Genomic DNA, 288,358 nt, shown 5'->3' with positions numbered 1-288,358 from the left:
CTCCTATATTGATAGATGTATTTGGAACTCTAAATCAAGCACGGTTTGTGTTAGCTTATTGAAACTTGACACAGTTAAGTAGTTTCAAGTTCTATCTCTATGTTCTGTTTCCGATTGATGTAGCCCTACGCAGTGACAGGCGAGAATCACTTTCATTGAAAGGGGTTGCCAAGCGTCCAAAAATTATGAATCTCCAGAAATCTCAGCAAACATTTTTTCACCCAAACTGGGTGATACTTTCAAGTAATGATCAGTACACTGAGCCCACTTTGATCCCCAAATTTCGTTCTTCAATGTTGCAGCTTTCGTTTCCAGTAACAGTTTGAATTTTTAGGTTTCACTCTGTTTTCTCCTATATTGATAGATGTAGTTGGAACTCTAAATCAAACACTGTTTGTGTTAGCTTCTTGAAACTTGACACAATTAAGTAGTTTCAAGTTCTATCTCTATGTTCTGTTTCCGATTGATGTAGCCCTAAGCAGTGACAGGCGAGAATCACTTTCATTGAAAGGGGTTGCCAAGCGTCCAAAAATTACGAATCTCCAGAAATCTCAGCAAACATTTTTTCACCCAAACTGGATGATACTTTCAGGTAATGATCAGTACACTAAGCCCACTTGGTTCCCCAGATTTCGTTCTTCTATGTTGAAGCGTTCGTTTCCAGTAACAGTTTGAATTTTGGCATTTCACTCTGTTTTCTCCTATATTAATAGATGTATTTGGAACTCTAAATCAAGCACGGTTTGTGCTAGCTTCATGAAACTTGACACAATTAAGTAGTTTCAAGTTCTATCTCTATATGTTGTTTCCTATTGGTGTAGCACTAAGCAGTGACCGACAAGAAACACTTTCATTGAAAGGGGTTGCCAAGCTTCCAAAAATTACGAATCTCCAGAAATCTCAGCAAATATTTTTTCACCCAAACTGGATGATACTTTCAGGTAATGATCAGTACACGAAGCCCACTTGGTTCCCCAAATTTCGTTCTTCTATGTTGAAGCGTTCGTTTCCAGTAACAGTTTGAATTTTGGCGTTTCACTCTGTTTTCTCCTATATTGATAGATGTATTTGGAACTCTAAATCAAGCACGGTTTGTGCTAGCTTCTTGAAACAGGACACAATTAAGTAGTTTCAAGTTCTATCTCTATGTTCTGTTTCCGATTGATGTAGCCCTAAGCAGTGACAGGCGAGAAACACTTTCATTGAAAGTGGTTGCCAAGCGTCCAAAAATTACGAATCTCCAGAAATCTCAACAAATATTTTTTCACCCAAACTGGATGATACTTTCAGGTAATGATCAGTACTCTAAGCCCACTTGGTTCCCCAAATTTCGTTCTTCCATGTTGAAGCGTTCGTTTCCAGTAACAGTTTGAATTTTGGCGTTTCACTCTGTTTTCTCCTGTATTGATAGATGTATTTGGAACTCTAAATCAAGCACGGTTTGTGCTAGCTTCTTGAAACTTGACACAATTAAGTAGTTTCAAGTTCTATCTCTATGTTTTGTTTCCTATTGGTGTAGCCCTAAGCAGTGACAGGCGAGAATCACTTTCATTGAAAGGGGTTGCCAAGCTTCCAAAAATTACGAATCTCCAGAAATCTCAGCAAATATTTTTACACCCAAACTGGGTGATACTTTCAGGTAATGATCAGTACACTGAGCCCACTTTGTTCCCCAAATTTCGTTCTTCAATGTTGCAGTTTTCCTTTCCAGTAACAGTTTGAATTTTTAGGTTTCACTCTGTTTTCTCCTATATTGATAGATGTATTTGGAACTCTAAATCAAACACGGTTTGTGCTACCTTCTTGAAACTTGACACAATTAAGTAGTTTCAAGTTCTATCTCTATGTTCTGTTTCCTATTGATGTAGGCCTAAGCAGTGACAGGAGAGAAACATTTTCATTGAAAGGGGTTGCCAAGCTTCCAAAAATTACGAATCTCCAGAAATCACAGCAAATATTTTTTCACCCAAACATGATGATACTTTCAGGTAATGATCAGTACACTAAGCCCACTTGGTTCCCCAAATTTCGTTGTTCTAGTTGAAGCGTTCGTTTCCAGTAATAGTTTGAATTTTGGCGTTTCACTCTGTTTTCTCCTATATTGATAGATGTATTTGGAACTCTAAATCAAGCACGGTTTGTGCTAGCTTCTTGAAACTTGACACAATTAAGTAATTTCTAGTTCTATCTCTATGTTCTGTTTCTGATTGATGTAGCCCTAAGCAGTGAAAGACGAGAAACCCTTTCATTGAAAGGGGTTGCCAATCGCCAAAAATTACGAATCTCCAGAAATCTCAGCAAATATTTTTTCACCCAAATTGGGTGATACTTTCAAGTAATGATCAGTACACTAAGCCCACTTGGTTCCCCAAATTTTGTTCTTCTATATTGAAGTGTTCGTTTCCAGTAACAGTTTGAATTTTGGCGTTTCACTCTGTTTTCTCCTATATTGATAGATGTATTTGGAACACTAAATCAAGCACGGTTTGTGCTAGCTTCTTGAAACTTGACACAATTAAGTAGTTTCAAGTTCTATCTCTATGTTCTGTTTCCTATTGGTGTAGCCCTAAGCAGTGACAGACGAGAAACACTGTCATTGAAAGGGGTTGCCAAGCATCCAAAAATTACGAATCTCCAGAAATCTCAGCAAATATTTTTTCTCCCAAACTGGATGATACTTTCAGGTAATGATCAGTACACTAAGCCCACTTGGTTCCCCAAATTTCGTTCTTCTATGTTGAAGCGTTCGTTTCCAGTAACAGTTTGAATTTTGGCGTTTCACTCTGTTTTCTCCTATATTGATAGATGTATTTGGAACTCTAAATCAAGCACGGTTTGTGCTAGCTTCTTGAAACTTGACACAATTAAGTAGTTTCAAGTTCTATCTCTATGTTCTGTTTCCTATTGATGTAGCCCTAAGCAGTGACAGGCGAGAAAAACTTTCATTGAAAGGGGTTGCCAAGCTTCCAAAAATTACGAATCTCCAGAAATCTCAGCAAATATTTTTTCACCCAAACTGGATGATACTTTCAGGTAATGATCAGTACACTAAGCCCACTTGGTTCCCCAAATTTCGTTCTTCTATGTTGAAGCGTTCGTTTCCAGTAATAGTTTGAATTTTGGCGTTTCACTCTGTTTTCTCCTATATTGATAGATGTATTTGGAACTCTAAATCAAACACGGTTTGTGTTAGCTTTATGAAACATGACACAATTAAGTAGTTTCAAGTTCTATCTCTATGTTTTGTTTCCTATTGGTGTAGCCCTAAGCAGTGACAGACGAGAAACACTTTCATTGAAAGGGGTTGCCAAGCTTCCAAAAATTACGAATCTCCAGAAATCTCAGCAAATATTTTTACACCCAAACTGGGTGATACTTTCAGGTAATGATCAGTACACTGAGCCCACTTTGTTCCCCAAATTTCGTTCTTCAATGTTGCACCTTTCATTTCCAGTAACAGTTTGAATTTTTAGGTTTCACTCTGTTTTCTCCTATATTGATAGATGTATTTGGAACTCTAAATCAAACACGGTTTGTGCTACCTTCTTGAAACTTGACACAATAAAGTAGTTTCAAGTTCTATCTCTATGTTCTGTTTCCTATTGATGTAGCCCTAAGCAGTGACAGGCGAGAAACACTTTCATTGAAAGGGGTTGCCAAGCTTCCAAAAATTACGAATCTCCAGAAATCTCAGCAAATATTTTTTCACCCAAACTGGATGATACTTTCAGGTAATGATCAGTACACGAAGCCCACTTGGTTCCCCAAATTTCGTTCTTCTATGTTGAAGCGTTCGTTTCCAGTAATAGTTTGAATTTTGGCGTTTCACTCTATTTTCTCCTATATTGATAGATGTATTTGGAACTCTAAATCAAACACGGTTTGTGCTAGCTTCTTGAAACTTGACACAATTAAGTAGTTTCAAGTTCTATCTCTATATTTTGTTTATATTGGTGTAGCCCTAAGAAGTGACAGACGAGAAACACTTTCATTGAAAGGGTTTCCCAAGCTTCCAAAAATTACGAATCTCCAGAATTCTCAGCAAATATTTTTACACCCAAACTGGGTGATACTTTCAGGTAATGATCAGTACACTAAGCCCATTTGGTTCCCCAAATTTCGTTCTTGTATGTTGAAGCGTTCGTTTCCAGTAACAGTTTGAATTTTGGCGTTTCACTCTGTTTTCTCCTATATTGATAGATGTATTTGGAACTCTAAATCAAACACGGTTTGTGCTAGCTTCTTGAAACTTGACACAATTAATTAGTTTCAAGTTCTATCTCTATGTTCTGTTTCCTATTGATGTAGCCCTAAGCAGTGACAGACGAGAAACACTTTCATTGAAAGGGGTTGCCAAGTTTCCAAAAATTACGAATCTCCAGAAATCTCAGCAAATATTTTTTCTCCCAAACTGGATGATACTTTCAGGTAATGATCAGTACACTAAGCCCACTTGGTTCCCCCAATTTCGTTCTTCTATGTTGAAGCGTTCGTTTCCAGTAACAGTTTGAATTTTGGCGTTTCACTCTGTTTTCTCCTATATTGATAGATGTATTTGGAACTCTAAATCAAGCACGGTTTGTGCTAGCTTCTTGAAACTTGACAGAGTTAAGTAGTTTCAAGTTCTATCTCTATGTTCTGTTTCCGATTGATGTAGCCCTAAGCAGTGACAGGCGAGAAACACTTTCATTGAAAAGGGTTGCCAAGCGTCCAAAAATTACGAATCTCCAGAAATCTCAGCAAACATTTTTTCACCAAAACTGGATGTTACTTTCAGGTAATGATCAGTACACTAAGCCCACTTGGTTCCCCAAATTTCGTTCTTCTATGTTGAAGCGTTCGTTTCCAGTAATAGTTTGAATTTTGGCGTTTCACTCTGTTTTCTCCTATATTGATAGATGTATTTGGAACTCTAAATCAAGCATGGTTTGTGCTAGCTTCTTGAAACTTGACACAGTTAAGTAGTTTCAAGTTCTATCTCTATGTTCTGTTTCCGATTGATGTAGCCCTAAGCAGTGACAGGGGAGAAACACTTTAATTGAAAGGGGTTGCCAAGCGTCCAAAAATTACGAATCTCCAGAAATCTCAGCAAATATTTTTTCACCCAAACTGGATGTTACTTTCAGGTAATGATCAGTACACTGAGCCCACGTTGTTCTCCAAATTTCGTTCTTCAATGTTGCAGCTTTCGTTTCCAGTAACAGTTTGAATTTTTAGGTTTCACTCTGTTTTCTCCTATATTGATAGATGTATTTGGAACTCTAAATCAAACACGGTTTGTGTTAGCTTCTTGAAACTTGACACAATTAAGTAGTTTCAAATTCTATTTCTATGTTCTGTTTCCGATTGATGTAGCCCTAACCAGTGACAGGCGAGAAACACTTTCATTGAAAGGGGTTGCCAAGCGTCCAAAAATTACGAATCTCCAGAAATCTCAGCAAATATTTTTACACCCAAACTGGGTGATACTTTCAGGTAATGATCAGTACACTGAGCTGACTTTGTTCCCCAAATTTCGTTCTTCAATGTTGCACCTGTCATTTCCAGTAACAGTTTGAATTTTTAGGTTTCACTCTGTTTTCTCCTATATTGATAGATGTATTTGGAACTCTAAATCAAGCACGGTTTGTGCTAGCTTCTTGAAACTTGACACAATTAATTAGTTTCAAGTTCTATCTCTATGTTCTGTTTCCTATTGATGTAGCCCTAAGCAGTGACAGACGAGAAACACTTTCATTGAAAGGGGTTGCCAAGTTTCCAAAAATTACGAATCTCCAGAAATCTCAGCAAATATTTTTTCTCCCAAACTGGATGATACTTTCAGGTAATGATCAGTACACTAAGCCCACTTGGTTCCCCCAATTTCGTTCTTCTATGTTGAAGCGTTCGTTTCCAGTAACAGTTTGAATTTTGGCGTTTAACTCTGTTTTCTCCTATATTGATAGATGTATTTGGAACTGTAAATCAAGCACGGTTTGTGCTAGCTTCTTGAAACTTGACACAGTTAAGTAGTTTCAAGTTCTATCTCTATGTTCTGTTTCTGATTGATGTAGCCCTAAGCAGTGACAGGCGAGAAACACTTTCACTGAAAGGGGTTGCCAAGCATCCAAAAATTACGAATCTCCAGAAATCTCAGCAAACATTTTTTCACCCAAACTGGATGTTACTTTCAGGTAATGATCAGTACACTAAGCCCACTTGGTTCCCCTAATTTCGTTCTTCTATGTTGAAGCGTTCGTTTCCAGTAACAGTTTTAATTTTGGCGTTTCACTCTGTTTTCTCCTATATTGATAGATGTATTTGGAACTCTAAATCAAGCACGGTTTGTGCTAGCTTCTTGAAACTTGACACAATTAAGTAATTTCTAGTTCTATCTCTATGTTCTGTTTCTGATTGATGTAGCCCTAAGCAGTGACAGACGAGAAACACTTTCATTGAAAGGGGTTGCCAAACTTCCAAAAATTACGAATCTCCAGAAATCTCAGCAAATATTTTTTCACCCAAATTGGGTGATACTTTCAGGTAATGATCAGTACACTAAGCCCACTTGGTTCCCCAAATTTTGTTCTTCTATATTGAAGCGTTCGTTTCCAGTAACAGTTTGAATTTTGGCGTTTCACTCTGTTTTCTCCTATATTGATAGATGTATTTGGAACTCTAAATCAAGCACGGTTTGTGCTAGCTTCTTGAAACTTGACACAATTAAGTAGTTTCAAGTTCTATCTCTATGTTCTGTTTCCTATTGGTGTAGCCCTAAGCAGTGACAGACGAGAAACACTGTCATTGAAAGGGGTTGCCAAGCTTCCAAAAATTACGAATCTCCAGAAATCTCAGCAAATATTTTTTCTCCCAAACTGGATGATACTTTCAGGTAATGATCAGTACACTAAGCCCACTTGGTTTCCCAAATTTCGTTCTTCTATGTTGAAGCGTTCGTTTCCAGTAACAGTTTGAATTTTGGCGTTTCACTCTGTTTTCTCCTATATTGATAGATGTATTTGGAACTCTAAATCAAGCACGGTTTGTGCTAGCTTCTTGAAACTTGACACAATTAAGTAGTTTCAAGTTCTATCTCTATGTTCTGTTTCCGATTCATGTAGCCCTAAGCAGTGACAGGCGAGAAACACTTTCATTGAAAGGGGTTGCCAAGCGTCCAAAAATTACGAATCTCCAGAAATCTCAGCAAACATTTTTTCACCCAAACTGGATGATACTTTCAGGTAATGATCAGTACACTAAGCCCACTTGGTTCCCCAGATTTCGTTCTTCTATGTTGAAGCGTTCGTTTCCAGTAACAGTTTGAATTTTGGCATTTCACTCTGTTTTCTCCTATATTGATAGATGTATTTGTAACTCTAAATCAAACGGGTTTGTGCTAGCTTCTTGAAACTTGACACAATTAAGAAGTTTCAAGTTCTATCTCTATATTTTGTTTACTATTGGTGTAGCCCTAAGAAGTGACAGACGAGAAACACTTTCATTGAAAGGGGTTGCCAAGCTTCCAAAAATTACGAATCTCCAGAATTCTCAGCAAATGTTTTTACACCCAAACTGGGTGATACTTTCAGGTAATGATCAGTACACTGAGGCCACTTTGTCCCCAAATTTCGTTCTTCAATGTTGCAGCTTTCGTTTCCAGTAACAGTTTGAATTTTTAGGTTTCACTCTGTTTTCTCCTATATTGATAGATGTATTTGGAACTCTAAATCAAGCACGGTTTGTGCTATTTCTTGAAACTTGACACAATTAAGTAGTTTCAAGTTCTATCTCTATGTTCTGTTTCCTATTGGTGTAGCCCTAAACAGTGACAGACGAGAAACACTTTCATTGAAAGGGGTTGCCAAGCTTCCAAAAATTACGAATCTCCAGAAATCTCAGCAAATATTTTTTCACCCAAACTGGATGATACTTTCAGGTAATGATCAGTACACTAAGCCCACTTGGTTCCCCAAATTTCGTTCTTCTGTGTTGAAGCGTTCGTTTCCAGTAACAGTTTGAATTTTGGCGTTTCACTCTGTTTTCTCCTATATTGATAGATGTATTTGGAACTCTAAATCAAGCACGGTTTGTGCTAGCTTCTTGAAACTTGACACAATTAAGTAGTTTCAAGTTCTATCTCTATGTTCTGTTTCCGATTGATGTAGCCCTAAGCAGTGACAGGCGAGAAACACTTTCATTGAAAGAGGTTGCAAAGCGTCCAAAAATTACGAATCTCCAGAAATCTCAGCAAACATTTTTTCACACAAACTGGATGATACTTTCAGGTAATGATCAGTACACTAAGCTCACTTGGTTCCCCAAATTTCGTTCTTCTATGTTGAAGCGTTCGTTTCCAGTAACAGTTTGAATTTTGGCGTTTCACTCTGTTTTCTCCTATATTGATAGATGTATTTGGAACTCTAAATCAAGCACGGTTTGTGCTAGCTTCATGAAACTTTACACAATTAAGTAGTTTCAAGTTCTATCTCTATATGTTGTTTCCTATTGGTGTAGCCCTAAGCAGTGACAGACGAGAAACACTTTCATTGAAAGGGGTTGCCAAGCTTCCAAAAATTACGAATCTCCAGAAATCTCAGCAAATATTTTTTCACCCAAACTGGATGATACTTTCAGGTAATGATCAGTACACTAAGCCCACTTGGTTCCCCAAATTTCGTTCTTCTATGTTAAAGCGTTCGTTTCCAGTAACAGTTTGAATTTTGGCGTTTCACTCTGTTTTCTCCTATATTGATAGATGTATTTGGAACTCTAAATCAAGCACGGTTTGTGCTAGCTTCTTGAAACTTGACACAATTAAGTAGTTTCAAGTTCTATCTCTATATTTTGTTTCCTATTGGTGTAGCCCTAAGCAGTAACAGACGAGAAACACTTTCATTGGAAGGGGTTGCCAAGCTTCCAAAAATTACGAATCTCCAGAAATCTCACCAAATATTTTTTCTCCCAAACTGGCTGATACTTTCAGGTAATGATCAGTACACTAAGCCCACTTGGTTCCCCAAATTTCGTTCTTCTATGTTGAAGCGTTCTTTTCCAGTAACAGTTTGAATTTTGGCGTTTCACTCTGTTTTCTCCTATATTGATAGATGTATTTGGAACTCTAAATCAAGCACGGTTTGTGCTAGCTTCTTGAAACTTTTCACAATTAAGAAGTTTCAAGTTCTAACTCTATGTTCTGTTTCCTATTGATGTAGCCCTAAGCAGTGACAGGCGAGAAACACTTTCATTGAAAGGGGTTGCCAAGCTTCCAAAAATTACGAATCTCCAGAAATCTCAGCAAATATTTTTACACCCAAACTGGGTGATACTTTCAGGTAATGATCAGTACACTGAGCCCACTTTGTTCCCCAAATTTCGTTCTTCAATGTTGCAGCTTTCGTTTCCAGTAACAGTTTGTATTTTTAGGTTTCACTCTGTTTTCTCCTATATTGATAGATGTATTTGGAACTCTAAATCAAACACAGTTTGTGCTAGCTTCTTGAAACTTGACACAATTAATATGTTTCAAGTTCTATCTCTATGTTCTGTTTCCTATTGATGTAGCCCTAAGCAGTGATAGGCGAGAAACACTTACATTGAAAGGGGTTGCCAAGCTTCCAAAAATTACGAATCTCCAGAAATCTCAGCAAATATTTTTACACCCAAACTGGGTGATACTTTCAGGTAATGATCAGTTCACTGAGCCCACTTTGTTCCCAAAATTTCGTTCTTCAATGTTGAAGCTTTCGTTTCCAGTAACAGTTTTAATTTTGGCGTTTCACTCTGTTTTCTCCTATATTGATAGATGTATTTGGAACTCTAAATCAAACACTGTTTGTGTTAGCTTCTTGAAACTTGACACAATTAAGTAGTTTCAAGTTCTATCTCTATGTTCTGTTTCCGATTCATGTAGCCCTAAGCAGTGACAGGCGAGAAACACTTTCATTGAAAGGGGTTGCCAAGCGTCCAAAAATTACGAATCTCCAGAAATCTCAGCAAACATTTTTTCACCCAAACTGGATGATACTTTCAGGTAATGATCAGTACACTAAGCCCACTTGGTTCCCCAAATTTCGTTCTTCTATGTTGAAGCGTTCGTTTCCAGTAACAGTTTGAATTTTGGCGTTTCACTCTGTTTTCTCCTATATTAATAGAGGTATTTGGAACTCTAAATCAAGCACGGTTTGTGCTAGCTTCTTGAAACTTGACACAATTAAGTAGTTTCAAGTTCTAACTCTATATGTTGTTTCCTATTGGTATAGCCCTAAGCAGTGACAGACGAGAAACACTTTCATTGAAAGGGGTTGCCAAGCTTCCAAAAATTACGAATCTCCAGAAATCTCAGCAAATATTTTTTCTCCCAAACTGGATGATACTTTCAGGTAATGATCAGTACACTAAGCCCACTTGGTTCGCCAAATTTCGTTCTTCTATGTTGAAGCGTTCGTTTCCAGTAACAGTTTTAATTTTGGCGTTTCACTCTGTTTTATCCTATATTGATAGATGTATTTGGAACTCTAAATCAAGCACGGTTTGTGCTAGCTTCTTGAAACTTGACACAATTAAGTAGTTTCAAGTTCTATCTCTATGTTCTGCTTCCGATTGATGTAGCCCTAAGCAGTGACAGGCGAGAAACACTTTAATTGAAAGTGGTTGCCAAGCGTCCAAAAATTACGAATCTCCAGAAATCTCAGCAAATATTTTTTCTCCCAAACTGGATGATACTTTCAGGTAATGATCAGGACACTAAGCCCACTTGGTTCCCCAAATTTCGTTCTTCTATGTTGAAGCGTTCGTTTCCAGTAACAGTTTGAATTTTGGCGTTTCACTCTGTTTTCTCCTATATTGATAGATGTATTTGGAACTCTAAATCAAGCACGGTTTGGGCTACCTTCTTGAAACTTGACACAATTAAGTAGTTTCAAGTTCTATCTCTATGTTCTGTTTCCTATTGATGTAGCCCTAAGCAGTGACAGGCGAGAAACACTTTCATTGAAAGGGGTTGCCAAGCTTCCAAAAATTACGAATCTCCAGAAATCTCAGCAAATATTTTTTCACCCAAACTGGATGATACTTTCAGGTAATGATCAGTACACTAAGCCCACTTGGTTCCCCAAATTTCGTTCTTCTATGTTGAAGCGTTCGTTTCCAGTAATAGTTTGAATTTTGGCGTTTCACTCTGTTTTCTCCTATATTGATAGATATATTTGGAACTCTAAATCAAACACGGTTTGTGCTAGCTTCTTGAAACTTGACACCATTAAGTAGTTTCAAGTTCTATCTCTATATTTTGTTTATATTGGTGTAGCCCTAAGAAGTGACAGACGAGAAACACTTTCATTGAAAGGGGTTGCCAAGCTTCCAAAAATTACGAATCTCCAGAATTCTCAGCAAATATTTTTACACCCAAACTGGGTGATACTTTCAGGTAATGATCAGTACACTGAGCCCACTTTGTCCCCAAATTTCGTTCTTCAATGTTGCAGCTTTCCTTTCCAGTAACAGTTTGAATTTTTAGGTTTCACTCTGTTTTCTCCTATATTGATAGATGTATTTGGAACTCTAAATCAAACACGGTTTGTGCTAGCTTCTTGAAACTTGATACAATTAATTAGTTTCAAGTTCTATCTCTATGTTCTGTTTCCTATTGATGTAGCCCTAAGCAGTGACAGACGAGAAACACTTTCATTGAAAGGGGTTGCCAAGTTTCCAAAAATTACGAATCTCCAGAAATCTCAGCAAATATTTTTTCTCCCAAACTGGATGATACTTTCAGGTAATGATCAGTACACTAAGCCCACTTGGTTCCCCCAATTTCGTTCTTCTATGTTGAATTGTTCGTTTCCAGTAACAGTTTGAATTTTGGCGTTTAACTCTGTTTTCTCCTATATTGATAGATGTATTTGGAACTGTAAATCAAGCACGGTTTGTGCTAGCTTCTTGAAACTTGACACAATTAAGTAATTTCTAGTTCTATCTCTATGTTCTGTTTCTGATTGATGTAGCCCTAAGCAGTGACAGACGAGAAACACTTTCATTGAAAGGGGTTGCCAAGCTTCCAAAAATTACGAATCTCCAGAAATCTCAGCAAATATTTTTTCACCCAAATTGGGTGATACTTTCAGGTAATGATCAGTACACTAAGCCCACTTGGTTCCCCAAATTTTGTTCTTCTATATTGAAGCGTTCGTTTCCAGTAACAGTTTGAATTTTGGCGTTTCACTCTGTTTTCTCCTATATTGATAGATGTATTTGGAACTCTAAATCAAGCACGGTTTGTGCTAGCTTCTTGAAACTTGACACAATTAAGTAGTTTCAAGTTCTATCTCTATGTTCTGTTTCCTATTGGTGTAGCCCTAAGCAGTGACAGACGAGAAACACTGTCATTGAAAGGGGTTGCCAAGCTTCCAAAAATTACGAATCTCCAGAAATCTCAGCAAATATTTTTTCTCCCAAACTGGATGATACTTTCAGGTAATGATCAGTACACTAAGCCCACTTGGTTTCCCAAATTTCGTTCTTCTATGTTGAAGCGTTCGTTTCCACTAACAGTTTGATTTTTGGCGTTTCACTCTGTTTTCTCCTATATTGATAGATGTATTTGGAACTCTAAATCAAGCACGGTTTGTGCTAGCTTCTTGAAACTTGACACAATTAAGTAGTTTCAAGTTCTATCTCTATGTTCTGTTTCCGATTCATGTAGCCCTAAGCAGTGACAGGCGAGAAACACTTTCATTGAAAGGGGTTGCCAAGCGTCCAAAAATTACGAATCTCCAGAAATCTCAGCAAACATTTTTTCACCCAAACTGGATGATACTTTCAGGTAATGATCAGTACACTAAGCCCACTTGGTTCCCCAGATTTCGTTCTTCTATGTTGAAGCGTTCGTTTCCAGTAACAGTTTGAATTTTGGCATTTCACTCTGTTTTCTCCTATATTGATAGATGTATTTGTAACTCTAAATCAAACGGGTTTGTGCTAGCTTCTTGAAACTTGACACAATTAAGAAGTTTCAAGTTCTATCTCTATATTTTGTTTACTATTGGTGTAGCCCTAAGAAGTGACAGACGAGAAACACTTTCATTGAAAGGGGTTGCCAAGCTTCCAAAAATTACGAATCTCCAGAATTCTCAGCAAATGTTTTTACACCCAAACTGGGTGATACTTTCAGGTAATGATCAGTACACTGAGGCCACTTTGTCCCCAAATTTCGTTCTTCAATGTTGCAGCTTTCGTTTCCAGTAACAGTTTGAATTTTTAGGTTTCACTCTGTTTTCTCCTATATTGATAGATGTATTTGGAACTCTAAATCAAGCACGGTTTGTGCTATTTCTTGAAACTTGACACAATTAAGTAGTTTCAAGTTCTATCTCTATGTTCTGTTTCCTATTGGTGTAGCCCTAAACAGTGACAGACGAGAAACACTTTCATTGAAAGGGGTTGCCAAGCTTCCAAAAATTACGAATCTCCAGAAATCTCAGCAAATATTTTTTCACCCAAACTGGATGATACTTTCAGGTAATGATCAGTACACTAAGCCCACTTGGTTCCCCGAATTTCGTTCTTCTGTGTTGAAGCGTTCGTTTCCAGTAACAGTTTGAATTTTGGCGTTTCACTCTGTTTTCTCCTATATTGATAGATGTATTTGGAACTCTAAATCAAGCACGGTTTGTGCTAGCTTCTTGAAACTTGACACAATTAAGTAGTTTCAAGTTCTATCTCTATGTTCTGTTTCCGATTGATGTAGCCCTAAGCAGTGACAGGCGAGAAACACTTTCATTGAAAGAGGTTGCAAAGCGTCCAAAAATTACGAATCTCCAGAAATCTCAGCAAACATTTTTTCACACAAACTGGATGATACTTTCAGGTAATGATCAGTACACTAAGCTCACTTGGTTCCCCAAATTTCGTTCTTCTATGTTGAAGCGTTCGTTTCCAGTAACAGTTTGAATTTTGGCGTTTCACTCTGTTTTCTCCTATATTGATAGATGTATTTGGAACTCTAAATCAAGCACGGTTTGTGCTAGCTTCATGAAACTTTACACAATTAAGTAGTTTCAAGTTCTATCTCTATATGTTGTTTCCTATTGGTGTAGCCCTAAGCAGTGACAGACGAGAAACACTTTCATTGAAAGGGGTTGCCAAGCTTCCAAAAATTACGAATCTCCAGAAATCTCAGCAAATATTTTTTCACCCAAACTGGATGATACTTTCAGGTAATGATCAGTACACTAAGCCCACTTGGTTCCCCAAATTTCGTTCTTCTATGTTAAAGCGTTCGTTTCCAGTAACAGTTTGAATTTTGGCGTTTCACTCTGTTTTCTCCTATATTGATAGATGTATTTGGAACTCTAAATCAAGCACGGTTTGTGCTAGCTTCTTGAAACTTGACACAATTAAGTAGTTTCAAGTTCTATCTCTATATTTTGTTTCCTATTGGTGTAGCCCTAAGCAGTAACAGACGAGAAACACTTTCATTGGAAGGGGTTGCCAAGCTTCCAAAAATTACGAATCTCCAGAAATCTCACCAAATATTTTTTCTCCCAAACTGGCTGATACTTTCAGGTAATGATCAGTACACTAAGCCCACTTGGTTCCCCAAATTTCGTTCTTCTATGTTGAAGCGTTCGTTTCCAGTAACAGTTTGAATTTTGGCGTTTCACTCTGTTTTCTCCTATATTGATAGATGTATTTGGAACTCTAAATCAAGCACGGTTTGTGCTAGCTTCTTGAAACTTTTCACAATTAAGAAGTTTCAAGTTCTAACTCTATGTTCTGTTTCCTATTGATGTAGCCCTAAGCAGTGACAGGCGAGAAACACTTTCATTGAAAGGGGTTGCCAAGCTTCCAAAAATTACGAATCTCCAGAAATCTCAGCAAATATTTTTACACCCAAACTGGGTGATACTTTCAGGTAATGATCAGTACACTGAGCCCACTTTGTTCCCCAAATTTCGTTCTTCAATGTTGCAGCTTTCGTTTCCAGTAACAGTTTGTATTTTTAGGTTTCACTGTGTTTTCTCCTATATTGATAGATGTATTTGGAACTCTAAATCAAACACAGTTTGTGCTAGCTTCTTGAAACTTGACACAATTAATATGTTTCAAGTTCTATCTCTATGTTCTGTTTCCTATTGATGTAGCCCTAAGCAGTGATAGGCGAGAAACACTTACATTGAAAGGGGTTGCCAAGCTTCCAAAAATTACGAATCTCCAGAAATCTCAGCAAATATTTTTACACCCAAACTGGGTGATACTTTCAGGTAATGATCAGTTCACTGAGCCCACTTTGTTCCCAAAATTTCGTTCTTCAATGTTGAAGCTTTCGTTTCCAGTAACAGTTTGAATTTTTAGGTTTCACTGTGTTTTCTCCTATATTGATAGATGTATTTGGAACTCTAAATCAAACACAGTTTGTGCTAGCTTCTTGAAACTTGACACAATTAATATGTTTCAAGTTCTATCTCTATGTTCTGTTTCCTATTGATGTAGCCCTAAGCAGTGATAGGCGAGAAACACTTACATTGAAAGGGGTTGCCAAGCTTCCAAAAATTACGAATCTCCAGAAATCTCAGCAAATATTTTTACACCCAAACTGGGTGATACTTTCAGGTAATGATCAGTTCACTGAGCCCACTTTGTTCCCAAAATTTCGTTCTTCAATGTTGAAGCTTTCGTTTCCAGTAACAGTTTGAATTTTTAGGTTCCACTCTTTTTTCTCCTATATTGATAGATGTATTTGGAACTCTAAATCAAACACGGTTTGTGTTAGCTTCTTGAAACTTGACACAATTAAGTAGTTTCAAGTTCTGTCTCTATGTTCTGTTTCCTATTGAAGTAGCCCTAAGCAGTAACAGGCGAGAAACACTTTCATTGAAAGGGGTTGCCAAGCGTCCAAAAATTACGAATCTCCAGAAATCTCAGCAAACATTTTTTCCCCCAAACTGGATGATACTTTCAGGTAATGATCAGTACACTAAGTCCACTTGGTTCCCCAAATTCGTTCTTCTATGTTGAAGCGTTCGTTTCCAGTAACAGTTTGAATTTTGGCGTTTCACTCTGTTTTCTCCTATATTGATAGATGTATTTGGAACTCTAAATCAAACACTGTTTGTGTTAGCTTCTTGAAACTTGACACAATTAAGTAGTTTCAAGTTCTATCTCTATGTTCTGTTTCCGATTCATGTAGCCCTAAGCAGTGACAGGCGAGAAACACTTTCATTGAAAGGGGTTGCCAAGCGTCCAAAAATTACGAATCTCCAGAAATCTCAGCAAACATTTTTTCACCCAAACTGGATGATACTTTCAGGTAATGATCAGTACACTAAGCCCACTTGGTTCCCCAGATTTCGTTCTTCTATGTTGAAGCGTTCGTTTCCAGTAACAGTTTGAATTTTGGCATTTCACTCTGTTTTCTCCTATATTAATAGATGTATTTGGAACTCTAAATCAAGCACGGTTTGTGCTAGCTTCATGAAACTTGACACAATTAAGTAGTTTCAAGTTCTATCTCTATATGTTGTTTCCTATTGGTGTAGCACTAAGCAGTGACCGACGAGAAACACTTTCATTGAAAGGGGTTGCCAAGCTTCCAAAAATTACGAATCTCCAGAAATCTCAGCAAATATTTTTTCACCCAAACTGGATGATACTTTCAGGTAATCATCAGTACACGAAGCCCACTTGGTTCCCCAAATTTCTTTCTTCTATGTTGAAGCGTTCGTTTCCAGTAACAGTTTTAATTTTGGCGTTTCACTCTGTTTTCTCCTATATTGATAGATGTATTTGGAACTCTAAATCAAGCACGGTTTGTGCTAGCTTCTTGAAACAGGACACAATTAAGTAGTTTCAAGTTCTATCTCTATGTTCTGTTTCCGATTGATGTAGCCCTAAGCAGTGACAGGCGAGAAACACTTTCATTGAAAGTGGTTGCCAAGCGTCCAAAAATTACGAATCTCCAGAAATCTCAACAAACATTTTTTCACCCAAACTGGATGATACTTTCAGGTAATGATCAGTACACTAAGCCCACTTGGTTCCCCAGATTTCGTTCTTCTATGTTGAAGCGTTCGTTTCCAGTAACAGTTTGAATTTTGGCGTTTCACTCTGTTTTCTCCTGTATTGATAGATGTATTTGGAACTCTAAATCAAACACAGTTTGTGCTAGCTTCTTGAAACTTGACACAATTAAGTAGTTTCAAGTTCTATCTCTATGTTTTGTTTCCTATTGGTGTAGCCCTAAGCAGTGACAGACGAGAAACACTTTCATTGAAAGGGGTTGCCAAGCTTCCAAAAATTACGAATCTCCAGAAATCTCAGCAAATATTTTTACACCCAAACTGGGTGATACTTTCAGGTAATGATCAGTACACTGAGCCCACTTTGTTCCCCAAATTTCGTTCTTCAATGTTGCAGTTTTCCTTTCCAGTAACAGTTTGAATTTTTAGGTTTCTCTCTGTTTTCTCCTATATTGATAGATGTATTTGGAACTCTAAATCAAACACGGTTTGTGCTACCTTCTTGAAACTTGACACAATTAAGTAGTTTCAAGTTCTATCTCTATGTTCTGTTTCCTATTGATGTAGCCCTAAGCAGTGACAGGCGAGAAACATTTTCATTGAAAGGGGTTGCCAAGCTTCCAAAAATTACGAATCTCCAGAAATCACAGCAAATATTTTTTCACCCAAACATGATGATACTTTCAGGTAATGATCAGTACACTAAGCCCACTTGGTTCCCCAAATTTCGTTCTTCTAGTTGAAGCGTTCGTTTCCAGTAATAGTTTGAATTTGGAGTTTCACTCTGTTTTCTCCTATATTGATAGATGTATTTGGAACTCTAAATCAAACACGGTCTGTGCTAGCTTCTTGAAACTTGACACAATTAAGTAGTTTCAAGTTCTATCTCTATATTTTGTTTACTATTGGTGTAGCCTTAAGATGTGACAGACGAGAAACACTTTCATTGAAAGGGGTTGCCAAGCTTCCAAAAATTACGAATCTCCAGAATTTTCAGCAAATATTTTTACACTCAAACTGGGTGATACTTTCAGGTAATGACCAGTACACTGAGCCCACTTTGTCCCCATATTTCGTTCTTCAATGTTGCAGCTTTCGTTTCCAGTAACAGTTTGAATTTTTAGGTTTCACTCTGTTTTCTCCAATATTGATAGATGTATTTGGAACTCTAAATCAAACACGGTTTGTGCTAGCTTCTTGAAACTTGACACAATTAATTAGTTTCAAGTTCTATCTCTATATTGTGTTTCCTATTGATGTAGCCCTAAGCAGTGACAGACGAGAAACACTTTCATTGAAAGGGGTTGCCAAGTTTCCAAAAATTACGAATCTCCAGAAATCTCAGCAAATATTTTTTTCTCCCAAACTGGATGATACTTTCAGGTAATGATCAGTACACTAAGCCCACTTGGTTCCCCAAATTTCGTTCTTGTATGTTGAAGCGTTCGTTTCCAGTAACATTTTTAATTTTGGCGTTTCACTCTGTTTTCACCTATATTGATAGATGTATTTGGAACTCTAAATCAAGCACGGTTTGTGCTAGCTTCTTGAAACTTGACACAGTTAAGTAGTTTCAAGTTCTATCTCTATGTTCTGTTTCCGATTGATGTAGCCCTAAGCAGTGACAGGCGAGAAACACTTTCATTGAAAGGGGTTGCCAAGCGTCCAAAAATTACGAATCTCCAGAAATCTCAGCAAATATTTTTTCACCCAAACTGGATGTTACTTTCAGGTAATGATCAGTACACTAAGCCCACTTGGTTTCCCAAATTTCGTTCTTCTATGTTGAAGCGTTCGTTTCCAGTAACAGTTTTAATTTTGGCGTTTCACTCTGTTTTCTCCTATATTGATAGATGTATTTGGAACTCTAAATCAAGCACGGTTTGTGCTAGCTTCGTGAAACTTGACACAATTAAGTAGTTTCAAGTTCTATCTCTATGTTCTGTTTCCTATTGGTGTAGCCCTAAGCAGTGACAGACGAGAAACACTTTCATTGAAAGGGGTTGCCAAGCTTCCAAAAATTACGAATCTCCAGAAATCTCAGCAAATATTTTTTCACCCAAACTGGATGATACTTTCAGGTAATGATCAGTACACTGAGCCCACTTTGTCCCCAAATTTCGTTCTTCAATGTTGCAGCTTTCGTTTCAAGTAACAGTTTGAATTTTTAGGTTTCACTCTGTTTTCTCCTATATTGATAGATGTATTTGGAACTCTAAATCAAGCACGGTTTGTGCTATTTCTTGAAACTTGACACAATTAAGTAGTTTCAAGTTCTATCTCTATGTTCTGTTTCCTATTGGTGTAGCCCTAAACAGTGACAGACGAGAAACACTTTCATTGAAAGGGGTTGCCAAGCTTCCAAAAATTACGAATCTCCAGAAATCTCAGCAAACATTTTTTCACCCAAACTGGATGATACTTTCAGGTAATGATCAGTACACTAAGCCCACTTGGTTCCCCAAATTTCGTTCTTCTGTGTTGAAGCGTTCGTTTCCAGTAACAGTTTGAATTTTGGCGTTTCACTCTGTTTTCTCCTATATTGATAGATGTATTTGGAACTCTAAATCAAACACGGTTTTTGCTAGCTTCTTGAAACTTGACACAATTAATTAGTTTCAAGTTCTATCTCTATGTTCTGTTTCCGATTGATGTAGCCCTAGGCAGTGACAGGCGAGAAACACTTTCATTGAAAGGGGTTGCAAAGCGTCCAAAAATTACGAATCTCCAGAAATCTCAGCAAACATTTTTTCACCCAAACTGGATGATACTTTCAGGTAATGATCAGTACACTAAGCTCACTTGGTTCCCCAAATTTCGTTCTTCTATGTTGAAGCGTTCGTTTCCAGTAACATTTTGAATTTTGGCGTTTCACTCTGTTTTCTCCTATATTGATAGATGTATTTGGAACTCTAAATCAAGCACGGTTTGTGTTAGCTTATTGAAACTTGACACAGTTAAGTAGTTTCAAGTTCTATCTCTATGTTTTGTTTCCTATTGGTGTAGCCCTAAGCAGTGACAGACGAGAAACACTTACATTGAAAGGGGTTGCCAAGCTTCCAAAAATTACGAATCTCCAGAAATCTCAGCAAATATTTTTACACCCAAACTGGGTGATACTTTCAGGTAATGATCAGTACACTGAGCCCACTTTGTTCCCCAAATTTCGTTCTTCAATGTTGCAGTTTTCCTTTCCAGTAACAGTTTGAATTTTTAGGTTTCTCTCTGTTTTCTCCTATATTGATAGATGTATTTGGAACTCTAAATCAAACACGGTTTGTGCTACCTTCTTGAAACTTGACACAATTAAGTAGTTTCAAGTTCTATCTCTATGTTCTGTTTCCTATTGATGTAGCCCTAAGCAGTGACAGGCGAGAAACATTTTCATTGAAAGGGGTTGCCAAGCTTCCAAAAATTACGAATCTCCAGAAATCACAGCAAATATTTTTTCACCCAAACATGATGATACTTTCAGGTAATGATCAGTACACTAAGCCCACTTGGTTCCCCAAATTTCGTTCTTCTAGTTGAAGCGTTCGTTTCCAGTAATAGTTTGAATTTTGGAGTTTCACTCTGTTTTCTCCTATATTGATAGATGTATTTGGAACTCTAAATCAAACACGGTCTGTGCTAGCTTCTTGAAACTTGACACAATTAAGTAGTTTCAAGTTCTATCTCTATATTTTGTTTACTATTGGTGTAGCCTTAAGATGTGACAGACGAGAAACACTTTCATTGAAAGGGGTTGCCAAGCTTCCAAAAATTACGAATCTCCAGAATTTTCAGCAAATATTTTTACACTCAAACTGGGTGATACTTTCAGGTAATGACCAGTACACTGAGCCCACTTTGTCCCCATATTTCGTTCTTCTTTGTTGCAGCTTTCGTTTCCAGTAACAGTTTGAATTTTTAGGTTTCACTCTGTTTTCTCCAATATTGATAGATGTATTTGGAACTCTAAATCAAACACGGTTTGTGCTAGCTTCTTGAAACTTGACACAATTTATTAGTTTCAAGTTCTATCTCTATGTTCTGTTTCCTATTGATGTAGCCCTAAGCAGTGACAGACGAGAAACACTTTCATTGAAAGGGGTTGCCAAGTTTCCAAAAATTACGAATCTCCAGAAATCTCAGCAAATATTTTTTTCTCCCAAACTGGATGATACTTTCAGGTAATGATCAGTACACTAAGCCCACTTGGTTCCCCAAATTTCGTTCTTGTATGTTGAAGCGTTCGTTTCCAGTAACAGTTTTAATTTTGGCGTTTCACTCTGTTTTCTCCTATATTGATAGATGTATTTGGAACTCTAAATCAAGCACGGTTTGTGCTAGCTTCTTGAAACTTGACACAGTTAAGTAGTTTCAAGTTCTATCTCTATGTTCTGTTTCCGATTGATGTAGCCCTAAGCAGTGACAGGCGAGAAACACTTTCATTGAAAGGGGTTGCCAAGCGTCCAAAAATTACGAATCTCCAGAAATCTCAGCAAATATTTTTTCAACCAAACTGGATGTTACTTTCAGGTAATGATCAGTACACTAAGCCCACTTGGTTTCCCAAATTTCGTTCTTCTATGTTGAAGCGTTCGTTTCCAGTAACAGTTTTAATTTTGGCGTTTCACTCTGTTTTCTCCTATATTGATAGATGTATTTGGAACTCTAAATCAAGCACGGTTTGTGCTAGCTTCGTGAAACTTGACACAATTAAGTAGTTTCAAGTTCTATCTCTATGTTCTGTTTCCTATTGGTGTAGCCCTAAGCAGTGACAGACGAGAAACACTGTCATTGAAAGAGGTTGCCAAGCTTCCAAAAATTACGAATCTCCAGAAATCTCAGCAAATATTTTTTCTCCCAAACTGGATGATACTTTCAGGTAATGATCAGTACACTAAGCCCACTTGGTTCCCCAAATTTTGTTCTTCTATGTTGAAGCGTTCGTTTCCAGTAACAGTTTGAATTTTCGCGTTTCACTCTGTTTTCTCCTATATTGATAGATGTATTTGGAACTCTAAATCAAGCACGGTTTGTGCTAGCTTCTTGAAACTTGACACAATTAAGTAGTTTCAAGTTCTATCTCTATGTTCTGTTTCCTATTGGTGTAGCCCTAAACAGTGACAGACGAGAAACACTTTCATTGAAAGGGGTTGCCAAGCTTCCAAAAATTACGAATCTCCAGAAATCTCAGCAAATATTTTTTCACCCAAACTGGATGATACTTTCAGGTAATGATCAGTACACTAAGCCCACTTGGTTCCCCAAATTTCGTTCTTCTGTGTTGAAGCGTTCGTTTCCAGTAACAGTTTGAATTTTGGCGTTTCACTCTGTTTTCTCCTATATTGATAGATGTATTTGGAACTCTAAATCAAGCACGGTTTGTGCTAGCTTCTTGAAACTTGACACAATTAAGTAGTTTCAAGTTCTATCTCTATGTTCTGTTTCCGATTGATGTAGCCCTACGCAATGACAGGCGAGAATCACTTTCATTGAAAGGGGTTGCCAAGCGTCCAAAAATTATGAATCTCCAGAAATCTCAGCAAACATTTTTTCACCCAAACTGGATGATACTTTCAGGTAATGATCAGTACACTAAGCCCACTTGGTTCCCCAAATTTCGTTCTTCTATGTTGAAGCGTTCGTTTCCAGTAACAGTTTGAATTTTGGCGTTTCACTCTGTTTTCTCCTATATTAATAGATGTATTTGGAACTCTAAATCAAGCACGGTTTGTGCTAGCTTCTTGAAACTTGACCCAATTAAGTAGTTTCAAGTTCTATCTCTATATGTCGTTTCCTATTGGTGTAGCCCTAAGCAGTGACAGACGAGAAACACTTTCATTGAAAGGGGTTGCCAAGCTTCCAAAAATGAAGAATCTCCAGATATCTCAGCAAATATTTTTTCACCCAAACTGGATGATACTTTCAGGTAATGATCAGTACACTAAGCTCACTTGGTTCCCCAAATTTCGTTCTTCTATGTTGAAGCGTTCGTTTCCAGTAACAGTTTGAATTTTGGCGTTTCACTCTGTTTTCTCCTATACTGATAGATGTATTTGGAACTCTAAATCAAGCACGGTTTGTGCTAGCTTTTTGAAACTTGACACAGTTAAGTAGTTTCAAGTTCTATCTCTATGTTTTATTTCCTATTGGTGTAGTCCTAAGCAGTGACAGACGAGAAACACTTTCATTGAAAGGGGTTGCCAAGCTTCCAAAAATTACGAATCTCCAGAAATCTCATCAAATATTTTTACACCCAAACTGGGTGATACTTTCAAGTAATGATCAGTACACTGAGCCCACTTTGATCCCCAAATTTCGTTCTTCAATGTTGCAGCTTTCGTTTCCAGTAACAGTTTGAATTTTTAGGTTTCACTCTGTTTTCTCCTATACTGATAGATGTATTTGGAACTCTAAATCAAACACTGTTTGTGTTAGCTTCTTGAAACTTGACACAATTAAGTAGTTTCAAGTTCTATCTCTATGTTCTGTTTCCGATTGATGTAGCCCTAAGCAGTGACAGGCGAGAATCACTTTCATTGAAAGGGGTTGCCAAGCGTCCAAAAATTACGAATCTCCAGAAATCTCAGCAAACATTTTTTCACCCAAACTGGATGATACTTTCAGGTAATGATCAGTACACTAAGCCCACTTGGTTCCCCAGATTTCGTTCTTCTATGTTGAAGCGTTCGTTTCCAGTAACAGTTTGAATTTTGGCGTTTCACTCTGTTTTCTCCTATATTAATAGATGTATTTGGAACTCTAAATCAAGCACGGTTTGTGCTAGCTTCATGAAACTTGACACAATTAAGTAGTTTCAAGTTCTATCTCTATATGTTGTTTCCTATTGGTGTAGCACTAAGCAGTGACCAACGAGAAACACTTTCATTGAAAGGGGTTGCCAAGCTTCCAAAAATTACGAATCTCCAGAAATCTCAGCAAATATTTTTTCACCCAAACTGGATGATACTTTCAGGTAATGATCAGTACACGAAGCCCACTTGGTTCCCCAAATTTCGTTCTTCTATGTTGAAGCGTTCGTTTCCAGTAACAGTTTTAATTTTGGCGTTTCACTCTGTTTTCTCCTATATTGATAGATGTATTTGGAACTCTAAATCAAGCACGGTTTGTGCTAGCTTCTTGAAACAGGACACAATTAAGTAGTTTCAAGTTCTATCTCTATGTTCTGTTTCCGATTGATGTAGCCCTAAGCAGTGACAGGCGAGAAACACTTTCATTGAAAGTGGTTGCCAAGCGTCCAAAAATTACAAATCTCCAGAAATCTCAACAAACATTTGTTCACCCAAACTGGATGATACTTTCAGGTAATGATCAGTACTCTAAGCCCACTTGGTTCCCCAAATTTCGTTCTTCTATGTTGAAGCGTTCGTTTCCAGTAACAGTTTGAATTTTGGCGTTTCACTCTGTTTTCTCCTGTATTGATAGATGTATTTGGAACTCTAAATCAAGCACGGTTTCTGCTAGCTTCTTGAAACTTGACACAATTAAGTAGTTTCAAGTTCTATCTCTATGTTTTGTTTCCTATTGGTGTAGCCCTAAGCAGTGACAGGCGAGAATCACTTTCATTGAAAGGGGTTGCCAAGCTTCCAAAAATTACGAATCTCCAGAAATCTCAGCAAATATTTTTACACCCAAACTGGGTGATACTTTCAGGTAATGATCAGTACACTGAGCCCACTTTGTTCCCCAAATTTCGTTCTTCAATGTTGCAGTTTTCCTTTCCAGTAACAGTTTGAATTTTTAGGTTTCACTCTGTTTTCTCCTATATTGATAGATGTATTTGGAACTCTAAATCAAACACGGTTTGTGCTACCTTCTTGAAACTTGACACAATTAAGTAGTTTCAAGTTCTATCTCTATGTTCTGTTTCCTATTGATGTAGCCCTAAGCAGTGACAGGCGAAAAACATTTTCATTGAAAGGGGTTGCCAAGCTTCCAAAAATTACGAATCTCCAGAAATCACAGCAAATATTTTTTCACCCAAACATGATGATACTTTCAGGTAATGATCAGTACACTAAGCCCACTTGGTTCCCCAAATTTCGTTGTTCTAGTTGAAGCGTTCGTTTCCAGTAATAGTTTGAATTTTGGAGTTTCACTCTGTTTTCTCCTATATTGATAGATGTATTTGGAACTCTAAATCAAACACGGTCTGTGCTAGCTTCTTGAAACTTGACACAATTAAGTAGTTTCAAGTTCTATCTCTATATTTTGTTTCCTATTGGTGTAGCCCTAAGCAGTGACAGACGAGAAACACTTTCATTGAAAGGGTTTGCCAAGCTTCCAAAAATTACGAATCTCCAGAATTTTCAGCAAATATTTTTACACTCAAACTGGGTGATACTTTCAGGTAATGACCAGTACACTGAGCCCACTTTGTCCCCAAATTTCGTTCTTCAATGTTGCAGCTTTCGTTTCCAGTAACAGTTTGAATTTTTAGGTTTCACTCTGTTTTCTCTTATATTGATAGATGTATTTGGAACTCTAAATCAAGCACGGTTTGTGCTATTTCTTGAAACTTGACACAATTAAGTAGTTTTAAGTTCTATCTCTATGTTCTGTTTCCTATTGGTGTAGCCCTAAACAGTGACAGACGAGAAACACTTTCATTGAAAGGGGTTGCCAAGCTTCCAAAAATTACGAATCTCCAGAAATCTCAGCAAATATTTTTTCACCCAAACTGGATGATACTTTCAGGTAATGATCAGTACACTAAGCCCACTTGGTTCCCCAAATTTCGTTCTTCTGTGTTGAAGCGTTCGTTTCCAGTAACAGTTTGAATAATGGCGTTTCACTCTGTTTTCTCCTATATTGATAGATGTATTTGGAACTCTAAATCAAGCACGGTTTGTGTTAGCTTATTGAAACTTGACACAGTTAAGTAGTTTCAAGTTCTATCTCTATGTTCTGTTTCCGATTGATGTAGCCCTAAGCAGTGACAGGCGAGAATCACTTTCATTGAAAGGGGTTGCCAAGGGTCCAAAAATTATGAATCTCCAGAAATCTCAGCAAACATTTTTTCACCCAAACTGGATGATACTTTCAGGTAATGATCAGTACACTAAGCCCACTTGGTTCCCCAAATTTCGTTCTTCTATGTTGAAGCGTTCGTTTCCAGTAACAGTTTGAATTTTGGCATTTCACTCTGTTTTCTCCTATATTAATAGATGTATTTGGAACTCTAAGTCAAGCACGGTTTGTGCTAGCTTCTTGAAACTTGACACAATTAAGTAGTTTCAAGTTCTATCTCTATATGTTGTTTCCTATTGGTGTAGCCCTAAGCAGTGACAGACGAGAAACACTTTCATTGAAAGGGGTTGCCAAGCTTCCAAAAATTACGAATCTCCAGAAATCTCAGCAAATATTTTTTCACCCAAACTGGATGATACTTTCAGGTAATGATCAGTACACTAAGCCCACTTGGTTCCCCAAATTTCGTTCTTCTATGTTGAAGCGTTCGTTTCCAGTAACAGTTTGAATTTTGGCGTTTCACTCTGTTTTCTCCTATACTGATAGATGTATTTGGAACTGTAAATCAAGCACGGTTTGTGCTAGCTTTTTGAAACTTGACACAATTAAGTAGTTTCAAGTTCTATCTCTATGTTTTATTTCCTATTGGTGTTGTCCTAAGCAGTGACAGACGAGACACACTTCCATTGAAAGGGGTTGCCAAGCTTCCAAAAATTACGAATCTCCAGAAATCTCATCAAATATTTTTACACCCAAACTGGGTGATACTTTCAAGTAATGATCAGTACACTGAGCCCACTTTGATCCCCAAATTTCGTTCTTCAATGTTGCAGCTTTCGTTTCCAGTAACAGTTTGAATTTTTAGGTTTCACTCTGTTTTCTCCTATATTGATAGATGTAGTTGGAACTCTAAATCAAACACTGTTTGTGTTAGCTTCTTGAAACTTGACACAATTAAGTAGATTCAAGTTCTATCTCTATGTTCTGTTTCCGATTGATGTAGCCCTAAGCAGTGACAGGCGAGAAACACTTTCATTGAAAGGGGTTGCCAAGCGTCCAAAAATTACGAATCTCCAGAAATCTCAGCAAACATTTTTTCACCCAAACTGGATGATACTTTCAGGTAATGATCAGTACACTCAGCCCACTTGGTTCCCCTGATTTCGTTCTTCTATGTTGTAGCGTTCGTTTCCAGTAACAGTTTTAATTTTGGCGTTTCACTCTGTTTTCTCCTATATTGATAGATGTATTTGGAACTCTAAATCAAGCACGGTTTGTGCTAGCTTCGTGAAACTTGACACAATTAAGTAGTTTCAAGTTCTATCTCTATGTTCTGTTTCCTATTGGTGTAGCCCTAAGCAGTGACAGACGAGAAACACTTTCATTGAAAGGGGTTGCCAAGCTTCCAAAAATTACGAATCTCCAGAAATCTCAGCAAATATTTTTTCACCCAAACTGGATGATACTTTCAGGTAATGATCAGTACACTGAGCCCACTTTGTCCCCAAATTTCGTTCTTCAATGTTGCAGCTTTCGTTTCAAGTAACAGTTTGAATTTTTAGGTTTCACTCTGTTTTCTCCTATATTGATAGATGTATTTGGAACTCTAAATCAAGCACGGTTTGTGCTATTTCTTGAAACTTGACACAATTAAGTAGTTTCAAGTTCTATCTCTATGTTCTGTTTCCTATTGGTGTAGCCCTAAACAGTGACAGACGAGAAACACTTTCATTGAAAGGGGTTGCCAAGCTTCCAAAAATTACGAATCTCCAGAAATCTCAGCAAACATTTTTTCACCCAAACTGGATGATACTTTCAGGTAATGATCAGTACACTAAGCCCACTTGGTTCCCCAAATTTCGTTCTTCTGTGTTGAAGCGTTCGTTTCCAGTAACAGTTTGAATTTTGGCGTTTCACTCTGTTTTCTCCTATATTGATAGATGTATTTGGAACTCTAAATCAAACACGGTTTTTGCTAGCTTCTTGAAACTTGACACAATTAATTAGTTTCAAGTTCTATCTCTATGTTCTGTTTCCGATTGATGTAGCCCTAAGCAGTGACAGGCGAGAAACACTTTCATTGAAAGGGGTTGCAAAGCGTCCAAAAATTACGAATCTCCAGAAATCTCAGCAAACATTTTTTCACCCAAACTGGATGATACTTTCAGGTAATGATCAGTACACTAAGCTCACTTGGTTCCCCAAATTTCGTTCTTCTATGTTGAAGCGTTCGTTTCCAGTAACATTTTGAATTTTGGCGTTTCACTCTGTTTTCTCCTATATTGATAGATGTATTTGGAACTCTAAATCAAGCACGGTTTGTGTTAGCTTATTGAAACTTGACACAGTTAAGTAGTTTCAAGTTCTATCTCTATGTTTTGTTTCCTATTGGTGTAGCCCTAAGCAGTGACAGACGAGAAACACTTACATTGAAAGGGGTTGCCAAGCTTCCAAAAATTACGAATCTCCAGAAATCTCAGCAAATATTTTTACACCCAAACTGGGTGATACTTTCAGGTAATGATCAGTACACTGAGCCCACTTTGTTCCCCAAATTTCGTTCTTCAATGTTGCAGTTTTCCTTTCCAGTAACAGTTTGAATTTTTAGGTTTCTCTCTGTTTTCTCCTATATTGATAGATGTATTTGGAACTCTAAATCAAACACGGTTTGTGCTACCTTCTTGAAACTTGACACAATTAAGTAGTTTCAAGTTCTATCTCTATGTTATGTTTCCTATTGATGTAGCCCTAAGCAGTGACAGGCGAGAAACATTTTCATTGAAATGGGTTGCCAAGCTTCCAAAAATTACGAATCTCCAGAAATCACAGCAAATATTTTTTCACCCAAACATGATGATACTTTCAGGTAATGATCAGTACACTAAGCCCACTTGGTTCCCCAAATTTCGTTCTTCTAGTTGAAGCGTTCGTTTCCAGTAATAGTTTGAATTTTGGAGTTTCACTCTGTTTTCTCCTATATTGATAGATGTATTTGGAACTCTAAATCAAACACGGTCTGTGCTAGCTTCTTGAAACTTGACACAATTAAGTAGTTTCAAGTTCTATCTCTATATTTTGTTTACTATTGGTGTAGCCTTAAGATGTGACAGACGAGAAACACTTTCATTGAAAGGGGTTGCCAAGCTTCCAAAAATTACGAATCTCCAGAATTTTCAGCAAATATTTTTACACTCAAACTGGGTGATACTTTCAGGTAATGACCAGTACACTGAGCCCACTTTGTCCCCATATTTCGTTCTTCAATGTTGCAGCTTTCGTTTCCAGTAACAGTTTGAATTTTTAGGTTTCACTCTGTTTTCTCCAATATTGATAGATGTATTTGGAACTCTAAATCAAACACGGTTTGTGCTAGCTTCTTGAAACTTGACACAATTTATTAGTTTCAAGTTCTATCTCTATGTTCTGTTTCCTATTGATGTAGCCCTAAGCAGTGACAGACGAGAAACACTTTCATTGAAAGGGGTTGCCAAGTTTCCAAAAATTACGAATCTCCAGAAATCTCAGCAAATATTTTTTTCTCCCAAACTGGATGATACTTTCAGGTAATGATCAGTACACTAAGCCCACTTGGTTCCCCAAATTTCGTTCTTGTATGTTGAAGCGTTCGTTTCCAGTAACAGTTTTAATTTTGGCGTTTCACTCTGTTTTCTCCTATATTGATAGATGTATTTGGAACTCTAAATCAAGCACGGTTTGTGCTAGCTTCTTGAAACTTGACACAGTTAAGTAGTTTCAAGTTCTATCTCTATGTTCTGTTTCCGATTGATGTAGCCCTAAGCAGTGACAGGCGAGAAACACTTTCATTGAAAGGGGTTGCCAAGCGTCCAAAAATTACGAATCTCCAGAAATCTCAGCAAATATTTTTTCAACCAAACTGGATGTTACTTTCAGGTAATGATCAGTACACTAAGCCCACTTGGTTTCCCAAATTTCGTTCTTCTATGTTGAAGCGTTCGTTTCCAGTAACAGTTTTAATTTTGGCGTTTCACTCTGTTTTCTCCTATATTGATAGATGTATTTGGAACTCTAAATCAAGCACGGTTTGTGCTAGCTTCGTGAAACTTGACACAATTAAGTAGTTTCAAGTTCTATCTCTATGTTCTGTTTCCTATTGGTGTAGCCCTAAGCAGTGACAGACGAGAAACACTGTCATTGAAAGAGGTTGCCAAGCTTCCAAAAATTACGAATCTCCAGAAATCTCAGCAAATATTTTTTCTCCCAAACTGGATGATACTTTCAGGTAATGATCAGTACACTAAGCCCACTTGGTTCCCCAAATTTTGTTCTTCTATGTTGAAGCGTTCGTTTCCAGTAACAGTTTGAATTTTGGCGTTTCACTCTGTTTTCTCCTATATTGATAGATGTATTTGGAACTCTAAATCAAGCACGGTTTGTGCTAGCTTCTTGAAACTTGACACAATTAAGTAGTTTCAAGTTCTATCTCTATGTTCTGTTTCCTATTGGTGTAGCCCTAAACAGTGACAGACGAGAAACACTTTCATTGAAAGGGGTTGCCAAGCTTCCAAAAATTACGAATCTCCAGAAATCTCAGCAAATATTTTTTCACCCAAACTGGATGATACTTTCAGGTAATGATCAGTACACTAAGCCCACTTGGTTCCCCAAATTTCGTTCTTCTGTGTTGAAGCGTTCGTTTCCAGTAACAGTTTGAATTTTGGCGTTTCACTCTGTTTTCTCCTATATTGATAGATGTATTTGGAACTCTAAATCAAGCACGGTTTGTGCTAGCTTCTTGAAACTTGACACAATTAAGTAGTTTCAAGTTCTATCTCTATGTTCTGTTTCCGATTGATGTAGCCCTACGCAGTGACAGGCGAGAATCACTTTCATTGAAAGGGGTTGCCAAGCGTCCAAAAATTATGAATCTCCAGAAATCTCAGCAAACATTTTTTCACCCAAACTGGATGATACTTTCAGGTAATGATCAGTACACTAAGCCCACTTGGTTCCCCAAATTTCGTTCTTCTATGTTGAAGCGTTCGTTTCCAGTAACAGTTTGAATTTTGGCGTTTCACTCTGTTTTCTCCTATATTAATAGATGTATTTGGAACTCTAAATCAAGCACGGTTTGTGCTAGCTTCTTGAAACTTGACCCAATTAAGTAGTTTCAAGTTCTATCTCTATATGTCGTTTCCTATTGGTGTAGCCCTAAGCAGTGACAGACGAGAAACACTTTCATTGAAAGGGGTTGCCAAGCTTCCAAAAATGAAGAATCTCCAGAAATCTCAGCAAATATTTTTTCACCCAAACTGGATGATACTTTCAGGTAATGATCAGTACACTAAGCTCACTTGGTTCCCCAAATTTCGTTCTTCTATGTTGAAGCGTTCGTTTCCAGTAACAGTTTGAATTTTGGCGTTTCACTCTGTTTTCTCCTATACTGATAGATGTATTTGGAACTCTAAATCAAGCACGGTTTGTGCTAGCTTTTTGAAACTTGACACAGTTAAGTAGTTTCAAGTTCTATCTCTATGTTTTATTTCCTATTGGTGTAGTCCTAAGCAGTGACAGACGAGAAACACTTTCATTGAAAGGGGTTGCCAAGCTTCCAAAAATTACGAATCTCCAGAAATCTCATCAAATATTTTTACACCCAAACTGGGTGATACTTTCAAGTAATGATCAGTACACTGAGCCCACTTTGATCCCCAAATTTCGTTCTTCAATGTTGCAGCTTTCGTTTCCAGTAACAGTTTGAATTTTTAGGTTTCACTCTGTTTTCTCCTATACTGATAGATGTATTTGGAACTCTAAATCAAACACTGTTTGTGTTAGCTTCTTGAAACTTGACACAATTAAGTAGTTTCAAGTTCTATCTCTATGTTCTGTTTCCGATTGATGTAGCCCTAAGCAGTGACAGGCGAGAATCACTTTCATTGAAAGGGGTTGCCAAGCGTCCAAAAATTACGAATCTCCAGAAATCTCAGCAAACATTTTTTCACCCAAACTGGATGATACTTTCAGGTAATGATCAGTACACTAAGCCCACTTGGTTCCCCAGATTTCGTTCTTCTATGTTGAAGCGTTCGTTTCCAGTAACAGTTTGAATTTTGGCGTTTCACTCTGTTTTCTCCTATATTAATAGATGTATTTGGAACTCTAAATCAAGCACGGTTTGTGCTAGCTTCATGAAACTTGACACAATTAAGTAGTTTCAAGTTCTATCTCTATATGTTGTTTCCTATTGGTGTAGCACTAAGCAGTGACCGACGAGAAACACTTTCATTGAAAGGGGTTGCCAAGCTTCCAAAAATTACGAATCTCCAGAAATCTCAGCAAATATTTTTTCACCCAAACTGGATGATACTTTCAGGTAATGATCAGTACACGAAGCCCACTTGGTTCCCCAAATTTCGTTCTTCTATGTTGAAGCGTTCGTTTCCAGTAACAGTTTTAATTTTGGCGTTTCACTCTGTTTTCTCCTATATTGATAGATGTATTTGGAACTCTAAATCAAGCACGGTTTGTGCTAGCTTCTTGAAACAGGACACAATTAAGTAGTTTCAAGTTCTATCTCTATGTTCTGTTTCCGATTGATGTAGCCCTAAGCAGTGACAGGCGAGAAACACTTTCATTGAAAGTGGTTGCCAAGCGTCCAAAAATTACGAATCTCCAGAAATCTCAACAAACATTTGTTCACCCAAACTGGATGATACTTTCAGGTAATGATCAGTACTCTAAGCCCACTTGGTTCCCCAAATTTCGTTCTTCTATGTTGAAGCGTTCGTTTCCAGTAACAGTTTGAATTTTGGCGTTTCACTCTGTTTTCTCCTGTATTGATAGATGTATTTGGAACTCTAAATCAAGCACGGTTTGTGCTAGCTTCTTGAAACTTGACACAATTAAGTAGTTTCAAGTTCTATCTCTATGTTTTGTTTCCTATTGGTGTAGCCCTAAGCAGTGACAGGCGAGAATCACTTTCATTGAAAGGGGTTGCCAAGCTTCCAAAAATTACGAATCTCCAGAAATCTCAGCAAATATTTTTACACCCAAACTGGGTGATACTTTCAGGTAATGATCAGTACACTGAGCCCACTTTGTTCCCCAAATTTCGTTCTTCAATGTTGCAGTTTTCCTTTCCAGTAACAGTTTGAATTTTTAGGTTTCACTCTGTTTTCTCCTATATTGATAGATGTATTTGGAACTCTAAATCAAACACGGTTTGTGCTACCTTCTTGAAACTTGACACAATTAAGTAGTTTCAAGTTCTATCTCTATGTTCTGTTTCCTATTGATGTAGCCCTAAGCAGTGACAGGCGAAAAACATTTTCATTGAAAGGGGTTGCCAAGCTTCCAAAAATTACGAATCTCCAGAAATCACAGCAAATATTTTTTCACCCAAACATGATGATACTTTCAGGTAATGATCAGTACACTAAGCCCACTTGGTTCCCCAAATTTCGTTGTTCTAGTTGAAGCGTTCGTTTCCAGTAATAGTTTGAATTTTGGAGTTTCACTCTGTTTTCTCCTATATTGATAGATGTATTTGGAACTCTAAATCAAACACGGTCTGTGCTAGCTTCTTGAAACTTGACACAATTAAGTAGTTTCAAGTTCTATCTCTATATTTTGTTTCCTATTGGTGTAGCCCTAAGCAGTGACAGACGAGAAACACTTTCATTGAAAGTGTTTGCCAAGCTTCCAAAAATTACGAATCTCCAGAATTTTCAGCAAATATTTTTACACTCAAACTGGGTGATACTTTCAGGTAATGACCAGTACACTGAGCCCACTTTGTCCCCAAATTTCGTTCTTCAATGTTGCAGCATTCGTTTCCAGTAACAGTTTGAATTTTTAGGTTTCACTCTGTTTTCTCCTATATTGATAGATGTATTTGGAACTCTAAATCAAGCACGGTTTGTGCTATTTCTTGAAACTTGACACAATTAAGTAGTTTTAAGTTCTATCTCTATGTTCTGTTTCCTATTGGTGTAGCCCTAAACAGTGACAGACGAGAAACACTTTCATTGAAAGGGGTTGCCAAGCTTCCAAAAATTACGAATCTCCAGAAATCTCAGCAAATATTTTTTCACCCAAACTGGATGATACTTTCAGGTAATGATCAGTACACTAAGCCCACTTGGTTCCCCAAATTTCGTTCTTCTGTGTTGAAGCGTTCGTTTCCAGTAACAGTTTGAATAATGGCGTTTCACTCTGTTTTCTCCTATATTGATAGATGTATTTGGAACTCTAAATCAAGCACGGTTTGTGTTAGCTTATTGAAACTTGACACAGTTAAGTAGTTTCAAGTTCTATCTCTATGTTCTGTTTCCGATTGATGTAGCCCTAAGCAGTGACAGGCGAGAATCACTTTCATTGAAAGGGGTTGCCAAGCGTCCAAAAATTATGAATCTCCAGAAATCTCAGCAAACATTTTTTCACCCAAACTGGATGATACTTTCAGGTAATGATCAGTACACTAAGCCCACTTGGTTCCCCAAATTTCGTTCTTCTATGTTGAAGCGTTCGTTTCCAGTAACAGTTTGAATTTTGGCATTTCACTCTGTTTTCTCCTATATTAATAGATGTATTTGGAACTCTAAGTCAAGCACGGTTTGTGCTAGCTTCTTGAAACTTGACACAATTAAGTAGTTTCAAGTTCTATCTCTATATGTTGTTTCCTATTGGTGTAGCCCTAAGCAGTGACAGACGAGAAACACTTTCATTGAAAGGGGTTGCCAAGCTTCCAAAAATTACGAATCTCCAGAAATCTCAGCAAATATTTTTTCACCCAAACTGGATGATACTTTCAGGTAATGATCAGTACACTAAGCCCACTTGGTTCCCCAAATTTCGTTCTTCTATGTTGAAGCGTTCGTTTCCAGTAACAGTTTGAATTTTGGCGTTTCACTCTGTTTTCTCCTATACTGATAGATGTATTTGGAACTGTAAATCAAGCACGGTTTGTGCTAGCTTTTTGAAACTTGACACAATTAAGTAGTTTCAAGTTCTATCTCTATGTTTTATTTCCTATTGGTGTTGTCCTAAGCAGTGACAGACGAGACACACTTCCATTGAAAGGGGTTGCCAAGCTTCCAAAAATTACGAATCTCCAGAAATCTCATCAAATATTTTTACACCCAAACTGGGTGATACTTTCAAGTAATGATCAGTACACTGAGCCCACTTTGATCCCCAAATTTCGTTCTTCAATGTTGCAGCTTTCGTTTCCAGTAACAGTTTGAATTTTTAGGTTTCACTCTGTTTTCTCCTATATTGATAGATGTAGTTGGAACTCTAAATCAAACACTGTTTGTGTTAGCTTCTTGAAACTTGACACAATTAAGTAGATTCAAGTTCTATCTCTATGTTCTGTTTCCGATTGATGTAGCCCTAAGCAGTGACAGGCGAGAAACACTTTCATTGAAAGGGGTTGCCAAGCGTCCAAAAATTACGAATCTCCAGAAATCTCAGCAAACATTTTTTCACCCAAACTGGATGATACTTTCAGGTAATGATCAGTACACTCAGCCCACTTGGTTCCCCTGATTTCGTTCTTCTATGTTGAAGCGTTCGTTTCCAGTAACAGTTTTAATTTTGGCGTTTCACTCTGTTTTCTCCTATATTGATAGATGTATTTGGAACTCTAAATCAAGCACGGTTTGTGCTAGCTTCTTGAAACAGGACACAATTAAGTAGTTTCAAGTTCTATCTCTATGTTCTGTTTCCGATTGATGTAGCCCTAAGCAGTGACAGGCGAGAAACACTTTCATTGAAAGTGGTTGCCAAGCGTCCAAAAATTACGAATCTCCAGAAATCTCAGCAAATATTTTTTCACCCAAACTGGATGATACTTTCAGGTAATGATCAGTACACTAAGCCCACTTGGTTCCCCAAATTTCGTTCTTCTATGTTGAAGCGTTCGTTTCCAGTAACAGTTTGAATTTTGGCGTTTCACTCTGTTTTCTCCTGTATTGATAGATGTATTTGGAACTCTAAATCAAGCACGGTTTGTGCTAGCTTCTTGAAACTTGACACAATTAAGTAGTTTCAAGTTCTATCTCTATGTTTTGTTTCCTATTGGTGTAGCCCTAAGCAGTGACAGACGAGAAACACTTTCAATGAAAGGGGTTGCCAAGCTTCCAAAAATTACGAATCTCCAGAAATCTCAGCAAATATTTTTACACCCAAACTGGGTGATACTTTCAGGTAATGATCAGTACACTGAGCCCACTTTGTTCCCCAAATTTCGTTCTTCAATATTGCAGTTTTCCTTTCCAGTAACAGTTTGAATTTTTAGGTTTCACTCTGTTTTCTCCTATATTGATAGATGTATTTGGAACTCTAAATCAAACACGGTTTGTGCTACCTTCTTGAAACTTGACACAATTAAGTAGTTTCAAGTTCTATCTCTATGTTCTTTTTCCTATTGATGTAGCCCTAAGCAGTGACAGGCGAGAAACATTTTCATTGAAAGGGGTTGCCAAGCTTCCAAAAATTACGAATCTCCAGAAATCACAGCAAATATTTTTTCACCCAAACATGATGATACTTTCAGGTAATCATCAGTACACTAAGCCCACTTGGTTCCCCAAATTTCGTTCTTCTAGTTGAAGCGTTTGTTTCTAGTAATAGTTTGAATTTTGGAGTTTCACTCTGTTTTCTCCTATATTGATAGATGTATTTGGAACTCTAAATCAAACACGGTCTGTGCTAGCTTCTTGAAACTTGACACAATTAAGTAGGTTCAAGTTCTATCTCTATATTTTGTTTACTATTGGTGTAGCCCTAAGATGTGACAGACGAGAAACACTTTCATTGAAAGGGGTTGCCAAGCTTCCAAAAATTACGAATCTCCAGAAATTTCAGCAAATATTTTTACACTCAAACTGGGTGATACTTTCAGGTAATGACCAGTACACTGAGCCCACTTTGTCCCCAAATTTCGTTCTTCAATGTTGCAGCTTTCGTTTCCAGTAACAGTTTGAATTTTTAGGTTTCACTCTGTTTTCTCCAATATTGATAGATGTATTTGGAACTCTAAATCAAACACGGTTTGTGCTAGCTTCTTGAAACTTGACACAATTAATTAGTTTCAAGTTCTATCTCTATGTTCTGTTTCCTATTGATGTAGCCCTAAGCAGTGACAGACGAGAAACACTTTCATTGAAAGGGGTTGCCAAGTTTCCAAAAATTACGAATCTCAAGAAATCTCAGCAAATATTTTTTTCTCCCAAACTGGATGATACTTTCAGGTAATGATCAGTACACTAAGCCCACTTGGTTCCCCAAATTTCGTTCTTGTATGTTGAAGCGTTCGTTTCCAGTAACAGTTTTAATTTTGGCGTTTCACTCTGTTTTCTCCTATATTGATAGATGTATTTGGAACTCTAAATCAAGCACGGTTTGTGCTAGCTTCTTGAAACTTGACACAGTTAAGTAGTTTCAAGTTCTATCTCTATGTTCTGTTTCCGATTGATGTAGCCCTAAGCAGTGACAGGCGAGAAACACTTTCATTGAAAGGGGTTGCCAAGCGTCCAAAAATTACGAATCTCCAGAAATCTCAGCAAATATTTTTTCACCCAAACTGGATGTTACTTTCAGGTAATGATCAGTACACTAAGCCCACTTGGTTTCCCAAATTTCGTTCTTCTATGTTGAAGCGTTCGTTTCCAGTAACAGTTTGAAATTTGGCGTTTCACTCTGTTTTCTCCTATATTGATAGATGTATTTGGAACTCTAAATCAAGCACGGTTTGTGCTAGCTTCGTGAAACTTGACACAATTAAGAAGTTTCAAGTTCTATCTCTATATTTTGTTTACTATTGGTGTAGCCCTAAGAAGTGACAGACGAGAAACACTTTCATTGAAAGGGGTTGCCAAGCTTCCAAAAATTACGAATCTCCAGAATTCTCAGCAAATATTTTTACACCCAAACTGGGTGATACTTTCAGGTAATGATCAGTACACTGAGCCCACTTTGTCCCCAAATTTCGTTCTTCAATGTTGCAGCTTTCCTTTCCAGTATCAGTTTGAATTTTTAGGTTTCACTCTGTTTTCTCCTATATTGATAGATGTATTTGGAACTCTAAATCAAGCACGGTTTGTGCTATTTCTTGAAACTTGACACAATTAAGTAGTTTTAAGTTCTATCTCTATGTTCTGTTTCCTATTGGTGTAGCCCTAAACAGTGACAGACGAGAAACACTTTCATTGAAAGGGGTTGCCAAGCTTCCAAAAATTACGAATCTCCAGAAATCTCAGCAAATATTTTTTCACCCAAACTGGATGATACTTTCAGGTAATGATCAGTACACTAAGCCCACTTGGTTCCCCAAATTTCGTTCTTCTGTGTTGAAGCGTTCGTTTCCAGTAACAGTTTGAATAATGGCGTTTCACTCTGTTTTCTCCTATATTGATAGATGTATTTGGAACTCTAAATCAAGCACGGTTTGTGCTAGCTTCTTGAAACTTGACACAATTAAGTAGTTTCAAGTTCTATCTCTATGTTCTGTTTCCGATTGATGTAGCCCTAAGCAGTGACAGGCGAGAAACACTTTCATTGAAAGGGGTTGCCAAGCGTCCAAAAATTATGAATCTCCAGAAATCTCAGCAAACATTTTTTCACCCAAACTGGATGATACTTTCAGGTAATGATCAGTACACTAAGCCCACTTGGTTCCCCAAATTTCGTTCTTCTATGTTGAAGCGTTCGTTTCCAGTAACAGTTTGAATTTTGGCGTTTCACTCTGTTTTCTCCTATATTAATAGATGTATTTGGAACTCTAAGTCAAGCACGGTTTGTGCTAGCTTCTTGAAACTTGACACAATTAAGTAGTTTCAAGTTCTATCTCTATATGTTGTTTCCTATTGGTGTAGCCCTAAGCAGTGACAGACGAGAAACACTTTCATTGAAAGGGGTTGCCAAGCTTCCAAAAATGAAGAATCTCCAGAAATCTCAGCAAATATTTTTTCACCCAAACTGGATGATACTTTCAGGTAATGATCAGTACACTAAGCCCACTTGGTTCCCCAAATTTCGTTCTTCTATGTTGAAGCGTTCGTTTCCAGTAACAGTTTGAATTTTGGCGTTTCACTCTGTTTTCTCCTATACTGATAGATGTATTTGGAACTCTAAATCAAGCACGGTTTGTGCTAGCTTTTTGAAACTTGACACAATTAAGTAGTTTCAAGTTCTATCTCTATGTTTTATTTCCTATTGGTGTAGTCCTAAGCAGTGACAGACGAGAAACACTTTCATTGAAAGGGGTTGCCAAGCTTCCAAAAATTACGAATCTCCAGAAATCTCAACAAATATTTTTACACCCAAACTGGGTGATACTTTCAAGTAATGATCAGTACACTGAGCCCACTTTGATCCCCAAATTTCGTTCTTCAATGTTGCAGCTTTCGTTTCCAGTAACAGTTTGAATTTTTAGGTTTCACTCTGTTTTCTCCTATATTGATAGATGTAGTTGGAACTCTAAATCAAACACTGTTTGTGTTAGCTTCTTGAAACTTGAGACAATTAAGTAGTTTCAAGTTCTATCTCTATGTTCTGTTTCCGATTGATGTAGCCCTAAGCAGTGACAGGCGAGAAAAACTTTCATTGAAAGGGGTTGCCAAGCGTCCAAAAATTGCGAATCTCCAGAAATCTCAGCAAACATTTTTTCACCCAAACTGGATGATACTTTCAGGTAATGATCAGTACACTAAGCCCACTTGGTTCCCCAGATTTCGTTCTTCTATGTTGAAGCGTTCGTTTCCAGTAACAGTTTGAATTTTTAGGTTTCACTCTGTTTTCTCCTATATTGATAGATGTATTTGGAACTCTAAATCAAACACGGTTTGTGCTAGCTTCTTGAAACAGGACACAATTAAGTAGTTTCAAGTTCTATCTCTATGTTCTGTTTCCTATTGGTGTAGCCCTAAGCAGTGACAGGCGAGAAACACTTTCATTGAAAGGGGTTGCCAAGCGTCCAAAAATTACGAATCTCCAGAAATCTCAGCAAATATTTTTTCACCCAAACTGGATGATACTTTCAGGTAATGATCAGTACACTAAGCCCACTTGGTTCCCCAAATTTCGTTCTTCTATGTTGAAGCGTTCTTTTCCAGTAACAGTTTGAATTTTGGCGTTTCACTCTGTTTTCTCCTGTATTGATAGATGTATTTGGAACTCTAAATCAAGCACGGTTTGTGCTAGCTTCTTGAAACTTGACACAATTACGTAGTTTCAAGTTCTATCTCTATGTTTTGTTTCCTATTGGTGTAGCCCTAAGCAGTGACAGACGAGAAACACTTTCATTGAAAGGGGTTGCCAAGCTTCCAAAAATTACGAATCTCCAGAAATCTCAGCAAATATTTTTACACCCAAACTGGGTGATACTTTCAGGTAATGATCAGTACACTGAGCCCACTTTGTTCCCCAAATTTCGTTCTTCAATGTTGCAGTTTTCCTTTCCAGTATCAGTTTGAATTTTTAGGTTTCACTCTGTTTTCTCCTATATTGATAGATGTATTTTTAACTCTAAATCAAACACGGTTTGTGCTACCTTCTTGAAACTTGACACAATTAAGTAGTTTCAAGTTCTATCTCTATGTTCTGTTTCCTATTGATGTAGCCCTAAGCAGTGACAGACGAGAAACACTTTCATTGAAAGGGGTTGCCAAGCTTCCAAAAATTACGAATCTCCAGAATTTTCAGCAAATATTTTTACACTCAAACTGGGTGATACTTTCAGGTAATGACCAGTACACTGAGCCCACTTTGTCCCCAAATTTCGTTCTTCAATGTTGCAGCTTTCGTTTCCAGTAACAGTTTGAATTTTTAGGTTTCACTCTGTTTTCTCCAATATTGATAGATGTATTTGGAACTCTAAATCAAACACGGTTTGTGCTAGCTTCTTGAAACTTGACACAATTAATTAGTTTCAAGTTCTATCTCTATGTTCTGTTTCCTATTGATGTAGCCCTAAGCAGTGACAGACGAGAAACACTTTCATTGAAAGGGGTTGCCAAGTTTCCAAAAATTACGAATCTCCAGAAATCTCAGCAAATATTTTTTTCTCCCAAACTGGATGATACTTTCAGGTAATGATCAGTACACTAAGCCCACTTGGTTCCCCAAATTTCGTTCTTGTATGTTGAAGCGTTCGTTTCCAGTAACAGTTTTAATTTTGGCGTTTCACTCTGTTTTCTCCTATATTGATAGATGTATTTGGAACTCTAAATCAAGCACGGTTTGTGCTAGCTTCTTGAAACTTGACACAATTAAGTAGTTTCAAGTTCTATCTCTATGTTCTGTTTCCGATTGATGTAGCCCTAAGCAGTGACAGGCGAGAAACACTTTCATTGAAAGGGGTTGCCAAGCGTCCAAAAATTACGAATCTCCAGAAATCTCAGCAAATATTTTTTCACCCAAACTGGATGTTACTTTCAGGTAATGATCAGTACACTAAGCCCACTTGGTTTCCCAAATTTCGTTCTTCTATGTTGAAGCGTTCGTTTCCAGTAACAGTTTGAATTTTGGCGTTTCACTCTGTTTTCTCCTATATTGATAGATGTATTTGGAACTCTAAATCAAGCACGGTTTGTGCTAGCTTCGTGAAACTTGACACAATTAAGAAGTTTCAAGTTCTATCTCTATATTTTGTTTACTATTGGTGTAGCCCTAAGAAGTGACAGACGAGAAACACTTTCATTGAAAGGGGTTGCCAAGCTTCCAAAAATTACGAATCTCCAGAATTCTCAGCAAATATTTTTACACCCAAACTGGGTGATACTTTCAGGTAATGATCAGTACACTGAGCCCACTTTGTCCCCAAATTTCGTTCTTCAATGTTGCAGCTTTCGTTTCCAGTAACAGTTTGAATTTTTAGGTTTCACTCTGTTTTCTCCTATATTGATAGATGTATTTGGAACTCTAAATCAAGCACGGTTTGTGCTAGCTTCTTGGAACTTGACACAATTAAGCAGTTTCAAGTTCTAACTCTATGTTCTGTTTCCGATTGATGTAGACCTAAGCAGTGACAGGCGAGAAACACTTTCATTGAAAGGGGTTGCCAAGCGTCCAAAAATAACGAATCTCCAGAAATCTCAGCAAATATTTTTTCACCCAAACTGGGTGATACTTTCAGGTAATGATCAGGACACTAAGCCCACTTGGTTCCCCAAATTTCGTTCTTCTATGTTGAAGCGTTCGTTTCCAGTAACAGTTTTAATTTTGGCGTTTCACTCTGTTTTCTCCTATATTGATAGATGTATTTGGAACTCTTAATCAAGCACGGTTTGTGCTAGCTTCGTGAAACTTGACACAATTAAGTAGTTTCAAGTTCTATCTCTATGTTCTGTTTCCTATTGGTGTAGCCCTAAGCAGTGACAGACGAGAAACACTGTCATTGAAAGAGGTTGCCAAGCTTCCAAAAATTACGAATCTCCAGAAATCTCAGCAAATATTTTTTCTCCCAAACTGGATGATACTTTCAGGTAATGATCAGTACACTAAGCCCACTTGGTTCCCCAAATTTTGTTCTTCTATGTTGAAGCGTTCGTTTCCAGTAACAGTTTGAATTTTGGCGTTTCACTCTGTTTTCTCCTATATTGATAGATGTATTTGGAACTCTAAATCAAGCACGGTTTGTGCTAGCTTCTTGAAACTTGACACAATTAAGTAGTTTCAAGTTCTATCTCTATGTTCTGTTTCCTATTGATGTAGCCCTAAGCAGTGACAGGCGAGAAACACTTTCATTGAAAGGGGTTGCCAAGCTTCCAAAAATTACGAATCTCCAGAAATCTCAGCAAATATTTTTTCACCCAAACTGGATGATACTTTCAGGTAATGATCAGTACACTAAGCCCACTTGGTTCCCCAAATTTCGTTCTTCTATGTTGAAGCGTTCGTTTCCAGTAATAGTTTGAATTTTGGCGTTTCACTCTGTTTTCTCCTATATTGATAGATGTATTTGTAACTCTAAATCAAACGGGTTTGTGCTAGCTTCTTGAAACTTGACACAATTAAGAAGTTTCAAGTTCTATCTCTATATTTTGTTTACTATTGGTGTAGCCCTAAGAAGTGACAGACGAGAAACACTTTCATTGAAAGGGGTTGCCAAGCTTCCAAAAATTACGAATCTCCAGAATTCTCAGCAAATATTTTTACACCCAAACTGGGTGATACTTTCAGGTAATGATCAGTACACTGAGCCCACTTTGTCCCCAAATTTCGTTCTTCAATGTTGCAGCTTTCGTTTCCAGTAACAGTTTGAATTTTTAGGTTTCACTCTGTTTTCTCCTATATTGATAGATGTATTTGGAACTCTAAATCAAGCACGGTTTGTGCTATTTCTTGAAACTTGACACAATTAAGTAGTTTTAAGTTCTATCTCTATGTTCTGTTTCCTATTGGTGTAGCCCTAAACAGTGACAGACGAGAAACACTTTCATTGAAAGGGGTTGCCAAGCTTCCAAAAATTACGAATCTCCAGAAATCTCAGCAAATATTTTTTCACCCAAACTGGATGATACTTTCAGGTAATGATCAGTACACTAAGCCCACTTGGTTCCCCAAATTTCGTTCTTCTGTGTTGAAGCGTTCGTTTCCAGTAACAGTTTGAATAATGGCGTTTCACTCTGTTTTCTCCTATATTGATAGAAGTATTTGGAACTCTAAATCAAGCACGGTTTGTGTTAGCTTATTGAAACTTGACACAGTTAAGTAGTTTCAAGTTCTATCTCTATGTTCTGTTTCCGATTGATGTAGCCCTAAGCAATGACAGGCGAGAATCACTTTCATTGAAAGGGGTTGCCAAGCGTCCAAAAATTATGAATCTCCAGAAATCTCAGCAAACATTTTTTAACCCAAACTGGATGATACTTTCAGGTAATGATCAGGACACTAAGCCCACTTGGTTCCCCAAATTTCGTTCTTCTATGTTGAAGCGTTCGTTTCCAGTAACAGTTTGAATTTTGGCGTTTCACTCTGTTTTCTCCTGTATTGATAGATGTATTTGGAACTCTAAATCAAGCACGGTTTGTGCTAGCTTCGTGAAACTTGACACAATTAAGTAGTTTCAATTTCTATCTCTATGTTTTGTTTCCTATTGGTGTAGCCCTAAGCAGTGACAGACGAGAAACACTTTCATTGAAAGGGGTTGCCAAGCTTCCAAAAATTACGAATCTCCAGAAATCTCAGCAAATATTTTTTCACCCAAACTGGATGATACTTTCAGGTAATGATCAGTACACTAAGCCCACTTGGTTCCCCAAATTTCGTTCTTCTGTGTTGAAGCGTTCGTTTCCAGTAACAGTTTGAATAATGGCGTTTCACTCTGTTTTCTCCTATATTGATAGATGTATTTGGAACTCTAAATCAAGCACGGTTTGTGTTAGCTTATTGAAACTTGACACAGTTAAGTAGTTTCAAGTTCTATCTCTATGTTCTGTTTCCGATTGATGTAGCCCTAAGCAGTGACAGGCGAGAATCACTTTCATTGAAAGGGGTTGCCAAGCGTCCAAAAATTATGAATCTCCAGAAATCTCAGCAAACATTTTTTAACCCAAACTGGATGATACTTTCAGGTAATGATCAGGACACTAAGCCCACTTGGTTCCCCAAATTTCGTTCTTCTATGTTGAAGCGTTCGTTTCCAGTAACAGTTTGAATTTTGGCGTTTCACTCTGTTTTCTCCTATATTAATAGATGTATTTGGAACTCTAAGTCAAGCACGGTTTGTGCTAGCTTCTTGAAACTTGACACAATTAAGTAGTTTCAAGTTCTATCTCTATATGTTGTTTCCTATTGGTGTAGCCCTAAGCAGTGACAGACGAGAAACACTTTCATTGAAAGGGGTTGCCAAGCTTCCAAAAATGAAGAATCTCCAGAAATCTCAGCAAATATTTTTTCACCCAAACTGGATGATACTTTCAGGTAATGATCAGTACACTAAGCCCACTTGGTTCCCCAAATTTCGTTCTTCTATGTTGAAGCGTTCGTTTCCAGTAACAGTTTGAATTTTGGCGTTTCACTCTGTTTTCTCCTATACTGATAGATGTATTTGGAACTCTAAATCAAGCACGGTTTGTGCTAGCTTTTTGAAACTTGACACAATTAAGTAGTTTCAAGTTCTATCTCTATGTTTTATTTCCTATTGGTGTAGTCCTAAGCAGTGACAGACGAGAAACACTTTCATTGAAAGGGGTTGCCAAGCTTCCAAAAATTACGAATCTCCAGAAATCTCATCAAATATTTTTACACCCAAACTGGGTGATACTTTCAAGTAATGATCAGTACACTGAGCCCACTTTGATCCCCAAATTTCGTTCTTCAATGTTGCAGCTTTCGTTTCCAGTAACAGTTTGAATTTTTAGGTTTCACTCTGTTTTCTCCTATATTGATAGATGTAGTTGGAACTCTAAATCAAACACTGTTTGTGTTAGCATCTTGAAACTTGAGACAATTAAGTAGTTTCAAGTTCTATCTCTATGTTCTGTTTCCGATTGATGTAGCCCTAAGCAGTGACAGGCGAGAAACACTTTCATTGAAAGGGGTTGCCAAGCGTCCAAAAATTGCGAATCTCCAGAAATCTCAGCAAACATTTTTTCACCCAAACTGGATGATACTTTCAGGTAATGATCAGTACACTAAGCCCACTTGGTTCCCCAGATTTCGTTCTTCTATGTTGAAGCGTTCGTTTCCAGTAACAGTTTGAATTTTTAGGTTTCACTCTGTTTTCTCCTATATTGATAGATGTATTTGGAACTCTAAATCAAGCACGGTTTGTGCTAGCTTCTTGAAACAGGACACAATTAAGTAGTTTCAAGTTCTATCTCTATGTTCTGTTTCCGATTGATGTAGCCCTAAGCAGTGACAGGCGAGAAACACTTTCATTGAAAGTGGTTGCCAAGCGTCCAAAAATTACGAATCTCCAGAAATCTCAGCAAATATTTTTTTCACCCAAACTGGATGATACTTTCAGGTAATGATCAGTACACTAAGCCCACTTGGTTCCCCAAATTTCGTTCTTCTATGTTGAAGCGTTCGTTTCCAGTAACAGTTTGAATTTTGGCGTTTCACTCTGTTTTCTCCTGTATTGATAGATGTATTTGGAACTCTAAATCAAGCACGGTTTGTGCTAGCTTCTTGAAACTTGACACAATTAAGTAGTTTCAAGTTCTATCTCTATGTTTTGTTTCCTATTGGTGTAGCCCTAAGCAGTGACAGACGAGAAACACTTTCATTGAAAGGGGTTGCAAAGCGTCCAAAAATTACGAATCTCCAGAAATCTCAGCAAATATTTTTACACCCAAACTGGGTGATACTTTCAGGTAATGATCAGTACACTGAGCCCACTTTGTTCCCCAAATTTCGTTCTTCAATGTTGCAGTTTTCCTTTCCAGTAACAGTTTGAATTTTTAGGTTTCACTCTGTTTTCTACTATATTGATAGATGTATTTGGAACTCTAAATCAAACACGGTTTGTGCTACCTTCTTGAAACTTGACACAATTAAGTAGTTTGAAGTTCTATCTCTATGTTCTGTTTCCTATTGATGTAGCCCTAAGCAGTGACAGGCGAGAAACATTTTCATTGAAAGGGGATGCCAAGCTTCCAAAAATTACGAATCTCCAGAAATCACAGCAAATATTTTTTCACCCAAACATGATGATACTTTCAGGTAATGATCAGTACACTAAGCCCACTTGGTTCCCCAAATTTCGTTCTTCTAGTTGAAGCGTTCGTTTCTAGTAATAGTTTGAATTTTGGAGTTTCACTCTGTTTTCTCCTATATTGATAGATGTATTTGGAACTCTAAATCAAACACGGTCTGTGCTAGCTTCTTGAAACTTGACACAATTAAGTAGTTTCAAGTTCTATCTCTATATTTTGTTTACTATTGGTGTAGCCCTAAGATGTGACAGACGAGAAACACTTTCATTGAAAGGGGTTGCCAAGCTTCCAAAAATTACGAATCTCCAGAATTTTCAGCAAATATTTTTACACTCAAACTGGGTGATACTTTCAGGTAATGACCAGTACACTGAGCCCACTTTGTCCCCAAATTTCGTTCTTCAATGTTGCAGCTTTCGTTTCCAGTAACAGTTTGAATTTTTAGGTTTCACTCTGTTTTCTCCAATATTGATAGATGTATTTGGAACTCTAAATCAAACACGGTTTGTGCTAGCTTCTTGAAACTTGACACAATTAATTAGTTTCAAGTTCTATCTCTATGTTCTGTTTCCTATTGATGTAGCCCTAAGCAGTGACAGACGAGAAACACTTTCATTGAAAGGGGTTGCCAAGTTTCCAAAAATTACGAATCTCCAGAAATCTCAGCAAATATTTTTTTCTCCCAAACTGGATGATACTTTCAGGTAATGATCAGTACACTAAGCCCACTTGGTTCCCCAAATTTCGTTCTTGTATGTTGAAGCGTTCGTTTCCAGTAACAGTTTTAATTTTGGCGTTTCACTCTGTTTTCTCCTATATTGATAGATGTATTTGGAACTCTAAATCAAGCACGGTTTGTGCTAGCTTCTTGAAACTTGACACAGTTAAGTAGTTTCAAGTTCTATCTATATGTTCTGTTTCCGATTGATGTAGCCCTAAGCAGTGACAGGCGAGAAACACTTTCATTGAAAGGGGTTGCCAAGCGTCCAAAAATTACGAATCTCCAGAAATCTCAGCAAATATTTTTTCACCCAAACTGGATGTTACTTTCAGGTAATGATCAGTACACTAAGCCCACTTGGTTTCCCAAATTTCGTTCTTCTATGTTGAAGCGTTCGTTTCCAGTAACAGTTTGAATTTTGGCGTTTCACTCTGTTTTCTCCTATATTGATAGATGTATTTGGAACTCTAAATCAAGCACGGTTTGTGCTAGCTTCGTGAAACTTGACACAATTAAGAAGTTTCAAGTTCTATCTCTATATTTTGTTTACTATTGGTGTAGCCCTAAGAAGTGACAGACGAGAAACACTTTCATTGAAAGGGGTTGCCAAGCTTCCAAAAATTACGAATCTCCAGAATTCTCAGCAAATATTTTTACACCCAAACTGGGTGATACTTTCAGGTAATGATCAGTACACTGAGCCCACTTTGTCCCCAAATTTCGTTCTTCAATGTTGCAGCTTTCGTTTCCAGTAACAGTTTGAATTTTTAGGTTTCACTCTGTTTTCTCCTATATTGATAGATGTATTTGGAACTCTAAATCAAGCACGGTTTGTGCTATTTCTTGAAACTTGACACAATTAAGTAGTTTTAAGTTCTATCTCTATGTTCTGTTTCCTATTGGTGTAGCCCTAAACAGTGACAGACGAGAAACACTTTCATTGAAAGGGGTTGCCAAGCTTCCAAAAATTACGAATCTCCAGAAATCTCAGCAAATATTTTTTCACACAAACTGGATGATACTTTCAGGTAATGATCAGTACACTAAGCCAACTTGGTTCCCCAAATTTCGTTCTTCTGTGTTGAAGCGTTCGTTTCCAGTAACAGTTTGAATAATGGCGTTTCACTCTGTTTTCTCCTATATTGATAGATGTATTTGGAACTCTAAATCAAGCACGGTTTGTGCTAGCTTCTTGAAACTTGACACAATTAAGTAGTTTCAAGTTCTATCTCTATGTTCTGTTTCCGATTGATGTAGCCCTAAGCAGTGACAGGCGAGAAACACTTTCATTGAAAGGGGTTGCAAAGCGTCCAAAAATTACGAATCTCCAGAAATCTCAGCAAACATTTTTTCACCCAAACTGGATGATACTTTCAGGTAATGATCAGTACACTAAGCTCACTTGGTTCCCCAAATTTCGTTCTTCTATGTTGAAGCGTTCGTTTCCAGTAACAGTTTGAATTTTGGCGTTTCACACTGTTTTCTCCTATATTGATAGATGTATTTGGAACTCTAAATCAAGCACGGTTTGTGTTAGCTTATTGAAACTTGACACAGTTAAGTAGTTTCAAGTTCTCTCTCTATGTTCTGTTTCCGATTGATGTAGCCCTAAGCAGTGACAGGCGAGAATCACTTTCATTGAAAGGGGTTGCCAAGCGTCCAAAAATTATGAATCTCCAGAAATCTCAGCAAACATTTTTTCACCCAAACTGGATGATACTTTCAGGTAATGATCAGTACACTAAGCCCACTTGGTTCCCCAAATTTCGTTCTTCTATGTTGAAGCGTTCGTTTCCAGTAACAGTTTGAATTTTGGCGTTTCACTCTGTTTTCTCCTATATTAATAGATGTATTTGGAACTCTAAGTCAAGCACGGTTTGTGCTAGCTTCTTGAAACTTAACACAATTAAGTAGTTTCAAATTCTATCTCTATATGTTGTTTCCTATTGGTGTAGCCCTAAGCAGTGACAGACGAGAAACACTTTCATTGAAAGGGGTTGCCAAGCTTCCAAAAATGAAGAATCTCCAGAAATCTCAGCAAATATTTTTTCACCCAAACTGGATGATACTTTCAGGTAATGATCAGTACACTAAGCCCACTTGGTTCCCCAAATTTCGTTCTTCTATGTTGAAGCGTTCGTTTCCAGTAACAGTTTGAATTTTGGCGTTTCACTCTGTTTTCTCCTATACTGATAGATGTATTTGGAACTCTAAATCAAGCACGGTTTGTGCTAGCTTTTTGAAACTTGACACAATTAAGTAGTTTCAAGTTCTATCTCTATGTTTTATTTCCTATTGGTGTAGTCCTAAGCAGTGACAGACGAGAAACACTTTCATTGAAAGGGGTTGCCAAGCTTCCAAAAATTACGAATCTCCAGAAATCTCATCAAATATTTTTACACCCAAACTGGGTGATACTTTCAAGTAATGATCAGTACACTGAGCCCACTTTGATCCCCAAATTTCGTTCTTCAATGTTGCAGCTTTCGTTTCCAGTAACAGTTTGAATTTTTAGGTTTCACTCTGTTTTCTCCTATATTGATAGATGTAGTTGGAACTCTAAATCAAACACTGTTTGTGTTAGCTTCTTGAAACTTGAGACAATTAAGTAGTTTCAAGTTCTATCTCTATGTTCTGTTTCCGATTGATGTAGCCCTAAGCAGTGACAGGCGAGAAACACTTTCATTGAAAGGGGTTGCCAAGCGTCCAAAAATTGCGAATCTCCAGAAATCTCAGCAAACATTTTTTCACCCAAACTGGATGATACTTTCAGGTAATGATCAGTACACTAAGCCCACTTGGTTCCCCAGATTTCGTTCTTCTATGTTGAAGCGTTCGTTTCCAGTAACAGTTTGAATTTTTAGGTTTCACTCTGTTTTCTCCTATATTGATAGATGTATTTGGAACTCTAAATCAAGCACGGTTTGTGCTAGCTTCTTGAAACAGGACACAATTAAGTAGTTTCAAGTTCTATCTCTATGTTCTGTTTCCGATTGATGTAGCCCTAAGCAGTGACAGGCGAGAAACACTTTCATTGAAAGTGGTTGCCAAGCGTCCAAAAATTACGAATCTCCAGAAATCTCAGCAACTATTTTTTCACCCAAACTGGATGATACTTTCAGGTAATGATCAGTACACTAAGCCCACTTGGTTCCCCAAATTTCGTTCTTCTATGTTGAAGCGTTCGTTTCCAGTAACAGTTTGAATTTTGGCGTTTCACTCTGTTTTCTCCTGTATTGATAGATGTATTTGGAACTCTAAATCAAGCACGGTTTGTGCTAGCTTCTTGAAACTTGACACAATTAAGTAGTTTCAATTTCTATCTCTATGTTTTGTTTCCTATTGGTGTAGCCCTAAGCAGTGACAGACGAGAAACACTTTCATTGAAAGGGGTTGCCAAGCTTCCAAAAATTACGAATCTCCAGAAATCTCAGCAAATATTTTTTCACCCAAACTGGATGATACTTTCAGGTAATGATCAGTACACTAAGCCCACTTGGTTCCCCAAATTTCGTTCTTCTGTGTTGAAGCGTTCGTTTCCAGTAACAGTTTGAATAATGGCGTTTCACTCTGTTTTCTCCTATATTGATAGATGTATTTGGAACTCTAAATCAAGCACGGTTTGTGTTAGCTTATTGAAACTTGACACAGTTAAGTAGTTTCAAGTTCTATCTCTATGTTCTGTTTCCGATTGATGTAGCCCTAAGCAGTGACAGGCGAGAATCACTTTCATTGAAAGGGGTTGCCAAGCGTCCAAAAATTATGAATCTCCAGAAATCTCAGCAAACATTTTTTAACCCAAACTGGATGATACTTTCAGGTAATGATCAGGACACTAAGCCCACTTGGTTCCCCAAATTTCGTTCTTCTATGTTGAAGCGTTCGTTTCCAGTAACAGTTTGAATTTTGGCGTTTCACTCTGTTTTCTCCTATATTAATAGATGTATTTGGAACTCTAAGTCAAGCACGGTTTGTGCTAGCTTCTTGAAACTTGACACAATTAAGTAGTTTCAAGTTCTATCTCTATATGTTGTTTCCTATTGGTGTAGCCCTAAGCAGTGACAGACGAGAAACACTTTCATTGAAAGGGGTTGCCAAGCTTCCAAAAATGAAGAATCTCCAGAAATCTCAGCAAATATTTTTTCACCCAAACTGGATGATACTTTCAGGTAATGATCAGTACACTAAGCCCACTTGGTTCCCCAAATTTCGTTCTTCTATGTTGAAGCGTTCGTTTCCAGTAACAGTTTGAATTTTGGCGTTTCACTCTGTTTTCTCCTATACTGATAGATGTATTTGGAACTCTAAATCAAGCACGGTTTGTGCTAGCTTTTTGAAACTTGACACAATTAAGTAGTTTCAAGTTCTATCTCTATGTTTTATTTCCTATTGGTGTAGTCCTAAGCAGTGACAGACGAGAAACACTTTCATTGAAAGGGGTTGCCAAGCTTCCAAAAATTACGAATCTCCAGAAATCTCATCAAATATTTTTACACCCAAACTGGGTGATACTTTCAAGTAATGATCAGTACACTGAGCCCACTTTGATCCCCAAATTTCGTTCTTCAATGTTGCAGCTTTCGTTTCCAGTAACAGTTTGAATTTTTAGGTTTCACTCTGTTTTCTCCTATATTGATAGATGTAGTTGGAACTCTAAATCAAACACTGTTTGTGTTAGCTTCTTGAAACTTGAGACAATTAAGTAGTTTCAAGTTCTATCTCTATGTTCTGTTTCCGATTGATGTAGCCCTAAGCAGTGACAGGCGAGAAACACTTTCATTGAAAGGGGTTGCCAAGCGTCCAAAAATTGCGAATCTACAGAAATCTCAGCAAACATTTTTTCACCCAAACTGGATGATACTTTCAGGTAATGATCAGTACACTAAGCCCACTTGGTTCCCCAGATTTCGTTCTTCTATGTTGAAGCGTTCGTTTCCAGTAACAGTTTGAATTTTTAGGTTTCACTCTGTTTTCTCCTATATTGATAGATGTATTTGGAACTCTAAATCAAGCACGGTTTGTGCTAGCTTCTTGAAACAGGACACAATTAAGTAGTTTCAAGTTCTATCTCTATGTTCTGTTTCTGATTGATGTAGCCCTAAGCAGTGACAGGCGAGAAACACTTTCATTGAAAGTGGTTGCCAAGCGTCCAAAAATTACGAATCTCCAGAAATCTCAGCAAATATTTTTTCACCCAAACTGGATGATACTTTCAGGTAATGATCAGTACACTAAGCCCACTTGGTTCCCCAAATTTCGTTCTTCTATGTTGAAGCGTTCGTTTCCAGTAACAGTTTGAATTTTGGCGTTTCACTCTGTTTTCTCCTGTATTGATAGATGTATTTGGAACTCTAAATCAAGCACGGTTTGTGCTAGCTTCTTGAAACTTGACACAATTAAGTAGTTTCAAGTTCTATCTCTATGTTTTGTTTCCTATTGGTGTAGCCCTAAGCAGTGACAGACGAGAAACCCTTTCATTGAAAGGGGTTGCAAAGCGTCCAAAAATTACGAATCTCCAGAAATCTCAGCAAATATTTTTACACCCAAACTGGGTGATACTTTCAGGTAATGATCAGTACACTGAGCCCACTTTGTTCCCCAAATTTCGTTCTTCAATGTTGCAGTTTTCCTTTCCAGTAACAGTTTGAATTTTTAGGTTTCACTCTGTTTTCTACTATATTGATAGATGTATTTGGAACTCTAAATCAAACACGGTTTGTGCTACCTTCTTGAAACTTGACACAATTAAGTAGTTTGAAGTTCTATCTCTATGTTCTGTTTCCTATTGATGTAGCCCTAAGCAGTGACAGGCGAGAAACATTTTCATTGAAAGGGGTTGCCAAGCTTCCAAAAATTACGAATCTCCAGAAATCACAGCAAATATTTTTTCACCCAAACATGATGATACTTTCAGGTAATGATCAGTACACTAAGCCCACTTGGTTCCCCAAATTTCGTTCTTCTAGTTGAAGCGTTCGTTTCTAGTAATAGTTTGAATTTTGGAGTTTCACTCTGTTTTCTCCTATATTGATAGATGTATTTGGAACTCTAAATCAAACACGGTCTGTGCTAGCTTCTTGAAACTTGACACAATTAAGTAGTTTCAAGTTCTATCTCTATATTTTGTTTACTATTGGTGTAGCCCTAAGATGTGACAGACGAGAAACACTTTCATTGAAAGGGGTTGCCAAGCTTCCAAAAATTACGAATCTCCAGAATTTTCAGCAAATATTTTTACACTCAAACTGGGTGATACTTTCAGGTAATGACCAGTACACTGAGCCCACTTTGTCCCCAAATTTCGTTCTTCAATGTTGCAGCTTTCGTTTCCAGTAACAGTTTGAATTTTTAGGTTTCACTCTGTTTTCTCCAATATTGATAGATGTATTTGGAACTCTAAATCAAACACGGTTTGTGCTAGCTTCTTGAAACTTGACACAATTAATTAGTTTCAAGTTCTATCTCTATGTTCTGTTTCCTATTGATGTAGCCCTAAGCAGTGACAGACGAGAAACACTTTCATTGAAAGGGGTTGCCAAGTTTCCAAAAATTACGAATCTCCAGAAATCTCAGCAAATATTTTTTTCTCCCAAACTGGATGATACTTTCAGGTAATGATCAGTACACTAAGCCCACTTGGTTCCCCAAATTTCGTTCTTGTATGTTGAAGCGTTCGTTTCCAGTAACAGTTTTAATTTTGGCGTTTCACTCTGTTTTCTCCTATATTGATAGATGTATTTGGAACTCTAAATCAAGCACGGTTTGTGCTAGCTTCTTGAAACTTGACACAGTTAAGTAGTTTCAATTTCTATCTCTATGTTCTGTTTCCGATTGATGTAGCCCTAAGCAGTGACAGGCGAGAAACACTTTCATTGAAAGGGGTTGCCAAGCGTCCAAAAATTACGAATCTCCAGAAATCTCAGCAAATATTTTTTCACCCAAACTGGATGTTACTTTCAGGTAATGATCAGTACACTAAGCCCACTTGGTTTCCCAAATTTCGTTCTTCTATGTTGAAGCGTTCGTTTCCAGTAACAGTTTGAATTTTGGCGTTTCACTCTGTTTTCTCCTATATTGATAGATGTATTTGGAACTCTAAATCAAGCACGGTTTGTGCTAGCTTCGGGAAACTTGACACAATTAAGAAGTTTCAAGTTCTATCTCTATATTTTGTTTACTATTGGTGTAGCCCTAAGAAGTGACAGACGAGAAACACTTTCATTGAAAGGGGTTGCCAAGCTTCCAAAAATTACGAATCTCCAGAATTCTCAGCAAATATTTTTACACCCAAACTGGGTGATACTTTCAGGTAATGATCAGTACACTGAGCCCACTTTGTCCCCAAATTTCGTTCTTCAATGTTGCAGCTTTCGTTTCCAGTAACAGTTTGAATTTTTAGGTTTCACTCTGTTTTCTCCTATATTGATAGATGTATTTGGAACTCTAAATCAAGCACGGTTTGTGCTATTTCTTGAAACTTGACACAATTAAGTAGTTTTAAGTTCTATCTCTATGTTCTGTTTCCTATTGGTGTAGCCCTAAACAGTGACAGACGAGAAACACTTTCATTGAAAGGGGTTGCCAAGCTTCCAAAAATTACGAATCTCCAGAAATCTCAGCAAATATTTTTTCACACAAACTGGATGATACTTTCAGGATATGATCAGTACACTAAGCCAACTTGGTTCCCCAAATTTCGTTCTTCTGTGTTGAAGCGTTCGTTTCCAGTAACAGTTTGAATAATGGCGTTTCACTCTGTTTTCTCCTATATTGATAGATGTATTTGGAACTCTAAATCAAGCACGGTTTGTGCTAGCTTCTTGAAACTTGACACAATTAAGTAGTTTCAAGTTCTATCTCTATGTTCTGTTTCCGATTGATGTAGCCCTAAGCAGTGACAGGCGAGAAACACTTTCATTGAAAGGGGTTGCAAAGCGTCCAAAAATTACGAATCTCCAGAAATCTCAGCAAACATTTTTTCACCCAAACTGGATGATACTTTCAGGTAATGATCAGTACACTAAGCTCACTTGGTTCCCCAAATTTCGTTCTTCTATGTTGAAGCGTTCGTTTCCAGTAACAGTTTGAATTTTGGCGTTTCACACTGTTTTCTCCTATATTGATAGATGTATTTGGAACTCTAAATCAAGTACGGTTTGTGTTAGCTTATTGAAACTTGACACAGTTAAGTAGTTTCAAGTTCTCTCTCTATGTTCTGTTTCCGATTGATGTAGCCCTAAGCAGTGACAGGCGAGAATCACTTTCATTGAAAGGGGTTGCCAAGCGTCCAAAAATTATGAATCTCCAGAAATCTCAGCAAACATTTTTTCACCCAAACTGGATGATACTTTCAGGTAATGATCAGTACACTAAGCCCACTTGGTTCCCCAAATTTCGTTCTTCTATGTTGAAGCGTTCGTTTCCAGTAACAGTTTGAATTTTGGCGTTTCACTCTGTTTTCTCCTATATTAATAGATGTATTTGGAACTCTAAGTCAAGCACGGTTTGTGCTAGCTTCTTGAAACTTGACACAATTAAGTAGTTTCAAATTCTATCTCTATATGTTGTTTCCTATTGGTGTAGCCCTAAGCAGTGACAGACGAGAAACACTTTCATTGAAAGGGGTTGCCAAGCTTCCAAAAATGAAGAATCTCCAGAAATCTCAGCAAATATTTTTTCACCCAAACTGGATGATACTTTCAGGTAATGATCAGTACACTAAGCCCACTTGGTTCCCCAAATTTCGTTCTTCTATGTTGAAGCGTTCGTTTCCAGTAACAGTTTGAATTTTGGCGTTTCACTCTGTTTTCTCCTATACTGATAGATGTATTTGGAACTCTAAATCAAGCACGGTTTGTGCTAGCTTTTTGAAATTTGACACAATTAAGTAGTTTCAAGTTCTATCTCTATGTTTTATTTCCTATTGGTGTAGTCCTAAGCAGTGACAGACGAGAAACACTTTCATTGAAAGGGGTTGCCAAGCTTCCAAAAATTACGAATCTCCAGAAATCTCATCAAATATTTTTACACCCAAACTGGGTGATACTTTCAAGTAATGATCAGTACACTGAGCCCACTTTGATCCCCAAATTTCGTTCTTCAATGTTGCAGCTTTCGTTTCCAGTAACAGTTTGAATTTTTAGGTTTCACTCTGTTTTCTCCTATATTGATAGATGTAGTTGGAACTCTAAATCAAACACTGTTTGTGTTAGCTTCTTGAAACTTGAGACAATTAAGTAGTTTCAAGTTCTATCTCTATGTTCTGTTTCCGATTGATGTAGCCCTAAGCAGTGACAGTCGAGAAACACTTTCATTGAAAGGGGTTGCCAAGCGTCCAAAAATTGCGAATCTCCAGAAATCTCAGCAAACATTTTTTCACCCAAACTGGATGATACTTTCAGGTAATGATCAGTACACTAAGCCCACTTGGTTCCCCAGATTTCGTTCTTCTATGTTGAAGCGTTCGTTTCCAGTAACAGTTTGAATTTTTAGGTTTCACTCTGTTTTCTCCTATATTGATAGATGTATTTGGAACTCTAAATCAAGCACGGTTTGTGCTAGCTTCTTGAAACTTGACACAATTAAGTAGTTTCAAGTTCTATCTCTATGTTCTGTTTCCGATTGATGTAGCCCTAAGCAGTGACAGGCGAGAAACACTTTCATTGAAAGGGGTTGCCAAGCGTCCAAAAATTACGAATCTCCAGAAATCTCAGCAAATATTTTTTCACCCAAACTGGATGTTACTTTCAGGTAATGATCAGTACACTAAGCCCACTTGGTTTCCCAAATTTCGTTCTTCTATGTTGAAGCGTTCGTTTCCAGTAACAGTTTTAATTTTGGCGTTTCACTCTGTTTTCTCCTATATTGATAGATGTATTTGGAACTCTAAATCAAGCACGGTTTGTGCTAGCTTCGTGAAACTTGACACAATTAAGAAGTTTCAAGTTCTATCTCTATATTTTGTTTACTATTGGTGTAGCCCTAAGAAGTGACAGACGAGAAACACTTTCATTGAAAGGGGTTGCCAAGCTTCGAAAAATTACGAATCTCAAGAATTCTCAGCAAATATTTTTACACCCAAACTGGGTGATACTTTCAGGTAATGATCAGTACACTGAGCCCACTTTGTCCCCAAATTTCGTTCTTCAATGTTGCAGCTTTCGTTTCCAGTAACAGTTTGAATTTTTAGGTTTCACTCTGTTTTCTCCTATATTGATAGATGTATTTGGAACTCTAAATCAAGCACGGTTTGTGCTAGCTTCTTGGAACTTGACACAATTAAGCAGTTTCAAGTTCTAACTCTATGTTCTGTTTCCGATTGATGTAGACCTAAGCAGTGACAGGCGAGAAACACTTTCATTGAAAGGGGTTGCCAAGCGTCCAAAAATAACGAATCTCCAGAAATCTCAGCAAATATTTTTTCACCCAAACTGGGTGATACTTTCAGGTAATGATCAGTACACTAAGCCCACTTGGTTCCCCAAATTTCGTTCTTCTATGTTGAAGCGTTCGTTTCCAGTAACAGTTTGAATTTTGGCGTTTCACTCTGTTTTCTCCTATATTGATAGATGTATTTGGACCTCTAAATCAAGCACGGTTTGTGCTAGCTTCTTGAAACTTGACACAATTAAGTAGTTTCAAGTTCTATCTCTATGTTCTGTTTCCTATTGGTGTAGCCCTAAGCAGTGACAGACGAGAAACACTTTCATTGAAAGGGGTTGCCAAGCTTCCAAAAATTACGAATCTCCAGAAATCTCAGCAAATATTTTTTCACCCAAACTGGATGATACTTTCAGGTAATGATGAGTACACTAAGCCCACTTGGTTCCCCAAATTTCATTCTTCTATGTTGAAGCGTTCGTTTCCAGTAACAGTTTGAATTTTGGCGTTTCACTCTGTTTTATCCTATATTGATAGATGTATTTGGAACTCTAAATCAAACACGGTTCGTGCTAGCTTCTTGGAACTTGACACAATTAAGTAGTTTCAAGTTCTAACTCTATGTTCTGTTTCCGATTGATGTAGACCTAAGCAGTGACAGGCGAGAAACACTTTCATTGAAAGGGGTTGCCAAGCGTCCAAAAATAACGAATCTCCAGAAATCTCAGCAAATATTTTTTCACCCAAACTGGGTGATACTTTCAGGTAATGATCAGTACACTAAGCCCACTTGGTTCCCCAAACTTCGTTCTTCTATGTTGAAGCGTTCGTTTCAAGTAACAGTTTGAATTTTGGGGTTTCACTCTGTTTTCTCCTATATTGATAGATGTATTTGGAACTCTAAATCAAGCACGGTTTGTGCTAGCTTCTTGAAACTTGAAACAATTAAGTAGTTTCAAGTTCTATCTCTATGTTCTGTTTCCTATTGGTGTAGCCCTAAGCAGTGACAGGCGAGAAACACTTTCATTGAAAGGGGTTGCTAAGCTTCCAAAAATTACGAATCTCCAGAAATCTCAGCAAATATTTTTACACCCAAACTGGATGATAATTTCAGGAAATGATCAGTACACTAAGCCCACTTGGTTCCCCAAATTTCGTTCCTCTATGTTGAAGCGTTCGTTTCCATTAACAGTTTGAATTTTGGCGTTTCACTCTGTTTTCTCCTATATTAATAAATGTATTTGGAACTCTAAATCAAGCACGGTTTGTGCTAGCTTCTTGAAACTTGACACAATTAAGTTTTTCAAAGTTCTATCTCTATATTTTGTTTCCTATTGGTGTAGCCCTAAGCAGTGACAGACGAGAAACACTTTCATTGAAAGGGGTTGCCAAGCTTCCAAAAATTACGAATCTCCAGAAATCTCAGCAAATATTTTTTCACCCAAACTGGGTGATACTTTCAGGTAATGATCAGTACACTGAGCCCACTTTGTTCCCCCAATTTCGTTCTTCAATATTGCAGCTTTCGTTTCCAGTAACAGTTTGAATTTTTAGGTTTCACTCTGTTTTCTCCTATATTTATAGATGTATTTGGAACTCTAATTGAAACTCGGTTTGTGCTACCTTCTTGAAACTTGAAACAATTAAGTAGTTTCAAGTTCTATCTCTATGTTCTGTTTCCTATTGATGTAGCCCTAAGCAGTGACAGGCGAGATACACTTTCATTGAAAGGGGTTGCGAAGCTTCCAAAAATTAGGAATCTCCAGAAATCTCAGCAAATATTTTTTCACCCAAACTGGGTGATACTTTCAGGTAATGATCAGTACACTGAGCCCACTTTGTTCCCCAAATTTCGTTCTTCTATGTTGAAGCGTTCGTTTCCAGTAACAGTTTGAATTTTGGCGTTTCACTCTGTTTTCTCCTATATTGATAGATGTATTTGGACCTCTAAATCAAGCACGGTTTGTGCTAGCTTCTTGAAACTTGACACAATTAAGTAGTTTCAAGTTCTATCTCTATGTTCTGTTTCCTATTGGTGTAGCCCTAAGCAGTGACAGACGAGAAACACTTTCATTGAAAGGGGTTGCCAAGCTTCCAAAAATTACGAATCTCCAGAAATCTCAGCAAATATTTTTTCACCCAAACTGGATGATACTTTCAGGTAATGATGAGTACACTAAGCCCACTTGGTTCCCCAAATTTCATTCTTCTATGTTGAAGCGTTCGTTTCCAGTAACAGTTTGAATTTTGGCGTTTCACTCTGTTTTATCCTATATTGATAGATGTATTTGGAACTGTAAATCAAACACGGTTCGTGCTAGCTTCTTGGAACTTGACACAATTAAGGAGTTTCAAGTTCTAACTCTATGTTCTGTTTCCGATTGATGTAGACCTAAGCAGTGACAGGCGAGAAACACTTTCATTGAAAGGGGTTGCCAAGCGTCCAAAAATAACGAATCTCCAGAAATCTCAGCAAATATTTTTTCACCCAAACTGGGTGATACTTTCAGGTAATGATCAGTACACTAAGCCCACTTGGTTCTCCAAACTTCGTTCTTCTATGTTGAAGCGTTCGTTTCAAGTAACAGTTTGAATTTTGGGGTTTCACTCTGTTTTCTCCTATATTGATAGATGTATTTGGAACTCTAAATCAAGCACGGTTTGTGCTAGCTTCTTGAAACTTGAAACAATTAAGTAGTTTCAAGTTCTATCTCTATGTTCTGTTTCCTATTGGTGTAGCCCTAAGCAGTGACAGGCGAGAAACACTTTCATTGAAAGGGGTTGCTAAGCTTCCAAAAATTACGAATCTCCAGAAATCTCAGCAAATATTTTTACACCCAAACTGGATGATAATTTCAGGAAATGATCAGTACACTAAGCCCACTTGGTTCCCCAAATTTCGTTCCTCTATGTTGAAGCGTTCGTTTCCATTAACAGTTTGAATTTTGGCGTTTCACTCTGTTTTATCCTATATTAATAAATGTATTTGGAACTCTAAATCAAGCACGGTTTGTGCTAGCTTCTTGAAACTTGACACAATTAAGTTTTTCAAAGTTCTATCTCTATATTTTGTTTCCTATTGGTGTAGCCCTAAGCAGTGACAGACGAGAAACACTTTCATTGAAAGGGGTTGCCAAGCTTCCAAAAATTACGAATCTCCAGAAATCTCAGCAAATATTTCTTCACCCAAACTGGATGATACTTTCAGGTAATGATCAGTACACTAAGCCCACTTGGTTCCCCAAATTTCGTTCTTCTATGTTGAAGCGTTCGTTTCCAGTAACAGTTTGAATTTTGGCGTTTCACTCTGTTTTCTCCTATATCGATAGATGTATTTGGAACTCTAAATCAAGCAGGGTTTGTGCTAGCTTCTTGAAACTTGACACAGTTAAGTAGTTTCAAGTTCTATCTCTATGTTCTCTTTCCAATTGATGTAGCCCTAAGCAGTGACAGGCGAGAAACACTTTCATTGAAAGGGTTTGCCAAGCGTCCAAAAATTACGAATCTCCAGAAATCTCAGCAAACATTTTTTCACCCAAACTGGATGATAATTTCAGGTAATGATCAGTACACTAAGCCCACTTCTTTCCCCAAATGTCGTTCTTCTATGTTGAAGCGTTCGTTTCCAGTAACAGTTTTAATTTTGGCGTTTCACTCTGTTTTCTCCTATATTAATAGATGTATTTGGAACTCTAAATCAAGCACGGTTTGTGCTAGCTTCTTGAAACTTGACACAATTAAGTAGTTTCAAGTTCTATCTCTATGTTTTGTTTCCTATTGGTGTAGCCCTAAGCAGTGACAGATGAGAAACACTGTCATTGAAAGAGGTTGCCAAGCTTCCAAAAATTACGAATCTCCAGAAATCTCAGCAAATATTTTTTCACCCAAACTGGGTGATACTTTCAGGTAATGATCAGTACACTGAGCCCACTTTGTTCCCCCAATTTCGTTCTTCAATATTGCAGCTTTCATTTCCAGTAACAGTTTGAATTTTTAGGTTTCACTCTGTTTTCTCCTATATTTATAGATGTATTTGGAACTCTAATTGAAACTCGGTTTGTGCTAGCTTCTTGAAACTTGACACACTTAAGTAGTTTCAAGTTCTATCTCTATGTTCTGTTTCCTATTGATGTAGCCCTAAGCAGTGACAGGCGAGAAACACTTTCATTGAAAGGGGTTGCGAAGCTTCCAAAAATTAGGAATCTCCAGAAATCTCAGCAAATATTTTTTCACCCAAACTGGGTGATACTTTCAGGTAATGATCAGTACACTAAGCCCACTTGGTTCCCCAAATTTCGTTCTTCTATGTTGAAGCGTTTGTTTCCAGTAACAGTCTGAATTTTGGCGTTTCACTCTGTTTTCTCCTATATTGATAGATGTATTTGGAACACTAAATCAAGCACGGTTTGTGCTAGCTTCTTGAAACTTGACACAATTAAGTAGTTTCAAGTTCTATCTCTATATTTTGTTTCCTATTTGTGTAGCCCTAAGCAGTGACAGGCGAGAAACACTTTCATTGAAAGGGGTTGCTAAGCTTCCAAAAATTACGAATCTCCAGAAATCTCAGCAAATATTTTTACACCCAAACTGGATGATAATTTCAGGAAATGATCAGTACACTAAGCCCACTTGGTTCCCCAAATTTCGTTCCTCTATGTTGAAGCGTTCGTTTCCATTAACAGTTTGAATTTTGGCGTTTCACTCTGTTTTCTCCTATATTAATAAATATATTTGGAACTCTAAATCAAGCACGGTTTGTGCTAGCTTCTTGAAACTTGACACAATTAAGTTTTTCAAAGTTCTATCTCTATATTTTGTTTCCTATTGGTGTAGCCCTAAGCAGTGACAGACGAGAAACACTTCCATTGAAAGGGGTTGCCAAGCTTCCAAAAATTACGAATCTCCAGAAATCTCAGCAAATATTTTTTCACCCAAACTGGATGATACTTTCAGGTAATGATCAGTACACTAAGCCCACTTGGTTCCCCAAATTTCGTTCTTCTATGTTGAAGCGTTCGTTTCCAGTAACAGTTTGAATTTTGGCGTTTCACTCTGTTTTCTCCTATATTGATAGATGTATTTGGAACTCTAAATCAAGCAGGGTTTGTGCTAGCTTCTTGAAACTTGACACAGTTAAGTAGTTTCAAGTTCTATCTCTATGTTCTCTTTCCGATTGATGTAGCCCTAAGCAGTGACAGGCGAGAAACACTTTCATTGAAAGGGTTTGCCAAGCGTCCAAAAATTACGAATCTCCAGAAATCTCAGCAAACATTTTTTCACCCAAACTGGATGATAATTTCAGGTAATGATCAGTACACTAAGCCCACTTGGTTCCCCAAGTGTCGTTCTTCTATGTTGAAGCGTTCGTTTCCAGTAACAGTTTGAATTTTGGCGTTTCACTCTGTTTTCTCCTATATTAATAGATGTATTTGGAACTCTAAATCAAGCACGGTTTGTGCTAGCTTCTTGAAACTTGACACAATTAAGTAGTTTCAAGTTCTATCTCTATGTTTTGTTTCCTATTGGTGTAGCCCTAAGCAGTGACAGACGAGAAACACTGTCATTGAAAGAGGTTGCCAAGCTTCCAAAAATTACGAATCTCCAGAAATCTCAGCAAATATTTTTTCACCCAAACTGGGTGATACTTTCAGGTAATGATCAGTACACTGAGCCCACTTTGTTCCCCCAATTTCGTTCTTCAATATTGCAGCTTTCGTTTCCAGTAACAGTTTGAATTTTTAGGTTTCACTCTGTTTTCTCCTATATTTATAGATGTATTTGGAACTCTAATTGAAACTCGGTTTGTGCTAGCTTCTTGAAACTTGACACACTTAAGTAGTTTCAAGTTCTATCTCTATGTTCTGTTTCCTATTGATGTAGCCCTAAGCAGTGACAGGCGAGAAACACTTTCATTGAAAGGGGTTGCCAAGCGTCCAAAAATTACGAATCTCCAGAAATCTCAGCAAACATTTTTTCACCCAAACTGGATGATACTTTCAGGTAATGATCAGTACACTAAGCCCACTTGGTTCCCCATATTTCGTTCTTCTATGTTGAAGCGTTCGTTTCCAGTAACAGTTTGAATTTTGGCGTTTCACTCTGTTGTCTCCTATATTGATAGATGTATTTGGAACTCTAAATCAAGCACGGTTTGTGCTAGCTTTTTGAAACTTGACAAAATTAGGTAGATTCAAGTTCTATCTCTATGTTTTGTTTCCTATTGGTGTAGCCGTAGGCAGTGACAGACGAGAAACACTTTCATTGAAAGGGGTTGCCAAGCTTCCAAAAATTATGAATCTCCAGAAATCTCAGCAAATATTTTTACACCCAAACTGGGTGATACTTTCGGGTAATGATCAGTACACTGAGCCCACTTTGTTCCCCAAATTTCGTTCTTCAATATTGCAGCTTTAGTTTCCAGTAACAGTTTGAATTTTTAGGTTTCACTCTGTTTTCTCCTATATTGATAGATGTATTTGGAACTCTAAATCAAACACGGTTTGTGCTAGATTCTTGAAACTTGACACAATTAATTAGTTTCAAGTTCTATCTCTATGTTCTGTTTCCTATTGATGTAGCCCTAAGCAGTGACAGGCGAGAAACACTTTCATTGAAAGGGGTTGCTAAGCTTCCAAAAATTACGAATCTTCAGAAATCTCAGCATATATTTTTACACCCAAACTGGGTGATACTTTCAGGTAATGATCAGTACACTGAGCCCACTTTGTTCCCCAAATTTCGTTCTTCAATGTTGAAGCTTTCGTTTCCAGTAACAGTTTGAATTTTTAGGTTTCACTCTGTTTTCTCCTATATTGATAGATGTATTTGGAACTGTAAATCAAGCACGGTTTGTGCTAGCTTCTTGAAACTTGACACAATTAATTAGTTTCAAGTTCTATCTCTATGTTCTGTTTCCTATTGATGTAGCCCTAAGCAGTGACAGACGAGAAACACTTTCATTGAAACGGGTTGCCAAGCTTCCAAAAATTACGAATCTCCAGAAATCTCAGCAAATATTTTTACACCCAAACTGGATGATAGTTTCAGGTAATGATCAGTACACTGAGCCCACTTTGTTCCCCAAATTTCGTTCTTCAATGTTGCAGCTTTAGTTTCCAGTAACAGTTTGAATTTTTAGGTTTCAATCTGTTTTCTCCTATATTGATAGATGTATTTGGAACTCTAAATCAAACACGGTTTGTACTAGCTTCTTGAAACTTGACACAATTAATTAGTTTCAAGTTCTATCTCTATGTTCTGTTTCCTATTGATGTAGCCCTAAGCAGTGACTGAAGAGAAACACTTTCATTGAAAGGGGTTGCCAAGCTTCCAAAAATTACGAATCTCCAGAAATGTCAGCAAATATTTTTACACCCAAACTGGGTGATACTTTCAGGTAATGATCAGTACACTGAGCCCACTTTGTTCCCCAAATTTCATTCTTCATTGTTGCAGCTTTCGTTTCCAGTAACAGTTTGAATTTTTAGGTTTCAATCAGTTTTCTCCTATATTGATAGATGTATTTGGAACTCTAAATCAAACACGGTTTGTGCTAGCTTCTTGAAACTTGACACAATTAATTAGTTTCAAGTTCTATCTCTATGTTCTGTTTCCTATTGATGTAGCCCTAAGCAGTGACAGACGAGAAACACTTTCATTGAAAGGCGTTGCCAAGTTTTCAAAAATTACGAATCTCTAAAAATCTCAGCAAATATTTTTTCTCCCAAACTGGATGATACTTTCAGGAAAGGATCAGTACACTAAGCCCACCTGGTTCCCCAAAATTCGTTCTTCTATGTTGAAGCATTCGTTTCCAGTAACAGTTTGAATTTTGGCGTTTCACTCTGCTTTCTCCTATATTGATAGATGTATTTGGAACTCTAAATCAAGCACGGTTTGTGCTAGCTTCTTGAAACTTGACACAATTAAGTAGTTTCTAGTTCTATCTCTATGTTTTGTTTTCTATTGGTGTAGCCCAAAGCAGTGACAGACGAGAAACACTTTCATTGAAAGGGGTTGCCAAGCTGCCAAAAATTACGAATCTCCAGAAATCTCAGCAAATATTTTTTCACCCAAACTGGATGATACTTTCAGGTAATGATCAGTACACTAAGCCCACTTGGTTCCCCAAATTTCGTTCTTCTATGTTGAAGCGTTCGTTTCCAGTAACAGTTTGAATTTTGGCGTTTCACTCTGTTTTCCCCTATATTGATAGATGTATTTGGAACTCTAAATCAAACACGGTTTGTGCTAGCTTCTTGAAACTTGACACAATTAATTAGTTTCAAGTTCTATCTCTATGTTCTGTTTCCTATTGATGTAGCCCTAAGCAGTGACAGTAGAGAAACACTTTCATTGAAAGGGGTTGCCAAGCTTCCAAAAATTATGAATCTCCAGAAATGTCAGCAAATATTTTTACACCCAAACTTGGTGATACTTTCAGGTAATGATCAGTACACTGAGACAACTTTGTTCCCCAAATTTCGTTCTTCAATGTTGAAGCTTTCGTTTCCAGTAACAGTTTGAATTTTTAGGTTTCACTCTGTTTTCGCCTATATTGAAAGATGTATTTGGAACTCTAAATCAAACACGGTTTGTGCTACCTACTTGAAACTTGACAAAATTAAGTAGTTTCACGTTCTATCTCTATGTTCTGTTTCCTATTGATGTAGCCCTAAGCAGTGACAGGCGAGAAACACTTTCATTGAAAGGGGTTGCTAAGCTTCCAAAAATTACGAATCTCCAGAAATCTCAGCATATATTTTTACACCCAAACTGGGTGATACTTTCAGGTAATGATCAGTACACTGAGCCCACTTTGTTCCCCAAATTTCGTTCTTCAATGTTGAAGCTTTCGTTTCCAGTAACAGTTTGAATTTTTAGGTTTCACTCTGTTTTCTCCTATATTGATAGATGTATTTGGAACTGTAAATCAAGCACGGTTTGTGCTAGCTTCTTGAAACTTGACAAAATTAATTAGTTTCAAGTTCTATCTCTATGTTGTGTTTCCTATTGATGTAGCCCAGGCAGTGACAGGCGAGAAACACTTTCATTGAAAGGGGTTGCCAAGCTTCCAAAAATTACGAATCTCCAGAAATCTCAGCAAATATTTTTACACCCAAACTGGATGATAGTTTCAGGTAATGATCAGTACACTGAGCCCTCTTTGTTCCCCAAATTTCGTTCTTCAATGTTGCAGCTTTCGTTTCTAGTAACAGTTTGAATTTTTAGGTTTCAATCTGTTTTCTCCTATATTGATAGATGTATTTGGAACTCTAAATCAAACACGGTTTGTGCTAGCTCCTTGAAACTTGACACAATTAATTAGTTTCCAGTTCTATCTCTATGTTCTGTTTCCTATTGATGTAGCCCTAAGCAGTGACTGACGAGAAACACTTTCATTGAAAGGGGTTGCCAAGCTTCCAAAAATTACGAATCTCCAGAAATCTCAGCAAATATTTTTACACCCAAACTGGGTGATACTTTCAGGTAATGATCAGTACACTGAGCCCACTTTGTTCCCCAAATTTCATTCTTCAATGTTGCAGCTTTCGTTTCCAGTAACAGTTTGAATTTTTAGGTTTCAATCTGTTTTCTCCTATATTGATAGATGTATTTGGAACTCTAAATCAAACACGGTTTGTGCTAGCTTCTTGAAACTTGACACAATTAATTGGTTTCAAGTTCTATCTCTATGTTCTGTTTCCTATTGATGTAGCCCTAAGCAGTGACAGACGAGAAACACTTTCATTGAAAGGCGTTGCCAAGTTTTCAAAAATTACGAATCTCCAAAAATCTCAGCAAATATTTTTTCTCCCAAAGTGGATGATACTTTCAGGAAAGGATCAGTACACTAAGCCCACCTGGTTCCCCAAAATTCGTTCTTCTATGTTGAAACATTCGTTTCCAGTAACAGTTTGAATTTTGGCGTTTCACTCTGCTTTCTCCTATATTGATAGATGTATTTGGAACTCTAAATCAAGCACGGTTTGTGCTAGCTTCTTGAAACTTGACACAATTAATTAGTTTCAAGTTCTATCTCTATGTTCTGTTTCCTATTGATGTAGCCCTAAGCAGTGACAGACGAGAAACACTTTCATTGAAAGGGGTTGCCAAGCTTCCAAAAATTACGTATCTCCAGAAATCTCAGCAAATATTTTTACACACAAACTGGGTGATACTTTCAGGTAATGATCAGTACACTGAGCCCACTTTGTTCCCCAAATTTCGTTCTTCAATGTTGCAGCTTTTGTTTCCAGTTACAGTTTGAATTTTTAGGTTTCACTCTGTTTTCTCCTATATTGATAGATGTATTTGGAACTCTAAATCAAGCACGGTTTGTGCTAGCTTCTTGAAACTTGACACAGTTAAGTAGTTTCAAGTTCTATCACTATGTTCTGTTTCAGATTGATGTAACCCTAAGCAGTGACAGGCGAGAAACACTTTCAGTGAAAGGGGTTGCCAACCGTCCAAAAATTACGAATCTCCAGAAATGTCAGCAAACATTTTTTCACCCAAACTGGATGATACTTTCAGGCAATGATCAGGAGACTAAGCCCACTTGGTTCCCCAAATTTCGTTCTTCTATGTTGAAGCGTTCGTTTCCAGTAACAGTTTGAATTTTGGCGTTTCACTCTGTTTTCTCCTATATTGATAGATGTATTTGGAAGTCTTAATCAAGCACGGTTTGTGCTAGCTTCTTGAAACTTGACACAATTAATTAGTTTCAAGTTCTGTCTCTATGTTCTGTTTCCTATTGATGTAGCCCTAAGCAGTGACAGGCGAGAAACACTTCCATTGAAAGGGGTTGCCAAGTTTCCAAAAATTACGAATCTCCAGAAATCTCAGCAAATATTTTTTCTCCCAAACTGGATGATACTTTCAGGTAATGATCAGTACACTAAGCCCACTTGGTTCCCCAAATTTCGTTCTTCTATGTTGAAGTGTTCGTTTCCAGTAACAGTTTGAATTTTGGCGTTTCACTCTCTTTTCTCCTATATTGATAGATGTATTTGGAACTCTAAATCAAGCACGGTTTGTGCTAGCTTTTTGAAACTTGACACAATTAAGTAGTTTCAAGTTCTATCTCTATGTTTTGTTTTCTATTGGTGTAGCCCAAAGCAGTGACAGACGAGAAACACTTTCATTGAAAGGGGTTGCCAAGCTTCCAAAAATTACGAATCTCCAGAATCTCAGCAAATATTTTTACACCCAAACTGGGTGATACTTTCAGGTAATGATCAGTACACTGAGCCCACTTTGTTCCCCAAATTTCGTTCTTCAATGTTGCAGCTTTCGTTTCCAGTCACAGTTTGAATTTTTAGGTTTCACTCTGTTTTCTCCTATATTGATAGATGTATTTGGAACTCTAAATCTAACACGGTTTGTGCTAGCTTCTTGAAACTGACAAAATTAATTAGTTTCAAGTTCTATCTCTATGTTGTGTTTCCTATTGATGTAGCCCTAAGCAGTGACAGACGAGAAACACTTTCATTGAAAGGGGTTGCCAAGCTTCCAAAAATTACGAATCTCCAAAAATCTCAGCAAATATTTTTACACCCAAACTTGGTGATACTTTCAGGTAATGATCATTACACTGAGTCCACTTTTTTCCCCAAATTTCGTTCTTCAATGTTGCAGCTTTCGTTTCCAGTAACAGTTTGAATTTTTAGGTTTCAATCTGTTTTCTCCTATATTGATAGATGTATTTGGAACTCTAAATCAAACACGGTTTGTGCTAGCTTCTTGAAACTTGACACAATTAATTAGTTTCAAGTTCTATCTCTATGTTCTGTTTCCTATTGATGTAGCCCTAAGCAGTGACAGACGAGAAGCACTTTCATTAAAAGGGGTTGCCAAGTTTCCAAAAATTACGAATCTCCAAAAATCTCAGCAAATATTTTTTCTCCCAAACTGGATGATACTTTCAGGAAAGGATCAGTACACTAAGCCCACCTGGTTCCCCAAAATTCGTTCTTCTATGTTGAAGCATTCGTTTCCAGTAACAGTTTGAATTTTGGCGTTTCACTCTGCTTTCTCCTATATTGATAGATGTATTTGGAACTCTAAATCAAGCACGGTTTGTGCTAGCTTCTTGAAACTTGACACAATTAAGTAGTTTCTAGTTCTATCTCTATGTTTTGTTTTCTATTGGTGTAGCCCAAAGCAGTGACAGACGAGAAACACTTTCATTGAAAGGGGTTGCCAAGCTTCCAAAAATTATGAATCTCCAGAAATGTCAGCAAATATTTTTACACCCAAACTGTGTTATACTTTCAGGTAATGATCAGTACACTGAGCCCACTTTGTTCCCCAAATTTCGTTCCTCAATGTTGAAGCGTTCGTTTCCAGTAACAGTTTGAATTTTGGCGTTTCACTCTGTTTTCTCCTATATAAATAGATGTATTTGGAACTCTAAATCAAGCACGGTTTGTGCTAGCTTCTTGAAACTTGACACAATTAAGTAGTTTCAAGTTCTATCTGTATGTTCTGTTTCCGATTGATGTAGCCCTAAGCAGTGACAGGCGAGAAACACTTTCATTGAAAGGGGTTCCCAAGCGTCCAAAAATTACGAATCTCCAGAAATCTCAGCAAACATTTTTTCACCCAAACTGGATGATACTTTCAGGTAATGATCAGTACACTGAGCCCACTTGGTTCCCGAAATTTCGTTATTCTATGTTGAAGCGTTCGTTTCCAGTAAAAGTTTGAATTTTGGCGTTTCACTCTGTTTTCTCCTATATTGATAGATGTATTTGGAACTCTAAATCAAACACGGTTTGTGCTACCTTCTTGAAACTTGACACAATTAAGTAGTTTCAAGTTCTATCTCTATATTTTGTTTCCTATTGTTGTAGCCCTAAGCAGTGACAGGCGAGAAACACTTTCATTGAAAGGGGTTGCCAAGCTTCCAAAAATTACGAATCTCCAGAAATCTCAGCAAATATTTTTACACCCAAACTGGGTGATACTTTCAGGTAATGATCAGTACACTGAGCCCACATTTATCCCCAAATTTCGTTCTTCAATGTTGAAGCTTTCGTTTCCAGTAACAGTTTGAATTTTTAGGTTTCACTCTGTTTTCTCCTATATTGATAGATGTATTTGGAACTCTAAATCAAACACGGTTTGTGATAGCTTCTTGAAACTTGACACAATTAATAAGTTTCAAGTTCTATCTCTATGTTCTGTTTCCTATTGATGTAGCCCTAAGCAGTGACAGGCGAGAAACACTTTCATTGAAAGGGGTTGCCAAGCATCCAAAAATTACAAATCTCCAGAAATCTCAGCAAATATTTTTTCACCCTAACTGGATGATACTTTCAGGTAATGATCAGTACACTAATCCCACTTGGTTCCCCAAATTTCGTTCTTCTATGTTGAAGCGTTCGTTTCCAGTAACAGTTTTAATTTTGGCGTTTCACTCTGTTTTCTCCTAAATTGATAAATGTATTTGGAACTCTAAATCAAACACGTTTTGTGCTAGCTTCTTGAAACTTGACACAATTAATTAGTTTCAAGTTCTATCTCTATGTTCTGTATCCTATTGATGTAGCCCTAAGCAGTGACAGGCGAGAAACACTTTCATTGAAAGGGGTTGCCAAGCTTCCAAAAATTACGAATCTCCAGAAATCTCAGCAAACATTTTTACACCCAAACTTTGTTATACTTTCAGGTAATGATCAGTACACTGAGCCCACTTTGTTCCCCAAATTTCGTTCCTCAATGTTGAAGCTTTCATTTCCAGTAACAGTTTGAATTTTTAGGTTTCACTCTGTTTTCTCCTATATTGATAGATGTATTTGGAACTCTAAATCAAACACGGTTTGTGCTACCTTCTTGAAACTTGACACAATATAGAAGTTTTAAGTTCTATCTCTATGTTCTGTTTCCTATTGATGTAGCCCTAAGCAGTGACAGGCTAGAAACACTTTCATTGAAAGGGGTTGCCAAGCGTCCAAAAATTACCAATCTCCAGAAATCTCAGCAAACATTTTTTCACCCAAACTGGATGATACTTTCAGGTAATGATCAGTACACTAAGCCCACTTGGTTCCCCAAATTTCGTTCTTCTATGTTGAAGCGTTCGTTTCCAGTAACAGTTTGAATTTTGGCGTTTCACTCTGTTTTCTCCTATATTAATAGATGTATTTGGAACTCTAAATCAAGCACGGTTTGTGCTAGCTTCTTGAAACTTGACACAATTAAGTAGTTTCAAGTTCTATCTCTATGTTCTGTTTCCGATTGATGTAGCCCTAGCAGTGACAGGCGAGAAACACTTTCATTGAAAGGGGTTGGCAAGCGTCCAAAAATTACGAATCTCCAGAAATCTCAGCAAACATTTTTTCACCCAAACTGGATGATACTTTCAGGTAATGATCAGTACACTAAGCCCACTTGGTTCCCCAAATTTCGTTCTTCTATGTTGAAGCGTTCGTTTCCAGTAACAGTTTTAATTTTGGCGTTTCACTCTGTTTTCTCCTATATTGATAGATGTATTTGGAACTCTAAATCAAGCACGGTTTGTGCTAGCTTCTTGAAACTTGACACAATTAAATAGTTTCAAATTCTATCTCTATATGTTGTTTCCTATTGGTGTAGCCCTAAGCAGTGACGGACGAGAAACACTTTCATTGAAAGGGGTTGCCAAGCTTCCAAAAATTACGAATCTCCAGAAATCTCAGCAAATATTTTTTCACCCAAACTGGATGATACATTCAGGTAATGATCAGTACACGAAGCCCACTTGGTTCCCCAAATTTCGTTCTTCTATGTTGAAGCGTTCGTTTCCAGTAACAGTTTGAATTTTGGCGTTTCACTCTGTTTTCTCCTATATTGATAGATGTATTTGGAACTCTAAATCAAGCACGGTTTGTGCTAGCTTCTTGAAACTTGACACAATTAAGTAGTTTCAAGTTCTATCTCTATGTTCTGTTTCCGATTGATGTAGCCCTAAGCAGTGACAGGCGAGAAACACTTTCATTGAAAGGGGTTGCCAAGCGTCCAAAAATTACGAATCTCCAGAAATCTCACCAAACATTTTTTCACCCAAACTGGATGATACTTTCAGGTAATGATCAGTACACTGAGCCCACTTGGTTCCCCAAATTTCCTTCTTCTATGTTGCAGCTTTCGTTTCCAGTAACAGTTTGAATTTTTAGGTTTCACTCAGTTTTCTCCTATATTGATAGATGTATTTGGAACTCTAAATCAAACACGGTTTGTGCTAGCTTCTTGAAACTTGACACAATTAATTAGTTTCAAGTTCTATCTCTATGTTCTGTTTCCTATTGATGTACCCCTAAGCAGTGACAGGCGAGAAACACTTTCATTGAAAGGGGTTGCCAAGCGTCCAAAAATTACGAATCTCCAGAAATCTCAGCAAACATTTTTTCTCCCAAACTGGATGATACTTTCAGGAAATGATCAGTACACTAAGCCCACTTGGTTCCCCAAATTTCGTTCTTCTATTTTGAAGCGTTCGTTTCCAGTAACAATTTGAATTTTGGCGTTTCACTCTGTTTTCTCCTATATTGATAGATGTATTTGGAACTCTAAATCAAGCACGGTTTGTGCTAGCGTCTTGAAACTTGACACAATTAAGTAGTTTCAAGTTCTATCTCTATATTTTGTTTCCTATTGGTGTAGCCCTAAGCAGTGACAGACGAGAAACACTTTCATTGAAAGGGGTTGCCAAGCGTCCAAAAATTACGAATCTCCAGAAATCTCAGCAAACATTTTTTCACCCAAACTGGATGATACTTTCCGGTAATGATCAGTACACTAAGCCCACTTGGTTCCCCAAATTTAGTTCTTCTATGTTGAAGCGTTCGTTTCCAGTAACAGTTTGAATTTTGGCGTTTCACTCTGTTTTCTCCTATATTGATAGATGTATTTGGAACTCTAAATCAAGCACGGTTTGTGCTAGCTTCTTGAAACTTGACACAATTAAGTAGTTTCAAGTTCTATCTCTATATTTTGTTTCCTGTTGGTGTAGCCCTAAGCAGTGACAGACAAGAAACACTTTTATTGAAAGGGGTTGCCAAGCGTCCAAAAATTACGAATCTCCAGAAATCTCAGCAAACATTTTTTCACCCAAACTGGATGATACTTTCCGGTAATGATCAGTACACTAAGCCCACTTGGTTCCACAAATTTCGTTCTTCTATGTTGAAGCGTTCGTTTCCAGTAACAGTTTGAATTTTGGCGTTTCACTCTGTTTTCTCCTATATTGATAGATGTATTTGGAACTCTAAATCAATCACGGTTTGTGCTAGCTTCTTGAAACTTGACACAGTTAAGTAGTTTCAAGTTCTATCTCTATGTTCTGTTTCCGATTGATGTAGCCCTAAGCAGTGACAGGCGAGAAACACTTTCATTGAAAGGGGTTGCCAAGCGTCCAAAAATTACGAATCTCCAGAAATCTCACCAAACATTTTTTCACCCAAACTGGATGATACTTTCAGGTAATGATCAGTACACTAAGCCCACTTGGTTCCCCAAATTTCGTTCTTCTATGTTGAAGCGTTCGTTTCCAGTAACAGTTTGAATATTGGCATTTCACTCTGTTTTCTCCTATATTGATAGATGTATTTGGAACTCTAAATCAAGCACGGTTTGTGCTAGCTTCTTGAAACTTGACACAATTAAGTAGATACAAGTTCTATCTCTATATTTTGTTTCCTATTGGTGTAGCCCTAAGCAGTGACAGACGAGAAACACTTTCATTGAAAGGGGTTGCCAAGCTTCCAAAAATGAAGAATCTCCAGAAATCTCAGCAAATATTTTTTCACCCAAACTGGGTGATACTTTCCGGTAATGATCAGTACACTAAGCCCACTTGGTTCCCCAAATTTCGTTCTTCTATGTTGAAGCGTTCGTTTCCAGTAACAGTTTGAATTTTGGCGTTTCACTCTGTTTTCTCCTATATGGATAAATGTATTTGGAACTCTAAATCAATCACGGTTTGTGCTAGCTTCTTGAAACTTGACACAATTAAGTAGTTTCAAGTTCTATCTCTATGTTCTGTTTCCGATTGATGTAGCCCTAAGCAGTGACAGGCGAGAAACACTTTCATTGAAAGGGGTTGCCAAGTGTCCAAAAATTACGAATCTCCTGAAATCTCAGCAAACATTTTTCACCCAAACTGGATGATACTTTCAGGTAATGATCAGTACACTAAGCCCACTTGGTTCCCCAAATTTCGTTCTTCTATGTTGAAGCGTTCGTTTCCAGTAACAGTTTGAATTTTGGCGTTTCACTCTGTTTTCTCCTATATTGATAGATGTATTTGAAACTCTAAATCAAGCACGGTTTGTGCTAGCTTTTTGAAACTTGACACAATTAAGTAGTTTCAAGTTCTATCTCTATGTTTTGTTTCCTATTGGTGTAGCCCTAAGCAGTGACAGACGAGAAACACTTTCATTGAAAGGGGTTGCCAAGCTTCCAAAAATTACGAATCTCCAGAAATCTCAGCAAATATTTTTACACCCAAACTGGGTGATACTTTCAGGTAATGATCAGTACACTGAGCCCACTTTGTTCCCCAAATTTCGTTCTTCAATGTTGCAGCTTTCGTTTCCAGTAACAGTTTGAATTTTTAGGTTACACTCTGTTTTCTCCTATATTGATAGATGTATTTGGAACCCTAAATCAAACACGGTTTGTGCTAGCTTCTTGAAACTTGACACAATTAATTAGTTTCAAGTTCTATCTCTATGTTCTGTTTCCTATTGATGTAGCCCTAAGCAGTGACAGGCGAGAAACACTTTCATTGAAAGTGGTTGCCAAGCTTCCAAAAATTACGAATCTCCAGAAATCTCAGCAAATATTTTTTCTCCCAAACTGGATGATACTTTCAGGTAATGATCAGTACACTAAGCCCACTTGGTTCCCCCAATTTCGTTCTTCTATTTTGAAGCGTTCGTTTCCAGTAACAGTTTGAATTTTGGCGTTTCACTCTGTTTTCTCCTATATTGATAGATGTATTTGGAACTCTAAATCAAGCACGGTTTGTGCTAGCTTCTTGAAACTTGACACAGTTAAGAAGTTTCAAGTTCTAACTCTATGTTCTGTTTCCTATTGATGTAGCGCTAAGCAGTGACAGGCGAGAAACACTTACATTGAAAGGGGTTGCCAAGCTTCCAAAAATTACGAATCTCCAGAAATCTCAGCAAATATTTTTTCTCCCAAACTGGATGATACTTTCAGGTAATGATCAGTACACTAAGCCCACTTGGTTCCCCAAATTTCGTTCTTCTATGTTGAAGCGTTCGTTTCCAGTAACAGTTTGAATTTTGGCGTTTCACTCTGTTTTCTCCTATATTGATAGATGTATTTGGAACTCTAAATCAAGCACGGTTTGTGCTAGCTTCTTGAAACTTGACACAATTAAGTAGTTTCAAGTTCTATCTCTATGTTTTGTTTCCTATTGGTGTAGCCCTAAGCAGTGACAGACCAGAAACAATTTCATTGAAAGGGGTTGCCAAGCTTCCAAAAATTACGAATCTCCAGAAATCTCAGCAAATATTTTTACACCCAAACTGGGTGATACTTTCAGGTAATGATCAGTACACTGAGCCCACTTTGTTCCCCAAATTTCGTTCTTCAATGTTGCAGCTTTCGTTTCCAGTAACAGTTTGAATTTTTAGGTTTCACTCTGTTTTGTCTTATATTGATAGATGTATTTGGAACTCTAAATCAAACACGGTTTGTGTTAGCTTCTTGAAACTTGACACAATTAAGTAGTTTCAAGTTCTATCTCTATGTTCTGTTTCCAATTGATGTAGCCCTAAGCAGTGACATGCGAGAAATACTTTCATTGAAAGGGGTGGCTAAGCGTCCAAAAATTAAGAATCCAGAAATCTCAGCAAACATTTTTTCACCCAAACTGGATGATACTTTCAGGTAATGATCAGTACACTAAGCCCACTTGGTTCCCCAAATTTCGTTCTTCTATGTTGAAGCATTCGTTTCCAGTAACAGTTTGAATTTTGGCGTTTCACTCTGTTTTCTCCTATATTAATAGATGTATTTGGAACTCTAAATCAAGCACGGTTTGTGCTAGCTTCTTGAAACTTGACACAATTAAGTAGTTTCAAGTTCTATCTCAATATTTTGTTTCCTATTGGTGTAGCCCTAAGCAGTGACAGACGAGAAACACTTTCATTGAAAGGGTTTGCCAAGCGTCCAAAAATTACGAATCTCCAGAAATCTCAGCAAACATTTTTTCACCCAAACTGGATGATGCTTTCAGGTAATGATCAGTACACTAAGCCCACTTGGTTCCCCAAATTTCGTTCTTCTATGTTGAAGCGTTCGTTTCCAGTAACAGTTTGAATTTTGGTGTTTCACTCTGTTTTCTCCTATATTGATAGATGTATTTGGAACTCTAAATAAAGCACGGTTTGTGCTAGCTTCTTGAAACTTGACACAGTTAAGTAGTTTCAAGTTCTATCTCTATGTTCTGTTTCCGATTGATGTAGCCCTAAGCAGTGACAGGCGAGAAACACTTTCATTGAAAGGGGTTGCCAAGCGTCCAAAAATTACGAATCTCCAGAAATCTCAGCAAACATTTTTTCTCCCAAACTGGATGATACTTTCAGGAAATGATCAGTACACTAAGCCCACTTGGTTCCCCAAATTTCGTTCTTCTATTTTGAAGCGTTCGTTTCCAGTAACAATTTGAATTTTGGCGTTTCACTCTGTTTTCTCCTATATTGATAGATGTATTTGGAACTCTAAATCAAGCACGGTTTGTGCTAGCGTCTTGAAACTTGACACAATTAAGTAGTTTCAAGTTCTATCTCTATATTTTGTTTCCTATTGGTGTAGCCCTAAGCAGTGACAGACGAGAAACACTTTCATTGAAAGGGGTTGCCAAGCGTCCAAAAATTACGAATCTCCAGAAATCTCAGCAAACATTTTTTCACCCAAACTGGATGATACTTTCCGGTAATGATCAGTACACTAAGCCCACTTGGTTCCCCAAATTTAGTTCTTCTATGTTGAAGCGTTCGTTTCCAGTAACAGTTTGAATTTTGGCGTTTCACTCTGTTTTCTCCTATATTGATAGATGTATTTGGAACTCTAAATCAAGCACGGTTTGTGCTAGCTTCTTGAAACTTGACACAATTAAGTAGTTTCAAGTTCTATCTCTATATTTTGTTTCCTGTTGGTGTAGCCCTAAGCAGTGACAGACAAGAAACAATTTTATTGAAAGGGGTTGCCAAGCGTCCAAAAATTACGAATCTCCAGAAATCTCAGCAAACATTTTTTCACCCAAACTGGATGATACTTTCCGGTAATGATCAGTACACTAAGCCCACTTGGTTCCACAAATTTCGTTCTTCTATGTTGAAGCGTTCGTTTCCAGTAACAGTTTGAATTTTGGCGTTTCACTCTGTTTTCTCCTATATTGATAGATGTATTTGGAACTCTAAATCAATCACGGTTTGTGCTAGCTTCTTGAAACTTGACACAGTTAAGTAGTCTCAAGTTCTATCTCTATGTTCTGTTTCCGATTGATGTAGCCCTAAGCAGTGACAGGCGAGAAACACTTTCATTGAAAGGGGTTGCCAAGCGTCCAAAAATTACGAATCTCCAGAAATCTCACCAAACATTTTTTCACCCAAACTGGATGATACTTTCAGGTAATGATCAGTACACTAAGCCCACTTGGTTCCCCAAATTTCGTTCTTCTATGTTGAAGCGTTCGTTTCCAGTAACAGTTTGAATATTGGCATTTCACTCTGTTTTCTCCTATATTGATAGATGTATTTGGAACTCTAAATCAAGCACGGTTTGTGCTAGCTTCTTGAAACTTGACACAATTAAGTAGATACAAGTTCTATCTCTATATTTTGTTTCCTATTGGTGTAGCCCTAAGCAGTGACAGACGAGAAACACTTTCATTGAAAGGGGTTGCCAAGCTTCCAAAAATGAAGAATCTCCAGAAATCTCAGCAAATATTTTTTCACCCAAACTGGGTGATACTTTCCGGTAATGATCAGTACACTAAGCCCACTTGGTTCCCCAAATTTCGTTCTTCTATGTTGAAGCGTTCGTTTCCAGTAACAGTTTGAATTTTGGCGTTTCACTCTGTTTTCTCCTATATGGATAAATGTATTTGGAACTCTAAATCAATCACGGTTTGTGCTAGCTTCTTGAAACTTGACACAATTAAGTAGTTTCAAGTTCTATCTCTATGTTCTGTTTCCGATTGATGTAGCCCTAAGCAGTGACAGGCGAGAAACACTTTCATTGAAAGGGGTTGCCAAGTGTCCAAAAATTACGAATCTCCTGAAATCTCAGCAAACATTTTTCACCCAAACTGGATGATACTTTCAGGTAATGATCAGTACACTAAGCCCACTTGGTTCCCCAAATTTCGTTCTTCTATGTTGAAGCGTTCGTTTCCAGTAACAGTTTGAATTTTGGCGTTTCACTCTGTTTTCTCCTATATTGATAGATGTATTTGAAACTCTAAATCAAGCACGGTTTGTGCTAGCTTTTTGAAACTTGACACAATTAAGTAGTTTCAAGTTCTATCTCTATGTTTTGTTTCCTATTGGTGTAGCCCTAAGCAGTGACAGACGAGAAACACTTTCATTGAAAGGGGTTGCCAAGCTTCCAAAAATTACGAATCTCCAGAAATCTCAGCAAATATTTTTACACCCAAACTGGGTGATACTTTCAGGTAATGATCAGTACACTGAGCCCACTTTGTTCCCCAAATTTCGTTCTTCAATGTTGCAGCTTTCGTTTCCAGTAACAGTTTGAATTTTTAGGTTACACTCTGTTTTCTCCTATATTGATAGATGTATTTGGAACCCTAAATCAAACACGGTTTGTGCTAGCTTCTTGAAACTTGACACAATTAATTAGTTTCAAGTTCTATCTCTATGTTCTGTTTCCTATTGATGTAGCCCTAAGCAGTGACAGGCGAGAAACACTTTCATTGAAAGTGGTTGCCAAGCTTCCAAAAATTACGAATCTCCAGAAATCTCAGCAAATATTTTTTCTCCCAAACTGGATGATACTTTCAGGTAATGATCAGTACACTAAGCCCACTTGGTTCCCCCAATTTCGTTCTTCTATTTTGAAGCGTTCGTTTCCAGTAACAGTTTGAATTTTGGCGTTTCACTCTGTTTTCTCCTATATTGATAGATGTATTTGGAACTCTAAATCAAGCACGGTTTGTGCTAGCTTCTTGAAACTTGACACAGTTAAGAAGTTTCAAGTTCTAACTCTATGTTCTGTTTCCTATTGATGTAGCGCTAAGCAGTGACAGGCGAGAAACACTTACATTGAAAGGGGTTGCCAAGCTTCCAAAAATTACGAATCTCCAGAAATCTCAGCAAATATTTTTTCTCCCAAACTGGATGATACTTTCAGGTAATGATCAGTACACTAAGCCCACTTGGTTCCCCAAATTTCGTTCTTCTATGTTGAAGCGTTCGTTTCCAGTAACAGTTTGAATTTTGGCGTTTCACTCTGTTTTCTCCTATATTGATAGATGTATTTGGAACTCTAAATCAAGCACGGTTTGTGCTAGCTTCTTGAAACTTGACACAATTAAGTAGTTTCAAGTTCTATCTCTATGTTTTGTTTCCTATTGGTGTAGCCCTAAGCAGTGACAGACCAGAAACAATTTCATTGAAAGGGGTTGCCAAGCTTCCAAAAATTACGAATCTCCAGAAATCTCAGCAAATATTTTTACACCCAAACTGGGTGATACTTTCAGGTAATGATCAGTACACTGAGCCCACTTTGTTCCCCAAATTTCGTTCTTCAATGTTGCAGCTTTCGTTTCCAGTAACAGTTTGAATTTTTAGGTTTCACTCTGTTTTGTCTTATATTGATAGATGTATTTGGAACTCTAAATCAAACACGGTTTGTGTTAGCTTCTTGAAACTTGACACAATTAAGTAGTTTCAAGTTCTATCTCTATGTTCTGTTTCCAATTGATGTAGCCCTAAGCAGTGACATGCGAGAAATACTTTCATTGAAAGGGGTGGCTAAGCGTCCAAAAATTAAGAATCCAGAAATCTCAGCAAACATTTTTTCACCCAAACTGGATGATACTTTCAGGTAATGATCAGTACACTAAGCCCACTTGGTTCCCCAAATTTCGTTCTTCTATGTTGAAGCATTCGTTTCCAGTAACAGTTTGAATTTTGGCGTTTCACTCTGTTTTCTCCTATATTAATAGATGTATTTGGAACTCTAAATCAAGCACGGTTTGTGCTAGCTTCTTGAAACTTGACACAATTAAGTAGTTTCAAGTTCTATCTCAATATTTTGTTTCCTATTGGTGTAGCCCTAAGCAGTGACAGACGAGAAACACTTTCATTGAAAGGGTTTGCCAAGCGTCCAAAAATTACGAATCTCCAGAAATCTCAGCAAACATTTTTTCACCCAAACTGGATGATGCTTTCAGGTAATGATCAGTACACTAAGCCCACTTGGTTCCCCAAATTTCGTTCTTCTATGTTGAAGCGTTCGTTTCCAGTAACAGTTTGAATTTTGGTGTTTCACTCTGTTTTCTCCTATATTGATAGATGTATTTGGAACTCTAAATAAAGCACGGTTTGTGCTAGCTTCTTGAAACTTGACACAGTTAAGTAGTTTCAAGTTCTATCTCTATGTTCTGTTTCCGATTGATGTAGCCCTAAGCAGTGACAGGCGAGAAACACTTTCATTGAAAGGGGTTGCCAAGCGTCCAAAAATTACGAATCTCCAGAAATCTCAGCAAACATTTTTTCACCCAAACTGGATGATACTTTCAGGTAATAATCAGTACACTAAGCGCACTTGGTTCCGCAAATTTCCTTCTTCTATGTTGAAGCGTTCGTTTCCAGTATCAGTTTGAATTTTGGCGTTTCACTCTGTTTTCTCCTATATTGATAGATGTATTTGGAACTCCAAATCAAGCACGGTTTGTCCTAGCTTCTTGAAACTTGACACAATTAAGTAGTTTCAAGTTCTATCTCTATGTTCTGTTTCCTATTGATATAGCCCTAAGCAGTGACAGGCGAGAAACACTTTCATTGAAAGGGGTTGCCAAGCTTGCAAATATTACGAATCTCCAGAAATCTCAGCAAATATTTTTTCACCCAAACTGGATGATACTTTCAGGTAATGATCAGTACACTAAGCCCACTTGGTTCCCCAAATTTCGTTCTTCTATCTTGAAGTGTTCGTTTCCAGTAACAGTTTGAATTTTGGCGTTTCACTCTGTTTTCTCCTATATTGATAGATGTATTTGGAACTCTAAATCAAGCACGGTTTGTGCTAGCTTCTTGAACCTTGACACAATTAAGTAGTTTCAAGTTCTATCTCTATGTTCTGTTTCCTATTGATGTAGCCCTCAGCAGTGACAGGTGAGAAACACTTACATTGAAAGGGATTGCCAAGCTTCCAAAAATTACGAATCTCCAGAAATCTCAGCAAATATTTTTTCACCCAAACTGGATGATACTCTCAGGTAATGATCAGTACACTGAGCCCACTTTGTTCCCCAAATTTTGTTCTTCAATGTTGAAGCTTTCGTTTCCAGTAACAGTTTGAATTTTTAGGTTTCACTATGTTTTCTCCTATATTGATAGATGTATTTGGAACTCTAAATCAAACACGGTTTGTGCTAGCTTCTTGAAACTTGACACAATTAAGTAGTTTCAACTTCTAACTCTATGTTATGTTTTTGATTGATGTAGCCCTAAGCAGTGACAGGCGAGAAATACTTTCATTGAAAGGGGTTGCCAAGCTTCCAAAAATTACGAATCTCCAGAAATCTCAGCAAACATTTTTTCACCCAAACTGGATGATACTCTCAGGTAATGATCAGTACACTAAGCCCACTTGGTTCCCCAAATTTCCATCTTCTATGTTGAAGCGTTCGTTTCCAGTAACAGTTTGAATTTTGGCGTTTCACTCTGTTTTCTCCTATATTGATAGATGTATTTGGAACTCTAAATCAAGCACGGTTGTGCTAGCTTCTTGAACCTTGACACAATTAAGTAGTTTCAAGTTCTATTTCTATGTTCTGTTTCCTATTGATGTAGCCCTAGGCAGTGACAGGCGAGAAACACTTTCATTGAAAGGGGTTGCCAAGCTTCCAAAAATTACGAATCTCCAGAAATCTCAGCAAATATTTTTTCACCCAAACTGGGTGATACTTTCAGGTAATGATCAGTACACTGAGCCCACGTTGTTCCCCAAATTTCGTTCTTCAATGTTGAAGCGTTCGTTTCCAGTATCAGTTTGAATTTTGGTGTTTCACTCTGTTTTCTCCTATATTGATAGATGTATTTGGAACTCTAAATCAAACACGGTTTGTGCTAGCTTCTTGAAACTTGACACAATTAAGTAGTTTCAAGTTCTTACTCTATGTTCTGTTTTTGATTGATGTAGCCCTAAGCAGTGACAGGCGAGAAATACTTTCATTGAAAGGGGTTGCCAAGCTTCCAAAAATTACGAATCTCCAGAAATCTCTGCAAATATTTTTTCACCCAAACTGGATGATACTTTCAGGTAATGATCAGTACACTAAGCCCTCTTGGTTCCCCAAATTTCGTTCTTCTATGTTGAAGCGTTCGTTTCCAGTAACAGTTTGGATTTTGGCGTTTCACTCTGTTTTCTCCTATATATTAGATGTATTGGGAACTCTAAATAAAGCACGGTTGTGCTAGCTTCTTGAACCTTGACACAATTAAGTAGTTTCAAGTTCTATTTCTATGTTCTGTTTCCTATTGATGTAGCCCTAAGCAGTGACAGGCGAGAAACACTTTCATTGAAAGGGGTTACCAAGCTTCCAAAAATTACGAATCTCCAGAAATCTCAGCAAATATTTTTTCACCCAAACTGGATGATACTTTCAGTTAATGATCAGTACACTAAGCCCACTTGGTTCCCCAAATTTCGTTCTTCTATGTTGAAGCGTTCGTTTCCAGTAACAGTTTGAATTTTGGCGTTTCACTCTGTTTTCTCCTATATTGATAGATGTATTTGGAACTCTAAATCAAGCACGGTTTGTGCTAGCTTCTTGAAACTTGACACAATTAAGTAGTTTCAAGTTCTATCTCTATGTTCTGTTTCCTATTGATGTAGCCCTAAGCAGTGACAGGCGAGAAACACTTACATTGAAAGGGGTTGCCAAGCTTCCAAAAATTACGAATCTCCAGAAATCTCAGCAAATATTTTTTCACCCAAACTGGGTGATACTTTCAGGTAATGATCAGTACACTGAGCCCACATTGTTCCCCAAATTTCGTTCTTCAGTGTTGAAGCTTTCGTTTCCAGTAACAGTTTGAATTTTTAGGTTTCACTCTGTTTTCTCCTATATTGATAGATGTATTTGGAACTCTAAAGCAAACACGGTTTGTGCTAGCTTCTTGAAACTTGACACAATTAAGTAGTTTCAAGTTCTATCTCTATGTTCTGTTTCCGATTGATGTAGCCCTAAGCAGTGACAGGCGAGAAACACTTTCATTGAAAGGGGTTGCCAAGCTTCCAAAAATTACGAATCTCCAGAAATCTCAGCAAATATTTTTTCACCCAAATTGGATGATTCTTTCAGGTTATGATCAGTACACTGAGCCCACTTGGTTCCCCAAATTTAGTTCTTCTATGTTGAAGCGTTCGTTTCCAGTATCAGTTTGAATTTTGGTGTTTCACTCTGTTTTCTCCTATATTGATAGATGTATTGGGAACTCTAAATCAAGCTCGGTTGTGCTAGCTTCTTGAACCTTGACACAATTAAGTAGTTTCAAGTTCTATTTCTATGTTCTGTTTCCTATTGATGTAGCCCTAAGCAGTGACAGGCGAGAAACACTTTCATTGAAAGGGTTTGCCAAGCTTCCAAAAATTACGAATCTCCAGAAATCTCAGCAAATATTTTTTCACCCAAACTGGATGATACTTTCAGGTAATGATCAGTACACTAAGCCCACTTGGTTCCCCAAATTTCGTTCTTCTATGTTGAAGCGTTCGTTTCCAGTAACAGTTTGAATTTTGGCGTTTCACTCTGTTTTCTCCTATATTGATAGATGTATTTGGAACTCTACATCAAGCACGGTTTGTGCTAGCTTCTTGAAACTTGACACAATTAAGTAGTTTCAAGTTCTATCTCTATGTTCTGTTTCCTATTGATGTAGCCCTAAGCAGTGACAGGCGAGAAACACTTTCATTGAAAGGGGTTGCCAAGCTTCCAAAAATTACGAATCTCCAGAAATCTCAGCAAATATTTTTTCACCAAACTGGGTGATACTTTCAGGTAATTATCAGTACACTGAGCCCACGTTGTTCCCCAAATTTCGTTCTTCAATGTTGAAGCTTTCGTTTCCAGTAACAGTTTGAATTTTTAGGTTTCACTCTGTTTTCTCCTATATTGATAGATGTATTTGGAACTCTAAATCAAACACGGTTTTTCCTAGCTTCTTGAAACTTGACACAATTAAGTAGTTTTTAGTTCTATCTCTATGTTCTCTTTCCGATTGTTGTAGCCCTAAGCAGTGACAGGCGAGAAACACTTTCATTGAAATGGGTTGCCAAGCTTCCAAAAATTACGAATCTACAGAAATCTGAACAAATATTTTTTCACCCAAACTGGATGTTTCTTTCAGGTAATGATCAGTACACTAAGCCCACTTGGTTCCCCAAATTTCGTTCTTCTATGTTGAAGCGTTCGTTTCCAGTATCAGTTTGAATTTTGGTGTTTCACTCTGTTTTCTCCTATATTGATAGATGTATTTGGAACTCTAAATCAAACACGGTTTGTGCTAGCTTCTTGAAACTTGACACAATTAAGTAGTTTCAAGTTCTAACTCTATGTTCTGTTTTTGATTGATGTAGCCCTAAGCAGTGACAGGCGAGAAATACTTTCATTGAAAGGGGTTGCCAAGCTTCCAAAAATTACGAATCTCCAGAAATCTCTGCAAATATTTTTTCACTCAAACTGGATGATACTCTCAGGTAATGATCAGTACACTAAGCCCTCTTGGTTCCCCAAATTTCCTTCTTCTATGTTGAAGCGTTCGTTTCCAGTAACAGTTTGAATTTTGGCATTTCACTCTGTTTTCTCCTATATTGATAGATGTATTTGGAACTCTAAATCAAACACGGTTTGTGTTAGCTTTTTGAAACATGACACAATTAAGTAGTTTCAAGTTCTATCTCTATGTTTTGTTTCCTATTGGTGTAGCCCTAAGCAGTGACAGACGAGAAACACTTTCATTGAAAGGGGTTGCCAAGCTTCCAAAAATTACGAATCTCCAGAAATCTCAGCAAATATTTTTTCACCCAAACTGGATGATACTTTCAGGTAATGATGAGTACACTAAGCCCACTTGGTTCCCCAAATTTCATTCTTCTATGTTGAAGCGTTCGTTTCCAGTAACAGTTTGAATGTTGGCGTTTCACTCTGTTTTATCCTATATTGATAGATGTATTTGGAACTCTAAATCAAGCACGGTTTGTGCTAGCTTCTTGGAACTTGACACAATTAAGTTTTTCAAAGTTCTATCTCTATATTTTGTTTCCTATTGGTGTAGCCCTAAGCAGTGACAGACGAGAAACACTTTCATTGAAAGGGGTTGCCAAGCTTCCAAAAATTACGAATCTCCAGAAATCTCAGCAAATATTTCTTCACCCAAACTGGATGATACTTTCAGGTAATGATCAGTACACTAAGCCCACTTGGTTCCCCAAATTTCGTTCTTCTATGTTGAAGCGTTCGTTTCCAGTAACAGTTTGAATTTTGGCGTTTCACTCTGTTTTCTCCTATATCGATAGATGTATTTGGAACTCTAAATCAAGCAGGGTTTGTGCTAGCTTCTTGAAACTTGACACAGTTAAGTAGTTTCAAGTTCTATCTCTATGTTCTCTTTCCGATTGATGTAGCCCTAAGCAGTGACAGGCGAGAAACACTTTCATTGAAAGGGTTTGCCAAGCGTCCAAAAATTACGAATCTCCAGAAATCTCAGCAAACATTTTTTCACCCAAACTGGATGATAATTTCAGGTAATGATCAGTACACTAAGCCCACTTCTTTCCCCAAATGTCGTTCTTCTATGTTGAAGCGTTCGTTTCCAGTAACAGTTTTAATTTTGGCGTTTCACTCTGTTTTCTCCTATATTAATAGATGTATTTGGAACTCTAAATCAAGCACGGTTTGTGCTAGCTTCTTGAAACTTGACACAATTAAGTAGTTTCAAGTTCTATCTCTATGTTTTGTTTCCTATTGGTGTAGCCCTAAGCAGTGACAGATGAGAAACACTGTCATTGAAAGAGGTTGCCAAGCTTCCAAAAATTACGAATCTCCAGAAATCTCAGCAAATATTTTTTCACCCAAACTGGGTGATACTTTCAGGTAATGATCAGTACACTGAGCCCACTTTGTTCCCCCAATTTCGTTCTTCAATATTGCAGCTTTCGTTTCCAGTAACAGTTTGAATTTTTAGGTTTCACTCTGTTTTCTCCTATATTTATAGATGTATTTGGAACTCTAATTGAAACTCGGTTTGTGCTACCTTCTTGAAACTTGAAACAATTAAGTAGTTTCAAGTTCTATCTCTATGTTCTGTTTCCTATTGATGTAGCCCTAAGCAGTGACAGGCGAGAAACACTTTCATTGAAAGGGGTTGCGAAGCTTCCAAAAATTAGGAATCTCCAGAAATCTCAGCAAATATTTTTTCACCCAAACTGGGTGATACTTTCAGGTAATGATCAGTACACTAAGCCCACTTGGTTCCCCAAATTTCGTTCTTCTATGTTGAAGCGTTTGTTTCCAGTAACAGTCTGAATTTTGGCGTTTCACTCTGTTTTCTCCTATATTGATAGATGTATTTGGAACACTAAATCAAGCACGGTTTGTGCTAGCTTCTTGAAACTTGACACAATTAAGTAGTTTCAAGTTCTATCTCTATATTTTGTTTCCAATTTGTGTAGCCCTAAGCAGTGACAGGCGAGAAACACTTTCATTGAAAGGGGTTGCTAAGCTTCCAAAAATTACGAATCTCCAGAAATCTCAGCAAATATTTTTACACCCAAACTGGATGATAATTTCAGGAAATGATCAGTACACTAAGCCCACTTGGTTTCCCAAATTTCGTTCCTCTATGTTGAAGCGTTCGTTTCCATAACAGTTTGAATTTTGGCGTTTCACTCTGTTTTCTCCTATATTAATAAATATATTTGGAACTCTAAATCAAGCACGGTTTGTGCTAGCTTCTTGAAACTTGACACAATTAAGTTTTTCAAAGTTCTATCTCTATATTTTGTTTCCTATTGGTGTAGCCCTAAGCAGTGACAGACGAGAAACACTTCCATTGAAAGGGGTTGCCAAGCTTCCAAAAATTACGAATCTCCAGAAATCTCAGCAAATATTTTTTCACCCAAACTGGATGATACTTTCAGGTAATGATCAGTACACTAAGCCCACTTGGTTCCCCAAATTTCGTTCTTCTATGTTGAAGCGTTCGTTTCCAGTAACAGTTTGAATTTTGGCGTTTCACTCTGTTTTCTCCTATATTGATAGATGTATTTGGAACTCTAAATCAAGCAGGGTTTGTGCTAGCTTCTTGAAACTTGACACAGTTAAGTAGTTTCAAGTTCTATCTCTATGTTCTCTTTCCGATTGATGTAGCCCTAAGCAGTGACAGGCGAGAAACACTTTCATTGAAAGGGTTTGCCAAGCGTCCAAAAATTACGAATCTCCAGAAATCTCAGCAAACATTTTTTCACCCAAACTGGATGATAATTTCAGGTAATGATCAGTACACTAAGCCCACTTGGTTCCCCAAGTGTCGTTCTTCTATGTTGAAGCGTTCGTTTCCAGTAACAGTTTGAATTTTGGCGTTTCACTCTGTTTTCTCCTATATTAATAGATGTATTTGGAACTCTAAATCAAGCACGGTTTGTGCTAGCTTCTTGAAACTTGACACAATTAAGTAGTTTCAAGTTCTATCTCTATGTTTTGTTTCCTATTGGTGTAGCCCTAAGCAGTGACAGACGAGAAACACTGTCATTGAAAGAGGTTGCCAAGCTTCCAAAAATTACGAATCTCCAGAAATCTCAGCAAATATTTTTTCACCCAAACTGGGTGATACTTTCAGGTAATGATCAGTACACTGAGCCCACTTTGTTCCCCCAATTTCGTTCTTCAATATTGCAGCTTTCGTTTCCAGTAACAGTTTGAATTTTTAGGTTTCACTCTGTTTTCTCCTATATTTATAGATGTATTTGGAACTCTAATTGAAACTCGGTTTGTGCTAGCTTCTTGAAACTTGACACACTTAAGTAGTTTCAAGTTCTATCTCTATGTTCTGTTTCCTATTGATGTAGCCCTAAGCAGTGACAGGCGAGAAACACTTTCATTGAAAGGGGTTGCCAAGCGTCGAAAAATTACGAATCTCCAGAAATCTCAGCAAACATTTTTTCACCCAAACTGGATGATACTTTCAGGTAATGATCAGTACACTAAGCCCACTTGGTTCCCCATATTTCGTTCTTCTATGTTGAAGCGTTCGTTTCCAGTAACAGTTTGAATTTTGGCGTTTCACTCTGTTGTCTCCTATATTGATAGATGTATTTGGAACTCTAAATCAAGCACGGTTTGTGCTAGCTTTTTGAAACTTGACAAAATTAGGTAGATTCAAGTTCTATCTCTATGTTTTGTTTCCTATTGGTGTAGCCGTAGGCAGTGACAGACGAGAAACACTTTCATTGAAAGGGGTTGCCAAGCTTCCAAAAATTATGAATCTCCAGAAATCTCAGCAAATATTTTTACACCCAAACTGGGTGATACTTTCGGGTAATGATCAGTACACTGAGCCCACTTTGTTCCCCAAATTTCGTTCTTCAATATTGCAGCTTTAGTTTCCAGTAACAGTTTGAATTTTTAGGTTTCACTCTGTTTTCTCCTATATTGATAGATGTATTTGGAACTCTAAATCAAACACGGTTTGTGCTAGATTCTTGAAACTTGACACAATTAATTAGTTTCAAGTTCTATCTCTATGTTCTGTTTCCTATTGATGTAGCCCTAAGCAGTGACAGGCGAGAAACACTTTCATTGAAAGGGGTTGCTAAGCTTCCAAAAATTACGAATCTTCAGAAATCTCAGCATATATTTTTACACCCAAACTGGGTGATACTTTCAGGTAATGATCAGTACACTGAGCCCACTTTGTTCCCCAAATTTCGTTCTTCAATGTTGAAGCTTTCGTTTCCAGTAACAGTTTGAATTTTTAGGTTTCACTCTGTTTTCTCCTATATTGATAGATGTATTTGGAACTGTAAATCAAGCACGGTTTGTGCTAGCTTCTTGAAACTTGACAAAATTAATTAGTTTCAAGTTCTATCTCTATGTTGTGTTTCCTATTGATGTAGCCCTAAGCAGTGACAGACGAGAAACACTTTCATTGAAAGGGGTTGCCAAGCTTCCAAAAATTACGAATCTCCAGAAATCTCAGCAAATATTTTTACACCCAAACTGGATGATAGTTTCAGGTAATGATCAGTACACTGAGCCCACTTTGTTCCCCAAATTTCGTTCTTCAATGTTGCAGCTTTAGTTTCCAGTAACAGTTTGAATTTTTAGGTTTCAATCTGTTTTCTCCTATATTGATAGATGTATTTGGAACTCTAAATCAAACACGGTTTGTACTAGCTTCTTGAAACTTGACACAATTAATTAGTTTCAAGTTCTATCTCTATGTTCTGTTTCCTATTGATGTAGCCCTAAGCAGTGACTGACGAGAAACACTTTCATTGAAAGGGGTTGCCAAGCTTCCAAAAATTACGAATCTCCAGAAATCTCAGCAAATATTTTTACACCCAAACTGGGTGATACTTTCAGGTAATGATCAGTACACTGAGCCCACTTTGTTCCCCAAATTTCATTCTTCCATGTTGCAGCTTTCGTTTCCAGTAACAGTTTGAATTTTTAGGTTTCAATCAGTTTTCTCCTATATTGATAGATGTATTTGGAACTCTAAATCAAACACGGTTTGTGCTAGCTTCTTGAAACTTGACACAATTAATTAGTTTCAAGTTCTATCTCTATGTTCTGTTTCCTATTGATGTAGCCCTAAGCAGTGACAGACGAGAAACACTTTCATTGAAAGGCGTTGCCAAGTTTTCAAAAATTACGAATCTCCAAAAATCTCAGCAAATATTTTTTCTCCCAAACTGGATGATACTTTCAGGAAAGGATCAGTACACTAAGCCCACCAGGTTCCCCAAAATTCGTTCTTCTATGTTGAAGCATTCGTTTCCAGTAACAGTTTGAATTTTGGCGTTTCACTCTGCTTTCTCCTATATTGATAGATGTATTTGGAACTCTAAATCAAGCACGGTTTGTGCTAGCTTCTTGAAACTTGACACAATTAAGTAGTTTCTAGTTCTATCTCTATGTTTTGTTTTCTATTGGTGTAGCCCAAAGCAGTGACAGACGAGAAACACTTTCATTGAAAGGGGTTGCCAAGCTGCCAAAAATTACGAATCTCCAGAAATCTCAGCAAATATTTTTTCACCCAAACTGGATGATACTTTCAGGTAATGATCAGTACACTAAGCCCACTTGGTTCCCCAAATTTCGTTCTTCTATGTTGAAGCGTTCGTTTCCAGTAACAGTTTGAATTTTGGCGTTTCACTCTGTTTTCCCCTATATTGATAGATGTATTTGGAACTCTAAATCAAACACGGTTTGTGCTAGCTTCTTGAAACTTGACACAATTAATTAGTTTCAAGTTCTATCTCTATGTTCTGTTTCCTATTGATGTAGCCCTAAGCAGTGACAGACGAGAAACACTTTCATTGAAAGGGGTTGCCAAGCTTCCAAAAATTACGTATCTCCAGAAATCTCAGCAAATATTTTTACACACAAACTGGGTGATACTTTCAGGTAATGATCAGTACACTGAGCCCACTGTGTTCCCCAAATTTCGTTCTTCAATGTTGCAGCTTTAGTTTCCAGTTACAGTTTGAATTTTTAGGTTTCACTCTGTTTTCTCCTATATTGATAGATGTATTTGGAACTCTAAATCAAGCACGGTTTGTGCTAGCTTCTTGAAACTTGACACAGTTAAGTAGTTTCAAGTTCTATCACTATGTTCTGTTTCAGATTGATGTAACCCTAAGCAGTGACAGGCGAGAAACACTTTCATTGAAAGGGGTTGCCAACCGTCCAAAAATTACAAATCTCCAGAAATCTCAGCAAACATTTTTTCACCCAAACTGGATGATACTTTCAGGCAATGATCAGGAGACTAAGCCCACTTGGTTCCCCAAATTTCGTTCTTCTATGTTGAAGCGTTCGTTTCCAGTAACAGTTTGAATTTTGGCGTTTCACTCTGTTTTCTCCTATATTGATAGATGTATTTGGAACTCTAAATCAAACACGGTTTGTGCTAGCTTCTTGAAACTTGACACAATTAATTAGTTTCAAGTTCTATCTCTATGTTCTGTTTCCTATTGATGTAGCCCTAAGCAGTGACAGGCGAGAAACACTTCCATTGAAAGGGGTTGCCAAGTTTCCAAAAATTACGAATCTGCAGAAATCTCAGCAAATATTTTTTCTCCCAAACTGGATGATACTTTCAGGTAATGATCAGTACACTAAGCCCACTTGGTTCCCCAAATTTCGTTCTTCTATGTTGAAGCGTTCGTTTCCAGTAACAGTTTGAATTTTGGCGTTTCACTCTGTTTTCTCCTATATTGATAGATGTATTTGGAACTCTAAATCAAGCACGGTTCGTGCTAGCTTTTTGAAACTTGACACAATTAAGTAGTTTCAAGTTCTATCTCTATGTTTTGTTTTCTATTGGTGTAGCCCAAAGCAGTGACAGACGAGAAACACTTTCATTGAAAGGGGTTGCCAAGCTTCCAAAAATTACGAATCTCCAGAATCTCAGCAAATATTTTTACACCCAAACTGTGTGATACTTTCAGGTAATGATCAGTACACTGAGCCCACTTTGTTCCCCAAATTTCGTTCTTCAATGTTGCAGCTTTCGTTTCCAGTCACAGTTTGAATTTTTAGGTTTCACTCTGTTTTCTCCTATATTGATAGATGTATTTGGAACTCTAAATCTAACACGGTTTGTGCTAGCTTCTTGAAACTTGACAAAATTAATTAGTTTCAAGTTCTATCTCTATGTTGTGTTTCCTATTGATGTAGCCCTAAGCAGTGACAGACGAGAAACACTTTCATTGAAAGGGGTTGCCAAGCTTCCAAAAATTACGAATCTCCAAAAATCTCAGCAAATATTTTTACACCCAAACTTGGTGATACTGTCAGGTAATGATCAGTACACTGAGCCCACTTTGTTCCCCAAATTTCGTTCTTCAATGTTGCAGCTTTCGTTTCCAGTAAGAGTTTGAATTTTTAGGTTTCACTCTGTTTTCTCCTATATTGATAGATGTATTTGGAACTCTAAATCAAACACGGTTTGTGCTAGCTTCTTGAAACTTGACACAATTAAGTAGTTTCAAGTTCTATCTCTATGTTCTGTTTCCAACGGATGTAGCCCTAAGCAGTGACAGGCGAGAAACACTTTCATTGAAAGGGGTTGCCAAGTTTCCAAAAATTACGAATCTCCAAAAATCTCAGCAAATATTTTTTCTCCCAAACTGGATGATACTTTCAGGTAATGATCAGTACACTAAGCCCACTTGGTTCCCCAAATTTCGTTCTTCTATGTTGAAGCGTTCGTTTCCAGTAACAGTTTTAATTTTGGCGTTTCACTCTGTTTTCTCCTATATTGATAGATGTATTTGGAACTCTAAATCAAGCACGGTTTGTGCTAGCTTCTTGAAACTTGACACAATTAAGTAGTTTCAAGTTCTATCTCTATGTTTTGTTTCCTATTGGTGTAGCCCTAAGCAGTGACAGACGAGAAACACTTTCATTGAAAGGGGTTGCCAAGCGTCCAAAAATTACGAATCTCCAGAAATCTCAGCAAACATTTTTTCACCCAAACTGGATGATACTTTCAGGTAATGATCAGTACACTAAGCCCACTTGGTTCCCCAAATTTCGTTCTTCTATGTTGAAGCGTTCGTTTCCAGTAACAGTTTTAATTTTGGCGTTTCACTCTGTTTTCTCCTATATTGATAGATGTATTTGGAACTCTAAATCAAGCACGGTTTGTGCTAGCTTCTTGAAACTTGACACAATTAAGTAGTTTCAAGTTCTATCTCTATGTTTTGTTTCCTATTGGTGTAGCCCTAAGCAGTGACAGACGAGAAACACTTTCATTGAAAGGGGTTGCCAAGCGTCCAAAAATTACGAATCTCCAGAAATCTCAGCAAACATTTTTTCACCCAAACTGGATGATACTTTCAGGTAATGATCAGTACACTAAGCCCACTTGGTTCCCCAAATTTCGTTCTTCTATGTTGAAGCGTTCGTTTCCAGTAACAGTTTGAATTTTGGCGTTTCACTCTGTTTTCTCCTATATTGATAGGTGTATTTGGAACTCTAAATCAAGCACGGTTAGTGCTAGCTTCTTGAAACTTGACACAGTTAAGTAGTTTCAAGTTCTATCTCTATGTTCTCTTTCCGATTGATGTAGCCCTAAGCAGTGACAGGCGAGAAACACTTTCATTGAAAGGGTTTGCCAAGCGTCGAAAAATTACGAATCTCCAGAAATCTCAGCAAACATTTTTTCACCCAAACTGGATGATACTTTCAGGTAATGATCAGTACACTAAGCTCACTTGGTTCCCCAAATTTCGTTCTTCTATGTTGAAGCGTTCGTTTCCAGTAACAGTTTGAATTTTGGCGTTTCACTCTGTTGTCTCCTATATTGATAGATGTATTTGGAACTCTAAATCAAGCACGGTTTGTGCTAGCTTCTTGAAACTTGACACAATTAAGTAGTTTCAAGTTCTATCTCTATGTTCTGTTTCCTATTGATGTAGCCCTAAGCAGTGACAGTAGAGAAACACTTTCATTGAAAGGGGTTGCCAAGCTTCCAAAAATTATGAATCTCCAGAAATGTCAGCAAATATTTTTACACCCAAACTTGGTGATACTTTCAGGTAATGATCAGTACACTGAGACAACTTTGTTCCCCAAATTTCGTTCTTCAATGTTGAAGCTTTCGTTTCCAGTAACAGTTTGAATTTTAAGGTTTCACTCTGTTTTCGCCTATATTGAAAGATGTATTTGGAACTCTAAATCAAACACGGTTTGTGCTACCTACTTGAAACTTGACACAATTAAGTAGTTTCAAGTTCTATCTCTATGTTCTGTTTCCTATTGATGTAGCCCTAAGCAGTGACAGGCGAGAAACACTTTCATTGAAAGGGGTTGCTAAGCTTCCAAAAATTACGAATCTCCAGAAATCTCAGCATATATTTTTACACCCAAACTGGGTGATACTTTCAGGTAATGATCAGTACACTGAGCCCACTTTGTTCCCCAAATTTCGTTCTTCAATGTTGAAGCTTTCGTTTCCAGTAACAGTTTGAATTTTTAGGTTTCACTCTGTTTTCTCCTATATTGATAGATGTATTTGGAACTGTAAATCAAGCACGGTTTGTGCTAGCTTCTTGAAACTTGACAAAATTAATTAGTTTCAAGTTCTATCTCTATGTTGTGTTTCCTATTGATGTAGCCCTAAGCAGTGAAAGACGAGAAACACTTTCATTGAAAGGGGTTGCCAAGCTTCCAAAAATTACGAATCTCCAGAAATCTCAGCAAATATTTTTACACCCAAACTGGATGATAGTTTCAGGTAATGATCAGTACACTGAGCCCACTTTGTTCCCCAAATTTCGTTCTTCAATGTTGCAGCTTTCGTTTCCAGTAACAGTTTGAATTTTTAGGTTTCAATCAGTTTTCTCCTATATTGATAGATGTATTTGGAACTCTAAATCAAACACGGTTTGTGCTAGCTTCTTGAAACTTGACACAATTAATTAGTTTCAAGTTCTATCTCTATGTTCTGTTTCCTATTGATGTAGCCCTAAGCAGTGACTGACGAGAAACACTTTCATTGAAAGGGGTTGCCAAGCTTCCAAAAATTACGAATCTCCAGAAATCTCAGCAAATATTTTTACACCCAAACTGGGTGATACTTTCAGGTAATGATCAGTACACTGAGCCCACTTTGTTCCCCAAATTTCATTCTTCAATGTTGCAGCTTTCGTTTCCAGTAACAGTTTGAATTTTTAGGTTTCAATCTGTTTTCTCCTATATTGATAGATGTATTTGGAACTCTAAATCAAACACGGTTTGTGCTAGCTTCTTGAAACTTGACACAATTAATTGGTTTCAAGTTCTATCTCTATGTTCTGTTTCCTATTGATGTAGCCCTAAGCAGTGACAGACGAGAAACACTTTCATTGAAAGGCGTTGCCAAGTTTTCAAAAATTACGAATCTCCAAAAATCTCAGCAAATATTTTTTCTCCCAAACTGGATGATACTTTCAGGAAAGGATCAGTACACTAAGCCCACCTGGTTCCCCAAAATTCGTTCTTCTATGTTGAAACATTCGTTTCCAGTAACAGTTTGAATTTTGGCGTTTCACTCTGCTTTCTCCTATATTGATAGATGTATTTGGAACTCTAAATCAAGCACGGTTTGTGCTAGCTTCTTGAAACTTGACACAATTAATTAGTTTCAAGTTCTATCTCTATGTTCTGTTTCCTATTGATGTAGCCCTAAGCAGTGACAGACGAGAAACACTTTCATTGAAAGGGGTTGCCAAGCTTCCAAAAATTACGTATCTCCAGAAATCTCAGCAAATATTTTTACACACAAACTGGGTGATACTTTCAGGTAATGATCAGTACACTGAGCCCACTTTGTTCCCCAAATTTCGTTCTTCAATGTTGCAGCTTTAGTTTCCAGTTACAGTTTGAATTTTTAGGTTTCACTCTGTTTTCTCCTATATTGATAGATGTATTTGGAACTCTAAATCAAGCACGGTTTGTGCTAGCTTCGTGAAACTTGACACAGTTAAGTAGTTTCAAGTTCTATCACTATGTTCTGTTTCAGATTGATGTAACCCTAAGCAGTGACAGGCGAGAAACACTTTCAGTGAAAGGGGTTGCCAACCGTCCAAAAATTACGAATCTCCAGAAATCTCAGCAAACATTTTTTCACCCAAACTGGATGATACTTGCAGGCAATGATCAGGAGACTAAGCCCACTTGGTTCCCCAAATTTCGTTCTTCTATGTTGAAGCGTTCGTTTCCAGTAACAGTTTGAATTTTGGCGTTTCACTCTGTTTTCTCCTATATTGATAGATGTATTTGGAACTCTAAATCAAGCACGGTTTGTGCTAGCTTCTTGAATCTTGACACAATTAATTAGTTTCAAGTTCTATCTCTATGTTCTGTTTCCTATTGATGTAGCCCTAAGCAGTGACAGGCGAGAAACACTTCCATTGAAAGGGGTTGCCAAGTTTCCAAAAATTACGAATCTCCAGAAATCTCAGCAAATATTTTTTCTCCCAAACTGGATGATACTTTCAGGTAATGATCAGTACACTGAGCCCACTTTGTTCCCCAAATTTCGTTCTTCAATGTTGCAGCTTTCGTTTCCAGTCACAGTTTGAATTTTTAGGTTTCAATCTGTTTTCTCCTATATTGATAGATGTATTTGGAACTCTAAATCTAACACGGTTTGTGCTAGCTTCTTGAAACTTGACAAAATTAATTACTTTCAAGTTCTATCTCTATGTTGTGTTTCCTATTGATGTAGCCCTAAGCAGTGACAGACGAGAAACACTTTCATTGAAAGGGGTTGCCAAGCTTCCAAAAATTACGAATCTCCAAAAATCTCAGCAAATATTTTTACACCCAAACTTGGTGATACTTTCAGGTAATGATCATTACACTGAGCCCACTTTTTTCCCCAAATTTCGTTCTTCAATGTTGCAGCTTTCGTTTCCAGTAACAGTTTGAATTTTTAGGTTTCAATCTGTTTTCTCCTATATTGATAGATGTATTTGGAACTCTAAATCAAACACGGTTTGTGCTAGCTTCTTGAAACTTGACACAATTAATTAGTTTCAAGTTCTATCTCTATGTTCTGTTTCCTATTGATGTAGCCCTAAGCAGTGACAGACGAGAAGCACTTTCATTAAAAGGGGTTGCCAAGTTTCCAAAAATTACGAATCTCCAAAAATCTCAGCAAATATTTTTTCTCCCAAACTGGATGATACTTTCAGGAAAGGATCAGTACACTAAGCCCACCTGGTTCCCCAAAATTCGTTCTTCTATGTTGAAGCATTCGTTTCCAGTAACAGTTTGAATTTTGGCGTTTCACTCTGCTTTCTCCTATATTGATAGATGTATTTGGAACTCTAAATCAAGCACAGTTTGTGCTAGCTTCTTGAAACTTGACACAATTAAGTAGTTTCTAGTTCTATCTCTATGTTTTGTTTTCTATTGGTGTAGCCCAAAGCAGTGACAGACGAGAAACACTTTCATTGAAAGGGGTTGCCAAGCTTCCAAAAATTATGAATCTCCAGAAATGTCAGCAAATATTTTTACACCCAAACTTGGTGATGCTTTCAGGTAATGATCAGTACACTGAGACAACTTTGTTCCCAAAATTTCGTTCTTCAATGTTGAAGCTTTGGTTTCCATAACAGTTTGAATTTTTAGGTTTCACTCTGTTTTCGCCTATATTGAAAGATGTATTTGGAACTCTAAATCAAACACGGTTTGTGCTACCTACTTGAAACTTGACACAATTAAGTAGTTTCAAGTTCTATCTCTATGTTCTGTTTCCTATTGATGTAGCCCTAAGCAGTGACAGGCGAGAAACACTTTCATTGAAAGGGGTTGCCAAGCTTCCAAAAATTACGAATCTCCAGAAATCTCAGCAAATATTTTTTCACCCAAACTGGATGATACTTTCAGGTAATGATCAGTACACTAAGCCCACTTGGTTCCCCAAATTTCGTTCTTCTATGTTGAAGCGTTCGTTTCCAGTAACAGTTTGAATTTTGGCGTTTCACTCTGTTTTCTCCTATATTGATAGTTGTATTTGGAACTCTAAATCAAGCACGGTTTGTGATAGCTTTTGAAACTTGACACAATTAAGTAGTTTCAAGTTGTATCTCTATGTTTTGTTTCCTATTGGTGTAGCCCTAAGCAGTGACAGACGAGAAACACTTTCATTGAAAGGGGTTGCCAAGCTTCCAAAAATTACAAATCTCCAGAAATCTCAGCAAATATTTTTACACCCAAACAGGGTGATACTTTCAGGTAATGATCAGTACACTGAGCCCACTTTGTTCCCCAAATTTCGTTCTTCAATGTTGCAGCTTTCGTTTCCAGTCACAGTTTGAATTTTTAGGTTTCACTCTGTTTTCTCCTATATTGATAGATATATTTGGAACTCTAAATCTAACACGGTTTGTGCTAGCTTCTTGAAACTTGACAAAATTAATTAGTTTCAAGTTCTATCTCTATGTTGTGTTTCCTATTGATGTAGCCCTAAGCAGTGACAGACGAGAAACACTTTCATTGAAAGGGGTTGCCAAGCTTCCAAAAATTACGAATCTCCAAAAATCTCAGCAAATATTTTTTCACCCAAACTGGGTGATACTTTCAGGTAATGATCAGTACACTGAGCCCACTTTGTTCCCCCAATTTCGTTCTTCAGTATTGCAGCTTTCGCTTCCAGTAACAGTTTGAATTTTTAGGTTTCACTCTGTTTTCTCCTATATTTATAGATGTATTTGGAACTCTAATTGAAACTCGGTTTGTGCTACCTTCTTGAAACTTGAAACAATTAAGTAGTTTCAAGTTCTATCTCTATGTTCTGTTTCCTATTGATGTAGCCCTAAGCAGTGACAGGCGAGAAACACTTTCATTGAAAGGGGTTGTGAAGCTTCCAAAAATTAGGAATCTCCAGAAATCTCAGCAAATATTTTTTCACCCAAACTGGATGATACTTTCAGGAAAGGATCAGTACACTAAGCCCACCTGGTTCCCCAAAATTCGTTCTTCTATGTTGAAGCATTCGTTTCCAGTAACAGTTTGAATTTTGGCGTTTCACTCTGCTTTCTCCTATATTGATAGATGTATTTGGAACTCTAAATCAAGCACGGTTTGTGCTAGCTTCTTGAAACTTGACACAATTAAGTAGTTTCAAGTTCTATCTCTATGTTTTGTTTTCTATTGGTGTAGCCCAAAGCAGTGACAGACGAGAAACACTTTCATTGAAAGGGGTTGCCAAGCTTCCAAAAATTATGAATCTCCAGAAATGTCAGCAAATATTTTTACACCCAAACTTGGTGATACTTTCAGGTAATGATCAGTACACTGAGACAACTTTGTTCCCCAAATTTCGTTCTTCAATGTTGAAGCTTTCGTTTCCAGTAACAGTTTGAATTTTTAGGTTTCACTCTGTTTTCTCCTATATTGATAGATGTATTTGGAACTCTAAATCAAACACGGTTTGTGCTAGCTTCTTGAAACTTGACACAATTAATTAGTTTCAAGTTCTATCTCTATGTTCTGTTTCCGATTGATGTAGCCCTAAGCAGTGACAGGCGAGAAACACTTTCATTGAAAGGGGTTGCCAAGCTTCCAAAAATTACGAATCTCCAGAAATCTCAGCAAATATTTTTACACCCAAACTGGATGATACTTTCAGGTAATGATCAGTACACTGAGCCCACTTTGTTCCCCAAATTTCATTCTTCAATGTTGAAGCTTTCGTTTCCAGTAACAGTTTGAATTTTTAGGTTTCACTCTGTTTTCTCCTATATTGATAGATGTATTTGGAACTCTAAATCAAAGACGGTTTGTGCTACCTTCTTGAAACTTGACACAATTAATTAGTTTCAAGTTCTATCTCTATGTTCTGTTTCCTATTGATGTAGCCCTAAGCAGTGACAGGCGAGAAACACTTTCATTGAAAGGGGTTGCCAAGCTTCCAAAAATTACGAATCTCCAGAAATCTCAGCAAACATTTTTTCTCCCAAACTGGATGATACATTCAGGTAATGATCAGTACACTAAGCCCACTTGGTTCCCCAAATTTCGTTCTTCTATGTTGAAGCGTTCGTTTCCAGTAACAGTTTGAATTTTGGCGTTTCACTCTGTTTTCTCCTATATTAATAGATGTATTTGGAACTCTAAATCAAGCACGGTTTGTGCTAGCTTCTTGAAACTTGACACAATTAAGTAGTTTCAAGTTCTATCTGTATGTTCTGTTTCCGATTGATGTAGCCCTAAGCAGTGACAGGCGAGAAACACTTTCATTGAAAGGGGTTCCCAAGCGTCCAAAAATTACGAATCTCCAGAAATCTCAGCAAACATTTTTTCACCCAAACTGGATGATACTTTCAGGTAATGATCAGTACACTGAGCCCACTTGGTTCCCGAAATTTCGTTATTCTATGTTGAAGCGTTCGTTTCCAGTAAAAGTTTGAATTTTGGCGTTTCACTCTGTTTTCTCCTATATTGATAGATGTATTTGGAACTCTAAATCAAACACGGTTTGTGCTACCTTCTTGAACCTTGACACAATTAAGTAGTTTCAAGTTCTATCTCTATATTTTGTTTCCTATTGTTGTAGCCCTAAGCAGTGACAGGCGAGAAACACTTTCATTGAAAGGGGTTGCCAAGCTTCCAAAAATTACGAATCTCCAGAAATCTCAGCAAATATTTTTACACCCAAACTGGGTGATACTTTCAGGTAATGATCAGTACACTGAGCCCACATTTATCCCCAAATTTCGTTCTTCCATGTTGAAGCTTTCGTTTCCAGTAACAGTTTGAATTTTAAGGTTTCACTCTGTTTTCTCCTATATTGATAGATGTATTTGGAACTCTAAATCAAACACGGTTTGTGATAGCTTCTTGAAACTTGACACAATTAATAAGTTTCAAGTTCTATCTCTATGTTCTGTTTCCTATTGATGTAGCCCTAAGCAGTGACAGGCGAGAAACACTTTCATTGAAAGGGGTTGCCAAGCATCCAAAAATTACAAATCTCCAGAAATCTCAGCAAATATTTTTTCACCCTAACTGGATGATACTTTCAGGTAATGATCAGTACACTAATCCCACTTGGTTCCCCAAATTTCGTTCTTCTATGTTGAAGCGTTCGTTTCCAGTAACAGTTTTAATTTTGGCGTTTCACTCTGTTTTCTCCTATATTGATAAATGTATTTGGAACTCTAAATCAAACACGGTTTGTGCTAGCTTCTTGAAACTTGACACAATTAATTAGTTTCAAGTTCTATCTCTATGTTCTGTATCCTATTGATGTAGCCCTAAGCAGTGACAGGCGAGAAACACTTTCATTGAAAGGGGTTGCCAAGCTTCCAAAAATTACGAATCTCCAGAAATCTCAGCAAATATTTTTACACCCAAACTGTGTTATACTTTCAGGTAATGATCAGTACACTGAGCCCACTTTGTTCCCCAAATTTCGTTCCTCAATGTTGAAGCTTTCATTTCCAGTAACAGTTTGAATTTTTAGGTTTCACTCTGTTTTCTCCTATATTGATAGATGTATTTGGAACTCTAAATCAAACACGGTTTGTGCTACCTTCTTGAAACTTGACACAATATAGAAGTTTTAAGTTCTATCTCTATGTTCTGTTTCCTATTGATGTAGCCCTAAGCAGTGACAGGCTAGAAACACTTTCATTGAAAGGGGTTGCCAAGCGTCCAAAAATTACCAATCTCCAGAAATCTCAGCAAACATTTTTTCACCCAAACTGGATGATACTTTCAGGTAATGATCAGTACACTAAGACCACTTGGTTCCCCAAATTTCGTTCTTCTATGTTGAAGCGTTCGTTTCCAGTAACAGTTTGAATTTTGGCGTTTCACTCTGTTTTCTCCTATATTAATAGATGTATTTGGAACTCTAAATCAAGCACGGTTTGTGCTAGCTTCTTGAACCTTGACACAATTAAGTAGTTTCAAGTTCTATCTCTATGTTCTGTTTCCGATTGATGTAGCCCTAGCAGTGACAGGCGAGAAACACTTTCATTGAAAGGGGTTGGCAAGCGTCCAAAAATTACGAATCTCCAGAAATCTCAGCAAACATTTTTTCACCCAAACTGGATGATACTTTCAGGTAATGATCAGTACACTAAGCCCACTTGGTTCCCCAAATTTCGTTCTTCTATGTTGAAGCGTTCGTTTCCAGTAACAGTTTTAATTTTGGCGTTTCACTCTGTTTTCTCCTATATTGATAGATGTATTTGGAACTCTAAATCAAGCACGGTTTGTGCTAGCTTTTTGAAACTTGACACAATTAAGTAGTTTCAAGTTCTATCTCTATGTTTTGTTTCCTATTGGTGTAGCCCTAAGCAGTGACAGACGAGAAACACTTTCATTGAAAGGGGTTGCCAAGCTTCCAAAATTACGTATCTCCAGAAATCTCAGCAAATATTTTTACACCCAAACTGGGTGATACTTTCAGGTAATGATCAGTACACTGAGCCCACTTTGTTCCCCAAATTTCATTCTTCAATGTTGCAGCTTTCGTTTCCAGTAACAGTTTGAATTTTTAGGTTTCACTCTGTTTTCTCCTATATTGATAGATGTATTTGGAACTCTAAATCAAACACGGTTTGTGCTAGCTTCTTGAAACTTGACACAATTAATTAGTTTCAAGTTCTATCTCTATGTTCTGTTTCCTATTGATGTAGCCCTAAGCAGTGACAGGCGAGAAAGACTTTCATTGAAAGGGGTTGCCAAGCTTCCAAAAATTACGAATCTCCAGAAATCTCAGCAAACATTTTTTCTCCCAAACTGGATGATACTTTCAGGAAATGATCAGTACACTAAGCCCACTTGGTTCCCCAAATTTCGTTCTTCTATTTTGAAGCGTTCGTTTCCAGTAACAGTTTGAATTTTGGCGTTTCACTCTGTTTTCTCCTATATTGATAGATGTATTTGGAACTCTAAATCAAGCACGGTTTGTGCTAGCTTCTTGAAACTTGACACAATTAAGTAGTTTCAAGTTCTATCTCTATATTTTGTTTCCTATTGGTGTAGCCCTAAGCAGTGACAGACGAGAAACACTTTCATTGAAAGGGGTTGCCAAGCGTCCAAAAATTACGAATCTCCAGAAATCTCAGCAAACATTTTTTCACCCAAACTGGATGATACTTTCCGGTAATGATCAGTACCCTAAGCCCACTTGGTTCCCCAAATTTAGTTCTTCTATGTTGAAGCGTTCGTTTCCAGTAACAGTTTGAATTTTGGCGTTTCACTCTGTTTTCTCCTATATTGATAGATGTATTTGGAACTCTAAATCAAGCACGGTTTGTGCTAGCTTCTTGAAACTTGACACAATTAAGTAGTTTCAAGTTCTATCTCTATATTTTGTTTCCTATTGGTGTAGCCCTAAGCAGTGACAGACAAAAAACACTTTCATTGAAAGGGGTTGCCAAGCGTCCAAAAATTACGAATCTCCAGAAATCTCAGCAAACATTTTTTCACCCAAACTGGATGATACTTTCCGGTAATGATCAGTACACTAAGCCCACTTGGTTCCACAAATTTCGTTCTTCTATGTTGAAGCGTTCGTTTCCAGTAACAGTTTGAATTTTGGCGTTTCACTCTGTTTTCTCCTATATTGATAGATGTATTTGGAACTCTAAATCAATCACGGTTTGTGCTAGCTTCTTGAAACTTGACACAGTTAAGTAGTTTCAAGTTCTATCTCTATATTTTGTTTCCTATTGGTGTAGCCCTAAGCAGTGACAGACAAGAAACACTTTCATTGAAAGGGGTTGCCAAGCGTCCAAAATTACGAATCTCCAGAAATCTCAGCAAACATTTTTTCACCCAAACTGGATGATACTTTCCGGTAATGATCAGTACACTAAGCCACTTGGTTCCACAAATTTCGTTCTTCTATGTTGAAGCGTTCGTTTCCACTAACAGTTTGAATTTTGGCGTTTCACTCTGTTTTCTCCTATATTGATAGATGTATTTGGAACTCTAAATCAATCACGGTTTGTGCTAGCTTCTTGAAACTTGACACAGTTAAGTAGTTTCAAGTTCTATCTCTATGTTCTGTTTCCGATTGATGTAGCCCTAAGCAGTGACAGGCGAGAAACACTTTCATTGAAAGGGGTTGCCAAGCTTCCAAAAATTACGAATCTCCAGAAATCTCAGCAAATATTTTTTCACCCAAACTGGATGATACTTTCAGGTAATGATCAGTACACTAAGCCCACTTGGTTCCCCAAATTTCGTTCTTCTATGTTGAAGCGTTCGTTTCCAGTAACAGTTTGAATTTTGGCATTTCACTCTGTTTTCTCCTATATTGATAGATGTATTTGGAACTCTAAATCAAGCACGGTTTGTGCTAGCTTCTTGAAACTTGACACAATTAAGTAGTTTCAAGTTCTATCTGTATGTTCTGTTTCCGATTGATGTAGCCCTAAGCAGTGACAGGCGAGAAACACTTTCATTGAAAGGGGTTCCCAAGCGTCCAAAAATTACGAATCTCCAGAAATCTCAGCAAACATTTTTTCACCCAAACTGGATGATACTTTCAGGTAATGATCAGTACACTGAGCCCACTTGGTTCCCGAAATTTCGTTTTTCTATGTTGAAGCGTTCGTTTCCAGTAACAGTTTGAATTTTGGCGTTTCACTCTGTTTTCTCCTATATTGATAGATGTATTTGGAACTCTAAATCAAACACGGTTTGTGCTACCTTCTTGAAACTTGACACAATTAAGTAGTTTCAAGTTCTATCTCTATGTTTTGTTTCCTATTGGTGTAGCCCTAAGCAGTGACAGGCGAGAAACACTTTCATTGAAAGGGGTTGCCAAGCTTCCAAAAATTACGAATCTCCAGAAATCTCAGGAAATATTTTTACACCCAAACTGGGTGATACTTTCAGGTAATGATCAGTACACTGAGCCCACTTTTATCCCCAAACTTCGTTCTTCAATGTTGAAGCTTTCGTTTCCAGTAACAGTTTGAATTTTTAGGTTTCACTCTGTTTTCTCCTATATTGATAGATGTATTTGGAACTCTAAATCAAACACGGTTTGTGATAGCTTCTTGAAACTTGACACAATTAATAAGTTTCAAGTTCTATCTCTATGTTCTGTTTCCTATTGATGTAGCCCTAAGCAGTGACAGGCGAGAAACCCTTTCATTGAAAGGGGTTGCCAAGCTTCCAAAAATTACGAATCTCCAGAAATCTCAGCAAATATTTTTTCACCCTAACTGGATGATACTTTCAGGTAATGATCAGTACACTAATCCCACTTGGTTCCCCAAATTTCGTTCTTCTATGTTGAAGCGTTCGTTTCCAGTAACAGTTTGAATTTTGGCGTTTCACTCTGTTTTCTCCAATATTGATAAATGTATTTGGAACTCTAAATCAAACACGGTTTGTGCTAGCTTCTTGAAACTTGACACAATTAATTAGTTTCAAGTTCTATCTCTATGTTCTGTATCCTATTGATGTAGCCCTAAGCAGTGACAGGCGAGAAACACTTTCATTGAAAGGGGTTGCCAAGCGTCCAAAAATTACGAATCTCCAGAAATCTCAGCAAACATTTTTTCTCCCAAACTGGATGATACTTTCAGGAAATGATCAGTACACTAAGCCCACTTGGTTCCCCAAATTTCGTTCTTCTATTTTGAAGCGTTCGTTTCCAGTAACAATTTGAATTTTGGCGTTTCACTCTGTTTTCTCCTATATTGATAGATGTATTTGGAACTCTAAATCAAGCACGGTTTGTGCTAGCGTCTTGAAACTTGACACAATTAAGTAGTTTCAAGTTCTATCTCTATATTTTGTTTCCTATTGGTGTAGCCCTAAGCAGTGACAGACGAGAAACACTTTCATTGAAAGGGGTTGCCAAGCGTCCAAAAATTACGAATCTCCAGAAATCTCAGCAAACATTTTTTCACCCAAACTGGATGATACTTTCCGGTAATGATCAGTACACTAAGCCCACTTGGTTCCCCAAATTTAGTTCTTCTATGTTGAAGCGTTCGTTTCCAGTAACAGTTTGAATTTTGGCGTTTCACTCTGTTTTCTCCTATATTGATAGATGTATTTGGAACTCTAAATCAAGCACGGTTTGTGCTAGCTTCTTGAAACTTGACACAATTAAGTAGTTTCAAGTTCTATCTCTATATTTTGTTTCCTATTGGTGTAGCCCTAAGCAGTGACAGACAAGAAACACTTTTATTGAAAGGGGTTGCCAAGCGTCCAAAAATTACGAATCTCCAGAAATCTCAGCAAACATTTTTTCACCCAAACTGGATGATACTTTCCGGTAATGATCAGTACACTAAGCCCACTTGGTTCCACAAATTTCGTTCTTCTATGTTGAAGCGTTCGTTTCCAGTAACAGTTTGAATTTTGGCGTTTCACTCTGTTTTCTCCTATATTGATAGATGTATTTGGAACTCTAAATCAATCACGGTTTGTGCTAGCTTCTTGAAACTTGACACAGTTAAGTAGTTTCAAGTTCTATCTCTATGTTCTGTTTCCGATTGATGTAGCCCTAAGCAGTGACAGGCGAGAAACACTTTCATTGAAAGGGGTTGCCAAGCGTCCAAAAATTACGAATCTCCGGAAATCTCACCAAACATTTTTTCACCCAAACTGGATGATACTTTCAGGTAATGATCAGTACACTGAGCCCACTTGGTTCCCCAAATTTCCTTCTTCTATGTTGAAGCGTTCGTTTCCAGTAACAGTTTGAATTTTGGCGTTTCACTCTGTTTTCTCCTATATTGATAGATGTATTTGGAACTCTAAATCAAGCACGGTTTGTGCTAGCCTTTTGAAACTTGACACAATTAAGTAGTTTCAAGTTCTATCTCTATGTTCTGTTTCCGATTGATGTAGCCCTAAGCAGTGACAGGCGAGAAACACTTTCATTGAAAGGGGTTGCCAAGCTTCCAAAAATTACGAATCTCCAGAAATCTCAGCAAATATTTTTTCTCCCAAACTGGATGATACTTTCAGGTAATGATCAGTACACTAAGCCCACTTGGTTCCCCAAATTTCGTTCTTCTATGTTGAAGCGTTCGTTTCCAGTAACAGTTTGAATATTGGAATTTCACTCTGTTTTCTCCTATATTGATAGATGTATTTGGAACTCTAAATCAAGCACGGTTTGTGCTAGCTTCTTGAAACTTGACACAATTAAGTAGTTTCAAGTTCTATCTCTATATTTTGTTTCCTATTGGTGTAGCCCTAAGCAGTGACAGACGAGAAACACTTTCATTGAAAGGGGTTGCCAAGGGTCCAAAAATTACGAATCTCCAGAAATCTAAGCAAATATTTTTTCACCCAAACTGGGTGATACTTTCCGGTAATGATCAGTACACTAAGCCCACTTGGTTCCCCAAATTTCGTTCTTCTATGTTGAAGCGTTCGTTTCCAGTAACAGTTTGAATTTTGGCGTTTCACTCTGTTTTCTCCTATATGGATAAATGTATTTGGAACTCTAAATCAATCACGGTTTGTGCTAGCTTCTTGAAACTTGACACAATTAAGTAGTTTCAAGTTCTATCTCTATGTTCTGTTTCCGATTGATGTAGCCCTAAGCAGTGACAGGCGAGAAACACTTTCATTGAAAGGGGTTGCCAAGTGTCCAAAAATTACGAATCTCCAGAAATCTCAGCAAACATTTTTTCACCCAAACTGGATGATACTTTCAGGTAATGATCAGTACACTAAGCCCACTTGGTTCCCCAAATTTCGTTCTTCTATGTTGAAGCGTTCGTTTCCAGTAACAGTTTGAATTTTGGCGTTTCACTCTGTTTTCTCCTATATTGATAGATGTATTTGGAACTCTAAATCAAGCACGGTTTGTGGTAGCTTTTTGAAACTTGACACAATTAAGTAGTTTCAAGTTCTATCTCTATGTTTTGTTTCCTATTGGTGTAGCCCTAAGCAGTGACAGACAAGAAACACTTTCATTGAAAGGGGTTGCCAAGCTTCCAAAAATTACGAATCTCCAGAAATCTCAGCAAATATTTTTACACCCAAACTGGGTGATACTTTCAGGTAATGATCAGTACACTGAGCCCACTTTGTTCCCCAAATTTCGTTCTTCAATGTTGCAGCTTTCGTTTCCAGTAACAGTTTGAATTTTTAGGTTACACTCTGTTTTCTCCTATATTGATAGATGTATTTGGAACCCTAAATCAAACCCGGTTTGTGCTAGCTTCTTGAAACTTGACACAATTAATTAGTTTCAAGTTCTATCTCTATGTTCTGTTTCCTATTGATGTAGCCCTAAGCAGTGACAGGCGAGAAACACTTTCATTGAAAGTGGTTGCCAAGCTTCCAAAAATTACGAATCTCCAGAAATCTCAGCAAATATTTTTTCTCCCAAACTGGATGATACTTTCAGGTAATGATCAGTACACTAAGCCCACTTGGTTCCCCCAATTTCGTTCTTCTATTTTGAAGCGTTCGTTTCCAGTAACAGTTTGAATTTTGGCGTTTCACTCTGTTTTCTCCTATATTGATAGATGTATTTGGAACTCTAAATCAAGCACGGTTTGTGCTAGCTTCTTGAAACTTGACACAGTTAAGAAGTTTCAAGTTCTAACTCTATGTTCTGTTTCCTATTGATGTAGCGCTAAGCAGTGACAGGCGAGAAACACTTACATTGAAAGGGGTTGCCAAGCTTCCAAAAATTACGAATCTCCAGAAATCTCAGCAAATATTTTTTCTCCCAAACTGGATGATACTTTCAGGTAATGATCAGTACACTAAGCCCACTTGGTTCCCCAAATTTCGTTCTTCTATGTTGAAGCGTTCGTTTCCAGTAACAGTTTGAATTTTGGCGTTTCACTCTGTTTTCTCCTATATTGATAGATGTATTTGGAACTCTAAATCAAGCACGGTTTGTGCTAGCTTCTTGAAACTTGACACAATTAAGTAGTTTCAAGTTCTATCTCTATGTTTTGTTTCCTATTGGTGTAGCCCTAAGCAGTGACAGACGAGAAACACTTTCATTGAAAGGGGTTGCCAAGCTTCCAAAAATTACGAATCTCCAGAAATCTCAGCAAATATTTTTACACCCAAACTGGGTGATACTTTCAGGTAATGATCAGTACACTGAGCCCACTTTGTTCCCCAAATTTCGTTCTTCAATGTTGCAGCTTTCGTTTCCAGTAACAGTTTGAATTTTTAGGTTTCACTCTGTTTTGTCTTATATTGATAGATGTATTTGGAACTCTAAATCAAACACGGTTTGTGTTAGCTTCTTGAAACTTGACACAATTAAGTAGTTTCAAGTTCTATCTCTATGTTCTGTTTCCAATTGATGTAGCCCTAAGCAGTGACATGCGAGAAATACTTTCATTGAAAGGGGTGGCTAAGCGTCCAAAAATTAAGAATCCAGAAATCTCAGCAAACATTTTTTCACCCAAACTGGATGATACTTTCAGGTAATGATCAGTACACTAAGCCCACTTGGTTCCCCAAATTTCGTTCTTCTATGTTGAAGCATTCGTTTCCAGTAACAGTTTGAATTTTGGCGTTTCACTCTGTTTTCTCCTATATTAATAGATGTATTTGGAACTCTAAATCAAGCACGGTTTGTGCTAGCTTCTTGAAACTTGACACAATTAAGTAGTTTCAAGTTCTATCTCAATATTTTGTTTCCTATTGGTGTAGCCCTAAGCAGTGACAGACGAGAAACACTTTCATTGAAAGGGTTTGCCAAGCGTCCAAAAATTACGAATCTCCAGAAATCTCAGCAAACATTTTTTCACCCAAACTGGATGATGCTTTCAGGTAATGATCAGTACACTAAGCCCACTTGGTTCCCCAAATTTCGTTCTTCTATGTTGAAGCGTTCGTTTCCAGTAACAGTTTGAATTTTGGTGTTTCACTCTGTTTTCTCCTATATTGATAGATGTATTTGGAACTCTAAATAAAGCACGGTTTGTGCTAGCTTCTTGAAACTTGACACAGTTAAGTAGTTTCAAGTTCTATCTCTATGTTCTGTTTCCGATTGATGTAGCCCTAAGCAGTGACAGGCGAGAAACACTTTCATTGAAAGGGGTTGCCAAGCGTCCAAAAATTACGAATCTCCAGAAATCTCAGCAAACATTTTTTCACCCAAACTGGATGATACTTTCAGGTAATAATCAGTACACTAAGCGCACTTGGTTCCGCAAATTTCCTTCTTCTATGTTGAAGCGTTCGTTTCCAGTATCAGTTTGAATTTTGGCGTTTCACTCTGTTTTCTCCTATATTGATAGATGTATTTGGAACTCCAAATCAAGCACGGTTTGTCCTAGCTTCTTGAAACTTGACACAATTAAGTAGTTTCAAGTTCTATCTCTATGTTCTGTTTCCTATTGATATAGCCCTAAGCAGTGACAGGCGAGAAACACTTTCATTGAAAGGGGTTGCCAAGCTTGCAAATATTACGAATCTCCAGAAATCTCAGCAAATATTTTTTCACCCAAACTGGATGATACTTTCAGGTAATGATCAGTACACTAAGCCCACTTGGTTCCCCAAATTTCGTTCTTCTATGTTGAAGTGTTCGTTTCCAGTAACAGTTTGAATTTTGGCGTTTCACTCTGTTTTCTCCTATATTGATAGATGTATTTGGAACTCTAAATCAAGCACGGTTTGTGCTAGCTTCTTGAACCTTGACACAATTAAGTAGTTTCAAGTTCTATCTCTATGTTCTGTTTCCTATTGATGTAGCCCTCAGCAGTGACAGGTGAGAAACACTTACATTGAAAGGGATTGCCAAGCTTCCAAAAATTACGAATCTCCAGAAATCTCAGCAAATATTTTTTCACCCAAACTGGATGATACTCTCAGGTAATGATCAGTACACTGAGCCCACTTTGTTCCCCAAATTTTGTTCTTCAATGTTGAAGCTTTCGTTTCCAGTAACAGTTTGAATTTTTAGGTTTCACTATGTTTTCTCCTATATTGATAGATGTATTTGGAACTCTAAATCAAACACGGTTTGTGCTAGCTTCTTGAAACTTGACACAATTAAGTAGTTTCAACTTCTAACTCTATGTTATGTTTTTGATTGATGTAGCCCTAAGCAGTGACAGGCGAGAAATACTTTCATTGAAAGGGGTTGCCAAGCTTCCAAAAATTACGAATCTCCAGAAATCTCTGCAAATATTTTTTCACCCAAACTGGATGATACTCTCAGGTAATGATCAGTACACTAAGCCCACTTGGTTCCCCAAATTTCGTTCTTCTATGTTGAAGCGTTCGTTTCCAGTAACAGTTTGAATTTTGGCGTTTCACTCTGTTTTCTCCTATATTGATAGATGTATTTGGAACTCTAAATCAAGCACGGTTGTGCTAGCTTCTTGAACCTTGACACAGTTAAGTAGTTTCAAGTTCTATCTCTATGTTCTGTTTCATTTTGATGTAGCCATAAGCAGTGACAGACGAGAAACACTTTCATTGAAAGGGGTTGCCAAGCTTCCAAAAATTACGAATCTCCAGAAATCTCAGCAAATATTTTTTCACCCAAACTGGAAGATACTTTCAGGTAATGATCAGTGCACTAAGCCCACTTGGTTCCCCAAATTTCGTTCTTCTATGTTGAAGCGTTGGTTTCCAGTAAAAGTTTGAATTTTGGTGTTTCACTCTGTTTTCTCCTATATTGATAGATGTATTTGGAACTCTAAATAAAGCACGGTTTGTGCTAGCTTCTTGAAATTTGACACAATTAAGTAGTTTCAAGTTCTACCTCTATGTTCCGTTTCCGATTGATGTACCCCTAAGCAGTGACAGGCGAGAAACACTTTCATTGAAAGGGGTTGCCAAGCTTCCAAAAATTACGAATCTCCAGAAATCTCAGCAAATATTTTTTCACCCAAACTGGATGATACTTTCAGGTAATGATCAGTACACTAAGCCCTCTTGGTTCCCCAAATTTCGTTCTTCTATGTTGAAGCGTTCGTTTCCAGTAACAGTTTGGATTTTGGCGTTTCACTCTGTTTTCTCCTATATATTAGATGTATTGGGAACTCTAAATCAAGCACGGTTGTGCTAGCTTCTTGAACCTTGACACAATTAAGTAGTTTCAAGTTCTATTTCTATGTTCTGTTTCCTATTGATGTAGCCCTAAGCAGTGACAGGCGAGAAACACTTTCATTGAAAGGGGTTACCAAGCTTCCAAAAATTACGAATCTCCAGAAATCTCAGCAAATATTTTTTCACCCAAACTGGATGATACTTTCAGGTAATGATCAGTACACTAAGCCCACTTGGTTCCCCAAATTTCCTTCTTCTATGTTGAAGCGTTCGTTTCCAGTAACAGTTTGAATTTTGGCGTTTCACTCTGTTTTCTCCTATATTGATAGATGTATTTGGAACTCTAAATCAAGCACGGTTTGTGCTAGCTTCTTGAAACTTGACACAATTAAGTAGTTTCAAGTTCTATCTCTATGTTCTGTTTCCTATTGATGTAGCCCTAAGCAGTGACAGGCGAGAAACACTTACATTGAAAGGGGTTGCCAAGCTTCCAAAAATTACGAATCTCCATAATCTCAGCAAATATTTTTTCACCCAAACTGGGTGATACTTTCAGGTAATGATCAGTACACTGAGCCCACTTTGTTCCCCAAATTTCGTTCTTCAGTGTTGAAGCTTTCGTTTCCAGTAACAGTTTGAATTTTTAGGTTTCACTCTGTTTTCTCCTATATTGATAGATGTATTTGGAACTCTAAATCAAACACGGTTTGTGCTAGCTTCTTGAAACTTGACACAATTAAGTAGTTTCAAGTTCTATCTCTATGTTCTGTTTCCGATTGATGTAGCCCTAAGCAGTGACAGGCGAGAAACACTTTCATTGAAAGGGGTTGCCAAGCTTCCAAAAATTACGAATCTCCAGAAATCTCAGCAAATATTTTTTCACCCAAATTGGATGATTCTTTCAGGTTATGATCAGTACACTGAGCCCACTTGGTTCCCCAAATTTAGTTCTTCTATGTTGAAGCGTTCGTTTCCAGTATCAGTTTGAATTTTGGTGTTTCACTCTGTTTTCTCCTATATTGATAGATGTATTGGGAACTCTAAATCAAGCTCGGTTGTGCTAGCTTCTTGAACCTTGACACAATTAAGTAGTTTCAAGTTCTATTTCTATGTTCTGTTTCCTATTGATGTAGCCCTAAGCAGTGACAGGCGAGAAATACTTTCATTGAAAGGGGTTGCCAAGCTTCCAAAAATTACGAATCTCCAGAAATCTCTGCAAATATTTTTTCACCCAAACTGGATGATACTCTCAGGTAATGATCAGTACACTAAGCCCTCTTGGTTCCCCAAATTTCCTTCTTCTATGTTGAAGCGTTCGTTTCCAGTAACAGTTTGAATTTTGGCATTTCACTCTGTTTTCTCCTATATTGATAGATGTATTTGGAACTCTAAATCAAGCAGGTTTGTGCTAGCTTCTTGAAACTTGACACAGTTAAGTAGTTTCAAGTTCTATCTCTATGTTCTGTTGCCTATTGATGTAGCCCTCAGCAGTGACAGGCGAGAAACACTTTCATTGAAAGGGGTTGCCAAGCTTCCAAAAATTACGAATCTCCAGAAATCTCAGCAAATATTTTTTCACCAAACTGGGTGATACTTTCAGGTAATGATCAGTACACTGAGCCCACGTTGTTCCCCAAATTTCGTTCTTCAATGTTGAAGCTTTCGTTTCCAGTAACAGTTTGAATTTTTAGGTTTCACTCTGTTTTCTCCTATATTGATAGATGTATTTGGAACTCTAAATCAAACACGGTTTTTCCTAGCTTCTTGAAACTTGACACAATTAAGTAGTTTTTAGTTCTATCTCTATGTTCTGTTTCCGATTGTTGTAGCCCTAAGCAGTGACAGGCGAGAAACACTTTCATTGAAATGGGTTGCCAAGCTTCCAAAAATTACGAATCTACAGAAATCTGAACAAATATTTTTTCACCCAAACTGGATGTTTCTTTCAGGTAATGATCAGTACACTAAGCCCACTTGGTTCCCCAAATTTCGTTCTTCTATGTTAAAGCGTTCGTTTCCAGTATCAGTTTGAATTTTGGTGTTTCACTCTGTTTTCTCCTATATTGATAGATGTATTTGGAACTCTAAATCAAACACGGTTTGTGCTAGCTTCTTGAAACTTGACACAATTAAGTAGTTTCAAGTTCTAACTCTATGTTCTGTTTTTGATTGATGTAGCCCTAAGCAGTGACAGGCGAGAAATACTTTCATTGAAAGGGGTTGCCAAGCTTCCAAAAATTACGAATCTCCAGAAATCTCTGCAAATATTTTTTCACCCAAACTGGATGATACTCTCAGGTAATGATCAGTACACTAAGCCCTCTTGGTTCCCCAAATTTCCTTCTTCTATGTTGAAGCGTTCGTTTCCAGTAACAGTTTGAATTTTGGCATTTCACTCTGTTTTCTCCTATATTGATAGATGTATTTGGAACTCTAAATCAAGCAGGTTTGTGCTAGCTTCTTGAAACTTGACACAGTTAAGTAGTTGCAAGTTCTATCTCTATGTTCTGTTGCCTATTGATGTAGCCCTCAGCAGTGACAGGCGAGAAACACTTTCATTGAAAGGGGTTGCCAAGCTTCCAAAAATTACGAATCTCCAGAAATCTCAGCAAATATTTTTTCACCCAAACTGGGTGATACTTTCAGGTAATGATCAGTACACTAAGCCCACTTGGTTCCCCAAATTTCGTTCTTCTATGTTGAAGTGTTCGTTTCCAGTAACAGTTTGAATTTTGGCGTTTCACTCTGTTTTCTCCTATATTGATAGATGTATTTGGAACTCTAAATCAAGCACGGTTTGTGCTAGCTTCTTGAACCTTGACACAATTAAGTAGTTTCAAGTTCTATCTCTATGTTCTGTTTCCTATTGATGTAGCCCTCAGTAGAGACAGGCGAGAAACTCTTTCATTGAAAGGGATTGCCAAGCTTCCAAAAATTACGAATCTGCAGAAATCTCAGCAAATATTTTTTTCACCCAAACTGGATGATACTCTCAGGTAATGATCACTACACTAAGCCCACTTGGTTCCCCAAATTTCGTTCTTCTATGTTGAAGCGTTCGTTTCCAGTATCAGTTTGAATTTTGGTGTTTCACTCTGTTTTCTCCTATATTGATAGATGTATTTGGAACTCTAAATCAAACACGGTTTGTGCTAGCTTCTTGAAACTTGACACAATTAAGTAGTTTCAAGTTCTAACTCTATGTTCTGTTTTTGATTGATGTAGCCCTAAGCAGTGACAGGCGAGAAATACTTTCATTGAAAGGGGTTGCCAAGCTTCCAAAAATTACGAATCTCCAGAAATCTCTGCAAATATTTTTTCACCCAAACTGGATGATACTCTCAGGTAATGATCAGTACACTAAGCCCACTTGGTTCCCCAAATTTCCTTCTTCTATGTTGAAGCGTTCGTTTCCAGTAACAGTTTGAATTTTGGCATTTCACTCTGTTTTCTCCTATATTGATAGATGTATTTGGAACTCTAAATCAAGCAGGTTTGTGCTAGCTTCTTGAAACTTGACACAGTTAAGTAGTTTCAAGTTCTATCTCTATGTTCTGTTGCCTATTGATGTAGCCCTCAGCAGTGACAGGCGAGAAACACTTTCATTGAAAGGGGTTGCCAAGCTTCCAAAAATTACGAATCTCCAGAAATCTCAGCAAATATTTTTTCACCCAAACTGGGTGATACTTTCAGGTAATGATCAGTACACTAAGCCCACTTGGTTCCCCAAATTTCGTTCTTCTATGTTGAAGTGTTCGTTTCCAGTAACAGTTTGAATTTTGGCGTTTCACTCTGTTTTCTCCTATATTGATAGATGTATTTGGAACTCTAAATCAAGAACGGTTTGTGCTAGCTTCTTGAACCTTGACACAATTAAGTAGTTTCAAGTTCTATCTCTATGTTCTGTTTCCTATTGATGTAGCCCTCAGCAGAGACAGGCGAGAAACTCTTTCATTGAAAGGGATTGCCAAGCTTCCAAAAATTACGAATCTCCAGAAATCTCAGCAAATATTTTTTTCACCCAAACTGGATGATACTCTCAGGTAATGATCAGTACACTAAGCCCACTTGGTTCCCCAAATTTCCTTCTTCTATGTTGAAGCGTTCGTTTCCAGTAACAGTTTGAATTTTGGTGTTTCACTCTGTTTTCTCCTATATTGATAGATGTATTTGGAACTCTAAATCAAACACGGTTTGTGCTAGCTTCTTGAAACTTGTCACAATTAAGTAGTTTCAACTTCTATCTCTATGTTCTGTTTCCGATTGATGTAGCCCTAAGCAGTGACAGGCGAGAAACACTTTCACTGAAAGGGGTTGCCAAGCTTCCAAAAATTACAAATCTCCAGAAATCTCAGCAAATATTTTTTCACCCAAACTGGATGATACTTTCAGGTAATGATCAGTGCACTAAGCCCACTTGGTTCCCCAAATTTCGTTCTTCTATGTTGAAGCGTTCGTTTCCAGTAACAGTTTGAATTTTGGCGTTTCACTCTGTTTTCTCCTATATTGATAGATGTATTTGGAACTCTAAATCAAGCACGGTTTGTGCTAGCTTCTTGAACCTTGACACAATTAAGTAGTTTCAAGTTCTATCTCTATGTTTGTTTCCTATTGATGTAGCCCTAGGCAGTGACAGGCGAGAAACACTTTCATTGAAAGGGGTTGCCAAGCTTCCAAAAATTACGAATCTCCAGAAATCTCAGCAAATATTTTTACACCCAAACTGGGTGATACTTTCAGGTAATGATCAGTACACTGAGCCCACTTTGTTCCCCAAATTTCGTTCTTCAGTGTTGAAGCTTTCGTTTCCAGTAACAGTTTGAATTTTGGTGTTTCACTCTGTTTTCTCCTATATTGATAGATGTATTTGGAACTCTAAATCAAGCACGGTTTGTGCTAGCTTCTTGAATCTTGACACAATTAAGTAGTTTCAAGTTCTATCTCTATGTTCTGTTTCCGATTGATGTAGCCCTAAGCAGTGACAGGCGAGAAATTCTTTCATTGAAAGGGGTTGCCAAGCTTCCAAAAATTACGAATCTCCAGAAATCTCTGCAAATATTTTTTCACCCAAACTGGATGATACTCTCAGGTAATGATCAGTACACTAAGCCCACTTGGTTCCCCAAATTTCCTTCTTCTATGTTGAAGCGTTCGTTTCCAGTAACAGTTTGAATTTTGGCATTTCACTCTGTTTTCTCCTATATTGATAGATGTATTTGGAACACTAAATCAAGCACGGTTTGTGCTAGCTACTTGAAACTTGACACAATTAAGTAGTTTCAAGTTCTATCTCTATGTTCTGTTTCATATTGATGTAGCCCTAAGCAGTGACAGGCGAGAAACTCTTTCATTGAAAGGGGTTGCCAAGCTTCCAAAAATTACGAATCTCCAGAAATCTCACCAAATATTTTTTCACCCAAACTGGATGATACTTTCAGGTAATGATCAGTACACTAAGCCCACTTGGTTCCCCAAATTTCGTTCTTCTATGTTGAAGCGTTGGTTTCCAGTAACAGTTTGAATTTTGGCGTTTCACTCTGTTTTCTCCTATATTGATAGATGTATTTGGAACTCTAAATCAAGCACGGTTTGTGCTAGCTTCTTGAAACTTGACACAATTAAGTAGTTTCAAGTTCTATCTCTATGTTCCATTTCCGATTGATGTAGCCCTAAGCAGTGACAGGCGAGAAACACTTTCATTGGAAGGGGTTGCCAAGCTTCCAAAAATTACGAATCTCCAGAAATCTCAGCAAATATTTTTTCACCCAAACTGGATGATACTTTCAGGTAATGATCAGTACACTAAGCCCACTTGGTTCCCCAAATTTCCTTCTTCTATGTTGAAGCGTTCGTTTCCAGTAACAGTTTGAATTTTGGCGTTTCACTCTGTTTTCTCCGATATTGATAGATGTATTTGGAACTCTAAATCAAGCACGGTTTGTCCTAGCTTCTTGAACCTTGACACAATTAAGTAGTTTCAAGTTCTATCTCTATGTTCTGTTTCCTATTGATATAGCCCTAAGCAGTGACAGGCGAGAAACCCTTTCATAGAAAGGGGTTGCCAAGCTTGCAAATATTACGAATCTCCAGAAATCTCAGCAAATATTTTTTTCACCCAAACTGGATGATACTTTCGCGTAATGATCAGTACACTAAGCACACTTGGTTCCCCAAATTTCGTTATTCTATGTTGAAGTGTTCGTTTCCAGTAACATTTTGAATTTTGGCGTTTCACTCTGTTTTCTCCTATATTGATAGATGTATTTGGAACTCTAAATCAAGCACGGTTTGTGCTAGCTTCTTGAACCTTGACACAATTAAGTAGTTTCAAGTTTTATCTCTATGTTCTGTTTCCTATTGATATAGCCCTAAGCAGTGACAGGCGAGAAACACTTTCATTGAAAGGGGTTGCCAAGCTTGCAAATATTACGAATCTCCAGAAATCTCAGCAAATATTTTTTCACCCAAACTGGATGATACTTTCAGGTAATGATCAGTACACTAAGCCCACTTGGTTCCCCAAATTTCGTTCTTCTATGTTGAAGTGTTCGTTTTCAGTAACAGTTTGTATTTTGGCGTTTCACTCTGTTTTCTCCTATATTGATAGATGTATTTGGAACTCTAAATCAAGCACGGTTTGTGCTAGCTTCTTGAACCTTGACACAATGAAGTAGTTCAAGTTCTATCTCTATGTTCTGTTTCCTATTGATGTAGCCCTCAGCAGTGACAGGCGAGAAACTCTTTCATTGAAAGGGATTGCCAAGCTTCCAAAAATTACGAATCTCCAGAAATCTCAGCAAATATTTTTTCACCCAAACTGGATGATACTCTCAGGTAATGATCAGTACACTAAGCCCACTTGGTTCCCCAAATTTCCTTCTTCTATGTTGAAGCGTTCGTTTCCAGTATCAGTTTGAATTTTGGTTTTTCACTCTGTTTTCTCCTATATTGATAGATGTATTTGGAACTCTAAATCAAACACGGTTTGTGCTAGCTTCTTGAAACTTGACACAATTAAGTAGTTTCAAGTTCTATCTCTATGTTCTGTTTCCTATTGATGTAGCCCTAAGCAGTGACAGGCGAGAAACACTTTCATTCAAAGGGGTTGCCAAGCTTCCAAAAATTACGATCTCCAGAAATCTCAGCAAATATTTTTTCACACAAACTGGATGATACTTTCAGGTAATGATCAGGACACTAAGCCCACTTGGTTCCCCAAATTTCGTTCTTCTATGTTGAAGCATTCGTTTCCAGTAACAGTTTGAATTTTGGCGTTTCACTCTGTTTTCTCCTATATTGATAGATGTATTTGGAACTCTAAATCAAGCACGGTTTGTGCTAGCTTCTTGAACCTTGACACAATTAAGTAGTTTCAAGTTCTATCTCTATGTTCTGTTTCCTACTGATGTAGCCCTAGGCAGTGACAGGCGAGAAACACTTTCATTGAAAAGGGTTGCCAAGCCTCCAAAAATTACGAATCTCCAGAAATCTCAGCAAATATTTTTACACCCAAACTTGGTGATACTTTCAGGTAATGATCAGTACACTGAGCCCACTTTGTTCCCCAAATTTCGTTCTTCAGTGTTGAAGCTTTCGTTTCCAGTAACAGTTTGAATTTTTAGGTTTCACTCTCTTTTCTCTTTATTGATAGATTTATTTGGAACTCTAAATCAAGCACGGTTTGTGCTAGCTTCTTGAAACTTGACACAATTAAGTAGTTTCAAGTTCTATCTCTATGTTCTTTTTCAGATTGATGTAGCCCTAAGCAGTGACAGACGAGAAATACTTTCATTGAAAGGGGTTGCCAAGCTTCCAAAAATTACGAATCTCCAGAAATCTCTGCAAATATTTTTTCACCCAAACTGGATGATACTCTCAGGTAATGATCAGTACACTAAGCCCACTTGGTTCCCCAAATTTCCTTCTTCTATGTTGAAGCGTTCGTTTCCAGTAACAGTTTGAATTTTGGCGTTTCACTCTGTTTTCTCCTATATTGATAGATGTATTTGGAAATCTAAATCAAGCACAGTTTGTGCTAGCTTCTTGAACCTTGACACAATTAAGTAGTTTCAAGTTCTATCTCTATGTTCTGTTTCCTATTGATGTAGCCCTAAGCAGTGACAGGCGAGAAACACTTTCATTGAAAGGGGTTGCCAAGCTTCCAAAAATTACGAATCTCCAGAAATCTCAGCAAATATTTTTTCACCCAAACTGGATGATACTTTCAGGTAATGATCAGTACACTAAGCCCACTTGGTTCCCCAAATTTCCTTCTTCTATGTTGAAGCGTTCGTTTCCAGTAACAGTTTGAATTTTGGCGTTTCACTCTGTTTTCTCCTATATTGATAGATGTATTTGGAACTCTAAATCAAGCACGGTTTGTGCTAGCTTCTTGAACCTTGACACAATTAAGTAGTTTCAAGTTTTATCTCTATGTTCTGTTTCCTATTGATATAGCCCTAAGCAGTGACAGGCGAGAAACACTTTCATTGAAAGGGGTTGCCAAGCTTCCAAAAATTACGAATCTCCAGAAATCTCAGCAAATATTTTTTCACCCAAACTGGATGATACTTTCAGGTAATGATCAGTACACTAAGCCCACTTGGTTCCCCAAATTTCGTTCTTCTATGTTGAAGCGTTGGTTTCCAGTAACAGTTTGAATTTTGGCGTTTCACTCTGTTTTCTCCTATATTGATAGATGTATTTGGAACTCTAAATCAAGCACGGTTTGTGCTAGCTTCTTGAAACTTGACACAATTAAGTAGTTTCAAGTTCTATCTCTATGTTCCGTTTCTGATTGATGTAGCCCTAAGCAGTGACAGGCGAGAAACACTTTCATTGAAAGGGGTTGCCAAGCTTCCAAAAATTACGAATCTCCAGAAATCTCAGCAAATATTTTTTCACCCAAACTGGATGATACTTTCAGGTAATGATCAGTACACTAAGCCCACTTGGTTCCCCAAATTTCCTTCTTCTATGTTGAAGCGTTCGTTTCCAGTAACAGTTTGAATTTTGGCGTTTCACTCTGTTTTCTCCGATATTGATAGATGTATTTGGAACTCTAAATCAAGCACGGTTTGTCCTAGCTTCTTGAAAGTTGACACAATTAAGTAGTTTCAAGTTCTATCTCCATGTTCTGTTTCCTATTGATATAGCCCTAAGCAGTGACAGGCGAGAAACACTTTCATAGAAAGGGGATGCCAAGCTTGCAAATATTACGAATCTCCAGAAATCTCAGCAAATATTTTTTTCACCCAAACTGGATGATACTTTCAGGTAATGATCAGTACACTAAGCCCACTTGGTTCCCCAAATTTCGTTTTTCTATGTTGAAGTGTTCGTTTCCAGTAACAGTTTGAATTTTGGCGTTTCACTCTGTTTTCTCCTATATTGATAGATGTATTTGGAACTCTAAATCAAGCACGGTTTGTGCTAGCTTCTTGAACCTTGACACAATTAAGTAGTTTCAAGTTCTATCTCTATGTTCTGTTTCCTATTGATGTAGCCCTCAGCAGAGACAGGCGAGAAACTCTTTCATTGAAAGGGATTGCCAAGCTTCCAAAAATTACGAATCTCCAGAAATCTCAGCAAATATTTTTTTCACCCAAACTGGATGATACTCTCAGGTAATGATCAGTACACTAAGCCCACTTGGTTCCCCAAATTTCCTTCTTCTATGTTGAAGCGTTTGTTTCCAGTAACAGTTTGAATTTTGGCGTTTCACTCTGTTTTCTCCTATATTGATAGATGTATTTGGAACTCTAAATCAAGCACGGTTTGTGCTAGCTTCTTGAACCTTGACACAATTAAGTAGTTTCAAGTTCTATCTCCATGTTCTGTTTCCTATTGATGTAGCCCTAGGCAGTGACAGGCGAGAAACACTTTCATTGAAAAGGGTTGCCAAGCTTTCAAAAATTACGAATCTCCAGAAATCTCAGCAAATATTTTTACACCCAAACTGGGTGATACTTTCAGGTAATGATCAGTACACTGAGCCCACTTTGTTCCCCAAATTTCGTTCTTCAGTGTTGAAGCTTTCGTTTCCAGTAACAGTTTGAATTTTTAGGTTTCACTCTGTTTTCTCCTATATTGATAGATTTATTTGGAACTCTAAATCAAGCACGGTTTGTGCTAGCTTCTTGAAACTTGACACAATTAAGTAGTTTCAAGTTCTATCTCTATGTTCTGTTTCCGATTGATGTAGCCCTAAGCAGTGACAGGCGAGAAATACTTTCATTGAAAGGGGTTGCCAAGCTTCCAAAAATTACGAATCTCCAGAAATCACTGCAAATATTTTTTCACCCAAACTGGATGATACTCTCAGGTAATGATCAGTACACTAAGCCCACTTGGTTCCCCAAATTTCCTTCTTCTATGTTGAAGCGTTCGTTTCCAGTAACAGTTTGAATTTTGGCGTTTCACTCTGTTTTCTCCTATATTGATAGATGTATTTGGAAATCTAAATCAAGCACGGTTTGTGCTAGCTTCTTGAACCTTGACACAATTAAGTAGTTTCAAGTTCTATCTCTATGTTCTGTTTCCTATTGATATAGCCCTAACCAGTGACAGGCGAGAAACACTTTCATAGAAAGGGGTTGCCAAGCTTGCAAATATTACGAATCTCCAGAAATCTCAGCAAATATTTTTTCACCCAAAGTGGATGATACTTTCAGGTAATGATTAGTACACTAAGCCAACTTGGTTCCCCAAATTTCGTTCTTCTATGTTGAAGCGTTGGTTTCCAGTAACAGTTTGAATTTTGGCATTTCACTCTGTTTTCTCCTATATTGATAGATGTATTTGGAACTCTAAATCAAGCACGGTTTGTGCTAGCTTCTTGAAACTTGACACAATTAAGTAGTTTTAACTTCTATCTCTATGTTCCGTTTCCGATTGATGTAGCCCTAAGCAGTGACAGGCGAGAAACACTTTCATTGAAAGGGGCTGCCAAGCTTCCAAAAATTACGAATCTCCAGAAATCTCAGCAAATATTTTTTCACCCAAACTGGATGATACTCTCAGGTAATGATCAGTACACTAAGCCCACTTGGTTCCCCAAATTTCCTTCTTCTATGTTGAAGCGTTCGTTTCCAGTATCAGTTTGAATTTTGGTGTTTCACTCTGTTTTCTCCTATATTGATAGATGTATTTGGAACTCTAAATCAAACACGGTTTGTGCTAGCTTCTTGAAACTTGACACAATTAAGTAGTTTCAAGTTCTATCTCTATGTTCTGTTTCCGATTGATGTAGCCCTAAGCAGTGACAGGCGAGAAACACTTTCATTGAAAGGGGTTGCCAAGCTTCCAAAAATTACGAATCTCCAGAAATCTCAGCAAATATTTTTTCACCCAAACTGGATGATACTTTCAGGTAATGATCAGTACACTAAGCCCACTTGGTTTCCCAAATTTCGTTCTTCCATGTTGAAGCGTTCGTTTCCAGTAACAGTTTGAATTTTGGCGTTTCACTCTGTTTTCTCCTATATTGATAGATGTATTTGGAACTCTAAATCAAGCACGGTTTGTGCTAGCTTCTTGAACCTTGACACAATTAAGTAGTTTCAAGTTTTATCTCTATGTTCTGTTTCCTATTGATATAGCCCTAAGCAGTGACAGGCGAGAAACACTTTCATTGAAAGGGGTTGCCAAGCTTGCAAATATTACGAATCTCCAGAAATCTCAGCAAATATTTTTTCACCCAAACTGGATGATACTTTCAGGTAATGATCAGTACACTAAGCCCACTTGGTTCCCCAAATTTCGTTCTTCTATGTTGAAGTGTTTGTTTCCAGTAACAGTTTGAATTTTGGCGTTTCACTCTGTTTTCTCCTATATTGATAGATGTATTTGGAACTCTAAATCAAGCACGGTTTGTGCTAGCTTCTTGAACCTTGACACAATGAAGTAGTTTCAAGTTCTACCTCTATGTTCTGTTTCCTATTGATGTAGCCCTCAGCAGTGACAGGCGAGAAACTCTTTCATTGAAAGGGATTGCCAAGCTTCCAAAAATTACGAATCTCCAGAAATCTCAGCAAATATTTTTTCACCCAAACTGGAGATACTCTCAGGTAATGATCAGTACACTAAGCCCACTTGGTTCCCCAAATTTCCTTCTTCTATGTTGAAGCGTTCGTTTCCAGTATCAGTTTGAATTTTGGTGTTTCACTCTGTTTTCTCCTATATTGATAGATGTATTTGGAACTCTAAATCAAACACGGTTTTTGCTAGCTTCTTGAAACTTGACACAATTAAGTAGTTTCAAGTTCTATCTCCATGTTCTGTTTCCGATTGATGTAGCCCTAAGCAGTGACAGGCGAGAAACACTTTCATAGAAAGGGGATGCCAAGCTTGCAAATATTACGAATCTCCAGAAATCTCAGCAAATATTTTTTTCACCCAAACTGGATGATACTTTCAGGTAATGATCAGTACACTAAGCCCACTTGGTTCCCCAAATTTCGTTTTTCTATGTTGAAGTGTTCGTTTCCAGTAACAGTTTGAATTTTGGCGTTTCACTCTGTTTTCTCCTATATTGATAGATGTATTTGGAACTCTAAATCAAGCACGGTTTGTGCTAGCTTCTTGAACCTTGACACAATTAAGTAGTTTCAAGTTCTATCTCTATGTTCTGTTTCCTATTGATGTAGCCCTCAGCAGAGACAGGCGAGAAACTCTTTCATTGAAAGGGATTGCCAAGCTTCCAAAAATTACGAATCTCCAGAAATCTCAGCAAATATTTTTTTCACCCAAACTGGATGATACTCTCAGGTAATGATCAGTACACTAAGCCCACTTGGTTCCCCAAATTTCCTTCTTCTATGTTGAAGCGTTTGTTTCCAGTAACAGTTTGAATTTTGGTGTTTCACTCTGTTTTCTCCTATATTGATAGATGTATTTGGAACTCTAAATCAAACACGGTTTGTGCTAGCTTCTTGAAACTTGACACAATTAAGTAGTTTCAACTTCTATCTCTATGTTCTGTTTCCGATTGATGTAGCCCTAAGCAGTGACAGGCGAGAAACACTTTCATTGAAAGGGGTTGCCAAGCTTCCAAAAATTACGAATCTCCAGAAATCTCAGCAAATATTTTTTCACCCAAACTGGATGATACTTTCAGGTAATGATCAGTACACTAAGCCCACTTGGTTCCCCAAATTTCGTTCTTCTATGTTGAAGCGTTCGTTTCCAGTAACAGTTTGAATTTTGGCGTTTCACTCTGTTTTCTCCTATATTGATAGATGTATTTGGAACTCTAAATCAAGCACGGTTTGTGCTAGCTTCTTGAACCTTGACACAATTAAGTAGTTTCAAGTTCTATCTCTATGTTTGTTTCCTATTGATGTAGCCCTAGGCAGTGACAGGCGAGAAACACTTTCATTGAAAGGGGTTGCCAAGCTTCCAAAAATTACGAATCTCCAGAAATCTCAGCAAATATTTTTACACCCAAACTGGGTGATACTTTCAGGTAATGATCAGTACACTGAGCCCACTTTGTTCCCCAAATTTCGTTCTTCAGTGTTGAAGCTTTCGTTTCCAGTAACAGTTTGAATTTTTAGGTTTCACTCTGTTTTCTCCTATATTGATAGATGTATTTGGAACTCTAAATCAAGCGCGGTTTGTGCTAGCTTCTTGAATCTTGAAACAATTAAGTAGTTTCAAGTTCTATCTCTATGTTCTGTTTCCGATTGATGTAGCCCTAAGCAGTGACAGGCGAGAAATACTTTCATTGAAAGGGGTTGCCAAGCTTCCAAAAATTACGAATCTCCAGAAATCTCTGCAAATATTTTTTCACCCAAACTGGATGATACTCTCAGGTAATGATCAGTACACTAAGCCCACTTGGTTCCCCAAATTTCCTTCTTCTATGTTGAAGCGTTCGTTTCCAGTAACAGTTTGAATTTTGGCGTTTCACTCTGTTTTCTCCTATATTGATAGATGTATTTGGAACTCTAAATCAAGCACGGTTTGTGCTAGCTTCTTGAACCTTGACACAATTAAGTAGTTTCAAGTTCTATCTCTATGTTCTGTTTCCTATTGATGTAGCCCTAGGCAGTGACAGGCGAGAAACACTTTCATTGAAAAGGGTTGCCAAGCTTCCAAAAATTACGAATCTCCAGAAATCTCAGCAAATATTTTTACACCCAAACTGGGTGATACTTTCAGGTAATGATCAGTACACTGAGCCCACTTTGTTCCCCAAATTTCGTTCTTCAGTGTTGAAGCTTTCGTTTCCAGTAACAGTTTGAATTTTTAGGTTTCACTCTGTTTTCTCCTATATTGATAGATTTATTTGGAACTCTAAATCAAGCACGGTTTGTGCTAGCTTCTTGAAACTTGACACAATTAAGTAGTTTCAAGTTCTATCTCTATGTTCTGTTTCCGATTGATGTAGCCCTAAGCAGTGACAGGCGAGAAATACTTTCATTGAAAGGGGTTGCCAAGCTTCCAAAAATTACGAATCTCCAGAAATCACTGCAAATATTTTTTCACCCAAACTGGATGATACTCTCAGGTAATGATCAGTACACTAAGCCCACTTGGTTCCCCAAATTTCCTTCTTCTATGTTGAAGCGTTCGTTTCCAGTAACAGTTTGAATTTTGGCGTTTCACTCTGTTTTCTCCTATATTGATAGATGTATTTGGAAATCTAAATCAAGCACGGTTTGTGCTAGCTTCTTGAACCTTGACACAATTAAGTAGTTTCAAGTTCTATCTCTATGTTCTGTTTCCTATTGATATAGCCCTAACCAGTGACAGGCGAGAAACACTTTCATAGAAAGGGGTTGCCAAGCTTGCAAATATTACGAATCTCCAGAAATCTCAGCAAATATTTTTTCACCCAAAGTGGATGATACTTTCAGGTAATGATCAGTACACTAAGCCAACTTGTTTCCCCAAATTTTGTTCTTCTATGTTGAAGCGTTGGTTTCCAGTAACAGTTTGAATTTTGGCATTTCACTCTGTTTTCTCCTATATTGATAGATGTATTTGGAACTCTAAATCAAGCACGGTTTGTGCTAGCTTCTTGAAACTTGACACAATTAAGTAGTTTTAAGTTCTATCTCTATGTTCCATTTCCGATTGATGTAGCCCTAAGCAGTGACAGGCGAGAAACACTTTCATTGAAAGGGGCTGCCAAGCTTCCAAAAATTACGAATCTCCAGAAATCTCAGCAAATATTTTTTCACCCAAACTGGATGATACTCTCAGGTAATGATCAGTACACTAAGCCCACTTGGTTCCCCAAATTTCCTTCTTCTATGTTGAAGCGTTCGTTTCCAGTATCAGTTTGAATTTTGGTGTTTCACTCTGTTTTCTCCTATATTGATAGATGTATTTGGAACTCTAAATCAAACACGGTTTGTGCTAGCTTCTTGAAACTTGACACAATTAAGTAGTTTCAAGTTCTATCTCTATGTTCTGTTTCCGATTGATGTAGCCCTAAGCAGTGACAGGCGAGAAACACTTTCATTGAAAGGGGTTGCCAAGCTTCCAAAAATTACGAATCTCCAGAAATCTCAGCAAATATTTTTTCACCCAAACTGGATGATACTTTCAGGTAATGATCAGTACACTAAGCCCACTTGGTTTCCCAAATTTCGTTCTTCTATGTTGAAGCGTTCGTTTCCAGTAACAGTTTGAATTTTGGCGTTTCACTCTGTTTTCTCCTATATTGATAGATGTATTTGGAACTCTAAATCAAGCACGGTTTGTGCTAGCTTCTTGAACCTTGACACAATTAAGTAGTTTCAAGTTTTATCTCTATGTTCTGTTTCCTATTGATATAGCCCTAAGCAGTGACAGGCGAGAAACACTTTCATTGAAAGGGGTTGCCAAGCTTGCAAATATTACGAATCTCCAGAAATCTCAGCAAATATTTTTTCACCCAAACTGGATGATACTTTCAGGTAATGATCAGTACACTAAGCCCACTTGGTTCCCCAAATTTCGTTCTTCTATGTTGAAGTGTTTGTTTCCAGTAACAGTTTGAATTTTGGCGTTTCACTCTGTTTTCTCCTATATTGATAGATGTATTTGGAACTCTAAATCAAGCACGGTTTGTGCTAGCTTCTTGAACCTTGACACAATGAAGTAGTTTCAAGTTCTACCTCTATGTTCTGTTTCCTATTGATGTAGCCCTCAGCAGTGACAGGCGAGAAACTCTTTCATTGAAAGGGATTGCCAAGCTTCCAAAAATTACGAATCTCCAGAAATCTCAGCAAATATTTTTTCACCCAAACTGGAGATACTCTCAGGTAATGATCAGTACACTAAGCCCACTTGGTTCCCCAAATTTCCTTCTTCTATGTTGAAGCGTTCGTTTCCAGTATCAGTTTGAATTTTGGTGTTTCACTCTGTTTTCTCCTATATTGATAGATGTATTTGGAACTCTAAATCAAACACGGTTTTTGCTAGCTTCTTGAAACTTGACACAATTAAGTAGTTTCAAGTTCTATCTCTATGTTCTGTTTCCGATTGATGTAGCCCTAAGCAGTGACAGGCGAGAAACACTATCATTGAAAGGGGTTGCCAAGTTTCCAAAAATTACGAATCTCCAGAAATCTCAGCAAATATTTTTTCACCCAAACTGGATGATACTTTCAGGTAATGATCAGTACACTAAGCCCACTTGGTTCCCCAAATTTCGTTCTTCTATGTTGAAGCGTTCGTTTCCAGTAACAGTTTGAATTTTGGCGTTTCACTCTGTTTTCTCCTATATTGATAGATGTATTTGGAACTCTAAATCAAGCACGGTTTGTGCTACCTTCTTGAACCTTGACACTATTAAGTAGTTTCAAGTTCTATCTCTATGTTCTGTTTCCTATTGATGTAGCACTAGGCAGTGACAGGCGAGAAACACTTTCATTGAAAAGGGTTGCCAAGCTTCCAAAAATTACGAATCTCCAGAAATCTCAGCAAATATTTTTACACCCAAACTGGGTGATACTTTCAGGTAATGATCAGTACACTGAGCCCACTTTGTTCCCCAAATTTCGTTCTTCAGTGTTGAATTTTCGTTTCCAGTAACAGTTTGAATTTTTAGGTTTCACTCTGTTTTCTCCTATATTGATAGATTTATTTGGAACTCTAAATCAAGCACGGTTTGTGCTAGCTTCTTGAAACTTGACACAATTAAGTAGTTTCAAGTTCTATCTCTATGTTCTGTTTCCGATTGATGTAGTCCTAAGCAGTGACAGGCGAGAAATACTTTCATTGAAAGGGGTTGCCAAGCTTCCAAAAATTACGAATCTCCAGAAATCTCTGCAAATATTTTTTCACCCAAACTGGATGATACTCTCAGGTAATGATCAGTACACTAAGCCCACTTGGTTCCCCAAATTTCCTTCTTCTATGTTGAAGCGTTCGTTTCCAGTAACAGTTTGAATTTTGGCGTTTCACTCTGTTTTCTCCTATATTGATAGATGTATTTGGAAATCTAAATCAAGCACGGTTTGTGCTAGCTTCTTGAACCTTGACACAATTAAGTAGTTTCAAGTTCTATCTCTATGTTCTGTTTCCTATTGATGTAGCCCTAAGCAGTGACAGGCGAGAAACACTTTCATTGAAAGGGGTTGCCAAGCTTCCAAAAATTACGAATCTCCAGAAATCTCAGCAAATATTTTTTCACCCAAAGTGGATGATACTTTCAGCTAATGATCAGTACACTAAGCCCACTTGGTTCCCCAAATTTCGTTCTTCTATGTTGAAGCGTTGGTTTCCAGTAACAGTTTGAATTTTGGCGTTTCACTCTGTTTTCTCCTATATTGATAGATGTATTTGGAACTCTAAATCAAGCACGGTTTGTGCTAGCTTCTTGAAACTTGACACAATTAAGTAGTTTCAAGTTCTATCTCTATGTTCCGTTTCCGATTGATGTAGCCCTAAGCAGTGACAGGCGAGAAACACTTTCATTGAAAGGGGTTGCCAAGCTTCCAAAAATTACGAATCTCCAGAAATCTCAGCAAATATTTTTTCACCCAAACTGGATGATACTTTCAGGTAATGATCAGTACACTAAGCCCACTTGGTTCCCCAAATTTCCTTCTTGTATGTTGAAGCGTTCGTTTCCAGTAACAGTTTGAATTTTGGCGTTTCACTCTGTTTTCTCCTATATTGATAGATGTATTTGGAGCTCTAAATCAAGAACGGTTTGTGCTAGCTTCTTGAACCTTGACACAATTAAGTAGTTTCAAGTTCTATCTCTATGTTCTGTTTCCTATTGATGTAGCCCTAGGCAGTGACAGGCGAGAAACACTTTCATTGAAAGGGGTTGCCAAGCGTCCAAAAATTACGAATCTCCAGAAATCTCAGCAAATATTTTTACACCCAAACTGGGTGATACTTTCAGGTAATGATCAGTACACTGAGCCCACTTTGTTCCCCAAATTTCGTTCTACAGTGTTGAAGATTTCGTTTTCAGTAACAGTTTAAATTTTTAGGTTTCACTCTGTTTTATCCTATATTGATAGATGTATTTGGAACTCTAAATCAAGCACGGTTTGTGCTAGCTTCTTGAAACTTGACACAATTAAGTAGTTTCAAGTTCTATCTCTATGTTCTGTTTCCGATTGATGTAGCCCTAAGCAGTGACAGGCGAGTAATACTTTCATTGAAAGGGGTTGCCAAGCTTCCAAAAATTACGAATCTCCAGAAATCTCTGCAAATATTTTTTCACCCAAACTGGATGATACTCTCAGGTAATGATCAGTACACTAAGCCCACTTGGTTCCCCAAATTTCCTTCTTCTATGTTGAAGCGTTCGTTTCCAGTAACAGTTTGAATTTTGGCGTTTCACTCTGTTTTCTCCTATATTGATAGATGTATTTGGAACGCTAAATCAAGCACGGTTTGTGCTAGCTTCTTGAACCTTGACACAATTAAGTAGTTTCAAGTTCTATCTCTATGTTCTGTTTCCTATTGATGTAGCCCTAAGCAGTGACAGGCGAGAAACACTTTCATTGAAAGGGGTTGCCAAGCTTCCAAAAATTACGAAGCTCCAGAAATCTCAGCAAATATTTTTTCACCCAAACTGGATGATACTTTCAGGTAATGATCAGTACACTAAGCCCACTTGGTTCCCCAAATTTCGTTCTTCTATGTTGAAGCGTTGGTTTCCAGTTACAGTTTGAATTTTGGCGTTTCACTCTGTTTTCTCCTATATTGATAGATGTATTTGGAACTCTAAATCAAGCACGGTTTGTGCTAGCTTCTTGAAACTTGACACAATTAAGTAGTTTCAAGTTCTATCTCTATGTTCCGTTTCTGATTGATGTAGCCCTAAGCAGTGACAGGCGAGAAACACTTTCATTGAAAGGGGTTGCTAAGCTTCCAAAAATTACGAATCTCCAGAAATCTCAGCAAATATTTTTTCACCCAAACTGGATGATACTTTCAGGTAATGATCAGTACACTAAGCCCACTTGGTTCCCCAAATTTCCTTCTTCTATGTTGAAGCGTTCGTTTCCAGTAACAGTTTGAATTTTGGCGTTTCACTCTGTTTTCTCCGATATTGATAGATGTATTTGGAACTCTAAATCAAGCACGGTTTGTCCTAGCTTCTTGAAACTTGACACAATTAAGTAGTTTCAAGTTCTATCTCCATGTTCTGTTTCCTATTGATATAGCCCTAACCAGTGACAGGCGAGAAACACTTTCATAGAAAGGGGTTGCCAAGCTTGCAAATATTACGAATCTCCAGAAATCTCAGCAAATATTTTTTTCACCCAAACTGGATGATACTTTCAGGTAATGATCAGTACACTAAGCCCACTTGGTTCCCCAAATTTCGTTCTTCTATGTTGAAGTGTTCGTTTCCAGTAACAGTTTGAATTTTGGCGTTTCACTCTGTTTTCTCCTATATTGATAGATGTATTTGGAACTCTAAATCAAGCACGGTTTGTGCTAGCTTCTTGAACCTTGACACAATTAAGTAGTTTCAAGTTTTATCTCTATGTTCTGTTTCCTATTGATATAGCCCTAAGCAGTGACAGGCGAGAAACACTTTCATTGAAAGGGGTTGCCAAGCTTGCAAATATTACGAATCTCCAGAAATCTCAGCAAATATTTTTTCACCCAAACTGGATGATACTTTCAGGTAATGATCAGTACACTAAGCCCACTTGGTTCCCCAAATTTCGTTCTTCTATGTTTAAGTGTTCGTTTCCAGTAACAGTTTGAATTTTGGCGTTTCACTCTGTTTTCTCCTATATTGATAGATGTATTTGGAACACTAAATCAAGCACGGTTTGTGCTAGCTTCTTGAACCTTGACACAATTAAGTAGTTTCAAGTTCTATCTCTATGTTCTGTTTCCTATTGATGTAGCCCTCAGCAGTGACAGGCGAGAAACTCTTTCATTGAAAGGGATTGCCAAGCTTCCAAAAATTACGAATCTCCAGAAATCTCAGCAAATATTTTTTCACCCAAACTGGATGATACTCTCAGGTAATGATCAGTACACTAAGCCCACTTGGTTCCCCAAATTTCCTTCTTCTATGTTGAAGCGTTCGTTTCCAGTATCAGTTTGAATTTTGGTGTTTCACTCTGTTTTCTCCTATATTGATAGATGTATTTGGAACTCTAAATCAAGCACGGTTTGTGCTAGCTTCTTGAACCTTGACACAATTAAGTAGTTTCAAGTTCTATCTCTATGTTCTGTTTCCTATTGATATAGCCCTAACCAGTGACAGGCGAGAAACACTTTCATAGAAAGGGGTTGCCAAGCTTGCAAATATTACGAATCTCCAGAAATCTCAGCAAATATTTTTTCACCCAAAGTGGATGATACTTTCAGGTAATGATCAGTACACTAAGCCAACTTGGTTCCCCAAATTTCGTTCTTCTATGTTGAAGCGTTGGTTTCCAGTATCAGTTTGAATTTTGGTGTTTCACTCTGTTTTCTCCTATATTGATAGATGTATTTGGAACTCTAAATCAAACACGGTTTGTGCTAGCTTCTTGAAACTTGACACAATTAAGTAGTTTCAAGTTCTATCTCTATGTTCTGTTTCCGATTGATGTAGCCCTAAGCAGTGACAGGCGAGAAACACTTTCATTGAAAGGTGTTGCCAAGCTTCCAAAAATTACGAATCTCCAGAAATCTCAGCAAATATTTTTTCACCCAAACTGGATGATACTTTCAGGTAATGATCAGTACACTAAGCCCACTTGGTTTCCCAAATTTCGTTCTTCTATGTTGAAGCGTTCGTTTCCAGTAACAGTTTGAATTTTGGCGTTTCACTCTGTTTTCTCCTATATTGATAGATGTATTTGGAACTCTAAATCAAGCACGGTTTGTGCTAGCTTCTTGAACCTTGACACAATTAAGTAGTTTCAAGTTTTATCTCTATGTTCTGTTTCCTATTGATATAGCCCTAAGCAGTGACAGGCGAGAAACACTTTCATTGAAAGGGGTTGCCAAGCTTGCAAATATTACGAATCTCCAGAAATCTCAGCAAATATTTTTTCACCCAAACTGGATGATACTTTCAGGTAATGATCAGTACACTAAGCCCACTTGGTTCCCCAAATTTCGTTCTTCTATGTTGAAGTGTTTGTTTCCAGTAACAGTTTGAATTTTGGCGTTTCACTCTGTTTTCTCCTATATTGATAGATGTATTTGGAACTCTAAATCAAGCACGGTTTGTGCTAGCTTCTTGAACCTTGACACAATTAAGTAGTTTCAAGTTCTATCTCTATGTTCTGTTTCCGATTGATGTAGCCCTAAGCAGTGACAGGCGAGAAATTCTTTCATTGAAAGGGGTTGCCAAGCTTCCAAAAATTACGAATCTCCAGAAATCTCTGCAAATATTTTTTCACCCAAACTGGATGATACTCTCAGGTAATGATCAGTACACTAAGCCCACTTGGTTCCCCAAATTTCCTTCTTCTATGTTGAAGCGTTCGTTTCCAGTAACAGTTTGAATTTTGGCATTTCACTCTGTTTTCTCCTATATTGATAGATGTATTTGGAACACTAAATCAAGCACGGTTTGTGCTAGCTACTTGAAACTTGACACAATTAAGTAGTTTCAAGTTCTATCTCTATGTTCTGTTTCATATTGATGTAGCCCTAAGCAGTGACAGGCGAGAAACTCTTTCATTGAAAGGGGTTGCCAAGCTTCCAAAAATTACGAATCTCCAGAAATCTCACCAAATATTTTTTCACCCAAACTGGATGATACTTACAGGTAATGATCAGTACACTAAGCCCACTTGGTTCCCCAAATTTCGTTCTTCTATGTTGAAGCGTTGGTTTCCAGTAACAGTTTGAATTTTGGCGTTTCACTCTGTTTTCTCCTATATTGATAGATGTATTTGGAACTCTAAATCAAGCACGGTTTGTGCTAGCTTCTTGAAACTTGACACAATTAAGTAGTTTCAAGTTCTATCTCTATGTTCCATTTCCGATTGATGTAGCCCTAAGCAGTGACAGGCGAGAAACACTTTCATTGGAAGGGGTTGCCAAGCTTCCAAAAATTACGAATCTCCAGAAATCTCAGCAAATATTTTTTCACCCAAACTGGATGATACTTTCAGGTAATGATCAGTACACTAAGCCCACTTGGTTCCCCAAATTTCCTTCTTCTATGTTGAAGCGTTCGTTTCCAGTAACAGTTTGAATTTTGGCGTTTCACTCTGTTTTCTCCGATATTGATAGATGTATTTGGAACTCTAAATCAAGCACGGTTTGTCCTAGCTTCTTGAAACTTGAAACAATTAAGTAGTTTCAAGTTCTATCTCTATGTTCTGTTTCCTATTGATATAGCCCTAAGCAGTGACAGGCGAGAAACCCTTTCATAGAAAGGGGTTGCCAAGCTTGCAAATATTACGAATCTCCAGAAATCTCAGCAAATATTTTTTTCACCCAAACTGGATGATACTTTCGCGTAATGATCAGTACACTAAGCACACTTGGTTCCCCAAATTTCGTTATTCTATGTTGAAGTGTTCGTTTCCAGTAACATTTTGAATTTTGGCGTTTCACTCTGTTTTCTCCTATATTGATAGATGTATTTGGAACTCTAAATCAAGCACGGTTTGTGCTAGCTTCTTGAACCTTGACACAATTAAGTAGTTTCAAGTTTTATCTCTATGTTCTGTTTCCTATTGATATAGCCCTAAGCAGTGACAGGCGAGAAACACTTTCATTGAAAGGGGTTGCCAAGCTTGCAAATATTACGAATCTCCAGAAATCTCAGCAAATATTTTTTCACCCAAACTGGATGATACTTTCAGGTAATGATCAGTACACTAAGCCCACTTGGTTCCCCAAATTTCGTTCTTCTATGTTGAAGTGTTCGTTTTCAGTAACAGTTTGTATTTTGGCGTTTCACTCTGTTTTCTCCTATATTGATAGATGTATTTGGAACTCTAAATCAAGCACGGTTTGTGCTAGCTTCTTGAACCTTGACACAATGAAGTAGTTCAAGTTCTATCTCTATGTTCTGTTTCCTATTGATGTAGCCCTCAGCAGTGACAGGCGAGAAACTCTTTCATTGAAAGGGATTGCCAAGCTTCCAAAAATTACGAATCTCCAGAAATCTCAGCAAATATTTTTTCACCCAAACTGGATGATACTCTCAGGTAATGATCAGTACACTAAGCCCACTTGGTTCCCCAAATTTCCTTCTTCTATGTTGAAGCGTTCGTTTCCAGTATCAGTTTGAATTTTGGTTTTTCACTCTGTTTTCTCCTATATTGATAGATGTATTTGGAACTCTAAATCAAACACGGTTTGTGCTAGCTTCTTGAAACTTGACACAATTAAGTAGTTTCAAGTTCTATCTCTATGTTCTGTTTCCTATTGATGTAGCCCTAAGCAGTGACAGGCGAGAAACACTTTCATTGAAAGGGGTTGCCAAGCTTCCAAAAATTACGATCTCCAGAAATCTCAGCAAATATTTTTTCACACAAACTGGATGATACTTTCAGGTAATGATCAGTACACTAAGCCCACTTGGTTCCCCAAATTTCGTTCTTCTATGTTGAAGCGTTCGTTTCCAGTAACAGTTTGAATTTTGGCGTTTCACTCTGTTTTCTCCTATATTGATAGATGTATTTGGAACTCTAAATCAAGCACGGTTTGTGCTAGCTTCTTGAACCTTGACACAATTAAGTAGTTTCAAGTTCTATCTCTATGTTCTGTTTCCTACTGATGTAGCCCTAGGCAGTGACAGGCGAGAAACACTTTCATTGAAAAGGGTTGCCAAGCCTCCAAAAATTACGAATCTCCAGAAATCTCAGCAAATATTTTTACACCCAAACTTGGTGATACTTTCAGGTAATGATCAGTACACTGAGCCCACTTTGTTCCCCAAATTTCGTTCTTCAGTGTTGAAGCTTTCGTTTCCAGTAACAGTTTGAATTTTTAGGTTTCACTCTCTTTTCTCTTTATTGATAGATTTATTTGGAACTCTAAATCAAGCACGGTTTGTGCTAGCTTCTTGAAACTTGACACAATTAAGTAGTTTCAAGTTCTATCTCTATGTTCTTTTTCAGATTGATGTAGCCCTAAGCAGTGACAGGCGAGAAATACTTTCATTGAAAGGGGTTGCCAAGCTTCCAAAAATTACGAATCTCCAGAAATCTCTGCAAATATTTTTTCACCCAAACTGGATGATACTCTCAGGTAATGATCAGTACACTAAGCCCACTTGGTTCCCCAAATTTCCTTCTTCTATGTTGAAGCGTTCGTTTCCAGTAACAGTTTGAATTTTGGCGTTTCACTCTGTTTTCTCCTATATTGATAGATGTATTTGGAAATCTAAATCAAGCACAGTTTGTGCTAGCTTCTTGAACCTTGACACAATTAAGTAGTTTCAAGTTCTATCTCTATGTTCTGTTTCCTATTGATGTAGCCCTAAGCAGTGACAGGCGAGAAACACTTTCATTGAAAGGGGTTGCCAAGCTTCCAAAAATTACGAATCTCCAGAAATCTCAGCAAATATTTTTTCACCCAAACTGGATGATACTTTCAGGTAATGATCAGTACACTAAGCCCACTTGGTTTCCCAAATTTCGTTCTTCTATGTTGAAGCGTTCGTTTCCAGTAACAGTTTGAATTTTGGCGTTTCACTCTGTTTTCTCCTATATTGATAGATGTATTTGGAACTATAAATCAAGCACGGTTTGTGCTAGCTTCTTGAACCTTGACACAATTAAGTAGTTTCAAGTTTTATCTCTATGTTCTGTTTCCTATTGATATAGCCCTAAGCAGTGACAGGCGAGAAACACTTTCATTGAAAGGGGTTGCCAAGCTTCCAAAAATTACGAATCTCCAGAAATCTCAGCAAATATTTTTTCACCCAAACTGGATGATACTTTCAGGTAATGATCAGTACACTAAGCCCACTTGGTTCCCCAAATTTCGTTCTTCTATGTTGAAGCGTTGGTTTCCAGTAACAGTTTGAATTTTGGCGTTTCACTCTGTTTTCTCCTATATTGATAGATGTATTTGGAACTCTAAATCAAGCACGGTTTGTGCTAGCTTCTTAAAACTTGACACAATTAAGTAGTTTCAAGTTCTATCTCTATGTTCCGTTTCTGATTGATGTAGCCCTAAGCAGTGACAGGCGAGAAACACTTTCATTGAAAGGGGTTGCCAAGCTTCCAAAAATTACGAATCTCCAGAAATCTCAGCAAATATTTTTTCACCCAAACTGGATGATACTTTCAGGTAATGATCAGTACACTAAGCCCACTTGGTTCCCCAAATTTCCTTCTTCTATGTTGAAGCGTTCGTTTCCAGTAACAGTTTGAATTTTGGCGTTTCACTCTGTTTTCTCCGATATTGATAGATGTATTTGGAACTCTAAATCAAGCACGGTTTGTCCTAGCTTCTTGAAAGTTGACACAATTAAGTAGTTTCAAGTTCTATCTCCATGTTCTGTTTCCTATTGATATAGCCCTAAGCAGTGACAGGCGAGAAACACTTTCATAGAAAGGGGATGCCAAGCTTGCAAATATTACGAATCTCCAGAAATCTCAGCAAATATTTTTTTCACCCAAACTGGATGATACTTTCAGGTAATGATCAGTACACTAAGCCCACTTGGTTCCCCAAATTTCGTTTTTCTATGTTGAAGTGTTCGTTTCCAGTAACAGTTTGAATTTTGGCGTTTCACTCTGTTTTCTCCTATATTGATAGATGTATTTGGAACTCTAAATCAAGCACGGTTTGTGCTAGCTTCTTGAACCTTGACACAATTAAGTAGTTTCAAGTTCTATCTCTATGGTCTGTTTCCTATTGATGTAGCCCTCAGCAGAGACAGGCGAGAAACTCTTTCATTGAAAGGGATTGCCAAGCTTCCAAAAATTACGAATCTCCAGAAATCTCAGCAAATATTTTTTTCACCCAAACTGGATGATACTCTCAGTTAATGATCAGTACACTAAGCCCACTTGGTTCCCCAAATTTCCTTCTTCTATGTTGAAGCGTTTGTTTCCAGTAACAGTTTGAATTTTGGTGTTTCACTCTGTTTTCTCCTATATTGATAGATGTATTTGGAACTCTAAATCAAACACGGTTTGTGCTAGCTTCTTGAAACTTGACACAATTAAGTAGTTTCAACTTCTATCTCTATGTTCTGTTTCCGATTGATGTAGCCCTAAGCAGTGACAGGCGAGAAACACTTTCATTGAAAGGGGTTGCCAAGCTTCCAAAAATTACGAATCTCCAGAAATCTCAGCAAATATTTTTTCACCCAAACTGGATGATACTTTCAGGTAATGATCAGTACACTAAGCCCACTTGGTTCCCCAAATTTCGTTCTTCTATGTTGAAGCGTTCGTTTCCAGTAACAGTTTGAATTTTGGCGTTTCACTCTGTTTTCTCCTATATTGATAGATGTATTTGGAACTCTAAATCAAGCACGGTTTGTGCTAGCTTCTTGAACCTTGACACAATTAAGTAGTTTCAATTTCTATCTCTATGTTTGTTTCCTATTGATGTAGCCCTAGGCAGTGACAGGCGAGAAACACTTTCATTGAAAGGGGTTGCCAAGCTTCCAAAAATTACGAATCTCCAGAAATCTCTGCAAATATTTTTTCACCCAAACTGGATGATACTCTCAGGTAATGATCAGTACACTAAGCCCACTTGGTTCCCCAAATTTCCTTCTTCTATGTTGAAGCGTTCGTTTCCAGTAACAGTTTGAATTTTGGCGTTTCACTCTGTTTTCTCCTATATTGATAGATGTATTTGGAACTCTAAATCAAGCACGGTTTGTGCTAGCTTCTTGAAACTTGACACAATTAAGTAGTTTCAAGTTCTATCTCTATGTTCTGTTTCCTACTGATATAGCCCTAAGCAGTGACAGGCGAGAAACACTTTCATAGAAAGGGGTTGCCAAGCTTGCAAATATTACGAATCTCCAGAAATCTCAGCAAATATTTTTACACCCAAACTGGATGATACTTTCAGGTAATGATCAGTACACTAAGCCCACTTGGTTCCCCCAATTTCGTTCTTCTATGTTGAAGTGTTCGTTTCCAGTAACAGTTTGAATTTTGGTGTTTCACTCTGTTTTCTCCTATATTGATAGATGTATTTGGAACTCTAAATCAAGCACGGTTTGTGCTAGCTTCTTGAAACTTGACACAATTAAGTAGTTTCAAGTTCTATCTCTATGTTCCATTTCCGATTGATGTAGCCCTAAGCAGTGACAGGCGAGAAACACTTTCATTGGAAGGGGTTGCCAAGCTTCCAAAAATTACGAATCTCCAGAAATCTCAGCAAATATTTTTTCACCCAAACTGGATGATACTTTCAGGTAATGATCAGTACACTAAGCCCACTTGGTTCCCCAAATTTCCTTCTTCTATGTTGAAGCGTTCGTTTCCAGTAACAGTTTGAATTTTGGCGTTTCACTCTGTTTTCTCCGATATTGATAGATGTATTTGGAACTCTAAATCAAGCACGGTTTGTCCTAGCTTCTTGAAACTTGAAACAATTAAGTAGTTTCAAGTTCTATCTCTATGTTCTGTTTCCTATTGATATAGCCCTAAGCAGTGACAGGCGAGAAACCCTTTCATAGAAAGGGGTTGCCAAGCTTGCAAATATTACGAATCTCCAGAAATCTCAGCAAATATTTTTTTCACCCAAACTGGATGATACTTTCGCGTAATGATCAGTACACTAAGCACACTTGGTTCCCCAAATTTCGTTATTCTATGTTGAAGTGTTCGTTTCCAGTAACATTTTGAATTTTGGCGTTTCACTCTGTTTTCTCCTATATTGATAGATGTATTTGGAACTCTAAATCAAGCACGGTTTGTGCTAGCTTCTTGAACCTTGACACAATTAAGTAGTTTCAAGTTTTATCTCTATGTTCTGTTTCCTATTGATATAGCCCTAAGCAGTGACAGGCGAGAAACACTTTCATTGAAAGGGGTTGCCAAGCTTGCAAATATTACGAATCTCCAGAAATCTCAGCAAATATTTTTTCACCCAAACTGGATGATACTTTCAGGTAATGATCAGTACACTAAGCCCACTTGGTTCCCCAAATTTCGTTCTTCTATGTTGAAGTGTTCGTTTTCAGTAACAGTTTGTATTTTGGCGTTTCACTCTGTTTTCTCCTATATTGATAGATGTATTTGGAACTCTAAATCAAGCACGGTTTGTGCTAGCTTCTTGAACCTTGACACAATGAAGTAGTTCAAGTTCTATCTCTATGTTCTGTTTCCTATTGATGTAGCCCTCAGCAGTGACAGGCGAGAAACTCTTTCATTGAAAGGGATTGCCAAGCTTCCAAAAATTACGAATCTCCAGAAATCTCAGCAAATATTTTTTCACCCAAACTGGATGATACTCTCAGGTAATGATCAGTACACTAAGCCCACTTGGTTCCCCAAATTTCCTTCTTCTATGTTGAAGCGTTCGTTTCCAGTATCAGTTTGAATTTTGGTTTTTCACTCTGTTTTCTCCTATATTGATAGATGTATTTGGAACTCTAAATCAAACACGGTTTGTGCTAGCTTCTTGAAACTTGACACAATTAAGTAGTTTCAAGTTCTATCTCTATGTTCTGTTTCCTATTGATGTAGCCCTAAGCAGTGACAGGCGAGAAACACTTTCATTGAAAGGGGTTGCCAAGCTTCCAAAAATTACGATCTCCAGAAATCTCAGCAAATATTTTTTCACACAAACTGGATGATACTTTCAGGTAATGATCAGTACACTAAGCCCACTTGGTTCCCCAAATTTCGTTCTTCTATGTTGAAGCGTTCGTTTCCAGTAACAGTTTGAATTTTGGCGTTTCACTCTGTTTTCTCCTATATTGATAGATGTATTTGGAACTCTAAATCAAGCACGGTTTGTGCTAGCTTCTTGAACCTTGACACAATTAAGTAGTTTCAAGTTCTATCTCTATGTTCTGTTTCCTACTGATGTAGCCCTAGGCAGTGACAGGCGAGAAACACTTTCATTGAAAAGGGTTGCCAAGCCTCCAAAAATTACGAATCTCCAGAAATCTCAGCAAATATTTTTACACCCAAACTTGGTGATACTTTCAGGTAATGATCAGTACACTGAGCCCACTTTGTTCCCCAAATTTCGTTCTTCAGTGTTGAAGCTTTCGTTTCCAGTAACAGTTTGAATTTTTAGGTTTCACTCTCTTTTCTCTTTATTGATAGATTTATTTGGAACTCTAAATCAAGCACGGTTTGTGCTAGCTTCTTGAAACTTGACACAATTAAGTAGTTTCAAGTTCTATCTCTATGTTCTTTTTCAGATTGATGTAGCCCTAAGCAGTGACAGGCGAGAAATACTTTCATTGAAAGGGGTTGCCAAGCTTCCAAAAATTACGAATCTCCAGAAATCTCTGCAAATATTTTTTCACCCAAACTGGATGATACTCTCAGGTAATGATCAGTACACTAAGCCCACTTGGTTCCCCAAATTTCCTTCTTCTATGTTGAAGCGTTCGTTTCCAGTAACAGTTTGAATTTTGGCGTTTCACTCTGTTTTCTCCTATATTGATAGATGTATTTGGAAATCTAAATCAAGCACAGTTTGTGCTAGCTTCTTGAACCTTGACACAATTAAGTAGTTTCAAGTTCTATCTCTATGTTCTGTTTCCTATTGATGTAGCCCTAAGCAGTGACAGGCGAGAAACACTTTCATTGAAAGGGGTTGCCAAGCTTCCAAAAATTACGAATCTCCAGAAATCTCAGCAAATATTTTTTCACCCAAACTGGATGATACTTTCAGGTAATGATCAGTACACTAAGCCCACTTGGTTTCCCAAATTTCGTTCTTCTATGTTGAAGCGTTCGTTTCCAGTAACAGTTTGAATTTTGGCGTTTCACTCTGTTTTCTCCTATATTGATAGATGTATTTGGAACTATAAATCAAGCACGGTTTGTGCTAGCTTCTTGAACCTTGACACAATTAAGTAGTTTCAAGTTTTATCTCTATGTTCTGTTTCCTATTGATATAGCCCTAAGCAGTGACAGGCGAGAAACACTTTCATTGAAAGGGGTTGCCAAGCTTCCAAAAATTACGAATCTCCAGAAATCTCAGCAAATATTTTTTCACCCAAACTGGATGATACTTTCAGGTAATGATCAGTACACTAAGCCCACTTGGTTCCCCAAATTTCGTTCTTCTATGTTGAAGCGTTGGTTTCCAGTAACAGTTTGAATTTTGGCGTTTCACTCTGTTTTCTCCTATATTGATAGATGTATTTGGAACTCTAAATCAAGCACGGTTTGTGCTAGCTTCTTAAAACTTGACACAATTAAGTAGTTTCAAGTTCTATCTCTATGTTCCGTTTCTGATTGATGTAGCCCTAAGCAGTGACAGGCGAGAAACACTTTCATTGAAAGGGGTTGCCAAGCTTCCAAAAATTACGAATCTCCAGAAATCTCAGCAAATATTTTTTCACCCAAACTGGATGATACTTTCAGGTAATGATCAGTACACTAAGCCCACTTGGTTCCCCAAATTTCCTTCTTCTATGTTGAAGCGTTCGTTTCCAGTAACAGTTTGAATTTTGGCGTTTCACTCTGTTTTCTCCGATATTGATAGATGTATTTGGAACTCTAAATCAAGCACGGTTTGTCCTAGCTTCTTGAAAGTTGACACAATTAAGTAGTTTCAAGTTCTATCTCCATGTTCTGTTTCCTATTGATATAGCCCTAAGCAGTGACAGGCGAGAAACACTTTCATAGAAAGGGGATGCCAAGCTTGCAAATATTACGAATCTCCAGAAATCTCAGCAAATATTTTTTTCACCCAAACTGGATGATACTTTCAGGTAATGATCAGTACACTAAGCCCACTTGGTTCCCCAAATTTCGTTTTTCTATGTTGAAGTGTTCGTTTCCAGTAACAGTTTGAATTTTGGCGTTTCACTCTGTTTTCTCCTATATTGATAGATGTATTTGGAACTCTAAATCAAGCACGGTTTGTGCTAGCTTCTTGAACCTTGACACAATTAAGTAGTTTCAAGTTCTATCTCTATGGTCTGTTTCCTATTGATGTAGCCCTCAGCAGAGACAGGCGAGAAACTCTTTCATTGAAAGGGATTGCCAAGCTTCCAAAAATTACGAATCTCCAGAAATCTCAGCAAATATTTTTTTCACCCAAACTGGATGATACTCTCAGTTAATGATCAGTACACTAAGCCCACTTGGTTCCCCAAATTTCCTTCTTCTATGTTGAAGCGTTTGTTTCCAGTAACAGTTTGAATTTTGGTGTTTCACTCTGTTTTCTCCTATATTGATAGATGTATTTGGAACTCTAAATCAAACACGGTTTGTGCTAGCTTCTTGAAACTTGACACAATTAAGTAGTTTCAACTTCTATCTCTATGTTCTGTTTCCGATTGATGTAGCCCTAAGCAGTGACAGGCGAGAAACACTTTCATTGAAAGGGGTTGCCAAGCTTCCAAAAATTACGAATCTCCAGAAATCTCAGCAAATATTTTTTCACCCAAACTGGATGATACTTTCAGGTAATGATCAGTACACTAAGCCCACTTGGTTCCCCAAATTTCGTTCTTCTATGTTGAAGCGTTCGTTTCCAGTAACAGTTTGAATTTTGGCGTTTCACTCTGTTTTCTCCTATATTGATAGATGTATTTGGAACTCTAAATCAAGCACGGTTTGTGCTAGCTTCTTGAACCTTGACACAATTAAGTAGTTTCAATTTCTATCTCTATGTTTGTTTCCTATTGATGTAGCCCTAGGCAGTGACAGGCGAGAAACACTTTCATTGAAAGGGGTTGCCAAGCTTCCAAAAATTACGAATCTCCAGAAATCTCTGCAAATATTTTTTCACCCAAACTGGATGATACTCTCAGGTAATGATCAGTACACTAAGCCCACTTGGTTCCCCAAATTTCCTTCTTCTATGTTGAAGCGTTCGTTTCCAGTAACAGTTTGAATTTTGGCGTTTCACTCTGTTTTCTCCTATATTGATAGATGTATTTGGAACTCTAAATCAAGCACGGTTTGTGCTAGCTTCTTGAAACTTGACACAATTAAGTAGTTTCAAGTTCTATCTCTATGTTCTGTTTCCTATTGATGTAGCCCTAGGCAGTGACAGGCGAGAAACACTTTCATTGAAAAGGGTTGCCAAGCTTCCAAAAATTACGAATCTCCAGAAATCTCAGCAAATATTTTTACACCCAAACTGGGTGATACTTTCAGGTAATGATCAGTACACTGAGCCCACTTTGTTCCCCAAATTTCGTTCTTCAGTGTTGAAGCTTTCGTTTCCAGTAACAGTTTGAATTTTTAGGTTTCACTCTGTTTTCAACTATATTGATAGATTTATTTGGAACTCTAAATCAAGCACGGTTTGTGCTAGCTTCTTGAACCTTGACACAATGAAGTAGTTTCAAGTTCTACCTCTATGTTCTGTTTCCTATTGATGTAGCCCTCAGCAGTGACAGGCGAGAAACTCTTTCATTGAAAGGGATTGCCAAGCTTCCAAAAATTACGAATCTCCAGAAATCTCAGCAAATATTTTTTCACCCAAACTGGAGATACTCTCAGGTAATGATCAGTACACTAAGCCCACTTGGTTCCCCAAATTTCCTTCTTCTATGTTGAAGCGTTCGTTTCCAGTATCAGTTTGAATTTTGGTGTTTCACTCTGTTTTCTCCTATATTGATAGATGTATTTGGAACTCTAAATCAAACACGGTTTTTGCTAGCTTCTTGAAATTTGACACAATTAAGTAGTTTCAAGTTCTATCTCTATGTTCTGTTTCCGATTGATGTAGCCCTAAGCAGTGACAGGCGAGAAACACTATCATTGAAAGGGGTTGCCAAGTTTCCAAAAATTACGAATCTCCAGAAATCTCAGCAAATATTTTTTCACCCAAACTGGATGATACTTTCAGGTAATGATCAGTACACTAAGCCCACTTGGTTCCCCAAATTTCGTTCTTCTATGTTCAAGCGTTCGTTTCCAGTAACAGTTTGAATTTTGGCGTTTCACTCTGTTTTCTCCTATATTGATAGATGTATTTGGAACTCTAAATCAAGCACGGTTTGTGCTAGCTTCTTGAACCTTGACACAATTAAGTAGTTTCAAGTTCTATCTCTATGTTCTGTTTCCTATTGATGTAGCACTAGGCAGTGACAGGCGAGAAACACTTTCATTGAAAAGGGTTGCCAAGCTTCCAAAAATTACGAATCTCCAGAAATCTCAGCAAATATTTTTACACCCAAACTGGATGATACTTTCAGGTAATGATCAGTACACTAAGCCTACTTGGTTCCCCAAATTTCGTTCTTCTATGTTGAAGCGTTGGTTTCCAGTAACAGTTTGAATTTTGGCGTTTCACTCTGTTTTCTCCTATATTGATAGATGTATTTGGAACTCTAAATCAAGCACGGTTTGTGCTAGCTTCTTGAAACTTGACACAATTAAGTAGTTTCAAGTTCTATCTCTATGTTCCGTTTCTGATTGATGTAGCCCTAAGCAGTGACAGGCGAGAAACACTTTCATTGAAAGGGGTTGCCAAGCTTCCAAAAATTACGAATCTCCAGAAATCTCAGCAAATATTTTTTCACCCAAACTGGATGATACTTTCAGGTAATGATCAGTACACTAAGCCCACTTGGTTCCCCAAATTTCCTTCTTCTATGTTGAAGCGTTCGTTTCCAGTAACAGTTTGAATTTTGGCGTTTCACTCTGTTTTCTCCGATATTGATAGATGTATTTGGAACTCTAAATCAAGCACGGTTTGTCCTAGCTTCTTGAAAGTTGACACAATTAAGTAGTTTCAAGTTCTATCTCCATGTTCTGTTTCCTATTGATATAGCCCTAAGCAGTGACAGGCGAGAAACACTTTCATAGAAAGGGGATGCCAAGCTTGCAAATATTACGAATCTCCAGAAATCTCAGCAAATATTTTTTTCACCCAAACTGGATGATACTTTCAGGTAATGATCAGTACACTAAGCCCACTTGGTTCCCCAAATTTCGTTTTTCTATGTTGAAGTGTTCGTTTCCAGTAACAGTTTGAATTTTGGCGTTTCACTCTGTTTTCTCCTATATTGATAGATGTATTTGGAACTCTAAATCAAGCACGGTTTGTGCTAGCTTCTTGAACCTTGACACAATTAAGTAGTTTCAAGTTCTATCTCTATGTTCTGTTTCCTATTGATGTAGCCCTCAGCAGAGACAGGCGAGAAACTCTTTCATTGAAAGGGATTGCCAAGCTTCCAAAAATTACGAATCTCCAGAAATCTCAGCAAATATTTTTTTCACCCAAACTGGATGATACTCTCAGGTAATGATCAGTACACTAAGCCCACTTGGTTCCCCAAATTTCCTTCTTCTATGTTGAAGCGTTTGTTGCCAGTAACAGTTTGAATTTTGGTGTTTCACTCTGTTTTCTCCTATATTGATAGATGTATTTGGAACTCTAAATCAAACACGGTTTGTGCTAGCTTCTTGAAACTTGACACAATTAAGTAGTTTCAACTTCTATCTCTATGTTCTGTTTCCGATTGATGTAGACCTAAGCAGTGACAGGCGAGAAACACTTTCATTGAAAGGGGTTGCCAAGCTTCCAAAAATTACGAATCTCCAGAAATCTCAGCAAATATTTTTTCACCCAAACTGGATGATACTTTCAGGTAATGATCAGTACACTAAGCCCACTTGGTTCCCCAAATTTCGTTCTTCTATGTTGAAGCGTTCGTTTCCAGTAACAGTTTGAATTTTTAGGTTTCACTCTCTTTTCTCTTTATTGATAGATTTATTTGGAACTCTAAATCAAGCACGGTTTGTGCTAGCTTCTTGAAACTTGACACAATTAAGTAGTTTCAAGTTCTATCTCTATGTTCTTTTTCAGATTGATGTAGCCCTAAGCAGTGACAGGCGAGAAATACTTTCATTGAAAGGGGTTGCCAAGCTTCCAAAAATTACGAATCTCCAGAAATCTCTGCAAATATTTTTTCACCCAAACTGGATGATACTCTCAGGTAATGATCAGTACACTAAGCCCACTTGGTTCCCCAAATTTCCTTCTTCTATGTTGAAGCGTTCGTTTCCAGTAACAGTTTGAATTTTGGCGTTTCACTCTGTTTTCTCCTATATTGATAGATGTATTTGGAAATCTAAATCAAGCACAGTTTGTGCTAGCTTCTTGAACCTTGACACAATTAAGTAGTTTCAAGTTCTATCTCTATGTTCTGTTTCCTATTGATGTAGCCCTAAGCAGTGACAGGCGAGAAACACTTTCATTGAAAGGGGTTGCCAAGCTTCCAAAAATTACGAATCTCCAGAAATCTCAGCAAATATTTTTTCACCCAAACTGGATGATACTTTCAGGTAATGATCAGTACACTAAGCCCACTTGGTTTCCCAAATTTCGTTCTTCTATGTTGAAGCGTTCGTTTCCAGTAACAGTTTGAATTTTGGCGTTTCACTCTGTTTTCTCCTATATTGATAGATGTATTTGGAACTATAAATCAAGCACGGTTTGTGCTAGCTTCTTGAACCTTGACACAATTAAGTAGTTTCAAGTTTTATCTCTATGTTCTGTTTCCTATTGATATAGCCCTAAGCAGTGACAGGCGAGAAACACTTTCATTGAAAGGGGTTGCCAAGCTTCCAAAAATTACGAATCTCCAGAAATCTCAGCAAATATTTTTTCACCCAAACTGGATGATACTTTCAGGTAATGATCAGTACACTAAGCCCACTTGGTTCCCCAAATTTCGTTCTTCTATGTTGAAGCGTTGGTTTCCAGTAACAGTTTGAATTTTGGCGTTTCACTCTGTTTTCTCCTATATTGATAGATGTATTTGGAACTCTAAATCAAGCACGGTTTGTGCTAGCTTCTTAAAACTTGACACAATTAAGTAGTTTCAAGTTCTATCTCTATGTTCCGTTTCTGATTGATGTAGCCCTAAGCAGTGACAGGCGAGAAACACTTTCATTGAAAGGGGTTGCCAAGCTTCCAAAAATTACGAATCTCCAGAAATCTCAGCAAATATTTTTTCACCCAAACTGGATGATACTTTCAGGTAATGATCAGTACACTAAGCCCACTTGGTTCCCCAAATTTCCTTCTTCTATGTTGAAGCGTTCGTTTCCAGTAACAGTTTGAATTTTGGCGTTTCACTCTGTTTTCTCCGATATTGATAGATGTATTTGGAACTCTAAATCAAGCACGGTTTGTCCTAGCTTCTTGAAAGTTGACACAATTAAGTAGTTTCAAGTTCTATCTCCATGTTCTGTTTCCTATTGATATAGCCCTAAGCAGTGACAGGCGAGAAACACTTTCATAGAAAGGGGATGCCAAGCTTGCAAATATTACGAATCTCCAGAAATCTCAGCAAATATTTTTTTCACCCAAACTGGATGATACTTTCAGGTAATGATCAGTACACTAAGCCCACTTGGTTCCCCAAATTTCGTTTTTCTATGTTGAAGTGTTCGTTTCCAGTAACAGTTTGAATTTTGGCGTTTCACTCTGTTTTCTCCTATATTGATAGATGTATTTGGAACTCTAAATCAAGCACGGTTTGTGCTAGCTTCTTGAACCTTGACACAATTAAGTAGTTTCAAGTTCTATCTCTATGGTCTGTTTCCTATTGATGTAGCCCTCAGCAGAGACAGGCGAGAAACTCTTTCATTGAAAGGGATTGCCAAGCTTCCAAAAATTACGAATCTCCAGAAATCTCAGCAAATATTTTTTTCACCCAAACTGGATGATACTCTCAGTTAATGATCAGTACACTAAGCCCACTTGGTTCCCCAAATTTCCTTCTTCTATGTTGAAGCGTTTGTTTCCAGTAACAGTTTGAATTTTGGTGTTTCACTCTGTTTTCTCCTATATTGATAGATGTATTTGGAACTCTAAATCAAACACGGTTTGTGCTAGCTTCTTGAAACTTGACACAATTAAGTAGTTTCAACTTCTATCTCTATGTTCTGTTTCCGATTGATGTAGCCCTAAGCAGTGACAGGCGAGAAACACTTTCATTGAAAGGGGTTGCCAAGCTTCCAAAAATTACGAATCTCCAGAAATCTCAGCAAATATTTTTTCACCCAAACTGGATGATACTTTCAGGTAATGATCAGTACACTAAGCCCACTTGGTTCCCCAAATTTCGTTCTTCTATGTTGAAGCGTTCGTTTCCAGTAACAGTTTGAATTTTGGCGTTTCACTCTGTTTTCTCCTATATTGATAGATGTATTTGGAACTCTAAATCAAGCACGGTTTGTGCTAGCTTCTTGAACCTTGACACAATTAAGTAGTTTCAATTTCTATCTCTATGTTTGTTTCCTATTGATGTAGCCCTAGGCAGTGACAGGCGAGAAACACTTTCATTGAAAGGGGTTGCCAAGCTTCCAAAAATTACGAATCTCCAGAAATCTCTGCAAATATTTTTTCACCCAAACTGGATGATACTCTCAGGTAATGATCAGTACACTAAGCCCACTTGGTTCCCCAAATTTCCTTCTTCTATGTTGAAGCGTTCGTTTCCAGTAACAGTTTGAATTTTGGCGTTTCACTCTGTTTTCTCCTATATTGATAGATGTATTTGGAACTCTAAATCAAGCACGGTTTGTGCTAGCTTCTTGAAACTTGACACAATTAAGTAGTTTCAAGTTCTATCTCTATGTTCTGTTTCCTATTGATGTAGCCCTAGGCAGTGACAGGCGAGAAACACTTTCATTGAAAAGGGTTGCCAAGCTTCCAAAAATTACGAATCTCCAGAAATCTCAGCAAATATTTTTACACCCAAACTGGGTGATACTTTCAGGTAATGATCAGTACACTGAGCCCACTTTGTTCCCCAAATTTCGTTCTTCAGTGTTGAAGCTTTCGTTTCCAGTAACAGTTTGAATTTTTAGGTTTCACTCTGTTTTCAACTATATTGATAGATTTATTTGGAACTCTAAATCAAGCACGGTTTGTGCTAGCTTCTTGAACCTTGACACAATGAAGTAGTTTCAAGTTCTACCTCTATGTTCTGTTTCCTATTGATGTAGCCCTCAGCAGTGACAGGCGAGAAACTCTTTCATTGAAAGGGATTGCCAAGCTTCCAAAAATTACGAATCTCCAGAAATCTCAGCAAATATTTTTTCACCCAAACTGGAGATACTCTCAGGTAATGATCAGTACACTAAGCCCACTTGGTTCCCCAAATTTCCTTCTTCTATGTTGAAGCGTTCGTTTCCAGTATCAGTTTGAATTTTGGTGTTTCACTCTGTTTTCTCCTATATTGATAGATGTATTTGGAACTCTAAATCAAACACGGTTTTTGCTAGCTTCTTGAAATTTGACACAATTAAGTAGTTTCAAGTTCTATCTCTATGTTCTGTTTCCGATTGATGTAGCCCTAAGCAGTGACAGGCGAGAAACACTATCATTGAAAGGGGTTGCCAAGTTTCCAAAAATTACGAATCTCCAGAAATCTCAGCAAATATTTTTTCACCCAAACTGGATGATACTTTCAGGTAATGATCAGTACACTAAGCCCACTTGGTTCCCCAAATTTCGTTCTTCTATGTTCAAGCGTTCGTTTCCAGTAACAGTTTGAATTTTGGCGTTTCACTCTGTTTTCTCCTATATTGATAGATGTATTTGGAACTCTAAATCAAGCACGGTTTGTGCTAGCTTCTTGAACCTTGACACAATTAAGTAGTTTCAAGTTCTATCTCTATGTTCTGTTTCCTATTGATGTAGCACTAGGCAGTGACAGGCGAGAAACACTTTCATTGAAAAGGGTTGCCAAGCTTCCAAAAATTACGAATCTCCAGAAATCTCAGCAAATATTTTTACACCCAAACTGGATGATACTTTCAGGTAATGATCAGTACACTAAGCCTACTTGGTTCCCCAAATTTCGTTCTTCTATGTTGAAGCGTTGGTTTCCAGTAACAGTTTGAATTTTGGCGTTTCACTCTGTTTTCTCCTATATTGATAGATGTATTTGGAACTCTAAATCAAGCACGGTTTGTGCTAGCTTCTTGAAACTTGACACAATTAAGTAGTTTCAAGTTCTATCTCTATGTTCCGTTTCTGATTGATGTAGCCCTAAGCAGTGACAGGCGAGAAACACTTTCATTGAAAGGGGTTGCCAAGCTTCCAAAAATTACGAATCTCCAGAAATCTCAGCAAATATTTTTTCACCCAAACTGGATGATACTTTCAGGTAATGATCAGTACACTAAGCCCACTTGGTTCCCCAAATTTCCTTCTTCTATGTTGAAGCGTTCGTTTCCAGTAACAGTTTGAATTTTGGCGTTTCACTCTGTTTTCTCCGATATTGATAGATGTATTTGGAACTCTAAATCAAGCACGGTTTGTCCTAGCTTCTTGAAAGTTGACACAATTAAGTAGTTTCAAGTTCTATCTCCATGTTCTGTTTCCTATTGATATAGCCCTAAGCAGTGACAGGCGAGAAACACTTTCATAGAAAGGGGATGCCAAGCTTGCAAATATTACGAATCTCCAGAAATCTCAGCAAATATTTTTTTCACCCAAACTGGATGATACTTTCAGGTAATGATCAGTACACTAAGCCCACTTGGTTCCCCAAATTTCGTTTTTCTATGTTGAAGTGTTCGTTTCCAGTAACAGTTTGAATTTTGGCGTTTCACTCTGTTTTCTCCTATATTGATAGATGTATTTGGAACTCTAAATCAAGCACGGTTTGTGCTAGCTTCTTGAACCTTGACACAATTAAGTAGTTTCAAGTTCTATCTCTATGTTCTGTTTCCTATTGATGTAGCCCTCAGCAGAGACAGGCGAGAAACTCTTTCATTGAAAGGGATTGCCAAGCTTCCAAAAATTACGAATCTCCAGAAATCTCAGCAAATATTTTTTTCACCCAAACTGGATGATACTCTCAGGTAATGATCAGTACACTAAGCCCACTTGGTTCCCCAAATTTCCTTCTTCTATGTTGAAGCGTTTGTTGCCAGTAACAGTTTGAATTTTGGTGTTTCACTCTGTTTTCTCCTATATTGATAGATGTATTTGGAACTCTAAATCAAACACGGTTTGTGCTAGCTTCTTGAAACTTGACACAATTAAGTAGTTTCAACTTCTATCTCTATGTTCTGTTTCCGATTGATGTAGACCTAAGCAGTGACAGGCGAGAAACACTTTCATTGAAAGGGGTTGCCAAGCTTCCAAAAATTACGAATCTCCAGAAATCTCAGCAAATATTTTTTCACCCAAACTGGATGATACTTTCAGGTAATGATCAGTACACTAAGCCCACTTGGTTCCCCAAATTTCGTTCTTCTATGTTGAAGCGTTCGTTTCCAGTAACAGTTTGAATTTTGGCGTTTCACTCTGTTTTCTCCTATATTGATAGATGTATTTGGAACTCTAAATCAAGCACGGTTTGTGCTAGCTTCTTGAACCTTGACACAATTAAGTAGTTTCAAGTTCTATCTCTATGTTTGTTTCCTATTGATGTAGCCCTAGGCAGTGACAGGCGAGAAACACTTTCATTGAAAGGGGTTGCCAAGCTTCCAAAAATTACGAATCTCCAGAAATCTCTGCAAATATTTTTTCAGCCAAACTGGATGATACTCTCAGGTAATGATCAGTACACTAAGCCCACTTGGTTCCCCAAATTTCCTTCTTCTATGTTGAAGCGTTCGTTTCCAGTAACAGTTTGAATTTTGGCGTTTCACTCTGTTTTCTCCTATATTGATAGATGTATTTGGAACTCTAAATCAAGCACGGTTTGTGCTAGCTTCTTGAACCTTGACACAATTAAGTAGTTTCAAGTTCTATCTCTATGTTCTGTTTCCTATTGATGTAGCCCTAGGCAGTGACAGGCGAGAAACACTTTCATTGAAAAGGGTTGCCAAGCTTCCAAAAATTACGAATCTCCAGAAATCTCAGCAAATATTTTTACACCCAAACTGGGTGATACTTTCAGGTAATGATCAGTACACTGAGCCCACTTTGTTCCCCAAATTTCGTTCTTCAGTGTTGAAGCTTTCGTTTCCAGTAACAGTTTGAATTTTTAGGTTTCACTCTGTTTTCTCCTATATTGATAGATTTATTTGGAACTCTAAATCAAGCACGGTTTGTGCTAGCTTCTTGAAACTTGACACAATTAAGTAGTTTCAAGTTCTATCTCTATGTTCTGTTTCCGATTGATGTACCCCTAAGCAGTGACAGGCGAGAAATACTTTCATTGAAAGGGGTTGCCAAGCTTCCAAAAATTACGAATCTCCAGAAATCACTGCAAATATTTTTTCACCCAAACTGGATGATACTCTCAGGTAATGATCAGTACACTAAGCCCACTTGGTTCCCCAAATTTCCTTCTTCTATGTTGAAGCGTTCGTTTCCAGTAACAGTTTGAATTTTGGCGTTTCACTCTGTTTTCTCCTATATTGATAGATGTATTTGGAAATCTAAATCAAGCACGGTTTGTGCTAGCTTCTTGAACCTTGACACAATTAAGTAGTTTCAAGTTCTATCTCTATGTTCTGTTTCCTATTGATATAGCCCTAACCAGTGACAGGCGAGAAACACTTTCATAGAAAGGGGTTGCCAAGCTTGCAAATATTACGAATCTCCAGAAATCTCAGCAAATATTTTTTCACCCAAAGTGGATGATACTTTCAGGTAATGATCAGTACACTAAGCCAACTTGGTTCCCCAAATTTCGTTCTTCTATGTTGAAGCGTTGGTTTCCAGTAACAGTTTGAATTTTGGCATTTCACTCTGTTTTCTCCTATATTGATAGATGTATTTGGAACTCTAAATCAAGCACGGTTTGTGCTAGCTTCTTGAAACTTGACACAATTAAGTAGTTTTAACTTCTATCTCTATGTTCCGTTTCCGATTGATGTAGCCCTAAGCAGTGACAGGCGAGAAACACTTTCATTGAAAGGGGCTGCCAAGCTTCCAAAAATTACGAATCTCCAGAAATCTCAGCAAATATTTTTTCACCCAAACTGGAGATACTCTCAGGTAATGATCAGTACACTAAGCCCACTTGGTTCCCCAAATTTCCTTCTTCTATGTTGAAGCGTTCGTTTCCAGTATCAGTTTGAATTTTGGTGTTTCACTCTGTTTTCTCCTATATTGATAGATGTATTTGGAACTCTAAATCAAACACGGTTTGTGCTAGCTTCTTGAAACTTGACACAATTAAGTAGTTTCAAGTTCTATCTCTATGTTCTGTTTCCGATTGATGTAGCCCTAAGCAGTGACAGGCGAGAAACACTTTCATTGAAAGGGGTTGCCAAGCTTCCAAAAATTACGAATCTCCAGAAATCTCAGCAAATATTTTTTCACCCAAACTGGATGATACTTTCAGGTAATGATCAGTACACTAAGCCCACTTGGTTTCCCAAATTTCGTTCTTCTATGTTGAAGCGTTCGTTTCCAGTAACAGTTTGAATTTTGGCGTTTCACTCTGTTTTCTCCTATATTGATAGATGTATTTGGAACTCTAAATCAAGCACGGTTTGTGCTAGCTTCTTGAACCTTGACACAATTAAGTAGTTTCAAGTTTTATCTCTATGTTCTGTTTCCTATTGATATAGCCCTAAGCAGTGACAGGCGAGAAACACTTTCATTGAAAGGGGTTGCCAAGCTTGCAAATATTACGAATCTCCAGAAATCTCAGCAAATATTTTTTCACCCAAACTGGATGATACTTTCAGGTAATGATCAGTACACTAAGCCCACTTGGTTCCCCAAATTTCGTTCTTCTATGTTGAAGTGTTTGTTTCCAGTAACAGTTTGAATTTTGGCGTTTCACTCTGTTTTCTCCGATATTGATAGATGTATTTGGAACTCTAAATCAAGCACGGTTTGTGCTAGCTTCTTGAACCTTGACACAATGAAGTAGTTTCAAGTTCTACCTCTATGTTCTGTTTCCTATTGATGTAGCCCTCAGCAGTGACAGGCGAGAAACTCTTTCATTGAAAGGGATTGCCAAGCTTCCAAAAATTACGAATCTCCAGAAATCTCAGCAAATATTTTTTCACCCAAACTGGAGATACTCTCAGGTAATGATCAGTACACTAAGCCCACTTGGTTTCCCAAATTTCGTTCTTCTATGTTGAAGCGTTCGTTTCCAGTATCAGTTTGAATTTTGGTGTTTCACTCTGTTTTCTCCTATATTGATAGATGTATTTGGAACTCTAAATCAAACACGGTTTTTGCTAGCTTCTTGAAACTTGACACAATTAAGTAGTTTCAAGTTCTATCTCCATGTTCTGTTTCCGATTGATGTAGCCCTAAGCAGTGACAGGCGAGAAACACTTTCATAGAAAGGGGATGCCAAGCTTGCAAATATTACGAATCTCCAGAAATCTCAGCAAATATTTTTTTCACCCAAACTGGATGATACTTTCAGGTAATGATCAGTACACTAAGCCCACTTGGTTCCCCAAATTTCGTTTTTCTATGTTGAAGTGTTCGTTTCCAGTAACAGTTTGAATTTTGGCGTTTCACTCTGTTTTCTCCTATATTGATAGATGTATTTGGAACTCTAAATCAAGCACGGTTTGTGCTAGCTTCTTGAACCTTGACACAATTAAGTAGTTTCAAGTTCTATCTCTATGTTCTGTTTCCTATTGATGTAGCCCTCAGCAGAGACAGGCGAGAAACTCTTTCATTGAAAGGGATTGCCAAGCTTCCAAAAATTACGAATCTCCAGAAATCTCAGCAAATATTTTTTTCACCCAAACTGGATGATACTCTCAGGTAATGATCAGTACACTAAGCCCACTTGGTTCCCCAAATTTCCTTCTTCTATGTTGAAGCGTTTGTTTCCAGTAACAGTTTGAATTTTGGTGTTTCACTCTGTTTTCTCCTATATTGATAGATGTATTTGGAACTCTAAATCAAACACGGTTTGTGCTAGCTTCTTGAAACTTGACACAATTAAGTAGTTTCAACTTCTATCTCTATGTTCTGTTTCCGATTGATGTAGCCCTAAGCAGTGACAGGCGAGAAACACTTTCATTGAAAGGGGTTGCCAAGCTTCCAAAAATTACGAATCTCCAGAAATCTCAGCAAATATTTTTTCACCCAAACTGGATGATACTTTCAGGTAATGATCAGTACACTAAGCCCACTTGGTTCCCCAAATTTCGTTCTTCTATGTTGAAGCGTTCGTTTCCAGTAACAGTTTGAATTTTGGCGTTTCACTCTGTTTTCTCCTATATTGATAGATGTATTTGGAACTCTAAATCAAGCACGGTTTGTGCTAGCTTCTTGAACCTTGACACAATTAAGTAGTTTCAAGTTCTATCTCTATGTTTGTTTCCTATTGATGTAGCCCTAGGCAGTGACAGGCGAGAAACACTTTCATTGAAAGGGGTTGCCAAGCTTCCAAAAATTACGAATCTCCAGAAATCTCTGCAAATATTTTTTCAGCCAAACTGGATGATACTCTCAGGTAATGATCAGTACACTAAGCCCACTTGGTTCCCCAAATTTCCTTCTTCTATGTTGAAGCGTTCGTTTCCAGTAACAGTTTGAATTTTGGCGTTTCACTCTGTTTTCTCCTATATTGATAGATGTATTTGGAACTCTAAATCAAGCACGGTTTGTGCTAGCTTCTTGAACCTTGACACAATTAAGTAGTTTCAAGTTCTATCTCTATGTTCTGTTTCCTATTGATGTAGCCCTAGGCAGTGACAGGCGAGAAACACTTTCATTGAAAAGGGTTGCCAAGCTTCCAAAAATTACGAATCTCCAGAAATCTCAGCAAATATTTTTACACCCAAACTGGGTGATACTTTCAGGTAATGATCAGTACACTGAGCCCACTTTGTTCCCCAAATTTCGTTCTTCAGTGTTGAAGCTTTCGTTTCCAGTAACAGTTTGAATTTTTAGGTTTCACTCTGTTTTCTCCTATATTGATAGATTTATTTGGAACTCTAAATCAAGCACGGTTTGTGCTAGCTTCTTGAAACTTGACACAATTAAGTAGTTTCAAGTTCTATCTCTATGTTCTGTTTCCGATTGATGTACCCCTAAGCAGTGACAGGCGAGAAATACTTTCATTGAAAGGGGTTGCCAAGCTTCCAAAAATTACGAATCTCCAGAAATCACTGCAAATATTTTTTCACCCAAACTGGATGATACTCTCAGGTAATGATCAGTACACTAAGCCCACTTGGTTCCCCAAATTTCCTTCTTCTATGTTGAAGCGTTCGTTTCCAGTAACAGTTTGAATTTTGGCGTTTCACTCTGTTTTCTCCTATATTGATAGATGTATTTGGAAATCTAAATCAAGCACGGTTTGTGCTAGCTTCTTGAACCTTGACACAATTAAGTAGTTTCAAGTTCTATCTCTATGTTCTGTTTCCTATTGATATAGCCCTAACCAGTGACAGGCGAGAAACACTTTCATAGAAAGGGGTTGCCAAGCTTGCAAATATTACGAATCTCCAGAAATCTCAGCAAATATTTTTTCACCCAAAGTGGATGATACTTTCAGGTAATGATCAGTACACTAAGCCAACTTGGTTCCCCAAATTTCGTTCTTCTATGTTGAAGCGTTGGTTTCCAGTAACAGTTTGAATTTTGGCATTTCACTCTGTTTTCTCCTATATTGATAGATGTATTTGGAACTCTAAATCAAGCACGGTTTGTGCTAGCTTCTTGAAACTTGACACAATTAAGTAGTTTTAACTTCTATCTCTATGTTCCGTTTCCGATTGATGTAGCCCTAAGCAGTGACAGGCGAGAAACACTTTCATTGAAAGGGGCTGCCAAGCTTCCAAAAATTACGAATCTCCAGAAATCTCAGCAAATATTTTTTCACCCAAACTGGAGATACTCTCAGGTAATGATCAGTACACTAAGCCCACTTGGTTCCCCAAATTTCCTTCTTCTATGTTGAAGCGTTCGTTTCCAGTATCAGTTTGAATTTTGGTGTTTCACTCTGTTTTCTCCTATATTGATAGATGTATTTGGAACTCTAAATCAAACACGGTTTGTGCTAGCTTCTTGAAACTTGACACAATTAAGTAGTTTCAAGTTCTATCTCTATGTTCTGTTTCCGATTGATGTAGCCCTAAGCAGTGACAGGCGAGAAACACTTTCATTGAAAGGGGTTGCCAAGCTTCCAAAAATTACGAATCTCCAGAAATCTCAGCAAATATTTTTTCACCCAAACTGGATGATACTTTCAGGTAATGATCAGTACACTAAGCCCACTTGGTTTCCCAAATTTCGTTCTTCTATGTTGAAGCGTTCGTTTCCAGTAACAGTTTGAATTTTGGCGTTTCACTCTGTTTTCTCCTATATTGATAGATGTATTTGGAACTCTAAATCAAGCACGGTTTGTGCTAGCTTCTTGAACCTTGACACAATTAAGTAGTTTCAAGTTTTATCTCTATGTTCTGTTTCCTATTGATATAGCCCTAAGCAGTGACAGGCGAGAAACACTTTCATTGAAAGGGGTTGCCAAGCTTGCAAATATTACGAATCTCCAGAAATCTCAGCAAATATTTTTTCACCCAAACTGGATGATACTTTCAGGTAATGATCAGTACACTAAGCCCACTTGGTTCCCCAAATTTCGTTCTTCTATGTTGAAGTGTTTGTTTCCAGTAACAGTTTGAATTTTGGCGTTTCACTCTGTTTTCTCCTATATTGATAGATGTATTTGGAACTCTAAATCAAGCACGGTTTGTGCTAGCTTCTTGAACCTTGACACAATGAAGTAGTTTCAAGTTCTACCTCTATGTTCTGTTTCCTATTGATGTAGCCCTCAGCAGTGACAGGCGAGAAACTCTTTCATTGAAAGGGATTGCCAAGCTTCCAAAAATTACGAATCTCCAGAAATCTCAGCAAATATTTTTTCACCCAAACTGGAGATACTCTCAGGTAATGATCAGTACACTAAGCCCACTTGGTTTCCCAAATTTCGTTCTTCTATGTTGAAGCGTTCGTTTCCAGTATCAGTTTGAATTTTGGTGTTTCACTCTGTTTTCTCCTATATTGATAGATGTATTTGGAACTCTAAATCAAACACGGTTTTTGCTAGCTTCTTGAAACTTGACACAATTAAGTAGTTTCAAGTTCTATCTCCATGTTCTGTTTCCGATTGATGTAGCCCTAAGCAGTGACAGGCGAGAAACACTTTCATAGAAAGGGGATGCCAAGCTTGCAAATATTACGAATCTCCAGAAATCTCAGCAAATATTTTTTTCACCCAAACTGGATGATACTTTCAGGTAATGATCAGTACACTAAGCCCACTTGGTTCCCCAAATTTCGTTTTTCTATGTTGAAGTGTTCGTTTCCAGTAACAGTTTGAATTTTGGCGTTTCACTCTGTTTTCTCCTATATTGATAGATGTATTTGGAACTCTAAATCAAGCACGGTTTGTGCTAGCTTCTTGAACCTTGACACAATTAAGTAGTTTCAAGTTCTATCTCTATGTTCTGTTTCCTATTGATGTAGCCCTCAGCAGAGACAGGCGAGAAACTCTTTCATTGAAAGGGATTGCCAAGCTTCCAAAAATTACGAATCTCCAGAAATCTCAGCAAATATTTTTTTCACCCAAACTGGATGATACTCTCAGGTAATGATCAGTACACTAAGCCCACTTGGTTCCCCAAATTTCCTTCTTCTATGTTGAAGCGTTTGTTTCCAGTAACAGTTTGAATTTTGGTGTTTCACTCTGTTTTCTCCTATATTGATAGATGTATTTGGAACTCTAAATCAAACACGGTTTGTGCTAGCTTCTTGAAACTTGACACAATTAAGTAGTTTCAACTTCTATCTCTATGTTCTGTTTCCGATTGATGTAGCCCTAAGCAGTGACAGGCGAGAAACACTTTCATTGAAAGGGGTTGCCAAGCTTCCAAAAATTACGAATCTCCAGAAATCTCAGCAAATATTTTTTCACCCAAACTGGATGATACTTTCAGGTAATGATCAGTACACTAAGCCCACTTGGTTCCCCAAATTTCGTTCTTCTATGTTGAAGCGTTCGTTTCCAGTAACAGTTTGAATTTTGGCGTTTCACTCTGTTTTCTCCTATATTGATAGATGTATTTGGAACTCTAAATCAAGCACGGTTTGTGCTAGCTTCTTGAACCTTGACACAATTAAGTAGTTTCAAGTTCTATCTCTATGTTTGTTTCCTATTGATGTAGCCCTAGGCAGTGACAGACGAGAAACACTTTCATTGAAAGGGGTTGCCAAGCTTCCAAAAATTACGAATCTCCAGAAATCTCAGCAAATATTTTTACACCCAAACTGGGTGATACTTTCAGGTAATGATCAGTACACTGAGCCCACTTTGTTCCCCAAATTTCGTTCTTCAGTGTTGAAGCTTTCGTTTCCAGTAACAGTTTGAATTTTTAGGTTTCACTCTGTTTTCTCCTATATTGATAGATGTATTTGGAACTCTAAATCAAGCGCGGTTTGTGCTAGCTTCTTGAATCTTGAAACAATTAAGTAGTTTCAAGTTCTATCTCTATGTTCTGTTTCCGATTGATGTAGCCCTAAGCAGTGACAGGCGAGAAATACTTTCATTGAAAGGGGTTGCCAAGCTTCCAAAAATTACGAATCTCCAGAAATCTCTGCAAATATTTTTTCACCCAAACTGGATGATACTCTCAGGTAATGATCAGTACACTAAGCCCACTTGGTTCCCCAAATTTCCTTCTTCTATGTTGAAGCGTTCGTTTCCAGTAACAGTTTGAATTTTGGCGTTTCACTCTGTTTTCTCCTATATTGATAGATGTATTTGGAACTCTAAATCAAGCACGGTTTGTGCTAGCTTCTTGAACCTTGACACAATTAAGTAGTTTCAAGTTCTATCTCTATGTTCTGTTTCCTATTGATGTAGCCCTAGGCAGTGACAGGCGAGAAACACTTTAATTGAAAAGGGTTGCCAAGCTTCCAAAAATTACGAATCTCCAGAAATCTCAGCAAATATTTTTACACCCAAACTGGGTGATACTTTCAGGTAATGATCAGTACACTGAGCCCACTTTGTTCCCCAAATTTCGTTCTTCAGTGTTGAAGCTTTCGTTTCCAGTAACAGTTTGAATTTTTAGGTTTCACTCTGTTTTCTCCTATATTGATAGATTTATTTGGAACTCTAAATCAAGCACGGTTTGTGCTAGCTTCTTGAAACTTGACACAATTAAGTAGTTTCAAGTTCTATCTCTATGTTCCGTTTCCGATTGATGTAGCCCTAAGCAGTGACAGGCGAGAAACACTTTCATTGAAAGGGGCTGCCAAGCTTCCAAAAATTACGAATCTCCAGAAATCTCAGCAAATATTTTTTCACCCAAACTGGATGATACTCTCAGGTAATGATCAGTACACTAAGCCCACTTGGTTCCCCAAATTTCCTTCTTCTATGTTGAAGCGTTCGTTTCCAGTATCAGTTTGAATTTTGGTGTTTCACTCTGTTTTCTCCTATATTGATAGATGTATTTGGAACTCAAAATCAAACACGGTTTGTGCTAGCTTCTTGAAACTTGACAGAATTAAGTAGTTTCAAGTTCTATCTCTATGTTCTGTTTCCGATTGATGTAGCCCTAAGCAGTGACAGGCGAGAAACACTTTCATTGAAAGGGGTTGCCAAGCTTCCAAAAATTACGAATCTCCAGAAATCTCAGCAAATATTTTTTCACCCAAACTGGATGATACTTTCAGGTAATGATCAGTACACTAAGCCCACTTGGTTTCCCAAATTTCGTTCTTCTATGTTGAAGCGTTCGTTTCCAGTAACAGTTTGAATTTTGGCGTTTCACTCTGTTTTCTCCTATATTGATAGATGTATTTGGAACTCTAAATCAAGCACGGTTTGTGCTAGCTTCTTGAACCTTGACACAATTAAGTAGTTTCAAGTTTTATCTCTATGTTCTGTTTCCTATTGATATAGCCCTAAGCAGTGACAGGCGAGAAACACTTTCATTGAAAGGGGTTGCCAAGCTTGCAAATATTACGAATCTCCAGAAATCTCAGCAAATATTTTTTCACCCAAACTGGATGATACTTTCAGGTAATGATCAGTACACTAAGCCCACTTGGTTCCCCAAATTTCGTTCTTCTATGTTGAAGTGTTTGTTTCCAGTAACAGTTTGAATTTTGGCGTTTCACTCTGTTTTCTCCTATATTGATAGATGTATTTGGAACTCTAAATCAAGCACGGTTTGTGCTAGCTTCTTGAACCTTGACACAATGAAGTAGTTTCAAGTTCTACCTCTATGTTCTGTTTCCGATTGATGTAGCCCTCAGCAGTGACAGGCGAGAAACTCTTTCATTGAAAGGGATTGCCAAGCTTCCAAAAATTACGAATCTCCAGAAATCTCAGCAAATATTTTTTCACCCAAACTGGAGATACTCTCAGGTAATGATCAGTACACTAAGCCCACTTGGTTTCCCAAATTTCGTTCTTCTATGTTGAAGCGTTCGTTTCCAGTATCAGTTTGAATTTTGGTGTTTCACTCTGTTTTCTCCTATATTGATAGATGTATTTGGAACTCTAAATCAAACACGGTTTTTGCTAGCTTCTTGAAACTTGACACAATTAAGTAGTTTCAAGTTCTATCTCCATGTTCTGTTTCCGATTGATGTAGCCCTAAGCAGTGACAGGCGAGAAACACTTTCATAGAAAGGGGATGCCAAGCTTGCAAATATTACGAATCTCCAGAAATCTCAGCAAATATTTTTTTCACCCAAACTGGATGATACTTTCAGGTAATGATCAGTACACTAAGCCCACTTAGTTCCCCAAATTTCGTTTTTCTATGTTGAAGTGTTCGTTTCCAGTAACAGTTTGAATTTTGGCGTTTCACTCTGTTTTCTCCTATATTGATAGATGTATTTGGAACTCTAAATCAAGCACGGTTTGTGCTAGCTTCTTGAACCTTGACACAATTAAGTAGTTTCAAGTTCTATCTCTATGTTCTGTTTCCTATTGATGTAGCCCTCAGCAGAGACAGGCGAGAAACTCTTTCATTGAAAGGGATTGCCAAGCTTCCAAAAATTACGAATCTCCAGAAATCTCAGCAAATATTTTTTTCACCCAAACTGGATGATACTCTCAGGTAATGATCAGTACACTAAGCCCACTTGGTTCCCCAAATTTCCTTCTTCTATGTTGAAGCGTTTGTTTCCAGTAACAGTTTGAATTTTGGTGTTTCACTCTGTTTTCTCCTATATTGATAGATGTATTTGGAACTCTAAATCAAACACGGTTTGTGCTAGCTTCTTGAAACTTGACACAATTAAGTAGTTTCAACTTCTATCTCTATGTTCTGTTTCCGATTGATGTAGCCCTAAGCAGTGACAGGCGAGAAACACTTTCATTGAAAGGGGTTGCCAAGCTTCCAAAAATTACGAATCTCCAGAAATCTCAGCAAATATTTTTACACCCAAACTGGGTGATACTTTCAGGTAATGATCAGTACACTGAGCCCACTTTGTTCCCCAAATTTCGTTCTTCAGTGTTGAAGCTTTCGTTTCCAGTAACAGTTTGAATTTTTAGGTTTCACTCTGTTTTCTCCTATATTGATAGATGTATTTGGAACTCTAAATCAAGCGCGGTTTGTGCTAGCTTCTTGAATCTTGAAACAATTAAGTAGTTTCAAGTTCTATCTCTATGTTCTGTTTCCGATTGATGTAGCCCTAAGCAGTGACAGGCGAGAAATACTTTCATTGAAAGGGGTTGCCAAGCTTCCAAAAATTACGAATCTCCAGAAATCTCTGCAACTATTTTTTCACCCAAACTGGATGATACTCTCAGGTAATGATCAGTACACTAAGCCCACTTGGTTCCCCAAATTTCCTTCTTCTATGTTGAAGCGTTCGTTTCCAGTAACAGTTTGAATTTTGGCGTTTCACTCTGTTTTCTCCTATATTGATAGATGTATTTGGAACTCTAAATCAAGCACGGTTTGTGCTAGCTTCTTGAACCTTGACACAATTAAGTAGTTTCAAGTTCTATCTCTATGTTCTGTTTCCTATTGATGTAGCCCTAGGCAGTGACAGGCGAGAAACACTTTCATTGAAAAGGGTTGCCAAGCTTCCAAAAATTACGAATCTCCAGAAATCTCAGCAAATATTTTTACACCCAAACTGGGTGATACTTTCAGGTAATGATCAGTACACTGAGCCCACTTTGTTCCCCAAATTTCGTTCTTCAGTGTTGAAGCTTTCGTTTCCAGTAACAGTTTGAATTTTTAGGTTTCACTCTGTTTTCTCCTATATTGATAGATTTATTTGGAACTCTAAATCAAGCACGGTTTGTGCTAGCTTCTTGAAACTTGACACAATTAAGTAGTTTCAAGTTCTATCTCTATGTTCTGTTTCCGATTGATGTAGCCCTAAGCAGTGACAGGCGAGAAATACTTTCATTTAAAGGGGTTGCCAAGCTTCCAAAAATTACGAATCTCCAGAAATCACTGCAAATATTTTTTCACCCAAACTGGATGATACTCTCAGGTAATGATCAGTACACTAAGCCCACTTGGTTCCCCAAATTTCCTTCTTCTATGTTGAAGCGTTCGTTTCCAGTAACAGTTTGAATTTTGGCGTTTCACTCTGTTTTCTCCTATATTGATAGATGTATTTGGAAATCTAAATCAAGCACGGTTTGTGCTAGCTTCTTGAACCTTGACACAATTAAGTAGTTTCAAGTTCTATCTCTATGTTCTGTTTCCTATTGATATAGCCCTAACCAGTGACAGGCGAGAAACACTTTCATAGAAAGGGGTTGCCAAGCTTGCCAATATTACGAATCTCCAGAAATCTCAGCAAATATTTTTTCACCCAAAGTGGATGATACTTTCAGGTAATGATCAGTACACTAAGCCAACTTGGTTCCCCAAATTTCGTTCTTCTATGTTGAAGCGTTGGTTTCCAGTAACAGTTTGAATTTTGGCATTTCACTCTGTTTTCTCCTATATTGATAGATGTATTTGGAACTCTAAATCAAGCACGGTTTGTGCTAGCTTCTTGAAACTTGACACAATTAAGTAGTTTTAAGTTCTATCTCTATGTTCCGTTTCCGATTGATGTAGCCCTAAGCAGTGACAGGCGAGAAACACTTTCATTGAAAGGGGCTGCCAAGCTTCCAAAAATTACGAATCTTCAGAAATCTCAGCAAATATTTTTTCACCCAAACTGGATGATACTCTCAGGTAATGATCAGTACACTAAGCCCACTTGGTTCCCCAAATTTCCTTCTTCTATGTTGAAGCGTTCGTTTCCAGTATCAGTTTGAATTTTGGTGTTTCACTCTGTTTTCTCCTATATTGATAGATGTATTTGGAACTCTAAATCAAACACGGTTTGTGCTAGCTTCTTGAAACTTGACACAATTAAGTAGTTTCAAGTTCTATCTCTATGTTCTGTTTCCGATTGATGTAGCCCTAAGCAGTGACAGGCGAGAAACACTTTCATTGAAAGGGGTTGCCAAGCTTCCAAAAATTACGAATCTCCAGAAATCTCAGCAAATATTTTTTCACCCAAACTGGATGATACTTTCAGGTAATGATCAGTACACTAAGCCCACTTGGTTTCCCAAATTTCGTTCTTCTATGTTGAAGCGTTCGTTTCCAGTAACAGTTTGAATTTTGGCGTTTCACTCTGTTTTCTCCTATATTGATAGATGTATTTGGAACTCTAAATCAAGCACGGTTTGTGCTAGCTTCTTGAACCTTGACACAATTAAGTAGTTTCAAGTTTTATCTCTATGTTCTGTTTCCTATTGATATAGCCCTAAGCAGTGACAGGCGAGAAACACTTTCATTGAAAGGGGTTGCCAAGCTTGCAAATATTACGAATCTCCAGAAATCTCAGCAAATATTTTTTCACCCAAACTGGATGATACTTTCAGGTAATGATCAGTACACTAAGCCCACTTGGTTCCCCAAATTTCGTTCTTCTATGTTGAAGTGTTTGTTTCCAGTAACAGTTTGAATTTTGGCGTTTCACTCTGTTTTCTCCTATATTGATAGATGTATTTGGAACTCTAAATCAAGCACGGTTTGTGCTAGCTTCTTGAACCTTGACACAATGAAGTAGTTTCAAGTTCTACCTCTATGTTCTGTTTCCTATTGATGTAGCCCTCAGCAGTGACAGGCGAGAAACTCTTTCATTGAAAGGGATTGCCAAGCTTCCAAAAATTACGAATCTCCAGAAATCTCAGCAAATATTTTTTCACCCAAACTGGAGATACTCTCAGGTAATGATCAGTACACTAAGCCCACTTGGTTCCCCAAATTTCCTTCTTCTATGTTGAAGCGTTCGTTTCCAGTATCAGTTTGAATTTTGGTGTTTCACTCTGTTTTCTCCTATATTGATAGATGTATTTGGAACTCTAAATCAAACACGGTTTTTGCTAGCTTCTTGAAACTTGACACAATTAAGTAGTTTCAAGTTCTATCTCTATGTTCTGTTTCCGATTGATGTAGCCCTAAGCAGTGACAGGCGAGAAACACTATCATTGAAAGGGGTTGCCAAGTTTCCAAAAATTACGAATCTCCAGAAATCTCAGCAAATATTTTTTCACCCAAACTGGATGATACTTTCAGGTAATGATCAGTACACTAAGCCCACTTGGTTCCCCAAATTTCGTTCTTCTATGTTGAAGCGTTCGTTTCCAGTAACAGTTTGAATTTTGGCGTTTCACTCTGTTTTCTCCTATATTGATAGATGTATTTGGAACTCTAAATCAAGCACGGTTTGTGCTAGCTTCTTGAACCTTGACACAATTAAGTAGTTTCAAGTTCTATCTCTATGTTCTGTTTCCTATTGATGTAGCACTAGGCAGTGACAGGCGAGAAACACTTTCATTGAAAAGGGTTGCCAAGCTTCCAAAAATTACGAATCTCCAGAAATCTCAGCAAATATTTTTACACCCAAACTGGGTGATACTTTCAGGTAATGATCAGTACACTGAGCCCACTTTGTTCCCCAAATTTCGTTCTACTATGTTGAAGCTTTCGTTTCCAGTAACAGTTTGAATTTTTAGGTTTCACTCTGTTTTCTCCTATATTGATAGATGTATTTGGAACTCTAAATCAAGCACGGTTTGTGCTAGCTTCTTGAAACTTGACACAATTAAGTAGTTTCAAGTTCTATCTCTATGTTCTGTTTCCGATTGATGTAGTCCTAAGCAGTGACAGGCGAGAAATACTTTCATTGAAAGGGGTTGCCAAGCTTCCAAAAATTACGAATCTCCAGAAATCTCTGCAAATATTTTTTCACCCAAACTGGATGATACTCTCAGGTAATGATCAGTACACTAAGCCCACTTGGTTCCCCAAATTTCCTTCTTCTATGTTGAAGCGTTCGTTTCCAGTAACAGTTTGAATTTTGGCGTTTCACTCTGTTTTCTCCTATATTGATAGATGTATTTGGAAATCTAAATCAAGCACGGTTTGTGCTAGCTTCTTGAACCTTGACACAATTAAGTAGTTTCAAGTTCTATCTCTATGTTCTGTTTCCTATTGATGTAGCCCTAAGCAGTGACAGGCGAGAAACACTTTCATTGAAAGGGGTTGCCAAGCTTCCAAAAATTACGAATCTCCAGAAATCTCAGCAAATATTTTTTCACCCAAAGTGGATGATACTTTCAGCTAATGATCAGTACACTAAGCCCACTTGGTTCCCCAAATTTCGTTCTTCTATGTTGAAGCGTTGGTTTCCAGTAACAGTTTGAATTTTGGCGTTTCACTCTGTTTTCTCCTATATTGATAGATGTATTTGGAACTCTAAATCAAGCACGGTTTGTGCTAGCTTCTTGAAACTTGACACAATTAAGTAGTTTCAAGTTCTATCTCTATGTTCCGTTTCCGATTGATGTAGCCCTAAGCAGTGACAGGCGAGAAACACTTTCATTGAAAGGGGTTGCCAAGCTTCCAAAAATTACGAATCTCCAGAAATCTCAGCAAATATTTTTTCACCCAAACTGGATGATACCTTCAGGTAATGATCAGTACACTAAGCCCACTTGGTTCCCCAAATTTCCTTCTTGTATGTTGAAGCGTTCGTTTCCAGTAACAGTTTGAATTTTGGCGTTTCACTCTGTTTTCTCCTATATTGATAGATGTATTTGGAGCTCTAAATCAAGAACGGTTTGTGCTAGCTTCTTGAACCTTGACACAATTAAGTAGTTTCAAGTTCTATCTCTATGTTCTGTTTCCTATTGATGTAGCCCTAGGCAGTGACAGGCGAGAAACACTTTCATTGAAAGGGGTTGCCAAGCGTCCAAAAATTACGAATCTCCAGAAATCTCAGCAAATATTTTTACACCCAAACTGGGTGATACTTTCAGGTAATGATCAGTACACTGAGCCCACTTTGTTCCCCAAATTTCGTTCTACAGTGTTGAAGATTTCGTTTTCAGTAACAGTTTAAATTTTTAGGTTTCACTCTGTTTTATCCTATATTGATAGATGTATTTGGAACTCTAAATCAAGCACGGTTTGTGCTAGCTTCTTGAAACTTGACACAATTAAGTAGTTTCAAGTTCTATCTCTATGTTCTGTTTCCGATTGATGTAGCCCTAAGCAGTGACAGGCGAGTAATACTTTCATTGAAAGGGGTTGCCAAGCTTCCAAAAATTACGAATCTCCAGAAATCTCTGCAAATATTTTTTCACCCAAACTGGATGATACTCTCAGGTAATGATCAGTACACTAAGCCCACTTGGTTCCCCAAATTTCCTTCTTCTATGTTGAAGCGTTCGTTTCCAGTAACAGTTTGAATTTTGGCGTTTCACTCTGTTTTCTCCTATATTGATAGATGTATTTGGAACGCTAAATCAAGCACGGTTTGTGCTAGCTTCTTGAACCTTGACACAATTAAGTAGTTTCAAGTTCTATCTCTATGTTCTGTTTCCTATTGATGTAGCCCTAAGCAGTGACAGGCGAGAAACACTTTCATTGAAAGGGGTTGCCAAGCTTCCAAAAATTACGAAGCTCCAGAAATCTCAGCAAATATTTTTTCACCCAAACTGGATGATACTTTCAGGTAATGATCAGTACACTAAGCCCACTTGGTTCCCCAAATTTCGTTCTTCTATGTTGAAGCGTTGGTTTCCAGTTACAGTTTGAATTTTGGCGTTTCACTCTGTTTTCTCCTATATTGATAGATGTATTTGGAACTCTAAATCAAGCACGGTTTGTGCTAGCTTCTTGAAACTTGACACAATTAAGTAGTTTCAAGTTCTATCTCTATGTTCCGTTTCTGATTGATGTAGCCCTAAGCAGTGACAGGCGAGAAACACTTTCATTGAAAGGGGTTGCTAAGCTTCCAAAAATTACGAATCTCCAGAAATCTCAGCAAATATTTTTTCACCCAAACTGGATGATACTTTCAGGTAATGATCAGTACACTAAGCCCACTTGGTTCCCCAAATTTCCTTCTTCTATGTTGAAGCGTTCGTTTCCAGTAACAGTTTGAATTTTGGCGTTTCACTCTGTTTTCTCCGATATTGATAGATGTATTTGGAACTCTAAATCAAGCACGGTTTGTCCTAGCTTCTTGAAACTTGACACAATTAAGTAGTTTCAAGTTCTATCTCCATGTTCTGTTTCCTATTGATATAGCCCTAACCAGTGACAGGCGAGAAACACTTTCATAGAAAGGGGTTGCCAAGCTTGCAAATATTACGAATCTCCAGAAATCTCAGCAAATATTTTTTTCACCCAAACTGGATGATACTTTCAGGTAATGATCAGTACACTAAGCCCACTTGGTTCCCCAAATTTCGTTCTTCTATGTTGAAGTGTTCGTTTCCAGTAACAGTTTGAATTTTGGCGTTTCACTCTGTTTTCTCCTATATTGATAGATGTATTTGGAACTCTAAATCAAGCACGGTTTGTGCTAGCTTCTTGAACCTTGACACAATTAAGTAGTTTCAAGTTTTATCTCTATGTTCTGTTTCCTATTGATATAGCCCTAAGCAGTGACAGGCGAGAAACACTTTCATTGAAAGGGGTTGCCAAGCTTGCAAATATTACGAATCTCCAGAAATCTCAGCAAATATTTTTTCACCCAAACTGGATGATACTTTCAGGTAATGATCAGTACACTAAGCCCACTTGGTTCCCCAAATTTCGTTCTTCTATGTTTAAGTGTTCGTTTCCAGTAACAGTTTGAATTTTGGCGTTTCACTCTGTTTTCTCCTATATTGATAGATGTATTTGGAACACTAAATCAAGCACGGTTTGTGCTAGCTTCTTGAACCTTGACACAATTAAGTAGTTTCAAGTTCTATCTCTATGTTCTGTTTCCTATTGATGTAGCCCTCAGCAGTGACAGGCGAGAAACTCTTTCATTGAAAGGGATTGCCAAGCTTCCAAAAATTACGAATCTCCAGAAATCTCAGCAAATATTTTTTCACCCAAACTGGATGATACTCTCAGGTAATGATCAGTACACTAAGCCCACTTGGTTCCCCAAATTTCCTTCTTCTATGTTGAAGCGTTCGTTTCCAGTATCAGTTTGAATTTTGGTGTTTCACTCTGTTTTCTCCTATATTGATAGATGTATTTGGAACTCTAAATCAAGCACGGTTTGTGCTAGCTTCTTGAACCTTGACACAATTAAGTAGTTTCAAGTTCTATCTCTATGTTCTGTTTCCTATTGATATAGCCCTAACCAGTGACAGGCGAGAAACACTTTCATAGAAAGGGGTTGCCAAGCTTGCAAATATTACGAATCTCCAGAAATCTCAGCAAATATTTTTTCACCCAAAGTGGATGATACTTTCAGGTAATGATCAGTACACTAAGCCAACTTGGTTCCCCAAATTTCGTTCTTCTATGTTGAAGCGTTGGTTTCCAGTAACAGTTTGAATTTTGGCATTTCACTCTGTTTTCTCCTATATTGATAGATGTATTTGGAACTCTAAATCAAGCACGGTTTGTGCTAGCTTCTTGAAACTTGACACAATTAAGTAGTTTTAAGTTCTATCTCTATGTTCCGTTTCCGATTGATGTAGCCCTAAGCAGTGACAGGCGAGAAACACTTTCATTGAAAGGGGCTGCCAAGCTTCCAAAAATTACGAATCTCCAGAAATCTCAGCAAATATTTTTTCACCCAAACTGGATGATACTCTCAGGTAATGATCAGTACACTAAGCCCACTTGGTTCCCCAAATTTCCTTCTTCTATGTTGAAGCGTTCGTTTCCAGTATCAGTTTGAATTTTGGTGTTTCACTCTGTTTTCTCCTATATTGATAGATGTATTTGGAACTCTAAATCAAACACGGTTTGTGCTAGCTTCTTGAAACTTGACACAATTAAGTAGTTTCAAGTTCTATCTCTATGTTCTGTTTCCGATTGATGTAGCCCTAAGCAGTGACAGGCGAGAAACACTTTCATTGAAAGGGGTTGCCAAGCTTCCAAAAATTACGAATCTCCAGAAATCTCAGCAAATATTTTTTCACCCAAACTGGATGATACTTTCAGGTAATGATCAGTACACTAAGCCCACTTGGTTTCCCAAATTTCGTTCTTCTATGTTGAAGCGTTCGTTTCCAGTAACAGTTTGAATTTTGGCGTTTCACTCTGTTTTCTCCTATATTGATAGATGTATTTGGAACTCTAAATCAAGCACGGTTTGTGCTAGCTTCTTGAACCTTGACACAATTAAGTAGTTTCAAGTTTTATCTCTATGTTCTGTTTCCTATTGATATAGCCCTAAGCAGTGACAGGCGAGAAACACTTTCATTGAAAGGGGTTGCCAAGCTTGCAAATATTACGAATCTCCAGAAATCTCAGCAAATATTTTTTCACCCAAACTGGATGATACTTTCAGGTAATGATCAGTACACTAAGCCCACTTGGTTCCCCAAATTTCGTTCTTCTATGTTGAAGTGTTTGTTTCCAGTAACAGTTTGAATTTTGGCGTTTCACTCTGTTTTCTCCTATATTGATAGATGTATTTGGAACTCTAAATCAAGCACGGTTTGTGCTAGCTTCTTGAACCTTGACACAATGAAGTAGTTTCAAGTTCTACCTCTATGTTCTGTTTCCTATTGATGTAGCCCTCAGCAGTGACAGGCGAGAAACTCTTTCATTGAAAGGGATTGCCAAGCTTCCAAAAATTACGAATCTCCAGAAATCTCAGCAAATATTTTTTCACCCAAACTGGAGATACTCTCAGGTAATGATCAGTACACTAAGCCCACTTGGTTCCCCAAATTTTCTTCTTCTATGTTGAAGCGTTCGTTTCGAGTATCAGTTTGAATTTTGGTGTTTCACTCTGTTTTCTCCTATATTGATAGATGTATTTGGAACTCTAAATCAAACACGGTTTGTGCTAGCTTCTTGAACCTTGACACAATTAAGTAGTTTCAAGTTCTATCTCTATGTTCTGTTTCCTATTGATGTAGCCCTAGGCAGTGACAGGCGAGAAACACTTTCATTGAAAGGGGTTGCCAAGCGTCCAAAAATTACGAATCTCCAGAAATCTCAGCAAATATTTTTACACCCAAACTGGGTGATACTTTCAGGTAATGATCAGTACACTGAGCCCACTTTGTTCCCCAAATTTCGTTCTACAGTGTTGAAGATTTCGTTTTCAGTAACAGTTTAAATTTTTAGGTTTCACTCTGTTTTATCCTATATTGATAGATGTATTTGGAACTCTAAATCAAGCACGGTTTGTGCTAGCTTCTAGAAACTTGACACAATTAAGTAGTTTCAAGTTCTATCTCTATGTTCTGTTTCCGATTGATGTAGCCCTAAGCAGTGACAGGCGAGTAATACTTTCATTGAAAGGGGTTGCCAAGCTTCCAAAAATTACGAATCTCCAGAAATCTCTGCAAATATTTTTTCACCCAAACTGGATGATACTCTCAGGTAATGATCAGTACACTAAGCCCACTTGGTTCCCCAAATTTCCTTCTTCTATGTTGAAGCGTTCGTTTCCAGTAACAGTTTGAATTTTGGCGTTTCACTCTGTTTTCTCCTATATTGATAGATGTATTTGGAACGCTAAATCAAGCACGGTTTGTGCTAGCTTCTTGAACCTTGACACAATTAAGTAGTTTCAAGTTCTATCTCTATGTTCTGTTTCCTATTGATGTAGCCCTAAGCAGTGACAGGCGAGAAACACTTTCATTGAAAGGGGTTGCCAAGCTTCCAAAAATTACGAAGCTCCAGAAATCTCAGCAAATATTTTTTCACCCAAACTGGATGATACTTTCAGGTAATGATCAGTACACTAAGCCCACTTGGTTCCCCAAATTTCGTTCTTCTATGTTGAAGCGTTGGTTTCCAGTTACAGTTTGAATTTTGGCGTTTCACTCTGTTTTCTCCTATATTGATAGATGTATTTGGAACTCTAAATCAAGCACGGTTTGTGCTAGCTTCTTGAAACTTGACACAATTAAGTAGTTTCAAGTTCTATCTCTATGTTCCGTTTCTGATTGATGTAGCCCTAAGCAGTGACAGGCGAGAAACACTTTCATTGAAAGGGGTTGCTAAGCTTCCAAAAATTACGAATCTCCAGAAATCTCAGCAAATATTTTTTCACCCAAACTGGATGATACTTTCAGGTAATGATCAGTACACTAAGCCCACTTGGTTCCCCAAATTTCCTTCTTCTATGTTGAAGCGTTCATTTCCAGTAACAGTTTGAATTTTGGCGTTTCACTCTGTTTTCTCCGATATTGATAGATGTATTTGGAACTCTAAATCAAGCACGGTTTGTCCTAGCTTCTTGAAACTTGACACAATTAAGTAGTTTCAAGTTCTATCTCCATGTTCTGTTTCCTATTGATATAGCCCTAACCAGTGACAGGCGAGAAACACTTTCATAGAAAGGGGTTGCCAAGCTTGCAAATATTACGAATCTCCAGAAATCTCAGCAAATATTTTTTTCACCCAAACTGGATGATACTTTCAGGTAATGATCAGTACACTAAGCCCACTTGGTTCCCCAAATTTCGTTCTTCTATGTTGAAGTGTTCGTTTCCAGTAACAGTTTGAATTTTGGCGTTTCACTCTGTTTTCTCCTATATTGATAGATGTATTTGGAACTCTAAATCAAGCACGGTTTGTGCTAGCTTCTTGAACCTTGACACAATTAAGTAGTTTCAAGTTTTATCTCTATGTTCTGTTTCCTATTGATATAGCCCTAAGCAGTGACAGGCGAGAAACACTTTCATTGAAAGGGGTTGCCAAGCTTGCAAATATTACGAATCTCCAGAAATCTCAGCAAATATTTTTTCACCCAAACTGGATGATACTTTCAGGTAATGATCAGTACACTAAGCCCACTTGGTTCCCCAAATTTCGTTCTTCTATGTTTAAGTGTTCGTTTCCAGTAACAGTTTGAATTTTGGCGTTTCACTCTGTTTTCTCCTATATTGATAGATGTATTTGGAACACTAAATCAAGCACGGTTTGTGCTAGCTTCTTGAACCTTGACACAATTAAGTAGTTTCAAGTTCTATCTCTATGTTCTGTTTCCTATTGATGTAGCCCTCAGCAGTGACAGGCGAGAAACTCTTTCATTGAAAGGGATTGCCAAGCTTCCAAAAATTACGAATCTCCAGAAATCTCAGCAAATATTTTTTCACCCAAACTGGATGATACTCTCAGGTAATGATCAGTACACTAAGCCCACTTGGTTCCCCAAATTTCCTTCTTCTATGTTGAAGCGTTCGTTTCCAGTATCAGTTTGAATTTTGGTGTTTCACTCTGTTTTCTCCTATATTGATAGATGTATTTGGAACTCTAAATCAAACACGGTTTGTGCTAGCTTCTTGAAACTTGACACAATTAAGTAGTTTCAAGTTCTATCTCTATGTTCTGTTTCCGATTGATGTAGCCCTAAGCAGTGACAGGCGAGAAACACTTTCATTGAAAGGGGATGCCAAGCTTCCAAAAATTACGAATCTCCAGAAATCTCAGCAAATATTTTTTCACCCAAACTGGATGATACTTTCAGGTAATGATCAGTACACTAAGCCCACTTGGTTCCCCAAATTTCGTTCTTCAATGTTGCAACTTTCGTTTCCAGTAACAGTTTGAATTTTGGCGTTTCACTCTGTTTTCTCCTATATTGATAGATGTATTTGGAACTCTAAATCAAGCACGGTTTGTGCTAGCTTCTTGAACCTTGACACAATTAAGTAGTTTCAAGTTCTATCTCTATGTTCTGTTTCCGATTGATTTAGCCCTAAGCAGTGACAGGCGAGAAACACTTTCATTGAAAGGGGTTGCCAAGCTTCCAAAAATTATGAATCTCCAGAAATCTCAGCAAATATTTTTTCACCCAAACTGGATGATACTTTCAGGTAATGATCAGTACACTAAGCCCACTTGGTTCCCCAAATTTCCTTCTTCTATGTTGAAGCGTTCGTTTCCAGTATCAGTTTGAACTTTGGTGTTTCACTCTGTTTTCTCCTATATTGATAGATGTATTTGGAACTCTAAATCAAACACGGTTTGGGCTAGCTTCTTGAAACTTGACACAATTAAGTAGTTTCAAGTTCTATCTCTATGTTCTGTTTCCGATTGATGTAGCCCTAAGCAGTGACAGGCGAGAAACACTTTCATTGAAAGGGGTTGCCAAGCTTCCAAAAATTACGAATCTCCAGAAATCTCAGCAAATATTTTTTCACCCAAACTGGATGATACTTTCAGGTAATGATCAGTACACTGAGCCCACTTTGTTCCCCAAATTTAGTTCTTCAGTTTTGAAGCTTTCGTTTCCAGTAACAGTTTGAATTTTTAGGTTTCACTCTGTTTTGTCCTATATTGATAGATGTATTTGGAACTCTAAATCAAGCACGGTTTGTGCTAGCTTCTTGAAACTGACAAAATTAAGTAGTTTCAAGTTCTATCTCTATGTTCTGTTTCCGATTGATGTAGCCCTAAGCAGTGAGAGGCGAGAAATACTTTCATTGAAAGGGGTTGCCAAGCTTCCAAAAATTACGAATCTCCAGAAATCTCTGCAAATATTTTTTCACCCAAACTGGATGATACTCGCAGGTAATGATCAGTACACTAAGCCCACTTGGTTCCCCAAATTTCCTTCTTCTATGTTGAAGCATTCGTTTCCAGTAACAGTTTGAATTTTGGCGTTTCACTCTGTTTTCTCCTATATTGATAGATGTATTTGGAACTCTAAATCAAGCACGGTTTGTGCTAGCTTCTTGAACCTTGACACAATTAAGTAGTTTCAAGTTCTATCTCTATGTTCTGTTTCCTATTGATGTAGCCCTCAGCAGTGACAGGCGAGAAACTCTTTCATTGAAAGGGATTGCCAAGCTTCCAAAAATTACGAATCTCCAGAAATCTCAGCAAATATTTTTTCACCCAAACTGGATGACACTTTCAGGTAATGATCAGTACACTAAGCCCACTTGGTTCCCCCAATTTCGTTCTTCTATGTTGAAGTGTTCGTTTCCAGTAACAGTTTGAATTTTGGTGTTTCACTCTGTTTTCTCCTATATTGATAGATGTATTTGGAACTCTAAATCAAGAACGGTTTCTGCTAGCTTCCTGAACCTTGACAGAATTAAGTAGTTTCAAGTTTTATCTCTATGTTCTGTTTCCTATTGATATAGCCCTAAGCAGTGACAGGCGAGAAACACTTTCATTGAAAGGGGTTGCCAAGCTTCCAAAAATTACAAATCTCCAGAAATCTCAGCAAATATTTTTACACCCAAACTGGGTGATACTTTCAGGTAATGATCAGTACTTGAGCCCACTTTGTTCCCCAAATTTTGTTCTTCAGTGTTGAATTTTCGTTTCCAGTAACAGTTTGAATTTTGGTGTTTCACTCTGTTTTCTCCTATATTGATAGATGTATTTGGAACTCTAAATCAAACACGGTTTGTGCTAGCTTCTTGAAACTTGACACAATTAAGTAGTTTCAAGTTCTATCTCTATGTTCTGTTTCCGATTGATGTAGCCCTAAGCAGTGACAGGCGAGAAACACTTTCATTGAAAGGGGTTGCCAAGCTTCCAAAAATTACGAATCTCCAGAAATCTCAGCAAATATTTTTTCACCCAAACTGGATGATACTTTCAGGTAATGATCAGTACACTGAGCCCACTTGGTTCCCCAAATTTCGTTCTTCTATGTTGAAGCGTTCGTTTCCAGTAACAGTTTGAATTTTGGCGTTTCACTCTGTTTTCTCCTATATTGATAGATGTATTTGGAACTCTAAATCAAGCACGGTTTGTGCTAGCTTCTTGAACCTTGACACAATTAAGTAGTTTCAAGTTCTATCTCTATGTTCTGTTTCCTATTGATGTAGCCCTAGGCAGTGACAGGCGAGAAACATTTTCATTGAAAGGGGTTGCCAAGCTTCCAAAAATTAAAAAATCTCCAGAAATCTCAGCAAATATTTTTACACCCAAACTGGGTGATACTTTCAGGTAATGATCAGTACACTGAGCCCACTTTGTTCCCCAAATTTCGTTCTTCAGTGTTGAGCTTTCGTTTCCAGTAACAGTTTGAATTTTTAGGTTTCACTCTGTTTTCTCCTATATTGATAGATGTATTTGGAACTCTAAATCAAGCGCGGTTTGTGCTAGCTTCTTGAAACTTGACACAATTAAGTAGTTTCAAGTTCTATCTCTATGTTCTGTTTCCGATTGATGTAGCCCTAAGCAGTGACAGGCGAGAAACACTTTCATTGAAAGGGGTTGCCAAGCTTCCAAAAATTACGAATCTCCAGAAATCTCTGCAAATATTTTTTCACCCAAACTGGATGATACTCTCAGGTAATGATCACTACACTAAGCCCACTTGGTTCCCCAAATTTCCTTCTTCTATGTTGAAGCGTTCGTTTCCAGTAACAGTTTGAATTTTGGCGTTTCACTCTGTTTTCTCCTATATTGATAGATGTATTTGGAACTCTAAATCAAGCACGGTTTGTGCTAGCTTCTTGAACCTTGACACAATTAAGTAGTTTCAAGTTCTATCTCTACGTTCTGTTTCCGATTGATGTAGCCCTAAGCAGTGACAGGCGAGAAACACTTTCATTGAAAGGGGTTGCCAAGCTTCCAAAAATTACGAATCTCCAGAAATCTCAGCAAATATTTTTTTACCCAAACTGGAGGATACTTTCAGGTAATGATCAGTACACTGAGCCCACTTTGTTCCCCAAATTTCGTTCTTCAGTTTTGAAGCGTTCGTTTCCAGTAACAGTTTGAATTTTTAGGTTTCACTCTGTTTTGTCCTATATTGATAGATGTATTTGGAACTCTAAATCAAGCACGGTTTGTGCTAGCTTCTTGAAACTTGACACAATTAAGTAGTTTCAAGTTCTATCTCTATGTTCTGTTTCCGATTGATGTAGCCCTAAGCAGTGACAGGCGAGAAATACTTTCATTGAAAGGGGTTGCCAAGCTTCCAAAAATTACGAATCTCCAGAAATCTCTTCAAATATTTTTTCACCCAAACTGGATGATGCTCTCAGGTAATGATCAGTACACTAAGCCCACTTGGTTCCCCAAATTTCCTTCTTCTATGTTGAAGCGTTCGTTTCCAGTAACAGTTTGAATTTTAGCGTTTCACTCTGTTTTCTCCTATATTGATAGATGTATTTGGAACACTAAATCAAGCACGGTTTGTGCTAGCTTCTTGAACCTTGACAGAATTAAGTAGTTTCAAGTTTTATCTCTATGTTCTGTTTCCTATTGATATAGCCCTAAGCAGTGACAGGCGAGAAACACTTTCATTGGAAGGGGTTGCCAAGCTTGCAAATATTACGAATCTCCAGAAATCTCAGCAAATATTTTTTCACCCAAACTGGATGATACTTTCAGGTAATGATCAGTACACTAAGCCCACTTGGTTCCCCAAATTTCGTTCTTCTATGTTGAAGCGTTCGTTTCCAGTAACAGTTTGAATTTTGGCGTTTCACTCTGTTTTCTCCTATATTGATAGATGTATTTGGAACTCTAAATCAAGCACGGTTTGTGCTAGCTTCTTGAACCTTGACACAATTAAGTAGTTTCAAGTTCTATCTCTATGTTCTGTTTCCGATTGATGTAGCCCTCAGCAGTGACAGGCGAGAAACTCTTTCATTGAAAGGGATTGCCAAGCTTCCAAAAATTACGAATCTCCAGAAATCTCAGCAAATATTTTTTCACCCAAACTGGATGATACTCTCAGGTAATGATCAGTACACTAAGCCCACTTGGTTCCCCAAATTTCCTTCTTCTATGTTGAAGCGTTCGTTTCCAGTATCAGTTTGAATTTTGGTGTTTCACTCTGTTTTCTCCTATATTGATAGATGTATTTGGAACTCTAAATCACACACGGTTTGTGCTAGCTTCTTGAAACTTGACACAATTAAGTAGTTTCAAGTTCTATCTCTACGTTCTGTTTCCGATTGATGTAGCCATAAGCAGTGACAGGCGAGAAACACTTTCATTGAAAGGGGTTGCCAAGCTTCCAAAAATTACGAATGTCCAGAAATCTCAGCAAATATTTTTTCACCCAAACTGGATGATACTTTCAGGTAATGATCAGTACACTAAGCCCACTTGGTTCCCCAAATTTCGTTCTTCTATGTTGAAGCGTTCGTTTCCAGTAACAGTTTGAATTTTGGCGTTTCACTCTGTTTTCTCCCATATTGATAGATGTATTTGGAACTCTAAATCAAGCACGGTTTGTGCTAGCTTCTTGAACCTTGACACAATTAAGTAGTTTCAAGTTCTATCTCTATGTTCTGTTTCCGATTGATTTAGCCCTAAGCAGTGACAGGCGAGAAACACTTTCATTGAAAGGGGTTGCCAAGCTTCCAAAAATTACGAATCTCCAGAAATCTCAGCAAATATTTTTTCACCCAAACTGGATGATACTCTCAGGTAATGATCAGTACACAAAGCTCACTTGGTTCCCCAAATTTCCTTCTTCTATGTTGAAGCGTTCGTTTCCAGTATCAGTTTGAATTTTGGTGTTTCACTCTGTTTTCTCCTATATTGATAGATGTATTTGGAACTCTAAATCAAACACGGTTTGTGCTAGCTTCTTGAAACTTGACACAATTAAGTAGTTTCAAGTTCTATCTCTATGTTCTGTTTCCGATTGATGTAGCCCTAAGCAGTGACAGGCGAGAAATACTTTCATTGAAAGGGGTTGCCAAGCTTCCAAAAATTACGAATCTCCAGAAATCACTGCAAATATTTTTTCACCCAAACTGGATGATACTCTCAGGTAATGATCAGTACACTAAGCCCACTTGGTTCCCCAAATTTCCTTCTTCTATGTTGAAGCGTTCGTTTCCAGTAACAGTTTGAATTTTGGCGTTTCACTCTGTTTTCTCCTATATTGATAGATGTATTTGGAAATCTAAATCAAGCACGGTTTGTGCTAGCTTCTTGAACCTTGACACAATTAAGTAGTTTCAAGTTCTATCTCTATGTTCTGTTTCCTATTGATATAGCCCTAACCAGTGACAGGCGAGAAACACTTTCATAGAAAGGGGTTGCCAAGCTTGCAAATATTACGAATCTCCAGAAATCTCAGCAAATATTTTTTTCACCCAAACTGGATGATACTTGCAGGTAATGATCAGTACAATAAGCCCACTTGGTTCCCCAAATTTCGTTCTTCTATGTTGAAGCGTTGGTTTCCAGTAACAGTTTGAATTTTGGCATTTCACTCTGTTTTCTCCTATATTGATAGATGTATTTGGAACTCTAAATCAAGCACGGTTTGTGCTAGCTTCTTGAAACTTGACACAATTAAGTAGTTTCAAGTTCTATCTCTATGTTCCGTTTCCGATTGATGTAGCCCTAAGCAGTGACAGGCGAGAAACACTTTCATTGAAAGGGGCTGCCAAGCTTCCAAAAATTACGAATCTCCAGAAATCTCAGCAAATATTTCTTCACCCAAACTGGATGATACTCTCAGGTAATGATCAGTACACTAAGCCCACTTGGTTCCCCAAATTTCCTTCTTCTATGTTGAAGCGTTCGTTTCCAGTATCAGTTTGAATTTTGGTGTTTCACTCTGTTTTCTCCTATATTGATAGATGTATTTGGAACTCTAAATCAAACACGGTTTGTGCTAGCTTCTTGAAACTTGACACAATTAAGTAGTTTCAAGTTCTATCTCTATGTTCTGTTTCCGATTGATGTAGCCCTAAGCAGTGACAGGCGAGAAACACTTTCATTGAAAGGGGTTGCCAAGCTTCCAAAAATTATGAATCTCCAGAAATCTCAGCAAATATTTTTTCACCCAAACTGGATGATACTTTCAGGTAATGATCAGTACACTAAGCCCACTTGGTTTCCCAAATTTCGTTCTTCTATGTTGAAGCGTTCGTTTCCAGTAACAGTTTGAATTTTGGCGTTTCACTCTGTTTTCTCCTATATTGATAGATGTATTTGGAACGCTAAATCAAGCACGGTTTGTGCTAGCTTCTTGAACCTTGACACAATTAAGTAGTTTCAAGTTTTATCTCTATGTTCTGTTTCCTATTGATATAGCCCTAAGCAGTGACAGGCGAGAAACACTTTCATTGAAAGGGGTTGCCAAGCTTGCAAATATTACGAATCTCCAGAAATCTCAGCAAATATTTTTTCACCCAAACTGGATGATACTTTCAGGTAATGATCAGTACACTAAGCCCACTTGGTTCCCCAAATTTCGTTCTTCTATGTTGAAGTGTTTGTTTCCAGTAACAGTTTGAATTTTGGCGTTTCACTCTGTTTTCTCCTATATTGATAGATGTATTTGGAACTCTAAATCAAGCACGGTTTGTGCTAGCTTCTTGAACCTTGACACAATGAAGTAGTTTCAAGTTCTACCTCTATGTTCTGTTTCCTATTGATGTAGCCCTCAGCAGTGACAGGCGAGAAACTCTTTCATTGAAAGGGATTGCCAAGCTTCCAAAAATTACGAATCTCCAGAAATCTCAGCAAATATTTTTTCACCCAAACTGGAGATACTCTCAGGTAATGATCAGTACACTAAGCCCACTTGGTTCCCCAAATTTCCTTCTTCTATGTTGAAGCGTTCGTTTCCAGTATCAGTTTGAATTTTGGTGTTTCACTCTGTTTTCTCCTATATTGATAGATGTATTTGGAACTCTAAATCAAACACGGTTTTGCTAGCTTCTTGAAACTTGACACAATTAAGTAGTTTCAAGTTCTATCTCTATGTTCTGTTTCCGATTGATGTAGCCCTAAGCAGTGACAGGCGAGAAACACTATCATTGAAAGGGGTTGCCAAGTTTCCAAAAATTACGAATCTCCAGAAATCTCAGCAAATATTTTTTCACCCAAACTGGATGATACTTTCAGGTAATGATCAGTACACTAAGCCCACTTGGTTCCCCAAATTTAGTTCTTCTATGTTGAAGCGTTGGTTTCCAGTAACAGTTTGAATTTTGGCGTTTCACTCTGTTTTCTCCTATATTGATAGATGTATTTGGAACTCTAAATCAAGCACGGTTTGTGCTAGCTTCTTGAACCTTGACACAATTAAGTAGTTTCAAGTTCTATCTCTATGTTCTGTTTCCTATTGATGTAGCACTAGGCAGTGACAGGCGAGAAACACTTTCATTGAAAAGGGTTGCCAAGCTTCCAAAAATTACGAATCTCCAGAAATCTCAGCAAATATTTTTACACCCAAACTGGGTGATACTTTCAGGTAATGATCAGTACACTGAGCCCACTTTGTTCCCCAAATTTCGTTCTTCAGTGTTGAATTTTCGTTTCCAGTAACAGTTTGAATTTTTAGGTTTCACTCTGTTTTCTCCTATATTGATAGATTTATTTGGAACTCTAAATCAAGCACGGTTTGTGCTAGCTTCTTGAAACTTGACACAATTAAGTAGTTTCAAGTTCTATCTCTATGTTCTGTTTCCGATTGATGTAGTCCTAAGCAGTGACAGGCGAGAAATACTTTCATTGAAAGGGGTTGCCAAGCTTCCAAAAATTACGAATCTCCAGAAATCTCTGCAAATATTTTTTCACCCAAACTGGATGATACTCTCAGGTAATGATCAGTACACTAAGCCCACTTGGTTCCCCAAATTTCCTTCTTCTATGTTGAAGCGTTCGTTTCCAGTAACAGTTTGAATTTTGGCGTTTCACTCTGTTTTCTCCTATATTGATAGATGTATTTGGAAATCTAAATCAAGCACGGTTTGTGCTAGCTTCTTGAACCTTGACACAATTAAGTAGTTTCAAGTTCTATCTCTATGTTCTGTTTCCTATTGATGTAGCCCTAAGCAGTGACAAGCGAGAAACACTTTCATTGAAAGGGGTTGCCAAGCTTCCAAAAATTACGAATCTCCAGAAATCTCAGCAAATATTTTTTCACCCAAAGTGGATGATACTTTCAGGTAATGATCAGTACAATAAGCCCACTTGGTTCCCCAAATTTCGTTCTTCTATGTTGAAGCGTTGGTTTCCAGTAACAGTTTGAATTTTGGCATTTCACTCTGTTTTCTCCTATATTGATAGATGTATTTGGAACTCTAAATCAAGCACGGTTTGTGCTAGCTTCTTGAAACTTGACACAATTAAGTAGTTTCAAGTTCTATCTCTATGTTCCGTTTCCGATTGATGTAGCCCTAAGCAGTGACAGGCGAGAAACACTTTCATTGAAAGGGGCTGCCAAGCTTCCAAAAATTACGAATCTCCAGAAATCTCAGCAAATATTTTTTCACCCAAACTGGATGATACTCTCAGGTAATGATCAGTACACTAAGCCCACTTGGTTCCCCAAATTTCCTTCTTCTATGTTGAAGCGTTCGTTTCCAGTATCAGTTTGAATTTTGGTGTTTCACTCTGTTTTCTCCTATATTGATAGATGTATTTGGAACTCTAAATCAAACACGGTTTGTGCTAGCTTCTTGAAACTTGACACAATTAAGTAGTTTCAAGTTCTATCTCTATGTTCTGTTTCCGATTGATGTAGCCCTAAGCAGTGACAGGCGAGAAACACTTTCATTGAAAGGGGTTGCCAAGCTTCCAAAAATTACGAATCTCCAGAAATCTCAGCAAATATTTTTTCACCCAAACTGGATGATACTTTCAGGTAATGATCAGTACACTAAGCCCACTTGGTTTCCCAAATTTCGTTCTTCTATGTTGAAGCGTTCGTTTCCAGTAACAGTTTGAATTTTGGCGTTTCACTCTGTTTTCTCCTATATTGATAGATGTATTTGGAACTCTGAATCAAGCACGGTTTGTGCTAGCTTCTTGAACCTTGACACAATTAAGTAGTTTCAAGTTTTATCTCTATGTTCTGTTTCCTATTGATATAGCCCTAAGCAGTGACAGGCGAGAAACACTTTCATTGAAAGGGGTTGCCAAGCTTGCAAATATTACGAATCTCCAGTAATCTCAGCAAATATTTTTTCACCCAAACTGGATGATACTTTCAGGTAATTATCAGTACACTAAGCCCACTTGGTTCCCCAAATTTCGTTCTTCTATGTTGAAGTGTTTGTTTCCAGTAACAGTTTGAATTTTGGCGTTTCACTCTGTTTTCTCCTATATTGATAGATGTATTTGGAACTCTAAATCAAGCACGGTTTGTGCTAGCTTCTTGAACCTTGACACAATGAAGTAGTTTCAAGTTCTACCTCTATGTTCTGTTTCCTATTGATGTAGCCCTCAGCAGTGACAGGCGAGAAACTCTTTCATTGAAAGGGATTGCCAAGCTTCCAACAATTACGAATCTCCAGAAATCTCAGCAAATATTTTTTCACCCAAACTGGAGATACTCTCAGGTAATGATCAGTACACTAAGCCCACTTGGTTCCCCAAATTTCCTTCTTCTATGTTGAAGCGTTCGTTTCCAGTATCAGTTTGAATTTTGGTGTTTCACTCTGTTTTCTCCTATATTCATAGATGTATTTGGAACTCTAAATCAAACACGGTTTTTGCTAGCTTCTTGAAACTTGACACAATTAAGTAGTTTCAAGTTCTATCTCTATGTTCTGTTTCCGATTGATGTAGCCCTAAGCAGTGACAGGCGAGAAACACTATCATTGAAAGGGGTTGCCAAGTTTCCAAAAATTACGAATCTCCAGAAATCTCAGCAAATATTTTTTCACCCAAACTGGATGATACTTTCAGGTAATGATCAGTACACTAAGCCCACTTGGTTCCCCAAATTTCGTTCTTCTATGTTGAAGCGTTGGTTTCCAGTAACAGTTTGAATTTTGGCGTTTCACTCTGTTTTCTCCTATATTGATAGATGTATTTGGAACTCTAAATCAAGCACGGTTTGTGCTAGCTTCTTGAACCTTGACACATTTAAGTAGTTTCAAGTTCTATCTCTATGTTCTGTTTCCTATTGATGTAGCACTAGGCAGTGACAGGCGAGAAACACTTTCATTGAAAAGGGTTGCCAAGCTTCCAAAAATTACGAATCTCCAGAAATCTCAGCAAATATTTTTACACCCAAACTGGGTGATACTTTCAGGTAATGATCAGTACACTGAGCCCACTTTGTTCCCCAAATTTCGTTCTTCAGTGTTGAATTTTCGTTTCCAGTAACAGTTTGAATTTTTAGGTTTCACTCTGTTTTCTCCTATATTGATAGATGTATTTGGAACTCTAAATCAAGCACGGTTTGTGCTAGCTTCTTGAAACTTGACACAATTAAGTAGTTTCAAGTTCTATCTCTATGTTCTGTTTCCGATTGATGTAGTCCTAAGCAGTGACAGGCGAGAAATACTTTCATTGAAAGGGGTTGCCAAGCTTCCAAAAATTACGAATCTCCAGAAATCTCTGCAAATATTTTTTCACCCAAACTGGATGATACTCTCAGGTAATGATCAGTACACTAAGCCCACTTGGTTCCCCAAATTTCCTTCTTCTATGTTGAAGCGTTGGTTTCCAGTAACAGTTTGAATTTTGGCGTTTCACTCTGTTTTCTCCTATATTGATAGATGTATTTGGAACTCTAAATCAAGCACGGTTTGTGCTAGCTTCTTGAAACTTGACACAATTAAGTAGTTTCAAGTTCTATCTCTATGTTCCGTTTCCGATTGATGTAGCCCTAAGCAGTGACAGGCGAGAAACACTTTCATTGAAAGGGGTTGCCAAGTTTCCAAAAATTACGAATCTCCAGAAATCTCAGCAAATATTTTTTCACCCAAACTGGATGATACTTTCAGGTAATGATCAGTACACTAAGCCCACTTGGTTCCCCAAATTTCCTTCTTGTATGTTGAAGCGTTCGTTTCCAGTAACAGTTTGAATTTTGGCGTTTCACTCTGTTTTCTCCTATATTGATAGATGTATTTGGAGCTCTAAATCAAGAACGGTTTGTGCTAGCTTCTTGAACCTTGACACAATTAAGTAGTTTCAAGTTCTATCTCTATGTTCTGTTTCCTATTGATGTAGCCCTAGGCAGTGACAGGCGAGAAACACTTTCATTGAAAGGGGTTGCCAAGCGTACAAAAATTACGAATCTCCAGAAATCTCAGCAAATATTTTTACACCCAAACTGGGTGATACTTTCAGGTAATGATCAGTACACTGAGCCCACTTTGTTCCCCAAATTTCGTTCTACAGTGTTGAAGATTTCGTTTTCAGTAACAGTTTAAATTTTTAGGTTTCACTCTGTTTTATCCTATATTGATAGATGTATTTGGAACTCTAAATCAAGCACGGTTTGTGCTAGCTTCTTGAAACTTGACACAATTAAGTAGTTTCAAGTTCTATCTCTATGTTCTGTTTCCGATTGATGTAGCCCTAAGCAGTGACAGGCGAGTAATACTTTCATTGAAAGGGGTTGCCAAGCTTCCAAAAATTACGAATCTCCAGAAATCTCTGCAAATATTTTTTCACCCAAACTGGATGATACTCTCAGGTAATGATCAGTACACTAAGCCCACTTGGTTCCCCAAATTTCCTTCTTCTATGTTGAAGCGTTCGTTTCCAGTAACAGTTTGAATTTTGGCGTTTCACTCTGTTTTCTCCTATATTGATAGATGTATTTGGAACGCTAAATCAAGCACGGTTTGTGCTAGCTTCTTGAACCTTGACACAATTAAGTAGTTTCAAGTTCTATCTCTATGTTCTGTTTCCTATTGATGTAGCCCTAAGCAGTGACAGGCGAGAAACACTTTCATTGAAAGGGGTTGCCAAGTTTCCAAAAATTACGAATCTCCAGAAATCTCAGCAAATATTTTTTCACCCAAACTGGATGATACTTTCAGGTAATGATCAGTACACTAAGCCCACTTGGTTCCCCAAATTTCGTTCTTCTATGTTGAAGCGTTGGTTTCCAGTAACAGTTTGAATTTTGGCGTTTCACTCTGTTTTCTCCTATATTGATAGATGTATTTGGAACTCTAAATCAAGCACGGTTTGTGCTAGCTTCTTGAACCTTGACACATTTAAGTAGTTTCAAGTTCTATCTCTATGTTCTGTTTCCTATTGATGTAGCACTAGGCAGTGACAGGCGAGAAACACTTTCATTGAAAAGGGTTGCCAAGCTTCCAAAAATTACGAATCTCCAGAAATCTCAGCAAATATTTTTACACCCAAACTGGGTGATACTTTCAGGTAATGATCAGTACACTGAGCCCACTTTGTTCCCCAAATTTCGTTCTTCAGTGTTGAATTTTCGTTTCCAGTAACAGTTTGAATTTTTAGGTTTCACTCTGTTTTCTCCTATATTGATAGATTTATTTGGAACTCTAAATCAAGCACGGTTTGTGCTAGCTTCTTGAAACTTGACACAATTAAGTAGTTTCAAGTTCTATCTCTATGTTCTGTTTCCGATTGATGTAGTCCTAAGCAGTGACAGGCGAGAAATACTTTCATTGAAAGGGGTTGCCAAGCTTCCAAAAATTACGAATCTCCAGAAATCTCTGCAAATATTTTTTCACCCAAACTGGATGATACTCTCAGGTAATGATCAGTACACTAAGCCCACTTGGTTCCCCAAATTTCCTTCTTCTATGTTGAAGCGTTGGTTTCCAGTAACAGTTTGAATTTTGGCGTTTCACTCTGTTTTCTCCTATATTGATAGATGTATTTGGAACTCTAAATCAAGCACGGTTTGTGCTAGCTTCTTGAAACTTGACACAATTAAGTAGTTTCAAGTTCTATCTCTATGTTCCGTTTCCGATTGATGTAGCCCTAAGCAGTGACAGGCGAGAAACACTTTCATTGAAAGGGGTTGCCAAGCTTCCAAAAATTACGAATCTCCAGAAATCTCAGCAAATATTTTTTCACCCAAACTGGATGATACTTTCAGGTAATGATCAGTACACTAAGCCCACTTGGTTCCCCAAATTTCCTTCTTGTATGTTGAAGCGTTCGTTTCCAGTAACAGTTTGAATTTTGGCGTTTCACTCTGTTTTCTCCTATATTGATAGATGTATTTGGAGCTCTAAATCAAGAACGGTTTGTGCTAGCTTCTTGAACCTTGACACAATTAAGTAGTTTCAAGTTCTATCTCTATGTTCTGTTTCCTATTGATGTAGCCCTAGGCAGTGACAGGCGAGAAACACTTTCATTGAAAGGGGTTGCCAAGCGTACAAAAATTACGAATCTCCAGAAATCTCAGCAAATATTTTTACACCCAAACTGGGTGATACTTTCAGGTAATGATCAGTACACTGAGCCCACTTTGTTCCCCAAATTTCGTTCTACAGTGTTGAAGATTTCGTTTTCAGTAACAGTTTAAATTTTTAGGTTTCACTCTGTTTTCTCCGATATTGATAGATGTATTTGGAACTCTAAATCAAGCACGGTTTGTGCTAGCTTCTTGAACCTTGACACAATTAAGTAGTTTCAAGTTTTATCTCTATGTTCTGTTTCCTATTGATATAGCCCTAAGCAGTGACAGGCGAGAAACACTTTCATTGAAAGGGGTTGCCAAGCTTGCAAATATTACGAATCTCCAGTAATCTCAGCAAATATTTTTTCACCCAAACTGGATGATACTTTCAGGTAATGATCAGTACACTAAGCCCACTTGGTTCCCCAAATTTCGTTCTTCTATGTTTAAGTGTTCGTTTCCAGTAACAGTTTGAATTTTGGCGTTTCACTCTGTTTTCTCCTATATTGATAGATGTATTTGCAACACTAAATCAAGCAGGGTTTGTGCTAGCTTCTTGAACCTTGACACAATTAAGTAGTTTCAAGTTCTATCTCTATGTTCTGTTTCCTATTGATGTAGCCCTCAGCAGTGACAGGCGAGAAACTCTTTCATTGAAAGGGATTGCCAAGCTTCCAAAAATTACGAATCTCCAGAAATCTCAGCAAATATTTTTTCACCCAAACTGGATGATACTCTCAGGTAATGATCAGTACACTAAGCCCACTTGGTTCCCCAAATTTCCTTCTTCTATGTTGAAGCGTTCGTTTCCAGTATCAGTTTGAATTTTGGTGTTTCACTCTGTTTTCTCCTATATTGATAGATGTATTTGGAACTCTAAATCAAACACGGTTTGTGCTAGCTTCTTGAAACTTGACACAATTAAGTAGTTTCAAGTTCTATCTCTATGTTCTGTTTCCGATTGATGTAGCCCTAAGCAGTGACAGGCGAGAAACACTTTCATTGAAAGGGGATGCCAAGCTTCCAAAAATTACGAATCTCCAGAAATCTCAGCAAATATTTTTTCACCCAAACTGGATGATACTTTCAGGTAATGATCAGTACACTAAGCCCACTTGGTTCCCCAAATTTCGTTCTTCAATGTTGCAACTTTCGTTTCCAGTAACAGTTTGAATTTTGGCGTTTCACTCTGTTTTCTCCTATATTGATAGATGTATTTGGAACTCTAAATCAAGCACGGTTTGTGCTAGCTTCTTGAACCTTGACACAATTAAGTAGTTTCAAGTTCTATCTCTATGTTCTGTTTCCGATTGATTTAGCCCTAAGCAGTGACAGGTGAGAAACACTTTCATTGAAAGGGGTTGCCAAGCTTCCAAAAATTACGAATCTCCAGAAATCTCAGCAAATATTTTTTCACCCAAACTGGATGATACTTTCAGGTAATGATCAGTACACTAAGCCCACTTGGTTCCCCAAATTTCCTTCTTCTATGTTGAAGCGTTCGTTTCCAGTATCAGTTTGAACTTTGGTGTTTCACTCTGTTTTCTCCTATATTGATAGATGTATTTGGAACTCTAAATCAAACACGGTTTGTGCTAGCTTCTTGAAACTTGACACAATTAAGTAGTTTCAAGTTCTATCTCTATGTTCTGTTTCCGATTGATGTAGCCCTAAGCAGTGACAGGCGAGAAACACTTTCATTGAAAGGGGTTGCCAAGCTTCCAAAAATTACGAATCTCCAGAAATCTCAGCAAATATTTTTTCACCCAAACTGGATGATACTTTCAGGTAATGATCAGTACACTGAGCCCACTTTGTTCCCCAAATTTAGTTCTTCAGTTTTGAAGCTTTCGTTTCCAGTAACAGTTTGAATTTTTAGGTTTCACTCCGTTTTGTCCTATATTGATAGATGTATTTGGAACTCTAAATCAAGCACGGTTTGTGCTAGCTTCTTGAAACTGACAAAATTAAGTAGTTTCAAGTTCTATCTTTATGTTCTGTTTCCGATTGATGTAGCCCTAAGCAGTGACAGGCGAGAAATACTTTCATTGAAAGGGGTTGCCAAGCTTCCAAAAATTACGAATCTCCAGAAATCTCTGCAAATATTTTTTCACCCAAACTGGATGATACTCTCAGGTAATGATCAGTACACTAAGCCCACTTGGTTCCCCAAATTTCCTTCTTCTATGTTGAAGCGTTCGTTTCCAGTAACAGTTTGAATTTTGGCGTTTCACTCTGTTTTCTCCTATATTGATAGATGTATTTGGAACACTAAATCAAGCACGGTTTGTGCTAGCTTCTTGAACCTTGACACAATTAAGTAGTTTCAAGTTCTATCTCTATGTTCTGTTTCCTATTGATATAGCCCTAAGCAGTGACAGGCGAGAAACACTTTCATAGAAAGGGGTTGCCAAGCTTGCAAATATTACGAATCTCCAGAAATCTCAGCAAATATTTTTTTCACCCAAACTGGATGATACTTTCAGGTAATGATCAGTACACTAAGCCCACTTGGTTCCCCCAATTTCGTTCTTCTATGTTGAAGTGTTCGTTTCCAGTAACAGTTTGAATTTTGGTGTTTCACTCTGTTTTCTCCTATATTGATAGATGTATTTGGAACTCTAAATCAAGCACGGTTTGTGCTAGCTTCTTGAACCTTGACAGAATTAAGTAGTTTCAAGTTTTATCTCTATGTTCTGTTTCCTATTGATATAGCCCTAAGCAGTGACAGGCGAGAAACACTTTCATTGAAAGGGGTTGCCAAGCTTCCAAAAATTACGAATCTCCAGAAATCTCAGCAAATATTTTTTCACCCAAACTGGATGATACTTTCAGGTAATGATCAGTACACTGAGCCCACTTTGTTCCCCAAATTTAGTTCTTCAGTTTTGAAGCTTTCGTTTCCAGTAACAGTTTGAATTTTTAGGTTTCACTCTGTTTTGTCCTATATTGATAGATATATTTGGAACTCTAAATCAAGCACGGTTTGTGCTAGCTTCTTGAAACTGACAAAATTAAGTAGTTTCAAGTTCTATCTCTATGTTCTGTTTCCGATTGATGTAGCCCTAAGCAGTGACAGGCGAGAAATACTTTCATTGAAAGGGGTTGCCAAGCTTCCAAAAATTACGAATCTCCAGAAATCTCTGCAAATATTTTTTCACCCAAACTGGATGATACTCTCAGGTAATGATCAGTACACTAAGCCCACTTGGTTCCCCAAATTTCCTTCTTCTATGTTGAAGCGTTCGTTTCCAGTAACAGTTTGAATTTTGGCGTTTCACTCTGTTTTCTCCTATATTGATAGATGTATTTGGAACACTAAATCAAGCACGGTTTGTGCTAGCTTCTTGAACCTTGACACAATTAAGTAGTTTCAAGTTCTATCTCTATGTTCTGTTTCCTATTGATATAGCCCTAAGCAGTGACAGGCGAGAAACACTTTCATAGAAAGGGGTTGCCAAGCTTGCAAATATTACGAATCTCCAGAAATCTCAGCAAATATTTTTTTCACCCAAACTGGATGATACTTTCAGGTAATGATCAGTACACTAAGCCCACTTGGTTCCCCCAATTTCGTTCTTCTATGTTGAAGTGTTCGTTTCCAGTAACAGTTTGAATTTTGGTGTTTCACTCTGTTTTCTCCTATATTGATAGATGTATTTGGAACTCTAAATCAAGCACGGTTTGTGCTAGCTTCTTGAACCTTGACAGAATTAAGTAGTTTCAAGTTTTATCTCTATGTTCTGTTTCCTATTGATATAGCCCTAAGCAGTGACAGGCGAGAAACACTTTCATTGAAAGGGGTTGCCAAGCTTGCAAATATTACGAATCTCCAGAAATCTCAGCAAATATTTTTTCACCCAAACTGGATGATACTTTCAGGTAATGATCAGTACACTAAGGCCACTTGGTTCCCCAAATTTCGTTCTTCTATGTTGAAGCGTTCGTTTCCAGTAACAGTTTGAATTTTGGCGTTTCACTCTGTTTTCTCCTATATTGATAGATGTATTTGGAACTCTAAATCAAGCACGGTTTGTGCTAGCTTCTTGAACCTTGACACAATTAAGTAGTTTCAAGTTCTATCTCTATGTTCTGTTTCCTATTGATGTAGCCCTCAGCAGTGACAGGCGAGAAACTCTTTCATTGAAAGGGATTGCCAAGCTTCCAAAAATTACGAATCTCCAGAAATCTCAGCAAATATTTTTTCACCCAAACTGGATGATACTCTCAGGTAATGATCAGTACACTAAGCCCACTTGGTTCCCCAAATTTCCTTCTTCTATGTTGAAGCGTTCGTTTCCAGTATCAGTTTGAATTTTGGTGTTTCACTCTGTTTTCTCCTATATTGATAGATGTATTTGGAACTCTAAATCAAACACGGTTTGTGCTAGCTTCTTGAAACTTGACACAATTAAGTAGTTTCAAGTTCTATCTCTACGTTCTGTTTCCGATTGATGTAGCCCTAAGCAGTGACAGGCGAGAAACACTTTCATTGAAAGGGGTTGCCAAGCTTCCAAAAATTACGAATCTCCAGAAATCTCAGCAAATATTTTTTCACCCAAACTGGAGGATACTTTCAGGTAATGATCAGTACACTGAGCCCACTTTGTTCCCCAAATTTCGTTCTTCAGTTTTGAAGCTTTCGTTTCCAGTAACAGTTTGAATTTTTAGGTTTCACTCTGTTTTGTCCTATATTGATAGATGTATTTGGAACTCTAAATCAAGCACGGTTTGTGCTAGCTTCTTGAAACTTGACACAATTAAGTAGTTTCAAGTTCTATCTCTATGTTCTGTTTCCGATTGATGTAGCCCTAAGCAGTGACAGGCGAGAAATACTTTCATTGAAAGGGGTTGCCAAGCTTCCAAAAATTACGAATCTCCAGAAATCTCTTCAAATATTTTTTCACCCAAACTGGATGATGCTCTCAGGTAATGATCAGTACACTAAGCCCACTTGGTTCCCCAAATTTCCTTCTTCTATGTTGAAGCGTTCGTTTCCAGTAACAGTTTGAATTTTGGCGTTTCACTCTGTTTTCTCCTATATTGATAGATGTATTTGGAACACTAAATCAAGCACGGTTTGTGCTAGCTTCTTGAACCTTGACACAATTAAGTAGTTTCAAGTTCTATCTCTATGTTCTGTTTCCTATTGATGTAGCCCTAAGCAGTGACAGGCGAGAAACACTTTCATTGAAAGGGGTTGCCAAGCTTCCAAAAATTACGAATCTCCAGAAATCTCAGCAAATATTTTTTCACCCAAACTGGATGATACTTTCAGGTAATGATCAGTACACTAAGCCCACTTGGTTCCCCAAATTTCGTTCTTCTATGTTGAAGCGTTGGTTTCCAGTAACAGTTTGAATTTTGGCGTTTCACTCTGTTTTCTCCTATATTGATAGATGTATTTGGAACTCTAAATCAAGCACGGTTTGTGCTAGCTTCTTGAAACTTGACACAATTAAGTAGTTTCAAGTTCTATCTCTATGTTCTGTTTCCTATTGATATAGCCCTAAGCAGTGACAGGCGAGAAACACTTTCATAGAAAGGGGTTGCCAAGCTTGCAAATATTACGAATCTCCAGAAATCTCAGCAAATATTTTTACACCCAAACTGGATGATACTTTCAGGTAATGATCAGTACACTAAGCCCACTTGGTTCCCCCAATTTCGTTCTTCTATGTTGAAGTGTTCGTTTCCAGTAACAGTTTGAATTTTGGTGTTTCACTCTGTTTTCTCCTATATTGATAGATGTATTTGGAACTCTAAATCAAGCACGGTTTGTGCTAGCTTCTTGAACCTTGACAGAATTAAGTAGTTTCAAGTTTTATCTCTATGTTCTGTTTCCTATTGATATAGCCCTAAGCAGTGACAGGCGAGAAACACTTTCATTGAAAGGGGTTGCCAAGCTTGCAAATATTACGAATCTCCAGAAATCTCAGCAAATATTTTTTCACCCAAACTGGATGATACTTTCAGGTAATGATCAGTACACTAAGCTCACTTGGTTCCCCAAATTTCGTTCTTCTATGTTGAAGCGTTCGTTTCCAGTAACAGTTTGAATTTTGGCGTTTCACTCTGTTTTCTCCTATATTGATAGATGTATTTGGAACTCTAAATCAAGCACGGTTTGTGCTAGCTTCTTGAACCTTGACACAATTAAGTAGTTTCAAGTTCTATCTCTATGTTCTGTTTCCTATTGATGTAGCCCTAAGCAGTGACAGGCAAGAAACACTTTCATTGAAAGGGGTTGCCAAGCTTGCAAATATTACGAATCTCCAGAAATCTCAGCAAATATTTTTTCACCCAAACTGGATGATACTTTCAGGTAATGATCAGTACACTAAGCCCACTTGGTTCCCCAAATTCCGTTCTTCTATGTTGAAGCGTTGGTTTCCAGTAACAGTTTGAATTTTGGCGTTTCACTCTGTTTTCTCCTATATTGATAGATGTATTTGGAACTCTAAATCAAGCACGGTTTGTGCTAGCTTCTTGAACCTTGACACAATTAAGTAGTTTCAAGTTCTATCTCTATGTTCTGTTTCCGATTGATGTAGCCCTAAGCAGTGACAGGCGAGAAACACTTTCATTGAAAGGGGTTGCCAAGCTTCCAAAAATTACGAATCTCCAGAAATCTCAGCAAATATTTTTTCACCCAAACTGGAGGATACTTTCAGGTAATGATCAGTACACTGAGCCCACTTTGTTCCCCAAATTTCGTTCTTCAGTTTTGAAGCTTTCGTTTCCAATAACAGTTTGAATTTTTAGGTTTCACTCTGTTTTGTCCTATATTGATAGATGTATTTGGAACTCTAAATCAAGCACGGTTTGTGCTAGCTTCTTGAAACTTGACACAATTAAGTAGTTTCAAGTTCTATCTCTATGTTCTGTTTCCGATTGATGTAGCCCTAAGCAGTGACATGCGAGAAATACTTTCATTGAAAGGGGTTGCCAAGCTTCCAAAAATTACGAATCTCCAGAAATCTCTTCAAATATTTTTTCACCCAAACTGGATGATGCTCTCAGGTAATGATCAGTACACTAAGCCCACTTGGTTCCCCAAATTTCCTTCTTCTATGTTGAAGCGTTCGTTTCCAGTAACAGTTTGAATTTTGGCGTTTCACTCTGTTTTCTCCTATATTGATAGATGTATTTGGAACACTAAATCAAGCACGGTTTGTGCTAGCTTCTTGAACCTTGACACAATTAAGTAGTTTCAAGTTCTATCTCTATGTTCTGTTTCCTATTGATGTAGCCCTAAGCAGTGACAGGCGAGAAACACTTTCATTGAAAGGGGTTGCCAAGCTTCCAAAAATTACGAATCTCCAGAAATCTCAGCAAATATTTTTTCACCCAAACTGGATGATACTTTCAGGTAATGATCAGTACACTAAGCCCACTTGGTTCCCCAAATTTCGTTCTTCTATGTTGAAGCGTTGGTTTCCAGTAACAGTTTGAATTTTGGCGTTTCACTCTGTTTTCTCCTATATTGATAGATGTATTTGGAACTCTAAATCAAGCACGGTTTGTGCTAGCTTCTTGAAACTTGACACAATTAAGTAGTTTCAAGTTCTATCTCTATGTTCTGTTTCCTACTGATATAGCCCTAAGCAGTGACAGGCGAGAAACACTTTCATAGAAAGGGGTTGCCAAGCTTGCAAATATTACGAATCTCCAGAAATCTCAGCAAATATTTTTACACCCAAACTGGATGATACTTTCAGGTAATGATCAGTACACTAAGCCCACTTGGTTCCCCCAATTTCGTTCTTCTATGTTGAAGTGTTCGTTTCCAGTAACAGTTTGAATTTTGGTGTTTCACTCTGTTTTCTCCTATATTGATAGATGTATTTGGAACTCTAAATCAAGCACGGTTTGTGCTAGCTTCTTGAACCTTGACAGAATTAAGTAGTTTCAAGTTTTATCTCTATGTTCTGTTTCCTATTGATATAGCCCTAAGCAGTGACAGGCGAGAAACACTTTCATTGAAAGGGGTTGCCAAGCTTGCAAATATTACGAATCTCCAGAAATCTCAGCAAATATTTTTTCACCCAAACTGGATGATACTTTCAGGTAATGATCAGTACACTAAGCCCACTTGGTTCCCCAAATTTCGTTCTTCTATGTTGAAGCGTTCGTTTCCAGTAACAGTTTGAATTTTGGCGTTTCACTCTGTTTTCTCCTATATTGATAGATGTATTTGGAACTCTAAATCAAGCACGGTTTGTGCTAGCTTCTTGAACCTTGACACAATTAAGTAGTTTCAAGTTCTATCTCTATGTTCTGTTTCCTATTGATGTAGCCCTCAGCAGTGACAGGCGAGAAACTCTTTCATTGAAAGGGATTGCCAAGCTTCCAAAAATTACGAATCTCCAGAAATCTCAGCAAATATTTTTTCAACAAACTGAATGATACACTCAGGTAATGATCAGTACACTAAGCCCACTTGGTTCCCCAAATTTCCTTCTTCTATGTGGAAGCGTTCGTTTCCAGTATCAGTTTGAATTTTGGTGTTTCACTCTGTTTTCTCCTATATTGATAGATGTATTTGGAACTCTAAATCAAACACGGTTTGTGCTAGCTTCTTGAAACTTGACACAATTAAGTAGTTTCAAGTTCTATCTCTATGTTCTGTTTCCGATTGATGTAGCCCTAAGCAGTGACAGGCAAGAAACACTTTCATTGAAAGGGGTTGCCAAGCTTCCAAAAATTACGAATCTCCAGAAATCTCAGCAAATATTTTTTCACCCAAACTGGATGATACTTTCAGGTAATGATCAGTACACTAAGCCCACTTGGTTCCCCAAATTTCGTTCTTCTATGTTGAAGCGTTCGTTTCCAGTAACAGTTTGAATTTTGGCGTTTCACTCTGTTTTCTCCTATATTGATAGATGTATTTGGAACTCTAAATCAAGCACGGTTTGTGCTAGCTTCTTGAACCTTGACACAATTAAGTAGTTTCAAGTTCTATCTCTATGTTCTGTTTCCGATTGATTTAGCCCTAAGCAGTGACAGGCGAGAAACACTTTCATTGAAAGGGGTTGCCAAGCTTCCAAAAATTACAAATCTCCAGAAATCTCAGCAAATATTTTTTCACCCAAACTGGATGATACTCTCAGGTAATGATCAGTACACTAAGCCCACTTGGTTCCCCAAATTTCCTTCTTCTATGTTGAAGCGTTCGTTTCCAGTATCAGTTTGAATTTTGGTGTTTCACTCTGTTTTCTCCTATATTGATAGATGTATTTGGAACTCTAAATCAAACACGGTTTGTGCTAGCTTCTTGAAACTTGACACAATTAAGTAGTTTCAAGTTCTATCTCTATGTTCTGTTTCCGATTGATGTAGCCCTAAGCAGTGACAGGCGAGAAACACTTTCATTGAAAGGGGTTGCCAAGCTTCCAAAAATTACGAATCTCCAGAAATCTCAGCAAATATTTTTTCTCCCAAACTGGAGGATACTTTCAGGTAATGATCAGTACACTGAGCCCACTTTGTTCCCCAAATTTCGTTCTTCAGTTTTGAAGCTTTCGTTTCCAGTAACAGTTTGAATTTTTAGGTTTCACTCTGTTTTGTCCTATATTGATAGATGTATTTGGAACTCTAAATCAAGCACGGTTTGTGCTAGCTTCTTGAATCTTGACACAATTAAGTAGTTTCAAGTTCTATCTCTATGTTCTCTTTCCTATTGATGTAGCCCTAAGCAGTGACAGGCGAGAAATACTTTCATTGAAAGGGGTTGCCAAGCTTCCAAAAATTACGAATCTCCAGAAATCTCTTCAAATATTTTTTCACCCAAACTGGATGATGCTCTCAGGTAATGATCAGTACACTAAGCCCACTTGGTTCCCCAAATTTCCTTCTTCTATGTTGAAGCGTTCGTTTCCAGTAACAGTTTGAATTTTGGCGTTTCACTCTGTTTTCTCCTATATTGATAGATGTATTTGGAACACTAAATCAAGCACGGTTTGTGCTAGCTTCTTGAACCTTGACACAATTAAGTAGTTTCAAGTTCTATCTCTATGTTCTGTTTCCTATTGATGTAGCCCTAAGCAGTGACAGGCGAGAAACACTTTCATTGAAAGGGGTTGCCAAGCTTCCAAAAATTACGAATCTCCAGAAATCTCAGCAAATATTTTTTCACCCAAACTGGATGATACTTTCAGGTAATGATCAGTACACTAAGCCCACTTGGTTCCCCAAATTTCGTTCTTGTATGTTGAAGCGTTGGTTTCCAGTAACAGTTTGAATTTTGGCGTATCACTCTGTTTTCTCCTATATTGATAGATGTATTTGGAACTCTAAATCAAGCACGGTTTGTGCTAGCTTCTTGAAACTTGACACAATTAAGTAGTTTCAAGTTCTATCTCTATGTTCTGTTTCCTATTGATATAGCCCTAAGCAGTGACAGGTGAGAAACACTTTCATAGAAAGGGGTTGCCAAGCTTGCAAATATTACGAATCTCCAGAAATCTCAGCAAATATTTTTACACCCAAACTGGATGATACTTTCAGGTAATGATCAGTACACTAAGCCCACTTGGTTCCCCCAATTTCGTTCTTCTATGTTGAAGTGTTCGTTTCCAGTAACAGTTTGAATTTTGGTGTTTCACTCTGTTTTCTCCTATATTGATAGATGTATTTGGAACTCTAAATCAAGCACGGTTTGTGCTAGCTTCTTGAACCTTGACAGAATTAAGTAGTTTCAAGTTTTATCTCTATGTTCTGTTTCCTATTGATATAGCCCTAAGCAGTGACAGGCGAGAAACATTTTCATTGAAAGGGGTTGCCAAGCTTCCAAAAATTACGAATCTCCAGAAATCTCAGCAAATATTTTTACACCCAAACTGGGTGATACTTTCAGGTAATGATCAGTACACTGAGCCCACTTTGTTCCCCAAATTTCGTTCTTCAGTGTTGAGCTTTCGTTTCCAGTAACAGTTTGAATTTTTAGGTTTCACTGTGTTTTCTCCTATATTGATAGATGTATTTGGAACTCTAAATCAAGCAAGGTTTGTGCTAGCTTCTTGAAACTTGACACAATTAAGTAGTTTCAAGTTCTATCTCTATGTTCTGTTTCTGATTGATGTAGCCCTAAGCAGTGACAGGCGAGAAATACTTTCATTGAAAGGGGTTGCCATGCTTCCAAAAATTACGAATCTCCAGAAATCTCTGCAAATATTTTTTCACCCAAACTGGATGATACTCTCAGGTAATGATCAGTACACTAAGCCCACTTGGTTCCCCAAATTTCCTTCTTCTATGTTGAAGCTTTCGTTTCCAGTAACAGTTTGAATTTTGGCGTTTCACTCTGTTTTCTCCTATATTGATAGATGTATTTGGAACTCTAAATCAAGCACGGTTTGTGCTAGCTTCTTGAACCTTGACACAATTAAGTAGTTTCAAGTTCTATCTCTATGTTCTGTTTCCTATTGATGTAGCCCTAAGCAGTGACAGGCGAGAAACACTTTCAATGAAAGGGGTTGCCAAGCTTCCAAAAATTACGAATCTCCAGAAATCTCAGCAAATATTTTTTCACCCAAACTGGATGATACTTTCAGGTAATGATCAGTACACTAAGCCCACTTGGTTCCCCAAATTTCGTTCTTCTATGTTGAAGCGTTGATTTCCAGTAACAGTTTGAATTTTGGCGTTTCACTCTGTTTTCTCCTATATTGATAGATGTATTTGGAACTCTAAATCAAGCACGGTTTGTGCTAGCTTCTTGAAACTTGACACAATTAAGTAGTTTCAAGTTCTATATCTATGTTCCGTTTCCGATTGATGTAGCCCTAAGCAGTGACAGGCGAGAAACACTTTCATTGAAAGGGGTTGCCAAGCTTCCAAAAATTACGAATCTCCAGAAATCTCAGCAAATATTTTTTCACCCAAACTGGATGATACTTTCAGGTAATGATCAGTACACTAAGCCCACTTGGTTCCCCAAATTTCCTTCTTCTATGTTGAAGAGTTCGTTTCCAGTAACAGTTTGAATTTTGGCGTTTCACTCTGTTTTCTCCTATATTGATAGATGTATTTGGAACTCTAAATCAAGCACGGTTTGTCCTAGCTTCTTGAATCTTGACACAATTAAGTAGTTTCAAGTTCTATCTCTATGTTCTGTTTCCTATTGATATAGCCCTAAGCAGTGACAGGCGAGAAACACTTTCATTGAAAGGGATTGCCAAGCTTCCAAAAATTATGAATCTCCAGAAATCTCAGCAAATATTTTTTCACCCAAACTGGATGATACTCTCAGGTAATGATCAGTACACTAAGCCCACTTGGTTCCCCAAATTTCGTTCTTCTATGTTGAAGCGTTCGTTTCCAGTAACAGTTTGAATTTTGGCGTTTCACTCTGTTTTCTCCTATATTGATAGATGTATTTGGAACTCTAAATCAAGCACGGTTTGTGCTAGCTTTTTGAACCTTGACACAATTAAGTAGTTTCAAGTTCTATCTCTATGTTCTGTTTCCTATTGATGTAGCCCTAGGCAGTGACAGGCGAGAAACACTTTCATTGAAAGGGGTTGCCAAGCTTCCAAAAATTACGAATCTCCAGAAATCTCAGCAAATATTTTTACATCCAACCTGGATGATACTTTCAGGTAATGATCAGTACACTGAGCCCACTTTGTTCCCCAAATATCGTTCTTCAGTGTTGAAGCTTTCGTTTCCAGTAACAGTTTGAATTTTTAGGTTTCACTCTGTTTTCTCCTATATTGATAGATGTATATGGAACTCTAAATCAAACACGGTTTGTGCTAGCTTCTTGAAACTTGACACAATTAAGTAGTTTCAAGTTCTATCTCTATGTTCTGTTTCCGATTGATGTAGCCCTAAGCAGTGACAGGCGAGAAACACTTTCATTGAAAGGGGTTGCCAAGCTTCCAAAAATTACGAATCTCCAGAAATCTCAGCAAATATTTTTTCACCCAAACTGGATGATACTTTCAGGTAATGATCAGTACACTAAGCCCACTTGGTTCTCCAAATTTAGTTCTTCTATGTTGAAGCGTTCGTTTCCAGTATCAGTTTCAATTTTGGTGTTTCACTCTGTTTTCTCCTATATTGATAGATGTATTGGGAACTCTAAATCAAACACAGTTTGTGCTAGCTTCTTGAAACTTGACAAAATTAAGTAGTTTCAAGTTCTAACTCTATGTTCTGTTTCCTATTGATGTAGCCCTAAGCAGTGACAGGCGAGAAACACTTTCATTGAAAGGGGTTGCCAAGCTTCCTAAAATTACGAATCTCCAGAAATCTCAGCAAATATTATTTCACCCAAACTGGATGATACTTTCAGGTAATGATCAGTACACTAAGCCCACTTGGTTCCCCAAATTTCCTTCTTCTATGTTGAAGCGTTCGTTTCCAGTAACAGTTTGAATTTTGGCGTTTCACTCTGTTTTCTCCTATATTGATAGATGTATTTGGAACTCTAAATCAAGCACGGTTGTGCTAGCTTCTTGAACCTTGACACAATTAAGTAGTTTCAAGTTCTATTTCTATGTTCTGTTTCCTATTGATGTAGCCCTAAGCAGTGACAGGCGAGAAACACTTTCATTGAAAGGGGTTGCCAAGCTTCCAAAAATTACGAATCTCCAGAAATCTCAGCAAATATTTTTACACCCAAACTGGGTGATACTTTCAGGTAATGATCAGTACACTAAGCCCACTTGGTTCCCCAAATTTCGTTCTTCTATGTTGAGGCATTCATTTCCAGTAACAGTTTGAATTTTGGCGTTTCACTCTGTTTTCTCCTATATTGATAGATGTATTTGGAACTCTAAATCAAGCACGGTTTGTGCTAGCTTCTTGAACCTTGACACAATTAAGTAGTTTCAAGTTCTATCTCTATGTTCTGTTTCCGATTGATTTAGCCCTAAGCAGTGACAGGCGAGAAACACTTTCATTGAAAGGGGTTGCCAAGCTTCCAAAAATTACGAATCTCCAGAAATCTCAGCAAATATTTTTTCACCCAAACTGGATGATACTTTCAGGTAATGATCAGTACACTAAGCCCACTTGGTTCCCCAAATTTCGTTCTTCTATGTTGAAGCGTTCGTTTCCAGTAACAGTTTGAATTTTGGCGTTTCACTCTGTTTTCTCCTATATTGATAGATGTATTTGGAACTCTAAATCAAGCACGGTTTGTGCTAGCTTCTTGAACCTTGACACAATTAAGTAGTTTCAAGTTCTATCTCTATGTTCTGTTTCCTATTGATGTAGCCCTAGGCAGTGACAGGCGAGAAACATTTTCATTGAAAGGGGTTGCCAAGCTTCCAAAAATTAAAAAATCTCCAGAAATCTCAGCAAATATTTTTACACCCAAACTGGGTGATACTTTCAGGTAATGATCAGTACACTGAGCCCACTTTGTTCCCCAAATTTCGTTCTTCAGTGTTGAGCTTTCGTTTCCAGTAACAGTTTGAATTTTTAGGTTTCACTCTGTTTTCTCCTATATTGATAGATGTATTTGGAACTCTAAATCAAGCGCGGTTTGTGCTAGCTTCTTGAAACTTGACACAATTAAGTAGTTTCAAGTTCTATCTCTATGTTCTGTTTCCGATTGATGTAGCCCTAAGCAGTGACAGGCGAGAAATACTTTCATTGAAAGGGGTTGCCATGCTTCCAAAAATTACGAATCTCCAGAAATCTCTGCAAATATTTTTTCACCCAAACTGGATGATACTCTCAGGTAATGATCACTACACTAAGCCCACTTGGTTCCCCAAATTTTTTTCTTCTATGTTGAAGCGTTCGTTTCCAGTAACAGTTTGAATTTTGGCGTTTCACTCTGTTTTCTCCTATATTGACAGATGTATTTGGAACTCTAAATCAAGCATGGTTTGTGCTAGCTTCTTGAACCATGACACAATTAAGTAGTTTCAAGTTCTATCTCTATGTTCTGTTTCCTATTGATGTAGCCCTAAGAAGTGACAGGCGAGAAACACTTTCATTGAAAGGGGTTGCCAAGCATGCAAAAATTACGAATCTCCAGAAATCTCAGCAAATATTTTTTCACCCAAACTGGATGATACTTTCAGGTAATGATCAGTACACTAAGCCCACTTGGTTCCCCAAATTTTGTTCTTCTATGTTGAAGCGTTCGTTTCCAGTAACAGTTTGAATTTTGGCGTTTCACTCTGTTTTCTCCTATATTGATAGATGTATTTGGAACTCTAAATCAAACACGGTTTGTGCTAGCTTCTTGAACCTTGACACAATTAAGTAGTTTCAAGTTTTATCTCTATGTTCTGTATCCTATTGATATAGCCCTAAGCAGTGACAGGCGAGAAACACTTTCATTGAAAGGGGTTGCCAAGCTTGCAAATATTACGAATCTCCAGTAATCTCAGCAAATATTTTTTCACCCAAACTGGATGATACTTTCAGGTAATGATCAGTACACTAAGCCCACTTGGTTCCCCAAATTTCGTTCTTCTATGTTTAAGTGTTCGTTTCCAGTAACAGTTTGAATTTTGGCGTTTCACTCTGTTTTCTCCTATATTGATAGATGTATTCGGAACACTAAATCAAGCACGGTTTGTGCTAGCTTCTTGAACCTTGACACAATTAAGTAGTTTCAAGTTCTATCTCTATGTTCTGTTTCCTATTGATGTAGCCCTCAGCAGTGACAGGCGAGAAACTCTTTCATTGAAAGGGATTGCCAAGCTTCCAAAAATTACGAATCTCCAGAAATCTCAGCAAATATTTTTTCACCCAAACTGGATGATACTCTCAGGTAATGATCAGTACACTAAGCCCACTTGGTTCCCCAAATTTCCTTCTTCTATGTTGAATCGTTCGTTTCCAGTATCAGTTTGAATTTTGGTGTTTCACTCTGTTTTCTCCTATATTGATAGATGTATTTGGAACTCTAAATCAAACACGGTTTGTGCTAGCTTCTTGAAACTTGACACAATTAAGTAGTTTCAAGTTCTATCTCTATGTTCTGTTTCCGATTGATGTAGCCCTAAGCGGTGACAGGCGAGAAACACTTTCATTGAAAGGGGTTGCCATGCTTCCAAAAATTATGAATCTCCAGAAATCTCAGCAAATATTTTTTCACCCAAACTGGATGATACTTTCAGGTAATGATCAGTACACTAAGCCCACTTGGTTCCCCAAATTTCGTTCTTCTATGTTGAAGCGTTCGTTTCCAGTAACAGTTTGAATTTTGGCGTTTCACTCTGTTTTCTCCTATATTGATAGATGTATTTGGAACTCTAAATCAAGCACGGTTTGTGCTAGCTTCTTGAACCTTGACACAATTAAGTAGTTTCAAGTTCTATCTCTATGTTCTGTTTCCGATTGATTTAGCCCTAAGCAGTGACAGGCGAGAAACACTTTCATTGAAAGGGGTTGCCAAGCTTCCAAAAATTACGAATCTCCAGAAATCTCAGCAAATATTTTTTCACCTAAACTGGGTGATACTTTCAGGTAATGATCAGTACACTGAGCCCACTTTGTTCCCCAAATTTCGTTCTTCTATGATGAAGTGTTCGTTTCCAGTAACAGTTTGAATTTTTAGGTTTCACTCTGTTTTCTCCTATATTGATAGATGTATTTGGAACTCTAAATCCAACACGGTTTGTGCTAGCTTCTTGAAACTTGACACAATTAACTAGTTTCAAGTTTTAACTCTACGTTCTGTTTCCTATTGATGTAGCCCTAAGCAGTGACAGGCGAGAAACACTTTCATTGAAAGGGGTTGCCAAGCTTCCAAAAATTACGAATCTCCAGAAATCTCAGCAAATATTTTTTCACCCAAACTGGATGATACTCTCAGGTAATGATCAGTACACTAAGCCCACTTGGTTCCCCAAATTTCCTTCTTCTATGTTGAAGCGTTCGTTTCCAGTATCAGTTTGAATTTTGGTGTTTCACTCTGTTTTCTCCTATATTGATAGATGTATTTGGAACTCTAAATCCAACACGGTTTGTGCTAGCTTCTTGAAACTTGACACAATTAAGTAGTTTCAAGTTCTATCTCTATGTTCTGTTTCCGATTGATGTAGCCCTAAGCAGTGACAGGCGAGAAACACTTTCATTGAAAGGGGTTGCCAAGCTTCCAAAAATTACGAATCTCCAGAAATCTCAGCAAATATTTTTTCACCCAAACTGGAGGATACTTTCAGGTAATGATCAGTACACTGAGCCCACTTTGTTCCCCAAATTTCGTTCTTCAGTTTTGAAGCTTTCGTTTCCAGTAACAGTTTGAATTTTTAGGTTTCACTCTGTTTTGTCCTATATTGATAGATGTATTTGGAACTCTAAATCAAGCACGGTTTGTGCTAGCTTCTTGAAACTTGACCCAATTAAGTAGTTTCAAGTTCTATCTCTATGTTCTGTTTCCGATTGATGTAGCCCTAAGCAGTGACAGGCGAGAAATACTTTCATTGAAAGGGGTTGCCAAGCTTCCAAAAATTACAAATCTCCAGAAATCTCTTCAAATATTTTTTCACCCAAACTGGATGATGCTCTCAGGTAATGATCAGTACACTAAGCCCACTTGGTTCCCCAAATTTCCTTCTTCTATGTTGAAGCGTTCGTTTCCAGTAACAGTTTGAATTTTGGCGTTTCACTCTGTTTTCTCCTATATTGATAGATGTATTTGGAACACTAAATCAAGCACGGTTTGTGCTAGCTTCTTGAACCTTGACACAATTAAGTAGTTTCAAGTTCTATCTCTATGTTCTGTTTCCTATTGATGTAGCCCTAAGCAGTGACAGGCGAGAAACACTTTCATTGAAAGGGGTTGCCAAGCTTCCAAAAATTACGAATCTCCAGAAATCTCAGCAAATATTTTTTCACCCAAACTGGATGATACTTTCAGGTAATGATCAGTACACTAAGCCCACTTGGTTCCCCAAATTTCGTTCTTCTATGTTGAAGCGTTGGTTTCCAGTAACAGTTTGAATTTTGGCGTTTCACTCTGTTTTCTCCTATATTGATAGATGTATTTGGAACTCTAAATAAAGCACGATTTGTGCTAGCTTCTTGAAACTTGACACAATTAAGTAGTTTCAAGTTCTATCTCTATGTTCTGTTTCCTATTGATATAGCCCTAAGCAGTGACAGGCGAGAAACACTTTCATAGAAAGGGGTTGCCAAGCTTGCAAATATTACGAATCTCCAGAAATCTCAGCAAATATTTTTACACCCAAACTCGATGATACTTTCAGGTAATGATCAGTACACTAAGCCCACTTGGTTCCCCCAATTTCGTTCTTCTATGTTGAAGTGTTCGTTTCCAGTAACAGTTTGAATTTTGGTGTTTCACTCTGTTTTCTCCTATATTGATAGATGTATTTGGAACTCTAAATCAAGCACGGTTTGTGCTAGCTTCTTGAACCTTGACGGAATTAAGTAGTTTCAAGTTTTATCTCTATGTTCTGTTTCCTATTGATATAGCCCTAAGCAGTGACAGGCGAGAAACACTTTCATTGAAAGGGTTTGCCAAGCTTGCAAATATTACGAATCTCCAGAAATCTCAGCAAATATTTTTTCACCCAAACTGGATGATACTTTCAGGTAATGATCAGTACACTAAGCCCACTTGGTTCCCCAAATTTCGTTCTTCTATGTTGAAGCGTTCGTTTTCAGTAACAGTTTGAATTTTGGCGTTTCACTCTGTTTTCTCCTATATTGATAGATGTATTTGGAACTCTAAATCAAGCACGGTTTGTGCTAGCTTCTTGAACCTTGACACAATTAAGTAGTTTCAAGTTCTATCTCTATGTTCTGTTTCCTATTGATGTAGCCCTAAGCAGTGACAGGCGAGAAACTCTTTCATTGAAAGGGATTGCAAAGCTTCCAAAAATTACGAATCTCCAGAAATCTCAGCAACTATTTTTTCACCCAAACTGGATGATACTCTCAGGTAATGATCAGTACACTAAGCCCACTTGGTTCCCCAAATTTCCTTCTTCTATGTTGAAGCGTTCGTTTCCAGTATCAGTTTGAATTTTGGTGTTTCACTCTGTTTTCTCCTATATTGATAGATGTATTTGGAACTCTAAATCAAACACGGTTTGTGCTAGCTTCTTGAAACTTGACACAATTAAGTAGTTTCAAGTTCTATCTCTATGTTCTGTTTCCGATTGATGTAGCCCTAAGCAGTGACAGGCGAGAAACACTTTCATTGAAAGGGGTTGCCAAGCTTCCAAAAATTACGAATCTCCAGAAATCTCAGCAAATATTTTTTCACCCAAACTGGATGATACTTTCAGGTAATGATCAGTACACTAAGCCCACTTGGTTCCCCAAATTCCGTTCTTCTATGTTGAAGCGTTGGTTTCCAGTAACAGTTTGAATTTTGGCGTTTCACTCTGTTTTCTCCTATATTGATAGATGTATTTGGAACTCTAAATCAAGCACGGTTTGTGCTAGCTTCTTGAACCTTGACACAATTAAGTAGTTTCAAGTTCTATCTCTATGTTCTGTTTCCTATTGATGTAGCCCTAGGCAGTGACAGGCGAGAAACATTTTCATTGAAAGGGGTTGCCAAGCTTCCAAAAATTAAAAAATCTCCAGAAATCTCAGCAAATATTTTTACACCCAAACTGGGTGATACTTTCAGGTAATGATCAGTACACTGAGCCCACTTTGTTCCCCAAATTTCGTTCTTCAGTGTTGAGCTTTCGTTTCCAGTAACAGTTTGAATTTTTAGGTTTCACTGTGTTTTCTCCTATATTGATAGATGTATTTGGAACTCTAAATCAAGCGCGGTTTGTGCTAGCTTCTTGAAACTTGACACAATTAAGTAGTTTCAAGTTCTATCTCTATGTTCTGTTTCCGATTGATGTAGCCCTAAGCAGTGACAGGCGAGAAATACTTTCATTGAAAGGGGTTGCCATGCTTCCAAAAATTACGAATCTCCAGAAATCTCTGCAAATATTTTTTCACCCAAACTGGATGATACTCTCAGGTAATGATCACTACACTAAGCCCACTTGGTTCCCCAAATTTCCTTCTTCTATGTTGAAGCTTTCGTTTCCAGTAACAGTTTGAATTTTGGCGTTTCACTCTGTTTTCTCCTATATTGATAGATGTATTTGGAACTCTAAATCAAGCACGGTTTGTGCTAGCTTCTTGAACCTTGACACAATTAAGTAGTTTCAAGTTCTATCTCTATGTTCTGTTTCCTATTGATGTAGCCCTAAGCAGTGACAGGCGAGAAACACTTTCATTGAAAGGGGTTGCCAAGCTTCCAAAAATTACGAATCTCCAGAAATCTCAGCAAATATTTTTTCACCCAAACTGGATGATACTTTCAGGTTATGATCAGTACACTAAGCCCACTTGGTTCCCCAAATTTCGTTCTTCTATGTTGAAGCGTTGGTTTCCAGTAACAGTTTGAATTTTGGCGTTTCACTCTGTTTTCTCCTATATTGATAGATGTATTTGGAACTCTAAATCAAGCACGGTTTGTGCTAGCTTCTTGAAACTTGACACAATTAAGTAGTTTCAAGTTCTATCTCTATGTTCCGTTTCCGATTGATGTAGCCCTAAGCAGTGACAGGCGAGAAACACTTTCATTGAAAGGGGTTGCCAAGCTTCCAAAAATTACGAATCTCCAGAAATCTCAGCAAATATTTTTTCACCCAAACTGGATGATACTTTCAGGTAATGATCAGTACACTAAGCCCACTTGGTTCCCCAAATTTCCTTCTTCTATGTTGAAGCGTTCGTTTCCAGTAACAGTTTGAATTTTGGCGTTTCACTCTGTTTTCTCCAATATTGATAGATGTATTTGGAACTCTAAATCAAGCACGGTTTGTCCTAGCTTCTTGAATCTTGACACAATTAAGTAGTTTCAAGTTCTATCTCTATGTTCTGTTTCCTATTGATATAGCCCTAAGCAGTGACAGGCGAGAAACACTTTCATTGAAAGGGATTGCCAAGCTTCCAAAAATTATGAATCTCCAGAAATCTCAGCAAATATTTTTTCACCCAAACTGGATGATACTCTCAGGTAATGATCAGTACACTAAGCCCACTTGGTTCCCCAAATTTCCTTCTTCTATGTTGAAGCGTTCATTTCCAGTAACAGTTTGAATTTTGGCGTTTCACTCTGTTTTCTCCTATATTGACAGATGTATTTGGAACTCTAAATCAAGCATGGTTTGTGCTAGCTTCTTGAACCATGACACAATTAAGTAGTTTCAAGTTCTATCTCTATGTTCTGTTTCCTATTGATGTAGCCCTAAGCAGTGACAGGCAAGAAACACTTTCATTGTAAGGGGTTGCCAAGCTTCCAAAAATTACGAATCTCCAGAAATCTCAGCAAATATTTTTTCACCCAAACTGGATGATACTTTCAGGTAATGATCAGTACACTAAGCCCACTTGGTTCCCCAAATTTCGTTCTTCTATGTTGAAGCGTTCGTTTCCAGTAACAGTTTGAATTTTGGCGTTTCACTCTGTTTTCTCCTATATTGATAGATGTATTTGGAACTCTAAATCAAGCACGGTTTGTGCTAGCTTTTTGAACCTTGACACAATTAAGTAGTTTCAAGTTCTATCTCTATGTTCTGTTTCCTATTGATGTAGCCCTAGGCAGTGACAGGCGAGAAACACTTTCATTGAAAGGGGTTGCCAAGCTTCCAAAAATTACGAATCTCCAGAAATCTCAGCAAATATTTTTACATCCAACCTGGGTGATACTTTCAGGTAATGATCAGTACACTGAGCCCACTTTGTTCCCCAAATATCGTTCTTCAGTGTTGAAGCTTTCGTTTCCAGTAACAGTTTGAATTTTTAGGTTTCACTCTGTTTTCTCCTATATTGATAGATGTATATGGAACTCTAAATCAAACACGGTTTGTGCTAGCTTCTTGAAACTTGACACAATTAAGTAGTTTCAAGTTCTATCTCTATGTTCTGTTTCCGATTGATTTAGCCCTAAGCAGTGACAGGCGAGAAACACTTTCATTGAAAGGGGTTGCCAAGCTTCCAAAAATTACGAATCTCCAGAAATCTCAGCAAATATTTTTTCACCCAAACTGGATGATACTCTCAGGTAATGATCAGTACACTAAGCCCACTTGGTTCCCCAAATTTCCTTCTTCTATGTTGAAGCGTTCGTTTCCAGTATCAGTTTGAATTTTGGTGTTTCACTCTGTTTTCTCCTATATTGATAGATGTATTTGGAACTCTAAATCAAACACGGTTTGTGCTAGCTTCTTGAAACTTGACACAATTAAGTAGTTTCAAGTTCTATCTCTATGTTCTGTTTCCGATTGATGTAGCCCTAAGCAGTGACAGGCGAGAAACACTTTCATTGAAAGGGGTTGCCAAGCTTCCAAAAATTACGAATCTCCAGAAATCTCAGCAAATATTTTTTCACCCAAACTGGAGGATACTTTCAGGTAATGATCAGTACACTGAGCCCACTTTGTTCCCCAAATTTTGTTCTTCAGTTTTGAAGCTTTCGTTTCCAGTAACAGTTTGAATTTTTAGGTTTCACTCTGTTTTGTCCTATATTGATAGATGTATTTGGAACTCTAAATCAAGCACGGTTTGTGCTAGCTTCTTGAAACTTGACACAATTAAGTAGTTTCAAGTTCTATCTCTATGTTCTGTTTCCGATTGATGTAGCCCTAAGCAGTGACAGGCGAGAAATACTTTCATTGAAAGGGGTTGCCAAGCTTCCAAAAATTACAAATCTCCAGAAATCTCTTCAAATATTTTTTCACCCAAACTGGATGATGCTCTCAGGTAATGATCAGTACACTAAGCCCACTTGGTTCCCCAAATTTCCTTCTTCTATGTTGAAGCGTTCGTTTCCAGTAACAGTTTGAATTTTGGCGTTTCACTCTGTTTTCTCCTATATTGATAGATGTATTTGGAACTCTAAATAAAGCACGATTTGTGCTAGCTTCTTGAAACGTGACACAATTAAGTAGTTTCAAGTTCTATCTCTATGTTCTGTTTCCTATTGATATAGCCCTAAGCAGTGACAGGCGAGAAACACTTTCATAGAAAGGGGTTGCCAAGCTTGCAAATATTACGAATCTCCAGAAATCTCAGCAAATATTTTTACACCCAAACTGGATGATACTTTCAGGTAATGATCAGTACACTAAGCCCACTTGGTTCCCCCAATTTCGTTCTTCTATGTTGAAGTGTTCGTTTCCAGTAACAGTTTGAATTTTGGTGTTTCACTCTGTTTTCTCCTATATTGATAGATGTATTTGGAACTCTAAATCAAGCACGGTTTGTGCTAGCTTCTTGAACCTTGACGGAATTAAGTAGTTTCAAGTTTTATCTCTATGTTCTGTTTCCTATTGATATAGCCCTAAGCAGTGACAGGCGAGAAACACTTTCATTGAAAGGGGTTGCCAAGCTTGCAAATATTACGAATCTCCAGAAATCTCAGCAAATATTTTTTCACCCAAACTGGATGATACTTTCAGGTAATGATCAGTACACTAAGCCCACTTGGTTCCCCAAATTTCGTTCTTCTATGTTGAAGCGTTCGTTTCCAGTAACAGTTTGAATTTTGGCGTTTCACTCTGTTTTCTCCTATATTGATAGATGTATTTGGAACTCTAAATCAAGCACGGTTTGTGCTAGCTTCTTGAACCTTGACACAATTAAGTAGTTTCAAGTTCTATCTCTATGTTCTGTTTCGTATTGATGTAGCCCTCAGCAGTGACAGGCGAGAAACTCTTTCATTGAAAGGGATTGCAAAGCTTCCAAAAATTACGAATCTCCAGAAATCTCAGCAACTATTTTTTCACCCAAACTGGATGATACTCTCAGGTAATGATCAGTACACTAAGCCCACTTGGTTCCCCAAATTTCCTTCTTCTATGTTGAAGCGTTCGTTTCCAGTATCAGTTTGAATTTTGGTGTTTCACTCTGTTTTCTCCTATATTGATAGATGTATTTGGAACTCTAAATCAAACACGGTTTGTGCTAGCTTCTTGAAACTTGACACAATTAAGTAGTTTCAAGTTCTATCTCTATGTTCTGTTTCCGATTGATGTAGCCCTAAGCAGTGACAGGCGAGAAACACTTTCATTGAAAGGGGTTGCCAAGCTTCCAAAAATTACGAATCTCCAGAAATCTCAGCAAATATTTTTTCACCCAAACTGGATGATACTTTCAGGTAATGATCAGTACACTAAGCCCACTTGGTTCCCCAAATTCCGTTCTTCTATGTTGAAGCGTTGGTTTCCAGTAACAGTTTGAATTTTGGCGTTTCACTCTGTTTTCTCCTATATTGATAGATGTATTTGGAACTCTAAATCAAGCACGGTTTGTGCTAGCTTCTTGAACCTTGACACAATTAAGTAGTTTCAAGTTCTATCTCTATGTTCTGTTTCCTATTGATGTAGCCCTAGGCAGTGACAGGCGAGAAACATTTTCATTGAAAGGGGTTGCCAAGCTTCCAAAAATTAAAAAATCTCCAGAAATCTCAGCAAATATTTTTACACCCAAACTGGGTGATACTTTCAGGTAATGATCAGTACACTGAGCCCACTTTGTTCCCCAAATTTCGTTCTTCAGTGTTGAGCTTTCGTTTCCAGTAACAGTTTGAATTTTTAGGTTTCACTGTGTTTTCTCCTATATTGATAGATGTATTTGGAACTCTAAATCAAGCGCGGTTTGTGCTAGCTTCTTGAAACTTGACACAATTAAGTAGTTTCAAGTTCTATCTCTATGTTCTGTTTCCGATTGATGTAGCCCTAAGCAGTGACAGGCGAGAAATACTTTCATTGAAAGGGGTTGCCATGCTTCCAAAAATTACGAATCTCCAGAAATCTCTGCAAATATTTTTTCACCCAAACTGGATGATACTCTCAGGTAATGATCACTACACTAAGCCCACTTGGTTCCCCAAATTTCCTTCTTCTATGTTGAAGCTTTCGTTTCCAGTAACAGTTTGAATTTTGGCGTTTCACTCTGTTTTCTCCTATATTGATAGATGTATTTGGAACTCTAAATCAAGCACGGTTTGTGCTAGCTTCTTGAACCTTGACACAATTAAGTAGTTTCAAGTTCTATCTCTATGTTCTGTTTCCTATTGATGTAGCCCTAAGCAGTGACAGGCGAGAAACACTTTCATTGAAAGGGGTTGCCAAGCTTCCAAAAATTACGAATCTCCAGAAATCTCAGCAAATATTTTTTCACCCAAACTGGATGATACTTTCAGGTTATGATCAGTACACTAAGCCCACTTGGTTCCCCAAATTTCGTTCTTCTATGTTGAAGCGTTGGTTTCCAGTAACAGTTTGAATTTTGGCGTTTCACTCTGTTTTCTCCTATATTGATAGATGTATTTGGAACTCTAAATCAAGCACGGTTTGTGCTAGCTTCTTGAAACTTGACACAATTAAGTAGTTTCAAGTTCTATCTCTATGTTCCCTTTCCGATTGATGTAGCCCTAAGCAGTGACAGGCGAGAAACACTTTCATTGAAAGGGGTTGCCAAGCTTCCAAAAATTACGAATCTCCAGAAATCTCAGCAAATATTTTTTCACCCAAACTGGATGATACTTTCAGGTAATGATCAGTACACTAAGCCCACTTGGTTCCCCAAATTTCCTTCTTCTATGTTGAAGCGTTCGTTTCCAGTAACAGTTTGAATTTTGGCGTTTCACTCTGTTTTCTCCAATATTGATAGATGTATTTGGAACTCTAAATCAAGCACGGTTTGTCCTAGCTTCTTGAATCTTGACACAATTAAGTAGTTTCAAGTTCTATCTCTATGTTCTGTTTCCTATTGATATAGCCCTAAGCAGTGACAGGCGAGAAACACTTTCATTGAAAGGGATTGCCAAGCTTCCAAAAATTATGAATCTCCAGAAATCTCAGCAAATATTTTTTCACCCAAACTGGATGATACTCTCAGGTAATGATCAGTACACTAAGCCCACTTGGTTCCCCAAATTTCCTTCTTCTATGTTGAAGCGTTCATTTCCAGTAACAGTTTGAATTTTGGCGTTTCACTCTGTTTTCTCCTATATTGACAGATGTATTTGGAACTCTAAATCAAGCATGGTTTGTGCTAGCTTCTTGAACCATGACACAATTAAGTAGTTTCAAGTTCTATCTCTATGTTCTGTTTCCTATTGATGTAGCCCTAAGCAGTGACAGGCAAGAAACACTTTCATTGAAAGGGGTTGCCAAGCTTCCAAAAATTACGAATCTCCAGAAATCTCAGCAAATATTTTTTCACCCAAACTGGATGATACTTTCAGGTAATGATCAGTACACTAAGCCCACTTGGTTCCCCAAATTTCGTTCTTCTATGTTGAAGCGTTCGTTTCCAGTAACAGTTTGAATTTTGGCGTTTCACTCTGTTTTCTCCTATATTGATAGATGTATTTGGAACTCTAAATCAAGCACGGTTTGTGCTAGCTTTTTGAACCTTGACACAATTAAGTAGTTTCAAGTTCTATCTCTATGTTCTGTTTCCTATTGATGTAGCCCTAGGCAGTGACAGGCGAGAAACACTTTCATTGAAAGGGGTTGCCAAGCTTCCAAAAATTACGAATCTCCAGAAATCTCAGCAAATATTTTTACATCCAACCTGGGTGATACTTTCAGGTAATGATCAGTACACTGAGCCCACTTTGTTCCCCAAATATCGTTCTTCAGTGTTGAAGCTTTCGTTTCCAGTAACAGTTTGAATTTTTAGGTTTCACTCTGTTTTCTCCTATATTGATAGATGTATATGGAACTCTAAATCAAACACGGTTTGTGCTAGCTTCTTGAAACTTGACACAATTAAGTAGTTTCAAGTTCTATCTCTATGTTCTGTTTCCGATTGATGTAGCCCTAAGCAGTGACAGGCGAGAAACACTTTCATTGAAAGGGGTTGCCAAGCTTCCAAAAATTACGAATCTCCAGAAATCTCAGCAAATATTTTTTCACCCAAACTGGATGATACTTTCAGGTAATGATGAGTACACTAAGCCCACTTGGTTCTCCAAATTTAGTTCTTCTATGTTGAAGCGTTCGTTTCCAGTATCAGTTTAAATTTTGGTGTTTCACTCTGTTTTCTCCTATATTGATAGATGTATTGGGAACTCTAAATCAAACACGGTTTGTGCTAGCTTCTTGAAACTTGACAAAATTAAGTAGTTTCAAGTTCTAAGTCTATGTTCTGTTTCCTATTGATGTAGCCCTAAGCAGTGACAGGCGAGAAACACTTTCATTGAAAGGGGTTGCCAAGCTTCCAAAAATTACGAATCTCCAGAAATCTCAGCAAATATTATTTCACCCAAACTGGATGATACTTTCAGGTAATGATCAGTACACTAATCCCACTTGGTTCCCCAAATTTCCTTCTTCTATGTTGAAGCGTTCGTTTCCAGTAACAGTTTGAATTTTGGCGTTTCACTCTGTTTTCTCCTATATTGATAGATGTATTTGGAACTCTAAATCAAGCACGGTTGTGCTAGCTTCTTGAACCTTGACACAATTAAGTAGTTTCAAGTTCTATTTCTATGTTCTGTTTCCTATTGATGTAGCCCTAAGCAGTGACAGGCGAGAAACACTTTCATTGAAAGGGGTTGCCAAGCTTCCAAAAATTACGAATCTCCAGAAATCTCAGCAAATATTTTTTCACCCAAACTGGATGATACTCTCAGGTAATGATCAGTACACTAAGCCCACTTGGTTCCCCAAATTTCCTTCTTCTATGTTGAAGCGTTCATTTCCAGTAACAGTTTGAATTTTGGCGTTTCACTCTGTTTTCTCCTATATTGACAGATGTATTTGGAACTCTAAATCAAGCATGGTTTGTGCTAGCTTCTTGAACCATGACACAATTAAGTAGTTTCAAGTTCTATCTCTATGTTCTGTTTCCTATTGATGTAGCCCTAAGCAGTGACAGGCAAGAAACACTTTCATTGAAAGGGGTTGCCAAGCTTCCAAAAATTACGAATCTCCAGAAATCTCAGCAAATATTTTTTCACCCAAACTGGATGATACTTTCAGGTAATGATCAGTACACTAAGCCCACTTGGTTCCCCAAATTTCGTTCTTCTATGTTGAAGCGTTGGTTTCCAGTAACAGTTTGAATTTTGGCGTTTCACTCTGTTTTCTCCTATATTGATAGATGTATTTGGAACTCTAAATCAAGCACGGTTTGTGCTAGCTTTTTGAACCTTGACACAATTAAGTAGTTTCAAGTTCTATCTCTATGTTCTGTTTCCTATTGATGTAGCCCTAGGCAGTGACAGGCGAGAAACACTTTCATTGAAAGGGGTTGCCAAGCTTCCAAAAATTACGAATCTCCAGAAATCTCAGCAAATATTTTTACATCCAACCTGGGTGATACTTTCAGGTAATGATCAGTACACTGAGCCCACTTTGTTCCCCAAATATCGTTCTTCAGTGTTGAAGCTTTCGTTTCCAGTAACAGTTTGAATTTTTAGGTTTCACTCTGTTTTCTCCTATATTGATAGATGTATATGGAACTCTAAATCAAACACGGTTTGTGCTAGCTTCTTGAAACTTGACACAATTAAGTAGTTTCAAGTTCTATCTCTATGTTCTGTTTCCGATTGATTTAGCCCTAAGCAGTGACAGGCGAGAAACACTTTCATTGAAAGGGGTTTCCAAGCTTCCAAAAATTACGAATCTCCAGAAATCTCAGCAAATATTTTTCACCCAAACTGGATGATACTCTCAGGTAATGATCAGTACACTAAGCCCACTTGGTTCCCCAAATTTCCTTCTTCTATGTTGAAGCGTTCGTTTCCAGTATCAGTTTGAATTTTGGTGTTTCACTCTGTTTTCTCCTATATTGATAGATGTATTTGGAACTCTAAATCAAACACGGTTTGTGCTAGCTTCTTGAAACTTGACACAATTAAGTAGTTTCAAGTTCTATCTCTATGTTCTGTTTCCGATTGATGTAGCCCTAAGCAGTGACAGGCGAGAAACACTTTCATTGAAAGGGGTTGCCAAGCTTCCAAAAATTACGAATCTCCAGAAATCTCAGCAAATATTTTTTCACCCAAACTGGAGGATACTTTCAGGTAATGATCAGTACACTGAGCCCACTTTGTTCCCCAAATTTCGTTCTTCAGTTTTGAAGCTTTCGTTTCCAGTAACAGTTTGAATTTTTAGGTTTCACTCTGTTTTGTCCTATATTGATAGATGTATTTGGAACTCTAAATCAAGCACGGTTTGTGCTAGCTTCTTGAAACTTGACACAATTAAGTAGTTTCAAGTTCTATCTCTATGTTCTGTTTCCGATTGATGTAGCCCTAAGCAGTGACAGGCGAGAAATACTTTCATTGAAAGGGGTTGCCAAGCTTCCAAAAATTACAAATCTCCAGAAATCTCTTCAAATATTTTTTCACCCAAACTGGATGATGCTCTCAGGTAATGATCAGTACACTAAGCCCACTTGGTTCCCCAAATTTCCTTCTTCTATGTTGAAGCGTTCGTTTCCAGTAACAGTTTGAATTTTGGCGTTTCACTCTGTTTTCTCCTATATTGATAGATGTATTTGGAACACTAAATCAAGCAAGGTTTGTGCTAGCTTCTTGAACCTTGACACAATTAAGTAGTTTCAAGTTCTATCTCTATGTTCTGTTTCCTATTGATGTAGCCCTAAGCAGTGACAGGCGAGAAACACTTTCATTGAAAGGGGTTGCCAAGCTTCCAAAAATTACGAATCTCCAGAAATCTCAGCAAATATTTTTTCACCCAAACTGGATGATACTTTCAGGTAATGATCAGTACACTAAGCCCACTTGGTTCCCCAAATTTCGTTCTTCTATGTTGAAGCGTTGGTTTCCAGTAACAGTTTGAATTTTGGCGTTTCACTCTGTTTTCTCCTATATTGATAGATGTATTTGGAACTCTAAATAAAGCACGATTTGTGCTAGCTTCTTGAAACGTGACACAATTAAGTAGTTTCAAGTTCTATCTCTATGTTCTGTTTCCTATTGATATAGCCCTAAGCAGTGACAGGCGAGAAACACTTTCATAGAAAGGGGTTGCCAAGCTTGCAAATATTAAGAATCTCCAGAAATCTCAGCAAATATTTTTACACCCAAACTGGATGATACTTTCAGGTAATGATCAGTACACTAAGCCCACTTGGTTCCCCCAATTTCGTTCTTCTATGTTGAAGTGTTCGTTTCCAGTAACAGTTTGAATTTTGGTGTTTCACTCTGTTTTCTCCTATATTGATAGATGTATTTGGAACTCTAAATCAAGCACGGTTTGTGCTAGCTTCTTGAACCTTGACGGAATTAAGTAGTTTCAAGTTTTATCTCTATGTTCTGTTTCCTATTGATATAGCCCTAAGCAGTGACAGGCGAGAAACACTTTCATTGAAAGGGGTTGCCAAGCTTGCAAATATTACGAATCTCCAGAAATATCAGCAAATATTTTTTCACCCAAACTGGATGATACTTTCAGGTAATGATCAGTACACTAAGCCCACTTGGTTCCCCAAATTTCGTTCTTCTATGTTGAAGCGTTCGTTTCCAGTAACAGTTTGAATTTTGGCGTTTCACTCTGTTTTCTCCTATATTGATAGATGTATTTGGAACTCTAAATCAAGCACGGTTTGTGCTAGCTTCTTGAACCTTGACACAATTAAGTAGTTTCAAGTTCTATCTCTATGTTCTGTTTCCTATTGATGTAGCCCTCAGCAGTGACAGGCGAGAAACTCTTTCATTGAAAGGGATTGCAAAGCTTCCAAAAATTACGAATCTCCAGAAATCTCAGCAACTATTTTTTCACCCAAACTGGATGATACTCTCAGGTAATGATCAGTACACTAAGCCCACTTGGTTCCCCAAATTTCCTTCTTCTATGTTGAAGCGTTCGTTTCCAGTATCAGTTTGAATTTTGGTGTTTCACTCTGTTTTCTCCTATATTGATAGATGTATTTGGAACTCTAAATCAAACACGGTTTGTGCTAGCTTCTTGAAACTTGACACAATTAAGTAGTTTCAAGTTCTATCTCTATGTTCTGTTTCCGATTGATGTAGCCCTAAGCAGTGACAGGCGAGAAACACTTTCATTGAAAGGGGTTGCCAAGCTTCCAAAAATTACGAATCTCCAGAAATCTCAGCAAATATTTTTTCACCCAAACTGGATGATACTTTCAGGTAATGATCAGTACACTAAGCCCACTTGGTTCCCCAAATTCCGTTCTTCTATGTTGAAGCGTTGGTTTCCAGTAACAGTTTGAATTTTGGCGTTTCACTCTGTTTTCTCCTATATTGATAGATGTATTTGGAACTCTAAATCAAGCACGGTTTGTGCTAGCTTCTTGAACCTTGACACAATTAAGTAGTTTCAAGTTCTATCTCTATGTTCTGTTTCCTATTGATGTAGCCCTAGGCAGTGACAGGCGAGAAACATTTTCATTGAAAGGGGTTGCCAAGCTTCCAAAAATTAAAAAATCTCCAGAAATCTCAGCAAATATTTTTACACCCAAACTGGGTGATACTTTCAGGTAATGATCAGTACACTGAGCCCACTTTGTTCCCCAAATTTCGTTCTTCAGTGTTGAGCTTTCGTTTCCAGTAACAGTTTGAATTTTTAGGTTTCACTGTGTTTTCTCCTATATTGATAGATGTATTTGGAACTCTAAATCAAGCGCGGTTTGTGCTAGCTTCTTGAAACTTGACACAATTAAGTAGTTTCAAGTTCTATCTCTATGTTCTGTTTCCGATTGATGTAGCCCTAAGCAGTGACAGGCGAGAAATACTTTCATTGAAAGGGGTTGCCATGCTTCCAAAAATTACGAATCTCCAGAAATCTCTGCAAATATTTTTTCACCCAAACTGGATGATACTCTCAGGTAATGATCACTACACTAAGCCCACTTGGTTCCCCAAATTTCCTTCTTCTATGTTGAAGCTTTCGTTTCCAGTAACAGTTTGAATTTTGGCGTTTCACTCTGTTTTCTCCTATATTGATAGATGTATTTGGAACTCTAAATCAAGCACGGTTTGTGCTAGCTTCTTGAACCTTGACACAATTAAGTAGTTTCAAGTTCTATCTCTATGTTCTGTTTCCTATTGATGTAGCCCTAAGCAGTGACAGGCGAGAAACACTTTCATTGAAAGGGGTTGCCAAGCTTCCAAAAATTACGAATCTCCAGAAATCTCAGCAAATATTTTTTCACCCAAACTGGATGATACTTTCAGGTTATGATCAGTACACTAAGCCCACTTGGTTCCCCAAATTTCGTTCTTCTATGTTGAAGCGTTGGTTTCCAGTAACAGTTTGAATTTTGGCGTTTCACTCTGTTTTCTCCTATATTGATAGATGTATTTGGAACTCTAAATCAAGCACGGTTTGTGCTAGCTTCTTGAAACTTGACACAATTAAGTAGTTTCAAGTTCTATCTCTATGTTCCGTTTCCGATTGATGTAGCCCTAAGCAGTGACAGGCGAGAAACACTTTCATTGAAAGGGGTTGCCAAGCTTCCAAAAATTACGAATCTCCAGAAATCTCAGCAAATATTTTTTCACCCAAACTGGATGATACTTTCAGGTAATGATCAGTACACTAAGCCCACTTGGTTCCCCAAATTTCCTTCTTCTATGTTGAAGCGTTCGTTTCCAGTAACAGTTTGAATTTTGGCGTTTCACTCTGTTTTCTCCAATATTGATAGATGTATTTGGAACTCTAAATCAAGCACGGTTTGTCCTAGCTTCTTGAATCTTGACACAATTAAGTAGTTTCAAGTTCTATCTCTATGTTCTGTTTCCTATTGATATAGCCCTAAGCAGTGACAGGCGAGAAACACTTTCATAGAAAGGGATTGCCAAGCTTCCAAAAATTATGAATCTCCAGAAATCTCAGCAAATATTTTTTCACCCAAACTGGATGATACTCTCAGGTAATGATCAGTACACTAAGCCCACTTGGTTCCCCAAATTTCCTTCTTCTATGTTGAAGCGTTCATTTCCAGTAACAGTTTGAATTTTGGCGTTTCACTCTGTTTTCTCCTATATTGACAGATGTATTTGGAACTCTAAATCAAGCATGGTTTGTGCTAGCTTCTTGAACCATGACACAATTAAGTAGTTTCAAGTTCTATCTCTATGTTCTGTTTCCTATTGATGTAGCCCTAAGCAGTGACAGGCAAGAAACACTTTCATTGAAAGGGGTTGCCAAGCTTCCAAAAATTACGAATCTCCAGAAATCTCAGCAAATATTTTTTCACCCAAACTGGATGATACTTTCAGGTAATGATCAGTACACTAAGCCCACTTGGTTCCCCAAATTTCGTTCTTCTATGTTGAAGCGTTCGTTTCCAGTAACAGTTTGAATTTTGGCGTTTCACTCTGTTTTCTCCTATATTGATAGATGTATTTGGAACTCTAAATCAAGCACGGTTTGTGCTAGCTTTTTGAACCTTGACACAATTAAGTAGTTTCAAGTTCTATCTCTATGTTCTGTTTCCTATTGATGTAGCCCTAGGCAGTGACAGGCGAGAAACACTTTCATTGAAAGGGGTTGCCAAGCTTCCAAAAATTACGAATCTCCAGAAATCTCAGCAAATATTTTTACATCCAACCTGGGTGATACTTTCAGGTAATGATCAGTACACTGAGCCCACTTAGTTGCCCAAATATCGTTCTTCAGTGTTGAAGCTTTCGTTTCCAGTAACAGTTTGAATTTTTAGGTTTCACTCTGTTTTCTCCTATATTGATAGATGTATATGGAACTCTAAATCAAACACGGTTTGTGCTAGCTTCTTGAAACTTGACACAATTAAGTAGTTTCAAGTTCTATCTCTATGTTCTGTTTCCGATTGATGTAGCCCTAAGCAGTGACAGGCGAGAAACACTTTCATTGAAAGGGGTTGCCAAGCTTCCAAAAATTACGAATCTCCAGAAATCTCAGCAAATATTTTTTCACCCAAACTGGATGATACTTTCAGGTAATGATGAGTACACTAAGCCCACTTGGTTCTCCAAATTTAGTTCTTCTATGTTGAAGCGTTCGTTTCCAGTATCAGTTTCAATTTTGGTGTTTCACTCTGTTTTCTCCTATATTGATAGATGTATTGGGAACTCTAAATCAAACACGGTTTGTGCTAGCTTCTTGAAACTTGACAAAATTAAGTAGTTTCAAGTTCTAAGTCTATGTTCTGTTTCCTATTGATGTAGCCCTAAGCAGTGACAGGCGAGAAACACTTTCATTGAAAGGGGTTGCCAAGCTTCCAAAAATTACGAATCTCCAGAAATCTCAGCAAATATTATTTCACCCAAACTGGATGATACTTTCAGGTAATGATCAGTACACTAATCCCACTTGGTTCCCCAAATTTCCTTCTTCTATGTTGAAGCGTTCGTTTCCAGTAACAGTTTGAATTTTGGCGTTTCACTCTGTTTTCTCCTATATTGATAGATGTATTTGGAACTCTAAATCAAGCACGGTTGTGCTAGCTTCTTGAACCTTGACACAATTAAGTAGTTTCAAGTTCTATTTCTATGTTCTGTTTCCTATTGATGTAGCCCTAAGCAGTGACAGGCGAGAAACACTTTCATTGAAAGGGGTTGCCAAGCTTCCAAAAATTACGAATCTCCAGAAATCTCAGCAAATATTTTTACACCCAAACTGGGTGATACTTTCAGGTAATGATCAGTACACTAAGCCCACTTGGTTCCCCAAATTTCGTTCTTCTATGTTGAGGCATTCATTTCCAGTAACAGTTTGAATTTTGGCGTTTCACTCTGTTTTCTCCTATATTGATAGATGTATTTGGAACTCTAAATCAAGCACGGTTTGTGCTAGCTTCTTGAACCTTGACACAATTAAGTAGTTTCAAGTTCTATCTCTATGTTCTGTTTCCTATTGATGTAGCCCTAAGCAGTGACAGGCGAGAAACACTTTCATTGAAAGGGGTTGCCAAGCTTCCAAAAATTACGAATCTCCAGAAATCTCAGCAAATATTTTTTCACCCAAACTGGGTGATACTTTCAGGTAATGATCAGTACACTGAGCCCACTTGGTTCCCCAAATTTCGTTCTTCAATGTTGAAGCTTTCGTTTCCAGTAACAGTTTGAATTTTTAGGTTTCACTCTGTTTTCTCCTATATTGATAGATGTATTCGGAACTCTAAATCAAACACGGTTTTTGCTAGCTTCTTGAAACTTGACACAATTAAGTAGTTTCAAGTTCTATCTCTATGTTCTGTTTCCTATTGATGTAGCCCTAAGCAGTGACAGGCGAGAAACACTTTCATTGAAAGGGGTTGCCAAGCTTCCAAAAATTACGAATCTCCAGAAATCTGAACAAATATTTTTTCACCCAAACTGGATGATTCTTTCAGGTAATGATCAGTACACTAAGCCCACTTGGTTCCCCAAATTTCGTTCTTCTATGTTGAAGCGTTCGTTTCCAGTATCAGTTTGAATTTTGGTGTTTCACTCTGTTTTCTCCTATATTGATAGATGTATTTGGAACTCTAAATCAAACACGGTTTGTGCTAGCTTCTTGAAACTTGACACAATTAAGTAGTTTCAAGTTCTATCTCTACGTTCTGTTTCCGATTGATGTAGCCCTAAGCAGTGACAGGCGAGAAACACTTTCATTGAAAGGGGTTGCTAAGCTTCCAAAAATTACGAATCTCCAGAAATCTCAGCAAATATTTTTTCACCCAAATTGGTTGATTCTTTCAGGTTATGATCAGTACACTGAGCCCACTTGGTTCCCCAATTTTAGTTCTTCTATGTTGAAGCGTTCATTTCCAGTATCAGTTTGAATTTTGGTGTTTCACTCTGTTTTCTCCTATATTGATAGATGTATTTGGAACTCTAAATCAAACAAGGTTTGTGCTAGCTTCTTGAAACTTGACACAATTAAGTAGTTTCAAGTTCTATCTCTATGTTCTGTTTCCGATTGATGTAGCCCTAAGCAGTGACAGGCGAGAAACACTTTCATTGAAAGGGGTTGCCAAGCTTCCAAAAATTACGAATCTCCAGAAATCTCAGCAAATATTTTTTCACCCAAACTGGATGATACTTTCAGGTAATGATCAGTACACTAAGCCCACTTGGTTCCCCAAATTTCGTTCTTCTATGTTGAAGCGTTCGTTTCCAGTGACAGTTTGAATTTTGGCGTTTCACTCTGTTTTCTCCTATATTGATAGATGTATTTGGAACTCTAAATCAAGCACGGTTTGTGCTAGCTTCTTGAACCTTGACACAATTAAGTAGTTTCAAGTTCTATCTCTATGTTCTGTTTCCTATTGATGTAGCCCTAGGCAGTGACAGGCGAGAAACACTTTCATTGAAATGGGTTGCCAAGCTTCCAAAAATTACGAATCTCCAGAAATCTCAGCAAATATTTTTACACCCAAACTGGGTGATACTTTCAGGTAATGATCAGTACACTGAGCCCACTTTGTTCCCCAAATTTCGTTCTTCAGTGTTTGAAGCTTTCGTTTCCAGTAACAGTTTGAATTTTACGTTTCACTCTGTTTTCTCCTATATTGATAGATGTATTTGGAACTCTAAATCAAGCACGGTTTGTGCTAGCTTCTTGAAACTTGACACAATTAAGTAGTTTCAAGTTCTATCTCTATGTTCTGTTTCCGATTGATGTAGCCCTAAGCAGTGACAGGCGAGAAATACTTTCATTGAAAGGGGTTGCCAAGCTTCCAAAAATTACGAATCTCCAGAAATCTCTGCAAATATTTTTTCACCCAAACTGGATGATACTCTCAGGCAATGATCAGTACACTAAGCCCACTTGGTTCCCCAAATTTCCTTCTTCTATGTTGAAGCGTTCGTTTCCAGTAACAGTTTGAATTTTGGCGTTTCACTCTGTTTTCTCCTATATTGATAGATGTATTTGGAACTCTAAATCAAGCACGGTTTGTGCTAGCTTCTTGAACCTTGACACAATTAAGTAGTTTCAAGTTCTATCTCTATGTTCTGTTTCCTATTGATGTAGCCCTAGGCAGTGACAGGCGAGAAACACTTTCATTGAAAGGGGTTGCCAAGCTTCCAAAAATTACGAATCTCCAGAAATCACAGCAAATATTTTTACACCCAACCTGGGTGATACTTTCAGGTAATGATGAGTACACTGAGCCCACTTTGTACCCCAAATATCGTTCTTCAGTGTTGAAGCTTTCGTTTCCAGTAACAGTTTGAATTTTTAGGTTTCACTCTGTTTTCTCCTATATTGATAGATGTATTTGGAACTCTAAATGAAACACGGTTTTTGCTAGCTTCTTGAAACTTGACACAATTAAGTAGTTTCAAGTTCTATCTCTATGTTCTGTTTCCGATTGATGTAGCCCTAAGCAGTGACAGGCGAGAAACACTTTCTATGAAAGGGGTTGCCAAGCTTCCAAAAATTACGAATCTCCAGAAATCTGAACAAATATTTTTTCACCCAAACTGGATGATTCTTTCAGGTAATGATCAGTACACTGAGCCCACTTGGTTCCCCAAATTTCGTTCTTCTATGTTGAAGCGTTCGTTTCCAGTATCAGTTTGAATTTTGGCGTTTCACTCTGTTTTCTCCTATATTGATAGATGTATTTGGAACTCTAAATCAAACACGGTTTGTGCTAGCTTCTTGAAACTTGACACAATTAAGTAGTTTCAAGTTCTAACTCTATGTTCTGTTTTTGATTGATGTAGCCCTAAGCAGTGACAGGCGAGAAACACTTTCATTGAAAGGGGTTGCCAAGCTTCCAAAAATTACGAATCTCCAGAAATCTCAGCAAATATTTTTTCACCCAAACTGGATGATACTTTCAGGTAATGATCAGTACACTAAGCCCACTTTGTTCCCCAAATTTCGTTCTTCTATGATGAAGTGTTCGTTTCCAGTAACAGTTTGAATTTTGGCGTTTCACTCTGTTTTCTCCTATATTGATAGATGTATTTGGAACTCTAAATCAAGCACGGTTTGTGCTAGCTTCTTGAACCTTGACACAATTAAGTAGTTTCAAGTTCTATCTCTATGTTCTGTTTCCTATTGATGTAGCCCTCAGCAGTGACAGGCGAGAAACACTTTCATTGAAAGGGGTTGCCAAGCTTCCAAAAAATACGAATCTGCAGAAATCTGAACAAATATTTTTTCACCCAAACTGGATGATTCTTTCAGGTAATGATCAGTACACTGAGCCCACTTGGTTCCCCAAATTCCGTTCTTCTATGTTGAAGCGTTGGTTTCCAGTAACAGTTTGAATTTTGGCGTTTCACTCTGTTTTCTCCTATATTGATAGATGTATTTGGAACTCTAAATCAAGCACGGTTTGTGCTAGCTTCTTGAAACTTGACACAATTAAGTAGTTTCAAGTTCTATCTCTATGTTCTGTTTCCAATCGATGTAGCCCTAAGCAGTGACAGGCGAGAAACACTTTCATTGAAAGGGGTTGCCAAGCTTCCAAAAATTACGAATCTCCATAAATCTCAGCAAATATTTTTTCTCCCAAACTGGATGATACTTTCAGGTAATGATCAGTACACTAAGCCCACTTGGTTCCCCAAATTTCCTTCTTCTATGTTGAAGCATTCGTTTCCAGTAACAGTTTGAATTTTGGCGTTTCACTCTGTTTTCTCCTATATTGATAGATGTATTTGGAACTCTAAATCAAGCATGGTTTGTGCTAGCTTCTTGAACCATGACACAATTAAGAAGTTTCAAGTTCTATCTCTATGTTCTGTTTCCGATTGATGTAGCCCTAAGCAGTAACAGGGGAGAAACACTTTCATTGAAAGGGGTTGCCAAGCTTCCAAAAATTACGAATCTCCAGAAATCTCTGCAAATATTTTTTCACCCAAACTGGATGATACTCTCAGGTAATGATCACTACACTAAGCCCACTTGGTTCCCCAAATTTCCTTCTTCTATGTTGAAGCTTTCGTTTCCAGTAACAGTTTGAATTTTGGCGTTTCACTCTGTTTTCTCCTATATTGATAGATGTATTGGGAACTCTAAATCAAACACGGTTTGTGCTAGCTTCTTGAAACTTGACAAAATTAAGTAGTTTCAAGTTCTAAGTCTATGTTCTGTTTCCTATTGATGTAGCCCTAAGCAGTGACAGGCGAGAAACACTTTCATTGAAAGGGGTTGCCAAGCTTCCAAAAATTACGAATCTCCAGAAATCTCAGCAAATATTTTTACACCCAAACTGGATGATACTTTCAGGTAATGATCAGTACACTAATCCCACTTGGTTCCCCAAATTTCCTTCTTCTATGTTGAAGCGTTCGTTTCCAGTAACAGTTTGAATTTTGGCGTTTCACTCTGTTTTCTCCTATATTGATAGATGTATTTGGAACTCTAAATCAAGCACGGTTGTGCTAGCTTCTTGAACCTTGACACAATTAAGTAGTTTCAAGTTCTATTTCTATGTTCTGTTTCCTATTGATGTAGCCCTAAGCAGTGACAGGCGAGAAACACTTTCATTGAAAGGGGTTGCCAAGCTTCCAAAAATTACGAATCTCCAGAAATCTCAGCAAATATTTTTTCACCCAAACTGGGTGATACTTTCAGGTAATGATCAGTACACTGAGCCCACTTGGTTCCCCAAATTTCGTTCTTCAATGTTGTGGCTTTCGTTTCCAGTAACAGTTTGAATTTTTAGGTTTCACTCTGTTTTCTCCTATATTGATAGATGTATTCGGAACTCTAAATCAAACACGGTTTTTGCTAGCTTCTTGAAACTTGACACAATTAAGTAGTTTCAAGTTCTATCTCTATGTTCTGTTTCCGATTGATGTAGCCCTAAGCAGTGACAGGCGAGAAACACTTTCATTGAAAGGGGTTGCCAAGCTTCCAAAAATTACGAATCTCCAGAAATCTGAACAAATATTTTTTCACCCAAACTGGATGATTCTTTCAGGTAATGATCAGTACACTAAGCCCACTTGGTTCCCCAAATTTCGTTCTTCTATGTTGAAGCGTTCGTTTCCAGTATCAGTTTGAATTTTGGTGTTTCACTCTGTTTTCTCCTATATTGATAGATGTATTTGGAACTCTAAATCAAACACGGTTTGTGCTAGCTTCTTGAAACTTGACACAATTAAGTAGTTTCAAGTTCTATCTCTATGTTCTGTTTCCGATTGATGTAGCCCTAAGCAGTGACAGGCGAGAAACACTTTCATTGAAAGGGGTTGCCAAGCTTCCAAAAATTACGAATCTCCAGAAATCTCAGCAAATATTTTTTCACCCAAATTGGTTGATTCTTTCAGGTTATGATCAGTACACTGAGCCCATTTGGTTCCCCAAATTTAGTTCTTCTATGTTGAAGCGTTCATTTCCAGTATCAGTTTGAATTTTGGTGTTTCACTCTGTTTTCTCCTATATTGATAGATGTATTTGGAACTCTAAATCAAACACGGTTTGTGCTAGCTTCTTGAAACTTGACACAATTAAGTAGTTTCAAGTTCTATCTCTATGTTCTGTTTTTGATTGATGTAGCCCTAAGCAGTGACAGGGGAGAAACACTTTCATTGAAAGGGGTTGCCAAGCTTCCAAAAATTACGAATCTCCAGAAATCTCAGCAAATATTTTTTCACCCAAACTGGATGATACTTTCAGGTAATGATCAGTAGTCTAAGCCCACTTTGTTCCCCAAATTTCGTTCTTCTAGGATGAAGTGTTCGTTTCCAGTAACAGTTTGAATTTTGGCGTTTCACTCTGTTTTCTCCTATATTGATAGATGTATTTGGAACTCTAAATCAAGCACGGTTTGTGCTAGCTTCTTGAACCTTGATACAATTAAGTAGTTTCAAGTTCTATCTCTATGTTCTGTTTCCTATTGATGTAGCCCTCAGCAGTGACAGGCGAGAAACACTTTCATTGAAAGGGGTTGCCAAGCTTCCAAAAATTACGAATCTCCAGAAATCTCAGCAAATATTTTTACACCCAAACTGGGTGATACTTTAAGGTAATGATCAGTACACTGAGCCCACTTGGTTCCCCAAATTCCGTTCTTCAATGTTGAAGCGTTGGTTTCCAGTAACAGTTTGAATTTTGGCGTTTCACTCTGATTTCTCCTATATTGATAGATGTATTTGGAACTCTAAATCAAGCACGGTTTGTGCTAGCTTCTTGAAACTTGACACAATTAAGTAGTTTCAAGTTCTATCTCTGTGTTCTGTTTCCAATCGATGTAGCCCTAAGCAGTGACAGGCGAGAAACACTTTCATTGAAAGGGGTTGCCAAGCTTCCAAAAATTACGAATCTCCAGAAATCTGAACAAATATTTTTTCACCCAAACTGGATGATTCTTTCAGGTAATGATCAGTACACTAAGCCCACTTGGTTCCCCAAATTTCGTTCTTCTATGTTGAAGCGTTCGTTTCCAGTATCAGTTTGAATTTTGGTGTTTCACTCTGTTTTCTCCTATATTGATAGATGTATTTGGAACTCTAAATCAAACACGGTTTGTGCTAGCTTCTTGAAACTTGACACAATTAAGTAGTTTCAAGTTCTATCTCTATGTTCTGTTTCCGATTGATGTAGCCCTAAGCAGGGACAGGCGAGAAACACTTTCATTGAAAGGGGTTGCCAAGCTTCCAAAAATTACGAATCTCCAGAAATCTCAGCAAATATTTTTTCACCCAAATTGGTTGATTCTTTCAGGTTATGATCAGTACACTGAGCCCATTTGGTTCCCCAAATTTAGTTCTTCTATGTTGAAGCGTTCATTTCCAGTATCAGTTTGAATTTTGGTGTTTCACTCTGTTTTCTCCTATATTGATAGATGTATTTGGAACTCTAAATCAAACACGGTTTGTGCTAGCTTCTTGAAACTTGACACAATTAAGTAGTTTCAAGTTCTATCTCTATGTTCTGTTTCCGATTGATGTAGCCCTAAGCAGTGACAGGCGAGAAACACTTTCATTGAAAGGGGTTGCCAAGCTTCCAAAAATTACGAATCTCCAGAAATCTCAGCAAATATTTTTTCACCCAAACTGGATGATACTTTCAGGTAATGATCAGTACACTAAGCCCACTTGGTTCCCCAAATTTCGTTCTTCTATGTTGAAGCGTTCGTTTCCAGTAACAGTTTGAATTTTGGCGTTTCACTCTGTTTTCTCCTATATTGATAGATGTATTTGGAACTCTAAATCAAGCACGGTTTGTGCTAGCTTCTTGAACCTTGACAAAATTAAGTAGTTTCAAGTTCAATCTCTATGTTCTGTTTCCTATTGATGTAGCCCTAGGCAGTGACAGGCGAGAAACACTTTCATTGAAATGGGTTGCCAAGCTTCCAAAAATTACGAATCTCCAGAAATCACAGCAAATATTTTTACACCCAAACTGGGTGATACTTTCAGGTAATGATCAGTACACTGAGCCCACTTTGTTCCCCAAATTTCGTTCTTCAGTGTTTGAAGCTTTCGTTTCCAGTAACAGTTTGAATTTTACGTTTCACTCTGTTTTCTCCTATATTGATAGATGTATTTGGAACTCTAAATCAAGCACGGTTTGTGCTAGCTTCTTGAAACTTGACACAATTAAGTAGTTTCAAGATCTATCTCTATGTTCTGTTTCCGATTGATGTAGCCCTAAGCAGTGACAGGCGAGAAATACTTTCATTGAAAGGGGTTGCCAAGCTTCCAAAAATTACGAATCTCCAGAAATCTCTGCAAATATTTTTTCACCCAAACTGGATGATACTCTCAGGCAATGATCAGTACACTAAGCCCACTTGGTTCCCCAAATTTCCTTCTTCTATGTTGAAGCGTTCGTTTCCAGTAACAGTTTGAATTTTGGCGTTTCACTCTGTTTTCTCCTATATTGATAGATGTATTTGGAACTCTAAATCAAGCACGGTTTGTGCTAGCTTCTTGAAACTTGACACAATGAAGCAGTTTCAAGTTCTATCTCTATGTTCTGTTTCATATTGATGTAGCCCTAAGCAGTGACAGGCGAGAAACACTTTCATTGAAAGGGGTTGCCAAGCTTCCAAAAATTACGAATCTCCAGAAATCTCAGCAAATATTTTTTCACCCAAACTGGATGATACTTTCAGGTAATGATCAGCACACTAAGCCCACTTGGTTCCCCAAATTTCGTTCTTCTATGTTGAAGCGTTGGTTTCCAATAACAGTTTGAATTTTGGCGTTTCACTCTGTTATCTCCTATATTGACAGATGTATTTGGAACTCTAAATCAAGCATGGTTTGTGCTAGCTTCTTGAACCATGACACAATTAAGTATTTTCAAGTTCTATATCTATGTTCTGTTTCCGATTGATGTAGCCCTAAGCAGTGACAGGCGAGAAACACTTTCATTGAAAGGGGTTTCCAAGCTTCCAAAAATTACGAATCTCCAGAAATCTCAGCAAATATTTTTTCACCCAAACTGGATGATACTTTCAGGTAATGATCAGTACACTAAGCCCACTTGGTTCCCCCAATTTCGTTCTTCTATGTTGAAGCGTTCGTTTCCAGTAACAGTTTGAATTTTGGCGTTTCACTCTGTTTTCTCCTATATTGATAGATGTATTTCGAACTCTAAATCAAGCACGGTTTGTGCTAGCTTCTTGAACCTTGACACAATTAAGTAGTTTCAAGTTCTATCTCTATGTTCTGTTTCCTATTGATGTAGCCCTAGGCAGTGACAGGCGAGAAACACTTTCATTGAAAGGGGTTGCCAAGCTTCCAAAAATTACGAATCTCCAGAAATCACAGCAAATATTTTTACACCCAACCTGGGTGATACTTTCAGGTAATGATGAGTACACTGAGCCCACTTTGTACCCCAAATATCGTTCTTCAGTGTTGAAGCTTTCGTTTCCAGTAACAGTTTGAATTTTTAGGTTTCACTCTGTTTTCTCCTATATTGATAGATGTATTTGGAACTCTAAATGAAACACGGTTTTTGCTAGCTTCTTGAAGCTTGACACAATTAAGTAGTTTCAAGTTCTATCTCTATGTTCTGTTTCCGATTGATGTAGCCCTAAGCAGTGACAGGCGAGAAACACTTTCTATGAAAGGGGTTGCCAAGCTTCCAAAAATTACGAATCTCCAGAAATCTGAACAAATATTTTTTCACCCAAACTGGATGATTCTTTCAGGTAATGATCAGTACACTGAGCCCACTTGGTTCCCCAAATTTCGTTCTTCTATGTTGAAGCGATCGTTTCCAGTATCAGTTTGAATTTTGGCGTTTCACTCTGTTTTCTCCTATATTGATAGATGTATTTGGAACTCTAAATCAAACACGGTTTGTGCTAGCTTCTTGAAACTTGACACAATTAAGTAGTTTCAAGTTCTAACTCTATGTTCTGTTTTTGATTGATGTAGCCCTAAGCAGTGACAGGCGAGAAACACTTTCATTGAAAGGGGTTGCCAAGCTTCCAAAAATTACGAATCTCCAGAAATCTCAGCAAATATTTTTTCACCCAAACTGGATGATACTTTCAGGTAATGATCAGAACACTAAGCCCACTTTGTTCCCCAAATTTCGTTCTTCTATGATGAAGTGTTCGTTTCCAGTAACAGTTTGAATTTTGGCGTTTCTCTCTGTTTTCTCGTATATTGATAGATGTATTTGGAACTCTAAATCAAGCACGGTTTGTGCTAGCTTCTTGAACCTTGACACAATTAAGTAGTTTCAAGTTCTATCTCTATGTTCTGTTTCCTATTGATGTAGCCCTCAGCAGTGACAGGCGAGAAACACTTTCATTGAAAGGGGTTGCCAAGCTTCCAAAAAATACGAATCTCCAGAAATCTGAACAAATATTTTTTCACCCAAACTGGATGATTCTTTCAGGTAATGATCAGTACACTGAGCCCACTTGGTTCCCCAAATTCCGTTCTTCTATGTTGAAGCGTTGGTTTCCAGTAACAGTTTGAATTTTGGCATTTCACTCTGTTTTCTCCTATATTGATAGATGTATTTGGAACTCTAAATCAAGCACGGTTTGTGCTAGCTTCTTGAAACTTGACACAATTAAGTAGTTTCAAGTTCTATCTCTATGTTCCGTTTCCAATTGATGTAGCCCTAAGCAGTGACAGGCGAGAAACACTTTCATTGAAAGGGGTTGCCAAGCTTCCAAAAATTACGAATCTCCATAAATCTCAGCAAATATTTTTTCACCCAAACTGGATGATACTTTCAGGTAATGATCGGTACACTAAGCCTACTTGGTTCCCCAAATTTCCTTCTTCTATGTTGAAGCATTCGTTTCCAGTAACAGTTTGAATTTTGGCGTTTCACTCTGTTTTCTCCTATATTGATAGATGTATTTGGAACACTAAATCAAGCATGGTTTGTGCTAGCTTCTTGAACCATGACACAATTAAGAAGTTTCAAGTTCTATCTCTATGTTCTGTTTCCGATTGATGTAGCCCTAAGCAGTAACAGGGGAGAAACACTTTCATTGAAAGGGGTTGCCAAGCTTCCAAAAATTACGAATCTCCAGAAATCTCAGCAAATATTTTTTCACCCAAACTGGGTGATACTTTCAGGTAATGATCAGTACACTGAGCCCACTTGGTTCCCCAAATTTCGTTCTTCAATGTTGAAGCTTTCGTTTCCAGTAACAGTTTGAATTTTTAGGTTTCACTCTGTTTTCTCCTATATTGATAGATGTATTCGGAACTCTAAATCAAACACGGTTTTTGCTAGCTTCTTGAAACTTGACACAATTAAGTAGTTTCAAGTTCTATCTCTATGTTCTGTTTCCGATTGATGTAGCCCTAAGCAGTGACAGGCGAGAAACACTTTCATTGAAAGGGGTTGCCAAGCTTCCAAAAATTACGAATCTCCAGAAATCTGAACAAATATTTTTTCACCCAAACTGGATGATTCTTTCAGGTAATGATCAGTACACTAAGCACACTTGGTTCCCCAAATTTCGTTCTTCTATGTTGAAGCGTTCGTTTCCAGTATCAGTTTGAATTTTGGTGTTTCACTCTGTTTTCTCCTATACTGATAGATGTATTTGGAACTCTAAATCAAACACGGTTTGTGCTAGCTTCTTGAAACTTGACACAATTAAGTAGTTTCAAGTTCTATCTCTATGTTCTGTTTCCGATTGATGTAGCCCTAAGCAGTGACAGGCGAGAAACACTTTCATTGAAAGGGGTTGCCAAGCTTCCAAAAATTACGAATCTCCAGAAATCTCAGCAAATATTTTTTCACCCAAATTGGTTGATTCTTTCAGGTTATGATCAGTACACTGAGCCCACTTGGTTCCCCAAATTTAGTTCTTCTATGTTGAAGCGTTCATTTCCAGTATCAGTTTGAATTTTGGTGTTTCACTCTGTTTTCTCTTATATTGATAGATGTATTTGGAACTCTAAATCAAACACGGTTTGTGCTAGCTTCTTGAAACTTGACACAATTAAGTAGTTTCAAGTTCTATCTCTATGTTCTGTTTCCGATTGATGTAGCCCTAAGCAGTGACAGGCGAGAAACACTTTCATTGAAAGGGGTTGCCAAGCTTCCAAAAATTACGAATCTCCAGAAATCTCAGCAAATATTTTTTCACCCAAACTGGATGATACTTTCAGGTAATGATCAGTACACTAAGCCCACTTGGTTCCCCAAATTTCGTTCTTCTATGTTGAAGCGTTCGTTTCCAGTAACAGTTTGAATTTTGGCGTTTCACTCTGTTTTCTCCTATATTGATAGATGTATTTGGAACTCTAAATCAAGCACGGTTTGTGCTAGCTTCTTGAACCTTGACACAATTAAGTAGTTTCAAGTTCTATCTCTATGTTCTGTTTCCTATTGATGTAGCCCTAGGCAGTGACAGGCGAGAAACACTTTCATTGAAATGGGTTGCCAAGCTTCCAAAAATTACGAATCTCCAGAAATCTCAGCAAATATTTTTACACCCAAACTGGGTGATACTTTCAGGTAATGATCAGTACACTGAGCCCACTTTGTTCCCCAAATTTCGTTCTTCAGTGTTTGAAGCTTTCGTTTCCAGTAACAGTTTGAATTTTACGTTTCACTCTGTTTTCTCCTATATTGATAGATGTATTTGGAACTCTAAATCAAGCACGGTTTGTGCTAGCTTCTTGAAACTTGACACAATTAAGTAGTTTCAAGTTCTATCTCTATGTTCTGTTTCCGATTGATGTAGCCCTAAGCAGTGACAGGCGAGAAATACTTTCATTGAAAGGGGTTGCCAAGCTTCCAAAAATTACGAATCTCCAGAAATCTCTGCAAATATTTTTTCACCCAAACTGGATGATACTCTCAGGCAATGATCAGTACACTAAGCCCACTTGGTTCCCCAAATTTCCTTCTTCTATGTTGAAGCGTTCGTTTCCAGTAACAGTTTGAATTTTGGTGTTTCACTCTGTTTTCTCCTATATTGATAGATGTATTTGGAAATCTAAATCAAGCACGGTTTGTGCTAGCTTCTTGAAACTTGACACAATTAAGTAGTTTCAAGTTCTATCTCTATGTTCTGTTTCATATTGATGTAGCCCTAAGCAGTGACAGGCGAGAAACACTTTCATTGAAAGGGGTTGCCAAGCTTCCAAAAATTACGAATCTCCAGAAATCTCAGCAAACATTTTTTCACCCAAACTAGATGATACTTTCAGGTAATGATCAGTACACTAAGCCCACTTGGTTCCCCAAATTTCGTTCTTCTATGTTGAAGCGTTCGTTTCCAGTAACAGTTTGAATTTTGGCGTTTCACTCTGTTTTCTCCTATATTGATAGATGTATTTGGAACTCTAAATCAAGCACGGTTTGTGCTAGCTTCTTGAACCTTGACACAATTAAGTAGTTTCAAGTTCTATCTCTATGTTCTGTTTCCTATTGATGTAGCCCTAGGCAGTGACAGGCGAGAAACACTTTCATTGAAAGGGGTTGCCAAGCTTCCAAAAATTACGAATCTCCAGAAATCACAGCAAATATTTTTACACCCAACCTGGGTGATACTTTCAGGTAATGATGAGTACACTGAGCCCACTTTGTACCCCAAATATCGTTCTTCAGTGTTGAAGCTTTCGTTTCCAGTAACAGTTTGAATTTTTAGGTTTCACTCTGTTTTCTCCTATATTGATAGATGTATTTGGAACTCTAAATGAAACACGGTTTTTGCTAGCTTCTTGAAGCTTGACACAATTAAGTAGTTTCAAGTTCTATCTCTATGTTCTGTTTCCGATTGATGTAGCCCTAAGCAGTGACAGGCGAGAAACACTTTCTATGAAAGGGGTTGCCAAGCTTCCAAAAATTACGAATCTCCAGAAATCTGAACAAATATTTTTTCACCCAAACTGGATGATTCTTTCAGGTAATGATCAGTACACTGAGCCCACTTGGTTCCCCAAATTTCGTTCTTCTATGTTGAAGCGTTCGTTTCCAGTATCAGTTTGAATTTTGGCGTTTCACTCTTTTTTCTCCTATATTGATAGATGTATTTGGAACTCTAAATCAAACACGGTTTGTGCTAGCTTCTTGAAACTTGACACAATTAAGTAGTTTCAAGTTCTAACTCTATGTTCTGTTTTTGATTGATGTAGCCCTAAGCAGTGACAGGCGAGAAACACTTTCATTGAAAGGGGTTGCCAAGCTTCCAAAAATTACGAATCTCCAGAAATCTCAGCAAATATTTTTTCACCTAAACTGGGTGATACTTTCAGGTAATGATCAGTACACTGAGCCCACTTTGTTCCCCAAATTTCGTTCTTCTATGATGAAGTGTTCGTTTCCAGTAACAGTTTGAATTTTTAGGTTTCACTCTGTTTTCTCCTATATTGATAGATGTATTTGGAACTCTAAATCAAGCACGGTTTGTGCTAGCTTCTTGAACCTTGACACAATTAAGTAGTTTCAAGTTCTATCTCTATGTTCTGTTTCCTATTGATGTAGCCCTCAGCAGTGACAGGCGAGAAACACTTTCATTGAAAGGGGTTGCCAAGCTTCCAAAAAATACGAATCTCCAGAAATCTGAACAAATATTTTTTCACCCAAACTGGATGATTCTTTCAGGTAATGATCAGTACACTGAGCCCACTTGGTTCCCCAAATTCCGTTCTTCTATGTTGAAGCGTTGGTTTCCAGTAACAGTTTGAATTTTGGCGTTTCACTCTGTTTTCTCCTATATTGATAGATGTATTTGGAACTCTAAATCAAGCACGGTTTGTGCTATCTTCTTGAAACTTGACACAATTAAGTAGTTTCGAGTTCTATCTCTATGTTCTGTTTCCAATTGATGTAGCCCTAAGCAGTGACAGGCGAGAAACACTTTCATTGAAAGGGGTTGCCAAGCTTCCAAAAATTACGAATCTCCAGAAATCTCAGCAAATATTTTTTCACCCAAACTGGATGATACTTTCAGGTAATGATCAGTACACTAAGCCCACTTGGTTCCCCAAATTTCCTTCTTCTATGTTGAAGCGTTCGTTTCCAGTAACAGTTTGAATTTTGGCGTTTCACTCTGTTTTCTCCTATATTGATAGATGTATTTGGAACTCTAAATCAAGCACGGTTTGTGCTAGCTTCTTGAACCTTGACACAATTAAGTAGTTTCAAGTTCTATCTCTATGTTCTGTTTCCTATTGATGTAGCCCTAGGCAGTGACAGGCGAGAAACACTTTCATTGAAAGGGGTTGCCAAGCTTCCAAAAATTACGAATCTCCAGAAATCACAGCAAATATTTTTACACCCAACCTGGGTGATACTTTCAGGTAATGATGAGTACACTGAGCCCACTTTGTACCCCAAGTATCGTTCTTCAGTGTTGAAGCTTTCGTTTCCAGTAACAGTTTGAATTTTTAGGTTTCACTCTGTTTTCTCCTATATTGATAGATGTATTTGGAACTCTAAATGAAACACGGTTTTTGCTAGCTTCTTGAAGCTTGACACAATTAAGTAGTTTCAAGTTCTATCTCTATGTTCTGTTTCCGATTGATGTAGCCCTAAGCAGTGACAGGCGAGAAACACTTTCTATGAAAGGGGTTGCCAAGCTTCCAAAAATTACGAATCTCCAGAAATCTGAACAAATATTTTTTCACCCAAACTGGATGATTCTTTCAGGTAATGATCAGTACACTGAGCCCACTTTGTTCCCCAAATTTCGTTCTTCTATGATGAAGTGTTCGTTTCCAGTAACAGTTTGAATTTTTAGGTTTCACTCTGTTTTCTCCTATATTGATAGATGTATTTGGAACTCTAAATCAAGCACGGTTTGTGCTAGCTTCTTGAACCTTGACACAATTAAGTAGTTTCAAGTTCTATCTCTATGTTCTGTTTCCTATTGATGTAGCCCTCAGCAGTGACAGGCGAGAAACACTTTCATTGAAAGGGGTTGCCAAGCTTCCAAAAAATACGAATCTCCAGAAATCTGAACAAATATTTTTTCACCCAAACTGGATGATTCTTTCAGGTAATGATCAGTACACTGAGCCCACTTGGTTCCCCAAATTCCGTTCTTCTATGTTGAAGCGTTGGTTTCCAGTAACAGTTTGAATTTTGGCGTTTCACTCTGTTTTCTCCTATATTGATAGATGTATTTGGAACTCTAAATCAAGCACGGTTTGTGCTATCTTCTTGAAACTTGACACAATTAAGTAGTTTCGAGTTCTATCTCTATGTTCCGTTTCCAATTGATGTAGCCCTAAGCAGTGACAGGCGAGAAACACTTTCATTGAAAGGGGTTGCCAAGCTTCCAAAAATTACGAATCTCCAGAAATCTCAGCAAATATTTTTTCACCCAAACTGGATGATACTTTCAGGTAATGATCAGTACACTAAGCCCACTTGGTTCCCCAAATTTCCTTCTTCTATGTTGAAGCATTCGTTTCCAGTAACAGTTTGAATTTTGGCGTTTCACTCTGTTTTCTCCTATATTGATAGATGTATTTGGAACTCTAAATCAAGCATGGTTTGTGCTAGCTTCTTGAACGATGACACAATTAAGAAGTTTCAAGTTCTATCTCTATGTTCTGTTTCCGATTGATGTAGCCCTAAGCAGTAACAGGGGAGAAACACTTTCATTGAAAGGGGTTGCCAAGCTTCCAAAAATTACGAATCTCCAGAAATCTCAGCAAATATTTTTTCACCCAAACTGGATGATACTTTCAGGTAATGATCAGTACACTAAGCCCACTTGGTTCCCCAAATTTCGTTCTTCTATGTTGAAGCGTTCGTTTCCAGTAACAGTTTGAATTTTGGCGTTTCACTCTGTTTTCTCCTATATTGATAGATGTATTTGGAACTCTAAATCAAGCACGGTTTGTGCTAGCTTCTTGAACCTTGACACAATTAAGTAGTTTCAAGTTCTATCTCTATGTTCTGTTTCCTATTGATGTAGCCCTAGGCAGTGACAGGCGAGAAACACTTTCATTGAAAGAGGTTGCCAAGCTTCCAAAAATTACGAATCTCCAGAAATCACAGCAAATATTTTTACACCCAACCTGGGTGATACTTTCAGGTAATGATGAGTACACTGAGCCCACTTTGTACCCCAAGTATCGTTCTTCAGTGTTGAAGCTTTCGTTTCCAGTAACAGTTTGAATTTTTAGGTTTCACTCTGTTTTCTCCTATATTGATAGATGTATTTGGAACTCTAAATGAAACACGGTTTTTGCTAGCTTCTTGAAGCTTGACACAATTAAGTAGTTTCAAGTTCTATCTCTATGTTCTGTTTCCGATTGATGTAGCCCTAAGCAGTGACAGGCGAGAAACACTTTCTATGAAAGGGGTTGCCAAGCTTCCAAAAATTACGAATCTCCAGAAATCTGAACAAATATTTTTTCACCCAAACTGGATGATTCTTTCAGGTAATGATCAGTACACTGAGCCCACTTGGTTCCCCAAATTTCGTTCTTCTATGTTGAAGCGTTCGTTTCCAGTATCAGTTTGAATTTTGGCGTTTCACTCTGTTTTCTCCTATATTGATAGATGTATTTGGAACTCTAAATCAAACACGGTTTGTGCTAGCTTCTTGAAACTTGACACAATTAAGTAGTTTCAAGTTCTAACTCTATGTTCTGTTTTTGATTGATGTAGCCCTAAGCAGTGACAGGCGAGAAACACTTTCATTGAAAGGGGTTGCCAAGCTTCCAAAAATTACGAATCTCCAGAAATCTCAGCAAATATTTTTTCACCCAAACTGGATGATACTTTCAGGTAATGATCAGTACACTAAGCCCACTTTGTTCCCCAAATTTCGTTCTTCTATGATGAAGTGTTCGTTTCCAGTAACAGTTTGAATTTTGGCGTTTCACTCTGTTTTCTCCTATATTGATAGATGTATTTGGAACTCTAAATCAAGCACGGTTTGTGCTAGCTTCTTGAACCTTGACACAATTAAGTAGTTTCAAGTTCTATCTCTATGTTCTGTTTCCTATTGATGTAGCCCTCAGCAGTGACAGGCGAGAAACACTTTCATTGAAAGGGGTTGCCAAGCTTCCAAAAAATACGAATCTCCAGAAATCTGAACAAATATTTTTTCACCCAAACTGGATGATTCTTTCAGGTAATGATCAGTACACTGAGCCCACTTGGTTCCCCAAATTCCGTTCTTCTATGTTGAAGCGTTGGTTTCCAGTAACAGTTTGAATTTTGGCGTTTCACTCTGTTTTCTCCTATATTGATAGATGTATTTGGAACTCTAAATCAAGCACGGTTTGTGCTAGCTTCTTGAAACTTGACACAATTAAGTAGTTTCAAGTTCTAACTCTATTTTCTGTTTTTGATTGATGTAGCCCTAAGCAGTGACAGGCGAGAAACACTTTCATTGAAAGGGGTTGCCAAGCTTCCAAAAATTACGAATCTCCAGAAATCTCAGCAAATATTTTTTCACCCAAACTGGATGATACTTTCAGGTAATGATCAGTACACTAAGCCCACTTGGTTCCCCAAATTTCCTTCTTCTATGTTGAAGCATTCGTTTCCAGTAACAGTTTGAATTTTGGCGTTTCACTCTGTTTTCTCCTATATTGATAGATGTATTTGGAACTCTAAATCAAGCATGGTTTGTGCTAGCTTCTTGAACCATGACACAATTAAGAAGTTTCAAGTTCTATCTCTATGTTCTGTTTCCGATTGATGTAGCCCTAAGCAGTAACAGGGGAGAAACACTTTCATTGAAAGGAATTGCCAAGCTTCCAAAAATTACGAATCTCCAGAAATCTCAGCAAATATTTTTTCACCCAAACTGGATGATACTTTCAGGTAATGATCAGTACACTAAGCCCACTTGGTTCCCCAAATTTCGTTCTTCTATGTTGAAGCGTTCGTTTCCAGTAACAGTTTGAATTTTGGCGTTTCACTCTGTTTTCTCCTATATTGATAGATGTATTTGGAACTCTAAATCAAGCACGGTTTGTGCTAGCTTCTTGAACCTTGACACAATTAAGTAGTTTCAAGTTCTATCTCTATGTTCTGTTTCCTATTGATGTAGCCCTAGGCAGTGACAGGCGAGAAACACTTTCATTGAAAGGGGTTGCCAAGCTTCCAAAAATTACGAATCTCCAGAAATCACAGCAAATATTTTTACACCCAACCTGGGTGATACTTTCAGGTAATGATGAGTACACTGAGCCCACTTTGTACCCCAAATATCGTTCTTCAGTGTTGAAGCTTTCGTTTCCAGTAACAGTTTGAATTTTTAGGTTTCACTCTGTTTTCTCCTATATTGATAGATGTATTTGGAACTCTAAATGAAACACGGTTTTTGCTAGCTTCTTGAAGCTTGACACAATTAAGTAGTTTCAAGTTCTATCTCTATGTTCTGTTTCCGATTGATGTAGCCCTAAGCAGTGACAGGCGAGAAACACTTTCTATGAAAGGGGTTGCCAAGCTTCCAAAAATTACGAATCTCCAGAAATCTGAACAAATATTTTTTCACCCAAACTGGATGATTCTTTCAGGTAATGATCAGTACACTGAGCCCACTTGGTTCCCCAAATTTCGTTCTTCTATGTTGAAGCGTTCGTTTCCAGTATCAGTTTGAATTTTGGCGTTTCACTCTGTTTTCTCCTATATTGATAGATGTATTTGGAACTCTAAATCAAACACGGTTTGTGCTAGCTTCTTGAAACTTGACACAATTAAGTAGTTTCAAGTTCTAACTCTATGTTCTGTTTTTGATTGATGTAGCCCTAAGCAGTGACAGGCGAGAAACACTTTCATTGAAAGGGGTTGCCAAGCTTCCAAAAATTACGAATCTCCAGAAATCTCAGAAAATATTTTTTCACCCAAACTGGATGATACTTTCAGGTAATGATCAGTACACTAAGCCCACTTTGTTCCCCAAATTTCGTTCTTCTATGATGAAGTGTTCGTTTCCAGTAACAGTTTGAATTTTGGCGTTTCACTCTGTTTTCTCCTATATTGATAGATGTATTTGGAACTCTAAATCAAGCACGGTTTGTGCTAGCTTCTTGAACCTTGACACAATTAAGTAGTTTCAAGTTCTATCTCTATGTTCTGTTTCCTATTGATGTAGCCCTAGGCAGTGACAGGCGAGAAACACTTTCATTGAAAGGGGTTGCCAAGCTTCCAAAAATTACGAATCTCCAGAAATCACAGCAAATATTTTTACACCCAACCTGGGTGATACTTTCAGGTAATGATGAGTACACTGAGCCCACTTTGTACCCCAAATATCGTTCTTCAGTGTTGAAGCTTTCGTTTCCAGTAACAGTTTGAATTTTTAGGTTTCACTCTGTTTTCTCCTATATTGATAGATGTATTTGGAACTCTAAATGAAACACGGTTTTTGCTAGCTTCTTGAAGCTTGACACAATTAAGTAGTTTCAAGTTCTATCTCTATGTTCTGTTTCCGATTGATGTAGCCCTAAGCAGTGACAGGCGAGAAACACTTTCTATGAAAGGGGTTGCCAAGCTTCCAAAAATTACGAATCTCCAGAAATCTGAACAAATATTTTTTCACCCAAACTGGATGATTCTTTCAGGTAATGATCAGTACACTGAGCCCACTTGGTTCCCCAAATTTCGTTCTTCTATGTTGATGCGTTCGTTTCCAGTATCAGTTTGAATTTTGGCGTTTCACTCTGTTTTCTCCTATATTGATAGATGTATTTGGAACTCTAAATCAAACACGGTTTGTGCTAGCTTCTTGAAACTTGACACAATTAAGTAGTTTCAAGTTCTAACTCTATGTTCTGTTTTTGATTGATGTAGCCCTAAGCAGTGACAGGCGAGAAACACTTTCATTGAAAGGGGTTGCCAAGCTTCCAAAAATTACGAATCTCCAGAAATCTCAGCAAATATTTTTTCACCCAAACTGGATGATACTTTCAGGTAATGATCAGTACACTAAGCCCACTTTGTTCCCCAAATTTCGTTCTTCTATGATGAAGTGTTCGTTTCCAGTAACAGTTTGAATTTTGGCGTTTCACTCTGTTTTCTCCTATATTGATAGATGTATTTGGAACTCTAAATCAAGCACGGTTTGTGCTAGCTTCTTGAACCTTGACACAATTAAGTAGTTTCAAGTTCTATCTCTATGTTCTGTTTCCTATTGATGTAGCCCTCAGCAGTGACAGGCGAGAAACACTTTCATTGAAAGGGGTTGCCAAGCTTCCAAAAAATACGAATCTCCAGAAATCTGAACAAATATTTTTTCACCCAAACTGGATGATTCTTTCAGGTAATGATCAGTACACTGAGCCCACTAGGTTCCCCAAATTCCGTTCTTCTATGTTGAAGCGTTGGTTTCCAGTAACAGTTTGAATTTTGGCGTTTCACTCTGTTTTCTCCTATATTGATAGATGTATTTGGAACTCTAAATCAAGCACGGTTTGTGCTAGCTTCTTGAAACTTGACACAATTAAGTAGTTTCAAGTTCTAACTCTATGTTCTGTTTTTGATTGATGTAGCCCTAAGCAGTGACAGGCGAGAAACACTTTCATTGAAAGGGGTTGCCAAGCTTCCAAAAATTACGAATCTCCAGAAATCTCAGCAAATATTTTTTCACCCAAACTGGATGATACTTTCAGGTAATGATCAGTACACTAAGCCCACTTGGTTCCCCAAATTTCCTTCTTCTATGTTGAAGCATTCGTTTCCAGTAACAGTTTGAATTTTGGCGTTTCACTCTGTTTTCTCCTATATTGATAGATGTATTTGGAACTCTAAATCAAGCATGGTTTGTGCTAGCTTCTTGAAACTTGACACAATTAAGAAGTTTCAAGTTCTATCTCTATGTTCTGTTTCCGATTGATGTAGCCCTAAGCAGTAACAGGGGAGAAACACTTTCATTGAAAGGAGTTGCCAAGCTTCCAAAAATTACGAATCTCCAGAAATCTCAGCAAATATTTTTTCACCCAAACTGGATGATACTTTCAGGTAATGATCAGTACACTAAGCCCACTTGGTTCCCCAAATTTCGTTCTTCTATGTTGAAGCGTTCGTTTCCAGTAACAGTTTGAATTTTGGCGTTTCACTCTGTTTTCTCCTATATTGATAGATGTATTTGGAACTCTAAATCAAGCACGGTTTGTGCTAGCTTCTTGAACCTTGACACAATTAAGTAGTTTCAAGTTCTATCTCTATGTTCTGTTTCCTATTGATGTAGCCCTAGGCAGTGACAGGCGAGAAACACTTTCATTGAAAGGGGTGGCCAAGCTTCCAAAAATTACGAATCTCCAGAAATCACAGCAAATATTTTTACACCCAACCTGGGTGATACTTTCAGGTAATGATGAGTACACTGAGCCCACTTTGTACCCCAAATATCGTTCTTCAGTGTTGAAGCTTTCGTTTCCAGTAACAGTTTGAATTTTTAGGTTTCACTCTGTTTTCTCCTATATTGATAGATGTATTTGGAACTCTATATCAAACACGGTTTGTGCTAGCTTCTTGAAACTTGACACAATTAAGTAGTTTCAAGTTCTATCTCTATGTTCTGTTTCCGATTGATGTAGCCCTAAGCAGTGACAGGCGAGAAACACTTTAATTGAAAGGGTTGCCAAGCTTCCAAAAATTACGAATCTCCAGAAATCTCAGCAAATATTTTTTCACCCAAACTGGATGATTCTTTCAGGTTATGATCAGTACACTGAGCCCACTTGGTTCTCCAAAATTAGTTCTTCTATGTTGAAGCGTTCGTTTCCAGTATCAGTTTCAATTTTGGTGTTTCACTCTGTTTTCTCCTATATTGATAGATGTATTGGGAACTCTAAATCAAACACGGTTTGTGCTAGCTTCTTGAAACTTGACACAATTAAGTAGTTTCAAGTTCTAACTCTATGTTCTGTTTCCTATTGATGTAGCCCTAAGCAGTGACAGGCGAGAAACACTTTCATTGAAAGGGGTTGCCAAGCTTCCAAAAATTACGAATCTCCAGAAATCTCAGCAAATATTATTTCACCCAAACTAGATGATACTTTCAGGTAATGATAAGTACACTAAGCCCACTTGGTTCCCCAAATTTCCTTCTTCTATGTTGAAGCGTTCGTTTCCAGTAACAGTTTGAATTTTGGCGTTTCACTCTGTTTTCTCCTATATTGATAGATGTATTTGGAACTCTAAATCAAGCACGGTTTGTGCTAGCTTCTTGAAACTTGACAGAATTAAGTAGTTTCAAGTTCTATCTCTATGTTCTGTTTCCTATTGAAGTAGCCCTAAGCAGTGACAGGAGAGAAACACTTACATTGAAAGGGGTTGCCAAGCTTCCAAAAATTACGAATCTCCAGAAATCTCAGCAAATATTTTTTCACCCAAACTGGATGATACTTTCAGGTAATGATCAGTACACTAAGCCCACTTGGTTCCCCAAATTTCCTTCTTCTATGTTGAAGCGTTCGTTTCCAGTAACAGTTTGAAATTTGGCGTTTCACTCTGTTTTCTCCTATATTGATAGATGTATTTGGAACTCTAAATCAAGCACGGTTGTGCTAGCTTCTTGAACCGTGACACAATTAAGTAGTTTCAAGTTCTATTTCTATGTTCTGTTTCCGATTGATGTAGCCCTAAGCAGTGACAGGCGAGAAACACTTTCATTGAAAGGGGTTGCCAAGCTTCCAAAAATTACGAATCTCCAGAAATCTCAGCAAATATTTTTTCACATAAACTGGGTGATACTTTCAGGTAATTATCAGTACACTGAGCCCACTTGGTTCCCCAAATTTCGTTCTACTATGTTGAAGCTTTCGTTTCCAGTAACAGTTTGAATTTTTAGGTTTCACTCTGTTTTCTCCTATATTGATAGATGTATTTGGAACTCTAAATCAAACACGGTTTTTGCTAGCTTCTTGAAACTTGACACAATTAAGTAGTTTCAAGTTCTATCTCTATGTTCTGTTTCCGATTGATGTAGCCCTAAGCAGTGACAGGCGAGAAACACTTTCTATGAAAGGGGTTGCCAAGCTTCCAAAAATTACGAATCTCCAGAAATCTGAACAAATATTTTTTCACCCAAACTGGATGACTCTTTCAGGTAATGATCAGTACACTGAGCCCACTTGGTTCCCCAAATTTCGTTCTTCTATGTTGAAGCGTTCGTTTTAAGTATCAGTTTGAATTTTGGCATTTCACTCAGTTTTCTCCTATATTGATAGATGTATTTGGAACTCTAAATCAAACACGGTTTGTGCTAGCTTCTTGAAACTTGACACAATTAAGTAGTTTCAAGTTCTAACTCTATGTTCTGTTTTTGATTGATGTAGCCCTAAGCAGTGACAGGCGAGAAACACTTTCATTGAAAGGGGTTGCCAAGCTTCCAAAAATTACGAATCTCCAGAAATCTCAGCAAATATTTTTTCACCTAAACTGGGTGATACTTTCAGGTAATGATCAGTACACTGAGCCCACTTTGTTCCCCAAATATCGTTCTTCAGTGTTGAAACTTTCGTTTCCAGTAACAGTTTGAATTTATAGGTTTCACTCTGTTTTCTCCTATATTGATAGATGTATTTGGAACTCTATATCAAACACGGTTTGTGCTAGCTTCTTGAAACTTGACACAATTAAGTAGTTTCAAGTTCTATCTCTATGTTCTGTTTCCGATTGATGTAGCCCTAAGCAGTGACAGGCGAGAAACACTTTAATTGAAAGGGTTGCCAAGCTTCCAAAAATTATGAATCTCCATAAATCTCAGCAAATATTTTTTCACCCAAACTGGATGATTCTTTCAGGTTATGATCAGTACACTGAGCCCACTTGGTTCTCCAAAATTAGTTCTTCTATGTTGAAGCGTTCGTTTCCAGTATCAGTTTGAATTTTGGTGTTTCACTCTGTTTTCTCCTATATTGATCGATGTATTGGGAACTCTAAATCAAACACGGTTTGTGCTAGCTTCTTGAAACTTGACACAATTAAGTAGTTTCAAGTTCTAACTCTATGTTCTGTTTCCTATTGATGTAGCCCTAATCAGTGACAGGCGAGAAACACTTTCATTGAAAGGGGTTGCCAAGCTTCCAAAAATTACGAATCTCCAGAAATCTCAGCAAATATTATTTCACCCAAACTGGATGAGACTTTCAGGTAATGATAAGTACACTAAGCCCACTTGGTTCCCCAAATTTCCTTCTTCTATGTTGAAGCGTTCGTTTCCAGTAACAGTTTGAAATTTGGCGTTTCACTCTGTTTTCTCCTATATTGATAGATGTATTTGGAACTCTAAATCAAGCACGGTTGTGCTAGCTTCTTGAACCGTGACACAATTAAGTAGTTTCAAGTTCTATTTCTATGTTCTGTTTCCGATTGATGTAGCCCTAAGCAGTGACAGGCGAGAAACACTTTCATTGAAAGGGGTTGCCAAGCTTCCAAAAATTACGAATCTCCAGAAATCTCAGCAAATATTTTTTCACCTAAACTGGGTGATACTTTCAGGTAATGATCAGTACACTGAGCCCACTTGGTTCCCCAAATTTCGTTCTTCTATGTTGAAGGTTTCGTTTCCAGTAACAGTTTGAATTTTTAGGTTTCACTCTGTTTTCTCCTATATTGATAGATGTATTTGGAACTCTAAATCAAACACGGTTTTTGCTAGCTTCTTGAAACTTGACAGAATTAAGTAGTTTCAAGTTCTATCTCTATGTTCTGTTTCCGATTGATGTAGCCCTAAGCAGTGACAGGCGAGAAACACTTTCTATGAAAGGGGTTGCCAAGCTTCCAAAAATTACGAATCTCCAGAAATCTGAACAAATATTTTTTCACCCAAACTGGATGATTCTTTCAGGTAATGATCAGTACACTGAGCCCACTTGGTTCCCCAAATTTCGTTCTTCTATGTTGAAGCATTCGTTTCCGGTATCAGTTTGAATTTTGGCGTTTCACTCAGTTTTCTCCTATATTGATAGATGTATTTGGAACTCTAAATCAAACACGGTTTGTGCTAGCTTCTTGAAACTTGACACAATTAAGTAGTTTCAATTTCTAACTCTATGTTCCGTTTGAGATTGATGTAGCCCTAAGCAGTGACAGGCGAGAAACACTTTCATTGAAAGGGGTTGCCAAGCTTCCAAAAATTACGAATCTCCAGAAATCTCAGCAAATATTTTTTCACCTAAACTGGGTGATACTTTCAGGTAATGATCAGTACACTGAGCCCACTTTGTTCCCCAAATTTCGTTCTTCAATGTTGAAGCTTTCGTTTCCAGTAACAGTTTGAATTTTTAGGTTTCACTCTGTTTTCTCCTATATTGATAGATGTATTTGGAACTCTAAATCAAACACGGTTTTTGCTAGCTTCTTGAAACTTGACAAAATTAAGTAGTTTCATGTTCTATCTCTATGTTCTGTTTCCGATTGATGTAGCCCTAAGCAGTGACAGGCGAGAAACACTTTCATTGAAAGGGGTTGCCAAGCTTCCAAATATTACGAATCTCCAGAAATCTGAACAAATATTTTTTCACTCAAACTGGATGATTCTTTCAGGTAATGATCAGTACACTGAGCCCACTTGGTTCCCCAAATTTCGTTCTTCTATGTTGAAGCGTTCGTTTCCAGTATCAGTTTGAATTTTGGTGTTTCACTCTGTTTTCTCCTATATTGATAGATGTATTTGGAACTCTAAATCAAGCACGGTTTGTGCTAGCTTCTTGAAACTTGACACAATTAAGTAGTTTCAAGTTCTATCTCTATGTTCTGTTTCCTATTGAAGTAGCCCTAAGCAGTGACAGGCGAGAAACACTTTCATTGAAAGGGGTTGCCAAGCTTCCAAAAATTACGAATCTCCAGAAATCTCTGCAAATATTTTTTCACCCAAACTGGATGATACTCTCAGGTAATGATCAGTACACTAAGCCCACTTGGTTCCCCAAATTTCCTTCTTCTATGTTGAAGCCTTCGTTTCCAGTAACAGTTTGAATTTTGGCGTTTCACTCTGTTTTCTCCTATATTGATAGATATATTTGGAACTCTAAATCAAGCACGGTTTGTCCTAGCTTCTTGAAACTTGACACAATTAAGTAGTTTCAAGTTCTATCTCTATGTTCTGTTTCCTATTGATATAGCCCTAAGCAGTGACAGGCGAGAAACACTTTCATTGAAAGGGATTGCCAAGCTTGCAAATATTACGAATCTCCAGAAATCTCAGCAAATATTTTTTCACCCAAACTGGATGATACTCTCAGGTAATGATCAGTACACTAAGCCCACTTGGTTCCCCAAATTTCCTTCTTCTATGTTGAAGTGTTCGTTTCCAGTAACAGTTTGAATTTTGGCGTTTTACTCTGTTTTCTCCTATATTGATAGATGTATTTGGAACTCTAAATCAAGCACGGTTTGTGCTAGCTTCTTCAAACTTGACACAGTTAAGTAGTTTCAAGTTCTATCTCTATGTTCTGTTTCATATTGATGTAGCCGTAAGCAGTGACAGGCGAGAAACACTTTCATTGAAAGGGGTTTCCAAGCTTCCAAAAATTACGAATCTCCAGAAATCTCAGCAAATATTTTTTCACCCAAACTGGATGATACTTTCAGGTAATGATCAGTACACTAAGCCCACTTGGTTCCCCAAATTTCGTTCTTCTATGTTGAAGCGTTCGTTTCCAGTAACAGTTTGAATTTTGGCGTTTCACTCTGTTTTCTCCTATATTGATAGATGTATTTGGAACTCTAAATCAAGCACGGTTTGTGCTAGCTTCTTGAACCTTGACACAATTAAGTAGTTTCAAGTTCTATCTCTATGTTCTGTTTTTGATTGATGTAGCCCTAGGCAGTGACAGGCGAGAAACACTTTCATTGAAAGGGGTTGCCAAGCTTCCAAAAATTACGAATCTCCAGAAATCACAGCAAATATTTTTACACCCAACCTGGGTGATACTTTCAGGTAATGATGAGTACACTGAGCCCACTTTGTACCCCAAATATCGTTCTTCAGTGTTGAAGCTTTCGTTTCCAGTAACAGTTTGAATTTTTAGGTTTCACTCTGTTTTCTCCTATATTGATAGATGTATTTGGAACTCTAAATGAAACACGGTTTTTGCTAGCTTCTTGAAGCTTGACACAATTAAGTAGTTTCAAGTTCTATCTCTATGTTCTGTTTCCGATTGATGTAGCCCTAAGCAGTGACAGGCGAGAAACACTTTCTATGAAAGGGGTTGCCAAGCTTCCAAAAATTACGAATCTCCAGAAATCTGAACAAATATTTTTTCACCCAAACTGGATGATTCTTTCAGGTAATGATCAGTACACTGAGCCCACTTGGTTCCCCAAATTTCGTTCTTCTATGTTGAAGCGTTCGTTTCCAGTATCAGTTTGAATTTTGGCGTTTCACTCTGTTTTCTCCTATATTGATAGATGTATTTGGAACTCTAAATCAAACACGGTTTGTGCTAGCTTCTTGAAACTTGACACAATTAAGTAGTTTCAAGTTCTAACTCTATGTTCTGTTTTTGATTGATGTAGCCCTAAGCAGTGACAGGCGAGAAACACTTTCATTGAAAGGGGTTGCCAAGCTTCCAAAAATTACGAATCTCCAGAAATCTCAGCAAATATTTTTTCACCCAAACTGGATGATACTTTCAGGTAATGATCAGTACACTAAGCCCACTTTGTTCCCCAAATTTCGTTCTTCTATGATGAAGTGTTCGTTTCCAGTAACAGTTTGAATTTTGGCGTTTCACTCTGTTTTCTCCTATATTGATAGATGTATTTGGAACTCTAAATCAAGCACGGTTTGTGCTAGCTTCTTGAACCTTGACACAATTAAGTAGTTTCAAGTTCTATCTCTATGTTCTGTTTCCTATTGATGTAGCCCTCAGCAGTGACAGGCGAGAAACACTTTCATTGAAAGGGGTTGCCAAGCTTCCAAAAAATACGAATCTCCAGAAATCTGAACAAATATTTTTTCACCCAAACTGGATGATTCTTTCAGGTAATGATCAGTACACTGAGCCCACTTGGTTCCCCAAATTCCGTTCTTCTATGTTGAAGCGTTGGTTTCCAGTAACAGTTTGAATTTTGGCATTTCACTCTGTTTTCTCCTATATTGATAGATGTATTTGGAACTCTAAATCAAGCACGGTTTGTGCTAGCTTCTTGAAACTTGACACAATTAAGTAGTTTCAAGTTCTAACTCTATGTTCTGTTTTTGATTGATGTAGCCCTAAGCAGTGACAGGCGAGAAACACTTTCATTGAAAGGGGTTGCCAAGCTTCCAAAAATTACGAATCTCCAGAAATCTCAGCAAATATTTTTTCACCCAAACTGGATGATACTTTCAGGTAATGATCAGTACACTAAGCCCACTTGGTTCCCCAAATTTCCTTCTTCTATGTTGAAGCATTCGTTTCCAGTAACAGTTTGAATTTTGGCGTTTCACTCTGTTTTCTCCTATATTGATAGATGTATTTGGAACTCTAAATCAAGCATGGTTTGTGCTAGCTTCTTGAACCATGACACAATTAAGAAGTTTCAAGTTCTATCTCTATGTTCTGTTTCCGATTGATGTAGCCCTAAGCAGTAACAGGGGAGAAACACTTTCATTGAAAGGGGTTGCCAAGCTTCCAAAAATTACGAATCTCCAGAAATCTCAGCAAATATTTTTTCACCCAAACTGGATGATACTTTCAGGTAATGATCAGTACACTAAGCCCACTTGGTTCCCCAAATTTCGTTCTTCTATGTTGAAGCGTTCGTTTCCAGTAACAGTTTGAATTTTGGCGTTTCACTCTGTTTTCTCCTATATTGATAGATGTATTTGGAACTCTAAATCAAGCACGGTTTGTGCTACCTTCTTGAACCTTGACACAATTAAGTAGTTTCAAGTTCTATCTCTATGTTCTGTTTCCTATTGATGTAGCCCTAGGCAGTGACAGGCGAGAAACACTTTCATTGAAAGGGGTTGCCAAGCTTCCAAAAATTACGAATCTCCAGAAATCACAGCAAATATTTTTACACCCAACCTGGGTGATACTTTCAGGTAATGATGAGTACACTGAGCCCACTTTGTACCCCAAATATCGTTCTTCAGTGTTGAAGCTTTCGTTTCCAGTAACAGTTTGAATTTTTAGGTTTCACTCTGTTTTCTCCTATATTGATAGATGTATTTGGAACTCTAAATGAAACACGGTTTTTGCTAGCTTCTTGAAGCTTGACACAATTAAGTAGTTTCAAGTTATATCTCTATGTTCTGTTTCCGATTGATGTAGCCCTAAGCAGTGACAGGCGAGAAACACTTTCTATGAAAGGGGTTGCCAAGCTTCCAAAAATTACGAATCTCCAGATCTGAACAAATATTTTTTCACCCAAACTGGATGATTCTTTCAGGTAATGATCAGTACACTGAGCCCATTTGGTTCCCCAAATTTCGTTCTTCTATGTTGAAGCGTTCGTTTCCAGTATCAGTTTGAATTTTGGCGTTTCACTCTGTTTTCTCCTATATTGATAGATGTATTTGGAACTCTAAATCAAACACGGTTTGTGCTAGCTTCTTGAAACTTGACACAATTAAGTAGTTTCAAGTTCTAACTCTATGTTCTGTTTTTGATTGATGTAGCCCTAAGCAGTGACAGGCGAGAAACACTTTCATTGAAAGGGGTTGCCAAGCTTCCAAAAATTACGAATCTCCAGAAATCTCAGCAAATATTTTTTCACCTAAACTGGGTGATACTTTCAGGTAATGATCAGTACACTGAGCCCACTTTGTTCCCCAAATATCGTTCTTCAGTGTTGAAACTTTCGTTTCCAGTAACAGTTTGAATTTATAGGTTTCACTCTGTTTTCTCCTATATTGATAGATGTATTTGGAACTCTATATCAAACACGGTTTGTGCTAGCTTCTTGAAACTTGACACAATTAAGTAGTTTCAAGTTCTATCTCTATGTTCTGTTTCCGATTGATGTAGCCCTAAGCAGTGACAGGCGAGAAACACTTTAATTGAAAGGGTTGCCAAGCTTCCAAAAATTATGAATCTCCATAAATCTCAGCAAATATTTTTTCACCCAAACTGGATGATTCTTTCAGGTTATGATCAGTACACTGAGCCCACTTGGTTCTCCAAAATTAGTTCTTCTATGTTGAAGCGTTCGTTTCCAGTATCAGTTTCAATTTTGGTGTTTCACTCTGTTTTCTCCTATATTGATCGATGTATTGGGAACTCTAAATCAAACACGGTTTGTGCTAGCTTCTTGAAACTTGACACAATTAAGTAGTTTCAAGTTCTAACTCTATGTTCTGTTTCCTATTGATGTAGCCCTAAGCAGTGACAGGCGAGAAACACTTTCATTGAAAGGGGTTGCCAAGCTTCCAAAAATTACGAATCTCCAGAAATCTCAGCAAATATTATTTCACCCAAACTGGATGAGACTTTCAGGTAATGATAAGTACACTAAGCCCACTTGGTTCCCCAAATTTCCTTCTTCTATGTTGAAGCGTTCGTTTCCAGTAACAGTTTGAATTTTGGCGTTTCACTCTGTTTTCTCCTATATTGATAGATGTATTTGGAACTCTAAATCAGGCACGGTTTGTGCTAGCTTCTTGAAACTTGACACAATTAAGTAGTTTCAAGTTCTATCTCTATGTTCTGTTTCCTATTGAAGTAGCCCTAAGCAGTGACAGGAGAGAAACACTTACATTGAAAGGGGTGGCCAAGCTTCCAAAAATTACGAATCTCCAGAAATCTCAGCAAATATTTTTTCACCCAAACTGGATGATACTTTCAGGTAATGATCAGTACACTAAGCCCACTTGGTTCCCCAAATTTCCTTCTTCTATGTTGAAGCGTTCGTTTCCAGTAACAGTTTGAAATTTGGCGTTTCACTCTGTTTTCTCCTATATTGATAGATGTATTTGGAACTCTAAATCAAGCATGGTTGTGCTAGCTTCTTGAACCTTGACACAATTAAGTAGTTTCAAGTTCTATTTCTATGTTCTGTTTCCTATTGATGTAGCCCTAAGCAGTGACAGGCGAGAAACACTTTCATTGAAAGGGGTTGCCAAGCTTCCAAAAATTACGAATCTCCAGAAATCTCAGCAAATATTTTTTCACCTAAACTGGGTGATACTTTCAGGTAATGATCAGTACACTGAGCCCACTTGGTTCCCCAAATTTCGTTCTTCTATGTTGAAGGTTTCGTTTCCAGTAACAGTTTGAATTTTTAGGTTGCACTCTGTTTTCTCCTATATTGATAGATGTATTTGGAACTCTAAATCAAACACGGTTTTTGCTAGCTTCTTGAAACTTGACAGAATTAAGTAGTTTCAAGTTCTATCTCTATGTTCTGTTTCCGATTGATGTAGCCCTAAGCAGTGACAGGCGAGAAACACTTTCATTGAAAGGGATTGCCAAGCTTGCAAATATTACGAATCTCCAGAAATCTCAGCAAATATTTTTTCACCCAAACTGGATGATACTCTCAGGTAATGATCAGTACACTAAGCCCACTTGGTTCCCCAAATTTCCTTCTTCTATGTTGAAGTGTTCGTTTCCAGTAACAGTTTGAATTTTGGCGTTTTACTCTGTTTTCTCCTATATTGATAGATGTATTTGGAACTCTAAATCAAGCACGGTTTGTGCTAGCTTTTTGAAACTTGACACAGTTAAGTAGTTTCAAGTTCTATCTCTATGTTCTGTTTCATATTGATGTAGCCGTAAGCAGTGACAGGCGAGAAACACTTTCATTGTAAGGGGTTGCCAGGCTTCCAAAAATTACGAATCTCCAGAAATCTCAGCAAATATTTTTTCACCCAAACTGGATGATACTTTCAGGTAATGATCAGTACATTAAGCCCACGTGGTTCCTCAAATTACCTTCTTCTATGTTGAAGCGTTCGTTTCCAGTAACAGTTTGAATTTTGGCGTTTCACTCTGTTTTCTCCTATATTGATAGATGTATTTGGAACTCTAAATCAAGCAAGGTTTGTGCTAGCTTCTTGAAACTTGACACAATTAAGTAGTTTCAAGTTCTATCTCTATGTTCCGTTTCCGATTGATGTACCCCTAAGCAGTGACAGGCGAGAAACACTTTCATTGAAAGGGGTTGCCAAGCTTCCAAAAATTACGAATCTCCAGAAATCTCAGCAAATATTTTTTCACCCAAACTGGATGATACTTTCAGGTAATGATCAATACACTGAGCCCACTTCGTTCCCCAAATTTCCTTCTTCTATGTTGAAGCGTTCGTTTCCAGTAACAGTTTATATTTTGGCGTTTCACTCTGTTTTCTCCTATATTGATAGATGTCTTTGGAACTCTAAATCAAGCACGGTTTGTCCTAGCTTCTTGAAACTTGACACAATTAAGTAGTTTCAAGTTCTATGTCTATGTTCTGTTTCCTATTGATATAGCCCTAAGCAGTGACAGGCGAGAAACACTTTCATTGAAAGGGTTTGCCAAGCTTGCAAATATTATGAATCTCCAGAAATCTCAGCAAATATTTTTTCACCCAAACTGGATGATACTTTCAGGTAATGATCAGTACACTAAGCCCACTTGGTTCCCCAAATTTCGTTCTTCAATGTTGAAGTGTTCGTTTCCAGTAACAGTTTGAATTTTGGCGTTTCACTCTGTTTTCTCCTATATTGATAGATGTATTTGGAACTCTAAATCAAGCACGGTTTGTGCTAGCTTCTTGAACCTTGACAAAATTAAGTAGTTTCAAGTTCTATCTCTATGTTCTGTTTCCGATTGATGTAGCCCTCAGCAGTGACAGGCGAGAAACACTATCATTGAAAGGGGTTGCCAAGCTTCCAAAAATTACGAATCTCCAGAAATCTGAACAAATATTTTTTCACTCAAACTGGATGATTCTTTCAGGTAATGATCAGTACACTGAGCCCACTTCGTTCCCCAAATTTCCTTCTTCTATGTTGAAGCGTTCGTTTCCAGTATCAGTTTGAATTTTGGTGTTTCACTCTGTTTTCTCCTATATTGATAGATGTATTTGAAACTCTAAATCAAACACGGTTTGTGCTAGCTTCTTGAAACTTGACACAATTAAGTAGTTTCAAGTTGTAACTCTATGTTCTGTTTCCGATTGATGTAGCCCTAAGCAGTGACAGGCGAGAAATACTTTCATTGAAAGGGGTTGCCAAGCTTCCAAAAATTACGAATCTCCAGAAATCTCTGCAAATATTTTTTCACCCAAACTGGATGATACTCTCAGGTAATGATCAGTACACTAAGCCCACTTGGTTCCCCAAATTTCCTTCTTCTATGTTGAAGCGTTCGTTTCCAGTAACAGTTTGAATTTTGGCGTTTTACTCTGTTTTCTCCTATATTGATAGATGTATTTGGAACTCTAAATCAAGCACGGTTTGTGCTAGCTTCTTGAAACTTGACACAGTTAAGTAGTTTCAAGTTCTATCTCTATGTTCTGTTTCATATTGATGTAGCCGTAAGCAGTGACAGGCGAGAAACACTTTCATTGTAAGGGGTTGCCAGGCTTCCAAAAATTACGAATCTCCAGAAATCTCAGCAAATATTTTTTCACCCAAACTGGATGATACTTTCAGGTAATGATCAGTACACTAAGCCCACTTGATTCCCCAAATTTCGTTCTTCAATGTTGAAGTGTTCGTTTCCAGTAACAGTTTGAATTTTGGCGTTTCACTCTGTTTTCTCCTATATTGATAGATGTATTTGGAACTCTAAATCAAGCACGGTTTGTGCTAGCTTCTTGAACCTTGACAAAATTAAGTAGTTTCAAGTTCTATCTCTATGTTCTGTTTCCGATTGATGTAGCCCTCAGCAGTGACAGGCGAGAAACACTTTCATTGAAAGGGGTTGCCAAGCTTCCAAAAATTACGAATCTCCAGAAATCTGAACAAATATTTTTTCACTCAAACTGGATGATTCTTTCAGGTAATGATCAGTACACTGAGCCCACTTGGTTCCCCAAATTTCGTTCTTCTATGTTGAAGCGTTCGTTTCCAGTAACAGTTTGAATTTTGGCGTTTCACTCTGTTTTCTCCTATATTGATAGATGTATTTGGAACTCTAAATCAAACACGGTTTGTGCTAGCTTCTTGAACCTTGACACAATTAAGTAGTTTCAAGTTCTATCTCTATGTTCTGTTTCCTATTGATGTAGTCCTCAGCAGTGACAGGCGAGAAACACTTTCATTGAAAGGGATTGCCAAGCTTCCAAAAATTACGAATCTCCAGAAATCTCAGCAAATATTTTTTCACCCAAACTGGATGATACTCTCTGGTAATGATCAGTACACTAAGCCCACTTGGTTCCCCAAATTTCTTCTTCTATGTTGAAGCGTTCGTTTCCAGTATCAGTTTGAATTTTGGTGTTTCACTCTGTTTTCTCCTATATTGATAGATGTATTTGGAACTCTAAATCAAACACGGTTTGTGCTAGCTTCTTGAAACTTGACACAATTAAGTAGTTTCAAGTTCGAACTCTATGTTCTGTTTCCGATTGATGTAGCCCTAAGCAGTGACAGGCGAGAAATACTTTCATTGAAAGGGGTTGCCAAGCTTCCAAAAATTACGAATCTCCAGAAATCTCCGCAAATATTTTTACACCCAAACTGGATGATACTTTCAGGTAATGATCAGTACACTAAGCCCACTTGGTTCCCCAAATTTCTTTCTTCTATGTTGAAGTGTTCGTTTCCAGTAACAGTTTGAATTTTGGCGTTTCACTCTGTTTTCTCCTATATTGATAGATGTATTTGGAACTCTAAATCAAGCACGGTTTGTGCTAGCTTCTTGAACCTTGACACAATTAAGTAGTTTCAAGTTCTATCTCTATGTTCTGTTTCCTATTGATGTAGCCCTCAGCAGTGACAGGCGAGAAACACTTTCATTGAAAGGGATTGCCAAACTTCCAAAAATTACGAATCTCCAGAAATCTCAGCAAATATTTTTACACCCAAACTGGATGATACTCTCAGGTAATGATCAGTACACAAAGCCCACTTGGTTCCCCAAATTTCCTTCTTCTTTGTTGAAGCGTTCGTTTCCAGTATCAGTTTGAATTTTGGTGTTTCACTCTGTTTTCTCCTATATTGATAGATGTATTTGGACCTCTAAATCAAACACGGTTTGTGCTAGCTTCTTGAAACTTGACACAATTAAGTAGTTTCAAGTTGTAACTCTATGTTCTGTTTCCGATTGATGTAGCCCTAAGCAGTGACAGGCGAGAAATACTTTCATTGAAAGGGGTTGCCAAGCTTCCAAAAATTACGAATCTCCAGAAATCTCTGCAAATATTTTTTCACCCAAACTGGATGATACTCTCAGGTAATGATCAGTACACTAAGCCCACTTGGTTCCCCAAATTTCGTTCTTCTATGTTGAAGCGTTGGTTTCCAGTAACAGTTTGAATTTTGGCGTTTCACTCTGTTTTCTCCTATATTGATAGATGTATTTGGAACTCTAAATCAAGCACGGTTTGTGCTAGCTTCTTGAACCTTGACACATTTAAGTAGTTTCAAGTTCTATCTCTATGTTCTGTTTCCTATTGATGTAGCACTAGGCAGTGACAGGCGAGAAACACTTTCATTGAAAAGGGTTGCCAAGCTTCCAAAAATTACGAATCTCCAGAAATCTCAGCAAATATTTTTACACCCAAACTGGGTGATACTTTCAGGTAATGATCAGTACACTGAGCCCACTTTGTTCCCCAAATTTCGTTCTTCAGTGTTGAATTTTCGTTTCCAGTAACAGTTTGAATTTTTAGGTTTCACTCTGTTTTCTCCTATATTGATAGATTTATTTGGAACTCTAAATCAAGCACGGTTTGTGCTAGCTTCTTGAAACTTGACACAATTAAGTAGTTTCAAGTTCTATCTCTATGTTCTGTTTCCGATTGATGTAGTCCTAAGCAGTGACAGGCGAGAAATACTTTCATTGAAAGGGGTTGCCAAGCTTCCAAAAATTACGAATCTCCAGAAATCTCTGCAAATATTTTTTCACCCAAACTGGATGATACTCTCAGGTAATGATCAGTACACTAAGCCCACTTGGTTCCCCAAATTTCCTTCTTCTATGTTGAAGCGTTGGTTTCCAGTAACAGTTTGAATTTTGGCGTTTCACTCTGTTTTCTCCTATATTGATAGATGTATTTGGAACTCTAAATCAAGCACGGTTTGTGCTAGCTTCTTGAAACTTGACACAATTAAGTACTTTCAAGTTCTATCTCTATGTTCCGTTTCCGATTGATGTAGCCCTAGGCAGTGACAGGCGAGAAACACTTTCATTGAAAGGGGTTGCCAAGCGTACAAAAATTACGAATCTCCAGAAATCTCAGCAAATATTTTTACACCCAAACTGGGTGATACTTTCAGGTAATGATCAGTACACTGAGCCCACTTTGTTCCCCAAATTTCGTTCTACAGTGTTGAAGATTTCGTTTTCAGTAACAGTTTAAATTTTTAGGTTTCACTCTGTTTTCTCCGATATTGATAGATGTATTTGGAACTCTAAATCAAGCACGGTTTGTGCTAGCTTCTTGAACCTTGACACAATTAAGTAGTTTCAAGTTTTATCTCTATGTTCTGTTTCCTATTGATATAGCCCTAAGCAGTGACAGGCGAGAAACACTTTCATTGAAAGGGGTTGCCAAGCTTGCAAATATTACGAATCTCCAGTAATCTCAGCAAATATTTTTTCACCCAAACTGGATGATACTTTCAGGTAATGATCAGTACACTAAGCCCACTTGGTTCCCCAAATTTCGTTCTTCTATGTTTAAGTGTTCGTTTCCAGTAACAGTTTGAATTTTGGCGTTTCACTCTGTTTTCTCCTATATTGATAGATGTATTTGGAACACTAAATCAAGCACGGTTTGTGCTAGCTTCTTGAACCTTGACACAATTAAGTAGTTTCAAGTTCTATCTCTATGTTCTGTTTCCTATTGATGTAGCCCTCAGCAGTGACAGGCGAGAAACTCTTTCATTGAAAGGGATTGCCAAGCTTCCAAAAATTACGAATCTCCAGAAATCTCAGCAAATATTTTTTCACCCAAACTGGATGATACTCTCAGGTAATGATCAGTACACTAAGCCCACTTGGTTCCCCAAATTTCCTTCTTCTATGTTGAAGCGTTCGTTTCCAGTATCAGTTTGAATTTTGGTGTTTCACTCTGTTTTCTCCTATATTGATAGATGTATTTGGAACTCTAAATCAAACACGGTTTGTGCTAGCTTCTTGAAACTTGACACAATTAAGTAGTTTCAAGTTCTATCTCTATGTTCTGTTTCCGATTGATGTAGCCCTAAGCAGTGACAGGCGAGAAACACTTTCATTGAAAGGGGATGCCAAGCTTCCAAAAATTACGAATCTCCAGAAATCTCAGCAAATATTTTTTCACCCAAACTGGATGATACTTTCAGGTAATGATCAGTACACTAAGCCCACTTGGTTCCCCAAATTTCGTTCTTCAATGTTGCAACTTTCGTTTCCAGTAACAGTTTGAATTTTGGCGTTTCACTCTGTTTTCTCCTATATTGATAGATGTATTTGGAACTCTAAATCAAGCACGGTTTGTGCTAGCTTCTTGAACCTTGACACAATTAAGTAGTTTCAAGTTCTATCTCTATGTTCTGTTTCCGATTGATTTAGCCCTAAGCAGTGACAGGTGAGAAACACTTTCATTGAAAGGGGTTGCCAAGCTTCCAAAAATTACGAATCTCCAGAAATCTCAGCAAATATTTTTTCACCCAAACTGGATGATACTTTCAGGTAATGATCAGTACACTAAGCCCACTTGGTTCCCCAAATTTCCTTCTTCTATGTTGAAGCGTTCGTTTCCAGTATCAGTTTGAACTTTGGTGTTTCACTCTGTTTTCTCCTATATTGATAGATGTATTTGGAACTCTAAATCAAACACGGTTTGTGCTAGCTTCTTGAAACTTGACACAATTAAGTAGTTTCAAGTTCTATCTCTATGTTCTGTTTCCGATTGATGTAGCCCTAAGCAGTGACAGGCGAGAAACACTTTCATTGAAAGGGGTTGCCAAGCTTCCAAAAATTACGAATCTCCAGAAATCTCAGCAAATATTTTTTCACCCAAACTGGATGATACTTTCAGGTAATGATCAGTACACTGAGCCCACTTTGTTCCCCAAATTTAGTTCTTCAGTTTTGAAGCTTTCGTTTCCAGTAACAGTTTGAATTTTTAGGTTTCACTCCGTTTTGTCCTATATTGATAGATGTATTTGGAACTCTAAATCAAGCACGGTTTGTGCTAGCTTCTTGAAACTGACAAAATTAAGTAGTTTCAAGTTCTATCTTTATGTTCTGTTTCCGATTGATGTAGCCCTAAGCAGTGACAGGCGAGAAATACTTTCATTGAAAGGGGTTGCCAAGCTTCCAAAAATTACGAATCTCCAGAAATCTCTGCAAATATTTTTTCACCCAAACTGGATGATACTCTCAGGTAATGATCAGTACACTAAGCCCACTTGGTTCCCCAAATTTCCTTCTTCTATGTTGAAGCGTTCGTTTCCAGTAACAGTTTGAATTTTGGCGTTTCACTCTGTTTTCTCCTATATTGATAGATGTATTTGGAACACTAAATCAAGCACGGTTTGTGCTAGCTTCTTGAACCTTGACACAATTAAGTAGTTTCAAGTTCTATCTCTATGTTCTGTTTCCTATTGATATAGCCCTAAGCAGTGACAGGCGAGAAACACTTTCATAGAAAGGGGTTGCCAAGCTTGCAAATATTACGAATCTCCAGAAATCTCAGCAAATATTTTTTTTCACCCAAACTGGATGATACTTTCAGGTAATGATCAGTACACTAAGCCCACTTGGTTCCCCCAATTTCGTTCTTCTATGTTGAAGTGTTCGTTTCCAGTAACAGTTTGAATTTTGGTGTTTCACTCTGTTTTCTCCTATATTGATAGATGTATTTGGAACTCTAAATCAAGCACGGTTTGTGCTAGCTTCTTGAACCTTGACAGAATTAAGTAGTTTCAAGTTTTATCTCTATGTTCTGTTTCCTATTGATATAGCCCTAAGCAGTGACAGGCGAGAAACACTTTCATTGAAAGGGGTTGCCAAGCTTCCAAAAATTACGAATCTCCAGAAATCTCAGCAAATATTTTTTCACCCAAACTGGATGATACTTTCAGGTAATGATCAGTACACTGAGCCCACTTTGTTCCCCAAATTTAGTTCTTCAGTTTTGAAGCTTTCGTTTCCAGTAACAGTTTGAATTTTTAGGTTTCACTCTGTTTTGTCCTATATTGATAGATGTATTTGGAACTCTAAATCAAGCACGGTTTGTGCTAGCTTCTTGAAACTGACAAAATTAAGTAGTTTCAAGTTCTATCTCTATGTTCTGTTTCCGATTGATGTAGCCCTAAGCAGTGACAGGCGAGAAATACTTTCATTGAAAGGGGTTGCCAAGCTTCCAAAAATTACGAATCTCCAGAAATCTCTGCAAATATTTTTTCACCCAAACTGGATGATACTCTCAGGTAATGATCAGTACACTAAGCCCACTTGGTTCCCCAAATTTCCTTCTTCTATGTTGAAGCGTTCGTTTCCAGTAACAGTTTGAATTTTGGCGTTTCACTCTGTTTTCTCCTATATTGATAGATGTATTTGGAACACTAAATCAAGCACGGTTTGTGCTAGCTTCTTGAACCTTGACACAATTAAGTAGTTTCAAGTTCTATCTCTATGTTCTGTTTCCTATTGATATAGCCCTAAGCAGTGACAGGCGAGAAACACTTTCATAGAAAGGGGTTGCCAAGCTTGCAAATATTACGAATCTCCAGAAATCTCAGCAAATATTTTTTTCACCCAAACTGGATGATACTTTCAGGTAATGATCAGTACACTAAGCCCACTTGGTTCCCCCAATTTCGTTCTTCTATGTTGAAGTGTTCGTTTCCAGTAACAGTTTGAATTTTGGTGTTTCACTCTGTTTTCTCCTATATTGATAGATGTATTTGGAACTCTAAATCAAGCACGGTTTGTGCTAGCTTCTTGAACCTTGACAGAATTAAGTAGTTTCAAGTTTTATCTCTATGTTCTGTTTCCTATTGATATAGCCCTAAGCAGTGACAGGCGAGAAACACTTTCATTGAAAGGGGTTGCCAAGCTTGCAAATATTACGAATCTCCAGAAATCTCAGCAAATATTTTTTTCACCCAAACTGGATGATACTTTCAGGTAATGATCAGTACACTAAGCCCACTTGGTTCCCCAAATTTCGTTCTTCTATGTTGAAGCGTTCGTTTCCAGTAACAGTTTGAATTTTGGCGTTTCACTCTGTTTTCTCCTATATTGATAGATGTATTTGGAACTCTAAATCAAGCACGGTTTGTGCTAGCTTCTTGAACCTTGACACAATTAAGTAGTTTCAAGTTCTATCTCTATGTTCTGTTTCCTATTGATGTAGCCCTCAGCAGTGACAGGCGAGAAACTCTTTCATTGAAAGGGATTGCCAAGCTTCCAAAAATTACGAATCTCCAGAAATCTCAGCAAATATTTTTTCACCCAAACTGGATGATACTCTCAGGTAATGATCAGTACACTAAGCCCACTTGGTTCCCCAAATTTCCTTCTTCTATGTTGAAGCGTTCGTTTCCAGTATCAGTTTGAATTTTGGTGTTTCACTCTGTTTTCTCCTATATTGATAGATGTATTTGGAACTCTAAATCAAACACGGTTTGTGCTAGCTTCTTGAAACTTGACACAATTAAGTAGTTTCAAGTTCTATCTCTATGTTCTGTTTCCGATTGATGTAGCCCTAAGCAGTGACAGGCGAGAAACACTTTCATTGAAAGGGGTTGCCAAGCTTCCAAAAATTACGAATCTCCAGAAATCTCAGCAAATATTTTTTCACCCAAACTGGATGATACTTTCAGGTAATGATCAGTACACTAAGCCCACTTGGTTCCCCAAATTTCGTTCTTCTATGTTGAAGCGTTCGTTTCCAGTAACAGTTTGAATTTTGGCGTTTCACTCTGTTTTCTCCTATATTGATAGATGTATTTGGAACTCTAAATCAAGCACGGTTTGTGCTAGCTTCTTGAACCTTGACACAATTAAGTAGTTTCAAGTTCTATCTCTATGTTCTGTTTCCTATTGATGTAGCCCTAGGCAGTGACAGGCGAGAAACATTTTCATTGAAAGGGGTTGCCAAGCTTCCAAAAATTAAAAAATCTCCAGAAATCTCAGCAAATATTTTTACACCCAAACTGGGTGATACTTTCAGGTAATGATCAGTACACTAAGCCCACTTTGTTCCCCAAATTTCGTTCTTCAGTGTTGATCTTTCGTTTCCAGTAACAGTTTGAATTTTTAGGTTTCACTCTGTTTTCTCCTATATTGATAGATGTATTTGGAACTCTAAATCAAGCGCGGTTTGTGCTAGCTTCTTGAAACTTGACACAATTAAGTAGTTTCAAGTTCTATCTCTATGTTCTGTTTCCGATTGATGTAGCCCTAAGCAGTGACAGGCGAGAAATACTTTCATTGAAAGGGGTTGCCATGCTTCCAAAAATTACGAATCTCCAGAAATCTCTGCAAATATTTTTTCACCCAAACTGGATGATACTCTCAGGTAATGATCACTACACTAAGCCCACTTGGTTCCCCAAATTTCCTTCTTCTATGTTGAAGCGTTCGTTTCCAGTAACAGTTTGAATTTTGGCGTTTCACTCTGTTTTCTCCTATATTGATAGATGTATTTGGAACTCTAAATCAAGCACGGTTTGTGCTAGCTTCTTGAACCTTGACAGAATTAAGTAGTTTCAAGTTCTATCTCTACGTTCTGTTTCCGATTGATGTAGCCCTAAGCAGTGACAGGCGAGAAACACTTTCATTGAAAGGGGTTGCCAAGCTTCCAAAAATTACGAATCTCCAGAAATCTCAGCAAATATTTTTTCACCCAAACTGGAGGATACTTTCAGGTAATGATCAGTACACTGAGCCCACTTTGTTCCCCAAATTTCGTTCTTCAGTTTTGAAGCTTTCGTTTCCAGTAACAGTTTGAATTTTTAGGTTTCACTCTGTTTTGTCCTATATTGATAGATGTATTTGGAACTCTAAATCAAGCACGGTTTGTGCTAGCTTCTTGAAACTTGACACAATTAAGTAGTTTCAAGTTCTATCTCTATGTTCTGTTTCTGATTGATGTAGCCCTAAGCAGTGACAGGCGAGAAATACTTTCATTGAAAGGGGTTGCCAAGCTTCCAAAAATTACGAATCTCCAGAAATCTCTTCAAATATTTTTTCACCCAAACTGGATGATGCTCTCAGGTAATGATCAGTACACTAAGCCCACTTGGTTCCCCAAATTTCCTTCTTCTATGTTGAAGCGTTCGTTTCCAGTAACAGTTTGAATTTTGGCGTTTCACTCTGTTTTCTCCTATATTGATAGATGTATTTGGAACACTAAATCAAGCACGGTTTGTGCTAGCTTCTTGAACCTTGACACAATTAAGTAGTTTCAAGTTCTATCTCTATGTTCTGTTTCCTATTGATGTAGCCCTAAGCAGTGACAGGCGAGAAACACTTTCATTGAAAGGGGTTGCCAAGCTTCCAAAAATTACGAATCTCCAGAAATCTCAGCAAATATTTTTTCACCCAAACTGGATGATACTTTCAGGTAATGATCAGTACACTAAGCCCACTTGGTTCCCCAAATTTCGTTCTTCTATGTTGAAGCGTTGGTTTCCAGTAACAGTTTGAATTTTGGCGTTTCACTCTGTTTTCTCCTATATTGATAGATGTATTTGGAACTCTAAATCAAGCACGGTTTGTGCTAGCTTCTTGAAACTTGACACAATTAAGTAGTTTCAAGTTCTATCTCTATGTTCTGTTTCCTATTGATATAGCCCTAAGCAGTGACAGGCGAGAAACACTTTCATAGAAAGGGGTTGCAAAGCTTGCAAATATTACGAATCTCCAGAAATCTCAGCAAATATTTTTACACCCAAACTGGATGATACTTTCAGGTAATGATCAGTACACTAAGCCCACTTGGTTCCCCCAATTTCGTTCTTCTATGTTGAAGTGTTCGTTTCCAGTAACAGTTTGAATTTTGGTGTTTCACTCTGTTTTCTCCTATATTGATAGATGTATTTGGAACTCTAAATCAAGCACGGTTTGTGCTAGCTTCTTGAACCTTGACAGAATTAAGTAGTTTCAAGTTTTATCTCTATGTTCTGTTTCCTATTGATATAGCCCTAAGCAGTGACAGGCGAGAAACACTTTCATTGAAAGGGGTTGCCAAGCTTGCAAATATTACGAATCTCCAGAAATCTCAGCAAATATTTTTTCACCCAAACTGGATGATACTTTCAGGTAATGATCAGTACACTAAGCCCACTTGGTTCCCCAAATTTCGTTCTTCTATGTTGAAGCGTTCGTTTCCAGTAACAGTTTGAATTTTGGCGTTTCACTCTGTTTTCTCCTATATTGATAGATGTATTTGGAACTCTAAATCAAGCACGGTTTGTGCTAGCTTCTTGAACCTTGACACAATTAAGTAGTTTCAAGTTCTATCTCTATGTTCTGTTTCCTATTGATGTAGCCCTCAGCAGTGACAGGCGAGAAACTCTTTCATTGAAAGGGATTGCCAAGCTTCCAAAAATTACGAATCTCCAGAAATCTCAGCAAATATTTTTTCACCCAAACTGGATGATACTCTCAGGTAATGATCAGTACACTAAGCCCACTTGGTTCCCCAAATTTCCTTCTTCTATGTTGAAGCGTTCGTTTCCAGTATCAGTTTGAATTTTGGTGTTTCACTCTGTTTTCTCCTATATTGATAGATGTATTTGGAACTCTAAATCAAACACGGTTTGTGCTAGCTTCTTGAAACTTGACACAATTAAGTAGTTTCAAGTTCTATCTCTATGTTCTGTTTCCGATTGATTTAGCCCTAAGCAGTGACAGGCGAGAAACACTTTCATTGAAAGGGGTTGCCAAGATTCCAAAAATTACGAATCTCCAGAAATCTCAGCAAATATTTTTTCACCCAAACTGGATGATACTCTCAGGTAATGATCAGTACACAAAGCCCACTTGGTTCCCCAAATTTCCTTCTTCTATGTTGAAGCGTTCGTTTCCAGTATCAGTTTGAATTTTGGTGTTTCACTCTGTTTTCTCCTATATTGATAGATGTATTTGGAACTCTAAATCAAACACGGTTTGTGCTAGCTTCTTGAAACTTGACACAATTAAGTAGTTTCAAGTTCTATCTCTATGTTCTGTTTCCGATTGATGTAGCCCTAAGCAGTGACAGGCGAGAAACACTTTCATTGAAAGGGGTTGCCAAGCTTCCAAAAATTACGAATCTCCAGAAATCTCAGCAAATATTTTTTCACCCAAACTGGAGGATACTTTCAGGTAATGATCAGTACACTGAGCCCACTTTGTTCCCCAAATTTCGTTCTTCAGTTTTGAAGCTTTCGTTTCCAGTAACAGTTTGAATTTTTAGGTTTCACTCTGTTTTGTCCTATATTGATAGATGTATTTGGAACTCTAAATCAAGCACGGTTTGTGCTAGCTTCTTGAAACTTGACACAATTAAGTAGTTTCAAGTTCTATCTCTATGTTCTCTTTCCGATTGATGTAGCCCTAAGCAGTGACAGGCGAGAAATACTTTCATTGAAAGGGGTTGCCAAGCTTCCAAAAATTACGAATCTCCAGAAATCTCTTCAAATATTTTTTCACCCAAACTGGATGATGCTCTCAGGTAATGATCAGTACACTAAGCCCACTTGGTTCCCCAAATTTCCTTCTTCTATGTTGAAGCGTTCGTTTCCAGTAACAGTTTGAATTTTGGCGTTTCACTCTGTTTTCTCCTATATTGATAGATGTATTTGGAACACTAAATCAAGCACGGTTTGTGCTAGCTTCTTGAACCTTGACACAATTAAGTAGTTTCAAGTTCTATCTCTATGTTCTGTTTCCTATTGATGTAGCCCTAAGCAGTGACAGGCGAGAAACACTTTCATTGAAAGGGGTTGCCAAGCTTCCAAAAATTACGAATCTCCAGAAATCTCAGCAAATATTTTTTCACCCAAACTGGATGATACTTTCAGGTAATGATCAGTACACTAAGCCCACTTGGTTCCCCAAATTTCGTTCTTCTATGTTGAAGCGTTGGTTTCCAGTAACAGTTTGAATTTTGGCGTTTCACTCTGTTTTCTCCTATATTGATAGATGTATTTGGAACTCTAAATCAAGCACGGTTTGTGCTAGCTTCTTGAAACTTGACACAATTAAGTAGTTTCAAGTTCTATCTCTATGTTCTGTTTCCTACTGATATAGCCCTAAGCAGTGACAGGCGAGAAACACTTTCATAGAAAGGGGTTGCCAAGCTTGCAAATATTACGAATCTCCAGAAATCTCAGCAAATATTTTTACACCCAAACTGGATGATACTTTCAGGTAATGATCAGTACACTAAGCCCACTTGGTTCCCCCAATTTCGTTCTTCTATGTTGAAGTGTTCGTTTCCAGTAACAGTTTGAATTTTGGTGTTTCACTCTGTTTTCTCCTATATTGATAGATGTATTTGGAACTCTAAATCAAGCACGGTTTGTGCTAGCTTCTTGAACCTTGACAGAATTAAGTAGTTTCAAGTTTTATCTCTATGTTCTGTTTCCTATTGATATAGCCCTAAGCAGTGACAGGCGAGAAACACTTTCATTGAAAGGGGTTGCCAAGCTTGCAAATATTACGAATCTCCAGAAATCTCAGCAAATATTTTTTCACCCAAACTGGATGATACTTTCAGGTAATGATCAGTACACTAAGCCCACTTGGTTCCCCAAATTTCGTTCTTCTATGTTGAAGCGTTCGTTTCCAGTAACAGTTTGAATTTTGGCGTTTCACTCTGTTTTCTCCTATATTGATAGATGTATTTGGAACTCTAAATCAAGCACGGTTTGTGCTAGCTTCTTGAACCTTGACACAATTAAGTAGTTTCAAGTTCTATCTCTATGTTCTGTTTCCTATTGATGTAGCCCTCAGCAGTGACAGGCGAGAAACTCTTTCATTGAAAGGGATTGCCAAGCTTCCAAAAATTACGAATCTCCAGAAATCTCAGCAAATATTTTTTCAACAAACTGAATGATACACTCAGGTAATGATCAGTACACTAAGCCCACTTGGTTCCCCAAATTTCCTTCTTCTATGTGGAAGCGTTCGTTTCCAGTATCAGTTTGAATTTTGGTGTTTCACTCTGTTTTCTCCTATATTGATAGATGTATTTGGAACTCTAAATCAAACACGGTTTGTGCTAGCTTCTTGAAACTTGACACAATTAAGTAGTTTCAAGTTCTATCTCTATGTTCTGTTTCCGATTGATGTAGCCCTAAGCAGTGACAGGCGAGAAACACTTTCATTGAAAGGGGTTGCCAAGCTTCCAAAAATTACGAATCTCCAGAAATCTCAGCAAATATTTTTTCACCCAAACTGGATGATACTTTCAGGTAATGATCAGTACACTAAGCCCACTTGGTTCCCCAAATTTCGTTCTTCTATGTTGAAGCGTTCGTTTCCAGTAACAGTTTGAATTTTGGCGTTTCACTCTGTTTTCTCCTATATTGATAGATGTATTTGGAACTCTAAATCAAGCACGGTTTGTGCTAGCTTCTTGGACCTTGACACAATTAAGTAGTTTCAAGTTCTATCTCTATGTTCTGTTTCCGATTGATTTAGCCCTAAGCAGTGACAGGCGAGAAACACTTTCATTGAAAGGGGTTGCCAAGCTTCCAAAAATTACAAATCTCCAGAAATCTCAGCAAATATTTTTTCACCCAAACTGGATGATACTCTCAGGTAATGATCAGTACACTAAGCCCACTTGGTTCCCCAAATTTCCTTCTTCTATGTTGAAGCGTTCGTTTCCAGTATCAGTTTGAATTTTGGTGTTTCACTCTGTTTTCTCCTATATTGATAGATGTATTTGGAACTCTAAATCAAACACGGTTTGTGCTAGCTTCTTGAAACTTGACACAATTAAGTAGTTTCAAGTTCTATCTCTATGTTCTGTTTCCGATTGATGTAGCCCTAAGCAGTGACAGGCGAGAAACACTTTCATTGAAAGGGGTTGCCAAGCTTCCAAAAATTACGAATCTCCAGAAATCTCAGCAAATATTTTTTCTCCCAAACTGGAGGATACTTTCAGGTAATGATCAGTACACTGAGCCCACTTTGTTCCCCAAATTTCGTTCTTCAGTTTTGAAGCTTTCGTTTCCAGTAACAGTTTGAATTTTTAGGTTTCACTCTGTTTTGTCCTATATTGATAGATGTATTTGGAACTCTAAATCAAGCACGGTTTGTGCTAGCTTCTTGAATCTTGACACAATTAAGTAGTTTCAAGTTCTATCTCTATGTTCTCTTTCCTATTGATGTAGCCCTAAGCAGTGACAGGCGAGAAATACTTTCATTGAAAGGGGTTGCCAAGCTTCCAAAAATTACGAATCTCCAGAAATCTCTTCAAATATTTTTTCACCCAAACTGGATGATGCTCTCAGGTAATGATCAGTACACTAAGCCCACTTGGTTCCCCAAATTTCCTTCTTCTATGTTGAAGCGTTCGTTTCCAGTAACAGTTTGAATTTTGGCGTTTCACTCTGTTTTCTCCTATATTGATAGATGTATTTGGAACACTAAATCAAGCACGGTTTGTGCTAGCTTCTTGAACCTTGACACAATTAAGTAGTTTCAAGTTCTATCTCTATGTTCTGTTTCCTATTGATGTAGCCCTAAGCAGTGACAGGCGAGAAACACTTTCATTGAAAGGGGTTGCCAAGCTTCCAAAAATTACGAATCTCCAGAAATCTCAGCAAATATTTTTTCACCCAAACTGGATGATACTTTCAGGTAATGATCAGTACACTAAGCCCACTTGGTTCCCCAAATTTCGTTCTTGTATGTTGAAGCGTTGGTTTCCAGTAACAGTTTGAATTTTGGCGTTTCACTCTGTTTTCTCCTATATTGATAGATGTATTTGGAACTCTAAATCAAGCACGGTTTGTGCTAGCTTCTTGAAACTTGACACAATTAAGTAGTTTCAAGTTCTATCTCTATGTTCTGTTTCCTATTGATATAGCCCTAAGCAGTGACAGGTGAGAAACACTTTCATAGAAAGGGGTTGCCAAGCTTGCAAATATTACGAATCTCCAGAAATCTCAGCAAATATTTTTACACCCAAACTGGATGATACTTTCAGGTAATGATCAGTACACTAAGCCCACTTGGTTCCCCCAATTTCGTTCTTCTATGTTGAAGTGTTCGTTTCCAGTAACAGTTTGAATTTTGGTGTTTCACTCTGTTTTCTCCTATATTGATAGATGTATTTGGAACTCTAAATCAAGCACGGTTTGTGCTAGCTTCTTGAACCTTGACAGAATTAAGTAGTTTCAAGTTTTATCTCTATGTTCTGTTTCCTATTGATATAGCCCTAAGCAGTGACAGGCGAGAAACATTTTCATTGAAAGGGGTTGCCAAGCTTCCAAAAATTACGAATCTCCAGAAATCTCAGCAAATATTTTTACACCCAAACTGGGTGATACTTTCAGGTAATGATCAGTACACTGAGCCCACTTTGTTCCCCAAATTTCGTTCTTCAGTGTTGAGCTTTCGTTTCCAGTAACAGTTTGAATTTTTAGGTTTCACTGTGTTTTCTCCTATATTGATAGATGTATTTGGAACTCTAAATCAAGCAAGGTTTGTGCTAGCTTCTTGAAACTTGACACAATTAAGTAGTTTCAAGTTCTATCTCTATGTTCTGTTTCTGATTGATGTAGCCCTAAGCAGTGACAGGCGAGAAATACTTTCAATGAAAGGGGTTGCCATGCTTCCAAAAATTACGAATCTCCAGAAATCTCTGCAAATATTTTTTCACCCAAACTGGATGATACTCTCAGGTAATGATCACTACACTAAGCCCACTTGGTTCCCCAAATTTCCTTCTTCTATGTTGAAGCTTTCGTTTCCAGTAACAGTTTGAATTTTGGCGTTTCACTCTGTTTTCTCCTATATTGATAGATGTATTTGGAACTCTAAATCAAGCACGGTTTGTGCTAGCTTCTTGAACCTTGACACAATTAAGTAGTTTCAAGTTCTATCTCTATGTTCTGTTTCCTATTGATGTAGCCCTAAGCAGTGACAGGCGAGAAACACTTTCAATGAAAGGGGTTGCCAAGCTTCCAAAAATTACGAATCTCCAGAAATCTCAGCAAATATTTTTTCACCCAAACTGGATGATACTTTCAGGTAATGATCAGTACACTAAGCCCACTTGGTTCCCCAAATTTCGTTCTTCTATGTTGAAGCGTTGATTTCCAGTAACAGTTTGAATTTTGGCGTTTCACTCTGTTTTCTCCTATATTGATAGATGTATTTGGAACTCTAAATCAAGCACGGTTTGTGCTAGCTTCTTGAAACTTGACACAATTAAGTAGTTTCAAGTTCTATCTCTATGTTCCGTTTCCGATTGATGTAGCCCTAAGCAGTGACAGGCGAGAAACACTTTCATTGAAAGGGGTTGCCAAGCTTCCAAAAATTACGAATCTCCAGAAATCTCAGCAAATATTTTTTCACCCAAACTGGATGATACTTTCAGGTAATGATCAGTACACTAAGCCCACTTGGTTCCCCAAATTTCCTTCTTCTATGTTGAAGAGTTCGTTTCCAGTAACAGTTTGAATTTTGGCGTTTCACTCTGTTTTCTCCTATATTGATAGATGTATTTGGAACTCTAAATCAAGCACGGTTTGTCCTAGCTTCTTGAATCTTGACACAATTAAGTAGTTTCAAGTTCTATCTCTATGTTCTGTTTCCTATTGATATAGCCCTAAGCAGTGACAGGCGAGAAACACTTTCATTGAAAGGGATTGCCAAGCTTCCAAAAATTATGAATCTCCAGAAATCTCAGCAAATATTTTTTCACCCAAACTGGATGATACTCTCAGGTAATGATCAGTACACTAAGCCCACTTGGTTCCCCAAATTTCCTTCTTCTATGTTGAAGCGTTCGTTTCCAGTAACAGTTTGAATTTTGGCGTTTCACTCTGTTTTCTCCTATATTGACAGATGTATTTGGAACTCTAAATCAAGCATGGTTTGTGCTAGCTTCTTGAACCATGACACAATTAAGTAGTTTCAAGTTCTATCTCTATGTTCTGTTTCCTATTGATGTAGCCCTAAGCAGTGACAGGCAAGAAACACTTTCATTGAAAGGGGTTGCCAAGCTTCCAAAAATTACGAATCTCCAGAAATCTCAGCAAATATTTTTTCACCCAAACTGGATGATACTTTCAGGTAATGATCAGTACACTAAGCCCACTTGGTTCCCCAAATTTCGTTCTTCTATGTTGAAGCGTTCGTTTCCAGTAACAGTTTGAATTTTGGCGTTTCACTCTGTTTTCTCCTATATTGATAGATGTATTTGGAACTCTAAATCAAGCACGGTTTGTGCTAGCTTTTTGAACCTTGACACAATTAAGTAGTTTCAAGTTCTATCTCTATGTTCTGTTTCCTATTGATGTAGCCCTAGGCAGTGACAGGCGAGAAACACTTTCATTGAAAGGGGTTGCCAAGCTTCCAAAAATTACGAATCTCCAGAAATCTCAGCAAATATTTTTACATCCAACCTGGATGATACTTTCAGGTAATGATCAGTACACTGAGCCCACTTTGTTCCCCAAATATCGTTCTTCAGTGTTGAAGCTTTCGTTTCCAGTAACAGTTTGAATTTTTAGGTTTCACTCTGTTTTCTCCTATATTGATAGATGTATATGGAACTCTAAATCAAACACGGTTTGTGCTAGCTTCTTGAAACTTGACACAATTAAGTAGTTTCAAGTTCTATCTCTATGTTCTGTTTCCGATTGATGTAGCCCTAAGCAGTGACAGGCGAGAAACACTTTCATTGAAAGGGGTTGCCAAGCTTCCAAAAATTACGAATCTCCAGAAATCTCAGCAAATATTTTTTCACCCAAACTGGATGATACTTTCAGGTAATGATCAGTACACTAAGCCCACTTGGTTCTCCAAATTTAGTTCTTCTATGTTGAAGCGTTCGTTTCCAGTATCAGTTTCAATTTTGGTGTTTCACTCTGTTTTCTCCTATATTGATAGATGTATTGGGAACTCTAAATCAAACACAGTTTGTGCTAGCTTCTTGAAACTTGACAAAATTAAGTAGTTTCAAGTTCTAACTCTATGTTCTGTTTCCTATTGATGTAGCCCTAAGCAGTGACAGGCGAGAAACACTTTCATTGAAAGGGGTTGCCAAGCTTCCAAAAATTACGAATCTCCAGAAATCTCAGCAAATATTATTTCACCCAAACTGGATGATACTTTCAGGTAATGATCAGTACACTAAGCCCACTTGGTTCCCCAAATTTCCTTCTTCTATGTTGAAGCGTTTGTTTCCAGTAACAGTTTGAATTTTGGCGTTTCACTCTGTTTTCTCCTATATTGATAGATGTATTTGGAACTCTAAATCAAGCACGGTTGTGCTAGCTTCTTGAACCTTGACACAATTAAGTAGTTTCAAGTTCTATTTCTATGTTCTGTTTCCTATTGATGTAGCCCTAAGCAGTGACAGGCGAGAAACGCTTTCATTGAAAGGGGTTGCCAAGCTTCCAAAAATTACGAATCTCCAGAAATCTCAGCAAATATTTTTACACCCAAACTGGGTGATACTTTCAGGTAATGATCAGTACACTAAGCCCACTTGGTTCCCCAAATTTCGTTCTTCTATGTTGAGGCATTCATTTCCAGTAACAGTTTGAATTTTGGCGTTTCACTCTGTTTTCTCCTATATTGATAGATGTATTTGGAACTCTAAATCAAGCACGGTTTGTGCTAGCTTCTTGAACCTTGACACAATTAAGTAGTTTCAAGTTCTATCTCTATGTTCTGTTTCCTATTGATGTAGCCCTAAGCAGTGACAGGCGAGAAACACTTTCATTGAAAGGGGTTGCGAAGCTTCCAAAAATTACGAATCTCCAGAAATCTCAGCAAATATTTTTTCACCCAAACTGGATGATACTTTCAGGTAATGATCAGTACACTAAGCCCACTTGGTTCCCCAAATTTCGTTCTTCTATGTTGAAGCGTTCGTTTCCAGTAACAGTTTGAATTTTGGCGTTTCACTCTGTTTTCTCCTATATTGATAGATGTATTTGGAACTCTAAATCAAGCACGGTTTGTGCTAGCTTCTTGAACCTTGACACAATTAAGTAGTTTCAAGTTCTATCTCTATGTTCTGTTTCCTATTGATGTAGCCCTAGGCAGTGACAGGCGAGAAACATTTTCATTGAAAGGGGTTGCCAAGCTTCCAAAAATTAAAAAATCTCCAGAAATCTCAGCAAATATTTTTACACCCAAACTGGGTGATACTTTCAGGTAATGATCAGTACACTGAGCCCACTTTGTTCCCCAAATTTCGTTCTTCAGTGTTGAGCTTTCGTTTCCAGTAACAGTTTGAATTTTTAGGTTTCACTCTGTTTTCTCCTATATTGATAGATGTATTTGGAACTCTAAATCAAGCGCGGTTTGTGCTAGCTTCTTGAAACTTGACACAATTAAGTAGTTTCAAGTTCTATCTCTATGTTCTGTTTCCGATTGATGTAGCCCTAAGCAGTGACAGGCGAGAAATACTTTCATTGAAAGGGGTTGCCATGCTTCCAAAAATTACGAATCTCCAGAAATCTCTGCAAATATTTTTTCACCCAAACTGGATGATACTCTCAGGTAATGATCACTACACTAAGCCCACTTGGTTCCCCAAATTTTTTTCTTCTATGTTGAAGCGTTCGTTTCCAGTAACAGTTTGAATTTTGGCGTTTCACTCTGTTTTCTCCTATATTGACAGATGTATTTGGAACTCTAAATCAAGCATGGTTTGTGCTAGCTTCTTGAACCATGACACAATTAAGTAGTTTCAAGTTCTATCTCTATGTTCTGTTTCCTATTGATGTAGCCCTAAGCAGTGACAGGCGAGAAACACTTTCATTGAAAGGGGTTGCCAAGCATGCAAAAATTACGAATCTCCAGAAATCTCAGCAAATATTTTTTCACCCAAACTGGATGATACTTTCAGGTAATGATCAGTACACTAAGCCCACTTGGTTCCCCAAATTTTGTTCTTCTATGTTGAAGCGTTCGTTTCCAGTAACAGTTTGAATTTTGGCGTTTCACTCTGTTTTCTCCTATATTGATAGATGTATTTGGAACTCTAAATCAAACACGGTTTGTGCTAGCTTCTTGAACCTTGACACAACTAAGTAGTTTCAAGTTTTATCTCTATGTTCTGTTTCCTATTGATATAGCCCTAAGCAGTGACAGGCGAGAAACACTTTCATTGAAAGGGGTTGCCAAGCTTGCAAATATTACGAATCTCCAGTAATCTCAGCAAATATTTTTTCACCCAAACTGGATGATACTTTCAGGTAATGATCAGTACACTAAGCCCACTTGGTTCCCCAAATTTCGTTCTTCTATGTTTAAGTGTTCGTTTCCAGTAACAGTTTGAATTTTGGCGTTTCACTCTGTTTTCTCCTATATTGATAGATGTATTTGGAACACTAAATCAAGCACGGTTTGTGCTAGCTTCTTGAACCTTGACACAATTAAGTAGTTTCAAGTTCTATCTCTATGTTCTGTTTCCTATTGATGTAGCCCTCAGCAGTGACAGGCGAGAAACTCTTTCATTGAAAGGGATTGCCAAGCTTCCAAAAATTACGAATCTCCAGAAATCTCAGCAAATATTTTTTCACCCAAACAGGATGATACTCTCAGGTAATGATCAGTACACTAAGCCCACTTGGTTCCCCAAATTTCCTTCTTCTATGTTGAATCGTTCGTTTCCAGTATCAGTTTGAATTTTGGTGTTTCACTCTGTTTTCTCCTATATTGATAGATGTATTTGGAACTCTAAATCAAACACGGTTTGTGCTAGCTTCTTGAAACTTGACACAATTAAGTAGTTTCAAGTTCTATCTCTATGTTCTGTTTCCGATTGATGTAGCCCTAAGCGGTGACAGGCGAGAAACACTTTCATTGAAAGGGGTTGCCAAGCTTCCAAAAATTATGAATCTCCAGAAATCTCAGCAAATATTTTTTCACCCAAACTGGATGATACTTTCAGGTAATGATCAGTACACTAAGCCCACTTGGTTCCCCAAATTTCGTTCTTCTATGTTGAAGCGTTCGTTTCCAGTAACAGTTTGAATTTTGGCGTTTCACTCTGTTTTCTCCTATATTGATAGATGTATTTGGAACTCTAAATCAAGCACGGTTTGTGCTAGCTTCTTGAACCTTGACACAATTAAGTAGTTTCAAGTTCTATCTCTATGTTCTGTTTCCGATTGATGTAGCCCTAAGCAGTGACAGGCGAGAAACACTTTCATTGAAAGGGGTTGCCAAGCTTCCAAAAATTACGAATCTCCAGAAATCTCAGCAAATATTTTTTCACCCAAACTGGAGGATACTTTCAGGTAATGATCAGTACACTGAGCCCACTTTGTTCCCCAAATTTCGTTCTTCAGTTTTGAAGCTTTCGTTTCCAGTAACAGTTTGAATTTTTAGGTTTCACTCTGTTTTGTCCTATATTGATAGATGTATTTGGAACTCTAAATCAAGCACGGTTTGTGCTAGCTTCTTGAAACTTGACCCAATTAAGTAGTTTCAAGTTCTATCTCTATGTTCTGTTTCCGATTGATGTAGCCCTAAGCAGTGACAGGCGAGAAATACTTTCATTGAAAGGGGTTGCCAAGCTTCCAAAAATTACAAATCTCCAGAAATCTCTTCAAATATTTTTTCACCCAAACTGGATGATGCTCTCAGGTAATGATCAGTACACTAAGCCCACTTGGTTCCCCAAATTTCCTTCTTCTATGTTGAAGCGTTCGTTTCCAGTAACAGTTTGAATTTTGGCGTTTCACTCTGTTTTCTCCTATATTGATAGATGTATTTGGAACACTAAATCAAGCACGGTTTGTGCTAGCTTCTTGAACCTTGACACAATTAAGTAGTTTCAAGTTCTATCTCTATGTTCTGTTTCCTATTGATGTAGCCCTAAGCAGTGACAGGCGAGAAACACTTTCATTGAAAGGGGTTGCCAAGCTTCCAAAAATTACGAATCTCCAGAAATCTCAGCAAATATTTTTTCACCCAAACTGGATGATACTTTCAGGTAATGATCAGTACACTAAGCCCACTTGGTTCCCCAAATTTCGTTCTTCTATGTTGAAGCGTTGGTTTCCAGTAACAGTTTGAATTTTGGCGTTTCACTCTGTTTTCTCCTATATTGATAGATGTATTTGGAACTCTAAATAAAGCACGATTTGTGCTAGCTTCTTGAAACTTGACACAATTAAGTAGTTTCAAGTTCTATCTCTATGTTCTGTTTCCTATTGATATAGCCCTAAGCAGTGACAGGCGAGAAACACTTTCATAGAAAGGGGTTGCCAAGCTTGCAAATATTACGAATCTCCAGAAATCTCAGCAAATATTTTTACACCCAAACTGGATGATACTTTCAGGTAATGATCAGTACACTAAGCCCACTTGGTTCCCCCAATTTCGTTCTTCTATGTTGAAGTGTTCGTTTCCAGTAACAGTTTGAATTTTGGTGTTTCACTCTGTTTTCTCCTATATTGATAGATGTATTTGGAACTCTAAATCAAGCACGGTTTGTGCTAGCTTCTTGAACCTTGACGGAATTAAGTAGTTTCAAGTTTTATCTCTATGTTCTGTTTCCTATTGATATAGCCCTAAGCAGTGACAGGCGAGAAACACTTTCATTGAAAGGGTTTGCCAAGCTTGCAAATATTACGAATCTTCAGAAATCTCAGCAAATATTTTTTCACCCAAACTGGATGATACTTTCAGGTAATGATCAGTACACTAAGCCCACTTGGTTCCCCAAATTTCGTTCTTCTATGTTGAAGCGTTCGTTTTCAGTAACAGTTTGAATTTTGGCGTTTCACTCTGTTTTCTCCTATATTGATAGATGTATTTGGAACTCTAAATCAAGCACGGTTTGTGCTAGCTTCTTGAACCTTGACACAATTAAGTAGTTTCAAGTTCTATCTCTATGTTCTGTTTCCTATTGATGTAGCCCTAAGCAGTGACAGGCGAGAAACTCTTTCATTGAAAGGGATTGCAAAGCTTCCAAAAATTACGAATCTCCAGAAATCTCAGCAACTATTTTTTCACCCAAACTGGATGATACTCTCAGGTAATGATCAGTACACTAAGCCCACTTGGTTCCCCAAATTTCCTTCTTCTATGTTGAAGTGTTCGTTTCCAGTATCAGTTTGAATTTTGGTGTTTCACTCTGTTTTCTCCTATATTGATAGATGTATTTGGAACTCTAAATCAAACACGGTTTGTGCTAGCTTCTTGAAACTTGACACAATTAAGTAGTTTCAAGTTCTATCTCTATGTTCTGTTTCCGATTGATGTAGCCCTAAGCAGTGACAGGCGAGAAACACTTTCATTGAAAGGGGTTGCCAAGCTTCCAAAAATTACGAATCTCCAGAAATCTCAGCAAATATTTTTTCACCCAAACTGGATGATACTTTCAGGTAATGATCAGTACACTAAGCCCACTTGGTTCCCCAAATTCCGTTCTTCTATGTTGAAGCGTTGGTTTCCAGTAACAGTTTGAATTTTGGCGTTTCACTCTGTTTTCTCCTATATTGATAGATGTATTTGGAACTCTAAATCAAGCACGGTTTGTGCTAGCTTCTTGAACCTTGACACAATTAAGTAGTTTCAAGTTCTATCTCTATGTTCTGTTTCCTATTGATGTAGCCCTAGGCAGTGACAGGCGAGAAACATTTTCATTGAAAGGGGTTGCCAAGCTTCCAAAAATTAAAAAATCTCCAGAAATCTCAGCAAATATTTTTACACCCAAACTGGTTGATACTTTCAGGTAATGATCAGTACACTGAGCCCACTTTGTTCCCCAAATTTCGTTCTTCAGTGTTGAGCTTTCGTTTCCAGTAACAGTTTGAATTTTTAGGTTTCACTGTGTTTTCTCCTATATTGATAGATGTATTTGGAACTCTAAATCAAGCGCGGTTTGTGCTAGCTTCTTGAAACTTGACACAATTAAGTAGTTTCAAGTTCTATCTCTATGTTCTGTTTCCGATTGATGTAGCCCTAAGCAGTGACAGGCGAGAAATACTTTCATTGAAAGGGGTTGCCATGCTTCCAAAAATTACGAATCTCCAGAAATCTCAGCAAATATTTTTTCACCCAAACTGGATGATACTTTCAGGTAATGATCAGTACACTAAGCCCACTTGGTTCCCCAAATTTCGTTCTTCTATGTTGAAGCGTTCGTTTCCAGTAACAGTTTGAATTTTGGCGTTTCACTCTGTTTTCTCCTATATTGATAGATGTATTTGGAACTCTAAATCAAGCACGGTTTGTGCTAGCTTTTTGAACCTTGACACAATTAAGTAGTTTCAAGTTCTATCAATATGTTCTGTTTCCTATTGATGTAGCCCTAGGCAGTGACAGGCGAGAAACACTTTCATTGAAAGGGGTTGCCAAGCTTCCAAAAATTACGAATCTCCAGAAATCTCAGCAAATATTTTTACATCCAACCTGGGTGATACTTTCAGGTAATGATCAGTACACTGAGCCCACTTTGTTCCCCAAATATCGTTCTTCAGTGTTGAAGCTTTCGTTTCCAGTAACAGTTTGAATTTTTAGGTTTCACTCTGTTTTCTCCTATATTGATAGATGTATTTGGAACACTAAATCAAGCACGGTTTGTGCTAGCTTCTTGAAACTTGACACAATTAAGTAGTTTCAAGTTGTATCTCTTTGTTCTCTTTCCTATTGATGTAGCCCTAAGCAGTGACAGGCGAGAAACACTTTCATTGAAAGGGGTTGCCAAGCTTCCAAACATTACGAATCTCCAGAAATTTCAGCAAATATTTTTACACCCAAACTGGGTGATACTTTCAGGTAATGATCAGTACACTGAGGCCACTTTGTTCCCCAAATTTCGTTCTTCATGTTGAAGCTTTCGTTTCCATTAACAGTTTGAATTTTTAGGTTTCACTCTGTTTTCTCCTATATTGATAGATGTATTTGGAACTCTAAATCAAACATGGTTTGTGCTAGCTTCTTGAAACTTGACACAATTAAGTAGTTTCCAGTTCTATCTCTATGTTCTGTTTCCGATTGATGTAGCCCTAAGCAGTGACAGGCGAGAAACACTTTCATTGAAAGGGGTTGCCAAGCTTCGAAAAACTACGAATCTCCAGAAATCGCAGCAAATATTTTTACACCCAAACTGGGTGATACTTTCAGGTAATGATCAGTACACTGAGCCCACTTTGTTCCCCAAATTTCGTTCTTCTATGTTGAAGCGTTCGTTTCCAGTAACAGTTTTAATTTTGGCGTTTCACTCTGTTTTCTCCTATATTGATAGATGTATTTGGAACTCTAAATCAAACACGGTTTGTGCTAGCTTCTTGAAACTTGACACAATTAAGTAGTTTCAAGTTCTGTCTCTATATTTTGTTTCCTATTGATGTAGCCCTAAGCAGTGACAGACGAGACACACTTTCATTGAAAGGGGTTGCCAAGCTTACAAAAATTACGAATCTCAAAAAATCTCAGCAAATATTTTTACACCCAAACTGGGTGATACTTTCAGGTAATGATCAGTACACTGAGCCCACTTTGTTCCCCAAATTTCGATCTTCAATGTTGAAGCTTTCGTTTCCAGTAACGGTTTAAATTTTTAGGTTTCACTCTGTTTTCTCCTATATTGATATATGTATTTGTAACTCTAAATCAAACACGGTTTGTACTAGCTTCTTGAAACTAGACACAATTAAGTAGTTTCAAGTTCTATCTCTATATTTTGTTTCCTATTGGTGTATCCCTAAGCAGTGACCGACGAGAAACACTTTCATTGAAAGGGGTTGCCAAGCTTCCAAAATTAGGATCTCCAGAAATCTCAGCAAATATTTTTTCACCCAAACTGGATGATACTCTCAGGTAATGATCAGTACACTAAGCCCACTTGGTTCCCCAAATTTCGTTCTTCTATGTTGAAGCGTTCGTTTCCAGTAACAGTTTGAATTTTGGCGTTTCACTTTGTTTTCTCCTATATTGATAGATGTATTTGGAACTCTAAATCAAGCACGGTTTCTGCTAGCTTCCTGAAACTTGACACAATTAAGTAGTTTCAAGTTCTATCTCTATATTTTGTTTCCCATTGGTGTAGCCCTAAGCAGTGACAGAGGAGAAACACTTTCATTGAAAGGAGTTGCCAAGCTTCCATAAATTACGAGTTTCCAGAAATCTCAGCAAATATTTTTACACCCAAACTGGATGATACTTTCAGGTAATGATCAGTACACTAAGCCCACTTCGTTCCCCAAATTTCGTTCTTATATGTTGAAAAGTTCGTTTCCAGTAACAGTTTGAATTTTGGCGTTTCACTCTGTTTTCTCCTATAGTGATAGATGTATTTGGAACTCTAAATCAAGCACGGTTTGTGCTAGCTTCTTGAAACTTGACACAATTAAGTAGTTTCAAGTTCTAACTCTATGTTCTGTTTCCTACTGATGTAGCCCTAAGCAGTTAGAGGCGAGAAACACTTTCATTGAAAGGGGTTGCCAAGCTTGCAAATATTACGAATCTCCAGTAATCTCAGCAAATATTTTTTCACCCAAACTGGATGATACTTTCAGGTAATGATCAGTACACTAAGCCCACTTGGTTCCCCAAATTTCGTTCTTCTATGTTTAAGTGTTCGTTTCCAGTAACAGTTTGAATTTTGGCGTTTCACTCTGTTTTCTCCTATATTGATAGATGTATTTGGAACACTAAATCAAGCACGGTTTGTGCTAGCTTCTTGAACCTTGACACAATTAAGTAGTTTCAAGTTCTATCTCTATGTTCTGTTTCCTATTGATGTAGCCCTCAGCAGTGACAGGCGAGAAACTCTTTCATTGAAAGGGATTGCCAAGCTTCCAAAAATTACGAATCTCCAGAAATCTCAGCAAATATTTTTTCACCCAAACAGGATGATACTCTCAGGTAATGATCAGTACACTAAGCCCACTTGGTTCCCCAAATTTCCTTCTTCTATGTTGAATCGTTCGTTTCCAGTATCAGTTTGAATTTTGGTGTTTCACTCTGTTTTCTCCTATATTGATAGATGTATTTGGAACTCTAAATCAAACACGGTTTGTGCTAGCTTCTTGAAACTTGACACAATTAAGTAGTTTCAAGTTCTATCTCTATGTTCTGTTTCCGATTGATGTAGCCCTAAGCGGTGACAGGCGAGAAACACTTTCATTGAAAGGGGTTGCCAAGCTTCCAAAAATTATGAATCTCCAGAAATCTCAGCAAATATTTTTTCACCCAAACTGGATGATACTTTCAGGTAATGATCAGTACACTAAGCCCACTTGGTTCCCCAAATTTCGTTCTTCTATGTTGAAGCGTTCGTTTCCAGTAACAGTTTGAATTTTGGCGTTTCACTCTGTTTTCTCCTATATTGATAGATGTATTTGGAACTCTAAATCAAGCACGGTTTGTGCTAGCTTCTTGAACCTTGACACAATTAAGTAGTTTCAAGTTCTATCTCTATGTTCTGTTTCCGATTGATGTAGCCCTAAGCAGTGACAGGCGAGAAACACTTTCATTGAAAGGGGTTGCCAAGCTTCCAAAAATTACGAATCTCCAGAAATCTCAGCAAATATTTTTTCACCCAAACTGGAGGATACTTTCAGGTAATGATCAGTACACTGAGCCCACTTTGTTCCCCAAATTTCGTTCTTCAGTTTTGAAGCTTTCGTTTCCAGTAACAGTTTGAATTTTTAGGTTTCACTCTGTTTTGTCCTATATTGATAGATGTATTTGGAACTCTAAATCAAGCACGGTTTGTGCTAGCTTCTTGAAACTTGACCCAATTAAGTAGTTTCAAGTTCTATCTCTATGTTCTGTTTCCGATTGATGTAGCCCTAAGCAGTGACAGGCGAGAAATACTTTCATTGAAAGGGGTTGCCAAGCTTCCAAAAATTACAAATCTCCAGAAATCTCTTCAAATATTTTTTCACCCAAACTGGATGATGCTCTCAGGTAATGATCAGTACACTAAGCCCACTTGGTTCCCCAAATTTCCTTCTTCTATGTTGAAGCGTTCGTTTCCAGTAACAGTTTGAATTTTGGCGTTTCACTCTGTTTTCTCCTATATTGATAGATGTATTTGGAACACTAAATCAAGCACGGTTTGTGCTAGCTTCTTGAACCTTGACACAATTAAGTAGTTTCAAGTTCTATCTCTATGTTCTGTTTCCTATTGATGTAGCCCTAAGCAGTGACAGGCGAGAAACACTTTCATTGAAAGGGGTTGCCAAGCTTCCAAAAATTACGAATCTCCAGAAATCTCAGCAAATATTTTTTCACCCAAACTGGATGATACTTTCAGGTAATGATCAGTACACTAAGCCCACTTGGTTCCCCAAATTTCGTTCTTCTATGTTGAAGCGTTGGTTTCCAGTAACAGTTTGAATTTTGGCGTTTCACTCTGTTTTCTCCTATATTGATAGATGTATTTGGAACTCTAAATAAAGCACGATTTGTGCTAGCTTCTTGAAACTTGACACAATTAAGTAGTTTCAAGTTCTATCTCTATGTTCTGTTTCCTATTGATATAGCCCTAAGCAGTGACAGGCGAGAAACACTTTCATAGAAAGGGGTTGCCAAGCTTGCAAATATTACGAATCTCCAGAAATCTCAGCAAATATTTTTACACCCAAACTGGATGATACTTTCAGGTAATGATCAGTACACTAAGCCCACTTGGTTCCCCCAATTTCGTTCTTCTATGTTGAAGTGTTCGTTTCCAGTAACAGTTTGAATTTTGGTGTTTCACTCTGTTTTCTCCTATATTGATAGATGTATTTGGAACTCTAAATCAAGCACGGTTTGTGCTAGCTTCTTGAACCTTGACGGAATTAAGTAGTTTCAAGTTTTATCTCTATGTTCTGTTTCCTATTGATATAGCCCTAAGCAGTGACAGGCGAGAAACACTTTCATTGAAAGGGTTTGCCAAGCTTGCAAATATTACGAATCTCCAGAAATCTCAGCAAATATTTTTTCACCCAAACTGGATGATACTTTCAGGTAATGATCAGTACACTAAGCCCACTTGGTTCCCCAAATTTCGTTCTTCTATGTTGAAGCGTTCGTTTTCAGTAACAGTTTGAATTTTGGCGTTTCACTCTGTTTTCTCCTATATTGATAGATGTATTTGGAACTCTAAATCAAGCACGGTTTGTGCTAGCTTCTTGAACCTTGACACAATTAAGTAGTTTCAAGTTCTATCTCTATGTTCTGTTTCCTATTGATGTAGCCCTAAGCAGTGACAGGCGAGAAACTCTTTCATTGAAAGGGATTGCAAAGCTTCCAAAAATTACGAATCTCCAGAAATCTCAGCAACTATTTTTTCACCCAAACTGGATGATACTCTCAGGTAATGATCAGTACACTAAGCCCACTTGGTTCCCCAAATTTCCTTCTTCTATGTTGAAGCGTTCGTTTCCAGTATCAGTTTGAATTTTGGTGTTTCACTCTGTTTTCTCCTATATTGATAGATGTATTTGGAACTCTAAATCAAACACGGTTTGTGCTAGCTTCTTGAAACTTGACACAATTAAGTAGTTTCAAGTTCTATCTCTATGTTCTGTTTCCGATTGATGTAGCCCTAAGCAGTGACAGGCGAGAAACACTTTCATTGAAAGGGGTTGCCAAGCTTCCAAAAATTACGAATCTCCAGAAATCTCAGCAAATATTTTTTCACCCAAACTGGATGATACTTTCAGGTAATGATCAGTACACTAAGCCCACTTGGTTCCCCAAATTCCGTTCTTCTATGTTGAAGCGTTGGTTTCCAGTAACAGTTTGAATTTTGGCGTTTCACTCTGTTTTCTCCTATATTGATAGATGTATTTGGAACTCTAAATCAAGCACGGTTTGTGCTAGCTTCTTGAACCTTGACACAATTAAGTAGTTTCAAGTTCTATCTCTATGTTCTGTTTCCTATTGATGTAGCCCTAGGCAGTGACAGGCGAGAAACATTTTCATTGAAAGGGGTTGCCAAGCTTCCAAAAATTAAAAAATCTCCAGAAATCTCAGCAAATATTTTTACACCCAAACTGGGTGATACTTTCAGGTAATGATCAGTACACTGAGCCCACTTTGTTCCCCAAATTTCGTTCTTCAGTGTTGAGCTTTCGTTTCCAGTAACAGTTTGAATTTTTAGGTTTCACTGTGTTTTCTCCTATATTGATAGATGTATTTGGAACTCTAAATCAAGCGCGGTTTGTGCTAGCTTCTTGAAACTTGACACAATTAAGTAGTTTCAAGTTCTATCTCTATGTTCTGTTTCCGATTGATGTAGCCCTAAGCAGTGACAGGCGAGAAATACTTTCATTGAAAGGGGTTGCCATGCTTCCAAAAATTACG

This window comes from Spermophilus citellus (genome assembly GCF_964194105.1).
Source record: "Spermophilus citellus genome assembly, chromosome: 13".
Taxonomy (NCBI): Eukaryota; Metazoa; Chordata; class Mammalia; order Rodentia; family Sciuridae; genus Spermophilus; species Spermophilus citellus.
The sequence above is the reverse complement of the archived record's forward strand: the minus strand, read 5'-3'. Positions refer to the sequence as shown.